At 43.3% G+C, this 238,313-nt stretch overlaps 1 protein-coding gene across 3 annotated transcripts; it reads left to right on the forward strand.

The window, feature by feature from the left end:
• The first annotated feature begins 38,013 nt into the window (after window positions 1-38,013).
• LOC133130850 (follistatin-related protein 5-like) lies at window positions 38,014-221,415 on the forward strand. 3 transcript variants are annotated; one of them, XM_061245755.1, is made up of 16 exons: window positions 38,014-38,299; window positions 63,065-63,203; window positions 77,157-77,190; window positions 97,422-97,670; window positions 136,576-136,775; window positions 139,170-139,290; window positions 166,024-166,190; window positions 174,241-174,361; window positions 179,780-179,941; window positions 180,759-180,893; window positions 198,676-198,702; window positions 198,951-199,069; window positions 203,616-203,765; window positions 209,007-209,114; window positions 211,289-211,413; window positions 220,575-221,415. In XM_061245755.1, the coding sequence occupies exons 2-16, from the start codon at window positions 63,075-63,077 to the stop codon at window positions 221,275-221,277; spliced, it is 2,550 nt and encodes an 849-aa protein (XP_061101739.1). In that variant the 5' UTR covers window positions 38,014-38,299; window positions 63,065-63,074; the 3' UTR covers window positions 221,278-221,415. The 3 variants fall into 3 exon arrangements, with proteins under 3 accessions (XP_061101739.1, XP_061101740.1, XP_061101741.1); XM_061245756.1 differs by having other exon boundaries at window positions 77,160-77,190; XM_061245757.1 differs by lacking the exon at window positions 198,676-198,702.
• Window positions 221,416-238,313: the final 16,898 nt, after the last annotated feature.

A 238,313-nucleotide genomic window follows, 5' to 3' on the forward strand; every position in this document is an offset into this window, starting at 1 on the left:
ACGCGGAAGAATGATATGCACTTATGTAGGATCAACAATGAACAGCTTACATAGCCAAACAAAGGTAGCAATAAAACCATCCCTGTGAACACAATAATGAGACACACTATTGTGAGAACTGAAAAATAACAGCCAGCAGTCACTTAGAGGTAGGGCCAGGTGGGGAGAGGTGAAGCTTGAAGAGGTGCGTCTTCAGTCTGTGCTGTCCACCATGTCTCTCCGTCTACCTCAGGAAGCCCATTTCATACTTTGTACACCCAGGGGAAGAAATGGGCTACTTCCTGTATATGAGGAAGCATTGCCTCACACACTCAATGTAGATCCTTGCACATTTTGACATTGCTGTGAAACCTGCGTGGATTTCTTATACGTGTCGCGGCATTGTTTTTGGTCGACCTTCTATGTGATTTATATCACTGTGATCTCACCTTTTTGAGAGTTTCAGCAGGTGCTCTTCCCCAGAACAGCTTGGGGTCCTTCAGAACACGATGCAACACAAAGAACCCCCAGCTGCCCTGCTGCAGCAGAGCGTGGGCGGGGGCGTCACATCGGATGTGTGGTAATTGATGATCCAGCAGGAGCCTTGTCACTTAAACCTCCACTCTGCTTTTCACTGGGGGGAGAGGGGGGAGTAACTGGGAGGGTTGACATAAAATGCAGGCCTGCTACTCTTTGCATAACTTCAGTATTTAATTAGTTTTACACTGGGAACCCGATTTCTAATAAGTGCAGTATATGAATTTGAATAACATGACTTTAACTTATTATTACAATTTTTGTATTAATGTATTTGTGTTTATGTATTTGGCAGACCCTACACATTATTAATTAGTTTACCATTTTTATTTACCTGACGCTTTTATCCAAAGTGACTTACACTTGACTAATCTCTAAGCAGGGGCCAATCCTCCCTTGGAGCAATGTGGGGTTGAGGGCCTTGCTCAGGGGCCCAACAGCTGCACTGATATGATCTACACCGAGGCTTGAACCACTAACCATCCAGGTCCCAGTGAAGTACCTTAGTCACTTGGTTATCGACTGCTCTGTATAGCATGCGTTGCTGTTCTGAACTATTATGTTCAGTCCCTGACCCCTGCACTACACCACTCCACCTCCACTCCGTCTCTCTGTGACCACACCAGCCACCAGCCCTGTTCCCTAACCCGTGCACTACACCACTCCACCTCCACTCCGTTTCTCTGTGACCACACCAGCCACCAGCCCCGTTCCCTGACCCCTGCACTACACCACTCCACCTCCACTCCGTTTCTCTGTGACCACACCAGCCACCAGCCCCGTTCCCTGACCCCTGCACTACACCACTCCACCTCCACTCCGTCTCTCTGTGACCACACCAGCCACCAGCCCCATTCCCTAACCTCTGCACTACACCACTCCACCTCCACTCCGTTTCTCTGTGACCACACCAGCCACCAGCCCTGTTCCCTAACCCCTGCACTACACCACTCCACCTCCACTCCGTTTCTCTGTGTGCTGCCACTAATAGCACCGACTGTGTGCTTTTCACTCTCCCTGTTGCCTGGGGGGTCAGTGCGATACCCGTCAGAGTCGTTTAGCCAGGCTGGCTTTTCTGCAGACGGCTTGTGATTGCTGTCCCTGAACCTGGCAAACACCCCCACCCCCCCATCAATCCCTCTCCCCTCTTCTCCTCTCTTCTCCCCTCATCTCCTCAGAGTTTCTCTTAATGCCCTGTGTTAGCGGACATCTCTATCCGTAAGCTTTTTTGGATTGCTCAGGGGTGCACTGCACCAGACTGAGAATACAGAAATACACAGTAATATTATTTTCTTTTTAATATGCATTATAGCTGGAAAGGAAATTGGTAACCGGATTTTCTTTATTAATCGCCCATTGCTTTTTGCCTGAAAATAATAGAATGTAACCCAAGGGGTCATGCATAAGGATTCCGTTAAAAAGACAAGAAATAAAAATCCAAGCCAAACTAGTGTAAAAATATCTGTGTTTTTTGTATTCCTGATGTTCACGCTGAAGCTCTGAATAACAGTGTCTGCTAAGTAATGTAGTGTAATGTAGTTCCCGTAAACCTCTAATCCGGCATCTTTAGCTCTGTGGGGATGTGCTCGCTGCCGTTATCTGTCTGACAGTTAGATCATTGCTCTCTCTCTATTCATTAACAGTGGATAGACAGATGCACTATTTGGCAAGCTCTTAAATCGGCTGCTGACAACATTGTCGGGTTAACATCTGTTAACTGCTCTTGTCTAGAGGAGGACATTTTGCTTTCACGAATGCCTGTTTCCCCGCTGTGTTATACATATCGACTGAACGCGGTGCGATGTATAACGGCGGGCAGCAACCCTGGCAGGAATTTACGAGGCTCGGAGAGGATACGTTCTGCGTTGTGTTTATGCGACCATCTGGCAATATTCGTCTGCCAGACAGTTAAAAAACACTACATAATGGGGCATGTGTAGCCCACCGCTGAATGCGACGATGCTGATAAACCGTTTACAGAGTGCATCCGTTTCATAAGGTGCTAAGTCACTCGAGTTTCCTTGAACACACACATTTTAGATATTACAGCAGTAGTCGTTTGGCTATTAAAGTAATTTGTGTTTCTGCTATAAGACACAAAGATGTGGTTCTCATTTTGGGCCTTTTGTGATTTCTGAGGCTACCGTGACACGTGATCACCCAGGGGGTTCCGGCACGTTCCTTCTACACCAAGCAACTGGAAACAAAAGCGCTGCCTTACGGGAGACCTTTATTCATGACGTTGTCACGAGAATAGCAAACGTGTCCACTAACAAACCAGTTGACCGTGGTCCATGTACACTAACCACAGCTGCTTTTGAGTTTATATAAAACCTGTTTATTTCCCCACCCCCCCAGGTCATATGGACCTGATGTTCTGATGAACTGGCAGAGTGGACTAGAGTGTTGTAGGCCATGTTGTAGGCAGTACCCCCGCATTACTGAAGCCTAACTGATACCCTTGAGTGTTATTTAATCCCATTTAATCTGCGCAGTAGCCTATGGGGAAGCATGCCTACACAAAATGTGTTTATATGTGTTCTCCGTTGCACCGCCTTCGTTTCTTCTGTGAATAAAGGTGAGAGAAACACGCTTGTCCTGAAAAATCACAGCTGTTCATATGGTAAATGGACTGCATTTATGTAACGCTTTTATCCAAATTGCTTTAATGTCTAGCATTCACCCATTCACACACACACACACACAACCGGCAGCACACACTAATGGCGCTAGGCTGCCATGCAAGGCACCAACCAGCTCGTCAGGTGCAATTGGGGGTTAGGATACCTCGGCACACCCATGGCGGGGAGACCAGACGACCGCTCTTACCTCCTGAGCTAATGTCACCCCACCATAGACGGACTATCCACCAACTATGCACACACACACACACACACACACGCTCAAATACATAAACACACACACACACACACACTCAAATACACAAACACACACACTCACGCACGCACACACACACAAACACACACACTCACTCAAACACACAAGCACACACACAAACACACACATTCACTCAAATACACAAACACACACACACACAAAAACACACAAAAATCCACAAGCACACGCACAAACATCCCCGGGGTAAGTGCAGAAACGTTTTCCTGCATAAATCATTTGACATGGGACCGTAGACTGACAGATTCTTTGACAAAGCCGCATTGGTTCTGTATTTCAGTCGCCCCCACACATCCCAGGCTCTGATGGCTGTAGCTACCCACTCTGGATATAATTCATTCTGTAACCCCGGGAATGAAATCTATTTGTTGACACTGCGCGACTGTGCCAGTACCCTAAAGTGAACCGAGATTGAACCAAGAGACGCATCCTCCAGGCACCGGGGATCTTTTGTGTCACAGAGTAAATCTCTGTTCGCCTTTATTGTGGCAGTACTTCTGCGGCGTCTGATGCGGGGAGCATCTCGACGTCTCCGCGTCCTCTCCTTTCATTTTACTCCTCAGTCAAACGGCCGCTATTCTGTCTGTTGGGCTCAGCGCGGCTCTGTGCTCCATCTCTCTTTAGTGCACATTACTCCATCCTCGTTTCCCATTACGCCGTGACGAGGAGAAGAAAATGAGACAAGAACAACAGCAGAAGAACTGCCGTAATGTCGGGGAACGACTCGCTAGTGTGCGGAGCACGTCAGAATTCTTAGAGAAGAGGAATGCTCTGGGTTTACATATCCCCCGCTCTGTCACACACCCCTGTGCACAGACTCACCTGCTGCATGGTTACAAAGCCTTACAGAGCAGCCGCTGACACATCTAGCTTGCGAGCGCACGACGCTGTCGACTTGTTGAAAAAGCCTGGTCGCTGCTGTGTTCTTTCAACCCTGTGCTGGTGGCCACTGTGTCATTTCCGCCCCAGGGCTCATCTGCTAAATATGCAGGGCATCGTTGCTTTCCCTGGAGAAGGGCCCTAGTTTTATGAGCAGAAAGATGCAATGAATGAATAGTTCTTGATTATTTAAAATGATAAGGGTTGGCTGGTCCGCTGGCTAACAATGAGCTGCACTCGACGGGGGCATTTCGGTGGACTCAAGGTGATTTCATTCTCAGCTGCGCGGCTTTGATTAAATACGTCAGAGCTAATCAAATCACCGTCCTCCAGGGCCAAGAACTGCTGGGTTTCCACCCTCCACCCCCTTTACCTGGGAGTCAGGTGTGAAGACAGTCTGGCCAATCAGTAGCACTAATTGTTCAGTTAATTACCTCAGAGAGAAGAAGACCATGGCAGGATTTGGATTGGGGGCCCAGATGTGATGCTGACCTTTAGCAGGTAGAATCCCTGGTGTCCAGCTCTAATCAGCTCTAATCAGCTTGACAGGCCATGACTGGTTACACCCCCATCATTGAGAAAATCTTCCATCTTGAGATCTCACTGAACTAGAGGGCTGACCTCCCATTCACATTGTGTTTTAAAAACCAATAAACTAGCCGTCACAATGGAACTGTTTGATCAGTCAAACAACCGTCATTGGCCAATGGCGTGTCATTTACAACAGCTTTCCCTGCCTTTTTCTTCTCATTGTAGCATTGCAGCGTCATGGACTGCCCAATCATGTGCCACGGAGCGCCGAGGGTATGCCAGTTTTCATTCCGAGCAATCACCACACCAGCTCATCTCACTTATTAATTCCGTCCACTCTGGTTGGTTACGGAGTGTTAATTAGTGAAATCAGCTGGTGTGGTGATTGGTTGGAATGAAAACCTGAATACTCTCTGCCCCCTGTAGGACATGATTGGACACCCCTGGTTGACTGCAAAGATCCTCAAATGTGACCTTCCAATCCAAATCCTGATTTTCTTTTCTCTCAGATAATTAACTACTGAACAATTGCTGCCGATGGGCTAGACTGTCTTCGCACCTGACTCCCTGGTAAAGGGAGGGTGGAAACCCAGCAGTTATTTGCTGTTGTCAAGGATGATGATTTCAGATCAGAGGTGGGTTGGAAAGCCCAAGGCCCACCACTTGATAACAGATACATGTGTTAAGGTGCATCTCATAGTTTGTTAATGCAAAACCAGCTGATTGAACAGACAGAGTATAACACAAGTTGGCTAGCTATAGCTAACAGCAAGTCAGCTAGGCTGACCAGCCTCACTGGCAGACCGTACTGTGATGCCGTGGAAAATTAATTTAGTTCAGTTTTCCAGCAGAAGGCGGCAATGCTGTTAATCTTTCAGACGTGACCTGTACGTCCTGATTATATCTAAATTAATTGCGTTCAGACTGTACCCTTATGGGGCTGGGTATTTCGCCTGGATTGTATATCACGGTTAATGTTTGATTAAACCCCCCAAAATGCCTTCTTTTGAAGCGGCCCTTGTAGTCAGACAGACTGGATGTGTGTGCAGCTGCCTGGCATTTTAAAGAGGCAGTTTATGACCGCAGTAACAGTCTCTGTCTGTAAGAGGAGAGGGCCGTGTCTCGTTTGCTCTGGAAAAATACCTCTCCTGTTTCGTGAGGAGCAACAGCAAGGGGAACGTGCCGCAAGCTTCTGTTGTTCGGCCCCGGACTGTCGATTCTCCGCACAGAGGGCACAAACTCACACCTTGTCCTCTGTAAACACCAGTTATGGTACACTGACCTTATGATGTGCAGCGAAACCCAATATTCTCGGTCCTGCAGGGCTACAGCTAAGGGCAGCCTGTAGCGTAGTGGCTGAGGGACATGACTGGGACCCAGAAGGTTGGTGGTTCAAGCCCCGGTGTAGTCGTAGTAAGATCCACACTGCTGCTGGGCCTTTGAGCAAGGCCCTTAACTCCACATCCTGGGTGCCGCACTGTTGTAGTAACAAGGATGGGTCAAATGCAGAGGACAAAGTACCTCATGGGGTTCAATAATATCTTCTCTTCTAAAGCATAGGTATACAATATAAGCGTGAACCAGCTCTGGGGTGTATATATAGCTATTCTTATAAGTAAGTTAAGTAAATTTAATTGAGTAAAAAAACATGCATATCAACCTGGATCCTGGACAGGGATCATCAACTCTGGTCCTCAGTCCCAAATCCAGCCCAGGTAATTAGTGCTGCTTATTGGCCTGTCTTCACCCCTGACTCCCAGGTAAATGGAGGGTGGAAAACCTAGAGGGCCATGAGTTGCGGGTTCCCGCTGGACGTAATGGAAGGTGGGCACAACATTGTGAGAAGCTGATGCAGTGGAGGATTGATGGGAATTGCTTTGAATAATCATGTCATGCTGGGAGCTAATCTGTGTTAATCTGCTCGAAAAATGATTTCCTATACTTCACATTGAAGCGGTTCACACGCATGACATCACAAGGCCCCTCTTCCTATCTCTCTCTCTCTCACTCTCTCTCTCTCTCTCTCTCCTTAAGGTTAATGAGATGGAGCCTTTCATCCAGTTCACATGCATTCCCTTGGCATGCGATCCTGTGGTTAACGGATACCGCATGGAACACAGGAGCATAGCACTGCCTGACCTGAGAGAGCACCAAAACTGCACTACAGTTCATAAGAGGGCTGTTGTCGGGACTCGTTATCAGACAGGGGGTGTGAAGGCCTTGTGATTGTGTGAATGAAACACAGAGGCCGCCTCGTCCTGACTTGGTGGGTCATCTTAACTACGTCACGTGAGCGAAGCTGTTTTCTGTCTCTGAGACATCCGGTATCACGAGGCACACTCCATGGCCGTTCAGAGTTCACATTTTATCATTTTATACAGGTCCAGTTTGTCCTGATGTGTTAGAACATAGTGTTATATTTAGTATATGTGTGTGTATCCCTGTATATTTTATTATTTTATTATGTATGGAAATGCATTTTTCCTGTCATAAACTTGGCCAAGCAGGACCAGGTTCTCAAAGTCAGAAAAGAACACAACAACCTGTTCGTACTCCACCTTGAAAACAGTTTTTTCACAGTTACACAGTTATTGCGAAGAATAGTTTTACGAAAATTAATGAATGAAAATGAAATGACTGCAATAATTATCAGGCCTAATTTTAAAAAATTAAATCAAAGAGATACATTGGACACAGGTACTCAGCCCCTTATGCCATGTCCCGCTCCAGGAAACGTCAGAAAAACATTTCTGGAATCGTTGCGTTCACCTGGCAATTGTGGTGTTGCCCTCTAGTCTTATTATAATTAATGAGCACATAATAATTATAATTAAGAGTTATAATTATTATGTGCTATTTCGCATTCGCTGTTTGCACTGTTTTACAACACCCAGTTATTGTACAGAATAGGCTATATTTGACAAAAATTAATGAATGACAATGACAGGAACAATAATAATACAACTAATAGGCCTAAGTTAAGAAAAATTAACTTTTACTTTTAGCAAAAGAAGCAGATAATCAGACATTTGAATTGAATGTGCTGGCCCTGAAGGTCAAAGAGCCAATGCCTCATGCATCTGCTTTATGACCCAGGAGTGGAAGGCAAAACGACCATAAACCGCCATTTTTATGTCATATCCTGCTCCGGGGAAACATTACCGAAATCACTGCGGTGACATCGTAACTATGGTGTCGCCCTCTAGTTTTCCTGGGAATGTTTTGTGTCTTTTGTACCGTTTCTGCCAGCCCCTCAGTCGGTAAATGATCCTCTCTGAGTTCTCTGGTACAGCTACAGTACGGAGCTAAAAAGCAATATCTCATCCAGTATCCAACTAGAATCTAATTTCATACCGCTTAGTTTTGAACTGTGTGATCCTCGCATGGTACATCAAAAGATATTACCAAAGTCCGCAGGGAGCCAATCAGCACGCTTGACTTCCTCCTCCGGGGAGTGATGTCGCTCTGAAGTGGTCTCTCTCTTGCTCATTAGCACTACTGAGGCCTGCCACACTAAGACATCACTCATTTCTCTGTCCCTGGGGGGTTAGAGTGCAGTAGGGTTAATACAGCATGCTTAGGACTGACTGGCTGAAAAAAAACAAACCAAAGTATTTAAACAGCAAGCTCATCTCACCTCCAGTTTGACAACTATTACTGGATAGGCCTGTCAGTGTCTCCTAACCCTGTTTTATTACCTCTCGTGTGCCACAGGAAGTAAGATTGATGGATGTTTAATTTCCAGGTTAGCGAGTTAGTTCGTTTTCCCATTTTCTCATTAGTTTTTTTAAATAAACGTTGAACCAAATGTGGGTCTGAGAATCCAATTCTCACCGTAATTTATCATTTCTAATGTCTAATTATCTGCAGGCAAGGCCATGTTCATGTGTGAACCCCACTGCCAATTGGGGAGAGTCTAGATACCCGCAGTTCTCCTCTGAAATACACGCTGTTGGCAGTCAGCTTCTTTTGACAACGTAGACTCGCGTAGAGTGGAGTCAGGGGAAGACCTTTCAAAAAACATTAATTAATTCCCAATTAGGTACCCAGTATACATGCTCTGGTGCCAAGAACAGCCCCAGTGTACATGCTCTGGTGCCAAAAAGCCCCTTAGACAAAATGGCCACCTCCATGACCTGGCTTCAGGCACCATTGAGCTCCTCCCATAGGAAACTGGAAGCAGTAAGCGGAAGCTGTTTCCAGGTCTTATGCATCATATACTCGATGGTAGCTTTGACATGCAGTCCACAGGTGCCCAATTGACCAGCGGGGGTCGCTAGAGAGCAATGAAAAGTAGATCCCCAACTGACTGAACCCTTCCATAACCTGGGTGACAAAGTCGGCAGTTATACATCAGCCTAGTATGGAGCCACCGGCCACAATGGGCACTGACACGGTCCGAATTCGATCCTAGACTGTGGGCCTCATCCAAGCACCACATCTGTTCTCATGAGCCACCAAGCAGCCACAAGTTAGTTTGTCAATAACCCTATTTTGGGGTTCTGGCATGGAGTTAGCCCTTTGTAACAGTCCACAATGTCAGGTACAGGGATCGAAGAACCAATCGCAGACTGAAGTGAAACTGCAGACTTTAATACAGGTCGACAGAACAGGGTCAAGGAACGGCAGAACATGGCAATGCAAGAATAAACAGAGTTTGTTGTGATGTCCATGCAGAGGTCAGAATCCAAGCAAATATGGAACAGGGGATCAGGCAGTTGGACGTTGAGGTCAAAGCCAAGGGATCTAGACACAGGGGCTGATGTCCAGGGCAGAGAAGCAGGGTGAGCGAAGGTCGGATCCGGGGTATTGTGGAAAACAAAACATGCAGGGCAAAATAATCGGCAGGTAAACAGAACAAGGCCGCAGAGGCTAGAATCACTGGGAACAAGCAAGGAACAAGACGAAGTAGCACAGAACAACAAAACAGGCAGGCTTATATGCCATACCAATGACAGGACAATGAGAAACAGGTGAGCCGGTTACAAAGAAAGGAAATACATATACGCAGTGTGGGCGGCGGAGACACGTAAGTAACAGGGAGACAGAGAAAACATGAAACGGAGCATGAACACGGGGAACACATAGGAACAGGGAAACAGGGAAAATAACTCAAATAGAGACACGGGACGTGACAAGGGAAAGATGAAACGGAACATAGAACTAAAAAATAAATAAAACAGGGAAATGAAGGGAGGAAGAGAAGAATAAGGGAGAAAGGCACGGAACTTGACGAGTAAAAAGCGCTCTAAACATAAAATTGTATTGAAAAAATGCATTTCAGAGATAGCATGGCAGCAGCAAATATGAAGCAGGGTTTTTATTTTTTTCATAAGCTGACCACTGAATACTCAGTTAATCAGCTTGTTAAACACAAACAAGTTATGTAACAGGAGTGAAAAACATACAGCGCTGTGGGGAATGCCCTGATGCTGACTCAGTCACACACAGACACACAGTCACACACCATCTTGTAGTTGTCGTGTTTGTGCTGTACCATACATTCAAACACCCCTGGCCCATTGATGTGGCTAAACAGAGCAAATATCCTAGTACTGACACCCGATACGCGCTGTGTAGATGATGAATAAAATGTGATTATGTAGAGTATTTCTCTATTTTGCCACGTGGAGTCGTGCGGAGAATACTGGGTAGATGTACAACGACAGAGACCTAAATAAATCTTTTGAATATTGGTGTACATTTGCAGCCAGAAGCAGTGCACACAAGAGGCCTGCCCCAAAATTAACCTTAAACATTTATATTTAAAATCAAACGATTAAACCGAAAATGTGCATGAAACATTCATGCTGTACGGCTTGTCGTGTGTATTCCCTGAATTGAAATGACATGAAAACAGCTTGTGCAATTTTAATGCGCACCACATCTTTTTGTGCAGAATATTGGCTGCATGACATAAGTATAGATGTCTCACTGGGAGGTTGGCTTGTGGATATACATGGATAATGAATATAAAAAAGTAATAAAAAAACATGGCTTTAATCTGCTTTAAAATGTTCCACAAAATGAAAATGGGAAAATCAGGTCAAGCTAAATCCTTTATTTTCTGTGCTACAAAACAGTAATAAAAGGATATATGCTTTTTAAAAATGACATTGAAACTTCTGTGCTGGTACATGGAAATATGAAGATGTATAATGAGAAATATATTTGCGCTGAAAACACATTAGTTTTAAGAAAGGGGGGAAAATAATGGGCCTATATTCAAAGTTTGTCTTACAAGTATGCGCGCGAGGGTTCCTACAAGAGTCAACACTGCATTTACACCTCAATGCTTGTCATTGTTTGTTAAAATGTAAAATTATACACTGTCTCTTACCTATGGCTTATTTCATGTTAGTTGCTTTGGCTAAAAGCATCTGAAAAAATTATAATAATCTCAAATTGTAAATTGTGTGTGTGCATGAGAAAGATGGGCGATGGGATTAGAAAAAACAATCTCGCGCTGGGCTCTAGTGCCAGTAATTATTACTGAATATATGGAAGAGTCCCACGCAGACTGTATTAGCACTGTGCTACTTTTGCGTCTTTTGATTATATGGGAATTGCTATGGCGGAATAGCAGGCGGCCCCTTCGAGATTTCAGGTTATTGTTTCATTTGAAAGTGTCTATTAAGTGTGTGGGGGTAAACATGCAATTTCACACAGAGCGTGCAAAAAATTAATACTCAAACCTCCGTGCCATTAGCAGTTTAAATCACCTTCCCGCAGATATCGGCCAATCGGTTACCTCGTGGTTGTGATATCTGCCCCTGATGTGCTCTAATGCCAGACATCTCAATCAACACTCTCTGGGTTGCTGGGAGGGTTTTTAGCAATTTATTTTCAATCAGCAGGCAATTTAGGCCATGGAAGCAAACTGAGTGGACTCTTTACCCAATCAATGTCTTAGAATCAAATCTAAGGTGCTGAAAACACCCCCAGGAGACCACAGACATGGCAGCTGTCCAGGACTCTGGTCTGAGATCCCTGTGACATGTTCATTCGTGATGGCAGGTTGTAAAAAACCTTTTATGCGCTTAAATATTGCAGTACATTTAGCCATTTAGCAGATGTGAGAGAGGTTTACACAGCTGCATACACATAGTCTTTTAGATACAGAAGTGGTTCTCACTCCTGGTCTTGGAGAGCCACATGGTGTGCTGGCTTTCATTGTTACTCAGCACTTAATTGATCAGTTAAAGCAGTCAATTACACAGTTAGCTCACCTCTCCTGGTTTCTTGGGTCTGAATTGGTGGCTGATATTAAGGTCAAAAGCAAAAACCAGCACACCCTGCGGCTCTCCAGGACCAGGGGTGAGGACCCCAGCACACCCTGCAGCTCTCCAGGACCAGGAGTGAGGACCCCAGCACACCCTGCGGCTCTCCAGGACCAGGAGTGAGGACCACAGCACACCCTGCAGCTCTCCAGGACCAAGAGTGAGGACCCCAGCACACCCTGCGGCTCTCCAGGACCAGGAGTGAGGACCACAGCACACCCTGTGGCTCTCCAGGACCAAAAGTTATATGCAGGCTGTTTATAGGGCTGGATATTTACTGGAGTTATTCTGGGTAAGTGCCTTTCTCAGGGGATAACAGAAGGACCCGGCCAGTAATTGAACCTGAATCCTTTCAGTTATGAGCCCAGCTCCCTCATCAATATGCTACACTGCTGCCATGATCGATTCTGACTGAAATGAAGACGAAATGGACGCACGGGACCAAGCCACACAGCTGTTGGGCCCTTGAACAAAGCCCCCTTAACCCCGCATTGCACCATGGGGGACTATCCCTCCTGGTATAAAATCCAGCTATGACCAGCTTGAAATACCAGCTACCAGCTGTTTAAAAACCGAGCTTGAGCTGTTTTTTTCAGCAAAGTTCACTTGTTAGTCCTGGGCTTTTGAAGCGGGCAGTTTTGGGAAGGGGGCACACAGCGATTGTATTTGCACGGGACCCAGAATTTTGAACTTCAACCCCTGGCCTCGGAGGCAAAGGCTCTGCATATATGGGAGGGGGATACTGGATGGCTCATCCTGTTTCGGCCTTGTTCTAATGGATAGGCCCACGGTTCAGCATCAAGCCTGGACCGTGCCAGTCCTGACTGAGGTTGGCTGTAACTACTAGGGGTCACAAGCAGCACCACTGAACCCTAGTGGTATCCACCTGTTGTGCATCGCATGAAGAGTCCTCCTCCAGCTCCCGTCTGTGCCAGCCCTACTCCTGAGCTACAGCAGGATAGTGGGCGGCAGCAGACATCTGCTTCCTCCGAGAAGGGCAGTTGCTTGTTTGTCTCCTAAATCTGTGGTGGTTTGGAGTTAGAAATCATTTATTGATTCGCTCATGCGTTGTGGTGTTGTGATCAGATCTGAGTTGAATATGTAATTGTTTTGGATTCAAATACTGTTCTGTGCTCGATAAATCTTTGCTTTGTGCACTTGGGCAGCCTATAGCCTAGTGGCTAAGGTGCTTGACAGGGACCTGGAGGGTTGGTGGTTCAAGGTTTGGTGTAGCCACAATAAGATTGGTGCAGCTGTTGGGCCCTAGAGCCCACATTGTTCCATGGGGGATTGGTCCCTGCGTAGTCCTATCAACTGTAAGTCCCTTTGGATAAATAACTGTAATGTAATGTAATTGAGCCAACCAAGAGGACCAAAAGACAGTCCTACACTTTTTGAAAGCATTTCATATGTTCCAGTACAGCTCAGTAAAGTGTGGGAAAAAATGTATTTGAATACAAATCAATTACGTATTTGACCCAGGTTTGCTTGTGTTAATCTAAGCAACATACTGTATGTGAGTATATTTTCAGTTCCACCTCCATACATTCAAACATACCCCTAAACAGGTGCTGGCGGTAGAAAACATTGGCCTAGCAACAGGATTGTGACCACGTAATGACCTCATTTAAAGCTATGCTAGCTGGTGTCCCGACTGGGCAGCAAAGAGTTATATCACACTTTGTGTTATTACCACTCCAGTAGGCAAGAGCTGCTAAAACACCCAAATGGATTCAGATACGTCTCTCCTGATCGGTGTTTGCCCATTGCAGTTTGTTTATAATAACTTCTGGATGTATTTACTGCAAAAGCAAATATTGTGGAAAATAACCTTGGCCTGTTATTAATATTTTAGCTATGAGTGGCAAAGATTTACGTGTGTCCCTGCCCACAGTTTTATTTAAAAAACCTCAAGGAAAAGCAGATATAAGCTCTTAAGGCCCAGACAATTTTACCTGCGACTCCACAAAATCAAACGGAAATGATGGCACTCATTGAATGCACTGTGTGAGCTGCATTTAAAGAGACGCAGGAGGTTTCGTCAGGAGGTTTTGTTCCCCACCTCTCAGGTCCGTACTCACTCTGGTCATTAAAGAGTAGGGGTTTCCCTGATGTCATGGCAAGATTCTAAACTTGGCTCTCTCAAACTGCCACCTAATCATCCTCTGATTTCATTGGCTAAAATATTGTTCTCTCCCTCTCCACCTTAGCTGATGTGTGGTGGGTGTTCTGTCGCAAAATGGTGGGAGCTACACATCGGCGGTGGTGAGGCGAGTTTCCCCCTCATCACTGCAAAGCACTTTGAGTATGAGAAAATAACTATATAAATGCAAGGAATTATGATTATTATTATTATTATTATTATTACGTATGCAATGACAACAAGGAGGAGACAAGGGAAACGGGAGCTAAGGTATCTTCTGTGCTAAATACAGGGGTGTGAAAGTAGGCACTAAATAGCGGAGTGCTAATAAAGGAAAGGCATGCTAAATAAAGCAGCACATGCTAATGACGCTAGCGTTTCCCAGGCTGGGTGTGTGGGATGTGAGGCCGGATGGCGTTGGGGCATGTCCTGGCAGCGCAGACGGAGTCTGATGTCATGACTGGAGAGGATGTCACTGACGGGGGGCGCAGGGGGGCTCGTTCCAGTCATTTATTTTTCTCCTCTTTTCTCCATCGGGAGAGAGGCTAGGAAAAGAGTCGTGGTAAAGAACTGAAGATGGGGAAAACATGGATAGGCAAATGGAATGTCCTTGTTCCTTCAAATGTCAGTTCGAAGTTACGTCAGTTACAGACGTGGTGGATGGGGAGAGGTAGTTCCACAGTTCAATCGTTTATACACCGCACATTCCAATAAAAAAGGATGCCCTCATGTTTCCTAGCTCAAAGGACAAGTTCTGCTCCTAGCTCCTAGAAGGAACGTTTAAAGGCCTGGAATTGCCTCAAAGATGGCAGACCTCGATCGATTTCGGGTCAGAAGCGAGGTAAAAAAATGAATAAATTGGAATGAGCCCTTGGACTTTTCAGTGCAGCGCTTGACACCGGTGGGATGTTGCCATGAACCTAGAGTCAGACACTTGAAACACTCCCACTGCAGAGCCAAAATGGCTGCCTCTTTCAGGGTTAAAACTCAGTCATCCCCGTGACACTGGAGCATATTCTTGAGCATAGTATTTGATCAAGGTATTTCAAATGCATTTGAATTCAAATGTATTTGTGAAGTTTTTGAAAATACCAGTGCCATTTCATGGCTTGATTTGTAAAGTTTATAATGAATTTTATAATCTCAACAAAGCTTTTGAAATACTAAAAATAAAAGGGGCCTGTGCATTTGAAGCAAATGTGTGAAAAGGGCATCTTCAAATACTCGTATTTCCATAAATATGTATTTGACCCTGGCTTGACTGTGTTATCTGCCAAAGACGTCATGTTGAATATGTGTTCCTGGTCTTATTAATATGATATGCTGAGGTCTGATAAGCTGTAAGCCCGATGCATTGAAACCAACCCACAGAAGCTGGTCTGTTCTCTGGCTTATGTCCCAGTATTACATAAATCATTTTGATAAGGCTGGTTCTGACAGGGCTACTCTCCAAGCTACTGCCCGTAATTCATTTTATCGTGTAGAACATGACCGAGTAAACACACAAACAGCCAAAATGAAAGTGAAGCCCCCTCTCTATGAGGCTAAATATGCCCTGTAAGTCAGTCACAGTCATGGGCCAAGGGCCATTTCTTTTCATGGAAATCCAGATAAATGAGACATGATTTCAGATGAGGCACATGGTTCAAAAGCACATAGTGCTATAACCCTATAGTTATTTTTTTGGCTGGAATTCTTTCTTCACAGATAGAAATATCTGGACCTGTGGAAACCATGAGTCCCAGAGTAAGCGTACTTCACAGGTGGGATGCTGACAAATGCTTAAATTTGGCATACGTTAGACCAAAATGCCCAGCTGTAATTTGTCAGATGAATGTACAATGTGAAACTTTCAATATACTTTGATCAATCTTCATCAAACTAAAGACTCATGATGCCTGAAATGTAGATGATGGATGTAAGGCCATGTTTAAATTGACTTTGACAGAAAGCCCTAATTAAGTTAAATTCATAGCTTGGACTGTTGTGACACTCCTTACGACCTCTACTTATCCCCTCCACCTTCCCAGATACTAAACCGAGGAGAAGCCCAGTGGAGAATGATCAGGAACTCAAGGGCATAACCAGGACCTAAAAAATATCAAGGTCAAGAGACTTGGTGGGTGGGGGGTATGGAAGGAGGGTGGTTCTGTGGTTGGATAAATTCTGAACAGGAGGCAGCTGTAGCCTAATGGCAAAGGTACATGCCTGAGACCGGAAAGGTTGGTGGTTCAAGCCCCACTGTACCCATGATAAGATCTGCACAACTGCTGGGCCCTTCAGCAAGGCCCCTAACTCTACATTGCTCCAGGGGGGGGGATTGTCCCCTGCCTAGTCTAATCAACTTAAGTTGCTTTGGATAAAAAATGTCTGCTAAATAACTGTAATGTAATATAAAGTAACCTGTCTCTAAAGCAGGCTTACATTTGGGGAAATGTTAGGTCATTCTCCTCCGAACCTGATGTTCTCAGTAAAGAATGAAGGCTTTGTCTTAGTAGTTACAGTCCTGCAGGCACTTGATACAGAAGTTAATCAGTTCGACTCCTAAAGTTTTCATCTCTGAATCATGAGCAGTCGAGGGTGACGTGTATATCAGTAAAAACCCATTTCTGGTTGACAAATGGAGTGATGAGTCACAGTTAAGTGATCCCACACATGGAAATGTGATTGTCAGACTTGATCCCGCGGCATTGTTCGTTGCATTCCTACATTGCTGAAAAGCGATGGGTGGCCTTCAGTCATAATATGTCAAAGGTTGTTATATATTAAACCTTGACGGTCCGTAGATATCTGCAGATATTGTTCATCCAATGAATTGACAACATGAAAATTTCAATAGAGTTTGATGAATATTAATCAAACAAAGGCTTGTGCCTGGACTCAAGATGATGTCGGTAGAGCCATGTTTAATGACTGATGGATGGGCAAATATATAAATAATATTCATCCTGAAGCTATCAACATCGCTTAGATAGTCAAGACAATACATCCCTCACAACCCACTGCAGGTTTCAACCAAATTAATTAGGGAGCCTTTGAGGCACAAGGTTGTTGATTGAAATCCCAAACCAGCTGTCTCCAAGACAAGGCGAGACAAGAAGCAGTTAGGATGATTTTTATGACCCTAAATAGAAATTAAATTGTCTTTACTAGCTATGATCCCACGGCAAAATCTACTTTTTTGACATCCTTGACACGTCATCAGCCATAATTGACCAACTGCCTGTTGAATCCTCACAAAACCATTGCTTATTTCTTGCTGCTTCCACCTATGTATTTTTTTGCATTGTTGTTGATTTAAGCATATTTTTAGTCTGTCTAGACTAATGCTAAAATGCTAAAATCTTTAAGAACAAATCAAATTTTTAGGATTCTTGCCTATCCTGAGTGCTAGCTCTCCCTCATAATAAATCACTTAAAATTAACTCATAGGAGTATCTGACTAACATGGTTTGCTTTACTGTAAAAATGCATTCAACAGCAATTCAGTTTTCATACAAGAATAAAATAAGCCTGACTGCTTCAGCACTGAGCTCTTTCATTATCGTTGCACACACACTTTGGGTCTTGTTTGATCTTCTCTTGGAGTTGCCATTTGCGTGACTTGAAATGTTTTGAGAATCCGTTCCAAGTTACAATTTATACCGTGATGCTTACACAAGCATAACATATGCCAGAAGTGAACTAAAAAAGCTACATTTGACCTCATCCAATGTATTTGTAGTTCAATTATGAATGACAAGATTCACTGTGCAGTCTTGAAGATTATAATTCTTTGGTTCCAGAGTGGGAGAGAAGGAACTGCACATGAGTCACACGGTTCCAGGCATTTTAACAAACCGTGAACAGCACAGATACGCTCCCACACAGACAGACACGGCTCCAGAAACCGTCCAACACGGACACCAACGCCGCAATCTACGGGCACAGCATGACTCATTTATAACACTTACAAAACCTCCCCTCTCTCAATCCAATGAAATATTTAAAACTATACAATCCATTTGCCATTTGCCAGTTGAGCGGCAGTTTTGTAATACCGGTGTCACTGTGCAACTGCCGTGCTTCTGTTTTTCCTAGCTCTTTTAAAAAATACGACTGTGTTTTTCTCCTTCGCAGAAGGTGGCGATCGCTGTTCAAATAGAGGTCGCCTCTCTCTGCTGCTCCGCAGGTCGCCTTCCTCTCAGCAACGGGGATTTAACTGATTTATTGATGTTCCCCGGCTGTCACCTGCATTGGTGCATCCTTTAGATAAAAGTTAGGCTCTCCGGATTTCTCAAACAGAGCCTCCAATCTTAGGAGCCTGGCCCCGCGTAATTATATTTATGGTCCTGTTCAAAGGCACAGTCCTACACATTCCTCAAAACCGAACCTTGTTCTGTCAATAGAGCAGGCGTTTGCGTCAAAGCGCGTCTGGAACACGCAAAGACTCAGGAAATATAGCTCTTCTGAAGGAGTCTGCGAGTCCCTACTGCCATAATTTATGGGAATACAGTTGACGAACAAGGTTTTTGTGGACGGCTTTAAGAATACCGTATGCAATAAATAAAGGCAAAGACAAAAGGACACAAGAATGGTTCCCAGCAAGGACAATAACCATTGCGAGCAATCTTCCGATTAGCAAGTGAGTGAGAGCTGAAACAGTCTGCTTAAACATAGCTCCTAAAACCAACTCAATGCATATGATGCACATGCAACCCATTTCATTATCTAGAGGTGATTGTGTAGTTTTGTGGTTGCATATGGTATATGGTTAATGGCTGGCATTTATATAGCGCCTATCCAAAGCGCTGTACAATTGATGCTTCACCCATTCATACACACACTCACACACCAACAGCAATTGGCTGCCATGCACAGCACCAACCAATTCATTAGGAGCATTTGGGGGTGAGGTGTCTTGGTCAGGTACACTTTGACACACCCAGGGAGGGATCGAACTGGCAACCCTCCGACTGCCAGATGACTGCTCTTACCTCCCGAGCCAATATCACATATCTTCTAAAGCAAGGGCTACAGTACATTTTCACAAGGGCTTGAACACAAATAAAGTTGAGTTTCACTCCTTTGTCATCAGGCGCTGTTCTTCCCACACAGTCGCATGCTGTTACCATGCCATTCAGGCCCTGCTGAGCGCATTTGCCAGTCCTGACAGGGTGCAGATGCATTCAGTACAAACTCACAGAAAGTTCATTATTTATGCACTTTATTAGCCAACACGTTGGTCCTCAGCCCTGGTCCTGGAGAGCCACAGGGCCTGCTGGCTTTTGTTGTCACTCAGCATTTCAGTAGCACAGCAACTGATCAGTTAAAGCAGCTGATTACACAGCTAACTTGGCTCTGAATGGGTTGCTTATATTAAGGGAAAAACCATAACAAAAGAAACCGCAGTCTGTGGGTGTGGGCCAGGATTGAGGATCTCTAGCCTACATCACCCCCCCCCCCCCCTCCTCTTTTTAATTAAATATTTTTTCTTTCACTATGCATCAGTGGTCTGCATCTGCACGGTCAGTGCTGGCTTTTGTCTTCACTTAAATAAATTAATTAATAAAAATAATAATAACAGTTCTGACAAGGCAGACCAGACCAGAACTGATTTAATTGTGCAATCAACTGCATTAATTCATAGATAAAAGTTCTGGGCAGCCGTTAGACTGTTCACCATGTACATTCTTTTACCAGCTAATGCTCATCTTGGCTGGTTCGCCTCCATTTGCTGCTAGTGGTCCACCAGGGCCCAGCTGGCAGGCACTGTGGCCATGTCTGAAACAGCCTCCTATCTACTGTGTCCTCCAAATATGCACTGTCTATGTAACATGGTTAGCTCAGCTAGTTCGCTAGTAAGCACGGACGTGCAGTGAAAGCGAAGGCTGGTAGCAAATTACCTCGACAACACTCCCCAGATGACAACACAGATGACGTAACCCTCAAAATTCAAAAGAACGTTGTTGCCCTTGGCTAGGGGCGAGTTCGTCTTTAGCTGACTGGTAACGCGTTCGTTCAACAAATAATTTGGTACAAGTGAGAGGCCGGGGTTCAAATCCCACCTCGGACTCAGGCAATTTCTCACCTGTTACATCTACTCAATGTATTGTCTACGTAGTATATTAGTATGCAACCTGTTCCTGAATGCAGTCCGTGAGTACACTGGATGAGAAAATTAAGTAGGTGAAATTTTCTCTCAATGTAGTGTACTTCATTGTACATATTTCCAAGGTCCCACAGAGGTCAAGAGGTGGAGCCATTTTTGGGCCCAATCACAGTCCAATAAATCATAGAGGAAGAGGTGGGTGCTTTGTATTACAACACTTCTGCCGTAACATTGAAAAATGGGGAATATCCCACAGGCATGTTAAGTAGACACTACATATTTTGAGGACACAAGTACCCCACTCTCAGCGAAACCCTGTAAATTCATATATATTCAACACTACATTTTGACTTTTCACCAACTTGACTTCTCAACCAGTGTACTCAATTTACATACTCCAATAGTAAGCAAGTTAGCTGTTTAGCTGTGTTTGCCGGCTGGGCTGCTAACATCGATCCGCTGCCAACCACACGAAAAGCTATGGGCCACGTCCACATCAGCTTACTTGCAGCGTGTATACTGAATAGTATAATCTGATTCAGACACTGCCATGGATGCCCCAGCTGGGCTGCGTACAGGCCTTTGGGAGTGGTTCTGTTCATGAGGCTTGGTGTTCTGATCGGGGGAGATGGATCGGGTGTGCTGACACCCTGTATGGCGGGCCTGGTCCTGTGTAGGGTCATAAACTGGAACAATGTGTCTGGACACGCCTGTACGGTGACTCTATGTTAGGCCTGGGTGTAGCTTCCTCAGTGTTTCCTTGGTAAGTGATTGAGTGTCTTTGGTTTTGTGTAGTGCTACTTTTCAGATGCTTTGCCAAATAGTAGTGAATGATGGTGATGATGATGATGTCAATGAAGTGTGTGTGGAACCTAACGCAGTTGGTTCCAAAGACTTTGAACAAAATTATTGATCTGAACAAAAACAACTTTAAACAGAGTCCTTCAATAACCAATTCATAATCCTCCGCAGTCCACCCAGTCTGTATTAAATATTTGTGACATTTTAGCTCAGAGGAATTTGTTTTGCCTGTTAGCCATCCTCCTTCTCCAATTTTGCTCCATAACTTCCCATCTCAATTTAGAGGAATTCATGCGGTGCCTTCCGCTCAAATATGCAGCAAAACAACTCAACAAACAATTTATTCTGTTGACAGTTATTGACAGAATTGTAACTGATTCATACTATAGTGCTTCAACTTCAAGGAATGGTGATTTGATTGTGGGCGGCAGTGATAAACAGGCTAACTCTTCCTCCTCTCACAGGAAATGCCATCTGTGGTTTCCCTGATAAAACAAAAGCTGGATAATTTCCTAGGAGGCTGGCGGTTAGTGAGCGAAATCAATCCGTAACGTGAGTGCGTTAAATGAGAGGACAAATTAATGATTGGTTTGCTGGGATGTGAAAGATCGGGCCACGCTCTTATATTGTTAAGTCTTAATAATCTGTAATACCCGACATTGCCTTAAGTTTACGTTCGAGAGCCGAGCTCTCCCCACGAGTTCATTAAGAAAAGAACACATGGCATTATGGGTAAGCTGCAGAAACAATAAACAACACTGCTGTGGCATTGACACACTTACAGTACAACTGTCCACGACTCTAAACAAAATCAACAAACAACGGAACTATTACATTGCACTTTGTTTATCAAAAATGGTGCATTGCCCTTCTAATCCCATACAAATTGAAAAGCACATAGAGGCCCACACTTAACTACTTGTTTTATAATATTTTTTTTTCCAAGGCGGACATGTGTCAACTGGACATGTGTTATGGCCAATATTGATGTTGGAATAAGCTGAAACATGTCCGTCTTGTAAATAAAAATATATAAAAAGAAGTAGTTAACTCTTGCTTGACTAATCATTGGAGTATGCTTCTAAACAAATTCAAAACAGGGATTACTGTGGTGTTTAGTTGGTAAGTTCATTGTTTATACAAAGGTAAGCTCAACTTTCCTGCCTGAGAATTGTCCCTGTAATGTGAAAATATAAAAGAATATAAAAATGTAAGACTTTGTTTGTTTCCTGATGAAAACTGTTGCCGTGCCTACCCGTGTCCTACACATTCACGGTTGCCAACGGTAGCACAGGTGTGAAAGACATTCCAAGTACAGCAGTAGCTGAAGACAGTAATAACCATAATCAAAAGAAGACAAACTTATACTGCCCTTTTAGAAATGGAACATATGTTATGAAGTGTGATACATTCTTGTAAAAAGAAATATCCGTCATTATTTTACAGTATCAGATGGACCTTCAGCAGCTGTCTTTCCTGTGCGCTGTCTGTATCTTGGTTGCAGTACAAAACAAACACGTGAGAGACAGCTGAGGCAGAAGTATTATATTCTGCCTGAAGAACTGTGTGGGGGAGAAAACGCTGAATGGGTCATTTAGGCTTCAGGGCGGTTTGTGAAACTGCTTGCTCCAGTGGAAAGCTCACCCATTGCACTGACGGCATGTCAGCTCTGTTCCTTCAGAGGGCTTAATGATTTAATGTAGCTATCATGTCTCTGTTCTTTCATAACAAATATCACTAGTCTGAATATGCCTTTATTAGGACTTTTCTCTGTAGGAGTCTCACTGACAGAAATAATACACATTTTGAGCTACAAGTTAAGTTTTGTTGAAGTTAAGCTGACATCTTCAAAGTAAGCTGTGAGCTGTGTTAAGTGAGATAACATGGAGAGAAAAAAAACAAAGAACTGATCCACTGTTTTTTTTACTCCAATTTGGAAAGCCTGGTTTGTGTGAACTGAAATGAAGTAAGCCAAGACACTGCACTCTGGATAATACACAATACAATTAATTTTATTCTATACCAAATTTCAGCAAACAATTTTAAACCTCTAACATGTGTCCACAGAGCCTTGGTCGGGGAACAAAGACACAGGAGAAAACCAACTAACCAGCATGTAGAAATTCTGTATCAGTGGTTATCAATTAGCGTAGTTGTGGTCCATAGAGAGACCACTAAGTTAACTGTATTATTCATCTTTGAGGGAAAAAAAAAGTGCCGGGCAAAGACTGATTCAACATTAATAAGGAACCTGCTATTATTATTTATAAACACCATTAGATGTACTGCCTTTGTAATTATTTAGTTAAAATATGTACCAAATGCAAGTATTTTACTGTAGTCTTGTCTACATCCATTCACTCATCCTGTTGTTTGCTAATTCACCTTTTAGAGGTTAACAGCCTGGAGCCAAGTGGCTAAGGTACATGACTGGGACCCGCAAGGTTGTTGGTTCCAACCCCAGTGTAGCCACAATAAAATCTGCACAGCTGTTGGGCCCTTGAGCAAGGCCATTGACACCACTTTGCTCCAGGAGGGATTGTCCCCTGCTTAGCCTAATCAACTGTAAGTCGTTTGGATAACAGCGTCAGCTAAATAACAAGTTATAACAAATCAAACGAGATGAATAAATTAATTAATTTGTGACGGCGGCCCTTTTAACACTCATCGGCACACAAGAGGACTCTCCAGTCAGCCATGAGGCTTCATCCAGCTTGCTGGAAGCGTTGCCCTTAGGGCCTCTTTTGGCCCGACACACTGCTAACAGCCTGTGGCCTGCTGACTGCTGAACTGCACACACTATACCGTCAGTTTGTAAATAGTGTTAAGAGGCTGCCAACACAGATCATGACCATGGAGACCCAGATTCACAACCTATGTCAGAAGCACAGAACAGTCCCCCTCCTGTTGGGACAGCCTACTGCAGTCTTAAGACTGAGGTGAGTCCAAGTGGTATCTGATGTTTGTTTGCACTTTTCCTTCAGTGTCACCCTTCTGTGGTTATTTTTTATGTTGTGATTTGTAACATTTTACAATGTAAAAGCTGTGTGTTTGCCTGGAAAATCCTGAGAATTCTCAGCTCAGCCCTTTTAAGTTCTTTATCATTGAAAATTAATATCCATTTCAAAGATCTGCCAAATGTAAATAATGAATCAGTTGGACATTGCAATGTCTGTTATTGTGACATTGGGGCAAAAAATATTTGAAAACCCATACAAAACCTGACTGATTGTAGTCGGGTGGGTGTTGGGATATGCCTTCCTAACCTTTAAAAACTGCATCGCCCTTATAAAGATCAGGCCACAGGCTGGCCTGTGCAGGCAGGCAGCGTAATGCAGTTTGGGACAGCAGTGTGGCATGGGTCATTGGGTCCAAGGTGTAACCATGTTCCAGGGCCTTGGCAAAGACACTTACATTACATTACATTTCATTATTGGCATTTGGCAGACGCTCTTATCCAGAGGGATGTATAGTTGATTAGACTAAGCAGGAGACAATCCTCCCCTGGAGCAATGCAGGGTTAAGGGCCTTGCTCAAGGGCCCAAGGGCCCAACGGGCCCAACGGCTGTGCGGATCTTATTGTGGCTACACCGGGGATCGAACCACCGACCTTGCGTGTCCCAGTCATGTACCTTAACCACTACACTACAGGCCGCCATCTCTTAACTTTAATAACCTCAGTAAGTTACCAGCGGACTGGATAATGTGTAAATCAGAAACTAAGAGTGAGCAGGGGTGTACCCTGACATTAAAAAATACTCTGGTATTTTAAGAGACTTGGCTGGGATGAGGTGGGTATTTTGGGGGGTTAGGCTGGGGTTGGGGTGTGCTCTTTTTTACCCCTTAATTCAGTAATTTAATAGAGTATGTATTTTAGGCTGTAACTACTGTACATATGCCTCTAGATTATGTCTACATTTTAATTTAATTTCATTCAAACTCCTAAATGAATTGCAACTGATGTTCTCACTAAAGAGTGAAATTAAATATTGGCTTCGGAAATGTACACGATAAAAAATACAGTGAACATAACCTCTGTGCCCCCGATGGTCACAGCCCAGTCTGTGAGGCACCTGGGATGAGGGTGTCTGCTCAGGCATTGCATAGAATAAATAAAGTAGGAAATGTAATAAAAAATCTGTTTGATCTGGGCCCAGTTATATGAAGGCCTGTCTGCTAAGCATATAGATTTTTTATATTATTAGTTTCCCATGAATTTTAATGCGCCTTTGTTAGTTGTCCGGTGTATTCAATTGCTTCCTTAGTGCAGGTATAAGAAAGCTTTCAGCATTTTTTATTGATTCTAGGCTTTTGATTGCCTGTGGGGTCTGTTATTGGCGTTTGTCAACACAAGGCTCAGAGTGGTGCCAATGAGAGTCAAGGAAGCCATTATGAGGCTGAGAAATTATAAAAGAAATCAGTGTTTTGTATTTTGTGCGTATATTGCAGATGTTCTCAGAGCTGCTCAGCTGGGTGTGGGCACATAATAACAGTGCTTGAATGCTGTGCTGAATCAGCTTTAACAATGAAACATACAGTCTGTATGAGCGTGTGCATGTTGTTGCTTTCCTGTTCCCTCGGGCCAGATTCCCAACTCTCAAGCAGTCGTACGCTGCACAATCTGAATTAAATGGCTTATCCCGAAATAATTCTATTTATACACCCAGCGAGTGGAAAAAACACACCCATTCACTGTTGGAAACATCTGTTTCCCCTGGGAACTGAACAACTTTGTGTCACCTCAAACTATTTTCAGTCCAGTAGCAATTTAGCTTGGAGATACTTACAAAATGGCTTAAAGTTAAATTATGAGAATTATAATTGAAATAATTGTAACCTTGACAAGAATTCTTGTAGCCCTGGTGTGATGATATGCGAGCTGGCATTGCACATACAGAACACTGTTGCAGTCTGTTCACAATCACATTGCCATACCCTGTGAGCCAATGGCATGTCTTCCCACCTGATAATCTTATGATGCTTCCATGTTAAACTCAGTGTGGTATGGAGACTTCTGATCAGGTTTAAATCATATATGGATTAGTGGCTCCATTGGGTCCAAATATAAAAGCAAAGCTCTGTCCCCTGCTGAAAAAAAAACTGGTGAATCTAGCTGTTGAAACAGCTGGTAGCTGGTTTACCAGTTCAGAGTGGCTCCCAGCTCAACATGGTTTGGCTGGTTGACTAGTTTGACATGCTTCACCAGCTTTGAAATAGCTGGTAGTTGGTCATTTCAAGCTTGTCATAGCTGGATTTTGCACCATGGTACCATGTCACAATAGCTTGTTTTTGTTTTTCTAAAGAGTAGGGCACGTCATCCTCACTAGCTATATTCAGGGGTAGGGCGACTGTAAGGTGCTGCTTAGTCATTCAGGTGTAGGGCACGTCATCCTCACTAGCTATATTCAGGGGTAGGGGGACTGTAAGGTGTTAGTCATTCAGGTGTAGGGCTATTGTAAGGTGTTGCTTTGTCATTGGGGTGTAAGGGGGACTGTAAGGTGTTGCTTAGTTATTCAGGTGTAGGGGGACTGTAAGGTGTTAGTCATTCAGGTGTAGGGGGATTGTAAGGAGTTGCTTTGTCATTCAGGTATAAAGCCTGATTTATACTTCTGCGTCGAGTCTACGTGGAGGCTATGGCATATACTTGTGCGTTGGGGTGTCTGCGTTGCCCTGCAATTACACCGCCAAAACGCTAGTTCACAAAGAACTGTAAAACATTTACATTTACATTTTAGTCATTTGGCAGACGCTTTTAATCCAAAGCGACTTACAAGTGCATAGGTTCTACCATAAGTCAGAGCATCACATCCAGAAACGAGCAAAATACACAGGAAATGCTGTTCTAAACATAGTTGTCATCAGAATTTTTTTTTTTTTTTTTTTTTTTTTTGGGGGGGGGTTAGACAAGGATAGGGATATCAGAAAGGAGGGGCAGGGGAAATCAGGAGGGAGGACTAAGGTAGAGTTTGAAAAGGTGGGTTTTGAGTCTGCGTCGAAATAGGGGGAGGGATTCTGCTGTTCTGACAGTGGTAGGCAGGTCATTCCACCACTGAGGAACCAGAACGGAAAACAGGCGTGAACGTGCAGCTGGACCGCCAGGTGCACGTAGAGAGGGAACCGTAAGGCGACCAGAGCTGGCAGACCGGAGTGGTCTAGCTGGGGAGTAGGGAGTGATCAGGGATTGTATGTAAGGTGGGGCAGTCCCCTTAGCAGCCTGAAATGGCAACACTAGGGCCTTGAAACGGATGCGTGCGGCAATGGGAAGCCAGTGGAGGCCAATGAGAAGCGGGGTGACATGAGCTGACCTGGGCTGATTGGTGATCAGGCGGGCTGCAGCATTCTGGACCAGCTGGAGGGGCTTGATGGCACACGCTGGGAGACCGGCTAGGAGGGAGTTGCAGTAATCCAGGCGGGAAATGACGAGCGCCTGGACTAGGAGCTGGGTGGCTTTCTCAGTCAGGAGATGACGGATACGGCGTATATTATACAGAAAGAACCTGCAGGTTCTGGCAGTGGAGGATACTTGTGGAGCCAGGGTGAGGCAGTTATCAAGAGTCACCCCAAGATTCTTTGCCGTACGGGAGGAGGAAACTACAAAGTCCTCAACAGTCAATGAGAGGTCGATTGACGGAGAGGACTTAGCAGGGATGTAGAGAAGCTCAGTTTTGGCAAGGTTGAGCTTCAGGTGATGGGAAGTCATCCACGCAGAGATATCAGCCAAGCAGGCAGAGATCCGTGTGGTGATTTGGGTGTCGGGGGGGAAGGAAATGAAGAGTTGGGTGTCATCAGCGTAGGAGTGATAAGAAAAGCCGTGGGAAGAGATAACAGAACCAAGAGACATGGTGTATAGCGAGAAGAGGAGAGGCCCAAGAACCGAGCCCTGCGGGACTCCAGTTCGTAGGGGTTGAGGGTTGGAGACTGCGCCCCTCCAAGTCACCTGGTAGGAGCGACCAGAGAGGTAGGAGGAAAACCAAGCGAGTGCAGAACCTGTGACACCCATCCCAGACAGCGATGAGAAGAGCTTGTCTACAAGTGCAAGTACACAACAAGCTCGACATTTTGTTTTAGTTATACTTTATATACAACATTTCAACTGCTTAACACACTGAAATAACGTATGTAATGTTTAAGCCTCCATGAGCTAGCCAGCTAAATTGTTTGTAATTACTCATCACGTAATCACTTTACTTTCACTCTGACATCTTTCTGCCTTCAAAGTGCGTCTCAATCACGTGCTGCGAACACACCTCCAAAGTTTTTTGAAGGACAGATTACTAATCAGGCAAAGAGGCATCAAGTCAACTGATTTCGGTTTCGGACACAGCACAGGCGACTGAAACTGATCAATGGCTGAGCAGCTGGAAATGCAAAATGCAATGCTACCAAGCGGACCAATCACAGCTCTTACGGTCCGCGTCGCCGCAACGCACAGTTGCATTTCTGGGGAGGTGCGTGTCAGGCTACACCGTAGGGAAGGTGGCTAGACTCGACGCAGAAGTATAACTCAGGCTTAAGGGGGGCTGTAAAGTGCTGCTTAGTCATTCAGGTGTAGGGGACTGTAAGGTGTTAGTCATTCAGGCGTAGGGGGATTGTAAGGTGTTAGTCATTCAGGTGTAGGGGACTGTAAGGTGTTAGTCATTCAGGCGTAGGGGGATTGTAAGGTGTTAGTCATTCAGGTGTAGGGGACTGTAAGGTGTTAGTCATTCAGGCGTAGGGGGATTGTAAGGTGTTAGTCATTCAGGTGTAGGGGACTGTAAGGTGTTAGTCATTCAGGCGTAGGGGGATTGTAAGGTGTTAGTCATTCAGGTGTAGGGGACTGTAAGGTGTTAGTCATTCAGGCATAGGGGGATTGTAAGGTGTTAGTCATTCAGGTGTGGGGGACTGTAAGGTGTTGCTTAGTCATTCAGGTGTGGGGGACTGTAAGGTGTTGCTTAGTCATTCAGGTGTAGGGGGACTGTAAGGTGTTAGTCATTCAGGTGTAGGGGGATTGTAAGGTGTTAGTCATTCAGGTGTAAGGATGACTGTAAGGTGTTAGTCATTCAGGCGTAAGGGTGACTGTAAGGTGTTAGTCATTCAGGTGTAGGGGGACAGTAAGGTGGTAGTCATTCAGGTGTAGGAGAACTGTAAGGATCAGGCTGTCATTCAAGGCTAGACAGACTGGAAGCACACCGTTGGGAGGAAACGTATCGTTCAACAAGTGAACAAGCCCCAGGTGTTAGCGTTTCAATTGGAACACAGGTGCAACTGTTTGGCTCAGCCTGTTTTAGTATCTGTCAGTTGAGAAAGAGAAGAGGAAGGTGAACCACTGTGAGTGCATTTAGAATAAATTATAATTTGCCAAACTTGTGTTTTCCCATTTGGTTTTAAGCCTTTTTTTTTCTGACTTTGGCCCTAGGCAGGGGTGCACAACAAGGGCCGATCCGTTTTGGGATTTTGTGCCAACTTATGGTCTTAATTATTGAATTGACTCAATCATATCTCATCTGACATATGTATGAGCACCGGCTACAGCTGCAGACTGCAAGTGTATCCTAATGATTTCATTGTGCTCAAGTACAGGCTTGAACCAGGGTAATTTATAGAGCTGTCAGCAAATTAAAAACAAGGCAATTGGTTGGAACAAAAACTGCTACGCGGACCGGCCCTCGAGGACCGGAGTTTGGCACCCCTGTGTCAAGGTCATTCAGGTGTAGGAGGCTGTAAGCTGCTGTCAGTTTCTGCAAAAATCACCACCAGAATATTAACCCAACCCCTGATGTATTTCAACAGTGTCAGAAACCACCTTCTCCCCAGGCTGGCCCGAGAAACCAGCAGATTGACACACCACAGAATACCACATTGAATGATTCATTGTTTTTATTGTCCTTCACACCGTCCACAGCCAAAATCATCGCACTCATAGAACAGATTCAAGGGGACTTAAGGAATGGCACAAAATGGCTGCTGCTTCGTCTTTATTGATTACCGCTGCCTTATTTGATTTCTTGCTTGGAAATCATTAATTTGCCGTGAATGAATATGTGCATAATTAGCACTCGTGCGCGCTTTGACAATAATTTGTTTGTTTGCAATGATGTAAAAGGGCTCCTTTGAGAAAATCAGCAATTAGAGTCACTTCAGTACTTTAATAAATGCTGTTTTCCAGACTGTGGGAGACGTTGAACCACTAGCAGTGCCATTTCTCCTCCCGCAGACTCCGAAAGAGCACCCCCCTACCTGCTGATGTCAGCAGGCCAGTGCCCTGCTGCAAACGCAGGGAATTATGGGATGCTGGGCAAGGTCTGGGGCTGGATTTCGAGGTGAGATTTCTTTGCTTTGCTGTAAAGCCCCGAGGTCGTAAGATGAAAGACACAAGATAAAGGCAATTGATTTAATTTATCGTAAAAATTATATTTGATATAAAAAATATATATATTTGTTTTTGCTATTTCTGTTGTTGCTATTGTGGTTGCTGTTACTGTTGCTGCTGTTTCTGTTGTTGTTGCTATTCTTGCCGTTGCGGTTGCTGATATTTCTGTTGTTGTTTCTATTCTTGCTGTTGTGGTTGCTGTTACTGTTGCTGCTATTTCTGTTGTTGCTGTTACTGTTGCTGCTATTTCGGTTGTTGGTGCTATTCTTGCTGTTGCGGTTGCTGCTATTTCTGTTGTTGTTTCTATTCTTGCTGTTGTGGTTGCTGTTACTGTTGCTGCTATTTCTGTTTGTTGCTATTCTTGCTGTTGTGGTTGCTGTTACTGTTCCTGCTATTTCTGTTGTTGCTATTCTTGCTGTTACTGTTGCTGCTATTTCTGTTGTCACTATTGTTGTTGTTGCACTGTTACTGTGGTTACTGTTGCTGCTGGTGTTGTTGCTATTTTTGTTGCTGTGTGATTGGGGAAATGTCATTAATGTCACTTCAGTTCTGGAATGAGAAGAACTGGTGTTTTTTTCATGCAAACATAAGCATTTGTTGTGTTTATAGGTGATGTGTAAGTATAGATACCTTCATTCCTCATTCCAGGAACCCCCCCCCCCCCCAAAAAAAAAAAAAACCTTCTGAATACAACTATTCAATACTGTAGCGCCCTCTGCTGGTGCATTCTCAGACCACATGCTCTTCATTTGTTTTCTCATGTGTGATCACCTGTTCAGCTGCTGCTACTCATAACATTAAATATCTGGAAAATTCTTCATGAGATTAAGTAATTTAATATGCAAAATATTGCAGGAGTGATCTGTGCAGACTTTTTTGTAAATATTGTAAATTCTGTTCTGTTCTTTAAAGTAGTGGATCATATCCACAAACTGAAAAATAAATTGACATATCTGCACCTTATGAAGTAAAACGACAGGAACAACAGACATTATACATGGCACCTTGACAGACAGTTGCCAGCAGAGGTATGCACTTGGCTGGAAGTCTAGTACAGGGCTGCCCAACCCTGTTCCTGGAGATCTACCGTCCTGTAGCTTTTCATTTTAGCCCTAACATGGCACACCTCTACTCTACTCTAGCCGCTGAATGAAGCGTGCTTTATTAGTGTTGTAGTGAAAGCCTACAGGACAGTAGATCTCCAGGAACAGGGTTAGGCAGCCCTGCTCTAGCCGCTGAATGAAGCGTGCTTTATTAGGGTTGTAGTGAAAACCTACAGGACTGTAGATCGCTTGTGTTGATTTGGCCACTGATTAGTCTTGTACGCAATGTCTGTCTGTTTTTTATTTTGAATTAAAACAGTCGCATGATCCAAATACACAACATATGTTTGATAAATATCAATGAATAATAGGATGATTAATAACGGCTTCCGCTGTTCATATGAGCCAGATATAAGCTGGTCAAAGTAGGTTGTATCCTTATAAGGCCAGCAGAGGTCACTGTAAGTCCTCTGTGTTTTCTTTCTTCCTCACTGAATTTTTCACATGTCCTGAAATGCTCTGTTTTCAAAGCGATTACACACAGTTACAACATCCTCAATGTGGTGCCTATTCTACACTTGAGCCTTATAAACTGTTTCACAAAGATACTACAGAAATGTGTATATGGACAAAAAACAGAAAAAAAATATTGTCATCAGCATCCAAATTTGTCATCATTTATTGAGTTCCTTAAAAAAAAAATAGTGATTAAAAACATTTTCATAGAAGAGCTGATAAAGAAAGAACTTCTATGTTCTCTGCATATTTTCATCTGCCCACAGATACCAGTGTCTCTGGCCTTGACAGCTTGACCGGTACCCAGTGAGGTCTTCATCTTTCACTATGCATTATGTGCTCATGGGAATAGTAGTCAAATGCCTTCCAGTGCCAAGAGGAAAGCATCTAGAATTATGACATCACAATTGAGTGGTGGAAGCTGGAACCCTAAACGGTGTTTGTAGTCCCATATCTTCCCGGCTCCTTCCCTGTTATGTGAGGGGAATAACGTTTTCATGCTGCCTATGATAAAAACAGCAGCTGGCGCCCTTGCTTAAAATGGACAGATGTCCCCCCCACAACTCCTACCTACGCACCACACAGCATACAGTCAGATATTCCACTATCCTCTTTATTTTGTTTGAAACCAGCCTCATCTTCAAATAAGTTAAAGGGTGGGATTGCACTCAGGTCAAGGTCCAGTAGTCTCCCTGGGAAGTGATGAACAGTAGACAATATCATGATTATAGAAAAATCCATGTTTCAGTTTCTGTGTAACCACACTATTACCCAAGAAAATAATGTAACCGAAGACTTTACCATTCAATTCAGCTTTTGTGTAACGCTTCCTACAAAGGCACTGACACAAAGACGCATTGCAGTGGAACTGCGAACCAGGCCTGATCTCCCAAAAAGAAAGCTATTTAAACACAACACCACTCGTGGCAAGAAAAAACTCCCCAACCTGAAGAAATCTGGGGAGGAACCTGGTTATAGAGGGCAAGACTTACAAGTGCTTCTTTGTAGTGATGCCATTTTATTTCTCTCTGAGAAATGTAATATAAAATTTAAATTTCTCTCCTATAATTTGGCATTTGTCTAATATAATTCATTTGGAATTGGTTGGTTTGGTTCACTCTCCTCTCCCAGGCCCACAGAATGGGCCTTAAAGCTGCGCTGCATTCAGCCCTCCCAGGCACCACTGGCAGCCTGTGGGGGGTCTGTATGAGCCTGAGGGGGTATAATGCAACAGACCCTGGCTGAATTAAACCCACCCTATCCCTGCTGGTACCAGGGACGGTTTCAGCCAATCACAGCGCTGCGCCAGCCGCCCGTTCCCATGACCCTTCACGGCACGCGGCGGCGCGGTTCCGACATTCCGAGCGGGATCCCAGTGACCCCCTCGCTGAAAACCTGAGAAGCTCTCGTGTAGCATTGTTCACAGCTGTGAGGCCAGTCTCTGTAATTACAGTCTATTACAGTCCCTCTGAACCCCTTCCTGTTCGTACAGCCTGGGAAAAAATAGCTTGACTGCGAACCCAATGTACCAAATGCCTAATTGCAGCAGAACAAATAATGTTTCTCCCTGCACAAGCTGAACACTAATGTACATATGTACGGCGTTCAGTCTTTTGCCTTCCTTATGTCCTGTGTTTTTTACATCTATGCACTTTTTGCCATTGAAAGTCTGGCTCTGCAAAAACAACATAAGTCCCATCTGGCTACAGTTTCATGCCGAAGAGGCAGGGTTCTGAATGTGCTTTCTGCTGTTCTGCTAACATAACGGCATTTCAGCGCACATTAGCACACCTTAAGTTGTTCAAATTTAGCATGTAAAGTATTTAAGATATATTTCTAACATTGTGCAAATATCATTCAAATACATTTAAGTTGTATGAAGTTCCAAAATAATGCCTTTAAGTGTATACTTTATGTAAAAAATGTGTACACTGAAGAATGTAAAACAATTAATGGGTACACTGAAGGTATATTTCTTTATTTATTTTTTCTAAGTACACTTTCTAATCGCAAGTGGACTTTAAGGGGAGGTCCACGCCCTTATTCTGCACTGAATCAAAGGCAATCCTGCTGGAACAAGCAGGCAGCAGTGAAGCGTGTTGTGTGTGAGCGTTAGGACCGAAGGCGGTCATCGTAATGAGCCTGATAAGCAGCTGACCGCGTTGGCTGCGGTCACCTACGGAGCGCGGGATGAGAGCGGAGACCAGCTGCAGAAGGCCCTCGATCGTCTGGTCATCAAACGCCCCTGGCCTAGCGGAGGGGGAGGGCTGTCGAACCCGGGCGAGCAGACTGTGCCACGCTCGGTGTGAGATCGCCTCTGATAAGCGTTTTTTAGACTCCATAAGGGTGTACTTGGACTGATGCAAGCCCTTGCAGATGGTTGAAAGTTGGCTATTTCGAGGTGCATAGATTTCAGGAACTTATCCCTTTAAAGGCCAACAATGTGCAACGGATGTTACATTTGAGTTATACTCTGGGAGACTGGAGTGCATTTATACTTTTATACTAGACAGCACTATATTCTATTAAGGACAATGTCCACAGTCTGCATTGGGTGACAACAGACAGTCAACAATGAACATTCTGTTACTGGAATATAAACTGGCCTTCAGGTGTCACAAATATGTGATGAGAATGTTCTGAATATTCTAATGCTTGTGTCACAATCACTGCTGGTGATTGAAAGGAAAGGAATTACAGAACACCGACTTAGAATTTAGAAGAAGAAAACATTCCAACAAAACTCTTCAAAGTGGTATGGAAGTGGGAATGAGCAGAGTTGGAGGGTAACACTGTGAGCAGAGAAGGTAGAACTGCCAGGTAGAATATAAAGTGTGTGTTAGTGTTAGAGAGAGAGAGCGCATAAACAGACCCGCTAAGGCGGAGGAGAGAAGGGACGTGTGGGAGAGGGGATCGCAGGTCTGTGAAAGTGAACAGATTTGTCATGCCTCCGTGCAGACGCCAATAAACAAGGCTATTGCCAGTGTGGAATTGTTCAGAGCAGTCTAAAAATGCATGTGTATGTGTGTGCGTGTCTGCGAGTGTCTGTGTGTGTATGTGTGTGTTTCAGTAAGGTGTGCGGTAAGACTTTCTTGTGTGGAAATAATATCTCAGTGGAAGGTGACGAAAAGCTTCAGGATATCCCCATGGCAGCGGATAGAAAGAGATGGAGAGAGTGAGAGCGTGTGTGTGTGTGTGTGTGTGTGCATGAGGAAGAGACAGGGATAGAGAGAGACAGAGAGAGAGAGTGTCTGTGCCTCTGTGTGTGTGAGTGTTTGTGTGTGTGTGTGTGTGTGTGTGTGTGTATGCGCCTGTGTGTGTGAGGGAGAGAAAGAGAAAGGGACAGAGTGAGACAGAGAGAAAGAAAGAGAATTTGTGGTAAGGGGAGATAGGGGAAACCAATAAAGTGTCTGAGCAGAAGAGGCGCAGAGAGAAAACAATTGAGAGATGATTCATTTTAGATGAAGAGATTGTGTATGGGAGGAATTATAAACGGGTACACTGGGTCTCAGTGTGAGGGGACTGGGGTCTACAGTCTACACTGGGGGAACAGTCTAGTGGGGTCCACAGTCTGCACTGGGGAGAAAGGTCTAGTGGGGTCTACAGTCTACACTGGGGGGAACAGTCTAGTGGGGTCTACAGTCTACACTGAGGGAACAGTCTAGTGGGGTCTACAGTCTGCACTGGGGAGAAAGGTCTAGTGGGGTCTACAGTCTACACTGGGGGGAACAGTCTAGTGGGGTCTACAGTCTACACTGGGGGGAACAGTCTAGTGGGGTCTACAGTCTACACTGGGGGGAACAGTCTAGTGGGGTCTACAGTCTACACTGGGGGGAACAGTCTAGTGGGGGGAGACTACTTAGGGGGAGGAACAGTTTACAGTCAGGGGGGAATTTAATTAATGTCATTTTGATTACATGTAAACCATTTTAACGCTTAGAGAAAACCGAAGGACAGAACGGGCCCCTTTAGAGGTAAAAGGGAAAAAATGTGATCATGCTAGCTGAGCTTAGACTGGACTGACCCACTCAAATGCAATCGCGGAGAAGAAAAAAACATGAATGAATGAATTATTTAATTAATGAATTACTTATCGGTCAGTTATTTTGACAAAAAACATATATTGCTGTTTGGGATTCCTTCATTAGAATCGTCACTATTTGTCATAGTATATCTTAGTATTTACTGTATTTATTTAAGTCAGTGTTGCGATTTGCGAATTGCGGCGATTGGGTTCGTTACTTTAAAGTCACGTTTACCGATTTCAATGCGAGTATGTAACTACAATTACACATTTCAGGATAAAATGTAATATAAACAGATGTTGATTTGTCTTTTTGGACCCCCCTTCCCTCCCCTTGTGGAAACAGATTATGTCACGGTGGACCTAGGTCAAATACTTGTAATACATATCTTCGCCATTTTGACGCCAGTGAAAATCGATTACTCGGATAATACATCGACAACATTAGGGAAAGAGTGATGGATCTTTTACAGATTGTGTATGTTTCGCTGAAAGTTCACCGCAGACAAGTTTTGCCAAATTCATTAGCTACTGTTGCGTCTAAGTAACGCATGTCCCGACGAAGGTCCCGCCCCTCTAACTAAAGAAAATAAGTAAAAGAGTTTTTTTTTTTCCAAGATTGGCGCGGTGAGGTTTATTATTATTATTATTATTATTATTATTATTATTATTATTATTATTATTATTATTATTATTATTATATTTTTAACTCACTGGCGGAGGCCTCCTTCCTCGCTTGTGCCATCACGGTGCTGTCTGACCCCGGAGGAGGTATCGCACAGCCGGGGAAACCGGACGCCGTGCCGTAGAGCTGGCACTCAGCATCAGGTAATGATCCGAGCCGTGATCCGCGGAGTTCCTCTCGCATTCCCAATCACTCACAGTCTGTGCTTGAAATCGTGAGTCAAATATAAACCTTACAATTCTACTTTGTACAGAAAATCCTCTGTTTGAAAGTAGCAAAAAGAAGCTATTTTTGTAACAATGGAGATATTTCTGACCGCATATATCTATATTATTCGTCACGTGTAAGTAACACATTCCTCCATTTCTTGTCCTCCATATCATAGCATATCATATCATTAACATACAATTGATTTACAACATATTGATTTATAGGAAATTCGTAGTCCAGTTTACAGGATTGTGTTCACGTAGAAAACACCATCAATGTAGGGTACTTTTTTCCTTACCAGTTATAAGGAATTTGTTTTTGGTGAAAAATTAAGTCTTTAATTAACCATAACATGATGGACACAATTTGTAAGAATTTGCTATTGGCTATCTTAAATATTTAAAATAAGATCCAGCTGTGAAGTAACGTTTTCTAGGGGGCGCTGTTTTCCAGAAAATATTCCAGTTTTCAAAATAATTCGAAGTCCCCTCAATAGATTGCCTTTTTGTGTCAAATCCACATTAAAGAGAGTCAATGAGCAAAGACTTGTCAATCCTAAAAATAGCACGCTCAGTTGCTTCAGATTCTTAGCCTGTAGTGCATGTCTGTTATTGTACTACTAATCTATAAATGTATTGGTACGATCAATTTATTTGTGTTTGTTTGTTTGTTTGTTTGTTTGTGAGTCTCATGTGTGTCTGTTTGTGTGCTGCAGTGTAGAGCCGTGCATGGTACTGCGTTTTACAAACTCCGACTTCACATTGAATACCCTCATACTCCGTATTATCTCCGTATAAGACCGAAACAAACTGTCATGCACGGAATTTAACGGGACGGTTCAAGTTAAATGAATCCTGTTTAATAACTAGAAAAGCGCTTGCAATGTAACACAGAGTCCGACTCTTACGACTCTGTTTCTTGCTGCGGAGCCGTTGATTGGTTGATACTGTGATTGCATGCAAATCCCCCCGGGACGCAGCCAGTTGGTGAGGTTAGTGTTGGCGCCTCGCATCTCAGTGGCGGAGGAGACCCAGGAGAGCTCAGACTCGTCTCAACCAGAGCTGTCCGTTCAACTACTGGTGCTGAAATCACAATCCCATCTCCAAATAAGGCTTACGTCGACCTTTGCGTCTCCCCCTCCCCACGTCGAATACAACTTAAGGACTTTTCCTCCGAAGCATTGTCACACAAAAATGTGGATTTGATTTTGTGGATTACTTCTGGGGATACTCCGTTGATTGCAAACTGTTCCTCTGTAGGCTACGATCTTGCTTTGAATAACATTTTATTGGAATAGGCGTGACTGGATTCACAGGTAATGTGAAAGTCTTTTAGAATACTTCATTTACTTAATTTGGGGGCGAATGATTATTGTGTACGAAGTGGAATCGATATGAAGTAGTGTTGGAAATAGCGTGACATCTCGTCATAAACAGTTGGTTGTCACCCCGTGCATGCTTCCCAGATTTATCTTGATTCAGGGCCAAATGTTAGTTTTTGTTAGATTTTGTTTGATATTACAGGGATGTATTGTATGTTTCTGAATAACAACGTCAAATATATTTTAAAACGGCATTTTCAATAGCTAGCCTATTTATTTCATTTTGCTTTCGAGAGACTTAAAACATGGTGCTTTAGCGCTTTCAAAAAAGACCTGAAAAACATCAAAGTTTCCAGCCGCAGCAGGTTATGCTATATCAAGTTTTGTTCTTGTTGAAAATAGAATTAACATAGCAAAATAGTGTTTATATCGACGCGATCGTCTCATCATCTTGGCGGAGTTTTACGAAGGTTGCCACGGCTTAATTTACATGTCCATAGTTCCCCGCTGTCGTGTTGTTTTTGGACCACTCTAATCCTTGAGTGACACCGTTACGGGCAAGGGGATTATGGCTTTATATTTTACAGAGAGATTCCTTTTCTCCGAATTGTGGCGTTATCTCATCTGGTTCAAGGTAATTGTATTCCCAGTCTTGAAAGCACCAGTGTCTCCAGATTATAACGATGCAGGTGGAAGTAAAGTGTTAGTTTTTGACATTGTCTTGTCGGCTACAGTGCTATTTTTATTTTGTATCGTTGACTGGGTTGCCAATATTATCGTTGACAGCTTTGCTATAGCCAATTCTTGCCGACGTCCCTTAATCGCGGCCACAACCGAAAGCTGAAATGTATTTCACGCTCCAGTAGTTCGGCTGTGCAAAGAATCCTCTTCCTATTTGGAAGAATCAGACTTCCCGCACCCCCGCCTCGCTTATCCGTCCATACAATGCAACCGGCAATGCTGACGTTATGTTCTTAATGCGAAACCGCTCGGTGCGGAACAACCACCCGTGTCCTTTTTAGAGTAGAATTTCGTGTGGGGACAAGAATAAAGAATGCGAAGGAGGAAATGGAGTTATACCTTCCACTCGTATCCTCCGAGAAAACCAGAGATATGAAACTTTACACGTTTTTTTTATTTATTTTTTTACCACTAGGCTATTTGAAACTGTGACGCGCCAGTTGTTTTGAATTAATAGGCTGACGGTATCCTAGAAGTAGTCGTTGAATGAAAAGCTTAATATAACAGAACAAACAATCAGAAAAACGAACTCCACTAGACTATTTTCTCGTTGTCTCTTTGCTGTCTCAAACTATGTACATGCACAGTTTCAAAACAAATACGATACAAATCAATTTCGTGTTGAATAAATGAGGTAGCAGTAATCTATTTTATGGGTTGGTGGATTCCCTTGCACACGTACAGTCTAATGAAAGCGCCCTGTTTTAAGTTTTAGGCCTCGTAAATGGTGTCTTGTCCCCGGCACTGTTTAACATAAATTAAATGTAAAATTTCGGATGAAATTAACGGATCAATTACAACAGCAACAAACTTAATTTTCTAACCCAATCTAAGGTACGTGGTTGCATATTGTAGGTGTGTTGTACCATTCCTGTGATGTCTTGCCAGGTAAATTCAACCAATTCAATTTCAATTACATTTTATTTGTATATCACTTTTCACGGTAGACTGAAAGAAAAACACTTTACATAGTAAATGGTATAGCGGCTTTATCCAAAGCGCTGTACAATTGATGCTTCTCATTCACCCATTCATACACACACTCACACACCGACGGCGATTGGCTGCCATGCAAGGCACCAACCAGCTCGTCAGGAGCATTTGGGGGTTAGGCGTCTTGCTCAGGGACACTTCGACACAGCCCGGGCGGGGATCGAACCGGCAACCCTCCGACTGCCAGACAACTGCTCTTACTGCCTGAGCCATGTCGCCCCCACATAGTAAGCAGAAGAGAAGAAAAGTGGGGAAATATCATCATTAAGCCCCCAAATAGAGGTAAACGACTCCCTAGTAGGAGAAAAACCCTCCAACAGTGGTGAGAAAAAAATTCCCCGATGTGAAGAAATCTCGAGAGCAACCCGGCTATAGGGGTTAACAGTTCAGGTATTAAGCTAGCAGGTAATCTAGAAGCTCCTCAGTATGGATGTAGAGGATGCAGTTCAGGGGGGAGGGGGGTAAATCTGTTGCTCCAGTGTGTGTGGAAGTGTGGACAGGAACCAGGAAGGGAGCAGGGCTGCAGTCCACAAGCTCAGGGCGGGTGTCCGTTTGGAGAGGTCCAAAGATGACCCAGGAAGAAGAAAAGTAGGATGTTAGGCACTAGACGATGCTTCAGGACAGAAAATGTTCTCATGCACAGAACTTGTAGCCTGACCTGCCAACCATACCCAAAATGCCAGTACCATACGCACCTCCTCGGTGACTAAGGTTCTGACGAACCCCACTGGCACTGCTGATGCATGCTCAGTGCCATCAGTCCTGTGTGGATTTTTAAATATGCAGTATTGCGCCTATCACCATCTCCAGAACTATACACTGTTTAGCCATAGGATTCACTAAAGAGATGAGTTTTGAGCCTGCATTTAAAGATAGTGAGTCTGTCTGAAGCCTGAATATGCCTGGGGAGATTATTCCATAAAATAGGAGCTCTATAAGAGAAGGCTCTTCCTCCCATTGTAATTTTAGACATACTTGGAATTTTTAAATGGCCAGCATCTTGAGAACGAAGTCATCTTGGAGGAGAGTAAGTGAGTCAGAATGAGTGGCTCGCTGAGATATTCTGGAGCCAAGCCTTTTAAAGCTTTATAAGTGAAACATTAGAAGTTAACAGAATCTTGTTATCAATTCTAAATGTAATAGGCAGCCAATGAAGGGTTTTGATCACTGGACTGATATGCTCACATTTCTTAGTTCTAGTAAATACCCTAGCGGCTGCATTCTGTACAAGTTGTAGGCGTTTCAGAGCTGAATTAGTGCAACCAGACAGTAAAACAGTACAACAATCCAACTGCGAGGTAACTTGGATACACCATCTGTTCAGCGTCCTGGAGGGACAACATCCTCTTTCACTTGGAAATCTTCCTCAGGTGGAAGAAGGCCACTCTGGTGATATTATTAATACGGGCTGGGAAAGACAGGCCTGAATGAATCATTACACCAATGTTTTTAAAAACAGAGAAACCATCTCTTTTAAAGAAAACTGCAGGAATTTATTTCTAATTGATTTGGGACCTATTATCAGTATATCTGTCTTATCTGAATCCTATAAAATAAAATGGCCTGGCTTAAAAGATATATAAAGTTGTGTCTCATCTGCATAGCAATGGTATTTAACACCATGTCTGCTTATGATGTTTCCGAGAGGAAGCATATAAAGAGAAAAGAGCAAAGGACCCAAAACTGATCCTTGGGGTACTCCAAAGTGTACCCTGGAATGCTCAGATGACTTATTGTTTACCCTAAAAAAATTGATATCTGAAAGATTAGATTTAAACCACATAAGAGCTGGTCCAGTAATGCCAACTCATTTTTGCAGGCTACGGAGGAGATTGTGATGGTCTATGGTATGAAAGTAGGACAAGAATAGAGATATCGCCACAATCCAGCGAAAGAAACAAATCGTTCATTACTAAGGCGAGGGCTGTTTCAGTGCAATGGTGCTTCCAGATTTAAACTTGAAATTGAAACTCGTCTACCTTGTTGGCATGTATGAAAGAAGAAAGCTGATGAGCTATACATTTCTCTAGGATCTTTGATAAAAAGGGAGGTTTGAAATAGGTCTATAATTGGCTTGGTTTCTTGAGTAATGGCTTGATTTCTGCTTTCTTAAAAGATACAGGGACATAACCTGATGACAGTGAAGAATTAATTATGTGAAGAATTGGTTTACAAAGAACGTACAGCAGACGCTCCTTCAACAACTCTGTGGGTATAGGGTCAAAGAGACATGTGGTTGTCAGCATTTCATTCTGAAGCCAAGCAGCTGACATTGTGTTTGAGGACACCCCTTCATGTGCAGAAAGATCAGATAGAGTAGCATACAGACTTCGCTCTGGCAATTTAATGTCAAAGAGCTGAAGACTTAGAAGAACCACAAAACATGATTGGTATCAATATCCATTCAAGAGATTCACCTGCAGTTGAGCATTTTTACACGTAGCTAGGTTTTGACAAGGACAGAGAATGGGTTTAGGGATTGGAAACAGCTGACACTTCTATCCCGTTTTTCTTTGTCCTCCGATTTGGAATTCTCAAGTCATTTTTGTGATATCACTCAGTAGAACCCCTGTCAGCTGTTGTCCTTCTGCCCAGGCCAACTGCACAGCCAATCACAGGCCATCATGTGGGGACAGAGGTAGCACTGACATAGCCAGGATTTGATGTTATAACCTGCTGCCCCACAGCCCCCAATAAGTACACTTGCATCTAGACAAATAAAAATAAAAATAAAAAGGGAATTTCAACAAAAAGAGTTAGAACCTTATGTGCACTACTGAAAATAATGATTAGTTTCAATGAATCTCCAGTTCTTGATCAACAAAGAAGTAGCAGGCTACTGACGTGTTCTGATTTCCATGGGGAATCAGTCATCTTTTCCAAAGACAAAGACATGTTCAAGTAAGCTTATACTCTGAAGCTATCTCCTCTTCTTGCAAGTTTGAACTATTTTAGCATCACACTTTCCTTTGGGAGCTGAGGAAACTTGCTTGCTTCAATTTAGAACGACATGTAGTTTATATTTAATCATTTTGTAAGCCAGTTACACCTTGTACAAGTGCAATGAACCTTACAGCTGCCAGAATTAATAGTTGTGTTCAGGATAGAAAAATCATTTTTATTTATTTGATATTAATATTTATAAGCCATCTATGCAGTGAGTAGGGTAAGGTACTGTGTCCCACTCATGCTAGAAATTAAAATTTTATTACCTTGGAATAATTTCTGACAGATTTTGTTCCACTTCGCTACTGTAGCTATAATTTATCGAAACACGTCATAGCCAGTTGTGGTTGCAGTATTATGTATTTATTTATTTATTTATTTATTTATTTAAAACTAGCTCAGTCTCACAGCTATACAATTAACATTCCTGTCAAACGTAAATAAGCCTGCATGAGAATTTGACAACAGCCACCAGAAAAAGACCTGAAAAATGCACAGAAGCTCCTGTATATCACAGGCTAAGACCAGGAGAGAGGGGGGCAGCTTTGGTAGTCTTTGGCTGAGGGTACACTTGCTGTCAATGTCTGTAAATGGACTGCATTTAATGCCTCTCATTCACCCATTCACAGACACACAAATGCACTCACACACACTCACTCATGGTGAACATGTAAGCCATGCAAGGCACCAATCAGCTTGTCAGGAGCAATCGGGTGTCTGGCTCAGGGACACTTCAGCACTCCCAAGGCAGGGGATCAAACCAGCAACCCACTGACTGCCAGACTCACCAACTGAGCTAATATCGGCCATCTAAAATGAATCAAACATTGAGAATCACATCGTTATTTCTGAGTTTTTTTTCCAAGGCACTTCTATATTTTAAGACTGAGACTCAGACTAGGCTGTGGTTTCTCAGTTCTCAGGTGAACAAGCTGGCACGAACCCTGCTCTCCATGAGGCCAGCAACGGGAGGCCATCTCGCGGGGAGGCGTTCACTAAAGACACGTCAAGCACAGCTGATGCTGTTGTTGACATCCTCCGGAAACTTTAATAGACAGCAGTGGATTGGGACTGTCGGCAGACTTCGGAAACCTGCGCTTAAGCAGGTTTCGCCAACGCTGCAGAAACAAAGCCGGGAATATGTTTCCTATTCCGATAAAGGTTACCTGGGATTTAGCGGGAAGCCAGATCCCACTGGCGCAGAGGTGTCTGACTCTAGTGCAGTGAGACAACATCAAACCACATCTCTCTCTTTCGTTTCGCCTCCCTCGTGTTGCTTAAAAAAAATAAAACACAGCCTCCCCATCACAGCCCTGGTAAATGAAGTGACTGGTTGAACAATAGAGATTGTCTGTTTTCATCATGTTGTCACGACCAACCGGGGCGACGCGCTACATGACCCCAGTGACCCTGTCTGCCCGGTCGTGCTGGGAGCAGCCATTTGTCTCGACGCCAGAGTGCATTGTGGGCCGTGTCCTTATTACTGACAGAGACTCCGCGCAGCGTGAGAAAATGATTGATAGTCACCTTGCGTTGTCAGGCAGACGCGCGCTCCGTGCTGAACAGGGGAGGTGAACGCAGATGCCACATTTCCAAAGCGAAGGAAGCCGTCGGCTCTAGGTCACGATATAAACCAGCGCCGCACAACCTTTTTCAAATTATTGGCCGGATGTACGCTTTTACATTATGATAATGCTCTCTCAAAGTAAAATATCAATTTCAATATTAAGCAGCCTGAACTGCTGGCGTCGCAGGGGGCTTAGAGGAGGTTGGCTGGAGGACCGGACTACATCTGCGTTTAAATTCAGTAGGTCTTAAAACTCCGCCGGGGACGAGCGTCCGTCGGAAAAACACAAACAATATTATTTCTGGCGACCCATTGTGCCGCGCAATCCAATTAAATGTCTTTCGTGAGCGGCGGTGTTATGCGGGCTGATGAAGTGCTCCCGCGCTGGCCGGAACGCAGGATTAATCTGAAGTGCGCGGCTCGCCGCTGTAATTGTCTCTGAGGCCCGGAGCGCCGGGGGAGCTAGCAGACGCTGGGAGCCGTCTCTGCCAACGCGCGGCTCCCTTCACCATCGATCCAAAAGGGCCGAATGTCAAGGACCCGGCGCGGAACGCCAGAGACGCAGTGCCGGCGCTGTCGGCATGGGAACCGCCGTAACGTCTGTTCATTACGGGACGCAAAGTTCATTTAAATGTAGGATTTTTTTAAAGTTAATTTTTCTGAAGAATACCTGACATTTGCCTGTAAAGAGGGTGATGGTAAGGGCGGGTGCAGGTTTAGTTGCGGTCCAGGGTGTTTACTTTGTACCCAGACATAGCAACTCAATTATAGAGACTTCTTTATGTGTGCTCTCCCCACTGAAACAATCCTAAATGTAACTTAACTCTCGGTCATCTGTTTCTATACTGTATTTCAGTGACACACACACTGCATCTGTTTCTATACTGTATTTCAGTGACACACACACACTGCATCTGTTTCTATACTGTATTTCAGTGACACACACACTGCATCTGTTTCTATACTGTATTTCAGTGACACACACACACTGCATCTGTTTCTGTACTGTATTTCAGTGACACACACACTGCATGTTTCTATACTGTATTTCAGTGGCTCCCAAACTTGGTCCTTGAGACTTCTGTTTATGCTGGAGTTCATTCCAACCACAGTCACAATCCAATAATTTTAAGAAGCTGTCATTTTTTCTCAACGACGGTGTGTTTCATGTCTAGAGAGATCATTCTCCCTCTTACGCCGCATTATATCAGGACTGAGGTTGGGAACCACTGCTGTTTATGACCGTTAAATTGACCGTATGATTTCTGTTCAACAATCCATTTTCTACACCGCTTATTCCTGGTTAGGACCACTGAAGGGTGGAGCGTATCCCAGCATGCACTGGGCGAGAGGGAGGACAGGTCGCCAATCCACCGCAGGGTCCGGACGCCATTACTTCTTACACACCACACTGAACTCACACACATTCATACCTACAGACCATTTAGACTGTCCAGTTTACCGAACCTGCATGTCTTTGGATGGTGGGAGGAAACCGGAGTATCTGGAGAAAACCTATGTGAACACAGGGAGAACACGAGAACTCCACACAGAAAGGCCCAGACTGGGATTTGAACCCGGAGCCCTCTTCTTGTGAGGCGACCCACCGCACCACCATGCTGCCCAGCGACTGATTTGTACTGTTTATTTACTGGCCACCTGAAGCACATTTCTTTAGACCCCCTTCCCCCCATCCCCCAAAGCACTTGTTGGCAAGTGATAGCGGTGGGACATTTGATTGATCGGCACATTCTGAGAGAACTGATGTGTACCTGTACACTCATGTAGTCTCTCCCAACTGAGATAAATCTCCACAGGAGAAGTAATGTGATATAGGCAATAAAGAGTGCTGCCGGACTCACTGAATAATACACAATGAGATGAGCAGGGAATCACAGCATATATTACACCAATAACCTCTCCCTGGGGACCAGGAAGATTGCACTGCATTCCACAGTTCATCCATTAATTATTAAACATTCGGATATGAGTGAGTGAGTGACACTGATTTATTTCTCTACTGGGAACAATGGCATCTCCTCATCTTCTCTTTCAGTCTCTCTCACACACATGCAAACGCTCTCACGTACTCTCTGTTTCTCTCCCCCTCTCTCTCACACTCTCTCTGTGGCACACACATACAAACGCTCTCACACTGTTTCCCTCCCTCTTTTTCTCTCACACTCTCTTGCACACACTCTCCCTTTATCTCTCACACACATACATATAAACTCAATACTGTTTCTCTCCCTCTCGTTCTCTCTCACATACTCTTTATCCCTCTCTCTCTCTCAGACACATACAAACTCACACACTCTATATCTCTCCCTCTCTTTCTCTCTCTATCACACACATTCGCACGCTCCGTCCACACATACAAAACCTCACACACTTCTCTTTCGCTCTCTGTTGTTTTCCCTGGCTGTTAAATGTAAAGTGTTAAACTCCAATTCAGTACATTTTACTCTAGAGTTGAATTCACAACGATAAATTACATTTCACTATGTAGAGCACATTTCACTCTGATAAAATACATTTCACTTCAAGTATATCTTATCACATTTGGATTCGCATAAACTGAGGTTTGAGTTACCACTGGGCTGTTGCGTGGTTGTTGACGGCTAATTATGAAGGTAAACGGACGAATGTTTTCAGTTAAATTTAGAAAATAAATTTTAAACATAATAGGATCAATCATACACAATAAATCAAAATCAATGTTTTAAAATAACATCTTTAAAATAACATTTATGAATTAGATTGTCTGAGATTGCATGTTTTGTTTCAAGCGCGTATCTGTTTCCCTTGTTTGTACACGATAGCCCACTGAAAGTTGAAACATGGCTGTTTGTCTTAGACCCCTGGGGACGGGTTAGTATACATGTGAGATTTAATTTCATTAGTATACATTGCATTTCATTCTGTATAATCAACGCTTTCCTTGGCGTCGTGAATGCTAATTTGTATTGGCACTGGATTAGATCATCGATTTTAATTGAACTGTGTGGTGGATGATGTGATCGCAGCGTGCTAGAAAAAGTATACTTCAGAAAGACAGATCAATCCGTCTATCATTTGCCTTCGCCCATCAGATCCCAGGCATCTGACATATTCGATTGTTTCAGTTGGATCTTTGCTTGACAGGCGGAATTGTACTTATCTCGCGTTCGTTAGCTGTGCGTTTAACAGCATACATTCACGGCTTTATCGTGTTGGCTTTTAGCTGCAAGCAATACCAAGGGCGTAGAACTGGAGGGCGAGAGAACATTTGTCTCTTCTGGTTATCTTGTTCATATTTCCAATGAAAAGAGCTTACTATTGCTTACCAAGCAAAATGCAAGGATCTTTACAGCCTGTAGCTGGTAGCGCGTAATCATGAACTGTAATAGTAAACGTGATGACCGAGGCACTAATCTTTCCTTGCCCTGCCGAGTTTTCTGTTGAAGGTGAATAAAATGTCAGTTTGGATATACGTATATATAACGGCTCAGTGCGCAAGTCTAGCTTGTCCATTTGCGGTGGCTGTCGTCAGATTGCTCTGATGTACCAGTCCTGCTTCGTGGATTTTTAAAACGCCTACTGCAACAAACCGTTGCAGATTTCTGTTGAGTATGAATTAACAATTGGATTAAATGCCATAGTAGGAGTGTGACTGTTCAATATCTCCATAAATAACATATTTCATAAATACCCCGTACACACACACTCTTGTCTTGATATGGAAGGATATGAGTGCATGTGCTCACACTGTAAGCGGTGGTAGGCCCAGTGGACATCTAACAAATTCAAATTCAGCGGATTCGCAAAGGCAAAATGGCTGATTTGCAACCAATATGAAGTAGTGCATTTGGCTTTGATCACTGCAGCGTGTTCAGACTGGGCAGCCGAAGTAGTCAAACTTTTCACAGAGCCTCGCTCCCCTCCCGATACACCATCTTATCAGTTATAACCAGTATGGTGAGCGTGGTGGAGGGCTTTAATTGCACTGAACAGGTGGAGTCAGTCACACAGGTGCTGTATTTCTCAGTCAGAGTCTCCCGACATAGTTTCTCCTGTAACATAGTGCGGGGATGGTGTTGCTTTTGCGAATGTAATTACATTAGAATCATGGATGCAAATGTATTCATGAAAAGGCAGCTACACAATTGTGAAGACACAAACCTTAAAAGTTGCTCTCTTTAAGACAATGTTTATGAATATTTATAAATGTTTAAAACTGTACACTTGCAGCAGCTCCTCGCCTTGGGAAACTATCACAGGTGTTTATGTAAGTGGCAGCTGCGATGATATGAATAATTGTATTTAGAATTATTGTTTACAGCATATCTGCACTGGCAGGGATTTTGGTTGAGCAAGCAGCATGTCTATATATACAAACGATTGGGACAAAGACATATTGTTTCTTGATTTGTAAAAATCAAAAAACATACACTTCATGTGGTTAAAGTACACATTCACAGGTTTTATTTAATGGTATTTTAATACACTGTTGTTTCATAATGCCCCCATTTCAGGACACCATAATGTTTAGGACATATTAATGTTACAGTATGTAACAGACAGTAGTAGTTTGTCACTTATCCTTTGCATGCAATAGCTTCTTGATGTCCATGACCCAGAGACATCACTAGGTCCTGAGTAGCTTCTCTCCTGCTTGTTTTAGGGTCTACTTGCCTTAATGTTTCTCTATAACAGATGAAGCACATTGGATTCAGATCAGGGAAATTACTTGGCCAGTCAAAAATGTAAATGTTCTCAGAATTTTTTTCAGTGGACTGTTAAGGAGAAAAATAACTAGGAAAATGTATCAAAAGTCCGCCATATTATTGTTTTTCCAAAAAAGAAGGAGCCGCAGTCTACCCAATCAGTCCTTTGTTCTTATCAATCGCATCGTCCATCCGGCAGAACCCACCTACAGTACCGTATACTGTATTATAATGGACATCTTCATTTAGGACAGTTGTCTAGTTAGGTGCGTTTCTTGAATCTGATGTGGCACACTTGTAGGAGCCGTATGCTCCAGCATTAGGATTCTGCAGGAAAGAAATGGTAAAAAATGAAAGCTCTGCAAAATGGACCTAGGCTGGTCCATTTATTTAGACCTGTTCCGTTTGGGGGGGTTTTTTTGTAGAAGCAAATGCCATACACATAAGCAACCGGCTTTTAAACCTTGTACTTTAAAAAAAATATTTCTTTACTGAAAGTAATAGAAGTGCAATTAGATTAAATATGAATACAGGCGTCCTCCCTGCGGATGTCTGATCCAAAGTAACTGGGTCAGCGAGTTCAGAGCCGAGGACTGGCAGGTTTTTAAATCGGCAGGTTCCGAAGGCCTCCATTTTGTGGGATTTGAAGGAGAGCGGAATCCAGGGTCTGTGCCCGCTCGGCCCGCACCGCGCGCCAGGCTGAAACCTCTGATTGACAGTTGTGTTTGCGGTAAACACGCTCCGGTTCACCTTTTACCGCTGTGCGGGCGGAGGAAAGGTCAGGCATCCCGCCGGAAAGGTTAGCGTTCAGAAATCAGGAGCTTCGAGCGAGCCCTTTTTTTACACAGAACATCTGAGACGCACTGCAGTGAGAGGAAGTCAGTGCTCCTGCCACACTGGAGGATGTCCTTATTGCCAGTATTCAAACTAAAATGTTAAATAGCTACCCGTTAGAATTTATTTTTGTCCAATAAATGTAAACTAAGCTGGAATATTCCTTCATCACTTTAACGTTGATCTAAATACATAGGAACAATGTACACATTAACATGTTTTTATTATGGACAATATGATAATTACACAATATGATCATTGCAAAGCCAAATTGCAACACTTATATTTTTCAGTTTATGCTTTGGGCTTGCTTTTTTGGGGATGGAGGGCTGAATCTTATAGCCCAGACGGGATGTGTTATTTTGCAGAGTATCTGGCAGATCGCTGACAGTGAGCTGCTTTAATAATCTCTTGAAGCCTGTTGCTTTAATGGCCACAGGTTGCGAGTGAGAACAAGCTGATAAGTCGATGAATACGTGGATACACACTGCTTCTGTCTGATATCAGAGCGTTTGCTTGGCATTGTTTGTGTGTGTGTGTGTGTGTGTGTGTGTGTGTGTGTGTGTGTGTGTGCGCGTGTGTCTGTATGTGTGTGCGTATGTGTGTGCATGTATTCATACACTGGATGTTTACCATAGTTTGTATTATACTCTACAGAAGCTTTTGTTTTTGCAATTATACAAGTTAAAAGTTATAGATTTAATAAATGCATATGTTTTTTAAATAAATGTATTTCTACATTTCCATTGGTAAGGATTTCATGTCAGCTTGGGCAACAAAAAGTATCAAATATTTCTCTCTGTGTATGTGCTGTATACAGTGTTACTGAAAATCATTGTGCTTTGTTTCTTAAAGGAGCACTGTTATGCTTTTGTCAGTTGAGTTTATTTGGATTAAATGCTTACATTATGTGTGTAGACATTTTTAAAATCTCCATCAGTGTAGCTGTTTCCTAAATATGGGGCAAAACTTCTCAAAACAAACTCGTCCAGTGACGTCCCTGGACGTGTTTGGCTTGAACATCCAGCCTGTTTCCCAGAAGGTAACGGGCACTTAAACTCCACTCTTGAACACAGATACTGGTTTATGGATGGCCACCCATTCAGGCAGTCACATGAATCCCACGAAAATACGGTAACATTAGAATACAAATATCACAGAACCTGGCCTGCACGCATCATTTAAGCATTTAATCCAAATAAGCTCTACTGAAGAAAGCATGACAGTGCTCCTTTAATAAATGGCCATTCCCTCGCTGGGTGGCTTGTGCATGAATAGTACGGATGTGGAGTATACAGCCAGACATTTTACAGAAGTGATTAAGGCTCAATCGGTACAGTGGCAGTGCCCCTGTCGAGCAGGAATTATACCTGCAATCTTTAGGTGATAAACCCCATTGAAAGTGTGCTGAACTGAATTCCTTGAAAGCAAAACAGCACTCACCTTGTGTATCAAACCTCGTATATGTGTGTTTTCTCTTTTGATATAGGAACCATTCTGGCTCCACAAGTGCCAGGAAAGTGGTAACATCGCCTGTTTACGCAGCTCATAAAGTGCCACTGCAGCGTCCGGGAGAGATGAGCGGGTCTTTCACAGTTAGAGGCCTCTGAAATATCCTCAGTTCCTCTCCGAATGCCTGTGTGAGCACAGCCAGCAGAAACAAACACTCCCAGGGCTTTGCTGGGATGAGAGAGGGTTGGTGTTTCAGAGAGAGACGGTGCGGTCTGCAACAGAGAGGAGCTGAAGCCTCACCAGATTTCCGTTGCACTTTAAATGGCTTTGTGGGACAACCCCTGCTGTGGAAGTTGTTTCAGTAAACCGCAGCGCTTTCGGTTATTAACCTTTAACGTTGCCTAACCTCATCTTCATCCGGGTGTTTGTCTTTCGATCTGAAATATCCCGGGTGGATTAATGAAGGTTTAATCGAGGTTTAGCTGGGGGTTTTAGCCGTGCTAAACTGTTGCTGTGGCTTATTCCTGCCAAACGGTGGAATTATTTGCCGTAAACGCGAGCGCTAATCTGAGGTCGGGAACAACAGATGCGGGGGAGATTCGCCCAAAGCTGCCAGTCCTCTCCGGGAGCCGGCGTATTCTTCAAAACAATGTATCAACCGACACCTGCCACCACTATCCGCGCACACTGTAGCAACAAGCCCTGCAGAGCGTGTTCGTTCACCAAAACGTCATTCAAAAAATAGTTTATTTCGCATTCATCAGGGGGATTTGGTAAAAACACCGCTGCTGAGAATATCAAAACAACAGTGCAGTAACATCTGCCTTTCCCCTTCAACTTACAGGAGGTTGTCTTCTCGATTGTCATGACCGCTAGCACAGTCTCTATCCCGCTGTACCGCACAGAAGAGCCCTTCTGAACACTGGCAATGCATATGTGCCCATTATTCTGCTCTTCAGTAGCCTATCACAGTCTGTAAAATAATCCTTATTCCTACTGTACATGTATTTTACAGGTTTGCTTTTGATACATACTGTATAATGGCTTGTCTACTGCATAAGGAAGTAACAGATGCTGTTTGGGACTCTGGTAGTTAAAAAGCTTATTATGATTACATAACTTTGGACAGATTTTCATTGAGTAAATGCATTAGAGGGCTTTCAGAGGATTTGGAATTAAGTGTAAAAAAATCGGTACTCCAATGACACATTTACATGCAAATATCTTATTATCCATAATTCATTACTGATTTAGAGATTTCCTGAAGGTTGTCCTGGCGAGCTGTAGTGCCTGTAGGTTTAACTCCAGTCCTGGAGGGCTGCAGTGTCTGCAGGTTTAACTCCAATCCTGGAGGGGGCGCTGTGTGTGCAGAGTTATCTCCAGTCCTGGAGGGCTGCAGTGTCTGCAGGTTTCTGTGGTTTAACTTCAATCAGCTGCCAATTCAGACCTTGGAAACCAGGTCCCTTGACTCTTAAAGCAAATCGATTACTTGAATTATGCACTTAAGTTTAAATACACAAAACCTAGCAGCAACCACAATATCCCACAATCAGAGATCGAGATCCCTGGTTTAACCGCTGGCACACAGAGGCTTAGACCATATGACTGTGGGGCAAACCGTAAAGACATTTAATCCTCTTCTGCCTGAACTCCCGTCCACTCCAACCACTCCCATCCCCGGGCACTTAGCCAGCCATGGCTGACCTTACTGGTTATTTCATGCTCCAGTGTGTCTCTCCATGTGTCAAGACCGACTGCTGGGCACTTGATGCTGACACAATCATGAGTTATCCCACCCGAAAGTCAGGATTTATAATAATTAGTAATTTAGCGACTTGCAGTTGATTAGACTAAGCAAGAGACAACCCCCATCCTGGAGCAATGTGGGGTTAAGGGCCTTGCTGAAGGGGCCCAACAGCTGTGCAGGTCTTACGGTGGCTACACCAGGGCTTGATCCACCAACCTTCCTGGTTGCAGTCATGTACCTTAATCACTGGGCTACAGGCTGTCCTTTAGGACCTGAGCCCATCCCTGAGACCTGCCCCTGAGGGGCCCCCTTTACCCCCAAACCCAGAACGCCCGCCCTTTACCCCCAAATCCAAAACACCCCCTTTACCCCCAAACCCAAAATGACTGTCCTTGACCTCCAAACCCAAAACACCTCCACCAGCCCTGTTATTACGGACGGCACCGCCTCTGTTCCTCAGTCAAACACAACGTAGTTAAGCACAGAGAAAAATGGATAAACACATGGATTTCAACCAACCAACTGGGGGGGGGGGGGGGAATTATGAGCAACAACTTTAATTAAAAATCATTTACGGAGTGTAATTCTAAAGCCCCTTGCTGAGTGTTTAGGATGGCCCAGCCTGGCGCTGGGACGAGGCAGAGCTTCAGACAGGATGAGGCAGAGCTTCAGACAGGACGAGGCAGAGCTTCAGACAGGATGAGGCAGAGCTTCAGACGGGATGAGGCAGAGCTTCAGACAGGATGAGGCAGAGCTTCAGACGGGAGGCAGAGCTTCAGACAGGATGAGGCAGAGCTTCAGACAGGATGAGGCAGAGCTTCAGACGGGATGAGGCAGAGCTTCAGACAGGATGAGGCAGAGCTTCAGACAGGACGAGGCACAGCTTCAGACGGAATGAGGCAGAGCTTCAGACAAGACGAGGCAGAGCTTCAGACAGGATGAGGCAGCGCTTCAGACAAGACGAGGCAGAGCTTCAGACAAGACGAGGCAGAGCTTCAGACAGGACGAGGCAGAGCTTCAGACAGGATGAGGCAGAGCTTCAGACAGGACGAGGCAGAGCTTCAGACAGGACGAGGCAGAGCTTCAGACAGGATGAGGCAGAGGCAGAGCTTCAGACGGGACGAGGCATAGCTTCAGACAGGACGAGGCAGAGCTTCAGACAGGATGAGGCAGAGCTTCAGACAGGACGAGGCACAGCTTCAGACAGGATGAGGCAGAGCTTCAGACAAGACGAGGCAGAGCTTCAGACAAGATGAGGCAGAGCTTCAGACAAGACGAGGCAGAGCTTCAGACGGGAGGCACAGCTTCAGACCGAACGAGGCAGAGCTTCAGATGGAATGAGGCAGAGCTTCAGACGGGAGGCACAGCTTCAGACAAGATGAGGCACAACTTCAGACAGGACGAGGCACAGCTTCAGACAGGACGAGGCACAACTTCAGACAGGATGAGGCAGAGCTTCAGACAGGATGAGGCAGAGCTTCAGACAGGACGAGGCAGAGGCAGAGCTTCAGACGGGACGAGGCATAGCTTCAGACAGGACGAGGCAGAGCTTCAGACAGGATGAGGCAGAGCTTCAGACAGGACGAGGCACAGCTTCAGACAGGATGAGGCAGAGCTTCAGACAAGACGAGGCAGAGCTTCAGACAAGACGAGGCAGAGCTTCAGACGGGAGGCACAGCTTCAGACCGAACGAGGCAGAGCTTCAGATGGAATGAGGCAGAGCTTCAGACGGGAGGCACAGCTTCAGACAAGACGAGGCACAACTTCAGACAGGACGAGGCACAGCTTCAGACGGAATGAGGCAGAGCTTCAGACAAGATGAGGCAGAGCTTCAGACAAGACGAGGCAGAGCTTCAGACAGGATGAGGCAGAGCTTCAGACAGGACGAGGCAGAGCTTCAGACAGCACATCCATTATTCAGCTTCCTCCAGTCCTGTAGGCAGACCTGTCCTCAGCCATAAATACCACTGAGATCCTCCTCCAGTCCTTCCGTATCACCACCACATCAGACCATACAAAAGAATAAAAGATGAAGTGAATATGAGGACAGAGGGAGGGGGAGAGGGAGAGAGAGGGAGAGAGAGGGGAGAGGGAGAGAGAGGGAGGGGAAGGGGGAAAGGGAGGGAGAGGGGAAGGGAGAGAGAGAAAGAGAGAGGACGAGAGGGGGAGGGAGAGGCAGGGGAAGGGGGAGAGAGAGAGGGAGCGAGAAGGAGAGAGAGGAGAGAAGGAGAGGGAGGGGGAGAGGGGGAGCGAGAGGGAGAGAGAGAAGGAGAGAGAGGAAAGAGAGAGGGAGAGATGTCCTATGGGTTTATGTGTTTGTTTCTGAAAATGCACTCAAAGTACATTTATGGTTTCCAGTCACACTTTCCAACGCTTGTGACATGTACGACCCCAGGAATATTACATTGCTGCATTTTTCATTTTAAAGCCATTTATTTCATTCTTGGTGCTGTATATATTTTTCGCCATTGTTCGAGAGTGTACACAAAAATATTCCCAGTGTAGAATCGATGCTAACGGTTCTCATGAGCTGTATCCCAGGAGGTGAGCCCCCATTAGACCACTGTTTGTGTCGGCTGTTCGCTCTGACATTGTATCGCAAATTGGAGTGACAAGCAGGACTATTCACCCACTATTTTGCCTTCTCGAAGCAGCTGATCTACACCTCAACTACCTGCCTCAGCTGTCTGCTAGTGGACTGTTGTACAGTTGATTGTAATGTGGGCTGTCATTTGTACAGCGAGAGGGAAGGGACGATGGAGGACATCTTCTGTTGTCTTCTGGAATAGGGACACGCTCAGAGTTAAAAGTATTCCCTCGGAGTTGATCGTACACTGAGCATTCTACAGTGTGTTGTCTGTTTGAAGGTGGCCATCTTCTACTGAATTACAGGACATTGTTACTTCTGTGAGCAGAGTTAAGAGTCTTGATTAAAATTTTAAAAAGGTTAAAAAAAAACAGTTAACAGTTTGACGTCTCGTCGAAGTATAGATGCGAAAAGTCCTGCCACACTTTCATTTGTGTCATGTGAAGGTTGTCTCCAGGTTTATGGAGTATGAATCTGGCTTATCTGGTTTCCAGGGTGATGCCGCAGGGGTTGGCGAGAGAGGGGTGGAGAGCGGGGGGGTGAGGGGTATCAGCAGCCCCAAACCCAGTCAGGGTCAAAGGTCACGTTCCCTTGAGCAGAACCTCCAAAACCCGTCCCAGATGCCCTCCTGCAGGGTTCACCACACTGCCAGGATAAGTACAGCATCCTGCTGACATATTATTACATTTAAATGATAAAAGCCTTCGTTTCTTTAAAGGTAACTGGGTGTCACTCCAGATTAAATCAAATCCGATGCATGATAATACATGATGCAATTCCATGAAATCCGATGTGATCTGAGCCCTTTTTCTTTATTTCTAAGGGCTCTTTTGATTAAAATGTGAAGGAGACTGAGACTCCAGGTTCTTTAACCCTTTTACCTGCAGGATGTGTGTTTACCGTCCGCCCTCTTTAGCAACATCTCGACAAATCTGCAAACGCTTTGGAGATTCATAGGTGGCTTGCCTTTGCCATCTTATTCGGCAGAGGAAAAGCGGTTGTGAATCGCCCGTAACGCCCGTAGTGTGTCTCCTGTGCACATCTCTGTGGAGAGCACAGCCAGCCCAGCCCTGTAGACTGCGCTAGGGCACAGGGATGATAATGAAGTGATTTATTCAGACGTGGATGTGGGCGTGCGGGAAGGCTCGCGGCCCTCTAACTTCATAAAGAGGCTTCTCCGGGCCGCTCGGGCAGCCCTGTGTGCAGCGCGTGTGGAACGTGAGTGATCTGTCGCTCTCGTTTCCCTCTCATTCACGCGGATTCCACAGCGCTTCTCACCGGGCCTATCGACGGCGCGTGTGTTGTGTGTGCTCGATGGGGCCTGAGAGGGGGAGAGGATGTTCCTGAAAGCTTTCCTCCGGCTTGAGCACAAAGCCCCCCCTCCGCTGAGCCGCGCGTTTAAGATGAAGCTTTATCGGGTCTGCTGTAGGCTCAGCCTTCATTCTTAATGCGCCGTCGTATGGGTCCGCTGCTGTGGGGGAGAGCGCTTAATGCCTCTCTCGGTGCAGCGAGTGTGTATGTGTGTATGTGTGTGAGTGTGTGTTTGTGTGTCTGTCTGTGTATGTGCGCGTGTGTGTTTGTGCTTGTGTGTATGTGCGTGTTTATGTATGTGTGTGCATGTGTATATGTGCATGTGTGTGTTTGTGTGTGTGTATGTGTGCGTGTGTGTGTTCATGTGTGTGTGCTTGTGTGTGTGTATATGTGCATGTGCATGTGTGCGCGTGCCTGTGTGCGTGCTAGTGTGTGTGTGTGTGTATATGTGCATGTGCATGTGTGTGCGTGCCTGTGTGTGTGTGTGTGCGTGTGTGTGAAAGGGGCATTGTGTGAGTGTGTGTGTGTGTGTGTGTGTGTGTGTGTGTGAAAGGGGCATTGTGTGAGTGTGTGTGTGTGTGTGTGTGTGTGTGTGTGTGTGTGTGCTAGTGTGTGTGTGTGTGTGTGTGTGTGTGTGTGTGTGTGTGTGTGAAAGGGGCATTGTGTGAGTGTGTGTGTGTGTGTGTGTGTGTGTGCTAGTGTGTGTGTGTGTGTGTGTGTGTGTGTGTGTGTGCTAGTGTGTGTGTGTGTGTGTGTGTGTGTGTGTGTGTGTGTGTGTGAAAGGGGCATTGTGTGAGTAGTCTCCTCTGCAGATACGCTGCTTAATGGGGCCTCTTTCTGTGACGCGAAACACCGGAGCTCCGTACGGACTGAAACGGTGCAGAGCGAGAACAAATCCTTCAAAAACTTTTATAAATCGAAGGCAGTTAGAGTCACACAGCCGTAAATGAAACGGCAGCTGAAGAACTGATTCAGCTTAGCAGCTGTAAAATTGTAGAGCGACTCCACTGCACGCTTCAGCGTCCGTCCGTGGAGCTGATCGCTGCAGAGTCTGTGTTTCTGCCCAAAGAAACGTCTTAAATCACGCTGCCAGGGAAAATACAGCAACGCATTCACGGCGAATAATATTTAGATGGATATTCTATAAACATAATTAATTATATTTTTTTCTTTTGTTTCCCCGGTCCCGAGCAGACAGCTGTGTGTTAAAATAAAACGTTTTTCAGGACAATAAATGAAAACTAATTTACTATAAAAAGAGTTATTAAAACATTAAATGGATGATTAATTGCTTTTTAAATTATATGGGACAGCAGAATTAAAATCTAATTTGAAGGAATGGTTCAGAAATAAACACCCCTTGGGATCACTACCCTAGATTCAAAGGGAATGAGACACCTAAGAATAAAGATTCTCCCATTAATAAAACAAAGCATGATTGTGTAAGTTCTGTTTATACATCCCCTCCGCAGTCTACCAGTGTAGGTTCTGTTTATACATACCCTGCCCGTGTGTACCAGTGTAAGGGCTGTTTATACATCCCCCTCCCGTGTGTACCAGTGTAAGGGCTGTTTATACATCCCCCTCCCGTGTGTACCAGTGTAAGGGCTGTTTATACATCCCCCTCCCGTGTGTACCAGTGTAAGGGCTGTTTATACATACCCCGCCCGTGTGTACCAGTGTAAGGCCTGTTTATACATCCCCCTCCCGTGTGTACCAGTGTAAGGGCTGTTTATACATCCCCCTCCCGTGTGTACCAGTGTAAGGGCTGTTTATACATACCCCTCCCGTGTGTGCCAGTGTAAGGGCTGTTTATACAACCCCCTCCGCTGTGTACCAGTGTAAGGGCTGTTTATACATCCCCCTCCCGTGTGTGCCAGTGTAAGGGCTGTTTATACAACCCCCTCCGCTGTGTACCAGTGTAAGGGCTGTTTATACATTCCCCTCCCGTGTGTACCAGTGTAAGGGCTGTTTATACAACCCCCTCCGCTGTATACCAGTATAAGGGCTGTTTATACAAGCCCCTCCGCTGTATACCAGTATAAGGGCTGTTTATACAAGCCCCTCCTCTGTGTACCAGTGTAAGGGCTGTTTATACATCCCCCTCCCGTGTGTACCAGTGTAAGGGCTGTTTATACAAGCCCCTCCTCTGTTTACCAGTGTAAGGGCTGTTTATACAAGCCCCTCCTCTGTGTACCAGTGTAAGGGCTGTTTCTATGGGGCTGCTCAGAGACTATTATAGTATACCAGAGGACGACATTGGCTCAGGAGGTGAGAGCAGTTGTCTGGCAGTCGGAAGGTTGCCGGTTCAATCCCGCCGCCCTGTGTGTGTCAAAGTGTCCCTGAACAATACACCTAACTCCCAAATGCTCCTGACGAGCTGGTCGGCGCCTTGCATGGCAGCCAATCGCCTTTGGTGTGTGAGTGTATGTGTATGAATGGGTGAATGAAAAAGCATCAATTGTACAGCACCTTGGATGAAGGCGCTATAGAAATTCCAACCATTTACCACTTCAAAAACATACTATGCAGGATTTCTAAACTTGCTCTGGGCCTGTGTTTACAATAAAAGATGTCTCCTCTGTCGTCAACCCCACCCACTCACCTCCGGTTTGATATTTTATATCCATTTTCAAACCCTTTATATTTGTATTTATCCATCTTTTGTTACTGTCACCATCGAGGAAAAGCAATTGTTGGAAGGTTAACTCTGTTTTGAATGAGTCATTTGGGCTTGTCATTTCATTGGCTGTGTTTGCTTTTCTTCAGCCCTGCCATTGGAGTAACTAGCGAGCTAACGTGCAATTGCTCCGCCGAATCCTCATCCCACCTCACTCGTCACCAGCACATCTTCATGTCTGTATTTTTATAGCTATCGCCACGGCGGGAAAGCAGTTGGAAGGCTGACTCCGGTTTCTGAATGAGTCACGGCAGGAAAGCAGTTGGAAGGCTGACTCCGGTTTCTGAATGAGTCATGGCGGCTTGTCGTTTCGCTACGCTGTACTTCTTCAGAGGGGCACAGATTCGGCAAATGTGTGCCCAGACAGAGATTGCCTGTGCATCATAGATATGGCTGAGCGTGGTTATTTTCTCATATTTCCAAGGTAAAAATGCATAGAGTGCCTTTGAAGTGTATTTCTATGGGACTGCTCAGAGTCTCGAGTGTACTACTGTAAGCTTGTAAGCTGTTTCTTTGGGGGTGCTAAGAGACTAGTCTAGTGTGCTGTTGTAAGGTCTTTTGCTATGAGGGTGCTTAGAGACTAGTCTAGTGTACTACTGTAAGGTCTGTTTCTATGGGGCTGCTCAGAGTCTAGTCTAGTGCTCTACTATAAGGTCTGTTTCTATGGGGCTGCTTAGAGTCTAGTCTAGTGCTCTACTGTAAGGTCTGTTTCTATGGGGCTGCTTAGAGTCTAGTCTAGTGCTCTACTATAAGGTCTGTTTCTATGGGGCTGCTTAGAGTCTAGTCTAGTGCACTACTGTAAGGTCTGTTTCTATGGGGCTGCTTAGAGTCTAGTCTAGTGCACTACTGTAAGGTCTGTTTCTATGGGGCTGCTCAGAAACTAGTCCAAGCGGTGTTGAGTTGTCCTCTCTTTATTCCCACGTCTGTGAGCGGTAGAAGCTCCAGCGTGTTCTTCCTGTCTCTCTGTCACTTTGCATAACTGTCCTACAAGCACTTCATGGCTCACTTGGCATATATGTCAGCTCAATGCATATTCATACATTACGATATAATACAGTGAAAATAAAGAAGAGGCTTGCTGTCTCCAGCACTTCTGTTTTGGAAAGCCACTGGTGCAGTTCTCTTGTGGTTGTGGTTTTGCTAAACTGATACTTACTTATTTTGTACTGAAAGCACAGCTGCCGGGTGAGTTCAGCAGACCTCTCTCTGGTGTAGCTCAGAGAACAAAATGGAGGACGATGGGGGTGTTTCGCACACTCCACAGTCTCACTCCCTACCCTTAAGGCACAGAGCAGCATTACGGCAGAAGGCATTAACCTCCTCTGAGGAGCTGGGGAAGTGGGATTACCCGCGTTTGCCCTTGACCTTTCCCAACTGCAGCGAAGGAGTGATGTTGCTCAGGCCCGGAGAGGACTGCAGAAGTAATCTCAGTGGCACTTCTGACTGCGTCCTGTGGGAGTTTGGGATTACTGGAGAGCTGGGTAAAAAAAGAAAGCACTGCTTGCTTTGCGCCATGCCGCTCTGTCCAGCGGTAGACCAGAGGAAACCAGAGCTCATTAATAATAATAATGAGTTATTTATCCAAAGCAACTGACTGATGATTAGACTAAGCAGGGTACAATCCCCCTGGAGTACTGTAATGCAAGGTTAAGGGCCTTGCTCAAGGGTCCAACAGCTGTGCAGATTTTATTGTGGCTTTTCTAGAGCTTGAACCACCAATCTTTCCAGGTCTCAGTCATGTACCTGAGTCACTAGGTCCTTAATGACCATCCATTGTGTGTGTGCCTGTCGACAGGAGATAGAGTAGCAGCGTCTTCACTCTGTTTATGAATCCTGCCCCACACACACTCTCTCTCACACACACACACACACACGCCTACGTTCACGCGGAGTCATTCATAACGGCAGGCCTTCGCTGTCAAACGTGCATCAAAACACAATCAGACAGCCGCGTTCCCACGGCAGCCCAGCTTAAACTCCGCTCCCCGGGCGCGCTCGCCGCTCAAGGTTCTTCACAAAGAGACGCTCCTGTGGCGAGCCTCTCTCGGGCGGGGTAACTTCACAGCGCTCAGCGCTCTCCGCACCCCGCTGGCCGTCTCCTGCTCACGGGATACCATCTCTCTTTAGCACTCCTAATTGCTGAGCTAGTGGGAAGCACAATTGTTTCCCTCGGCGGACATTTTGGCTTCATATGTTTGAAAATGTATCTGGCGGCATTCTGACTGTCGGGATGTGTGTAGCCGTTTCACGGAACTACACTGACTTCATTGACATGGATTCCTATTTTGAATTATGAACATTTTTTGGTGTGGCTTCTGTAAAATCAGCAATGGGAAATGTATGTTCATGTGACAATTACTATTAATCGTCATTAACTCTGGAAGAGCTGTATATGTGGAGCAGCTGACTCTTGATCCATAGACGAGTTCTCTTGTGTGGCTGGGGGCTCCATGCCCTGCTGTGGCTCCTTCAGAGCTGTGATTCCGTCCCTATCTGTTTCCCTTTTCTTAAAAACAAACTCAAACTGCTTACCTTTAAGAATAAATGAAGACAACTCAGCTGTCCATCCTTTGTGCATCCTCGCACTGCTGTGTCAATAAGACCAGGACACTAACTCCCCTACCCCCCCTGCTTCAGTTCAGTTCAGTTCTCCCCAGTGGGGAGAAAAACCCTAAAACAGTGGCAAGAAAAAAAACTCCCCCAAATCTCAGGCTATAGAGGGGGAGCCCATCTGGTCGGCAAGGTGCAAATGTAGGATGCCCTCCTGTTAACTTGCAGTCCTAAAACCTGGAAGAGAGTTAGCAGATTTCCAATACCTTTTTTTCCCCGTAGGGATTTCAATTTCTGCTGAAAATAAGGCCTGCGGTTCACATAACCTTAAGAGAGTTCCAGGTTTTCTGCAAGTTAAGTTACACCCGTTGATATCTCATCCGTGAATTTTCTAAGCTGCTATGTGCTTTAAAAAAGTAAGTTGCTAACAAGTTATAGCTATATTGAAAAACTACAACAGTGCTGTTGCATGCAGACAGGCTAGTATGAAACTTGATTGGCGGCTGGTGGAGTGCAACCACTGTTTGAACAAGACTGCAGCTCACACATCACCAATGAAGGCACAGTGTGAAAGAGACCGCGGCATACAAAATGGCCGCTCTGCGGTCATTTATATTTGATGCTTGATTTTCTCCTCCTCCGCAGGAACAGACCAATGAGGACACACAGATGGTGGCCGGCGCTTCTGTTGCTCGGGGTCTTCTCGCTGCCGGCGACAGGGAAGCCCAGCGAGGATGGGTACGGGCCCATAATGCACCACCCCCTCGTCAGGTTCCGACACAAGGTGCCCATTTTACCTCTTTCTCTTCCGTAGCCTCACGTGCCTGGTTCGTACTGCAAGATTGAACAGCTGCTCCTGTTCAAAGGAGTAACATGGTGGTTGAATGTGATACTTACCAGTAGTCTTTAGACAACAATAAAATAAATGTGCATCATTTTTTTTATTATTCAGTCATTTAAATATATATATATATATATATATATATATATATTTTTTTTTTTTCAAAGCCTAAGTTTCCCACTATAAAAGCGCAAACTGTGGGTCACGAGTTATAGGGGAGGGATAAGGGGAGTGGTTATCCTCGTGTGATACTACTACTACTATGAGGAGACCATTCTCAACCAGTTGAAAATAGATGTTACATTCTACGTGAACTCTGGCCTCTGTGAGTTTGGGGAAGATAGAGTGAGCGGGAGAGGGAGGTAGTTTGAGTGGGAGAGGCACAGTGAGGAAGTATTTCTGTACTTGCTTTTGGATGGAATAAAGCCAGCCTTCAGGCAAATTGCAATAGCTAAACAGTGCTGTACACTGCAAAAAAGAGCTGGTCTTACAATTATTTTAGCCTTGTAATTAGACCTGAAATATTTTTTTTCCATCGAGTAGAAAATATTTGCTTCTTTGAAGTTACTGTTTGCTTGGCACGGCATTGAAATTTTCTTACCTCATTGCCAAATCTTGAAATGAACTGTTTCACCTCATTGGCAATGTCTTTTTCTTACTGAACAAAAATAGAAATAATATTAGATGTAAGTTTTTTTTGTTTTATGCAGTGTATGCTAGGGTAATAGCGCAATTATACTTTTGCCAAGGAATACACCAGTTCAAAGCTGAATCCGTGTGTCGGTTGGCTGTTCCAGGATATATGGACATGCTACAGAAACACTGCAAAGACAAATAACATTTTTGATACTGTTAAAGAAAATTTTATAACCATATATAACTAGTGAGGGTAGGTGTTAAGAGATTCCAACATGAACTTTGGACAGGGAGTTGTGTCATGAAGCAGGACTGAGATATATAGGAGATGGAGGAGACCGCTTCCGCTCTCCACTGGCACAGTTTCCTATGGGAGCAGCTCAATGGTGCCTGCAGCCGCTTTATGGAGGCAGCCATTTTGTCTACGGGGCTTTTTGGCACCAGAGAATGTGCACCGGGTACCTGAAAGGATGAATAGGAATGAAAAAAAGGTATATCTTTTGTACAGCCCAGCACAAATCTGTCCCTGGAGAGTAATTATCTCAGTCTGAAGAAACTTCTGAATTTAAATGTACTGTCCAAATGAGTAATTTTGCCTGGGTAAATTGATATTTCGGTATTGACTTCAATGGGGAAATTAGCATTTTGGCACCAGAGGCGTAATAAACTGCAATACCTCTGGTGACCACCGGAGTTTGTGAGTGATAAATGTCAATCTCTGAAGATGACAGTTAGCTGGAGAACTGCATTGAGTAAAACCCAGAAAAAGCTCTTTTTCGCTTCAGTCCATATTCCAGATTTGGGAGGATTTGGGGTTTTACTCGGTGCAGTTATCCAGCAAACCCAGTAATCTTCACGATACAGGCCCCGGGAGGCTTCTGGGACAATTCGCAATGGTGGCGTTCAGCAGCTGCTTTTAGCCAGAACAACCAATCGCAGGTGCTTATAGCGAGGCTAGAAGAGCTGTGCTGGGGCTGGGGAGACGCTGAGCTGCAGTTAAATCAGCGCTGTCGCAGAGACGCACGCCACAAACCCCACAGACGATGGTTCGGTGGTCAAAGAGCGAGAGGAGGCATCTGTCAGAGACGCCGCACTCCCGCGCACTCTGAGTGCAGATCGCCCCTCTGGGAATCTGACCAATGGCTGAGGCGCGTTATGCGGCCTGGGGGAATTCCCCCGATGGGGAGAAACGCGAGTTTCTAAACTTCACTTCCGTCTGTGGCGCGGGAGCTTTCCCATGACTCAGGCTGGTCCCGGGGAGCAGACTTTCTGGTAGAGGTGGGATGCCTGGTCTAGGCCTTTAAAAGTTGCCCAGCGTATTTTCAACAGTAGGCAAGCGTGCAGATTCAAACACAGCCACAGAATCTCTCCAGATCTGACTCCTCGAGCCTGAAGACCCGTTTGACCTGAACCAGGCGGGAAGCGTTTTTGTTTCTCAGACTATGGTGGCCCAAGGTGACAGAGAAACCAGATTCTCAGCTGAACAAGCACGTGTTTCTTTCTTTCATATCTCACACAGATTCCCTCGTCTTCACTTAACATGAATTCATGCAGGTCGTACTGCTTCAAGGTTAATTCGGCCACTCCACAGAGCAGGAATACAGAGTGCCCCGGGCACAATAATATTGTATTGGATAGTCTGAACGTGTAATGGCTAAGTGAGCCGTGTCGCGTGGTTCGAAATCACAATCAAGTGCCAGCAATGTTTTTTCTTCTTCTTCCCTTTTTAATAATCAAAAGAAAATTGTGTTACGCTAATGAACTAGCTGCCTATAGGGACTGCACTTAGACACACAGAGATGAAGAGAATAAAGCGGGTGGTTGGGCGCTTTCATTAAAATTGCATGCGGGCGGCTGTGGCTAAACGACTGTCTAATTTCACTACGGGATCCTATTAGGTACATTAGTGGAGCCACTCTCACTCTCAGTCAAAAACATGCACTTGAATTCAGAATGCGTTTTCCAATAGGCCGGGAGAGTGACAATGGTGAGAGGAAAATTGAAAAATAAAATGAAAGCCTCTCCTTTCCATATAAACTCAGGACTGTAATCACAGTGCGGCGCAGATTAGCCCAGTGCGGTCGGAGCCCAGCACGGAGCAGGTCCACAGCCCTGGAAAAAACTACTTCTTTTCTACATTTAACCAGAATTGCATTAGGGGGATATCAAGCCGCATTAGCGGATAGCGGGTGAAACGCTTGCCATGCAAGCTGTCCAAGGTAAGGATAAGGATATCTGCGGATGAATAATGTAGCTGAGAGACCGCGCTGGGAGTTTTGGCTGAAATAATCACCTCGGAAAAACATAACGATTGTTCCACGCTCGTTCCCGGGAATTTAGCGTTTACTCACTGCGGAAGGTTAGACAGATGGCGCAGGGAAGGCTCAGTGGCGGACTGCTTGACGGGCGTATTTATTTTTCGCGCCGCGTAGCAGCCTTGTGGAAATTCACATCAGGTTGCCAGAGGTACGAGACGAAGTGAGACGGCATCCAGCTCCCGGTAATTAAGACGCCGTTTCTGTTGTTGTCGGGATAAACAGCGTGATGTATGATCTCCGGGGCTGTCGCCATAGCCAACTTTATGTACGGCCTCCTTGGTATTGAGAATCAAATATTCTAAATTACTTTTCAAACAAATGGTTGGCATTTATGCAGCGCCTTTATCCAAAGCGCTGTACAATTTATGCTTCTTATTCATCCATTCATACACATTGACGAGGGTTGGCTGCCATGCAAGGCACCAACCAGCTCGTCAGGAGCAATTTGGGGTTAGGTGTCTTGCCTAGGGACACTTCGACACACCCAGGGCGGTATCGAACCAGCAACCCTCCGACTGCTAGACAGCTGCTCTTACTGCCAATGTCAGTGAATTGGGCAGTGGAGGCATGCTATAGACTATATACAGTAAAGCTGTAAAATATAGTTTTTATTTTATTCTGTGGGCTGATATAGTGAAGCACAGTAGGAGCTCCATGGCTTAATTCTGGAAAGAAATTATTATATTATTTCTTTTCATTTGCAGTGACCTCCAAGAAAAATTGGGACATTTTCCAAGTGACAAGGACAATATTAAAAAACAATTAGAAGGAATATAATACTATACTATAATTATATTATAATGCTACCAATTATAATATAATTATTAAAGCCAAAGGAGGTCTATAATAGTTTATATATAGGGCCAGTTTCAGAGAAGCCTAGTCCTAGACTAAATTTAATTCTGAATAGAGGTTCTCCACACAAAACTCAATTTAGTCCAGGACTAAGCTTAATCTGTCTGTGAAACCAGCCCCTCGGGTTGTATAGAATAAAAAGTTGACTTGGTAGTTGATAAGGATCGATAAATGCACACACCGTTATTTTGTTGTTTTGCCCATTCACTCATGCTTTCAAGCAGCTTTGACCCTGCAGCCTTTTAATACGGATGCAATCATCCAAACTTTCTCCAAACGGACATCAAAACAACACCGCCAAGTGAAAATCCGCCGTTCGGCGTGTCTTATGCAGGAAGTGAGTGATGAGGCAGGAGAGAGCATAATTACCTGACGCGAGTTGTTGATTTTTTGCTGTAAATATGACTCGTTACCTTTCAAAGGGAGCATTAAGGCAATTACACATGCATTACGACCGCTGTTTAACATTCGTGGGAGGGCGGCTGGGCTTGTGGAAGCGCTGACCATTTCTTAAGCGCTGTCGCGTTTCTTAAATAACAGTTTTCCTCCCTTTCCTGTCCCTGCTCTCCTGTTATCAGTTTTCTGTCATCTATAACAGACAATGTAATTTACTATTTAATTGGATGGATTAGCGAGATCAACATGGATTCTGTCTCATTGATGCCCCTTTCCTCACAGCCAGACCAAAGGCAGTAGGCTGTGTTTTAGTTACTCTTTACTTAATGCATAGTTGTACATTAAGATCCAATGTCCAATTTGTACAGCAGACCTGGGTCAAACTTTGTATTTGAATACTTTTCTGTGCTCGATTGATCTAGCCTGGAGCAATTGAGCCAAGGGGACCAGGAGGTGGGGTTTGGGGATTTAGGTTCCAATACACCAGACAAGCTCAGTGGAGCGTAGAAGACTATTTGAATGCAAAGCAATTACGTTTTTCACACAGATCTGATATACAGTATCACAGTTTAAAACCATTGCTGTGGAGTACGTTATATCACTGCTGTGAAATAAATCTTGCGTTTTATTTTCTCATAGGTTCACACATGTATCATACTTTGCTGTATTTTTCTGTTAGAGTCACATCTTTAGAAAATCAAGTAAAACCTGAAATTACAAATGAAAAGCAACCTCTTCACTCTTGGATTGGCCTACTCCTGTCTTAAGCAGCACTTAAATTACACCACAAAATGGCTCCTCCTGATGGGAAGATGTTTTTTTCTCAATAGGTGCCATTACACACAGTCTGTATCAGCACCTAGTCACAGGGAAACATCGCTACAGACTAGAATAAAACCAGATGTATGAAAATGACAGTGCACTAATTATTATTTTTTTATTAAGGAAATGACAGAATGATACAGCGCCAGGCGCTGTTTGTGTGACATGAGAGGGAATATGTGAGAGCGCAGCCTATCTCTTATTTCAGCCGTAGAGTCGTACAGTCTCATTTGTTCGTTCATTCTTTCTGACGCTGTTACTCTGCGCTCGCGATGGCCCTGTGTAATGAACTGAAGTAGCACAATTCCTCACCCCGACAGATAATAAGTTCCTATTATTTTAACGCCTCATCATCCCAAACCTGGCACTGTTGCTTTCAAAGCACTTCTGTCTTCACTGCTGTCAAAATCACAGTGTCACAGTGTAGCCTAGTCACCATTTTGATTTTTTTTATCCTTTTTTATCTACAAAGGTGTGTTGTATGTTTTGCACATTCAAGGAGAATGTTATTCATTGTTTTACCTCTACCAAAATAAAAGTGTAACACATGTCTTTGGGTTGTCGCAGCAAGCTGTCTCTAAGTGTAAAGCATTTAATTGTCTTGTCGCTTGACAAGAAAGGCTTGATAAGGCTTAGAAATGAATGAATTAAGTTTGCACATTTAGTGCTTTTTTCTTTTTTTAACTGTCTTGCTAACTGGCAGCTGAGAAGCTGAAAAGGCTATTGAAATGGCAAATTAATGTAGCGCCCCCTAGCGTGTCTGGCTATTAGTGTGGAGTGCGCTCCCCAAATTCCTATATAGAGAGAGATCACTCTCTCTAGTGTTAATTAATGCTCTAATGAAATTACTTAATTATTACTTACTTATTGACCTTTACACCTATTCACATTACACTAAGAATACCTACCATAGGCTTTTAACGTAATGCAAAGTTTCAATCAAGTGACTGCTAAATGAAATAATTCACTAAATGTAGGCTATGTAGCTGTTATCAGTGCTAGGTTAAATAAGCATTAGCTTTCAAAGTTACATTAATATTTTAACCTTTAAATAGCTAACAATATTATCAGTGCAATAAGCATCAAATGAAATGTCATATATGACTATGAATCAGTATTAACACTTTGAAATACTTCACTGTAAATTAGGCTACTGTAAACCTTTTCACTATTAGCTTACTCTCAGTATCAAATAAGCTACCCAAAAACAGGCAAATATCCAAGAGAATCAAGTTTAAACTATTTACTTGAAAAATATGTAATATACAAATATACACATGGAAATATAAAAGATAAACCCAAGTGAATGGCTTGCTTTTCAGTTATTTAAATGCTATGCATTCACTCAAAACACAGTTAAGTAAAATATTTAAACCACACTTTCAGTTTCAAACCTAAAACTAAGCCGGCAAATATATAACCTAAATGCAATAATATTTGGTACCCAACCAGTTGTCAGCAGAGAGATGCAGGCCTGTATTGATGCTAGCGTTCGGTGAAGCCTCAAACAAAACGGCTGCTTCGCGCCCAAAGCGCCACGAGAGAAACCAAAACAAACGCTGCGCTGGTTGTCCTCCTCACCGCGATAGCAACGCAATGTGGGCGGCGCTGTGTGTGGAGACGTCGTCACTGCAGTCCTCCTCAGTTGTGTTCGGTCCACGGAGATCTTGGAGACGATGTGTGAAGGAGTGACCGGGCTGGCTACTCTTATACGGCACGCTACGTCGGGCTAACTAGCATGTATCCTCATCTTAAACTCTGTCCAAGTTTTCGATATCAAACACGTTATAACACCGCTGTATGACTGTAGAATGTTGTTAAAAGCCTCACTGTCCGTTCGTCTAAACACATTCACTACAATATCACTATACATTAGTGTTCTACAAACTATAAACTATAAACCAGTGATAGCTGTTCCGTCTTGTCTCTTCTCGCTCTACTCCCGTTTTTTCTCTCCTTCGTCTTTCTCCCCCTCGTCTTCCGGCTTCCCCCTGAACTCTCACCCTGACTGCTGATTGGGCCTCACTCCAAGGAAGTGAATTTTAACGAACACATTTTTTAATGCATGTAAACAGTTTTTAAACATTTTTTAGATGATTAAAAACACATTTTAAAATAAAATAAACAAAATAATAATACAATGAGTTTAGGAAATACCCAAAATTCCCATAGGGCTACATTGGTCATCTAGTGTTTTCCTTTTCTTCAAATCTCTCAGGCAACTCTTTGGAGTTTGGTTCCAAAATGAGATCAATATCTATCTCCGGAATAAAGAGGATTCAATCTTCAGAAATGTGATTATTTTAAGTAAGGGACTATGTTATGAGCAATTATTTTATGAAGAGTCGGTGTCACTTCTTTTAATGGTGGATATCTCGTTCCGGAACATCCATCCATCCATCCATCCATTATCTGAACCCACTTATCCTGAACAGGGTCGCAGGGGGGCTGGAGCCTATCCCAGCATACATTGGGCGAAAGGCAGGAATACACCTTGGACAGGTCGCCAGTCTATCACAGGGCACACACACCATTCACTCACACACTCATACCTATGGGCAATTTAGACTCTCCAATCAGCCTAACGTGCATGTCTTTGGACTGTGGGAGGAAACCGGAGTACCCGGAGGAAACCCACGCAGACACGGGGAGAACATGCAAACTCCGCACAGAGAGGCCCTGGCCGACGGGGATTCGAACCCAGGACCTCCTTGCTGTGAGGCGGCAGTGCTACCCACTGCACCATCCGTGCCGCCCGTTCCGGAACAGAAATCTTCAAATATTTGTGCACTGTACAGCCATGGCTAAATCCATACTATTTCTATTGTGTGTGGTATCATGATGAATCACAGAAACGCCATGTAGGCAGTGCCTACAAATAACAGACAGAAATTACAGCTGCGCATTGATCGCGATAAAGAGGATGCTTAACTTCTATTGTGATTACGTTCACACCCACAGTAAACTAGAGCCAATCAGATCTGAACCCTCTCATCATGTGACCCTGCAGGCTCTGAGTTCTACAGAGTTTGAGCTCCACTGAGCATGTGCAAACTGACCCTGACCGTTTTGAGTTCTTGCCGGAATGTCTTCAATAGAATTCAATAGAAGTCTCATTTGTAATCGTAGTAAGTGATGCCATTTTAGCTGATACCAATAACTGGTAATAATTTCCCTGTCCTGGCTGGTAACCGTCTGTTTAAGAAATATGTTCACACAACATAATTTAGAGTTTGACCTATTCTAAATGATGAAATATAACACCATATAATGGTGGCTGTACCAGTACCATTGTAACGAATTGACACAATACATATTTAATGAATTAGTAAAGTTTTACTTAATGTATCCATCACCTTTAGAACATCATGGGCTAAAATGAAAATTCTAATTGTTATTTTGGTTGTATTCCAAATGGATAATGACACGTCTCAGAATGTCGCTGCTTTAGCATAATGCGAGCGGCAACCTCGTGGTGAAGAAACACAGCTCATTGGGAAGAGATATCCTGTGTTCTTTCTGCTAACAGATATCATGATGCAATAATATATTTCACTGAGTCTGCCAAGAAGAAGAAGAAAAAAACTAATGCAAAAATGTTTGCTGAGACTATTGTCATAACACCAACTGTCCTAGCAGACCATATTTATTTGTTTGTTATTCGCAGTAATGTGTGTGTGTGTGTGTGTGTTCACATAAAGTAGAATTAGCTCTTCTGCGATTTAAATGCCAGCTGTCTTTATCAGGCAGATTTGCTTAAATAGGAGTACTGGGTTAATTAGACATCAATTATCATTGTGGCCAGCTTGGCTGTGTTGTAAAAAAAATAAAAAAAATAAAAAGATCCCAATCACGATTATTGGCATGGCAACGCGAGATAAAGTGTGACTGGTTGACCTTGCTAATGTAGCCGTTATCTCCCTCGCCCAGTTCAGTTCAGAACCGAAAAAAATCCAATCCGACCTGCACTCGCTGCTAAAGGGCGTGTTTAGATCTGTCTAATTTGTTAGCTTTTACTAAAAACACAATGAGGAAGAGCAGGAAAGGCAAACTCAGAGCCCGGTCAGGAGAGGTGGCTGCTGCAAATTAGTGCAATTTGAGGCAGGTTTCCCCTCATCACTGTAAAGCTCTTTAAGGAAAGCACTACACTCAACGAGCACTTTATTGGGAACATTTTTACTTTTTTACACCTACTTATTCATGCGATTATCTAATCAGCCAATTGTGTGGCAGCAGTGCAATGTATACTATCATGTAGATACGGGTCAGGAGCTTCAGTTAATTTTCACATCAACCATCAGAATGGGGATGTGACTTTGACCGTTGGTTGCAGACAGAGTGGTTTGGAATAGTACAAAAAACTAAACAAAAAATCCAGTGAGAAGCAGTTCTTCAGACAGAAAGGCCTTGTTAATGAGAGAGAATGGCCAGACTGGTCAAAGCTGACACAAATAATCACACATTACAACAGTGGTATGCAGAAGAGCATCTCTGAACACACAACGCATCATAACTCTAAGTGGATAGGCTACAGCAGTAGAAGTCTAAGAAATAAGTCTAATAAATACCTACGTAATTATCTCTCTCTCTCTATCTATCACCAATGTAGGTGAAACTGAATGGAATGTGAAAACAGAGCATTTGCAGAGGCGACAGGAGCAGAGTAGCACCTGCTTCTGACATCATTAAAAGCCCATTTCTTTAAACGGGCCTCCGGTGACCCCGTCGCGCAGTGAGGGGAATACGCTTAGACTCTGAGCACTCAGTCAGGGTGCTGGAGCCGGGCGGAGTCGGGCGGAGGTGACGGAGCCCAGCGCTCAGCGGGACCATCGCTCGGAGACTCCCGTCTGTGAGCGTCGCGTTCCCAACGCACGGGTCTGAGAGGAGGGTCGTTATCGCCACGGGGATCAGCGTGGGGGGGAGGGGGGGACAGACTGGCCATCGCACAACGTCGTGTCTGAGTCAAAACGAGATTAAAGGGAGGGGGAGGGGGGGAGATGCAGACAGAGAGAGAGTAGGAGAAAGAGGTATGGAGAGAGAGAACAAAGAGAGGGAGAGAGAGGAATGGAGAGCGAGAAAAGAGATAGGGAGACGGAGAGACGTGGAGAGAAATGGAGAAGGGAGATGGTGAGAGAGTGGATGAGGGAGAGAGAGAAAGGGAGAGTGAGACAGAGAGAGAGAGAGACAGAGGGAGAGGGAGAAAGGGAGAGGGAGATGGAGAGAGAGAGGGAGAGAGACACACAGAGAGAGAGATGGAGACAGAGAGAGAGACAGAGGGAGAGAGAGAGGTTTCCAATCCCCCTGACTGGATGACTGTAGCGAAATGAGCTCCCTTGGATTTTTGCAGAGTAGATTAAGATAGAGCCAGGCCATGGGCAGCTTTTATTCGGGCAGATGGCTGGCCACCCTGCAGCTGGGTGCTTCAGTCCCACAGGGTCCTGTCACCAGCGCTCTGATGCGTAAGCAGATCCTGCAGATCAGCCTCCATTACGGATAAAAGCCTCTATTAACACGGACACGCTGCCTCACCACTGCCTGAGAGAGTGCGTGAGTGTGTGTGTGCATGTAAGTGTGTGTGTGGGTGCGTGTGTGTGTGAGAGAGTGTGCATGTGTGTGTGAGAGAGAGAGTGTGCGTGTGTGTGTGTGTGCATATACATATAAGTGTGTGTGTGTGAGAGAGAGAGTGTGCGTGTGTGTGTGAGAGAGAGTGTGCGTGTGTGTGTGTGTGTGTGTGTGTGTGTGCATGCACATATAAGTGTGTGTGTGTTTGTGTGTGTTTATGTGTGTGCATGCACATATAAGTGTGTGTGTGAGTGTGTGTGTGAGAGAGAGTGTGCGTGTGTGTGTATGCATGCACATGTAAGAGTGTGTGTGTGTCTGTGTGTGAGAGAGATAGTGTGCGTGTGTGTGTGTGCACATGTAAGAGTGTGCGTGTGGGTGCGTGTGTGTGTTTGTGTGAGAGAAAGAGAGTGCATGTGTGTGTGTGTGTATGTGAGTATGTGTGTGTTTGTGTGCGTGCACATGTAAGAGTGTATGCGTGGGTGCCTGTGTGTGTGTATGTGCGCACAGAAAAAATATTCAATATTTGATAAACTCTTTTACAAAATAGATGTGGTCCCTGTGTGACTCATATGTACTCTGGATTAACACTGGATATTTTACTGTGTGTATGTGTGTGTGTGTGCCTATATGTGAGCATGTGTGTGTGTGTGTGCCTATATGTGAGCATGTGCAAGTGTGTGCGTGTGTCAGCATGTATTTGAGAGCCAATCAATAGTTCAATTACAATAATACATTTGTCCATTATCATTTAACATATGTCTAATCAGAGCATATTAATACAGTGAAGCAATTTGTGAAAGGGCATTAATAATTTATCAATTATACTTCGGGGAAATGTTGAGTTAGATGCAATAAATACTGCAAATCCATGTTCCTCAAAGCTTTTAAAAAAATGTTCCATCCAGTAAAAAGGTTTTCCCTGGGTGTTTAACCTCAAGGTCCCTTCCTGGAAAAGTGCTAACAGAAAGCAAATTGAATTTATCAGTAATGAACCCTTTGTCTTAGAAGCCTTTCAACTGCTTGCCTCCTCTTGACTAGTTTGGTGTTGATGGATTTGGTTTGTTGGTGTTTTGACTGTGTGTATCCCCCAAGGACAGCCAACAGAACATAAACAATGACACATTTGACAACTGTGAGCATCAGGTAGACGCTGTACTCGTCTTCGTTTCGTACACTAATGATGCCATTTGCTCGCTTGTTTGTTTGACTACTTTCTTTCATGACTGTCAGGGAGCTGTAGTCTCAGAAATGAAGTGACAGTGGTGGTATATTTTTATTCTTCAACAATCAAATTTCCCAAATGTACCCTGAAAGTTCAGTAATGTTCTCTTTGGGTACACATTAGTACGTTAATGAGTAAAAAAGGTACCCTCAGTGAGACATATTTTTTAGACTTATTAAGTCTTCTGTTATTGTAGCTTATCCATTTAAAGGTTTTGACGTGTTGTGTGTTCAGGGATGCTCTTCTGCATACCACTGTGCTAATGTGTGGTTATTTGCATTACTGTCGCCTTACTGTTAGCTTTGACCAGTCTGGCCCTTCTCCTCATTTCCAAGGCGTTTCTGCAGAACTGCTGCTCACCAGATGTTTTTTGTTTTTCGCACCATTCTCTGCAAACTCTAGAGACTCCGTAGGGACCCCAGAGACTCCCCAGGAGATCAGTAGTTTCTGAGATACTCAAACCACCCTGTCTGGCACCAACAATCATTCCACGGTCAAAGTCACTTAGATTACATTTCTTCCCCATACTGACATTTGATCTGAACAACAGCTTGCCTTTGTGCATTTAGGTGCTGCCACATTATTGGCTGATTACATATTTGCATTAACAACCTGGTGCACAACCTAATAAATTGCTCACTGAGTGCATATTGCTAGCTAGAGGTACAAATGCATGCACCGATAGGGTACCACCCCAGTGCACCTTTATAGGCACACAAATATATGGACTTGTGAGCATTTGCCAAGAAATGGTCAGTCTTTGTTTAAGATTGTATAAGACTTGCCTCTTTTCCATATTCTCTCTGTGATGTTAGTGAAGACCAAATGTCTCTAGCTCTCTCTCTCTCACTCTCTCTCTCTCTCTCTGAATGTGTTGCATTATGGATTTCTTCCTCATTATGGCCCCCAGTACCCATTGGACAAAATACGAATCTGCAGAATGAATGAACAAGACAGGAATAGAAATAATTTTGCAAGCATTAAAAAATAAAACATGCATACCCACATCATTTCTCTTCATTGTAACAAAAAAAACCTCTTTAGACAGTGATATTTCATACCAGTTATGGCAATTATGCTTTGTTTTTTATGATAATTACTTTTGCTTTTTATGGATTGTGATTCCGTCTTAATAAAATCCATAAAAGTGTGTATTTTTTTTTGAAGTAGGCTTTTTTTTTTACATTCTTAAGGCCAGTTTATAGTTAGATGTATGTACTTATAGTTATAGTTAGATGTATGATAGCTGCCGGCGGTGATTATCTCATTTCATTTGATATGTCGCTATCTTCGTTGTGCTCATTGCTGAGACATATTGAACTTTGACCCTGTCACTAACTCAGTTGTCATGGCAATCCTATTGTAGAACATTCTCATCTGTCATTATGAAGCAAAGCGTCATCGACTAGCTTCCATGTCTAGGGCTGGAAATAACTCCGCTTCGGCGATGCGTTCTTAGTTTGTTCTTTTTATGAGCCATGGTGTTAAAAATCTAAGTCGAGAGATAATGGACTAGAAACTGGCCTTAACCCTCCTATTCCTCAGTGGACATACAAACTCTCTCTGAACCAGGGACATCAGAAAGGGTGTTGAAAGTTAGCCGTGTTGTCTAAACTGGTACATATACAGGAATGTTTTTTAGTGAAAATAGTGTGCCCCAGTAAAAAATAACTAAAAGTAAAGGGTGGCCCTTCCAGTTTGGTATTTTACCAACATCAAGTTTACTCCATCCTCCACTTCTGAAACTGACTAAAACCAGACCTGGGTCAAATATGTCCCTTTCTTTTGGATTCAAATAACTTTCTACACTCTACTGAGCTTATCTGGTGTATCTGAGCCTATGAAATCCTCTTAAAAATGCACAGAAAAGTATTTGAATCCAAAACAATTACGTAACTCACCCAGGTCTGATTCCAGCCCAGTTCTGAATTTCACTCCATGCATACGAGCGTCTGCTAAGACTGAAGCGTGACCCCTTGAAAGCAACCTGAAATATTTTTTGAATGAATTTACAATGAGACTTTTGTGTGTATTTGATATTTAACACATATTTTCTTCCTGTTTTGTTTTCTTGTCTTTTCTCAGCAGGATGGAAGCCCTGAGAGTCTTCACCTCAAAGGTACCCAGTTACTGCCTGCCTTTGCTCTAAATTACACTGGAAGCCCCGATAAACTGCACACAATGTCTCAATATCCTGTGAGTTGGAGCCAGAATGGCTGCTGGTGGTATATGGAGGAATTTTGCACATGGCTTTCACAGAGCTACTGATTCCTGCCTCTCGTAAATGCACAATTCAATATTATTCATAGATGTGATCTTGCCCATGCATGGATAATACAGAGTGACGTCAAGTGATTAGCATCACTGAATCATATTTTATAGCTCACTCGGGGACGTTGGTTTGTCACCGTGCTTTATGGAGGCAGTCGCAAAATGCACAATGCACAAAAATATGAAAATACCAAATCAACACAACAGCACTAATTTAATTGTCACTGTAAACCCTTATGGCTGCTGAAATGAATGAGTCCCAGAAGCCCAATGGGCACATTTTGTGTTTGCAAATGGCCGCCATTCCCCTGCCTACTTTTATTGCGCCGTTTGGCATGTAGTGGGTGGCTAATTTTATTTTATTGCGCATAAAAAAAAATGATTACACATTAGATTTTTGCTATAACACATCCACAGTAACTAGGTCTGTGCCAGTTATCTTGATTGTTGTTCTAGCAGCTCTTTCTTGTTAGTGCTTGTCTGGTTTTTACATACAGCCTATATCCATGTGGCTCAGGTACATGACTGGTGCCCGGAAGGTTGCTGGTTCAAGCACCAATGTAGCCATGATAAGATCCATATAGCTGTTGGGCCCTTGAGCAAGGCCCTTAACCCCACATTGCTTCAGGGATTCTCCCCTGCTTAGTCTAACCAACTGTAAGTCGCTTTGGATAAAAGCATCAACACTTTTTTATATATTTCCCAAACACAAATGAGACAGAAGGCAATAACGTTTTGCCATATGCTTTCTTATAATGTGCAATTATACAAAGGAGACAAATTTAAATACAGTTAAAACATGCAATAATAATATAATGTTTCCCTAAATTGGCACTTTTTGGGGTCAAGGTACCAACGTGCGGAATCCAGAAAGCGTTCCTGCCTCTGCAAAATTCAGTCGATTTTTATCTCGGCTTCAAACTCTCAGTTTTTGCCAGCCGAAAGTAAGGGAGCTGTGATGGAGGATGCCCTGTGGGCAGTGCGCAGTCTGCTTCAGGGCAGCAGTGGCCCTAGTGTGTGCTCACGCTATCCTGTCCTCCGTTATAACACTCTCTCCATCCTCAACGTCAAGGGCTGCGTTTTCACAATTTATCACGCCTTTAACTGGAACAGCTCCACCAGACGCAGGAAGAGACGCAGGCATATTCAACTTCCGTTTGTGAAACGGTACTATTACAAATATTTTTCTGTATTTGTATGGCCTGGCTGAAACACTGGGCTGTGGTTTATTGTTAGATGCCAGCATCACCCGTCTTTAAATTCCCATTCCCATTTCGATTTTTCAAATTATATATATTTTTTTATCTTTCAGGAATGTGCTTCCGTTTGCTTTGGTTTTTAAAGAAAGAACGTGTTAAAACTGACATTCATTGTGTTGGTAACGATGACCTCACACCTGAGCCGCTTGATTGGTTGCTGAATACACACCTACAGATCCTATAAGGACCCATGGGGGGCAGCCTATAGCCTAGTGGCTAAAGTGCTTGACTGGAACCCAGAAGGTTGCTGGTTCAAAGCCCAGTGTGGCCACAATAAGATCTGTGCAGCTGTGGGCCCTTAACCCCACATTTCTCCACGGAGGAGTGCTATAAAAGGGCTGATTCTCCCAGGACTGGTGAAACAATTTCCTTCTTTGTGATGGTTCATTTGTCAGCTTGTGACAGATTCTCTCAGTGAGAATCGCATTCCCATAATGCACTTTACATGCATGTACTCTGTGCGCTCGTCTGAATAGATCTACACTTATTTCTTCAAATACATTTTTTATCATTAATATAAAGGTTAATACTAAAAGCAGCAAATATTCACAAAATTGGAAGGAACATCCTTCAGATTGAAGGCTTGCATGCAAGTTTATTGATTTGTAAGATCAGATAAATTAACAATAGTGATCAAAACAGATAAGAATAACGATCAGATAAAACGGTGATAACGATCACATGAGGTAATGGTAATGATCAGCGGTTTTAGAAATATCGACCTTTTCTTGTTCCCTTTTCTCTTGGAATATGAATTCCAATACACACAAGCCATTGGCGGACGCATGCGTCTGGGTTCGACGGCTCGTAAATTGGAAACGCCGGTCTACGTCCGCGGCGTGAGCACCCAGCACGCGTGGGGCGTGAGTGTGTGCATTAGATCTGGAGATGAATCATCTGCATTGCGCTGCCAGTGAAAACAGTCGCAATGTAAGAGGATTTTGTTCCCCTGAGGTGCAGCACACCCAGGCGTCTTTCTGTTTCTCTCCTGTTTATTTCAGATGCAATTATAGCCGGTCTGAAAGCTGCCTTTCCGCAAACTCCTGCGGTGTTGTAAAAATGCTCTTTGTGTCGCGCCCGCGCATTGCGTTTTGAGTCTTTTTGAAGAGCCGCTTCGGCGCAGAGTGGGGTAGGAGTCCCGTCCGGCACTTGTAAATTGTCTGAGAGAGCAGTCGGCAGTGTGGATTTCAAAAACACCGCAGGTTACTTCTGAGAAAATGAAAGTGTGTGTGTGTGTGTTGGGATGGATATTTACTGTATCTCCAATGTGCTTGTAGCGGACTATAAATCCCATTGTGCACAAGTAGATGTATAAAATACTGGATGCAGTTTCAAAATGATTGTTTGTCAGGATGATTTTTCTCTCACAGTGGGGTCTAATTACAGTGTGTGCTTCAAGAGTGTCTGCGTCTAAAAGCAACACAAGCGGCACATCGTTTCTGTGGTAAAAGCATTTTTTACGACTTTGTTTTTCTCAACTAGAAAGGTGTGAAGTGGGCTGAAACTTTGAGTGCTATTCCGTTTATGAGGTCTGGGTATATTTCTCTATATTTCTACATATCATAGTTTCATCGCTTCTCATTGGCCTCCACTGGCTTCCCATTGCCGCACGCATCCGTTTCAAGGCCCTAGTGTTGGCATTTCAGGCTGCTAAGGGGACTGCCCCACCTTACATACAATCCCTGATCACTCCCTACTCCCCAGCTAGACCACTCCGGTCTGCCAGCTCTGGTCGCCTTACGGTTCCCTCTCTACGTGCACCGTTTTCCGTTCTGGTTCCTCAGTGGTGGAATGACCTGCCTACCACTGTCAGAACAGCAGAATCCCTCCCCCTATTTCGACGCAGACTCAAAACCCACCTTTTCAAACTCTACCTTAGTCCTCCCTCCTGATTTCCCCTGCCCCTCCTTTCTGATATCCCTATCCTTGTCTAACCCCCCCCAAAAAATAAAAAATAAAAAATAAAAAAATACTTCTGATGACAACTATGTTTAGAACAGCATTTCCTGTGTATTTTGCTAGTTTCTGGATGTGATGCTCTGACTTATGGTAGAACCTATGCACTTGTAAGTCGCTTTGGATTAAAAGCGTCTGCCAAAAAAAAAAATAATAATAAAAAAATAAAAATAAAAATTTTGTGAGGAATGCGTTGGCTAGTCTTAAAACTTCACGGAAATGCTGGAGAGCAGTTAAGACAATTTGCTGAGCACATATGCTTCAAGTTTATTGGAAGCTAATAAAGCAAACTTGGCAGGTGCTATGTTGAACAGTAACTTCCAGTCCAATACATCTAGAATGAACAAATTAAGGACTTTTTCTTGTATTTATAAAAATAGATGCATGTCTATTAGTGAAATTTAATAAAATAAAAATTCTGTACTATACGTACAGTATAGTGTACTGACCTCTGTAAATGAGTATATTATAAATATAATAATTTACTTCTAATATAACTTTACATTATGAAGAAAATTCAGAATGATGCAATGTTTTTAATATTTTGAATATTTGAAATGAAGTTTGAATGAGATTGGCAGAAACGTAAATGTTTGTCAGGACTGTGGGTTGTTGTGCTTAGCCCTCTACTTAAGCCTAAATAGAGCTTGACTCTGAGTAATGTATTGGCATAGAAACCTGAAAGTGAGTTGATTGGCTGGCTGGCCGGCCTAACCGACACCTGAATTTGCAGGGGATTTTGTAGAAAGAAATGCAGGGCTTGGTGTGTATGTGTTCTTTCTGTGGCTCTAGTTCACCGTATGGGTAATGAAATGACTTTATCCAGTCAGACAGAATCCAATGTATTCATCTGTCTGCAACTAACTTTACCAAGATTTCTGTTCTCATAAGCAATATTTCACCTCCGGTGCTATTGTGCTCTCTGAATAGCTTAAGACAGCCAGTATTATCTGGTTCAGCTTAATGAAGGAAGTCCTGAAGTCCAGACACCTAAGAGTCTTGACCTTGTCCTGATTTAAAAAAGAAAAAGGAATTTTGGAATTGAACTTAATACAAAGACATCAAGAGTCAAATTCAGTGAAATTGCAACCCATGGGGGTTTCAAGCGTCCGCTTGCCCTCTTTTGAAACGCTGATGGATTCGACTTCTCCAGGACAGCATTCGCTGTAAATGACAAATGCAAACAGCCTTTTCAAACAGGCACAGGTCCTGTGTGCTTTCTAGAGAAAAATTTAAAAAGCTAAATTAAATTGCAGGAGAGGGCAGCAGATGGAGGAAAAGATACGGACTTAATGCATTTTGCTCCTCGCTGTGGTTGCCGTGAACAACGCTCAGATATTTTTTATCTCAGCTGCGGTATTTCACAGCAGCGAGTCCTCCAGCAGGTCAAATGGAGGACTCAGACAGCATTACTCACATAGGGGTGACCGACCCTGGTCCTGGAGAGACGCAGGGTCTGCTGGTTTTTGTTTTCACCTGAAGTGCAACAACCACTTTAGACCCAAGAAAACCAAATTAGGTGAGTTAGCTGTTTAATCGGCAGCTGTAATTAAGTGCAGGGTAACAACAAAAACCAACAGACCCTGTGGCTCTCCTGGCCCTGGGTTGGTCACCCCTGCTCTAGGCTCTCAAAGCGTTTGAATGTGGAACGTTCTAGAGGCTAATATGAAACGGTATAAGGAGCAATACGAGGTTAGCTTCACTTTGGCTTGTTTTCTTGTAAGAAAAAGGAGACAGAGACATCCAAGGGTCAACAGTTTCATCCGTTCTAAAATTCATCAGATTGGTTTCCAGCTGCACACATTATCATTATCAGGGAAATGGCGACACAGTGCACTGTCTGGGTCATGCATATTGAAGTTGTTTTATCTTAATTTAATCTACGTTAAGCTGTTTTATCTACATGTCCTGCTCTAAAATGTCACCATTCCATGCAAATAGGGCTCAATACAGTGCACATCTGATTCAGAAGGATGTTTGCAAATTACTGCTTGCCTTACTCATAATATTATAAAGGCATGAATGCATGTATGGAGACAAATATTCAATCTCCAATTACCATGTTGCTTTAAATTGTTTGTTCGAAGTGGTCGCAGAGAAAGTCATTCCAAGAAGTCTGTTTGTTCATTATTCAAAGGATTCAGTCCGTGGCTGAATGGTTCCTTTATTTAGTCGTTATTATTCTTTTACTGTCATTTGTGTGCCAAATTAAAATAAATCTCTTGTGAAATGACAGGCAAGTTTCCAGTTAATCTTACTGAATCAACACTTGCTCAGAAATAGGTGTTGCCAGAACCCCAACCTTGTATTTCATTTGTGCATTTGGCAATAACTTGACACCAAGACTCCTTTTTCTGTTAAAAATAATTGTCCTCTGGCAGCTGAGATGAGGTGCTGACTCAAATGAGAACTAACACAGTACAGAAGATTAAAGCTGGTGTGACACTCTCACAAATATCTATTTAAGACTTGGCCAAAACGTCAAAGGAAAAATCATATTATTTTACTATACAATTACACTGAGCCGATGTGGATTTTTTGGCATTCATTCCAGTTTTAACAGTGCGATTTTCCATCACCATTATAACAACATATACCGTTTGAAAGGGTTAAAACACACTCTATCTGTATGACCTATTTTAAGATGTCATTGCTTTTGTGACAACAGCTCCTTATTTTGCAACATGTGGGTGGCAAAACAAGCATTGGGGGACCTCATCATCTCTGCATTTTGGATATATATTTACTTCACAAAATAAGGTAATGTCAGTGTCATTTTCACGGCAAGGCTCCAGCAAACCAAATATGTAATAATGCAATTCAAAAAAAGTGCTAACTCAGAAATAGAAATTGATAGAATTTCCATTGTATACTTATAATTTATATCATTATTGTACGTTTCCCTACTCCATACTTCTACAAAAATGCTATTACCTATGTTTTATAGGCTCTCTGAAGAGCCCACATTCAACTTTATCTGTCCAGTATCGGTAATCCTGTTGCACAGTAAAGGCATGATCTCCATCTGTGAGCAAAAAATACAACTTCAGCTCAACCTAGAACCAGCTCGTGGTATGGTATTGACGTAACAACTAAGAAGCATTTTAGCTGAAGACCTTACATTGCCAGCAGTGTATTGTTTTTTAGACATTCATAAAACGACACAGCATTGTTTTGCCTGCGTAACAAAACTGTAGCATTTTCAATACGGACGCGAAGACGCTTCAGCAGAAACTGTTCTTGAGGATTTTATGGCCAAACATTTTGATATTTTACAACTAATTTGCGATGCCTACATCTAAATAGAGGACTTCCTTTAGGGGACTTCCAAGCAATCTTTCATTTCTCCAGCCTCTCGAGTATTCTCGAGTGAATATTTCTGAGGAAGACAGTGAAAACACATTTGGCTCCACAATAGAGGGCATTTTCATCATCTTGACCCCATTTTATATCAGTGATCATCTAAATGCACTCTCAAAATATTGTATTATTTGTCAGTATGCGTAGGAATAAAGAGCAAGTCTGATTTTGAATAATAAATAGCATGTGAAATTGTGGAGTCTGAGGAGAGCACAGGGAGAGGGAGAGATACGGGGAGGGTGACAGGCGGGGGGGAAACATTTTTCATTTTTCTTAATAAAAACGTGTTGTTTACTTTAGTAAGCAAAATACAGTATTTTACGTGTCATAGGACCCAAAATATCATTTAGTTTTTGGAGTCTCCAAATGTCCATTTTGGAAAAATGCCTAGACACAGCTTCGACACTGTCACCGCCACAATAATCTGTATCCGCTCAGAAACAGAAAATCTTTTCAGCGAGACAAAAATCTTCCACATCCACTGTGTTTCAGCTTCTGATACTTTCGTGGTGCTTAGAGTAATTCTGAGTCTTGGAAAACAACCTTTCACAAGACACCAGGATTATGCCTGTAGTCAAAAGGGTTCAGGAATAGTAGGCATTTAATTTTGGGTATGTCATTTTCAGAAGAAGAAAGGGGGCGATACTCAAGGGGCTAATTGTTGTAAGTTTACTTGATTTGCATGAGTAATTTTGTGAATCATTCATTATTACGGCTCAGGTAACATTGAAAACCAGTGGAGAATAATCGGCAAGACTTCAGTGGAGATCAAGCCCCGATTAAACAAACAATGGAGAGATCTCTGCCACTCGCTTGCCTCCACCTGATGCATAATATAATTGCGATTGTTAAACTGTATAGTTGTAGCGGTTTATAACAGGAGCTGGGGAGAAGTGCACAAATTGCATTAACCTTTTTACAAGCGTACCTCATTAGGTAGCTACGTACAGACTGAGCACAGAACAAAGCGATCCTGCACTCGCTCGACGTGTTCAGAACTAACGAGGAACAGGAATGAAAACATTTTCCATTGGCTGCTGCGATGATCCTTATCATCCCCCGTTTTAAGCCTGCTGAGGAACGTTGAAAACTTCTGGAGATGAAGACGTACAGGGACATTCGAGCAGGCACGCAACACGTTGTACAAAAACCGCAAGTGCTATACATAGCGCTCTGTACCGGTGCTATTGTTCCTCGGTCTGTTTCAGACCTCGTTATCTCTGGTTCTTCGGTATAAATGCCGGCTCCGTTCACTCTGATGTGAAGACGGTGACCTAATACTGTGCAACCACCAATTAATTATGGATTACGGAAGGGCTGTGAGCAACGCGGAAGAGGCAAGTGACCCGCGTTGGGGGAGACAGGCCTGTCTGTTTATTATATCCACCTGTACAGAGTGCCAATCACAGGTATTGAATTTAATTTGGTCAGGCTTATCGCTGCCCAACTGCGAAGAGAAGGCGTAGTTGTTTTGTGTGAGGCGGGTTTCTCTCGTCTTTTGTGTGGTTCATAGCCCCGTGCTGCTTTGGAATCCTCACCCCCGTATGGGGCGACATTGGCTCAGGTGGTAATAGCAGTCATCTGGCTTTTGGAGGGTCGCCGCCTCGATCCCACCCTGGGTGTCCCTGCTCAACACACCTAACCCCTAAATGCTCCTGACGAGCTGGTTGGTGCCTTGCATGGCAGCCAATCGCCGTTGGTGTATGAGTGAGTGTGTATGAATGGGTGAATGAGAAGCATTAATTGTGCAGTGCTTTGGATAAAGGTGCGATATAAATGCCAACCATTTACCTCCTCCATTTTGACTGGATTGACTGGATGGTTAAGAAGAGCATTTTTACAGGAGGTGATAGCGCACAAGGACCAGGCAGTAGGAGGTGTAAGCAGAAGCGGTCTTCATTTGCACCCGGTTCATGCTAGAGATGATTTAGCATCTTAACAGATTGGGAACCAGACTGCGATGACAATTGCACCTGATAGCAATATGTGCAGCTCCATTGATGCCACTTGCTGTGAGTAATATGTTTAGCATTTCCTGCCACTGCTTTCAAAAGCTTAGGCAAAACTAAAGGCTCAACGTCAACTGCAACCGTCACCGCTCACATCTGGTACAGCCAGCTCCTTTGCAGAAAGGAGGATTTAAACTTTAAGGAGAAGTCTCCCCGTGTGCGTCTCTGCGGAAACACACCGCTAGCTGCAGCCCATGAAATTAAAGCCAGCCGCTCCCCCTCCAGAAGACACTCGAGCCCCGCTAAATTGCCTTCTTTATTTCTGCTGTGCTGTTGTCCTCCCACTGAGCTGGGAACCCCGGTGAAACACTCGCTGGGTTTCCCGGACAGAGCTGTCGAAGAAGAAGAAGAAGAAATAAAGATGAAAGAGGAGGTCTGGAAGAGAAATCGCCTCCCGTCCTTCCTGTCTTGACAGGCTCAGGAGGCTGCGATAATTGAGTGAAGGTTTAGCTTCGGTTTAGTTTGCTCAGGTCGTCCGCCTTCTCTTTGGATTACCTCCTGAACCTCAGATAATGAATAGCAAACAAAAATGAAATTCATAAAAAAAGATTGATAGACAGTATAGCTAATTGTCTCTTAGGGTGGATACTCATGTGTCTTGGCTACCTCTTTGGACCGTCTTAATCAGGTTTATTTTATTTTAATTTTTTTATGTCAAAGTGGACATATAGTACATTATATTACACTACATGACAGGCATTTAGCAGACGCTCTTATCCAGAGTGATGTACAATAGAGTGCAAATCAAACCCAGGGACAAGTGCGTTGAGGACCCTAGAGGAAAGTACAGTTCCGAGTCCTAGCGTGATCACATAGATACAAATTGAAGAGTACATGAACTTTCCAACTAGCATACCACAGTTGGCAGCTAGAATACCCCGAATACTACAATAATTATACATAAGTGCTATTATAAGCTATGGCATACATATGGCTAATCATAGTACTGAGGTAGGGAGGGAAAGGTGCAAATACAAGCGTGAATGTGTTATACTGTAATAACCTCTGGCTGTTCTTTTTCATATAGAAATTCCCATTAATCAGTTTGGCAACATCCTCCTAATACTTTTCAGCAATATTCTCTGTTGTTCATGGCAAATACTATTCACTTAACTGCTGTATTTTATGCAGTTTGTGCCAATTTGTATTTATGCGAGGTGACATTGATGAGCGGATCATCATGAGTGAATCTTTATGGTCGGGACAGCTTTTCCCAACCGCTATTCTTTCTGGGACACACTTTCCAAATGTACGGAATCTGATGTAATGTAATGTGATTTCCAGAATCTGATCTAATGTAATGTAATGATGCCACTCTCTCTAAAGTGAACGAAGTACTGACTTTCATGTCAACAGTAGAATGTTCTTTTGCGGCGATATGAATTCTAATTGCATTTATTTCAGATTTTGTGAATGGGAATTGTTCATTTAATTGTTCGTTTTTTAAATTCATTTTTTAAACTTTTTTAAGCTTTCCTGACCTTGTCAGATGGCACAGTGCTTGAGAAACGCTTACTCCTCCAGAGCGGGGCCATCGCTAGAGGGGTGAAAGGTGGTGACGATTCTAGGGGCCCACAGCTTGGGGCCCACAGCTGAAGAGGGCCCACAAAAACTCCAGCAGGATGGGGAACCCAGAGAATCGTTTCTGGGGTCCAGAACGCCTCGCGTACCCCCCTGCTCCGGGGCCGCGGGTTCACTCGCTGTAGGGGAGCTGCTAGTGTACGCTTGGGCGGGATTCATAATCACATCTGCTTTGCTGAGAACAGCATCCAGCTGTGCTAATGGCTTGTATGTAAAAATAATGTACTCCGTTAAAGTCGCTGCGCATAAGCACATCTGCTAAATGCCCAATATGCAAATGTAATGCGTCTTCTTATATTGTTTAATGATGCCCTCTAGGCATTCATTCTGCTCGAGTTTCCTGCTTCTTTTCTGCACTGAGCTCATGGCCAAGGGCGTCAGAAAACTGTACGCCAGTCCTGTACTTTCACGTACAATTTTAGTTATATATAGAGCGGCTCCGTTTCTATTCCCCTGTGTTTTTGAGTTGGAGTGATTAATAAAATCTGCTAAGAGCTCGCCATCATGGCTACGACTGGGTAATGTGGGGATCGTAATCACGGCTGTGTTTCTCGCCCAAGGACAGGTCAGTCAGACCCTGGAATGCTCGAATGCTCTATCGCGGTGCTAAAAGGGATGCTAAAATGGCACTTTGTTCATCTGCCAAGTGCATATTTTTTAAATTACGCGATTAATTCAGATTTCCAGCAATATAAGCGCTTGCCGTTTATCACAAAGTGGCTGAAACCACGGCCGTTTCGCTGCGCTAGGGGTAAGTGCCCTGCTGCTATTTTCGGGTGATGTACCTGCAATAAATAGCAGCTTTTTCTTTATTTCAGCACTTTAACGCAGAGAGAACACTGGGCTGCGGATGGGGGTTTGGGTACAGTAATAATTAATCCACAAATACACTTTTGTAATACAAGAACTATCAAAGGGAAATTATGATAATGGTAAACGTATCATTTAAAAAGGGTACAGAGACAGCACTGATTGGTTATTGATCACTGATTTATCATTGATGGCAGACACACAAACCAGACAGATGTGGCCTGTGCGTTACATCTTCCTTAACAGACAGATGCGACACCAGCGTTGTATTTGATCACATGACCGTTTTTCAAGACACATGACCGTTGAAATGCTTTATGATTCCTAGGCTTTTCTATGGGTTTTTCTATAGGGTGCCTTAGTCCATAATGGGTAAACCCTTGTGTTGTCTTCAGGGTCAAAACTTGAAATTTCATCACGAAGTTTGTAATGAGTGACAGGTTGTTTCTTCATGCAAAATAGATTTGGGGTTTAAAATTCAATGAAGCTGCTTTATTTTAGGGGTCTAGTGAAGGCGGGTCATATATGGCAGGAGTAAACAGGATGTTAAGACTACACAGGGTTAAACAGGCCTCTCTGAAGGAACCGGGAGAATGTGAGACTGTAAGAATGTTCTTCCGGGCACAAATCAAGCGGCAGGCGGCCTCTGTATCCCTGCGTGTCTTTCACGTGGACGCCCGTTGCCCTTTCCGGCTGTCAGTTATCACCCTCTCCTCAGGAGAGCTGTTAAAAGGGCAGGTGCGTCACCGGCCAGCGTGTGTGACAGGGCAGCCAGTGTGGATCCACCCGCCCTTCCCCGCCCCGGCCTCACGCAGAGAAAGCCCCGCATGTCTCCCCCACAGCTCTCCCTGCACAGAGTCTCCGTGCCGCAGGAAAGACAATATTTACATTAGCTGAATATGAATGTGGGGGGGGGGTTAGTAATTAAATCCTATTTCGACTTGCTTATCTGATTGTGGACAATCCTACAGTAAATAGAGTCGGGGCGATGAGGAGGGGTGGGTACATTTATTTTTGGGATAGACATTGTTCCCACACTGGGTATGCCATCCAGGAAATGCATTTGGAATACAAATAAAAATTTAGTTGCTATCAGCAAGGAATGTATTTAAATGATTTAACTTACTTCATATCTTAAAGACGATCTATCAGTCATCTTACGTACGTCTCTGTAGTGTTGAAAGGAGTACCTGTTACCAGGCCTGTAACTACCCATGAAGACGTGCAGGCCATGTTATGTCCATTTCCGCAGCCAACGTATATTTTATTTCATTCACAATTAATTTAGGAGCGGAATGAATGGTCTTTAATATTTTCTCTAATTTCAGCCTAATCTAGAGACTACCTGTACAGCATTTACATCGTAAAATCCATCCTTAGTGAAATTACCAAATTAAACAAATATAATAATAATAAATTAAATAGCAAATCCCAGCCTCACCCCCCACCTCAGCCAGGTCCCGACACCTTGGTATTTTTAGGTCCTGGTTAGGCCCTTCACTGTTGCTATTGTTTCTATCCTTTTGCATTAAAGAGCTTCTTTTTAAATGGCTAATTAAATGTAATGTATAGTTTCACATAGAATGGATGAACCATTTTAAAGATTCTTATTTTATACCACATCAATTTCATAACAACAAAACCCCATCATTTTATCTTATTCAGGTGTCTGGGTGGGTGGGAGGATGGAGGTTTGTCCACCAAAGATAATTGCAATTTGTGCATTGCCAATAACAGTTTCAAAATTAACAGTTTTTAAAATTAATTTAAAAAAAAAGAAAAATTGTTAAGCAAAGCTTATTTGTCCAGGAAATCGGTTGTGTACTTCTGGTTTAAATGAAATGCCGCATATCGTGCCAGTTCCACAGATACAAATGCGATTTTCTATGGAGAAAACTCAATTTACTCAATTTATTTTGTCAGTTCTTTTTTTTCATAACCTCCTGAGACCCGACAAGTCATTCTTTTTCCCTGTGTGGGCATCTCTGAATCTCAGGAACCATATATTCTATGGAGCCTACACTACAAAATAAATCATATTTCTGAAAATATTTTCACTGCAACTTGTCAAAAGCATGTTTCTTCCCCTTAGATACGTGGTTTTGGAGTTGGTGAAATAAACAAGTAATGCTTATGTAAAAAAAAAAGAAAGTTGTGCGCACATTTGCAATTCAAGGTTCAGGTTGAGGGTGATGGCTTTGCAGGTTAGATTGAATCCACCCACAAACTTCAATTGTTGTGAATAAGAAACCAATCGTCAAGGTTAGAGTCTGTCTTGATTTCAGATGATCAACAGTCTCCCGGGGTGCTCCGCAATTCAAGGAAATGTACGGCAGGGTCATAAATATGAAACTCCAATTACAGCCCAAATCCCACAGTTCCTGGTGTACAATCTCAACTGTGACAGGAGTCCAATACATCTTCTGTCAAGGTCAAGAGAGAATGTGGAAGAAATGATAATTTATCTGAGATCACTTCCTGTTTGGACCTGTTCATTCTGTTTTCATTTCCTTTCAGCGAATGACCTGCCATTAATGCATGCTCAAAAAAAAAAAGATGAATGTCTTTTCGAAAACTTTTTATAAATTGGGCTTGTTTTCTCTGAAATTAAATATCAATGTATATTCTGTTGACTGACCCAAAGCTAGCGGGCATAAATTAATTAATTTCAAAGGAAAATACTGTGCTTGGTGCTTCTTGGTAAAGTTAGCTGTACGAGAACAATGAAAAATATAATAACAATGCTAAATATAAGAACAATGCAAAATATAACATTTATAATTTTTTTTCATTCTTTATATGTTGCCGTTTCCCTACATCCTAACCAAGTTTTAAAAAATTTAATATTTGAGTAAAATCTCTAAGATTATGGCATCTGCCTTCAGTGAACCTGTAGATTTTTTAAAAACTGTCTTCACTAACAAGGTTTTTTATTTTATTTCCTCAGTTAGCATATGGGTTTCCAAGAAAGGCTTTGAGAGGTTTAAAATGAATATACACAAGACTTGGATGTGTTTCTGTAGCTCAGCTCCATGCTGGGGCTTTGAGTGCGTATTAGGGAGATAATTCACACGGGGAGCAGCGCATGGCTTGCTTAATAAACAGGCTTGTGTGTTGGGACAGCATGAGGGATGCATTTTAATTTGGGATACTCAACGAGAGCCCATTGTCCTGTCTATGGGGTCTATGGAGGGGCTATGGAAATGTAGGGGGCTCCCCACCATGGTCACTGGAGAGGCACATTCTTTACCGAAATATCCACCTCTGGACATTACATCACACGGCAAACTGCCAGCGCTAATGTGCATTAGTCAGATTAAGTAGCCTAATGAATTTCTGTGCTATGGGTACATACAGTACAGTACAGTGCCCTCTAAAAGTATGGGAACAGTCGAGTGAAGTTTGATATTTTAGCTATTTGTTATACTTCAGGTATTATACTTCCGGTATTTGGATTTAACATCAATGATGAATAATACAAAAGTCCAGACCCCTTCTAACTTGCTTTTATTTCATGGTATTTACATGCATGTATGTCTTACCATATAACAGACACCATTTTCGGCTGTATTAAAGTAAGTTAATGGATAAACTCAGAAGTAAATCAAAGCAATGTTGTCTAATATTAGATGGATAATCCTCAAATGCGATGACAGCATTAAGTCTACGACCTATTGACGTCACTAATCGTCTTTGAAAATGCCTTTCCATGCCTTCAGTTCATCCTCTTTCAGTTGATCTTTGTGTGTCTTCAGCAAGTGAAATTCATGATCGATTGGATTTAAATTAGGCGAGTTACTTTTTTGTGAGAGAGTTTTGCCTATCACACATTGGCAGTGTGTTTGGGTTAATTGTCTTGCTGCAGGATAAAGCGTTGGCCAATGAGGTTGGAGGAATTTCTGTGTACCATACATAGCCAGATAAAATCTGTCCATATGCTTCCAAATTCATCCTATTGCTGCCATCTTCCATTACTTCATCAATAAAGATGAGTGTTCCAAAGCCCAAGGAAGTTTATTTTGGTCTCATCTGTCAAATAAAGCTTTGTTCCAGAACTCTTCTGCCTTGGCTCGCTGTTTTTGGCTAATTCGAATCTGGCATTTTGATTCTTGTTGCTAATGACAGGGAGCGAAACTCCAGTCCTGGAGGGTCGATCTACGTGCTGGTTTGTGTTGCAACCAATTACCTTAATTTAACTTTTCTGATCGACTGCATACGGTGGCTTGTGATATTTTAGCCCCTACCATCACTGGCCAGTGTTTTAGGGGTTTTTCTTCACAGCTCTTAGGATTTGTTTGTCATCAAGTACAGTCTTCGTTGGCTGACCTGTGCGGTGTTTATTTCCAAATGCACAAGTGTTTTTCTTTCTTTTTCAAGACTTTCCAAACTGCTGATCTTGACATTACCAGTTTCTGCGCTATCCTCCTTAATGAATTCTTCTGTCGTCTCAGCCTACACATTAGTTGTTTTTCAGCCATTGTTAGTTATCTGGACTTTGTGATGGCGTATGCCTTCTGACTCCAAATGTAATCTCCACGCATGAACATAAAGGCTAAGACTTTCCCAAGACTACACTCTCACTGCTCTTTTATGTGTGAGCAATCCATGCACAGGGAAGCACCTGTCAGTCATCCATCCATTTACTTTTGTAGAACTGAAATAAAAAAAGAAATAAAACTGAAATATCAATACCAAAACAGCTATTTCTGTAAAAGTGTCAAACATATATGCATGTAACTGCCATGAAATAAAAGCTGACTGTCTGTAGTTTTGTGTCATATTCATCTTAGGATCTCAAAATCTAAATGGCATAAAATACATAGCAAAAGTAACATTTCACTCTTGCTTTCCCATACTTTTGGAGGGCATTGTTTGTAGTTTATTTCCCCCGTGACTCAGATGACTTATGAAGATAAAAATTGTAAAAGTTAAAAGTTATGTATCTAGCTAACCCACCTGTAGCACAAAATAAGGAATGTTTTTTTCCCCTGAATCCTTCATTTAAAAAACAGAAAAGTATAACCAATGGGGGAGATTTTTTTATGATCATAAAATGACCATTTTATGATTTTTTACAGCTACATTTTCCATAACTAAAATGAATGATTGTATGAACCTGGGATAAATGAAAAATGTGGTGCAGACTTTTCCACTGGGCGAACACGCCTCTGTGATGCTGCGGTATGTGGGAATCATGTTCCTGCTGTACCCCCCTCAGGAGAATGAGTATACCTGACCTCAGGAGCGCATTCTTCAAAACCTCTCAGGAGATCCACCAGGCCCCTCAAACCTTCACTGTGAAGCCCCAATTCATCACTGCAATCTCCACAACGTGTGTAACAGCAACAACAAACAAACACAAACAACAAACAGAAGCAGAAATGTGCCTAACAAACTGCTTCAAGTCCTTTTCATTTTAGCCATGAGCATTTTTACATTTAAATTTCTCCTCTTTTTTTTTACACTTACTGTTGCCCTACGTGTTCCAAGCGCCAGTTACCTTGATGAAAAGCTTGTTCCTTCAGGCTGAAGGCATACTAATTTCTTCTCTGGGGTATTAAACTTTCGATGGACTTCCTTTTGGTTCTCTGTTGCTCTCTGTATTTAGTTGTGGTGCTGCAGTATATGGAGATGGCTTACATCCCCCATTGTATTAGCTGTAGTGTTTTAGGAGGCTGTGATGGGTTGTTGTGTATTGGATTAGAGTTGATTTAACAGTGCTGTTGTGTGTCAGTGTGTTTCCTACCTCTATGTCCCCTGTTAATATTATGCACTGTACTATTAACAGAGGGCACAGAAACCCAGATGGCCGTGAGGCTCATTAATTATGGTGTTAGCAGCTATGCTAACCAACCTGCCCCTTCTCCTGCCTGAAGGGTTGAAGCTAAACGGCGCCATGCTGTCGGGTTGTACCTGGATGGAACCCCAGGGGGGTTGGCACCAGCTCTGTTGCCTCTGTCTCACTCCAAGAACTCCAAGGCCCACTGCAGCGATGGGGACCATGTTCTGGAGGAGGTTACTGAGCGCTGTGTAGCTGCCATTGCCGCTCACTGTACAAATCTGTGTCTGTTTCTATTGGTGTTTGTGTTCACTGCTGTTACACACATTGTGCTGTATGCTCGTAAAGTGCTCAACAAATAAAGTTATTCTTATTATTATTATTAATGAAAACTAGCATTATCTATGCTAGTTATCGAGTAAAGGTGTTAGCACCTGTGTGCTGGTCCTATTCTGAAAGTGGTTCATAAAGTCAAGAGTAGAGGCTGGGTGGGAGAAACACATGGCAGGACTTTTACTCACCCCCACCGCCACCATAGTTGATTGGCAGCACAAACGTCTCAATTCTCCCACTGCCTGGGCTCCAAAGGGCATGAGTGTTGATGGGGATTGAGTTGACCTTCCTGGTTAAACACTGTACAATACATTTGTAAGTGTTCATATGTCCAGCCAGTATAGGTTGCAAATAGTTGTTATCGATTACAGTATGATCATTGCCACAAATAATGGACTTTATGCATTATGCAACATAGAAAATGCTGGTTTGGGGCAGTGGGCTTTTTATTCCTCTGGATATGCAAATATAAACTGAGGATCCCAGTCTCCCTTCAGTTGTAGGCAACATTTAAAGTGAGTTAACGTTTTAAAATGTTTTTAAATTAAAAAGGTTCTTTCTCAAATGGCAAACAAAGAGGTGAATGATCAAAACCAAAGCTGGTCAGATTGAGGTTCAGATGAACCGGCTCATAACCGCTGAAACTCATAGACAGCTTTCCCATGGAATGAGTTTCTCTTCCGTTCCCTGTGAGTCTGGAAGCCATTGGTAATGATTCATGGCACCAAATTGCTCATTTGTCTTTGAAGTCCTTCTAAACAGACTGCTGGTGCTATCAGCAGATAGCTGTTCATTCCGTCCTTGTTTGTTGTGAAAGTAATGGATTATTGGCGTGGGCATGGACGCTGTCAGAATTCACAGAGAATTAAGGGACGGCACCAATAAGCCTGTATTTACAGTTATGTAGATTCTCACCGTTCTGACAGCCCTTTCAGAGGAACATGGAGAAATTGAAAGGCATCGCATTCCTTTTGGCACATAACCGAATGTTTTTTGTTTTTTTTCCCCTCATTGTTTCCAGTGAAGATTCGTGCAGTACTAGGCATACCATCAATGGATCATTGAATATTCACAGGCAATTTACATCAAATTAATATTTGAAACTTTCCTGTAAATCAGTGGGTTCTTTTTTTTGTCACCTTGGTTACTGGAATCTTAGGTAAAGGTTACTAATATTAGCTTACTGCTGGGCATGTCTCTCTCACTGAAGTTTCTGAAACCTATGAACTTTTTTTTTCTTCTAAAAACTTTTAATAGGCCCGAAAGGCATAAAAGGGGTATTTTGTATTTAAGTTATTATCACCATGCCATTTCACTGAGCTCAAAAGAACTGAGTTTATAATGGCAGTGAATGATATGTCATTATCGGCAGAGAATGATATGAGGTCATAATGGCGGTGAATGGCATGAGTTCATAATGGCAGTGAATTATATGAGGTCATAATGTTGACCAATGGCATGAGGTCACAATGGCACTGATATTCTGTCTGCGATGTTCTGTCAGATAGACAGTGGAGATTAGATAAATTACTCACTATTTTCTGTCATATGTAGCAGAGATAAATAAATAAAAGTGTGTGTGTGTGTGTGTGTGTGTGTGTGTGTGTGTGTGTGTGTGTGTGTGTGTGTGTGTGAAAGGCAGGAATTGGCTAAGCATTTCATTTCTGTTTGGTTTAATATTACACACATCTCTGTGTTGCACTATTAATAAATACAAAATGTTTTCTCTGCCAGTCAGAAATGAATGAATTATTAACCTGTGTAGTGCAGATGTCCATTATGTTGGTATCTGGTGGGGCCAGTCTAGTTCTGATTTACACACTGAAAAATATGCTTCAAAGTCTTACCCATTTCCAAAACCCATAATGAAAAATGGCTGAGATAAATATACACTCAGTGAGCACTTTATTAGGTATTTATTAGACTTGTTTTTTAGATTACTAAGCGTTTTTCTGTAGCCTATCCACTTAAGAAGTGTGGTGTGTTCAGAGATGCTCTTCTGCATACCACTCTGTGAAGAATGCTTAGTTATTTGCATTACTGTCATCTTCCTGTCAGCTTTGACCATTCTGGCACTTCTATACTAACCTGTCTCATTAACAAGGCGTTTTTGCCTGCAGAACTGCTGCTCACTGGATTTTTAATTTTTTTTCACACCATTCTCCTCAAACTCTAGAGGCTGTTTTGCATGAAAATCTGCAGGAGATCAGCAGTTTCTGAGATGTTCAAACCACCCTGTCAGGCACCAACAATCATTCCACGGTCAAAGACACATTTACTTCCCCATTCTGACATTTGGTCTGAAAAACAGCTGAACCTCTTGACCACGTCTGCATGCTTGTATGCCTTTAGTTGCTGCCACATGATTGACTGATTAAATATTTGCAGTAGCTGGTGTACAGCTCTACCTAATAAAGTGTATAATTGCTTTGCTCATTAGTATATCACTGGGGATCATACATCCATCCATCCATCCATCATCTTACCCAGTGATCAGGATCACAGGGGGTGGCAGGCAGAAACACCCTGGACAGGTTGCCAACCCATCACAGGGCCCACACACCATTCACTCACACACTTATAGGGATAATTGACACTCTTCAATTAGCCAACCCTTTGGACTAAGGAGAAAACCCCATGTGGAACATGCAAACTCCACACACAGAGCCCAGCTGGGATTCAAACCCTGGACCAGTGGACAACAGTGCTACCCACTGCACCACCTAATGAGAAAATAAACAAAGTACAAACAAAATAAACGAAATACACAAAGTATTATACAAAAGTAAATAAAATGATGTCCCCAAGGAATGTGCTCACAAAGCAAAACAACACTCTTCCAAGAGTGATCACACCAAGATTTATGGGACTATAACCTTTTAGTATTATTCTATTTTTAATGTATGATGTAACATCAAAATTGTATATGTATAATGTATGATGTAACATAAAAAACATTACACATTAACAGTACATTTTGTGCTTCTTTCAGGGTTCTTTGGCCGAGATAGCCCCCGGGGACCGTGTGAGAATAAGTACTGTGGTTTGGGACGGCACTGTGTGGTCAACGCTGAGACAGGCCAGGGCCAGTGCTCCTGTTTGGACCGCTGCAAGGCCCATTACAAGCCTGTGTGTGGGTCTGATGGACATCTGTACCAGAACCACTGCCAGCTTCACCGGGCTGCCTGTCTCAAGAAGCAGAAGATCACCACCGTCCACAGTGAAGATTGCTTCTACAAAGGTACACTCACACAACTACTGATCAATAAGATTTTACAAAGGTACAGCCACACAACTGCTGATCAATAAGGTTCTACAAAGGTATACTCACACAACTACTAATCAATGAGACTTCTACAAAGGTATACTCACACAACTGCTTATCAGTAAGACTTCTACAAAGGTATACTCACACAACTACAAATCAGTTAAAACTGTTTGTGTGTCAACATTAACTGTGCAAACGTTCCTAGAATATGCCCTTTGCTTGGAACAGAACGTGCTTGCTATCATACTTCCAATTACACTCATTGCTGCAAGATTCATTTTCAAATATGCATGACCCTTTTTCTGGGAATATTACAGTCTTTTTTAAAAGTTCAATTATGTATAAATTGTGAGTGATAATCCCGAGGCAAAGCAGGATTTCGTTCCGGAGATCCACCCCTCAGTGCCCTTAAATTCCTCGAGCGTTTGTTACCTAAAAGAACGAGAGTGCTGCATTCTCAGCAGTGCACAGATGTTGGTCCAGCACTTGCCACTGCTGCATTTTTAATGAGCTGTTTATAAAGCAAAATTCATATCCATCTCGCCCCTGACGTCCTTGGAACAGACTGCTTTTCTTGGCATCTGTGGCTTCCATACAAACCTGCACACCTCAGCCTCGGAAATGCCATCCGCCTCTCCTGGAACGTTCCAGAAGGTTAGCCCGAGATGTTTTTCAAGAGAAACTGGCGTTTGAACGGACCGTCCTGTGCCAGTCTCGCAGGATGAGCTGCGTTATAAAGTGGGAAGATGCTCGTGCACTTGAGCTCCATTGTAATCAGCGGAGAGCTTTCAAGATCAAGAATGCACTCCCTTTTTTTAGTGCAGCATTCACGGTTGTGAAGTGCCTTCAGATTAGCCAACACTTCAAAACCCCTTTAACTCTTTTTCCCAGGCTTTGAATTCAGCGCCGGCAATGGTGAATTCCAGCACGGTTGCCATTTAGGAAAATTTTATGAACTTGATATGATTCGACGATATAAAATACACCAACAAGCTCTCTATATTCTGTGCATGATTATATATTTTTGTGTCGTATATCTTGGCCATTTCTGTGCTGCAAGAGATTCGTCGAGCTCTGCAACCCTTCAATGATCCGCTGTGGAGGAATTTCAGCATTCCCTCTGAGAAAGAACATTCCGTGTTATTGAATTGTTTTCCTTTTTTACTGAAGTCGTTTTACTGTCTGAGAATTACAGCATATTGGCTTTAGATATATTGCTTTCATCCACATGCTGTTAAAGGCCCAGTGCTCAGTATGACTGTATCTCTTTTGTCCCTGGCTTGGAGAAATGCGTTTAAGCAAGTGCTATATTTTCAGTTGCTTATGCAATAACTCTGGCTGATTTCAGTGGAAGCTTGAACTCACAATGGCATCGGAAAAGAGAAGAAAATAAAATGCTTTAATAAGTTAGGGGTGCGGATGTTTGAGTGTCTGTGTGTGTGCATACACACGCGCACACACACACACACACACACACAAATGCAGGCATTTTCTACAGACTGATCATTTTCTATGACTTTATTCCTCATTTTCAGGTAAGCAGTTGGTTAAAAGCATTTTTCCACCAGACAAATAAATTATTTGATCATTGTTTGGTCATATCCTCTGTGGTCATATTCATATTGATAAAGCCAATTAGTTCTGTGAAGATATGCATGCACAAATTTTACCATCAAAAATGATAATGTAATCAATTGATTAGCAAGGCCCAAATAAGCCAACTGAACAATTACATGTACAGCAGTTATAATGGATTTTCTGTTCTACTGTCATTTTAGCCCTTGAAAGCCTTTTTTTTTTTTCGTTTTTCAGTTTTTACTGAAAGCAGTTTGAGCTCACAGTAGAGATTAGGTTCAAGTGCTGTCAGAATCTATCATGTATTGGTGAAAGAATGGGAGCGGTTCATCGGTAGAGCAGTGCATGCTGGGACGAGGGTTGATTTTTCTTCTCACTGTCATTTTATAGCAGATATGAAATTATTTTATGAGAGGTAAATGAGTCTTTCATGTTGACTCGGTGAGATTTAAAGCTTTCTACCCTGCCGTATATATCCCTGTGCTGTAAATTCAGTTACTCTGTTTTTTTTTTTCGGTTCTGTTTTCTCATTTGGATTCATGTTGTTTAAACCAGACAAATCCAATTGAGGCAGAATTAATGCCCAAACAAATTTAAGTTATTTTGTTGGGCCTGCTTGCAGCTGGGAGCGTACCAGAACTCAATAGGTTTCTCATTTCATTTAACTTGCTTGGCCTGTCATCTTTTTTTAACCGAAGGAGAAGTCTTCCTCTGAAGATAACAGGTGTGATGAAGAATTGAGACACCCTACAATGCCGTGTTCAGGACCTTCCTTTTAGTTATTTGGTGCTTTCGCTGGCAAATGAAAGAGTGCTGCTCTTATCTCTCCGGAGACATTGTCCTTGTGGAAACAATTCACAGGAAGTGTCAGTCTGTCAGGAGGCGAAAAGATGGCTGAAGCTAAGGCAGGTCCATCACTTCACCACTGTGTTTTAGTGCTCCCCTTACCCTCGCTAGTTTCCCACTGCTAACATGTTTTCCCTCATCGTGTTTTAGTGCTCCCCTTACCCTCGCTAGTTTCCCACTGCTAACATGTTTTCCCTCATCGTGTTTTAGTGCTCCCCTTACCCTCGCTAGTTTCCCACTGCTAACATGTTTTCCCTCATCGTGTTTTAGTGCTCCCGTTACCCTCGCTAGTTTCCCACTGCTAGCGCATTTTCCGTCATCACGTTTTAGTGCTCCTGTTACCCTCGCTAGTTTCCCACTGCTAACTTGTTTTCCCTCATCGTGTTTTAGTGCTCCCCTTACCCTCGCTAGTTTCCCACTGCTAATGCGTTTTCCCTCATTGTGTTTTAGTGCCCTCATGTTATATAATTCAAAGCATTCGCCCAATGTCGGACTTGAACCCGTAGTTCCACCTCGCCCAAATACGAATGTGCTACCTATCCACTAGAATTTAAATCGCTCCTTACTAAGGGCAACGTGGTAATTTTGAACCTGTTGACACAGTGTTGTCATGGTAACCTGTTACGAGGTCTTTGCTTTACTGTTCTTACTAGTGGATTAGCCGAGCTACGCACGCTACACAAAAATACACTAGGATTGAGGATTGAAATTCTGAATTAGGAAAGATATACCCCATACACTTAGAATAAACAGTAATGCACCTTGAAAATGTCCTTGCCGCAATTTCAGGACCAGATTTCAGTTTGAATGTGCAGTAGATGTTTTGAGCTCATGTTTATTTTTGTTGTTTGAGTGGTTGTTAATTTCTTCATTTTCAGCTTCAACTGCTTTACTTCACACCCAAGCGTGATTATGTTCCGCTAAATATCACATTTACTCCAGCTCCAAATAATGAGAGTTCTCACTTCTAGAAGAACTCTAGCATGTCTGAGGACATGTGATTGGTTACATTACATTATTTAGCTGATGCCTTTATCCAAAGCACATACACTTGATTAGACTCAGCAAGGGCCAATCCCCCCTGGAGCAATGCAGGGTTAAGGGCCTTGCTCAAGGGGCCAATGGCTGTGTGAATCTTATTGTGGCTACACCAGGGATCGAACCACTGACCCTACAGGCTGCCCTATACTTTGGTGGTAGCCTTGGCATGGGAGGGACCTTGGCCTACAGGATGCCTGTGTATGGTCATTTGCCCGTGACAAAGCTGAGCTAACTCACCCCCACTCACTCAGCTACACATGAAGTTCCTTCACCATCTGGGCTGTCTATGCAAGTTTAATTGCTGAACTAAAAATAAACTGGAAGAGATGTGGAAATGCACCACTAAACTAGGACAAAACTGGGTTAAAACCATGAGAACTGTAAGGAATAAATATACAGTATGTTAGCTGAAGCGCAGCCGATGGGTCTCACTGCCACTGTACTCGCGCAGCCAGACTTTCCAACCGGCGTGGGAAATGGAAATGTTATTTTGTTCATAGTGAGATTGTGAAACACAATCGGCAAAATCAAAACCAGGCACTGAAATTACATATTGGCATCCCTGCTGAAAAATGAATTATCAAGCGAGTTTGAACAGTTCAGTCCAGCTCCTAGCTCAACATGGTTCAGCTGGTTGACCAGCTACCAGCTCAGCCAAGTTAACAGCGCAAGCTAGGTGACCAGCTCATACCCAGACAGAGCAGCTTCATGACCAACTTGCCCATGCTGGTTGATCAGCTCATACCCAGCTAGAACAGATTAAGACCAGCTTGACCAGCACAATTTTCTAACTAGTCAAGCTGGCATAGCTGGATTTTACAGCAGGGGTGACAGGCCCCTCAACAGGATACCCAGCAAGAGGCCAGGGGCGTGAACAAAGCTTTATCAGTTGCACGTTCTTCTCTACACAACGCACCAAAGTGAAGAAGCACAAAGACCCTCACAAAAGCACATCTCTGTGTCCATCACATATTCCTGCCTCTCTGCAGCCGATTCAGCTTTGGGTCTGTCAGCACATCCGATGGTGTGAACTTACTTATTACCTCACTGGGTGGCATGACGGCACTTTCCACAGCAATCAGTTTGGCCGTTGACTGTCTGGATTACCCCGTATGAACGGGGACGTGCTGTGGAGTTACCTCATGCGCTACATCCTTCTGGAAAATCTCTGTCTCTCTCTTTCTCTGCCTCTCCGTCTCTCCCCCTCTCAATTTAATTTGCTTAATTGGCATGACCGAGCATTATTATTTTTTATTGCCGAAGCATACAGTATATATTAAAAAACACGCTGCAACACGCTGGATAGCTGCAACACAATGAGTCCAAATACTACCATCTCTGATCAGCATTTGTAATGTAGTTACAAGATTTTGTAAGAAAATCTGTGTGTAAGGAAATTTTGTATAACTTTGAATAACCGACTATGTTATTCAAGTGACAACTAAAAAGCATTTTAGGCAATGATTGGAAAATTTTGTGTTTCCAATGGTGTATAATTTCTTACGCTTACATAAAACAACACAGCATTTTTTCGCCTGCGTAATGAAACTAAAAAAAAAAAAAAACATATTTAGTGATGCCTACATCTAAATAGAGGACTTCCTTTGTAGGAGTTCCAATGAATCTCTTGTCTGAGTTAATATTAAATATTGTGGTGTAAGCAATATTGTGGTTTAGTATGCTAAATTCTGTATTTTACACATCATAATATCATTTAGTTTCCATGTGTGCTTTTGGAGTCTCCAAATGTCCTTTTTGGAAAACTGCCTAGTAATAGATAAGAAAAAACAATGCAGAATGTTCATTTTTGTTGATATTGTCCTCACATTTGAAAGGGGATTTGTGCACCAGACACAGCTACAATAATCTGTGTCCAGTCTTTGCATTGAGAAAAAAGCTTCCACTTTCACTGTGTTTGAGCTTCTGTAACTTTGTGTTAGTAATATTTGGAGTAATTCCGTCTCTTGGAAAGCAGTTTAAGAAGTTTACAGGATTATGTCTGTAGTCAAAAGGGTTCAAGAATAGTAACCATTTTATTTTGGATATGTCATTTTTAAGCTTGTGTCAAGAAAAGAGGTGATACTTAAGGGGTTAACATGAAAGATGAGAAACAAATTAACACTATCTATACATTAAGACAAGAACTCCTCTCAAGAACTCACTCTCTCCATCTCTCTCCCTCTCTCTCTCTCTCTCTCTGTTAATGGGTGCTGAGATACTTTATCATAGGCTTAGTATTCCAGTCTGTCGGGGAATACATCTTGTGCTTCCTGGTGTTGCGAGTCAAAGCGATCGGCTCTGTAGGAACACCAGAGCCTGACAATTATGCTGAACAGTGTATCACTGAGTCGTTTGTCACTGAAATATTCAAAACCCTAGTGTTACACTGTAACATGATCACAAGCGCTGAAAACATGCTAATGTAATCTAGTGCGGATACTTGGCGTGATGTGAAAGCCATAAAACACAAAAACCGCTAACCACCAGCCTTCATCTGCAAACGGTGAGCGTTCACATGAGCGCTCTTAATGTGAGCAAGGGCAAATGATTTCAGTCCTAATTAAATAGCTCATCCTGATTAATGCTCGCACCTTCTTGAGACTGTTGAAGGGTAGAAGGGAAAAAAACCCTTAAACCTCGGGCCTTGGGCCTTAATTATGATGATTTCAAGGCAGTGGAAAAGTACCTGAAGCCTGGGTAGTTATATTTATATAGTGTTCCTCTGCGCTGACCTGCAGGAGAGCTAATGTGAAGCCATTGTGTGCATGATTACTTTTCTCAATCAGCCAAAGGCCAGCTCATTTAGAGATAAATAAAAGCTGCGGATTCACTCACCACCGCTCTTCCATTACATTACATTGCACTACATTAATCATAGCAGACTTTCGGTGTAGGAGACCACACAAGCATTCATCTGAATATTATTAGCAACAGTGCCAGAGACTCTGGCTAACAACATCCCCAGACCGGTGAGCGTAAGTACGATATCATTAAAGCACTAAATGTACGTTATATGCCAAGGCAGCCTAGAACCGGAATGTAAATCAGTGAAGAAATGTGTAACAATCAGGAAGGAATCACAATAGAAAATAGTGCTACGGAATGATACTGTTAATGATAAGGATTCAAGATGGATTCCAAGATGGACACAGATATGGTGTCCCTGGAAAAAATGACAGGGGGTAGACCAGGTGTACGAAGAGTAAGAGGCTGGAATGCTTTGGTAGAGCTTCTGAGTGGTAAGCAGGCAAAGCAAGGCAAAGCACCTTTGTTTATATAGCACATTTCACATGCATGAAGGCCTAGTGCCTGCCAATAAAGTGGTAACTCTGTAAAGTAGCAGTGTTGCGCTTTTTCCTTACTTTTTCAGATGCATGATAATTAAAATTGCTTTAGATCAACCTAAAAAGACGAAAAAAACATTTTTAAGATTTAAAAAGAAAATATTATTTCATAAAAAAATTATATAATGTTTGAGAATGTTTAAGAGAAGGTTAAGGCACATGAATATAATCCTGTATCCTGAATCTGCCATCTTGTTCTCATTCTTGTACTAATATTCTACGTACTACTGAATGAGCGAGCAGGCTCTGCTACTTCCAGACCTTGCCTGCCATGTAGCCCTGGGTGTGCTAGCCTGCCCCTGGACAGGGGAGCAATGGGGTGCACCCTGATGCGGTAATCAGTGGGGAGTTGTGTCGGAAAATGGGTGATTCCTTTACGGGAGTGAAATGCACTGCGATATACTGCAAATATATGGTGGGGTTTTTTTGGAAATATAATGATTGATATTCTTCACAGTAGCATCATTGGCTATATTAACTTAAAGACTTATTGCTTGCTACCAAGGTACAGTAGCTGTAAGTAGAATGCAGAAACAGATTTTAATATGGCAACACAATAACAATGTGAATATTTAGATGCATCAAGCTTAAAAAAAAAACAGTTGCTACTGCACAGGAAAGATTTCATGCGACCAAGTTTCAGTGTTTCAAACAGTTGAATTTGACTCTCTGTGCCAGAACTATATATAACCATTTACACCTCATTCACTTTATTGTGGTATCAGGCGAATCTGATTGTTTTGGATTGAATTGCACTTCTTGGCAGTTTTAATTGGATCTTGGCAGAAGTGTGACAATGAATCAGAAGACAATCAGCATCGCGGGCTTCAAATAGGGGTTGGCACGGCGATCCGTATCTGTTTAATGTTATCTTCTGCTCTTAATTATTTAATTACCCAATAATCTGTGCCATTTTAGGCACATTGATTGACATACTGATGAACGATATAGAAGACCGCTCTTTTGTACCCGCAAGAAGGCATTTTATTGTTGACTAATTTTGTGAGTAGATCGTTGTTGTTGTTGTTGTTGTTGTTGTTGTTAAAGCTAATTAGTTAAGTTAGCCATAGTAATTACAGGAAACCAAAACCTTCATACGCACCAGTTCTCCAGGCATATGCCCAATGGTGGAGTTGCCTACCATTTATTGAAATTAGCCAGTTAGCATTTGTCCTAAATGTTGGCTTGCCAATATATGCAGGCGTCAGTTGATTCCCTTGCAAAAGCAATACTTGCATGTGCAGCATTTTCTTATTTTCTATAATACAAATAGGTAACACTTTTTTTGAAGGCTCCTACATAAGAGCTATATATAATTCCTCTATTAGCACTACATAGCACATTCATAAGCATTCATAAGCACTTATCTCAAGGATCTTGTGTCAATTCACTTGGTATGTCATGGTAATGTCATGGTTGCTGCATCAATGTTGAGGAAACACACGATTGCAGTCATTTACATACCCCTAAGCACTTACGAATGCTTATGTAGTGCTTATGAATGTGCTATCTTGTGCTGATGAAGCGGTTTTATTGCCCTAAAATAAAGTGTTACCAATAAATGTTAAGGGCAGTGTATTGAATAAAGGCCGAGCAGAGGTAGTTTGGCTTCATGGACTGACTATGCAGGAGTACCAGTGACTCAGTGGCTGAGAATATCAATGCACGAGAACTGTGAGACATAAATATATGTTTTCACTCATTGGAACCATCCCGCTATATTATTGATGGAATATGATGACAAAATCACATCATTGCTGAGTAGCTTCTTATCGGTGTAGTAGGATAGAAACCATCCCACCTCTTTAAATAACCAGCGTCCTCCTCAAAAAACAAACTGTATGTCCTCATGCATATTCATGAGCCGATGTGTCCTGATGAATATTCATTTAAAAGTGCTGGCAGGAGGCAGGCTCAGAGAAGTAAACAAAACCCGACAGTGTCTCTGGAGCCAGCGAGGTGAAACGCACTAATCTTTTCCTCCATGTTCTCGAGTTGAGTACCACACTGCTGGGTGCCAGGAAAACAGAAGATGGCAGGATCAAACTCTTGGTCTAAATTTTTTATCCGAAGCGACTTACAGTTGATTAGACTAAGCTGGGGACAATCCTCCCCTGGAGCAATGGGGGGTTAGGTGTCTTAGGGGCCAAAGCTGGGCAGATGTTATCGTGAATACACCGGGGCTTGAACCATCAACCTTCTTGGCCCAGTCACGTACGTTAGCCACTCGGGCTATCGGCTGCCCCTCGTTTGTGCTTGTTCTGCTTCTTCATCTTTGTGGCTTTTAGTACTCTGAATAGTACTCTATTCAGCATATGTAGACCTCAAAGTTAAGTAAATGGTAGCCCTTAACTCTGACTCACAATTAAACATTGGTTTACGAATCACCGAAAACCACTTCCTATGTGTTAGAAGAAGAAGATATCCGACACAGTTCCATGTAATGTGTAACATTTTTCTAAATGTCACATTATCAGTTAATTGTATTGTACTCTGTACTAAACCACACAACTTTTGAGTTCAGGGTGCGCTGTGAATAAGACGTGCTACCAGTTTTTGTACACTCCTTACTGGCGAAATACACCCCAACATCTAGGTCTTCCAGCTCTGGTCTCCAGAATAATTTTTCCTGTCTCCCACCGATTCTAAAAATATACGTTTTATGCCCTCCACCTTTGATATCACATCACTCTCACCATCTGTGATTCTGACTTAATTATCTTCTTCTCAATGTCTTGATATCATGTGTTGTTCTTGTTGCCTTTGGTCACAGAGGTAGAATGGCATTATCAAGTTTAGAACAAAAATATGTGCCTAAAACAGTGCTGCACAAAAGCCTCTCACTGGGGTGGTACCCATGCTGTACAAAATTGTAATTAGTAATTTGCTTATTAGTACCGAAAAAACATTATTGTACAGGGTGCATTCCGGAAATGTGTTCCATAAAGAATCAAAATGCACTTCCACTGTAGGCAGCCGTTATTTCTGAGAGGGGATGTTGAGGCTAATTGAAGCTAATCCAGCAGAAGCTGTGCTGGTAATGCTACTATTGTGTAGCTTTTGAAGAAACCTAGGCCTTGTTCCAGTCACTTATTTTTCTCCTCTTTTTCCTTTTCTTGTATCATTTTCTTGCCCCTAGCGCCACTCATCGGGAGAGGCTGGGAAAAGTTGAAATATAAAGAGTGGGAAATCGAGAGAACATGAATTAGGCAAGCATATGCCTCGCAGATGGAGAGAGGTGCATCCGCAGGTCGATAATCTATACATCAGGCTTTCCGAAAAAATACTTCCACAAAGGATGCGCTGATGTTTTCTTGCTCAAAGAAAAGATAGGGAGTTCCTACAGTAACTTCTACTTCTAGCTCCAAGAAGGGACATGCAAGGGGTCGGAATGTTCATAAAGATGGCCGTCCTCGATTGGTTTCCGGGTCAGGAGCGAAGAAAGGAAAAGAGGGATGAAGAATAAACGATTGGTTAGAGCCCCTTGCTCCAGAATTACAGTATATGTGAATGTCTTAGCTGCCGCATACCAACTGCTGGGCCTTTATTATAAATCAAACTTGTCAAAATTGTATTCCTTGCACTTATTCCTTATCTGAGAGGAGATATTAATGTATTAATTTCCTGGTGGTAAAAGCCACGGCTGAAAAATTAATATTTTCTTTTTTAATCCCCCGGCAAGACTCATCTCATTGTGAGGGAGAAAGCTGTGCTACTGCAAAGGAGATGAATTTGATTAAGCAAAGGCAGTGTCTGTGTGTGTAGAATGAGCTCCATAATGATTGGGACAAAGACATATTTTTTCTTGATTTGGCTCTGTAGTCCTTGATTTTATATTTCCTTTTATTTCTGCACATTTTGGTTTCGCCATGTAGAAATTACAGCAGTTTTGATACATAGCCCCCCCTCCCATAGCTGATGCTCTGCCAGGCCTGTACTGCAGCCTTCAATTTTCTCTTCAGCATTTAAATAATTTTTTTGTGCCTTTAAAACGCCTTTGTTGCTTTTTTAGTATGTTTGGGATCTTGGCAGTGTAGCATCGGTAAAAAGTCCCTGAGTCCCCTGAAAAAACGAACCATTGACCCATCCTCACCTGCCTACAGAATCGGGTTTCTGCTCTGTCAGACTTCATTATGACGAGGGTCCTTCAGTTATCAGCTGAAAAGGTCTTGGTCCAGGCCCTTTGTGATTGTTGAGCTCTCCAGTGCTCTCTTTCTTCTTAAATGGTAAATGGTTGGCATTTATATAGTGCCTTTATCCAAAGCGCTGTACAATTGATGCTTCTCATTCACCCATTCATACACACACTCACACGCCAACGGCGACTGGCTGCCATGCAAGGCTCCGACCAGCTCGTCAGGAGCATTTGGAGGTTAGGTGTCTTGCTCAGGGACACCTCGACACAGCCCGGGCGGGGGATCGAACCGGCAACCCTCCGACTGCCAGATGACTGCTCTTACTGCCTGAGCCATGTCGCCCCACACATGCTCCACGCAGTTCATTTCAGTCTGCCAACGGTATGGCCTATGTCTCTTATTCCTCAGCCTCATCATGGCTTCTTTGAGTTTCATTGACAATGACAAACACCAATAACAGACTCCAAAGGCCTGGATACCGAAAGCTCTCATAACTTTTGTGATCCATTGTACTTCCTGTGAAATGAAACAGCAGATTTTCAGTCTTGAAAGTTTGCCGAGTTCTTCAGTCTCTTGTGTTTTTAACAATGTCTTGTGTCCTTCACTGACTTTTTTAGAAGTTGATTCTAGTAATGCTCTTACCGTGAGAACACTGTAAACCTTTCTTTTACATCTTGTCATTGTAGTACGCAGCTACCCCAAGAGGGAGATGAAGGTTGTGGGAAAAAAACGGAAATTTTAAGTCATCAAAGCAACATCAGATAAGAACAATCTATACTGTATATGTGTGTGTCTGTGTGTATGTGTGTGCGCGCGCGTGTATGTGTGTGTGTGTGTGTGTGCATGCGTGCATGTGGAATGTTTTATGGGGAAAAGGGGGGGGGGGGACTGCTGAATGTCCTGTTTGAGAAGTTTTGTTGAATAAAAAAACCATTTTATCAAAAAGAAGAAAAAAAAAACGGCTTAAAACTAAAGCTCCCAGCTTCACCAGGCGGACTCTCTTGGCGCCCCGTGTCTCTTCAGACACCCCGTGGTACATCTCCATTTTTATTTAGTACAGCAAAATTATCAGGATAGCTCTAATATCGAACCTCATGCCACAGTGTCACTACAATGATCTACTGCAGTGTAACTACCCGCAAGGAGGAATTTACAATGTTTATGTGAGCAGTACCGGGAATGAGGCGGGCATACATTAAAACAAGATGCCAGCCCAGAAAACTTCTGGATGCTTTTCTGTGTGCATATTTTTAGGAATGATATAAAATATTAAACATTAATTACCTTCCCCAGTGTGGAAAAAAAAATGAAAACGAATAAATCTGTCTAGGTTGTAATTTAATACAGATTCTAGACAGTCCCACCTGCACTGAGGAAATTGCAAGCTGGACTTGGCTCCCAAATCAACACTCAGTCATTTATCGAGCATGCAGCCGGGGGACCTGGTTTTGTGAAAAACTGAGTTTCAATCTCAGTGTTATTTAAGACCCCAAATAAAGATCACAATCACTTGCTGCAGAGGTGCGGTGTACGTATGTGGCACTAAACATTATCATTACTTTTAGAGGGAGGTGGTCGAATTGGCAAATTTAACTAACTTAACTCATGAAATCACTGTGCTTGTGAAACCCTGCCAGTTGAGGTTTTTGGCTCATCAAATTCAAGGACAAATTCTCACTGAATCGTGGCCTAGGGGCAAGGTTTTTACATTTTAAACAGGGATTAATAAAGTGTGTTGTAGAATATATTTACCGGTGAAGTTAGTAGAATAAGGGAACGTAGCTGGAAATTAAATCAAGGTGTTTTTCTTTTTGGTTTTTTGTTCATTCAAAAACGGAGACCCCAGTGAGGGACTCTCGTGACAGAAGGCCAAATTTATTATTATTATTTTTTTTAAAGATATTTTTTAGGCCTTTTTCAGCTTTATTGGACAGTATATAGTATAGAGAGACAGGAAGAATGGGAGCGAGAGAGAGGGGAAGATATGCGACAAATGTCGGACGGTCGGATTCGAACCGTTGACGTCGCGGCTCGCAATGAGCATGCGGTCAGTGCTCTACAGGCTGCGCCACCGAGACGCCCAGAAGGCCATATTTAGCCTACAAGGGCTTAATGGCTTATTCTTGTCAGCAAACATTATGTTCTCGTATTCAGGTGCTGAATCGGGCCTCCCTTGGGCTCTCTGTGCCTGATCTTATAGTGTGGGGCGGATAGATTACCCAATGTCTGCTTTCAAGTTATCAGAGCTGATAAGGTTGTTGGAAGACCAGGGTTTATTGGCAATTGGCGTCAACGCCCAATGCAAAAACCCTTGGCTGTCTGCTTGCAGCCGTAATCAGTATCGGCTCAGCTGTCGGACGTTAGCGTTTCGCTAACTGGCACTGAAGGGGCCTGCTAGCCTAGCACGCTAGCCAGTAGAGGTGAGGATCAGCCATTAAGGGAATGCAAGATGGCTGGTGAACGGTTGTGCCGACAATGGACCGCTCCAGTGCCGATCTACAGAATAATGGTAAGCAGATGGTCCAACGGATATGTGTTTGCTGGGATGGCTCTTTACGCTAGATTCTGGGTGCTTCAAACCGGACCTAAATCTAAATACGTAATTGTTTTCTACACTTTACCAGGCTTGTCTGGTGTATTGGAACCAATGAAACGCTGTCAAAAAGTGCAAGCCCCACGTTCTGGTCCTCTTGGTTGGCTCAATTGCATCAGGCAAGATTGATCGAGCACAGCAAGTAATTTGAATATAAAACAATTATGTATTTCTGCTTCAAACCTGAAGATAGAAATGTCATGGTGTTATTATCATTTTTTTAGATGGAGGTGATAAGTGGTGGCTGAATATTGGGCATGGGTTTTGAAGGGGCAACTACAACCCTTCCTCAAGGTTGTGATTCTATTCTGCACAAAAACCTTCAGTTTCACCCAAGGTCATATATAATCATGTTCAACAATTTACAATTATACTGTAATAATGAAATGTCTACAGCATATATATGTATATATATATATATATATATATATATATATATATATATATATATATATATGCATTTTTCCCATTAAAAGTTGGATAGATCAAAACTGCTTTTCTGATAGAATATCTCTTAAGATTTATTTAAAAACGTGTGGGTACATGCTGCCAAGTCATTATCCTGGGTTAATACACGTATTTGCTCTGCTCACAGAAGGAGTCTTGGTGTCCTTTGAATAACGTGCCCAATCTTTTGTGTGTTTACATTCCACCTCTTCTAATCTGCCTCCTTTTAATTTGCTGCTGGCTCTCTGTCAATCATCTGGCCCTGGGCACCCAACTGAACTCTCTCTCTCACACTCTCTCCATTTCTCTGTCTCGCTCTCTTTCTTCTCTCTCACACTCTCTCTTTCTTTCTCTCTCACACTCTCTCTCACACTCTATTTATTTCTCTCTCACACTCTCTCTATTTCTCTCTCTCTCTCCCTCTCCATTAAATTGCAGCATTGTCTATTGGCAGAGGGTCCTCTCTGCAGAACTACACCAGTGTTACATCTTAGTTAGGTTGACAGCAAACCCAGTGGCATGCTTTCGCAAAGCCCAGTGCACCAAAGGATTGTGTATTTGTTCAAAACGTGCCCGTGTGTTGGTTTGTGTGTGTGTGTGTGTGTGTGTGTGTGTGTGTGCATGCATGCATGTGTGTCTGAGTGATTGTGTGTGTGCATACATGTGTGTCTGTGTGTGTGTGTGAGTGATTGTGTGTGTGAGTGTGTGAGTGTGAGTGATTGCGTGAATGTGTGAGTATGAGTGATTGTGTGTGTGTGTGAATGTGTGAGTGTGAGTGAATGTGTGAGCAAGAGAGACAGTATTTGACACGCAGCCTTGGATACAGCATCGATACAGCACAGCAGAAACATTTTCAGTGCAAATTCAACTACAGCTCAAATTCATTTCTTAAAGAAAAACAGATATACAATTATGTAGAACGGTTAAAAAAATCCATCTGGGGAAAAAGGTTACCCTCAGTTACTGGGTTTTATTTTCTTTTTTCGTCTTGTCAGGTTGTATTGTATTCCTGCAGACAGATGAGAAACAGCGCTTTGTTCAGCGACCGTGAATATCGACAGCTGTGTCAGATACCCGCTCGCAAGCTAACGGAGGCAATTGGGGTTCAAAGGAACCGGCACGGTGCTCATTAGTTTAGTGCCTCTGTGTGCTGAATGCGAGAGTGGCGCTTTCTGCGGCTAATGAAAGAGTATGAACTCTCGCCGCTGTACGCTAACGCTGCTCTGCTGATGGGAGGGTCTGGGAGTCCCAGCTCAGAACCAGAGTGCCTCACGCGGCACATGCTAAGCAGCGCTTTGGGGGGGACTGAGGGGGGGGGAGGGGTTGTTCCCCTCCCTGTCAGTGCAAAGAGATGCCCCTCCGTCGGCAGGATAATAACCCGAGACTCCGGGCTGACGGTTCGGTAGAAGAGACAGATGTCCCTTTCTCCGCACCGGAGACACTAGTGGGCTGTTGGCAGATGGTTCCGGAGAACGGTCAGGGTGGAATATTCGCAACAAAAAAAAACGCCACGTTTCCACGAGCCCCGAACATCTAGACGCCGGGAGAAACTAATCTTCAGTTTGCTTGACGGAGCAAAGTTTAATTTGGAGCTCTAGTTACTTCAGTCTCTGTTGCACAGTGATGTAGAGACAATGCGTCCTTTGGGGTGCTAGTTTGCAGAAAAGAAAAAAAGGCTTGATGCAGACTTTCTTTCTGGCTTCGTTTTTGCTTTTTCAGCTCGACTATCTGTTCTTTCTTTTGTGCTTCTGTCAGGGTTCCCGGGAAAACTGCACCCACACAGTGCATGGACATACAGCCATTTTGGGGCACAGGTGACATAGGAACACTCACCTGCATCACTGTGTTTAAGAGCCATCAATATGAGGAACAAACAGCCAACAATTAATGCAACGGCATAGTCAACCGCTCAGACCTGGTTCACACACGTAATTGTTTTTTACGCCTGGTTAAGCATGTAAATACTTTTCTATGCTTTACTGAGCTTGCGTGGTGTATTGGAACCAATGGAATACTCTCAAAAAGTGGAAGCCCCGCCCAGTTGCACCAGGCAAGATCAATCGAACACAGAACAGTATTTGAATACAAAACTATTACGTATTTGACCCAGGTGTGCAACCAGTATAGGCAATAACCAGCTCCATTGCACTCAATGTGATGATAGCCATTAAAAAGAAAATCTCCCTCAAAACTGGTTTGCTATCCAAACATTCTTATCTACACAGTTTAAGTCAGAATACCATAGCTAATCAGGATCTTAAATGACACTTTCACTCAATTTATATGGCACTCAACATTGCAGGTAAAAACTGAATCCTTATTAATGCAGTGTTCAATATTGCTCGTGCTTTTCATATTAATGTTTCCAGTTGAACTTTATTGAGAACTTCTGCAGCTTCTACCACAGTAGCTGTGCTGACATCACTACTAACAAGAAGTGGGCTTGGTTAGTACTTAGATGGAAGTCCTCCTGCAAAAAATGTCATTACCTCAGCTAGAAGAGGTTTTGGTCAGCCACAGGGGGGTGCTCTCCCGCTGAACTGAAATTGACATTCACTGCCCCTGAATAACAGTAATAATGTGTTATTTTTAGCTGATGCTTTTATCCAAAGCAACTTACAGTCGATTAGACTAAGCAGGAGACAATCCCCCAGGAGCAATGTGGGGTTAAGGGCCTTGCTCAAGGGCCCAACAGCTGTGTAGATTTTACCGTGGCTACACCGGGGCTTTAAATGGTAAATGGTTGGCATTTATATAGCACCTTTATCCAAAGTGATGTACACACACACAGCAATTGGCTGCCATGCAAGGCACCAATGAGCTCATCAGGAGCATTTGGGGGTTAGGTGTCTTGCTCAGGGACTCTTTGAACGAACCGGCCACCCTCCGACTGCCAGACGACAGCTCTTACTGCCTGAGCCAATGTCGCCCCCTTGAACCACCAACCAAGGCCCTGACTCTCTTCTTCAACGGTACGGGGGTTAACCCTGGTGTCGTGGTAACCAAGCTCCCTCAGAAGTCAGTCACCAGTCAGCCCTAAACACCCGAAATCCTACTGCATTCAGCCTCCCTTCAATCCTCCACTCGCTCCAGTTCCCCACTGTGGCAGTTTTCTGTCTGCCCATCTGGCTCAATAAACATAAAATACTTAATAAACATAAAATACATTCATAAGTAAAATAAATAGCAAGGGAACGCTGTACTGCTGTGGTTGCTGTGCAGACCATGGTCAAATACATTCTTGTTTTGGATGAAAATACTTTTCTTGCTCAATTGATTTTTGCCTGGGGCATTTGGGCCAAGAGGACCAGAAGGTGGGGTTTGCACTTTTTAAGAGTATTTTGTAGGTTCCAAGATGCCAGACAAGCTCAGTAAAGCGTAGAAAATAAATTAAAAACCAATCACTATTTGATCAGATCCATTGCAGTGGCATCTTACACTCCTCCTGGCTGGAGTGTGAGGTAACAAGATGGGAAGAGCGGGTGCTTCTTCTTTACATTACATTATTGGCATTTGGCAGACGCTCTTATCCAGAGCAACGTACAGTTGATTAGACTAAGCAGGAGACAATCCTCCCCTGGAGCAATGCAGGGTCAAAGGCCTTGCTCAAGGACCCAACGGCTGTGCGGATCTTATTGTGGCTACACCGGGATTAGAACCACCAACCTTGTGTGTCCCAGTCATTTACCTTAACCACTACGCTACAGGCCACCCCTGTCTTCTTCTTTGGAGAACACAGAATTCCTCAGGCCTTTTGGAAAGCCGAAGGAACACCAAACACAAGACCAGTCCTGCGCTATTTTTAGCCACCGCGCAAAGCGTCGTTTTGCTTCGCGCACAGTTTCCCTCTGTGACGGGTCCGTTGAGGATGTATGTGGACGTGTCCCTCTTTACACACAGTTGTTCTTTCCCACGGTTCCCTTAATGCAAACAGCTACGTTTGAATCATTTATGTACATTTTGCTGGATAAGAATATAGTTATGCTTGTGCCAAGCGCTCTGGAGTGCTTTGAAACTCCGGTGGAAAAACAGGTATTTATTGATCTTCAAAAGATTGATGGAATGTGACATATTAAAGGCAGATTTTAAACACTGTGCTTGGAGTATTGAAAGACATTATTGGGCTTGGGAAACCTCTCAATGAAAACAGACTGGGTTCTTTATAAGGGATTGGCTACAGGCTCAGAAATAAAATGACAGTGGAGGGACATTTTTGTTCTTTAAGGATCAAATTTCCCGAATGTACCCTGAAAGTACAGTAATGTTCTCTTTGGGTACAAATGAGTATGTTTTCTGTCAGACATGTGGGACAGAGGAACCAAACCCAGACTCAGGGATAACGTAATCAGGCAGGCTTTAATGATAAAGTGGCAGATCCAAGTCCAAAAACAGGCTGTGGTCGAGATCCAGGCGGACAGGTACATGTGGGGCAGGCAGAGCATAGCACACCACGCACAGATCAAGACCAGAAAAATCAAAAAACAGAACAGAACGGAATGGAGCCGGACTAAACAGATAACAGGTACGGGGAAGCCAGAGGAATGACACAACCTAGACGGGGCATGGGAGTGAGGTGAGACACATTAAAGGGCAATCATACAATAACGAGGGAGGAACAAAGAGACGCGGCACTGGATTCACATAGACACACATGTATTACAAATGGCTTCGGATTAGGGAGTAGACAATTGCACAGTCTTAAGGAATGCAGTGATAGTGAGAGAACAGACAGGCAATCAGAGATAGAACAGGGAGATGGAGCTACAGAGCAGTGCAGAAATAGGGAGAATGGTAATCTGTTAGTTACGTGATTAAACTATAAATACCCAAAACTAGTGAATGTAAGTTAGTTAGTTAGTTAGACAAACATATTATTGTGTTAATCTAATTAGTACTGTACAAATTCTGTTAGTTGGGATTAGTAGATTAGTGCTATGTACATGAATATAAAAAAGAATAAAGTTACAGAAACGCAGACAGTTTTCCAAGCTAAAAAGGAACAAACTAATTATATATTGCTGTATGTGTTTTTACATATATTTCCTTTATTTCTGAGAATGTAGGTTATTAGCTGACTTTGTCTGAGACTCTTTATAAGAGCTTGGCTAGGTCACCAGCAGACTGTCTGAGACTCTTTATAAGAGCGTGGCTAGGTCACCAGCAGACTGTCTGAGACTCTTTATAAGAGCATGGCTAGGTCACCAGCAGACTGTCTGAGACTCTTTATAAGAGCGTGGCTAGGTCACCAGCAGACTGTCTGAGAGTCTTTATAAGAGCGTGGCTAGGTCACCTGTGTCTGAGACTGCAGTTGGGGTTGTCCTATTGCTTGGCCAGGCTTCATGAGGTTACTGTGACAGTAGTTTCTATCAACAGCAGGCTACCAAGTTTTGTCAGTGCTATCTGTCTGCTATCACTCCTGTAGTAGTATTGTGTGTGGCCTGTAGGGGGAAAAATACTCACTAACATTCCTGTAGTACTGTGGTCTGTAGGGCGCAAAATAGTCACTGGCTCTCCTGTAGTATTGCTTGCAACCTGTCGGGTGTACAATAGGCACGGGCTCTCCTGTAGTACAGTGTGCGGCATGTAGGGTGTACCATAGATACCGGCTCTTTTGTAGTACTGTGTCTGACCTGTCGGGTGTAAAACACTGGCTCTTATGTAACACTTTGTGGCCTGCATGCCTTTAAATAGTCACTGACTCTCCTGTAGTACTGTGTGGCCTGTAGGGTGCAAAGTAGTCGCTACCTCTCCTGTACTACTGTGCCGCTTGTAGGGCGTAAAACCCTGGTTTACTGGTTCTCATTTCTCAGCTACAATGCGCCTGGTGTATTAACAGTAATTTGAGAAGCACAACTGCCAATTTCAATCTGTGGAGTTTGGGATTTTTAAACACCAATCAATTCTTACCTTTATCAAGATGAACAGTAAAAAAACATAATCTGCATATTCATAACTGTTAAGAATTTATTAAAGTGCATCATCAGACGCTTTGAAATTCTCATTTTACCAAGGCACTTATGAGAGTATCTCAGTGACACTGGAGATATAATATAATGTTTTTGTGATCACTGGTAGACCAAAGCTGCCTCCCAACACAATCTTTCGAGGGTCTCAGTGGATGAATCCTCAAGTAAATATTTTATAAGAACAAAAAAAAAACAATTTTTGTTTCAAAAGTACAAAACTCCAATTTATTTTTGAAAAGAAAAAAAGTTCCATTTGTTTTTCAAAAGTAAAATAGGACGCACGTGTGTAAACATTGAAATCATCACCAAAAGTGATGTCATACAAAATGGCCGCCTCCTGTCTGTTTTTCAGAACATAGAACTGCCATTTGCCATTTAGTTGTTGTTGCCGTTCAGCTTCTTTAGCATAATGATAATTGCAACAATTGTCATTTTGCATCGAGATAACTCAAACAATTTAGCTGAATTATTATCCCCACACAACTAATGGAAATACTGAATTTTCCTGAAAATATTCTTCATCAACAAAATTAAGATGGCAGATAAACAGTGTCTGTCTTCACAAAGGACCGCCTTGTCATTGGGTTCTGAAGAATGTCTGTCTTATTTTGTTTTCAAAATCTTTTCATTATATATTTATGCTATATTATTCTGAATTATTCCTTTTTTACAGCATTTAACCCCTCATTGTTGTTTACCGAGTTGGGATTTCCAGTGAGGCCATTCCTCAGAGCTTATTCCCCTCCCACAGGCAGACCATCCCTTTTTGAAATTATAGTGTCAATATATGGAATATAGAGCAATGATATGAACTAATAAACTATTTGAGCAATATATACAATATATACAGGCAAGTTTCCGTGCATGCTTCCTGACATTTATCTTGGCGAGATTGTCACACCCAAATGCACTAATGGAAAATAGTATATAGGTAATTGAGCAATTACAGAGAGCAAACGCATTGCGATATTACTACGAAAATGGAAGGCTGAAAAGCTATAAAATGTGGCATTTTTTCATGCGAAAAAATGAAGGATTGACACTTTAAACATTTACATATGGCCATTTGTCCTAAACGAGGTTCCATAAGAATAGATTTGCTTTTGATCGCTTTCATCTGCACAGCGTGAGCATTCTCTTGTTCATGGTGACATTTATAACTAACGTGTCACGTTTCACATTTGCGTAGCTGAATGCATTGTGAAGAAGGTCAGTATCATGATCTTTAAATGTCCGCGGTCATAGTTAAGCAGTACTGTCGGACGTACAGCATCGTAATAGCGTCTAAATGTATAACAGGTTTTTGAGCGTTATTTCTGAACTGTGCCACACGGGAGTGATTTTATATTCTCGCTGGTGTTTGGCAGTGTGATGTAATATAAAATAGTTTACGATGGCGCTATTTGTTTGATGTACTGTTCCATTTCCTTTAAACAGTATTTCAGTCTATATCAGCTCACTCTCCCAATCTTGGAAATGAAATTGTTTTTCACTGATACTGCAGAGGAACATAATAATAATAGTATTAATAATAGTAATAATAATACTGTGTGCGTGTGTGTGTGTGTGCATGTGTGTGTATGTGTCTGTGCGTGTGTGTGTGTGTGTGTGTCTGTGCATGTGTGTGTGTGTATGTGTCTGTGCATGTGTGTGTGTGTATGTGCCTGTGCATGTGTGTATGCGTTTGCACAAGGATGTGTGTATGCGTGTGCACAAGTGTGTATGCATGTGCACAATTCCAATTCATGGAAATTTGAGAACTGGATATTAAAAGCATTTTCAAAAAAGATGTCATGAACTGCACTGGGAAGTGTGTGTGTGTGTGTGTGTGTGTGTGTGTGTGTGTGTGTGTATGTGTGATGTCAGGAGTGGCACTGGGATGTGTATGTTTGTGTGTGTGTGTGGGTGTGTGTGTGTGTGCATGTGTGTCCTCCTTTTGTATCATGTAATTCAGTGCTTGTCAGTGTGAGCAGGGTTGACATGAGCATTGCTAATGGTAACAGAGTGGTCACCAGGGTGGCATTTAGAAGGCTTCATTCCGCTTCTCATTTTTCTTTTTATGAGTATGAGTTCCATTGTTAGTGTTGAGGAGCGAGGAGCATTGTGGTAGCATCTAGATAACACAGCTGTGTCCCATTGGAGAACTATGGACTGCAGTGTAAATGTGGACTTTTCCACCCTGTACTGTATTTATAAATATATTTGCCCCAGCAGTGATATTGCAATATCTGGGAGTGACAATAATGTGTCTATTTTCCCATATGGTGAAGTGTTTTTAATATCATATGGGGGTTCTGTTCGGTTCTGTTCTCTCATTTTCATTTCAGTTTTTGACGAGGTACATTGTTCTGGTATTGAGGAATCCCAGGGTGGTTTGCTAAGATGTGCTGGGAATTCCACTGGCTGAATGTTTGCTGGCCAGGCAGTATTTTTAAGAGTATTTAAGAGATATGTATGTAATTACGATTTATCTTCACAGTATAGAATCATTTTACCGACCTCTTCTGACCTTTTACTCAATTCCCTTATTTTGGAATACAATATGCCCACTTCAATGCATTCACAATAATCCGTTGAACTTGAAGTCCATAGATTCAGCTGATGTGTGGTGAGTACTCTGGTGCAAAATGGCTGCCGTTGCATCGCCCATTGGGTGCTGCACATTGCAGGTGGTTGAGGTGAGTTTCCCTTTGCTTTGAGTGCTATATACTCTCACCAAGCACTTTATTGGGAAGATTTTCACTTTATTACACCTACATATTCATGCAATTATATAATCAGCCAATTGTGTGACAGCAGTGCAATGCATACAATCATGTAGATACGGGTCAGGAGGTTCAGTTAATTTAGTTAACCACATATTACAACAGTGGTATGCCGAAGAGCATCTCTGAACAGACAACGCATCATAACTCTAAGTGGATAGGCTACAGCAGTACAAGTAAAAAAAAAAGTCAAATAAATACCTAAAAGTGCTTGGTGAGTGTGAGTGCAGCTATCTACCTATCTGAGGTCTGGGGTTCTTCTGAGCGTTTGGGGCCCAGGTGGGGGGCGGACCTGCCATTTTGTGAAGGCGCTGTTATAAGTTATTATCGCCAGGAAAGAAAAGCTAGCTTGCCTCCTCTGCCTGAAGACTTCGCAGTTCGTCTGGAATCTGCAGCACCCTCTCGGGAGAAAGAAAGAGCAGGTCAAATACCTTTAATATAAAAAACCTAGATTAATATTTCAGGACCGTAAAATGAAAATGCAGCCCCGTAGCAGTGACAATCCCAAATAATGGATTCTGGGACTCTGTCAGACCCCAGAGGTTGTCGGGGGGTTCTTGTGTCTTACCGTCTCCATCCATAGTCTGTCTTTTCACATTAATGTTTCTAACGATGTGTCCTCAGTCTACTGAGCACAAAAAAAAATGAATCTGAGAAACTGAACATGATGTATGAATATCAACACTTCAAAGGTACTTCACAGCAGCGACTTTTGTGCAACAGAAAATGAATATTGTGTTAGAAGAATTTGAATATATTCTGTATATTTATATGAAATAGGACACAGTACTGTAAATGTCATTTTACAGCGTTTAATTTCAAAGCTCCGTAACTATTGATAAGACACTTTGTTATGGGTAATCATCATTTCCCCAAAGCTAAATTGAGCATGTCAAATATTGTCCCAGTTATGAAACAGTAACGCTTCAAATTAGCCAATGAATTTCCTTGATGCCGTATATCCCTTGGTGTGCACCCGATTCAGTAACACATCTCAGCTAATGCGATGAGGAAGTGCGCTCTGAATGTGAAACGCATTCACACACCACTTCAAGGTTAAAACTTGTGCTTCGTGCGGGACCACACCATAACTAATGTTCGCTGAGAGCATGTGACCTACCCGAGTCTTAAAATAGTGGAAGGTACAGTACATATAGATTTTAATACTGGAGGTTTGCAGACCAGTTTCAGTTCATCAATATCGTACGTCATTAATTGCATTACATTTGTGAGTATTCATTAGCTGTGTGTATGCATGTATAGTTTAACTGTCATATTAACAGACCTATAGTGTGTACTGTAGTATGCGTGTATGTAGTGTGCATCTTCCTTGAATGGTGAAGTATTTACTCTCTTCCTTTGCCTCTTACCTTTCGTTTGGACAGACAATAGTGTGACAAGCAGTTGTTCAGAATGCCTGTGCAAATGAGATAGTATGGTGGGCATGTCCATCATGGTGAGAGAAAGTGTGTGCTTCAGAAGTAGGTAAAAGTAGGCAGACCGTCTCTTCTTACATTTTTAATGTCTCAGTGGCCTGTATCTTTCTTCTGTTTTTTTTGACAGAGGAATATTTGAGGTAGCGAAGTTTGTGGCATTCATACAGACACACCCAAACACCGCATGCACACGCAAACACACACACACACATGAACACGCAAACACACACACACATTAATTGGTGGACGTGTCCGAAGGCTTCTGTTTCAGCTATTCCTTAATCCCCTTCCTTTCTTCGTAGGATTTAGTTTCCCCTCCAATCAGTCTCACTGCTGCTTCAGAGCACTTCTACACCCCACTTTGCTTTCGTTTCACTGTGTTTGTCGCTCTGAGCAACTGCAAAAATAAACAGGGGAAGAAACGAATACATATTCTATGAATTGTGCTGCTGCTGCTTTGTGATTGGAGGGATAATTATTGCTATGCTGTGCAGTGAGTACACACACACACACACATAGGTACGTCTCTCTCTCTCACTCGCTCTCTTTCCCTCTCTAAATGAATGTACAGTGAACTCACACATACATGTTCAAAACACACACGCATATCTTTCTCGTTCTCTCTCACACACACACACATGCACACATACACACACACAGCCACGCTTCAGAACAACTCAAGAGAGTGATGAAAGACAAGTGTAATTCTTTCAAATCAGCTCAATTAGGGTCAGCAGATGCTAGCGTTTAATGACACTGGATGATATCTCGTTTGATTTCCGCAGTGACGCTGACTGCCCTGGGTCTGTCAGGCTTCTTTAACCCTTCTCCCTCTCATCTCTCCTCGCCGACCTGCTAAGCTAAGTGTCAGTTAGCTCTTCACAGCTGCCAACAGCGAAGGTCTAATTATCCTTCAGAAGTACACTTCTGCTCACATCTCCAAACCCAAGTCTCCTCGTTTATGGAATAATGTTCAACTTCAGAAGATCAAAGTATCCAGCATCTGCTTGTTATGCGCTGATAAAATTGCGAATGCTTCTTTGTCTGAGACAGAAGCTGACACTGTGTTGTTTGATTTGAATCCGGTTGCGAAACTGAATAATTTGTCACGTTTTCTCGTTTTCCTCAAAAGACAGGGAACAGATTACCACTGTCGAATTGCGCAAACTGTCTGTCTGAATTTCCAAGATGAATAAAAATTCATGAATGACAATAGAAAAGGCAGAGGAGATTAAACAAACCAGCACGCTGGTCCCAAATTAGATTGTCTGTGCTTATTGAAAAGGGACGAGAAGTAAACAAACAAGAATTTAAGTAAACAACTAAAATTGACTTTATTGTGTTTATCGTTTGTCACACTTTTTACCCGTACGCGATGTCTGTGCCATCTGAATCCTAATTTAAATGATTGTCGTTCGTCATATTTCACAAGTCAGATTCACTTTCTTACACTTGGGATATTAATATGCACTAATTTCAAAATGTCTGTCATATATTTGCATGCAAGTGAATATAGGGTTATTACCTGGGAATCTGATGGATAACATGTCAGTTAAAATAACAGTCAAGGAATACATCAGTTCAGAATAATTCACGCCTACGCTGACTTGGTCCAGGTTCATTTCATGATCACGGAGAGAGGTACAAGCTTCTGTAGTTCTCTGAAACTGTTTTTTACTAGTTATGGATTTGATGCTTTTAGCCCGCGGAAGAACCTATGCTCTTGTAAGTCGCTTTGGATTAAAAGTGTCTGCCAAATGACTGAAATGTAAATGTTTAGTTTTCACCCATCTTTATAACTAGGCAGACACAGATAAGTAGAAAAAGATATATTGCTCTGCTGGGGAAGGGAGCTTAGGAGGGGGACACGCTTCCAAACAGGAAAGGGGTCCATGAGAGCAATAAACCATTATTGTTCAACCAAGGAGATAGGAGCCCCCCAGTTTACATCACTTTCCAAATTCCTATACAAGAAGTGTAAACGGGAGAGCAAGCAAGGGCTGGATACACTTGATCTGGCCTCCGCTGTAAGACCATAAATTCGGTATAAAGCCCGGTGACCTGCTGTCTCGTAGCAAGGCCAAACACATCCCCATTGGCACTTCACGGGGACATACGCAAGAATGATTGGGCTATGGGGGGAGTGGGGAGGTGGCAGCTCTAAATTTGGCACTTAGCATTCATATCCATCTCAGTGATGAATGTGAATTCTGCTGTGAGGAAGCTAATGGGAGAACGAAAAACAACACATAATTACCGAGCGTGCTGGGTCTGCTTCAAACATTCACACGTACAGTATCTGCATGTTTGTCTCACCGAAGCGGGGAGGCTGGGACTGTATTCCTCTGAGACCTGCTTTCAGAAGAGAGGAAGAGAGAGAGACAGCGAGAGAAAGAGGGAGATGTTGTGATGAGCAGCACGGTCATCTTTGTTCCTTAGCACTTCAAAGCCCAGGTGTGGGACACAGAGGACCAGCACACCCCTATCGACTGCCTGAATGATGTCTCAGCCTCAGGGCCGCACCGCATCTCAGAGCAGGGCTGCTGATCCAGGATCAGTCTGGTTGCTCGGCCCATAATGGGTGAGCGTAGGACGTGGAAAAGGGAAGCCTGATCCTAGATCAGCCATCATACACTGAGATGCTTTATGAGTGTCAGGCTGGAGTAGAAATCAGTTTCATCCAGGTATTCAATCTATATGCAGTTATGCTCAAAGAAGCTGTTGACTTCAAAGATTGTGAATTTTTCAGTGAGGATAATAATACTAATACTACAACTACTACTATTATTACTTCTAGTAATACTACTACTACTACTACTACTACTACTACTACTAATAATAATAATAATAATAATAATAATAATAATAATAATATTTATATGTATTAATATTTAGCTGACACTTATAACTTACAGTTGATTACAGACTAAGCAGGGGACAGTCTTTCCTGGAGCAATGCAGGGTTAAGGGCCTTACTCAAGGGCCATCAGCTGTGCGGATCGTCTTGTAGGTACACCGGGTTGGTAGATAACCACTATAATTGAAGTGAAATTCGAAGATCGGCAGGAGAAAATAAAATAAAATAAATGAAGACAACAGGGGTTATGAACATGGGTGAAAGTGTGATTCGTGTTTTCATTTTAACATCAACAATTGTTTTAATGTCAACAAAGGATGCTATTCGTTTATCACTGTATATTTTTCTGAAAATTAGTGTTTCTCACAGAAAGTAAAATAAATATCATGTGACCAATTAGCACATTTCAGTGTTCATTTGAAATAAAAATGTATGAATTCAATGTAAAAAAATATATTTTAATTGCTTCTTTTTTTAAAGATAGCTGTCAAAATGAACAGTTGTACTGTGTAATTTCTGTTACAGTAATTCTGGTTTGATACAGTAATGGAGTGTTTGTCTCAGCCCCCTCCTCAGTTTAATTGTACCTTTTCACAAACCACAGCAACTAGAGACTAGAGAAACCCTCTGAAGAGTACATTTTCTGGGAATCAGTGTTCAAGAACTTCATTGCTACAATTACCATTTTACATCAGCATGAACATGCCCAGTTATAATCGCATACTGTATTTGTGATTTTGCACCTTAAAGGGTACAGAACATTACAATTCCACAAAGTTTTTATTTCTAACATTCCATCCACAAGTGAAGCTAGCCCATAGATGCAGTCTGTAACTTGTCAAAGGCAAACAGGCAGAAGGCAAACCTGTCTGCCTAGATCATTGCTATTTTAGTATTTTAATAAATACTAAAAAGTCAAAGTCATTATTTCCAAAAAGGCAGCAGATGTATTTGACAAATGATCCAACTCGGAGGCCAGAGGTGTCGTTCCTCTTATTGAATCCCCTGGTTCGGATCCACATCAACTTCATTATGGTTCTTAATCATGACAAGTAGACTGACTAACTGCACTACCTGGCTCTTTGTAATCAACAGGTTTCACTTTGAACATTCGATTGCCAAACCAGTGTTAACAATGTCATTTTGTGAGCCAGTGCCATTAGCCCTTACCATAGTAGCAGGTTTGTTCAAAATCACCCACTAGTATACAGCGATTAGCAAGCAGCCCAGCTATTGATCCCCACAAATTGTTTTCATTTTTTGCCATGGTAGCTGTGTGTTTCTTGTTGTTTATATTTTTACACTGCATCTTTGGGAATACCACAAAGTTAAACGTGTTTATTGTAACCTTATGCACTTTGTTGTAAATAATCCCTGTATGGGATATTCATATAATAATACTTTTACTAACATTTATTAATGATTATCAGTACTGGTTTTAACATTCATCACAGATGATAATGTTTTACCAGTGTACTTTTAGCAACTAAAACTAAACCATCTGATTCTTTTTAAATCCCTGTTATGAAGAAAGAAATGTCTTCCGTGGTTATGCTTCTGTCTTTGATGAGTGAGTGATGCATTGACTGGATGATGATATCGGGCTGTGGTCTGAACGTGACATTAGACTGATTACCACAACACAGGCAATCAAATCACCTGAACAACAGACACTCAGCTATCTGCTGACAAGTGAAGTCACTGGAACAAAACAAACATTGATTTCTCTGTCAGTTTGACAACTTTCTTTTCTAGAGATGACAATGTCACATCTATTTTTAAAACCTTGTTCCGCTCTTCCATCTGGGACAGGTATTTAGTATACAAATCAGAGGAATAATCCTAATTATCAATCCTGCAAAATACAAAATTGAAAATGATCGCGGTCACTGCGCATCACCCAGTGAAAAGGGTAATGCGGGGCTTTTCAGATGAAGGACAAGGTGTATTTCAAGTACCATAGGACTATATTGGAAACTAGAAGAACTGTTGTTTTGTACTATGTCTCTATTTTCACTCTTATGCTGAAATGCACTACTAGTAGTGCACCATTAAAGAATGTATTTTGCATCTGTGTGCTCCAGACCTTTTCCTCTTGAAAATCCTATGTTTGTTCAGACATATTTTCCCCCAAAGTACATTGGATGAAACTGTATTTGACATTTGTGTACACAGAGTAGCACAGTCTTTCTCTATCACGGACCTTCTGTTCCTCTCTGTAGTCCGTGCATGGATGCTGCTGTCTGTATGCAGTATGAATGCGGAAGGATTTTCCTTTTCAGCTTATCATTGGGAGATCACAGTTGGAGTCCATTGTTTAGTCTTCAATGGTGTCAACAAGTCCTCTCCCCAAAGGGTAGGGATTTGTGTCAGGGGGATTCTTGTATTCTCATTGTAATGCACACAAGAGGAAGACTACAGAGACACAGATTTCTTTTTTTATGAGCCGCTTGTATTTTGTTGCCTTCACAGCATGTGGTACAACATGAGTTAAAACATGAACTGAAAATTCTCACAAAAGGCAAATATTAGACTGTGGGGCCACACGCTGGAACAGAGCCTTAGCATATACCAGACCATGGGGCTCTCTACACACTGGAACTGTGCCTTAACAGATACCAGACCATGGGGCTCTCTACACACTGGAACTGTGCCTTAACAGATACCAGACCATGGTGCCCATCCACATGCTGGAACAGAGCCTTAACTGATACCAGACCATGGGGCCCATCCACACAGTGGAACAGAGCCTTAGCATATACCAGACCATGGGGCCCATCCACACACTGGAACAGAGCCTTAACAGATACCAGACCATGGTGCCCATCTACACGCTGGAACAGAGCCTTAACAGATACCAGACCATGGGGCCCATCCACACACTGGAACAGAGCCTTAATAGATACCAGACCATGGGGCCCATCCACACACTCCATCCATCCACCAAATATGTTTTAGTTTGGTCATTATTTCCATAACAGTGAACATTTAATATGGTGAGCATTTGCTGTGGTGCTGTTGGAAGGTCCTCATGCGTCACCATAAATGGACACATAGCAATATGGCCCAGGTAGCCAGGTTGTGTCATAGCAGCAGTCATCCAGTTCTGTCTGGATTGCACATCATGACTGCAGCTTCTTTAGCAGGTTATTAAAATGGCGGTCAGTGACCTCCTGTCCTTTTGGGTGGCCTAGGTTGTCAAGGAGCTCTTCGGGCATATGGTGGTGTTTACCAGATTCGGATTTGGATCTGTGATTTACACAGCATTCGACCATAGATTGTAGAAAAATATGGACCAAGTGCCTGTTACGTCACCCACTGTCTGTCCATGGACTCATGAAAAGCGTTTTGAAGCCTGGAAGTGAAGTTTACCGGCGCCATGTTGGATAATTTGCTGCGCAGTTGGGAAGCCGATGCGGCTCCTCCACGAAGCGTGTGTGTGAGAGAGAGAGAGAGACGTAATCTGTCTCTGATTCGTCCACAAAGTATCACTGTTTTTCCCTGAAAACACAGATTGTGACTACATTTCTTGTTGGGAAAGCCTCACATTGAAAACAGGTCTGAATGACCGATACTGGAGCCAGCTGCAGTTCTGCTAACGAGCACCCACCGTCTCTCAGTGCTCTCAGCACGACCAGGAAATAAGCTTCAAAAAAGAAACCCAGTTTTGGTTTGCATTAGACAACCCCTCTCCGCCTCCCCCACTAAGCCTGAAAGTACATTACAGAAAGAAACAAACACAGCTGCATTTCACTGTAGTCAAACGCTCCTTCTATACCTTCTCTGCAGTTGCCAGGGGACGTTCGGTGTTCTGTGTGATTGCCTATCGCTCTCGCGCCTCAGAGAAAAATCCAGCTGCAGAAATCACACGAGGTGACTTCTGTTGCGGCGCCGTGACGCAACTGTCACAACTGTCACAACTGTCAGACACAAACTATCTGTCTCCAGCCTGCTGTGGGGGGGGGGGGGCAATATAGATAATGTAAACCCCCACCCACCCAATACCAGCCTTATGACTCCCACTTCAGTCCTTTACAAGGACGAGTGTGGCTGATTACGAGAGTGCCGTGTTATTTATTCTGTTTTCTGTTTTTCCCTTTTTCCTTCATCCCCGCTTCTCTCCGCTGTTCATTTATATGCAGAGATAAACAAAAACGGGATGTGATTCCTTTTGTGAAACGGGCATATGGCAATTTCACAGCGTGGTTTTTTTGTGCGGCACTGAGGAACTTCGCTCCTGTAAAACATAATGGATGCTGATGTCCTGAACCACAGACAACGGATTAGGCATTTGGGCGATTTGGGCTTTCTGGCACCTGCAGCCTCGAATCGTTAAATTAATGGTGTAAAGGTGATATTATTGCAAGTGATGACCCACTGCTATATTTGTTTGCTACAAGAGACATTGGCAGCCCAAAAGGACCGTTTTGAGTTGTTATAAGCTGTTATAACACTTCCCTCACACGTTGTTGTTATTGTAAGCTATTGTGTTATTGTTTGCTGTTGTTAAAATTGTTATAACACATACCCTACACACTGGTGTATAAGCTGTTATAACACATGCCACACACTGGCATATAAACTGTTATAACACATGCCACACACTGGTGTATAAGTTGTTATAACACTTTCCACAAGCTGGTGTATAAGGTTTTATAACACATGGCCTATACTCTGGTTTATGAGCTATTATAATATGTACCACACAGTGGCCTATAAGTTGTTACAACACGTTTGTGTTATTATAAACTGTTATAGCACTCACAACACACTCTTTGATGTTACAATTCTTATACCACCTGCCCCACACACTGGTGTATAATCTGTTATACAGCACACACTGGTGTATAATCTGTTATAACACCTGCCCTACACACTTGTGTATAATCTGTTATAACACCTGCCCTAAAGACTTGTGTATAATCTGTTATACCACCTGCCCCACACACTGGTGTATAATCTGTTATAACACCTGCCCCACACACTGGTGTATAATCTGTTATAACACCTGCCCCACACACTGGAGTATAATCTGTTATACAGCACACACTGGTGTATAATCTCTTATACCACCTGCCCCACACACTGGTGTATAATCTGTTATAACACCTGCCCCACACACTGGAGTATAATCTGTTATACAGCACACACTGGGGTATTATCTGTTATAACACCTGCCCCACACACTGGTGTATTATCTGTTATAACACCTGCCCCACACACTGGAGTATAATCTGTTATACAGCACACACTGGGGTATTATCTGTTATAACACCTGCCCCACACACTGGTGTATTATCTGTTATAACACCTGCCCCACACACTGGAGTATAATCTGTTATACAGCACACACTGGGGTATTATCTGTTATAACACCTGCCCCACACACTGGTGTATTATCTGTTATAACACCTGCCCCACACACTGGAGTATAATCTGTTATGCAGCACACACTGGTGTATTATCTGTTATAACACCTGCCCCACACACTGGTGTATTATCTGTTATGCAGCACACACTGGTGTATTATCTGTTATAACACCTGCCCCACACACTGGTGTATTATCTGTTATGCAGCACACATTGGTGTATAATCTCTTGGTTCTATTTTGTTGTGGGTTTTGGGCCTGGCCTCATGGCTGGCTGGGCTCTTCTCTCCCCAGTGAGAGGGGCATCCTGCGCCGGTGACACTCAGTCAGTAACTGCAGTCACGATGGCAGGAGTAATGAACACAGCTTTCACCATCGAACAAATGAGAAGAGACAGGTTTCCAGGAAGGAAAGTGAACACCAGAGAACTCCCTCTCTCTCTCTCTCTCCATCTCCCTCCTTCCCTCTCTCTGTCACTTCCTCCCTCCCTTTTCTCTCTCCTTTCCTTCCCCTCTTTCTCTCTCTATCCCCCTCTCTTTCCCTCTCTCCCTCCATCTCTCTCTCACTCCCTCTCTCCCTCCATCTCTCTCCCCCTCCCTCTCCATCCCTCTCTCACTCTCTCATTCTCTCCCTCCCTCTCTCTCTCTCTCCCCCATCTCTCTCTCTCTCTCTCTCTCACACACACACACACACACACACACACGGATCAATATTTGGCTGCGTCTGAGTATCCAACTCTAAAGTGCTTGTGGGATAGTCAGTTCACTCTCCGATCTGAAATGTTGTCATTGTTTGAAATGCATACAGCATCTGGCTCAGCCAAGACAATTGTTCGGATTCTGTCAGCATTTGTCCTTAGGTACTCTGCGCATAACACTGCCATGTGAGATGAGTCCAGCTAACATCTGAAGATGTGTTTGGTCAGTTATTTAGAACACTGTCTGAAATTTGAAAGAAGCACTCTTCATGTTCGTACTCGTATTCCAGGAACCTAGTCTCTCAAACTGTAACTTTCCAGATATTCTGATATTTCAGAGCATTCGCGGTCACTGACTTAACTGGCACATCAAGTATAACTCTTATGCTACTGGGCTGTTTTTACGGAGACTTGTGTCCTTAAAATATCCTTAAAGTACGTGATCCTTGGTTTATATGTAGTTATAAGGGAGGAGACGGCCTGGAATTGAAGGAGGTTGCTGGCAGTGCCGCAGTAGAAGGCTGCTAATTTTGTGTTTTCAAGTGCCTGTCCTACATCTCTACTGGGGCACGGGATGCTTCAGAAAGCTCTTGTACAGTGTGATAATGGGAGTTTTTTTAATAAAAACAAAGCATTACCCTACTGCCAGCGAAGATCGATACAAGTGATTCATTGTGTGCCTGGAGCCCCAGCTGTAAATGACTTCAGCGGTCCATTACCGTTAATATCACACAGGTCTGTGACAGTGGCCCAGCTAAGCACTGTCGGCAACCAGCCAGGGTGACCAGAGTCGTGTGTCAAAACAAGTCCATGGTCGCAAAAAATATATATATATATGAGAACAGATACAAACTAAAACAAATAATGACACACTCACCCTAGAACCTTCCAACAAACTGCATTTACTCAACTCCTGGGTGGCGGGTATTCTCGCAAGCGCGTGTTAAATTCCAGGAATTGAAATGTTTATTTGGAATAATACACTCGCTTGCGTAGGAAGATTTTTTTTATGTCAAATGCCTCCTGATTGTCTGGAACGTTTAGAGATCTAGTTTTGGGGATATGACCCTGCTTTATCGCTCAGATCACTTAGATTATCAGGAGTCCCTCCAGGAGTGCTAAAAGATGCCATGAAGGACTGGCATCTGGTGACAGAATCCTTGCAATAAATGTCTTGTTAGTCATCTTCCCCCAGCACTCAGTCTTGTGATATGTTTGTGTTTATGTTATATATATAGCGCATATGCCTCTCGAAGCTGGTGACAGTTTATACCTGACAGCTGTGACAGTTTCCACACCAGAAAGGTGCCCCTTGTCTGATGTTTGCAGCTGGATGCTTCCTCCAGGCATGAGAACGGTAGTGCCAGGAAATCACACACACACAAACACACATACACATACACACACACACACAAAAACACACACATACGCACAAAAACACACAGACACCATACCGGGAAATCACACACGCACACACACACACACGCACAAAAACACACACACACACAAAAACACACACACACGCACAAAAACACACACACCATACCGGGAAATCACACACACACACATGCACAAAAACACACACACACGCATGCACACACACACCATATCACCAATCACACACACACACACACCATACCAGGAAATCACACACACACATACACACACACACACACACACAGGTGAACACTCGCCAGCAACCACAGAGGAGTCGAAGGTGTCGAAGTCACCTTTCCGAAGTCTTTTTTCCGATAATGAATTTTAACAGCTTCAGCCCTCAGAGATAAATATGGAATTTTTAAATAAGTATGAAAGATTTCCGACGGTGCATAGGTGGATAGTGACGTGGGGTAGAATCCTCATAGATATCAGGATCATTTTTAATGTACAAAGGGCATTTCTAATGCCTGAAACGGTTTGGAAGTCGTGGCAGAGGCCCTGGAGGTGTCCAGGCCTGACACAGTGCTGTCAGGTAACTCTGCTGTTGGTGCATAGATGATAACCCCGGACGGGGTTTGAAAGCCGTGATGAGCTGGGATCATGTTGGCTCTATTTTTCTGTGCCGTTCACTGGGATTGTTCCGGAGCCTGGAAACAGCAGGGCCTGCTGTCACCACAGGAGAAGCGTTCTGTGCTAATGGATCCTCCAGGGGAAAGGGAGGGGACATTTTGTCCGTTCAGTAGACGCGGTGCGTTGACACTGAGCGCTCTGAAATGTGTGGCTTCACACTTTCTCAGTTTTTGTGAAGCAGGTCTCAGGCCAAAAACGCGGTGTGTTTGTCCCTGAAACAACACAGTATTATACACTCTTAGAAGAAAAAGGGTTCTGAAATGCTTGATTCCATAGGGGAACCCTTTTTTAGTTCTTTATAGAAGCCTCTCTCATAGGTGTGAAGTGTGAAAACTCCCAGACAAAGAAATATGCCCAATAAAGAGCCTTTATATTCTCTTTCAGCGATAAAGCTCGTCAGGACCATAGTCGGTGGGGTGGAGGCAGCAACCGGGTTTGCTGTTGCTGTTGTTAGACTTGTGGTAAATATTATTTTCTCGGGCCCAGAAATAATAGAATAATATAATTTTATCCTGGGCCTGGGAATTTCACCTGCCGGCCTTGCTGCTAGTACAGGCTATAAAGTACATTGGACAAGGACATTACATTCTGATTCTTACACAAATGTACACAAAGTATAGGCAAAGGTCAATACACTCAATACATACCAGACAGCTGCAGTCACAGTTGAATACTTTGTGTTAATGTAACTCTAATAGTATAAATTTGACACTAACTCGTACGAGTCCCAGCAGGAACAAAATGTACTCTGTCCGAGTCAAATTAAAGCTGTCAGTTGGTCAGAGTTGATTTAACACCGGACTGTGTTGATTTCACTGTGTGTAATGAAAATCTTTATCAGTTTAACCACACAAACATTAGCGCCGTGTTTGGATGCAGAGATCTGCTTGGTTATACACAAATTTACACTGTCAGAGTTAAAGTAGCGGCGTCACAGGGAGAGATGCATTTACCTGCTCCTCCACCACTCCAGGAAAAGGCCTTAAATATTTCATAAAGCACCGATGGCTTTCTCAAGTATCTGTCAGAAATGAGATTCGGGGAAAGTGTCTGAACCCAATTTCTGTCCCCATCTAGCCAGTGAGAGGTACTGTACGTGGTTAATCGTGAGAAAAAGGAGAAATTATTTTGCGGAGGCAACGTGAGCTCTGAAATGACAGCTCTGTCACAGCTGTGGGCCTCATGGCCGCCTGGGCTCATGGCCGCCTGGACTCTTCTCTGCCAGTGAGAGGGGCTTCCTGCGCCGGTGACACAGCTGTGTCTCACACTCAGTCAGTCGCTGGAGTGTGCTCAGTCAGTCAGTGGAGCACATTCAGTCAGTCAGTGGAGCACACTCAGTCAGTCAGTGGAGCACATTCAGTCAGTCAGTGGAGCACACTCAGTCAGTCAGTGGAGCACACTCAGTCAGTCAGTCAGTGGAGCACATTCAGTCAGTCAGTGGAGCACACTCAGTCTGTCAGTGGTGCACATTCAGTCAGTCAGTGGAGCACACTAACTCAGTCAGTCAGTGGAGCACATTCAGTCAGTCAGTGGAGCACACTCACTCACTCAGAAGGTGGAGCACACTCAGTCAGTCAGTGGAGCACACTCAGTCAGTCAGTCAGTGGAGCACATTCAGTCAGTCAGTGGAGCACACTCAGTCTGTCAGTGGTGCACATTCAGTCAGTCAGTGGAGCACACTAACTCAGTCAGTCAGTGGTGCACATTCAGTCAGTCAGTGGAGCACACTAACTCAGTCAGTCAGTGGAGCACATTCAGTCAGTCAGTGGAGCACACTCACTCACTCAGAAGGTGGAGCACACTCAGTCAGTCAGTGGAGCACACACAGTCAGTCCCACGGTGGCTCTCCTGGGAGAGGTAAGACGGTGCGGCGCTCTTTATTCCCGCCATCTGGCAGTACAGCAGCGTCTGTGTCCCTGCGAGCTGTCAGAGAGGCATGTCAGTGCATGACGAACAGCGTCAGACAGCTGAGTCCTGTACAGAGGAGCTCTAACAGGCCACACAAGTCAGCATGAAGTGTGTGAGGCAGAAACAGTCCTCTGAGATTCCAGCTGTACTGCGGACCCCGTACTGCAGAACACTCCACTCTTCTTCTTTCCATTATTATTATTATTATTATTATTATTATGGATATTATTAGTATTATTGTTTCTATTATGATTATGATTATGATTGTTATTAATATTATTATTATTATGGATATTATTGGTATTATTAGTATTATTAGTATTATTGTTTCTATTGTTATTATGATTATTATTGTTATGATTGTTATTCATAATATTATCATTATTATGCTTATTATTATTATTCTTATTATTGTTATTCTTATTATTACTATTATTGTGTGTGTGTGTGTGTGTGTGTGTGTGTGTGTGTGTGGCTGTTTGGAATGGGACAATGCTCATATTTATGAAAAGAGCCCAGTTGGTGTATTTTAACGGTCTGGGTAAATCGGAGATTGGATTTGGCTCGGGGGCACTGCCTTGAATCAAGCTGAAGGACATTGCTTCAGAAGGACACGCGATCTTTCAAATGCAGTAAACTACATCAAAGTGGACATAACATAGTCTGTCGGCAGATATATACATGAATAAATTAATTTGAAAGAAGGGAATAATAACTACCATAGATGTTCCTGCTGCTGTTTTTTCTAAAAACCTGTTTATTTCAGTGCTTGTATTTCATCTCCGGATACAGTATCATTTCTCATGGATTGTGCCTCCTTCCTCTTCCTGCTGACGGTCATATCCCTCAGTCACATTACAAATCCTTTCTCATTTTCACTGCCAACCCCCAACATAATGCCTTCGAACATGAGAGCTTCAGAGAAAAAGCACATTTTCTTAACAACACCTCTACATTCCTCCTGCTGTGAGGTTCTTCTCTTCACATCGTATTTTCTACCTTTCATTTATTCTGCTCTTTTGCCTTTTTATATCACACTTACCCCCACTGAATGATCTTTCTACCCTTTCAGCAACCTTTTCAAAACCATAAAAAAAGAAATCTAATTAGATGTTACTTTGGTATACCAAATCAAAAGGTGTGCCTGGAATAATGAAAAAAAGCCTGCCAGCCCGCCGTCCGTTTGAAAGGTAAGGCCGTGATCATAAAGTGTGTTTGGAAAGAAGAAGCCCTGATCCTGTTAATTACATGTCTTCTAAAGGCCTGATGTCCCTGTGTGGCCAGGCTCTCCTCGTTCTCTGGGATACTCTTTTTTAAAGACACCGGGAAAACAAGCCCTTTGAAAATAAAAACAGAAACAAAGCTGGTGGAAGCCCTAGTGAAAAAAGAAAAAATATTAAAAAATATATATATAGTCTGCTGAGAAAAAACTGCTCAAACTGCTGGTAGATGATTGACAAGTTCAAGCCAGCTACCAGCTCAACATGATTTAGCTGTTTGAACAGTTCAGACCAACTCCCAGCTTGTTATGGTTTGACCGACTCAAACTATCTTTTGAGACGGCTGTTAGCTGCTTGACAATCAGCTCAGACCAGCTCTAGCTGGTTGATCAGCTAGCACCCAGCTAGACCGGCTTAATGACCAGCTTGACCAGCTTGAAAATTTAACTGGCATAGCTGTATTGTAGAGCAGGGTTGGACTAGGATTGAACCATGTCCAGGAAACCATTTTCCATGTGATGTACACTGTGCACACGAACGCACTCATACTGCGTCCACGCGCTTTAGCTCTCAAAGCCAACCAGCCTGACTTCCCGTGTGTCCCACAGGTGATGAATGCAGTCCGACTGACTACAGGAAGCTGAAGAACAGAATGCTGGACCTGCAGAAGCACCACTACCTGAGAGAGGAAGTACCCGAAGGGGGCACCCAGGACAAAATGGCACTCAAAAAGATACTTGTGGATAGGATGTTCCAGCGGTTTGACGCAGATGGCAGCGGTCTCGTGGACAGCACTGAGCTGTCGCTGGTAAGGAGACTGAAAAAAGCAATAAAATTGTGCCACTACATTACCGGCCATGCATGGTAATGGCAGTGTAATGACTTTAAGAAGAAGTGAACAGCAAAGTGCTCAGTGGTGTTTTAACAAGAGCTTAAATCACGTGTAACAACACACAGAGGCCAACTGGATTTTTTGGAGTGGGGGTTTCTAATGTGGTTTCTAATAGTAAAGTTGCAGAGACTTTGTGCCTGATCCCTTTCCCTGTGTGTAGTTTCACAGAGTAACCTCTTTTATTTGAAATGTATTGGCTGAGCCGTAAGATGTCTCTCTGCAGATGTGAGAGTGCTGAACCCTTGAATGATTTTATGAGAAGTCTTTGAGAGACTCCAAAGAAAGCCTAATCTTTTGCACCTGGCTCAGCAGTGTGTACTCAAATGAAGTCGTGGTTTAACCATCCTATTATCAAGATTTTATGATTGCTTTTATGTTTGGGGTTTAATTGAGCCCAACAGTTTAAATTAAACACACAATTATTGTGATAGAAATATTTTGACACTTTGGTTGTCGCTTTCTTATTGTTTCCAAAATGACTAGACTTTTATCCATAAATATGAAAAATTTGTGAGAAACATCTCTTTTAGAGCCTCAGGTACAGGAAGTGAAAGTTTGGCACCTGTATGGGAAAGTGCCACCAGAATCATCTGCAAAGAAATCTGAGACAAAAATAAAAATGGTTTTATATTTTCTTGCATTTCATACAGTTACAGAGAGTCAAAATAACCCCACACAACACATTTGTATGCAAAGTTGGTGCTTAGCATAGCAGTATGTTTAATGCATGTGTACCATTTAATCCCACCAAACTAGAAAATGAGAAAAATCATACAGTATCAATATGAAACATGGGTTACTAAATTCTACTTTTCTTCTTTAATTATTGCATTTTGATTGTTTCTAAACATATTGTCTGTGCTTGACACAATAGCAGCTGAAAATCTTTTGTGTTTTTACTTTGTTGCTCAATTTGGGATTTTAACAACTGTACTGTAACTGGCTCAAGCATTTCCATCCCTCTTCACCTAATCCAATGTGTGATGAGAATTCTGGCACAAAATGGCTGCCATGCCGATGCTGTGGGTGGGTGTTGCGCATGGGTGGTGGCTGTGATGCGTTTCCCCCCTTCAGTGTAAGGCGCTTTGAGACCATGCCATGAAAAAGCACAGCTCCAATCCTATCCTTTTACATTATCACCTTTTCACATGTATCCTGCTTTATTATGCACAGCTAAGCTCCTCTTCCTGCCACAGTAATATAGGAAACGCTATTCGTTGCCGATGGATACCTGTCTCCAGGGTGATGCTTTGGCCAATAGCGGCAACTCCTGGCCATCGTCATCAGTCTCCATTGGAAAATGGAAATAGAGTATTATTGCACTATATTGTAACTATGTTGAAATTGTAATGCTCAATATAGTTCAATGTTCTCTTATAAAAAATAAATATACTGTGATATATTATCAATATGTGGAGCATATAATGATAGATATATTTCAGAGCTCGTCTGTGTAAATTACTTTCCCAGAAATTTTACATCAAGGAATTTTATTAATGTGCATCAAAATGAACAAAGTGAATGTGTCAAGACACCAAATTCATAATTCATTTTCATTTCAGAAACTCTTTTCTGCAGCTGCTCTGCAGTTTGCTTAACATTTACGGTTGACATTGAAATAAAAAATAGAATAATTCTTTCAAGGATCTCTGTTTAACTTTGGAGAGAAAGATAAACCCAGACTAGTTTTTTTTTCTTATATTGTTTTTCTTCCTAACCACCTCCGATATTTATGCTGCTCCCAGGCTGACAGCAGAACTGACCCGACATTAATAATGAATCCATTTTACTTACCCGTCCTGTCTTTCCCTGAGTTCCCGGGATGTGTGTGTGCACATCAGAGATGCCTGCATGAGCTATCGAATGTGCATTAGCTTGGACTTGGAAATGGTACAAAAGCTCCCGCTACTCTTTATGCTCCACTGAACTTCATCATTTGAGCTTCAAGCTTCACTTTGAGTTCCCCCTACACGACGGATCACGCCGTGCGCATCTACGGCTTTCACTGCCGTGCCAAAATGTAGTTAGAGACTCTGAGGGTGGTTACAGCACTCCACGTTCTTAAGAACGGATTAAAACACAATCTGAGGTACATACAACAGGGGAAATTAAATTCCATTTTGTGTAAATAATATAGTTATGCATGAAAGCTGCATTTGTTTGAAACCAATATTAATTACACACACCAATAATATAAACCAATAAAATCTTCTACCAGGCCCACAAGAAATGAATTTGAAACTCAATCAGCGCTAATCACCGTAATGAATCCCATTCGCATTACAGTTGTCTGATTCTTTCGCTTCGCAGATAGTCAAACTGCAAGGCCCATTCAAGGACTTCCCAGAATGCACGCTGTTTGACCTTCTGAAGTACGACGACGGGGACGGCGATAAACACTTGGCCAGAGAAGAGTTCTACACGGCATTTGGTAAGTGGGCGGGAGTCCTCTGACAGTTTAGCGCAGATCGGCTGATTTTATTCTGAGAAAAGTCTGAGAAAATCCTCGGAATAAAACCGCTAACGCTGTGGCAATACCGCGGCTCCAGGGAGGGCGTCCGCCGAAAGGCATTAGCATTTCTCGCGCGTCGTTTGGCAACGCGATAAAAGTGCAAATATGAAGTAATTCAGCGCTCCTTTATCTTATTATCGGATGTGCTGTCTCTGTACTCTTTTTGAGTTACTTGGCTTGAAATGACATTTGTTTGTACTTGGCGTTCTGCCTGAAGTCGAGCATGGAGGCGCTCTCCCCGCCCGGCCGCGGTCTCAGCGCTATCGCGGATACGGATCTGCAGTGTTGCTACGCTGCGCAGCATGGCTGTCAGGTCAAAGAAATGCAGCGGTAATGGTGATACCTGGGGTGTCAGATGGCATCTTTTGACAAACAAAGAGAAGAGTATTTGCTTTTGTAACTCGCTGTGTTACTAGGTGCAGATCTCTATGAAAATGTTCTGAAAAAGAATGCTATGCATTAGCATGACAGAGCCATTGTATGTGTGTGTGTGTGTGTGTGTGTGTGTGTGTGTGTGTGCATGTGTGTGTCTGTGTGACTTTGTGTGTGGGTGTTTGTGAGAGATTATGATTATATATTGTGTGCATGTGTGGGTGTTTTTGTGTGTGTGTGTGGGTGTGAATGTGTGTGTGTATGTGTGTGCAGTGTGTGTGTGTGTGTGTGTGATTTCATGTGTTGAGAATGATCACAGATGCCTTAGCACACAGGTGTCAAACTCCAGTCCTGGAGGGCTGTAGTGTCTGCTGGTTTTTGGGGTGTTCTGGGTTCATTCAAGTCACTGATTGGTTAAAGTATCCACACGCCTTGTTCTCAAGGCCTTAATTGGCCTTAATTGGCAGCTGATTGAAAGGAAACCGCAAAAACGCGCAGACACTGCGGCCCCCTGGGGATTCAGTTTGACACCCCTGCCTTAGCATATCCATGCAGAATCCTGCATAGTATGCCTTTTAATCTGGTATTGTCCAGTTAATCCGTGTACGTCACATACGGTCTTTGAATTACACTGAAGTGTAATTCAACACTCAACATTTGACCTTGCTGCCATCTATCACAAATTTAGACAGCTTAAATCTGTACCTTTTGTCACTCACTCTGGTGTAACTTCTAAGCAGAAATCCGAATGTGTGTGTCTGACATGACAACTTAATTACGACATTCATCACTGTGAAGGGTACCTGGCGGACACCATTAATTCTGTGTGCAAAAGGCCTCGGCGGGGGGAGAATTCCTGACATCTTTTTCAGCCTGGCATGGGCATACTGGACAGCCATTAGGTACTCGTTCCACCCTGCCAGCATTTGCCATTACATGTTTTTTTTAGACTATGTACTACAGTACACAAAATTATGATTTCACATGTCAAAGCTATGCTGAGGGTCTCCCGTGGATCAATCATATTTACGTTTTTTTAATCCGCTATGGTACATTGGGGCAGGTCAAGCCCCACAACATGTCAGTGTAGTGGAGTGCCTTAGTGACATGGCTTATACTGTGGTGGTATACTGTGTACTGTTCATTCATTTGCCTGGACAGGTTGTTAGCAGGCATCCCGTCTCCTGTTCTCAGGAGTCTCCCAGAATGTGTCCCCTACTCCCCGATACCCCCGAGTGGGCAGAAATCCCCCCTATACCCCCGAGTGGGCAGAAATCTCCCCTATACCCCTGAGTGTTCAGAAATCTCCCCTATACCCCCGTGTGGTCAGAAATCTTCCCTATACCCCCGTGTGATCAGAAATCTCCCCTATACCCCTGAGTGTTCAGAAATCTCCCCTATACCCCCGTGTGGTCAGAAATCTCCCCTATACCCCCGTGTGGTCACAAATCTCCCCTATACCCCCGTGTGGTCACAAATCTCCCCTATACCCCCGTGTGGTCAGAAATCTCCCCTATAGCCCAGAGTGGTCACAAATCTCCCCTATACCCCCGTGTGGTCAGGAATCTCCCCTATACCCCAAGTGATCCGAAATCTTCGGTCCAGAATTGTGGAACCACTGAATGCGGGTGAACCCCCCAAAGCCCAAGGTCAGGTCATTCGCCCCCCTCCCTCTCTTGGGCTGGTCTCCCCAAAATCATTTTTGCACGAGTGGGATGTCTATATAAGGCAGGTCTGGCACTGTTTCTCTAACTCACATGAACAAATGTTTTCTGTTGAATTAACCAAATTTCATATTTACACTGCGTTTTTTCCAGGGATATTAAGACTGAATAATTACCTTTAATTCAAGTATGATTATCTGTCCTTGAATTAACCTCACAAATAGGTAGAAAAAATTTAAGTGAAGCAGAAACACAATTTAACACATTTACCAGTTATTAGCGGTCTAATGAGCAGGGTGTCTATGGTAGTCTTATGTTCCAATTAGTATTAAAGAATATCTAGAAGGTAATTAAACAGTGTTGATTGTGCCATCATGCCTGTAGTATGTTCGAGTCGATTGATAACTGTCTTTTACACATTTAAAAGCCTCTAGATTAAATATTAGAACGGATCACATCCATGGAAAGATCTACACCTCTGATGTAATGCATTTCAGGAAAAGCATGGAAATATTTATTATTTCTGCTTCAAAGGATTTGGCAGAAAGCGACAGGTCAAATTAAGGGCTTCTGAAAAACTGCTACTTTGCAGCAGTGGCAGCTGTTTGGGCTGCAAAGTTTTTGGCAGCGGGAGTGATTTTTTTTCTCACAGCTTCCTCGTCCGAGAGCATCAGCGGGGGACAGTGTTGTTGGCAGCGACCTTCACCTCTCAAACAGATCTGACAAGGCAGGACAGGAAGTCACGGTCCCCGTGGCGACGTTTCCTTGGCGGCGAGACCGCGGTGCTCTTAAGCAGGTGGCCGGACAGATCCGGACAGATCCGGACAGATCCGGGTGTGTGGGAATGCGCAGCTCTGAGCCCGTGCCATCATGGCCGGCGATTACCCAGCAGGCTCTGTGGTCCAGGGCTGTCAGTCAAACCCCAGCCTAGTGCGCCGTGCTTTCGCACACGCATTCTGAGTTTTAAAACCCCAAAACAAAACGATAATAAATGTACAAACCGTGTGAAATAGAACCGCGCCTTAAAGATGAAGGATGTCTCGTTAAATTTTAATTCCTGACGCCCCAGAAATGTCTTCAAATGCATGTGGTTTACGGGAGGATTCTCTTGAGTTATTTGCGTTAGGTTAAAGAATGGTCAGCTAATTAAAAAGCAGGCATGAATTATCTTCCCTGGGGCAGGCACGACTGCAGCAGGTAATACACGGGAAATGTAATAGTGTAATGATTCATTTTCAAATGACTTCAATGAATGCTTGTTTTTTTCTTTTTTCACTTTGAGTGCTGTGATGGAATTGTAATGTGTCTGTAGATATCCCCCGTCGACAGGCAGTGGCATTAAATCACATTAAATGGCATTTAATTAAAATATGAAGGCTTCAGACACCACATTCATGTGTGCGCTGTGTAGCCCACCACTCTCGATTGCTAAAAGATTCAGAGTGCTCGCACTCCAGTGCATGAATGGCAAATTAAAATGTAAGCAGACATTGTTATCCAGAGTGACTTGCATAAGTACATGCCTAAAGGTTTAGGCAACAATGAACCGATGCCAAGTGATTGTGATCACAACTAATAGTAGCTCTTAATACATTACTTCCTTAGAAGCAGCACATACATAAACCTACAACATAAAGTTAATTGTGGGAGACTGGGAATGTAATACTTTAAGTAGCAAATGGGTTTGTGGCTATAGTTTAGATGTGTATTCTTATATATACAGTAATAAAACAAAACGAGACCTATAGCCTATACAACTATTTATTTTTCTTTGCAATTAATTTTACCAAGTTTTATATACAATACTTTTGTGCAGAAAGATAGTCACAACAGACAGGCAGACACAGGTAACAACATTACTATGGGCACAGGTAAAGAACAGCTTTACTTACCATGGCCACAGGTAAATTACAGCTTTACTTACCATGGGCACAGGTAAATTACAGCTTTACTTACCATGGGCACAGGTAAAGAACAGCTTTACTTACCATGGCCACAGGTAAAGAACAGCTTTACTTACCATGGGCACAGGTAAATTACAGCTTTACTTACCATGGGCACAGGTAGAGAACAACTTTACCTACTATGGACACAGGTAGAGAACAGTTTTGCTTACCATGGGCACAGGGAAAGAACAGCTTCTTATAAGCACAGGTGATCATCTCGCATCTGATTTTTAATGTCCTGGAAATTAGTTCACATGTAAAAATCCCACGATGGCATTTTGCAATTTCAAGGAGAAATATAATAGATATAAAATATGAACAGATATATTAAATAATAGATGTATTTACACATAATCCATGGGCAAACGGCAAAAAAGAATTTCTGGGGGAATTAGGACGTACTGTTATCTTCAACCACTAGGGGGCGGATGTTCAGATTTCAGAACATCCGGTCACCTGTCATTGAATTAATTGACCAGGCTCCCCTGCCGATGTTCCACCTCCATGGCACACTTAACCTCTTTTTTTTGTCAACGAGAGAGTCCAAACTTTTGTCACCAGCCATAAGTGCCGTTGGAGGTTTATTTCCAATGAATTCTGCACAGCTTAATGGGTTTGTTGTTATTCAGAGTGTGTTGGGCGAGGCAGAAAGTTATGGATGCAAACAGGAAAAAAAATGCTATATTAACTAGATTTACTAGTGCATTAGTGCTTTAAAAGCTAAATCTACTGGAAAAAGCCCTTGTGCGCTAGAAATGAAATTTAAGGTTTGAGCCCATCGATATGTTCACAGCGTTGCCTATAAATGGTTATTTCTACATTAGCTTTTGCCCTTCAGCGGGCCATAATGAAAGAGTTGGAGTGCTGAATCGCCCTTTCTCTCGGAGGTAAAGGGAACGCGGGTTATGTGTGTCCGCTTCGAAAACCCCGGAGCTTCGCATCCACTTCCTTTATGTTCGCCCGGGATAATTCTTAAAACAGAGCTACATTCAGCAGAGCTCCCGTTATAGCTGTTCAGATGCATGGACTTTATGTAGACGCAGTATGTTCTGATTGTCCACATTGTCTGCATTCAGCTGTTGTCTGCATTATTCATGATAATGAATGTTCTTCCAGCAAGTCGAACACCGTTGGAAAATTCTCATTGCATGTTAAAATCCAATTTTCTCACAAATACTGGCACTCTTTCCAACATTTACATTTACATTTTAGTCATTTGGCAGACGCTTTTAATCCAAAGCGACTTACAAGTGCATAGGTTCTACCATAAGTCAAAGCATCACATCCAGAAACTAGCAAAATACACATGAAATGCTGTTCTAAACATAGTTGTCATCATAAGTGCATTTTTTTTTTTTTTTTTTTTTGGGGGGGGGGGGGGGTTAGACAAGGATAGGGATATCAGAAAGGAGGGGCAGGGGAAATCAGGAGGGAGGACTAAGGTAGAGTTTGAAAAGGTGGGTTTTGAGTCTGCGTCGAAATAGGGGGAGGGATTCTGCTGTTCTGACAGTGGTAGGCAAGTCATTCCACTACTGAGGAACCAGAACGGAAAACAGGCGTGAACGTGCAGCTCGACCGCCAGGTGCACGTTGAGAGGGAACCATAAGGCGACCAGAGCTGGCAGACCGGAGTGGTCTAGCTGGGGAGTAGGGAGTGATCAGGGATTGTATGTAAGGTGGGGCAGTCCCCTTAGCAGCCTGAAATGCCAACACTAGGGCCTTGAAACGGATGCGTGCGGCAATAGGAAGCCAGTGGAGGCCAATGAGAAGCGGGGTGACATGAGTCGACCTGGGCTGACTGGTGATCAGGCGGGCTGCAGCATTCTGGACCAGCTGGAGGGGCTTGATGGCACACGCTGGGAGACCGGCTAGGAGGGAGAGACCGGCTTTCCAAGGATTGTTCTCTTTTCGCTCAAAAGCAGTCAGATTCAGAAGACAACAGTTCCTATATTTTGCTCATAATAAAAGTCAATTTCAAGAGGTTCCATGAAAATAAATGACCTGCGAATTTGGCAGCTCGCGATTAGCTTTTTTATAAGCGGCGTTGGAAGCCTGCTAAAACACAGTGGTATGTGCAAAGTGGGTACTTCATGTGCTGCATCAGCTGCCCCTCTTGGAGAAGATGTATGAGTAGCCTTTTAATTCCTGTGTTTTTCCCCTTGCGATTTCTATCAAGCATTCCAGTTAAGCCACATTAATGCAGTGCTTAGCCAATCACATCCATTCTCACCGGCTGCCCTGCTGCATGTGGATTTGTTGTCGAAGTAGATCACTCGGGTGCGTCTACAGAGTGGTACGTTCCAGTTTCAAAAACCAAAAAAGCCACTGACAATTTTTTAGGTGGATCTTTTCATTGCTGCAGTTAGGATACTGTTAAGAGAACACCATGAACAGTTTATATAATATAATACATTTACATGAAATTTTTATTTGTTATTTGTTATTTGGCAGACACTTTTAATCCAAAGCGACTTAGAAGTGCAAAGGTTCTTCCACAAGTTAAAAGCATCAAGTCCATGAATAGCAAAGCACGCATGAAGAGCTGTTTGAAAGACAATAGTCATCATAAGTTATTTTTTTTAATTGTTCTTTTTTATATTAAGGGTTAGGGTAGGTATTTCATGGTTGTGTTAAATTTGTTGTGTATAGTTATGCCATTATATAAATTCACCAGTGAAGCTAGCTAATGATTAGGTAAAAACAATAAAAGTTGACTATAACACTAGCCAGTGCATTGTTTGCAGAGTGCAATTCTAATATGGTGGCAATGGTAATTCTGATAAGAGTGATAACAGATTGCCAAAACATTAATAATAATCATCATCATCATCATCTGTATTGCACTTTTCTATGCAAATTCATAGAATTCATAGAATCTGATGTCCATTTCTAATGGAAAGTTTTTTTTAATCAATTATTAAAAATACGTGAAACAAAATCAGTCAATTTTAAAGAGTGAACACTTCGTGTGTTGCAGTCTCTCTGGAAGGGAGGATGGAAAGAGAGGAGAAAGGGAGCATTAGACCTTTTTCTCTCCTGAATACAGACCTGTGTAGTGAGGTCACTTGGATAGAAGAGCTGATATTGGGAAAACAACAAGCACAATCAGCACTGTCATACGTTAGTGTCGACTCAGATTGAGCTAAAAGTGAGAAGGCCTATTGTCCCAACATTATCGACTGCATTTTGTCTGAGGTGCCCGTTCTTTAGCTCAGAAGCACCTGAACTTGTGCTCACCAGTGCTGCAACATCAACAGTTTTAAATGTGACCACCTGGATGGGGGGGATTCTGGTTTGCTTATTTAAAGGAATTGAACTTTAACCCTGCAGAATTTACGCTTGGCACCGTGTGTTGTATGAAACATTTAATTAATTCTATTCCTAGTAATTCAGTTCAATCTTTTGCTAAGGCGTTAGAAAGACAATTTAAAACGGATTTATGAAGGATTGACGTGTGTGCTCAATGATTCACTGTGTAAGAATGATGCAGATGCCTTTCATTGATTTTGCGGTTATGATGTGACATTCAGATCTCGGATGTTAAGCTTCCGTTGGCAGCAGACGCTGGCACCAGATCTTCGGTGTTTACCGAGGCTTGTTTGGGCTTACGGTATCAGAGAAAGCTCGCCTTTTGTGAGTACACGGCAGTGTTCCTGCTTGACTGTTACTCTCCCAGTCCCAGTGTATTCTAATAGCCTGTGAAAAATCCACCGGCTCATTGTTCCCAAAATCCATTTCATAATTTGTGTGCTTGTCCTGTCACTCAAATTGTCCATTGTAGTGTTGGTGAAAATTCTCATGCAGTTGTTACCTATGTCTAACTCAATGTCTGTCAATTTGCCATAAAAATCAGGACAGCATTGTGATTTTTTTCCCTTAAAGACTGGAACGCATACTTTTATAGGATAAAAGTATAAAAGTGACAATGTAAATTAAGTTTTATTCACCCAGGGGGAGTGAATTAGTATAACTGAATACATAACAATTGACTGATTTAATAAAGATATTCAATTAATTGAAAGAAACATGCTACACACACTCACAAACACACTTGCAGGCACACACACACACACACACGCATGTGCAACAAATGCTCTAAGAGGTGCTTAAATGCTGTGATAGTGCTAGTCAGATTGACTGAACCTACAGTACAGTGCAGTAGTGTTCAGCTTGTTGTAATCTTTTTAATTGTAAGTTATTTGTTGTAAAAAGAAAATGCCTCGGTACACTGTTGTAATCGACAGTTTACTGGTCACAACGTGCTGTGAGCGACATTGGCTCAGGAGATAAGAGCAGTCGGAGTGTTGTCGGTTCGATCCTGGTTCGATATCGCTTCAATCCCACCCTGGGTGTGTCGAAGTGTCCCTCAGCAAGACAGCAAACTCCCCATTGCTCCTGAAGTGCAGTTTGGCGCCTTGCATGGCAGCCAATCGCCGTGAGTGTGTGTATGAATGGGTGAAAGTGAAGCATCAGTCGTACAGCGCTTTGGCGCTATATAAATACCAACCATTTACCATTTACACGGAGTGACACGGGCCAATGGCAGGACCAGCAGGGCTGACTTTACAGCCCTCTGTGAGCACAGAGAGGAGCACACGGAGCAAAGAAAGAGCTGAGGCACACAGCGAATCTGTTTCTCAGGAGGCTGGGGCTCCCATGCTCTTGTTGAGGATATGTGTGTTTTTATGTCGTCGTCTGCATGTGCACTGTGAATTGTGAACGTGATTGTGTCGGGGGGGAGGGGGGGGCCAGAGAAGCTTCCAGATGCTTCTCCCAGCTCGTTAAATTATTCCATGCGTTGCGAGACCATGCCTATTTTACAGCAGGTGTGCCGGAGGCTGCGTAGCAACGTGCCGGTCGGGAGGGAAACGCGGTTTAGCTGCTCAGACACCGCCGCGACGGTTAAACGAGTCAGCCGCTTAACGGCACCTATTTCAGACTAATCGCCGGCACGTAAAAAGATACCGTGCCGGGGCTGTCCGTGGCTCCCGGATATCCCCCGTTCGTTTCGTGAGTTAATAGATCAGGATCGGGGCGCGGGGTCACGCGCTGCTTTGGCTTCTGCACCATCAGCGGCCGCTGTGGCTTCTGGGGGTTTCGTCCACGCAGACAGCGAACACTTTACATGAAAGACCTGGGGGAGAAACGTCTGCAGCTTCTTATTTCTTTTTTTGGTTTGTTTATTTGCTATTTTATTTTACTGTACTTATAATGTGTAAATCAGTGGCTTGCACACATAACATGCAAGCATATTACATGGTACTTACGTTCTATTACTATTACTACTGCTACTACTACTACTACTACTACGAGGAAAGAAGAAGATAATGACATAATGATGTAATGGCCGAATGATGTAGGCCGTATAAAGGTTATATGCATAGCTTATGAAGGATTTGTTCAGTTCTCAGAGATATCTTTTTTGTCTGTGTTTCTATTTATTTGTTTACAGTTCTGGATGCAGTGCAAAGTATGTACAATTGATGCCGATAACTTTTCTTTAAAAAGCAGATGACTGCTCTACCAGGTACCAGGGCCTGAGCTTGGTTAAACAGCCTTCTCTCACTTTGTGCCCTGTGCATGGAATAATCTCTCCGTCTTAATAATCGTGTGACCTTTGGCGAGTTCAAAGCCATGAGAAATGAGTGTGTAAAAGAAGACTGCACTGGGCTGGATGTGCTGTATGTCCGCTCTGCAGTGGATGTGCTCCTTATAATTTACTGTGCTTTTTTCTCCCTTCTCAAACTCTGGTAACTTGGTAACTGTGGGCTGTCTTGGCCAGCTCGCTTAAGATAAAAAATTCAAGTCACATTTAGAAGGCACATTGAAAATAACTACTGTCAACCAAATCGCTGTACAATTTCTAATTACTATATTTGTACAAAAATATGTATATCATGTGCTCCAGAACATATTCTAAAGCAGTGGCCCTCACTCCTGGTGATGGAGAGCTGCAGGGTGTGCTGGGGTCCTCACTCCTGGTCCTGGAGAGCCGCAGGGTGTGCTGGGGTCCTCACTCCTGGTCCTGGAGAGCCGCAGGGTGTGCTGGGGTCCTCACTCCTGGTCCTGGAGAGCCACAGGGTGTGCTGGTTTTTGTTGTTGCCCAGCACTTAATTGATCAATTAACCCTTGTGTTGTCTTAAGGGTGAAAAATGACCCGCCTCTATGTTTATCTATGTGATCTTTTTTTCAACTTGATATTTAATGGCAAAGTTTGACAGGTTGTTTCTTCATGCAAAATAGATTTGGGGTTTAAAATTCAATGAAGCTGCTTTATTTTAGGGGTTTGGTGAAGGCTGGTTATTTTTACCCTTAGGACAAGGGGAGTTTGCAGAATGTTAAGACTACACAAGGGTTAAAGCAGTTAATTACACAGTTAACTCACCTCACCTGGTTTCTTGGGTCTGATATTATGGAAAAAACAAAAACCAGCACACCCTGTGGTTCTCCACGACCAAGAGGGAGGATCACTGTTCTAAATCCTTGCATATATTTATTGCTAAATAAATAAGTGTGGTAATTTATGAATTTATAATAAAGCATATAATGTATGTCAATATTCTCATGTTCATGAAAAAGAGCTGCATCATATTATTTCAGACAATACTTTTTAATGTAATGATAAGGTTTTTTTAAACAAGGATAGTGAATTCTGCTGCAAATGTAAGATTCAATTCGTATAGTATAGTAGTTTTTCACAGTTTGCAAATCAACCACATATACACAACTACAATTGTATCTTAACAACCTATTAATATATCTCAGGGGGAAAAAAAGAATAATGATCTTCAGCTAAAAATAAAAACAGTATCTCGTATATCTCGTGCAAGTTGCAAACAAATAAGACCAAACATAAGCTTTGTCAAAATGAGTCTTTTAAACAACACCAGTGTCTTCTGGTAATTCATCTGCCAGTGTCTTCAAGGCAGATGATTCGGGCTACAGCGGGAAACGCGAAAGCCAGGCTCTGAAAACGCCCATCCTGCCAGCACGTCCTCCTCCACTGAGAGGAGTTGTGAGAACCCTATCTCCTTTCTCCTCCTCTTGCATATGATTGTGTCTGGTTGTCTGGGGCAGGGAGATGAGTCATTTTCCGGGTTTGTAGACGGAAGAGAGAGCCGTCTCCTGTTATCTTCATGCTCCCTGGCCGTGTAATGGCCTCTCTCACTCCTTCACCGCTATTCTCCATCGGAGGCTTTCATTAAACCCGAAAGCACCCTTTCCCCTTTGTTTGAGTAATTAGCAGTCAGAATTAGCCGGCTCCGTGTTTAATGAGTGGATTGTCAAAGCTGGTAAATTTGTTCATTCAGACAGTGCCCTTTGAGATGGGATACAGTCTCCTTTTTAACATTTTTTTGAGAGAAGATTGTATATTCCCTACAGTCACAGAGTGAAGCAGACGCTTTTGTGAAGACTGATTTAATTCCCTGGTAGCAGTGCAATGGGAAATAATGATCATTCGCATTCAGGAGAAACCTTTATAGTCCAAACAAAAACCTCAAGGGTACGAGGGAAAGGTCCTGGACTCTTGATAATGCGTAACTCATTTAGATGAGATCAGTGTAACTCAATTTTTGCTACTGTACAGTGCCATAACTTTTATCAGAGTGATCTAAATTATTTTTAAAGAATTATATTCTTTTTGCATCACAAACCCTGGTATGACATATGCACTGTAAAAGTGGTGAGAAGTCTACCTGGATCTGTGTTAAATGCAGTCTTCACACGCCATATCTCTGCATCTTGCAGAATGCATGTGAAGACAGTTGGGATTCGCAAATGTATTGTCTGAGAGGTAACTGCAAAAGCTTAAACTTTTCCTTGTTCTATTCCTGGTGGTGCGTTAGCATGCAGGGGCTGTCAGCCAAGGCGGTGTAGAGTAATGGTGGGGAAGTTGGCCTCTAGCAGAGGTTATAGGGTCCATTCCCTCGTGCTTTCCTGTTGTTATAGCCTAGAGCAAGGTGCTTAACCTGCTATGCTTCAGTAAGAAATATATAGATACCTTTTTTTAACCCCTTAAGTCTCGCCGGGCTGCGCCGGTTAAGGGTTTAGTTTTTTGCATTCATTCCTTTTTTCGTAGTGCAATTTTGAATCACTATGGGAACAGGATATACCGTTTGAAAGCGTTAAAACAGTTTTATCTATATAACTTATTTTAAGATGCCATTGCTTTAGCGACAAGAGTTCCTTATTTTGTAACATGTGGGTAGCAAAACAAAACAAGCAATATGGTAATGTCGGTGTCCTTTTCACGACAAGGGTCTCGCGAACCAAATGCATGACAGTTTCTAATTCTAAACATGGGCTAACTCGGAGAAACATAAATGGTTGGCATTTATGTAGTGCCTTTATCCAAGGCGCTGTACAATTGATGCTTCTCATTCACCGGATCACACACACACCGACAGCAATTGGCTGCCATGCAAGACACCAAACAGCTCGTTAGGTGCATTTCGGGGTGTCTTATTCAGGGGCACCTGGGGCGGGAATCAAACCAGCAACTCTCCGACTGCCAGACAACTGCTTTTACTGCCTGAGCCAATGTCACCCCAACATTGAGCGAATGTCCATTGTTTACCATTGTTAATTTCTCTGGAGGAATTTTAGCTGTAATTACTGAAGCACTTGGACATATGAATGCTATTAGGGATGGTCATTTTCAGTGTTTTCATGGTTCGGTTAACTGGCAACATTTAATCGATTATCTGATTAAAAATCTATTATTTAGAACGCCCATTATAGGCTGTACAAGCATGCTGCAATCGGCTGGACCACAGCAAAGCAATACAATTCAGTATAAGCACATTAATCACATAGAGAGTGTGACACGACCATGCATTCCTCGAGTGCTGAATACACATATTCATTTCAATCAGAAAGTGGTTGTAAACTCATCCAAAAATGACAGATTGATCAGAATGTCTACAGCAGAGCTTCCATTTTTAAATGTGTATTCAGTGGCAACGCAACTCGATATTAGTTGTCATGCCCAACGTAATTTCATAACAGACACTGCCGTCTTTTATCCCAATGGTGGAACGACTTGCCTACCACTGTCAGGACAGCAGAATCCCTCCCCATATTTCGACGCAGACTAAAAACACACCTTTTCAAACGATACCTTAGTCCTCCCTCCTGGCCCCTTTCCAATATCCCTCTTGTCTAACCCCCCCAAAAAATAAGGTCAAATAAGATTGCACTGACGATAACTGTCTTTTTGTTTAGAACAGACCTTCATGCGTATTTTAGTAGTTATGGATTTGATGCTTTAAACTGTGGAAGAACCTATGCACTTGTAAGTCACTTTGGATTAAAAGCGTTTGCCAAATGACTAAAATGTAAATGTAAAAATGGGATTTTCACAGGTATTAATGAAACAGCGTCTGCTTTCCACCTGCTAATAGCACAGCAACACACCTTGCTTCGGTTCCTACGCGGAGCCGAAATGGCACGGGAGCGTAATGAGGTGATTTGGATTGCAGTGTTTATGATGAAACAAAAACCAACACTCGAGTCGTGTCTCAGCTGTCGCTACAAATCCTCTATCGCCGTGCCACGGGGTCTGATTTGTTTCCGCTGCTGATCGGAGCGTTTTTTTAAATATAGCGGTTGATCACACAGTTGAATTCCCTGTGTTCTTGGGTCTATACAGGGTGCCATTGCAGGAACAGAGCCGGCCGTTTCTCTTGACCCCTGACCTTAGCAAATCCACTACATTTCAGCACATCATTTTTAATTATTATACATTTATGTTAATTTACGTATATTAAATTTTAAACAGCAGATTGTATGCATCTACTGTACAGTATAGCATCTTAGATAATTTGTTAGTATACAGTATTTCCTAATAAGAATTCAGTGGACAGTAGAAACGGTAGAATTTTGCTTTGTAGCAAACTTGGAAAAAAAAGTCTACACTTTTCTTGTTGCATTCATGTTACATTTACTACCTTTCATAGGTTTAACATTAATAGCCTTCGTGAAACACGTGAGAAGTGTTATACTTTTCCTCCCCCGTTGTGGAACACCCGTTGATATTTTATCAGCACTCACGGCTGCACTTTCTGGCTCTGTTGTGCTGTCACCCACCACTTCCTCTCACACTGCGGGTCAGGAGTCAGCCTCACACGGACATGATTGAGTCTGTGGAGGAGACCTCCTCTGCAGCTTAACGGGGCTTGTGGGCTAAACTAAACCCCCATCTACCCCCCCCCCACTACAGTCAATTGTGCTGTCAACACCGGTAGCAGTAAAAATTCCACCCGTGCGCTACAACAGGATGAGCCATCTTGCAGCCCCATGAATTAAATTAATATTTATTTTCATATGAATATCCATCCATCCATCCATCCATCCATTATCTTAACCTGCTTATCCTGAACAGGATCGCAGGGGGGCTGAAGCTTATCCCACCATAGATTGGGCGAAAGGCAGGAATACACCCTGGACAGGTCGCCAGTCCATCGCAGGGCACACACACCATTCACTCACACACTCATACCTATGGGCAATTTAGACTCTCCAATCAGCCTAACCGGCGGCACGGATGGTGCAGTGGGTAGCACTGCCGCCTCACAGCAAGGAGGTCCTGGGTTCGAATCCTTGTCGGCCAGGGCCTCTCTGTGCGGAGTTTGCATGTTCTCTCCGTGTCTGCTTGGGTTTCCTCCGGGTACTCCGGTTTCCTCCCACAGTCCAAAGACATGCAGGTTAGGCTGATTGGAGAGTCTAAATTGCCCATATGTATAAGTGTGTGAGTGAATGGTGTGTGTGCCCTGCGATGGACTGGCGACCTGTCCAGGGTGTATTCCTGCCTTTCGCCCAATGTATGCTGGGATAGGCTCCAGCCCCCCTGCGACCCTGATCAGGATAAGCGGGTTCAGAAAATGGATGGATGGTTGGATGGATGGAATCAGCCTAACCTGCATCTCTTTGGACTGTGGGAGGAAACCGGAGTACCCAGAGGAAACCCACGCAGACACAGGGAGAACATGCAAACTCCACACAGAGAGGCCCCGGCCGATGGGGATTCGAACCCAGGACCTCCTTGCTGTGAGGCGGCAGTGCTACCCACTGCACCATCCGTGCCGCCCATATGAATATCAATAGTTATATTTATTAACTATGTACCAAATCATATTCATCAGGAATAATGGTCCTCATCCTCATTTCCTTACGGTGTAATGACATAGAACAGGACTGAGTGGTGAATAAAGGCTCTACTGACGCTTTGGTAATCCCTACCGTTATGTCATTTGCATTTGTGTTAATGTGTTTGTTGCGTTCAGATTTTTAGTATCCGTGTATGTCCTGGACACTGTACGTATGGATGTAGCGCAGTTCCCCAAGCTCGGTCGATAACTGTGGGGATGATGTTTGACCCGAGGTTGATTCTACATTCACGCCCTGCCTCGCAGTGTAATCTCTCCAGTCGACTCTCATTAAAGGCCGTAAGCTTGGCAAGGGCATTAACGCATCCGATCCTTTTCATTAAAAAGTCATTAGACGCCATTTTATCGCGCCGCTAAGAGGAATTACACCGCTTCAGACAGCTGCTCAGGGGGTAAGGCCATAGGCAGGGATCATCTTTGGGGGCAGCCTGTAGCCTAGTGGCTAATGACTGGGACCCAGGATGGTTGGTGGTTCAAGCCCCAGTGTAGCCATGATAAGATCTGCACAGCTGTTGCCCCCACATTGCTCCAGGGGGGATTGTCCCATGCTTAGTCTAATTAACTGTAAGTTGCTTTTAAAAAAGTTGATAAAAAATAGTCAAAGATTTAGCTGAATAACAAATTATAATTATCTTATAGGAGACTGTATGTACAACGTATAGTGTACGTCTCTATGGACCGATCACTCCGAAACCTTATCCTCTTTCCACGGTGGGCTTCACTGACACACCTCAAAGCAGCACAATACGGTGTAAAAACAGCTGCAATACGACGGCAGCCCTAAATATAACCCGGGCTCCATGTCACATGGATAAGCGCGTGTCATGCTTTGTGGCTTCTCAGCTTAATTATGATGTGACATGTTGAAGATAACGCAGAGAGCGACCCCCAGTGTCACTTTCACACCCGTGCCTCCCCCCCCCCCCCCCCACACACACACACACTCACACAGACACACACACACACACACACACACACACACACACACTCAAGCATGTACACACACACACAGACACACACATGCACACACACACTCACACAGACACATACACACACACAGACACACTCAAGCACGTACACACACACACAGACACACACATGCACACACACACTCACACAGACACATACACACACACAGACACACTCAAGCACGTACACACACACACAGACACACACATGCACACACACACTCACACAGACACATACACACACACAGACACACTCAAGCACGTACACACACACACAGACACACACATGCACACACACACTCACACAGACACATACACACACACAGACACACTCAAGCACGTACACACACACACAGACACACACATGCACACACACACTCACACAGACACATACACACACACACACACTCAAGCACGTACACACACACACAGACACACACATGCACACACACACTCACACAGACACATACACACACACACACACACTCAAGCACGTACACACACACACAGACACACACATGCACACACACACTCACACAGACACATACACACACACAGACACACACACACACACACTGTCAAGCACGTACACACACACGCACACACATGCACACACACACTCACACAGACACATAAACAGACAGACACTCACACAGACACACACAGACCCACACACATACTCACACACACACGCGAGGTGGGGCTGTTAAATCAAGTTGCATCAGCGGCTTCCTAAACCAGGTATTGCACGGAGCGTGTAAACCAGGTGCGGAAATTAGTTATGCAAAGTTATGCAAAGTCGTGACTTCATCAGCACTGTTAATTGTCATCTGTTATATCTGTAAAATATGCGTTTTCACTTTAACATAGTTTTCCCATTTCACATTCACCTGTGACTCAAGCGCCAACCTGTAATGAAATACAAATTTGTTACTAGTTCATCTACGATAAAACTTTTCTGTTCTATATATCTGTAAATGAGGTTCCTTATAAAATGTAAATTGGAATTAGATAAAATTAGGCACGGATAAAAACAAATCTTCCTCTGAAAGAAATCTCTCATTACGCTTTCAGTGATAATGAATGTTTACATTCGTTTTTATTTTTATCCATTCGCTGCGACAAAGTTATTTCTTATGTGTCACAAACTTAGTGTTTGTACTTTCATGATGTTTCTTCGCTTACTTTTGTTCTCTGTGTAGTGTCTCTCTGAGGATTGTGGGAATGGACGGTTTATGGGTGTTACGCCAGAGGAAGCGTAACCATGACAAATGAGGACATTCTCAGCGAGAGCTCACTGCATGGTGCCTTCTATGCGTTGCTTTTGTTTGTGTGAACTCTGAGGCTAACGCATCTGCGTCTAACCATGCCAAGAATTTGATTACGGATCTATCGATCCAGACCGATCAAAACTACCGTTATTGTCTTGTCAAAGGCATACGACAACAACAAAACTGCACAGCTATGCATACAGCATCTCGTACAGCCTAGGGGCAACATTGGCTCAGGTGATAAGAGCAGTTGTCTGGCTGTCAGAGGGTTACCGGTGTCGAAGTATCCCTGAGCAAGCCACCAACCGGCTCGTCAGAAGCTTTTAGGGGCTAGGTGTGTTGCGCAGGGACACTTCAACACAGCCCGGGCGGGGGATTGAACCGGCAGCCCTCCGACAGCCGGACAACTGCATGGCAGCCAATCGCCGTTGGGTGCGTGTGAATGGGTGAACGAGAAGCATCAATCGTACAGCGCTTTGGATAAAGGTGCTATATAAATGCCATCCATTTACCATATCTCTTATAGTGTACTGTACGTGCCCTCCTCCAAAGATCAGTTTGAAACACATCCCTGTCTCTCCGCTGTGGAGAGTTAAGCCTTCATAAATGGATCTCAGACATATTTTCGGCGGTTTGGAATTATTCGTAACGGGAGCTGTAAATGTGAATATTGCATTTCCGCGCGAAGACTCGGCATCGACGTGGAAATTGAAAATGACTTTGGTGCAAGGGCCGGGGATGAATAGAGGGCTGACTGATGGCAGGACACGAGAGAGCAGAAATTAAATTAACTGTGAAGTGATTCCAGGATGACCGCCGGCGCGATGACCCACTCCAGCGCGCGGTCACAGACGACAGGAAACGCATCACGACCCGGGGAGGATGCCGCTACATTACAGTCGCTTTTAGCTGACGCTTTTATCCAAAGCCACTTTCAGTTGATTTCATTAAGCAGGGTCCAATCCCCCCCTGGAGCAATGTGGCAGTTAAGGGCCACAATCAAGGGCCCATGTGCTGCACGGATCTTATTGTGGCTACACTGGGGATTGAACCAGTGGAGCAAGGGGCCACTAGGCAATAGGCTGCCCCATTTTACATCGCAGAGGTCAGGACGTTTCCCAGTCTCTTGTGGGTTACCACAGCGCTGCTTTTTTGCCGCCCGGTTGGTGGGATCAGGGTCAGTTGAGCAGAGAGCCAATCATGTCTGCTGTTATTGATCCCTTCCCTGCCCAACCCGGTCTAAGCGGTTGACACCAAGTCACCTTTTTCCATGGTCTCATTTATCTTTCTTATGGATATACACACACCAGCCCTGAAGTAGCAGAGGCAGTGTGATTATTTCTCCCCTTGGATGGGGACTTGGTCTCTGATAGCTAATTGTTCTTCATTCATTCATTTTCATTAAAGCACTATTAAAGGTCTCAAACAGTAAGAAAAATGACACGGTTTGAAAGGGTGCAGCGTGGGAATAGCCACTCTTTGGCCAGTGTGTGAAGCAGCTAGCCAGGAACATCTATCGAAGCCCCAGCAAAGACATGCACACACACACATACACACAGACACACACACACACACACACACACACTGACATACACACACATACACATTGACACACGCATACACACACACACACATACAATGCGTACAGACATACACACCCACCCACACACATACACACTGACACACGCATACACATACACACACACAACGTGCACACATGCGCACACACATACACATGCACAATCACACACACAAATGCATGCTCACAAACACACATACTCACATGCACCTGCACACACATGCACACACACACACACACCTGCATACACCAGACACTTCCACACAAAACAGCAACAAAATGGGCCGGGAGGTTTGTTTCCGTGCAGCGTTTGAGGAATGGGCTGCAGCAGCAGTTCCTCCCGGTCGCTCCTCGTTAACTGCACAATCCCAGCCAGAGCCCCACTCACTCGCCTGCCTGTCCTATTTAAGATGGAGCCCAAAGCAGATCAAAACCTCATCCCCCGTTCCTCTCCTCCGTTACTAATTACACCCTACGTGAGTCAGGTCTCAGCACCCCCCCTGGAGACACACATACACTCACACACTCACACACAGATACACACACACATACACACACACACACATACAATGCGTACAGACATACTCACACACCCACACACATACACACTGACACACACACACTCGCACAGATACACACACATACGCATACACACACACACTCACACAGATACACACACACACACTCACACACAGACACACACACACAGACACACACACTGTCATACTCACACACACACACAGACACACACAGACACACACACACTGTCATACTCACACACACACAGACACACACAGACACACACACACACACGCTCACACACTCAGGATGGAGGGCTGTTATTACAGCACCTCCAAGGTTATAAATTAGCAGTAAGAGGCAGACTGAAGTGCTGCCTCCGTGCCAGCTGGTGTATAAACCTGTGCTGCCTGGACGGGTGCCTTCCGGTCCGCTCCATCTCCCGCCGACGAGACCCCGGGGCCGGTCTTTATTTCCGCATAATCTCCCACGGCTGTGCCGCGTGTCACCGCGAACCCAGACATCTCGGCAACAGAGGGCCTCTGAGAGAGCGTCGACCGGCTGGGGTTCGACCGGGCGAGCGAAAGAAAGGAACCGTGCACTGTATTTTAAAGTCTTTAGCATTCCCCGCCTTTTAACCGTGTTTTCCGACCCAGAGACTACCGACCGCCGTCGTGCGCGGAACAAACACGGTAGCCTACAACTTAAAACGCTCATAATTCTTCTGTACGTTTCCGTGTGCGGTGGGGGATAATTATTCAGAAGTGATTCGTTTGACGCACCAAAACATTCACAAAACAGATGAGCTTCTTTTGAAAATGCCTAGGTCATCCGTGTGGGGGGGGGGTTTTTTGCTGTAGAAAGCCTTTTGTTTTTCACGGAAAAGTCCCGTGTGTGCGTTGCAGGGGATGTCTTGGTGGTCATTTGCAGGAGAGTAATGGTGTCACAGGGCATTGAGGAACCCACTGGAGTGTGAAAAGCAGAAAGACAGGCTGTAATACCTCTGAACCGACAGCCGACATTTATATCCTGGGAAACAGCATTCCGCACCACGCAGGTGCAGAACACACTGTACGCAGTATTGGGTTTATTGGGTTGGGTCATTGAGCTCATACACAGTGTGGAGTCTTCTTCCCCTGTCTGTGTGGGTCTCCTCTGGGTACTCCAGTTTCCTCCCACAGTCTGAAGACATGCAGGTTAGATTAATTGGAGAGTCTAAATTGCCCTGAGGTTTGAGTGTGAGTGAATGGTGTGTGTGTGTGTGTGTGATGGAATAGAGTGTGTGCCCTGCGATAGATTGGCCAGCTGTGTGTTCCTGCCTCTCGTCCAATGCATGCTGGGATAGGCTCCAGCACACACCGCGATACTGACCAGGTGACAACCAGGTTAGATAATGGATGGATGAAACACCTCAACATTCCCTCATATGTACTGAAACAGAGAGACAGAGACGGAGACAGAGACAGAGTCACAAACTAAACTCAAACTACTTTCTCATGGAAATCCCCGCAGATTTATTTGATGCCACTCCTCCGTGACGCTGCTCTTGTGGGCTTTGGGGGACACGGCGTGATGAATCGCTCGGCAGTTTCCGGACAAGTAAAGATAACGAAATCCCAGCGCCGTTCGCTGACGGAGACGCCCGAACGTGACCCCGTCTGCATTCGCCCAGAGCCAGAAAATATAAACACATAACCGCCTCACGCCCTGGTTCAGACATGCTCTTGTGAGGAATGGAGTTTGATGTTTGAACGCCTTTTAGCCCGTTTGTTTCTGCAGGGCCCTGAGTGAGTAGGGGAGGCTCGTACTCTTCCAGACGTTAAACTGAGACTGTTTTTCTTTTTATAGTGTAGACCTGGTCGCATTTCTGCCTCATCCGCACGGATCCCTCTAGGACGCAACACCTCTTGTGTGGGATTGCATTTTAACCTGATAAAGAGTTGTAATTATGTTGTCACTTGCAAGGAAATGTCAGACCAGTTAGTGTCTCTTAATTACCAGCATTTTAATTGCATTCAGCGCTGTGTTAATACACTGTGTTTTTGTTTTTTTTGCAACAATTGTTCTTCTTAAAACTCATTACATTTTTACATTTTTGGCATTTAGTAGACTTTCTTATTCGGAAAGGCCTCACAAAGGTTAAGTTTCCTGCACGAGATCCGTTCATTTAGCGCGTCGCCATGCCAACAGCCCAGCCGGTGCTGGAACCTGCAACCCCTGCGCTAAGAACCCAGGCCAGTTCCCCCACTACTGCGCTATCAAAACACTGCGCGCCTGCTTAATTACCCTGGAACAACCCCCGGCCGCATGAATAACTTACTTTCAGTTGGGAAAATAAAGACCAAAAAAAAAAGTTTGAGTTTTGCAGAGCAAACAAATGACTCACTGTAGTAGCTCGACATACGTACACTAGGAAAACAGACAGAGGCGAAAAACAGGTAAGTAATTATTAATATGTATGCACCTCCTTACCCTAATCCTGCTTCTGGTGCATCTTTTATCAGTTTTCGAGTATTACATTTTTCTCATTTCACAAATTGAAATGCCTGGGAGGCAATATCTCTGTATAGTGTACCCGTTCTGAGGCTAGATCATGTCCGTGAGGCTGAGGGTGAAGCCAGGGGAACGCCGCTCGTCGTTTCCTGAGTGATTCAGAGGCATTAGCATCTCAATTAATGCTATCGTGCTAGCGGAGTCACGCTACCTGGGAGCTTACATTGAACTGGAAACCGCAGACGATACGATGAAGTTTATTGATGCCATTATTAATGGTGATGCATCAGAGAAATTCAGGACCTTCAGGCAAGGGCATCTCATTCCGTCCTTGTGTATCATAATATGGTATTTTGGGGGAAAATAAGAATATAAGAAAAAGTGAATATGTTTGTTGCTACGCTTCGCATTATCCAGTATGCTCGTGTATCAGATTAAATGTCTTTATAGACATTTATTTTTGATGCACCCCTCCCATGGCATGTGATATATGAATCTATATATAAAATAACTATTGACTCCTTTATGTGTGCCTTCCAGTTGAAACTATTGTAGGGAATTGTGGCCACCAAAGAAATGTTACATAGATGGGGTATTGAACATTCTCCAGTATGTAGATCATGCCAAGATGAAACCGAATCTATTCAACATATTTTCTGGCCCCATAGTGAGCCTTTACTGGACTCAAATTCAAATGTGGCTAAGAAAGTGTAATATCAAGGCTGAAATGGACTTCCAGACTGTTCTGCTTGGGTATTTAAACAATATTCATTTGACGGTTGTAAATGTTATTATACTTCCAGGCAAAGTATTTATTTTCAAGTCTACCTCAGATCAGCATTTTAAATAGCATTTTACATCAATTGTAAAACATCACAGCAGAGTAGAAAACTTGGTATCTCAGGGAAATGATAAATATAGTTTGTATGGTTCAAGTTGGGAAAATATCAGACTGGCTGAGAGTTGGTCTTAGGCCACATTGGGGGAAAGAAGCCTTTATGAACACACTTTCTCTTAAAAGAAAATTGTGAGTCCATACTTCATTGTACATTTACACTTGGCACAGGCATGCTCTGCAATGCCTAGCTTGCATGACAAATGAGCTTGATCTTTGGAAGCTAAATCGCCTTAAATGGGTGTCTAACGGCTACTATGACCTTTTGTTCTGCGTGGTTCAGTTAAGTAAAACTAAACTTGAATTCTGACCTAGAGTTTCTGTGTCAAGCATAAGTAATATGCAAACAGAGAAGTGTGTGCTTTTCACAACCAAAGAAGTCAAAAATAGGCCTACATGTATCTTTCACAGTTGGCCATGATGCTGGATGCGATATATTGTTGTCATTTCCTGTCCAAAACAACATTAGCATAGAGGGTGCTCTTTGTCATGAGTTAGTGAATGGTAAATTGTTGGCACTTACATAGCGCCTTTATCCAAAGCGCTGTTGATGCTTCTCATTCACCCATTCATACACACACTCACACTCATGCACCAACCAGCACCAACTTAGCCACTAGACTACAGGTTGCCCCTGTAAATGATGTAAATTCTACAAAATATTTAGAATTGAAGTATTTTCAGAAAATAAGTGTAATATTCAAATAATATTGATATAGTTCAAAATCATTATGCATGCAGTAAGCTTGAGCTGGATTATGAGTTTTCTCTTATAAAACATTAGCTTTGCTGTATATTAGTGCTGTTCTTAATTAAGCCCTGACAGAATTGCTTTTTTGTGTCAATATGCATAAATTAAAATAATAATATATTTTGGATAGGATATATTAAAACACAATAACCACTGGGATTAGTTTTGTCTTGTATTTCTGTTCTATATTTGACCAGCACTTATTTTCCATTTCTAAGCGGGGATATTATTTAAAGATATTACTTTAAGTCTTGTATGAAGTTAAATACCGGAGACAGAACTTCTCCAAACATTGTGGTGCTCATTGTACCCCATGTTTACACAGCAATAATGTCTGAATGGTGAGTGCTGGTGATAGTCGCTAACACAGAAGACAGTGGATGAGGTAATAGTGCACTGATTGTGTTTGAGGTATTACATGTTATTGAGCTGATGCTTTTATCCAAAGCAACTTACGTTTGATTAGACTAAGCAGGGGACAAACCAGGAGCAATGTCAATGGTAAATGGTTGTAATTTATATAGTCACCCAGATGTATGATCCATACAGAGCTAACTTAAATATTATTGATGCATTCAGCCATATGTATTCCTGGGGTTTTGTAAAAACGTTATGCCTTTATCCAAACTGCAATGCAAGGCACATTTACAGGTTAGGTGCCTTGCTCAGGGAAACTTTGACACACCCAGGGCAGGAATCGAGCCAGCAACCGTCCGACTACCAGACAGCTGCTCTTACCACCTGGGCTAATGTCACCCCAATGTGTTGATTTTATCATGGCTACGCCGGGTATTGAACCACCAATCTTGCGGGTCCCAGTCATTTACCTTAACCCCTATGCTACAGGTTGTCCATTACCTACCTTGAGATGAGCATTTTTGTGTTGTTGGAATACTAATAATTACATAGCACATACAGTATGTGACTGTCTACATGCTAATGTGTATGCATTCCTAACTGTAGACACAGCATTGAACACCGGATGTCTTGTGTAAAGTCTAGTTTGCTACACAAACAAACATGGCACTTGCGGACGCTAAAACAACATAAATTATTTTATAATGACTAGAATGCACTTTACTAACATTATTCCACACAGACAAGTGAATTCATGAAACTAACACTCTTGACTCTGAGACACTGGGTCATGTACACTGGTTAAAATTATATAGCATAGCACCATTTATCTTTGTCTTTCACTTGCAGTTGAAGTAAATATCAATTACATTTTATTTTCTCTTTAAAAAAAGTTGGCAAGTTCATTGACCACGGGAAATGAAAAGAGGGAGAAAATGGGTTTGTAACGGAAAAATAGAAACGCCCACGCTCATCTGTCAATGTACTTCTGAAACGACCGTCGACAGTTCCAAATCACTGTGAAGTTTTCCTTTAAGTCTTGCTCGAGAAATAGTTTGATCTTTGGTGTGGTCCAGAAAAAGAGATGTCTGATTTCTGTCTTTTTGATTTGTCTGTAGAATTCTAATTGGTATGGAGTCTGTGAAGTGGAACTGATATATTTGATTCAATAGCAGTAGCACCCTTCTCCAGTTCCATTAGGGATTTTTCAAGTATAAAGGCTAGTGGTTTTCATCTTTGAAAAGTGTGCTGCAGTGAGAATCACACTTCGGTGTGCAAATGGTTAAAACTTTAAGAACTTTCATTGTCATGTTTTTATTATTTATCTAAGTGTGCAGGGTGTAGTTTAGAGACAGCGATCACTTTTTTTTAAGACAGCTTTTTAAAAAATATATATTTCTTGGTTTCTTTAGAGAACCATCAAACTTAACATGGAGCGCTAGTGGGATTAACTGACCCCCCCTTCCGGTTTCATCCGAAACTTTGACTGAAATGTTTTGCTTCGCTGCTTTTTATTGTTTTTATTAAAAAAGCCTTTTTTATTGTTCCCACATTGTCTCTGAATGTCCTCAGCCCTCCAAACATATACTTAGATTTATCTGTCAGGCTGTGGAGAAGAAAGTGGAAGGGGGAAGATTGAAACAATCCATAAAGCGGAATGTGTAAAACGGGCTTCTTTTATGTCCGGTCGTTATTTCTGTACGTTATTTATTTTCCTGATTATTTATTCATTTGTTCATTTACTTGTGGCGTTGTGGCGGGACAGGGCCGGCGAGAGGCAGGAGAGGACGGCGCTGCCGTGTTTGGGGAGTGTTGTTAGCGCGTCTGATGGCTTCACGCAGGCCTGCCGATCGGCCTCCTCGGACACCGGGTGCGAAGCATTGCTCGCCGCCTGCCTTTCATTAAGTTTGGCATTTCATGCCTCCAGAAGTGGAACAAATTGAGTTAGAATTCACTTTTGCTCAAAGCGTAGACCGATCCTCATTATCCCGGGGAGAATTAAATGCACAGGTTCTGTATTGCAATCAAACGGAGGAGAGACGCGAACCACGGCGCAGGTCTTTTTAATGAACAGCCTGACAAGGCCTCCAAGGACTTAATAATATTTATTCTTTTTCTTTTTTTTTTTAATAGCCTTTAAAAAGATGCTTAGTTGGTCGTGTGTGTGTCCACGTGTGTGCAAGTGGGTGTCTATGTGTGCATGTGCATGTGTGTGTTTCTGTGTGTGTGAGTGTGTGTGCGCACGTCCACTTGTTTTTATATCATGCTGGGGACTAAGATGTGTGTGTGTGTGTCTGTGTGTTCATCCACTTGTTTTTATATCATGCTGGGGACTACGATGTGTGTGTGTCCGTGTGTTCGTCCACTTGTTTTTATATCATGCTGGGGACTAAGATGTGTGTGTGTGTGTCTGTGTGTTCGTCCACTTGTTTTTATATCATGCTGGGGACTAAGATGTGCCTGTGTGAGTGTCCATTTCTGGATGTCTGTGCTACTTGCATCTACCTACATTTGTTTTAGCTAAACATTTGCCAAATTGTTGCTAATCTATTTGAAGTTAAACGCAGCTTTTGCAGCACAGATCTTTTCTATGTTCCACATGTGAACTGTGGTGTGTCAGAGCGTCTGGGCTGGGCCAGTGAGGGCTGTGATGTGAACCTGTGTTTGCAGAGGTGGTGCGGCTCAGCCTGCCCGACGAGCTGAAGCTGAGCGTGACCACAGCCTCGGTGGGCCAGAGCCTCGTGCTCACCTGCGCCATCACGGGGGCTCACAGACCCCCCATCGTCTGGAAGAGGAACAACCAGGCGCTCAACACCCTGGACCTGGAGGACATCAACGTAAGGGCCTGAGGGCTGGGGCCTGAGGGCTGGGGGCTGGGGGCTGGGGGCTGGGGGCTGGAGGCTGGAGGCTGGGGTATGACGGTTGTATGGCATTGGTCATGCACTGTATTATGCTGTTATGACTGATTATAATAGGTGTTATACAATGCTTATGACTGCCCTATGCAACATAGTGCAAGTAAAATGCAACCTAAAATGTAATAATCAAAAAAGCACAAGATACTATGGTAATTATGAACAGGCTTGTAGTAATAATGTAGCAGGCCTTGCAGGAGCTGATACAACATAATATGTTCATGAATAAAACATAATGTTTGATGAGTGTTCATAACTAATTTATAAAAACATATCTGATCATACCTACAGCAAAAGTCAAAAAGAATAGAATTGATATACGTTAATAATGCTTTATTATTATGCAATGTTGGGAATGTACCTTTGATTTTTTTTGTTCATCTTTTTTTCTTGGCTTCTCAGTCTGAGATGCTGTAGCTGATATCAGATTCTCCGTGCTCCGCCTGCCATCGACCTTCTCTTTGATTTTATTTAAAGGACGATGTAAACCGGGAGAGAAAATTCACAGAAGATTTAACTTTTGATTAACGTACAGATTGACAATGAGCTTGTTAGTAAAATGTAGGGACGTTAGGTGCAACAATGTGTCAGACAGAGAGGGCCAGAGGTTTGGCAAGTCTGTCCTGGGGAGCACAGACTCTAATCCTACCGAGTGATAAGGGATGAGCCTGTGTCTTGCTCTTCAAAGAGGAGCTTCACAAAGAGTTTATCCTTGCTTTAGTCTGAGGAAAACTGCATGCTAAAACACATTCCCAGCAGCCACTGCGGCACCGCTGTTCTGAGTTACTGTACTTCTGTTGATTTCGATATAGCCTACATATTCACGGATGAGGCAAAACATTATGAGCGCTCACGGATGAAGTGTGTAACATTGATTATCTCGTAACAATGGCGAACGTCAAGGTCTGGGATATGTTAGACATTACATTACATTAATTGGCATTTAGCAGACGCTCTTATCCAGAGCGACGTACAACAAAGTGCAAATCAAACACAAGAACACGTGCGAAAGTGGACCTGAGAGGACAGTACAGTTCCGAGTCCTAGTGTAAACATACAGAAATTCAGAACCCTTGAAGAACCCTTGAAGAGTAGACCTTGGTAAGTGAACCGTTGGTTCTCGTAGTTGACGTGTGTATGCAGATCTTAGTCCGATCGAGCGTCTGCGGAATGTACTGGAACAAGTCCGATCCACTGTGGGTCCACCTCACAAAGTACAGGACTTAACGGATCTTCTGCTAAGGTCTCGGTGCCAGACCCCACAGGGCACCAACAGAGGTCTGGTAGAGTCCATGCCTCAGTGGTTCAAAGCAGTTTTGGCGGCACATGGAGGACCAACAGAATATTGGGTCCTGTTTTGGCTCATTGGTGATATATATATACACTCAGTGAGCACATTATTAGATATTTATTAGACTTATGTTTTGGACTTCTACTGCTGTAGCCTATCCATTTAGAGTTATGATGCGTTGCGTGTTCAGAGATGCTGTTCTGCATACCACTGTTGTAATGTGTGGTTATTTGCGTTACTGTCACCTTCCTGTCAGCTTTGACCAGTCTGGCAATTCTCCTCTGACATCTCTCATTAACAGGGCGTTTCTGTCTGCTCATTTTTTTTTTTTTTTTGCACCATTCTTTGCAAACTCTAGAGACTAGTGTCCTGTAAGAAAAAATCCCAGGAGATCAGCAGTTTCTGAGATACTCAAATAACCAACCATCATTCCATGGTCACTTCGATCACATTTTTTCCCCATTCTGATGGTTGATGTGAACATTAACTGAAGCTCCTGTCCCGTATCTACATGATTGTATGCATTGCACTTCTGCCTGGCTGTCTAGATAATCGCATGAATAAGTAGGCGTAATAAAGTAAAAATGTTCCTAATAAAGTGCTCAGCGAGTGTCTATATATATATATAGTATACTCACACAGTATATACAGTATATTGTTTCAATTTATGGACAGTTTATCTTAATAGAATAGTTGATACTTCAGCTATGATAAGAGTTTCTTTACAACAAGCGGTTAATCCTGTGGCCATAGCCTCATTACTGTGTTTATTTTGCCTTGCATTACCGTGTTTTATTTGCTTGTTTGTTTTCCACACAAAGCATTAGGCAGTGTTAACAGTTAACGGCCCTGTAGCCTCTTTTACGGTGAACGTGTTTGGCACAGTGCACACCATTTTATTTCAGGCTCGCAAAATAGTGCAAAATACGCCTCGATATAAATAACAGTGCCCTCAGTGGGTTAGATATGAAATGTTTTTCCAATGTAATTTCCTATAAATATAAGAATACAATATTAATCTAACAAGGGCACTAACCTGAATTATATCCACAAAAGAAATCCAGATTTAGCCAAAGAGTTTTCATCTGTTTCAAAAATACTTTGTACATAACAGTAGGGCAATATCTCAACAAGGCAGAAGTGCATGGCAGTTACATCACAAATCAAATTACATCCTATAACAGCAGAGAAGAATATTTAATAGTAGGTATATGTAATAGTGCAATTTAGGTACACATTGCATAGTGCATGTACACTCACTGAGCACTGTATTAGGTAGACCTGTCCACCAGCCTGTTAATGCAAATATTGCATCAGCCAATCACGTGTCAGCAACTAAATGCATAAAAACATGCAGACATGGTGAAGAGGTTCAGTTGTTTTTTAGTCCAAATGTGAGAATGGAGAAGAGATGTCATCTAAGTGACTTTGACTAAGGAATGATTGTTGGTGCCAGCCAGGGTGGTTTGAGTATGTCAGAAACTGCTGATCATCTGAAATTTTCACGTACAACAGTCTCTAGGGTTTACAGAGAATGGTGCAAATAAACATCAGTTAGCAGCAGTTCTGCAGGCAAAAACTTGTTAATGAGAAATTTCAGAGGAGAAGGGCCAGACTGATCGAAGCTGATAGGAAGGTGACAGTAATGCAAATAACCACACATTACAATAGTGGAATGCAGATGAGCGTCTCTGAATACACAACACGTCAAACCTCTTAAGTGGATAGGCTACAGCAGCAGAAGACCAATAAGTCTAAAAAACAGGTCAAATAAATACCTAATAAAGTGCTCACTGAGTGTATTTCTAGGTATACTGCATGGCTTCAGGCGTACCCTGGAAAGAGCGTCAGGCTTCATGAATATCGGACCTCTGTTTAGAGAGAATTGGATTTTGTGTGATGTTTAATTGCCGTTGAGTGTTAACGATGTCTGTAGATTAATGGCTGCCTCTCCCAGTGTTGTGTGGGATGGGTTTGGGATCACCACCAGACATGCTTCTTAATTAGAAAAACAACTGATGCATTAAGCCAAGTGGCACCTGGTGTTCGAAATGGTGCTGTGCGTCTATAAACTCACGGATGCAAGCAAGCGTGTTCTGTCCTAAAAGAGGTAGAAGTAGGTTCTTCTACATTCAAATCCACATTAACCCTCATTCTTAAAACATAAGAACATCCTGAAATATAAACCAAACTGAAGAACACAGCATGTTAACTGACTTGTGATTTTCACACAGGACTCAATCATTTTGAAACATTTTTTGATAATTTTAGCTGTTTTTCTTCCCTTTCGTGTGAACATTTGAGTGGAATGAATCGAATTTGAAACCAGGCCCTGTGGGATCCAGGCAAAACTGAGGCTTGTGGGAATTGGCCACCTTTTGCTAAGCAGCTTACAGGGCCAGGCTGGATCGGAGGGGTTACCGCATCTCCATTCTCCGGCTTTACACACGACGATTAAACGCAGAGGAGCGGGATCAGAACGCAGCGTAAGCGCCGGTCGTCTGACGGAGATGTCTCTCGCTCAGTTCTGCTCGCTCGGTCATTTGAGCCGTCACGCGGCGCGGCAAAAACTGTGACTGCGAATCCGACGCTACGCTGAGTCGCCCAAAACGGCGGAAATCGCGTCAGCAGCCTCTGCGAGACCCCTTGGCTGCGGTTGCTTCTGACGAGGACGTGTGAATCCAGGCTATCCAGCCCCCGATGTTCAGGCCGATTGATTGAGCGATCTTCCAAGCAGCAGCGATTATTGATTCCCTTATGAAGCCCTTTTCAGAGGGTTATTGATCGATTTTGTGGTTTTGTTCCTTTATTATTTTGTAATTTCTTTACATTAGATATAAGCGAGTGGAAGCAGGGAACTCTGTTCAGCTGAAACGACAGTATCTCATATTTTTCCTGTATCAGTTTCAGTGGTTGCGCAACCAACTCGGCCATTGAGCTTTATATGCTATAGGTTTTTTTTTTTTACTGTGAATATTACGGAATACAGGATCCATATCTATTTACGTCCTTTTATATTTTCAGCTGCAGTATTTATTGCCTGTCAGGGGTGCATGGTGCTGTTTATTTCTGTATCGGATGCTATGATGTTCTTCATTTCAACATTCCAGCTCCAGTCCTCTTAAACATGTACATCTGTCTTTTCTTACAGATCCCTCCAAAGGTATGCTATTAAATTTCTCCTCATCTGTTTCGAGGGCCATGAAGCTAATGAGACACAGTAAAAAATTTAAATTAGAACTGTATTCTGAATGCAAAGCTCTGTATTCTCTATGCATAGTAGACTGTCACATGAAAGTCAGTAGGTACTATACAGTACCGTGAAACCTGTGCATATTAAAGAGCTCCTTGGGTTCTTCTCTGAAAAAATAATGAACTCCGGAACATTCTTTTAGTTCCCATTACCAAGAAGTCACAAGTCTGCTTCATAAAATCCATCTCACCTTCGGTCCATTTTCTAATATTTATTATCTTGTTCCGGGGGAACTTTTATTTCAAACTTCAAAACTACAGACATTACAAAATAAAATAGTCCTGATAAGCTGAGTGAGCATTTAATTTTTAAATATATTTTTTACAGGGCACCCGCATTAATGCACTTTAGGAGATTGTACGGGTGATGAATTGGGCCGAGGAGAGTGTGTGGGGACACACACATCTCGCGCGGCCTGTTTCCTGTAAACACTCCCTCCCTGTCCAGACTGTGCCCCTGGGAATCTTAAGTGGCCTGGCTCTGAGGGTGTGGTGCTGGCCCGAGGAGCGCACAGTCTGAGTCAGAGTTATTTTTCACCTGCACCATAACTCTGAGTTCTGTTGTGCGCTAGGAAAATGGCTAAATACAAAATAATGTGATGCACCCTCATGCAGGCAGTCACACACACACACACATACAGTATGCGCATATACATGCACACACACACACGCACACACACATACAGTATGCACACACATACACACACACATACAGTATGCACACACACATACACACACACACACACACACATACAGTATGCGCATATACATGCACACACACGCACACACACATACACATACAGTATGCACACACACACACACACACATACACACACACATACACATACAGTATGCGCATATACACACACACACACATACAGTATGCGCATATACATGCACACACACGCACACACACATACACATACAGTATGCACACACACACGCACACACACACACGCACACACACATACAGTATGCACACACATACACACACACACTTGCACGCACCCACACAGACACACACACACCACCAACTATAATAGTGCAGAAAATGCAGATCTCAGTGTTGGGTATATTGGGTTTTGTTTTTAGTTGCTCAACATCTCCAAGAACTTCTCTTGTGTGAGAGCTGTGTAGTATGTTAAATGAGTGTGAAAACAGTCTATATCTGTTAAGCATTACAGTACAGTACACATGGAAATTCATTAGCTTCATGGCTCTCCTCCATTCACTGGTATTGCGACTCTCTATCTCACTCGCCAATTAGACTTTTGCTTTATTTTTTCCACTTTGAAGTTGGCCTGAAAGTAGTTGGATCTCACTCATGTGCTCTCACCGAGAAGTCACGCTCACAAAACATTGTGTTTGTATGAGCCCTTTATTTATTTTTCAGCTGAAGGATGTTCGCTCACACAGATGTGCTGTGCTACATGGTTTATTTTTGCTTGTTCCAGAAGCCTGTCAGTTCTCTCATTTCATGTTCCATGCCACCGCAGTGCTGCACCTACTTAAGCCAGGCGTTCCAGCACGCGTCTGTATCTGTGCTAAATGTGTCCCCTGTGTGGCTGTACATTGTCTGAGCAGTTGCCTACGCAAATACTAATGAAACTCTCTAGATTTATAAACTCTAAAGATTTATAACCTCCCTGTGTGACCCTGTGTCCTCATATGAGGACATTAAATTTACAGTACAGGTAACATTTATATAGCGCCTTTATCCAAAGCGGGGTACAATTGATGCTTCTCATTCACTCATTCTTATACACACTCACACACACCAACAGTGATTGGCTGCCAAGCAATATAGTATTTTAGGGGTTTGTCTTGCTCAGGGACACTTCGTCACACCCAGGGCCAGGCGACAGCTCTTACTGCCTGAGCCACTGTCGCACTAAGTATGTGTTAGCGCTAGCATTAGCCCTCTCCAGCTGCTCGCTGAAACAGGTCAGCCGTTGTTATCAGATTTCTCAGACTTCTCCGCGCTACTGCGCTATCTCTCCTGGGAAATTTCCTTATCCTCGCCACTGCGCTATTGCTCCTGTGGCGCGCTGTGTGGCTTGCGGTTCCGGAAAATTCCATCATCACTGACTCATGGTGTGTCAGAAAAAAGTGGAGTGCACTTCAAATAACGACAACAGAGAGGAGCTCCACCAATCATGGTGTGTGATATTAAAAAGGCAACAAAACAACAGTGACGGTGATAGGTGGACACATTCTGGCAACTTCCCAGTAATTCCTACAGGGATTACAACTATGGAGATATATAAGAACTGGAGACAGCTTCCACTTACCGGTTCCATGGATTCCTATGAGAGTGGCTCAATGGCGCATGAAGGCAGTTCATGGAGGCGGCCATGTTTGACTGTGGAGCTTTTTTGGCTCCAGAGCACGCACACTGGGTACCAAAACATGGAGGGATGAATAGGAATAGGAATTCAGTGATGATGGAATCTTCTTCTGTGCAGCTTAGAAGAAAAATTGGTCTGTGGAGAGTAATTAGTTCAATGTGAAGAAAATGTAGCATTTAAAAGTACTGTCCGGAATAGTACATTCATACTTTGGAGTACAGTGAGGAAATTGTCTGTTTGGCACCCGAGGCTTAATAAACGGCTATACCTCAGGTAGCTGGAGTTTTGCGATTTTCTGGGGAAATGTCAATCCCTGGTCCCCTGATTGCAACAAGAATAACCCGAAAGTATCCACCATCACCATCACAATCAGCATCCTTATATTGGCTGTTACCAACACTCTCTGTGATTAGTGGAGCTCGTCTCCATTTACTTCAAACAAGGTGATGTTGGCTCCCTATTCTATTTTACTGTTGCCTTGCGATTGCTGTTGTCAATGGCAACAACACAAGAGAATGGTTCCAGTTACAAAGTTAAATTTCTGTCCCCAGATTGGGAAAGATGAAGGAAATGAGGTCAGTATATCTAAGAAAAGCAACTCATTGTGGCGAGGCCTGTCTTTACCTTTAAATGGGAATTAGGTTCCCCAGCGAAAGCTAAAAAGGAAATGGGAAAGAGTTGGGCTGCAGTGAAGACTAATGGTGTCTTCCCACTGTGAGTGAAGTGAGTTTTACTTCCCTTGTGTCGGCATTAAGAGGCTCCAATTTGTCTTCTCCCTCTCTGTCTCACTGCAATAATCATACCTCTCCCACGGTTTGATTGATCCGCCGCCTCATCCGTGCTGTGTGCGAGCAGCCTGCCTTTCCTCGCATTTTATTTCCCTTAATTAATGAATTTGGCATTTGTTTGTGAAGCTTCCTTGGGATATTTTACCTTGTTGTTTTGCCTGTGGAGTTTATTGTGTGCTTATTTATTTATTTGCTGTGCATTCGCTTTGCATTTTCTCTGTGCTGTTTGCAGGAGCAGGGAGGCGTAACCTTCTTTTGAGCCCTGTCGCACCCCCCCCCCCTCTCTCCCACAGGATTTCGGAGACGACGGGTCGCTCTACATAACAAAAGTGACTACGACCCACACGGGTAACTACAGCTGTCACGCTGCAGGGTACGAGCACCTCTCCCAGACTCACCTGCTTCAGGTCAACGGTACGGCGAGCCCTTTTAACACACCTTACACTGGGGCACACACCCTGCGTGCCATGAGCTCACACTCCCCCGCTGTGCGGATAGTGTGTGAGAGGCTTCGTTTTACTGCCTTATATACTGAGACAGACATGGGTCAAATACGTAATTGTTTTGGATTCTAGTACTTCTCTGTGCTCGATTGATCTTGCTTGGCTCAAGTGAGCCAAACAAGAGGAGCAGATGGTGAGGCCTACACTTACTGAGAGTAGGTTCCAATACACCAGACAAGCTCGGTAAAGCAAATAAAAATATTTGAATCCAAAACAATGACGTATTTGACCCAGGTCTGACTATTTGTTATGCAGTGTTTATGCTGATGCATTAATGAATTGCTCCTTTTTGGGAAATTTGATTCAAATATGATACCATAATCATTTTTAATGCTAAAAAGTGCATTGAGTATTTTGCAACTACAGTACAGTTGAAGCACATATCATCATTGTCTTGGAGGTTAGCAGCAATAATAAATAAATAAATACATAATATACCTGTAATAGTACAATTCATCAGTATGGAAATATGCAACATTAGTTTCTACATTTTCGAGGTTCTGTTAACACCAGCATATGATGGACTGACAACATGTAAACCGGTACCAAGGACTATGTGAAGTACTCACTCACTGCAAAATTTCAAATTTGGCCAAATGCTTTGATCCACCCTTGACAAATGGAAAATTCGAGATTAGAGGGCAGCATCTCTTTGGCTCTCGCCAGATATTTACACTTCCACTTTGACCACCTGCAGTAGGGGAAGTGAACTCAAGCAAGGCCGATGACTAGGTTATCACCCAGACAGAACCTGGAGGTATGCAGGTGGCAGAGTATGAAGTTCCATCAACTTTTCCGGGCCAGAAAAATCATCAAAAATTCTCCCCATACTGTAAGTTGATTTGAGAAGTTTCAAGGTTTATCGAGGACATAGAGAAGGTTTTTTTTTTCTCGATTTTAGGATATTCTATAGCCCATGTGCTCTATCACTTGGTAAAGGAGAAAAGAAAACATAATTCAACATAAATGTGAATCTTATGTACAAACAGACGCACCCTGTACGAGTCCCTTAAAAAGGCAAGAAATTGGCGGCTCTGCCATATGTGGACCGCAGCTGTCTAAAAGCTTCTCTGATCTTCAGAGTTGTTCCGCAGACATCTGCTTGGAGTGATAACTGCTACAGCCGAACGAGTGCACGCAGAGTGTGGTCACCTCCCCAGACTCCTGAAAGTTTTCCTCAACCGCTCTTCAAACTCGCTGCTAAGTGCTTTGTCTCTGTCAGCCTGTAGATTCCGCTCCAGGAAGATCAGAACTAGTTTTAAAAAACAGTGGGTGGAAAGAAAAGCAAACCGTGTGTCCGCAAATTATCTACAGTATGCGGTGTTTTGGCGTCTGTTCTTGCCTGTATAAAATTTTGTATCTCCCAACAACATCTCTTGCATTGGTGCATTCATAGGCCTGTCCTTAACATTCTGTATACTCACTTTGTCCAAAAATGACCCGCCTTCACCAAACCCCTAAAATAAAGCAGCTTCATTTAATTTCTATTTTTCAAATCTATGTTGCTTGAAGAAAAACCCACCTCATCACAAAAATGGAAAAAATACAATTTCTCTGCTGTTAAACATAGTGCTGGGTCATTTTTGACCCTTAGCTCACTGGAAGTACATCGAGCTCCTGAGACTCTGCATCCTCAAACACAGACATTACAGTTTGGCTTTCCTGAGCTCAGTACAGTATTACTCTTAACATACTCAATTAAAATGAAGTTTAAAAAAGTCTTAAAGTAAGTATATATTTAGGAAAATATTTTCACTGCAACATTCTTTTTAATCGTCCAAGAATTGAATTGTATTATGGAAATCCTTTCTCAGGATTTTTCTCAGGACCGTTGTTAAAACTAGCAATGGAATCCATTATACAGTATAAAGCCTTGTGCCGCACTAAGTGAAAACATTGCATTATTAACAAACGCAAATGACCATGAATGGTCATTGCCAGGATGGTGGAAAGTCATCTTGAAGTACAGTACCGAAAATCACTATCACGGTTTCATATCTTGCTGTGCTCTGGGGAATGGAATGAAGTATGCTTAAAAACGTGTGACCCGATCATAGCTTGGAAAGCCAGATATTTTATAAGTGGTCTCACCATTGAATCACTGCTTGATGGAAGCTGATTTTCATTGGCACAAATATATTACGTTCGGGGAGCCAAACCTAACCTTCAGAAAACGACACCTAAACGTGTTAGCTGGGTATGCCCTTAAACGGGCTACGTGCATTCGATGGAATCCGACGCTTAACCTGAGGCTCAGTGGCAGAGGTTGGAACATTCGGGGCTGCGTTTTCCCGGCTGTTTACACACCCCACACGGACGGTTGCGGCGCTAGCAAGGCTGCGCGGCGTCTCGGAAAACAAACGCGGCAAACAAACGGAAATGTCTCGCAGACATTCGGAAAATAAACAAAGCAGAGCGCGCGCGCCGTGCGCTTTGAAGACGCGATCCCGGCGTTCCCGAGGCAGCCGCTGTAGGGACGCCGCCAGACGAACCGTGAGCTACAGAGAGTCGCCGAATCGCTTTCGGTGCGACTCTGATACTCTTCTGTGGAGGCGCTGCCTGGCATTTACAAACCATCTGCATAATGGATTTGTGGTGCAGGAGGGTGAACCGTGCAGAAGACACCTGTCAGCTGCTCCTAAGGGAAATACTCTCTCTCTTTCTCTGTCTCTCCTTCTATCTCTCTATCTCTCTTTCTTTCGCTCAATTCAATTCAATTCAATTCAGTGTGCTTTATTGGCAGGAAATACATAGGTACATATTGCCAAAGCAAACATGAAACATACAAGAATAAAACAGCACGTAAGAGCAAAACATGAACAATTGAGTGAACAGTGAACCACTAAAACAGCAACAAGATTAACAATAATAGATAAATGGAATTTGTCTTTATTGTCACTCAGTGTCTCTCAGGCAATTGTCACTCAGTGTCTCTCAGGCTATTCAGAAATGAATTTTGCTGCCAGGGTCATGCATCTCACTCTCCAAGGAGAATGGGGATGATGTGAAACTTTCTCTCACTCTCAATATCGCTTACTTCTCTCCATCTCTGTCTCTCCCCTCTCTCTCAATTTCTCTCCTGCTCTCCTTCTCTCTATCTCTATCTGTCTATCCCTCTCTTTCCCTCCCTCCCCCTCTCTATCTCTTTCTCTAGCTCTCTCTTCTCTTCTCTCTTGCTCTCTCTCTCTCTCACACTTTTGTCCCCTCTCTCTGCGTGAAATTGAAAGCACGTGTATTGGATGCATTATGCCGCTGCCTGTGAGTAATGAATTTTCCATGAGAATAATCACATTTTGTAATCATAAGCAGTTCATTATTTTATTTAGTTTAATTACTGATTACTGAACTGGTCTCTCAAAAATACAGCATGTGCACGTTTTGCAGACACCGTCTTGGTTTTTAAAAATAATTCACCTTGACATTTCATCTTCGCTTGGCAGAGCACGACTTCGCGCTAATTAACCGTCTAGCTGTCAGGCACTAAAAAAAGAGCAGTCCTACATTTGATAAGACAATATAGACTTCATATTTGCATAGAATTCACTTTATAACGGGAGTAATTAACTGTGGAAGACTTTACAGTCTGTAACACCTTCACTTCATAATGACGGTGACTGTAACCATATGAAACACTGCTCATTAGGGCCATTTTGCACTTCCTGGAAAGTGACAGTCTTGTAAGCCCTGCAGGGAAGCCTGGCGTAGATTACCCACAATGCCCTAGAGCAGATGGCACTGGCTCCCCACGCAGAGTGGCAGACAGAACTCCAGAGTTCACACATTCAGGGGGCAGCGCTCCCTCCATGGCAACGCTTTGCGTTACCGCGGATAAGACCGGATACGTCGCAGTTCCCGCTGTCAATCAGTGGTGGCGCCAGAATTCCAATCATGGAAGGAGCAGAGAAATGGGTCAAGGGTGAGGAGATTGTGATCATCGACTGGGGCGGGTGGGGGGTCGATTGTGATTGGTACAGCACCCCACCCCAGGACTGCAATCAAATACTAGGGTGCCTTCTACACCCAGGACACAGTGTACCACTGCCAACACTGGCTGTTTTTATTGAGAAAGTATTCACAAACCCATCGCCAGGCTCAGTCTGATGTACCGCCATTAGCGGGAACAAATAAGTTACTGGTACATTTACTGCCGGACTGCCCAATCGTGGGCCTTGGAGGGCCTGAGCGTATGCAGGTTTTCAACCCATCACTACTACGCCTGCCGACTTCACTAATTAACACACTTTCTGCCAGAGAGGAGGGAGCTAATTAGTGAAATTAGCAGGTGTAGTGATGGGTTGGAATGAAAGCTTGAATTCTTTCGACCCACCATGGCACACAATTGGGCGCCCCTGGTGTACTGTATTCATGCTGGAGGTGATGGGGGGGGGAGTTTTACATGAAACTGACCACATATTATTTATTTTTATTTAAAAAATTTGGGGGGGGGGGGCTGCCTGTAGCAAGCAGTCTGTGTCTAATAAATAAATAAAAAACATTTCACAACACAGCTGCACAATATACACGGCGGGAACAGAAAGCGGTGGTTTGTATATTTGCTCGTATATTACATTTTTCTCTTGCGCATATCTCGATTAAACGTGTTTTATTTGGACATATTTCCAGCGTGTTCCATTTCGGCTCGGGCAGAGCAGCACCGGGGAGGAAATATTAAACGGTGCCGCCTCTGTGAGCCGGAATTAGGTTTGTTATCCGCAAAAAGACGGATGAAGGGTGTGCGAGCTGAAGCACGCAAGCACACACACGCGCACGCACGCACACACGCAGTATAGTACCAGAGATCTTTACGCGATATGTCAGCTCAAACGTATGGGCCGCCACCTCCTCCGTACAAAGCGCAGGCCTCGCCCCATCTGAAGATAAGCCCGTGCGGCGTGTTTAATATTTCATTCCCCCGTGCCGCCGAGCCCAACGAGCTCCCAAAACCGCCAGAAACCGCTGTGTAGGATCAATCCGTATCAGCCTGGCCTCCGTTTTAATTGCGCTCTTATTTATTCTCTTACTCTTAAGTGTGTCTTTTAAATAATTCATCATTTAAGTTCATATCTATTTGCACTTATGTATTTTCGGTTGGGTCTTTTCGAGCTGGTACCTTCTCGGTTAGTCGATGCGCTTTAATTGGGCCCGCTCGATGCCGGTAAGTGCCTCTGGATCCGATTGATAATATGGTAATTTGGGGGCACGGTGCTAAACGAGTTTGACGTGCCCCTCTTAAAAAGGCCTGTGTTCCTCTGGGTATGCCGTCCTGATTCGATTCTTCACGCCTGCGCTCACTCCTCTCTCTCCCGCTCTCTCCCCCACAATGCACCAGTGCCCCCGGTTATCAGGGTGCACCCGGAGAGCCAGGCCAGGGAGCCGGGCGTGACCGCCAGCCTGAGGTGTCATGCTGAGGGAGTCCCCGCCCCCCAGCTCAGCTGGATGAAGAACGGCGTGGACCTCACCACCCAGCTGTCCAAGCAGCTCACCCTGCAAGGTGCTGTGGGCATACTCTCATACTATAGCAGCATACCGTACTAGAACACTCATACTATAACAGCATACTATAACAGCATACCATACTATATCACTCATATTATAGCACCATACTATAACACCATACCATACTATACCACTCATATTATAACACCATACTATAACACCATACCATACTATAAAACACCATACTATACTATATCAGAATACTCATACTATAACACCATACCATACTATAACACTCATATAAAACACCATACTATACTATATCAGAATACTCATACTATAACACCATACCATACTATACCACTCATATTATAACACCATACTATAACACCATACCATACTATAACACCATACCATACTATAACACTCATACTATAAGAGCATACTATACTAGAACAGTCAAGCTATAACAGTAACTCTGAGGTACTGTATCATACGCTTATACTATAACAGTAACTCTGAGATACTGCAGTCATACATTCATACTATACCAGCATACTACGCTGTAACACTGTGATCTCTGTCTGTACCCCAAAATTCTCTGTGATCCTATCTCTATCCGTACCCCTCGCTGTACTGTGATCCTGTCTCTATCTGTACCCCTCTCTGCTTTCTGACTGTCTGTATAAAATATTGACGGAAAGTTAAGGTAGGCTGTCCACTGTCCTTAGTGTCAGTAGCTCATCTGTGGTTTCATAAGAAGCCGCCTCTGATCCCTGCTGTCATGGTGACAGAGGTAAAGGAACGAGAGCTTTAAAAAAGGAGCTTTCCAAACTGTCCACTTAACTCTCGCTGTTTTCTGATTGGTCCAGCCAACAGGAGCGAGGTGCACATCAGCAACGTCCGGTACGAGGACACGGGAGCGTACACGTGCATCGCCAAGAACGAGGCCGGCGTGGACGAGGACATATCCTCGCTCTTCGTGGAGGATTCCGCCCGCAAAACACGTACGTGCCGACAAACGCACGCGTGCACGCAAAACCGCACGCGTCAACGCCATCACGCACCGCAACAGTTATAACAGAGCCTATACGCACACGTTTATAACAGTATGAATTGTGATGATATTGTCACTGGAGTAAACATATGCGCTGTAAAGTTGTTGGTTATGACAGTGAAACAATGTAAAATTCCATATGTGTCAAAGTCACTGCGAAATCAAACAATGCAAAAAAAATAGATGTGCCATAATGGAATGCAAGAAAGTCTTCCAAAGGTGTACTGATTGATGCGGGAAGCCCTCTTTAAGACGAAAGGCGGGGAACAAACGTGTTCTTACGTTCAGGCTTTAACGCAGGAGGAGGAACACTGTGGAAGACACCAGCTTCCTGTCTCGTTATAAAGCACAAGATTAGAGCATAGCTTTGGTCTCTGCCTTTGTCTTAGAGAGCGCTCCCAGGCCGCTCTGGAGGTGGGCTCCTTTGTGTCTCGGTGCTGTTCGGTCGTTGAGCACCCCTCCGTCTCCTGCTGTCTGCAGCAGCGTGCCGGCACATCTGTTCTGCAGAAATACCCGTGTTCACGTCAGCGAACGCCGGGAACCTGATACAATGCAAAACACGCCGTGTATTTATAGGAATGTACGGTGTGAAACTGGCACAGACGCCAGCTCGTTTTCCCTGGAGTACCGGCTTCGTACACTGCAGGTTACTATCCAGCTCTCTCTCACTCCACCAGCCCCCTCTAACCTGGGTGGCGTGGGCAAAAACCATTCCAATTGACAATTTGTTCCTTTTCCTTGCAATGGTACGCTCGATGTCTTGTCTTGTCTCGAACCCTGTTCAGTTCTTTATGGAACCTCTGTCATAGGTTTAAAGTGTGAAAGCTCCCAGACAAAGAACCATTTTGCCCAACGAGGAAGTCGATAGGGTTCTTCTACGGAATCACAGGGTTCCTTTTGGAACCATTTTTTCCCCTCTGTGGAAGCAGGCTGAGCCGGAGGCCCAGTTCACACTGTCATTTGCCTGTCCTCCAATTCTCCTGTCCGTACATCATTTTCACTCATCTACCTTGTCACACAGATGTGTTACCACTCTGTAAAAAGCCAGACCTTTTTATTTACAGTGCAGCTCATCTAATACCCCCAGGCACACAATGGGCCGGTTTCACAGAAACAGATTAAGTTTAGTCCTGGGCTAAAGTTAATCTTGTATGGGAAGCCCTGGGGCAATGTAGAGTTAAGGGCCTTGCTCATGGGCCCAACAGCTGCACTGATCTTATTGTGCCTAATCTGAATCCGTTTCGGTTTTAGATGTAGTCTGTGCTTTGTGTTTGAGTTAAGCAGCTTTTTATTCAAGCTAGGCTGCATATTTGCTCTTGTTGTTATCACTGTTGTTTCCTCATTGAAACCAGCTGAACAGCAAGCAAGCAACACTGTCACAAAAAAAAAGCATATATATATATATATAATTTAGTGTATACACTCTATTTCTTAAACTTATTTTTTAGGCGCATTCATCTTCAGAAGTCTTCTGCTGCTGTAGCCTATCCACTTAGAGGTTTAACGCATTGTGTGCTCAGAGATGCTCTTCTGCACACCACTGTTGTGATGTGTGGTTATTTGCTTTACTGTCACCTTCCTGTCAGCTTTGACCAGTCTGGTCCTTCTCCTCTCATCAGCATTTCTGTCTGCAGAACTGCTGCTCACTGGATGTTTTTGGTTTTTCACAGCATTCTCTGCAAACTCTAGAGACTAGTGTCCAGGAAATCAGCAGTTTCTGAGATACTCAAACCACCCTGTCTGCCACCAACAATGATGCCACGGTCCTAATCACTTGGATTCCCAATTCTGATGGTTAATGTAAACATTAACCGAAGCTCCTGACCCGTATCTGCATGATTTTACGCATTGCACTGCTGCCACACAATTGGCACATTAGATAATCGCATGCACAAGTAGGTGTATTATGTTTATATTATGTGTATATTTAAAATGTTGACGCACTTTGCGGCACGTTGCTTTGCGGCGGGAGACGCTAATTGAGTCGGACGGCAGACTTAAATCCTCGGGGATGTCAGGCGTTCAGCGGGCGGGAGCTTGCCGTCGAGGCAGTTCGGGATCCAAGGAAACCCGGAGACTGCAGGCAGTTCACGGAAAACCCGCTGAAGTGCCCGTTCCCTCGTTTAGGAACGCCGTGACTCCGCACCTCGCTGCCGCTGACGGCCTGTGAACATCGCAGGCGTGGCGTGTGGCGCGTGGATCTCGCCCCGCGCCCCTTTGTTGACTTACTGTACTCACCTTTTCCAAGCAATTTATTGCCTCTTTACACTTGAAAGCTTTGATGGCTGTGCTGAGTTTGAATCATGGATTTTGCCGGGGCGAGAGCATCAATATTCATGCTCGGAGAGCTGTCTCATCTCCGGCTGAAATTGGTAAATGACATGCAGGAAGTGCAGTGGCAGGGGCAATGACTTGAAGGAATTCACCCACTGAAATGAGAAGCCACTTTTTCTCCATGACATTTTTCCCCCTTTTTAAATTCATAATTGATATTGTGGCAACCACTTCAGAAACCAACGCCTTTGGATTCATAATTGATATGGTGGATTCCACTTCGGGGACCAGGGTCTGTTTAACGGGCTGCTCATGACCGCTGCGAGCTGAGACTTTCACTGTGTGATCTGCTGAAGATGAACACAGCTGTAGGTCAGAGGGCCGAGCGCTTTCAGATCAGTGTTCATGTCACAAAACCGCTGACCGTTCACCGTTGTCCTGTCGGGTCAACAGTGACAGCAGCACAGAAATGAGGGAAAGGGAACAATAATGTGCCAAGAAAGGGCATCATAAATGTAATAATATCAATAAAATATGCGCGAGTGCGCTCATTTCATGTATGGGAAGGGTGATATCTGCAGGACTGGCCTTGGGGGACAGAACACCATTCTGGAATATTCTCTCAATGAAGTGAAACTGGCTCAGTGCAGTACAAACTCTGACATTATACCGTGCTTTCCTGTTTCTAAAAGCCTTGAAGGCGAGCAGAGAGTGCGCACCTCGTCCTCGTCTGGCCTGTCTCTTCATCCTCGTCATCCTCCCCAACTGTCAGGAAGTCCAATTCTGCCTCTCTGTTCTGCTCACGGTCACCGGCAGCAGCTGCTGCAAACGCGCTGAATCACTGTCACTAAATGTTTGTGAAAGTCACACTTCTGTAAAAAACAGAAAGAAAGAACGAATGAACAAACAAACAAACAAATGAAAGAAAGAAAAATAATTGCTTACATTATGCTGGATTATTATTATTTTTTCATTTTTTTGTATTTTTTATATTTTTGTTTGACTCTGGTTTGGCTGGGGAGAGAAGTGGGGGATTTAGTTCATGTTGCCTCTGCAGCACCCTCTGCTGATGGAGAATGTACACTCACACAGGCATGAAGGTCCCAAAGCCAGGATGGGGGGGGTACCTGTTTACATCCTTTTACACTTAGGTCAGGCCCTTGTGTTTACATCACTTGGTCTTAGAAGTCCCTAGCAACCCCCCCTGGAAACCCATCCCCCAATGAGGCAGCCTGTGTGCCGTTTCCAGGACACCTCTTTCTTGCACTGTTTCCCCTGCTCAGGAACAGCTTGTGTACGTGTGTCTCTGCTTGTATGATGCGCCCTGCGAGTGTTTCTGTTCTCTAGGGAGTCGATGAGAAACTCAGAGTCAATCCTTAATTTGTGTGTCGCATGCCACTTACAATTAATCAAATAGGATAGGATTCTATGGAGGCCTTTTGTTTGCATGGCTATATGTGGATATGTTTGTGTATGCCTGTGTGTTTGTGGGTGTGGGTGTTTGCGATGTGTTTTTGATGTGTTTGTCTGCGTTTGCCTTTGTGTGTGTGTATGTGTGTGTGTATTTCTGTGTGTGTGCATGTATGCGTATGTGTGAGTATGCGTATGTGTGTTTGTAGGTGTTTGTGATGTGTTTGTGTATGCATTTATGTGTGTGTGTGCACGTGTGTGGGAAGGGGGTGTGTATGTATTTCTGTGTCTGTATATGTGTGTTCCATTTTTTCCCAAGTGCTTATGTCAATAACCAACATAAGGATGTGTCAGTTCTCTTTGCGTGTCATGGGAATGTAATTGAATTCATCAATGTTTACATACACCAAATGCCTATTTGCGGTTACTGACATTTGCTTATGAATGTGCTGTGTAGTGTTTATCAAGGAATTACACAGCGCTTATGTAGGAGCCTTGAAATAAAGTATTGACTTCACATGTAATGAATTCTACAAAGTCAATAGAGATATTCAAAAAGGTGCCTTGGCAATCAAACAACAACACAGAGTCATATACATGTGTATAATTCCATCGGTTTCATTGTCACATAACCATGATAAAGTGCATTCCCTTCATCTTAACATATCACTGCATAATGTCTGCAATGGGTAAGTTATAAATAAAGAAACATTTTAACATTTTAATCCCAAAGTGAGCTTCAACTTTATTAAATCATAAATTACAATGTGGAAGTAAAAGAAAGCAGTGTCAGGGCTTGTCTCCTCAGAGAGATTTCATTTCCTTGTCTAGTTGCAGTGCTTGTCCCTCCCGGCGTCTATGGTATCTGTGGCACCTTCATTGAGCTGCTGTCTCCCAGGTACCATAGAGTGCCTGTCAGCTGCCGACATGTCAGAGTTCTAACACCAGAGATATCAGTGTGCTGGGAATGTCAAACTCCAGTTCTGTTAACTGCAGGTTTTCTATGGCTGTCAGTTCCTGTCAGCAGATTTTTTGGAAGCCAGGTCTGGGGACTCTTTAAGCGATCGATAAATCGAAACTGATCATCGCAGCCAGAACCAGCGGAGAGACGGCAAGGCCATCCAGGACATGTGACAAATTCTTTTCAAAAGTATCGTAAAACCACTTCCGTCCACAAAATAAAAAGTGGAGATATCGGTGATATATCCCGGGGAAAGCTTTTAGATTTGCCCTCTTGTACAGGTATATTGGCTGTAGCTGTCTCTGGCAATTCTTTGCGACTATAAAGCTGTCCAGTAAGCCGTGCTGAGAGCAAGCATGAGTGAAATATCAACAGGCTCTCTGATGTGGCAGGCCCAGAAAATAAGCTGTTTAAGAGCACAATTAAGCATGCAGCATCAGCAGTAGAGTGCTCTGTCAAAGCATTCATGAACAGCAGCTACTGTATGTCAGGTAGTGGTTGCATTTGCCTGTAAGTATCATTTAGCATTTAAATGCGAGAGCTTTTAAAAAAATTTTTTACATAGCTTGTTGACTCCAAAATTAGCCCACGAAACTGAACAAAACCAAAACATACACTTGCATTTATTTCAATAGAACCCGGCAGTATTGTTGAGTGAGGTCAGGCCAATGGGCTGTGTTTTGTGAACACAGCAGTGTGATTTGGCATGTCGGTATTCCAAGACTGTCCCATCAGAGTGAAGCGGGTTTCTGATCCCTTCTGCGTCGAGAGACACACATACCCCCATTGAGGTTTTTTTTACAGATAGCCTCTTTAACATTTTACCATTGGGGTTTTTTTTACAGATAGCCTCTTTAACATTTCACCACTGGGCTTTTTTTTTAACAGAGAGCCTCTTTAACATTTTACCATTGGGTTTTTATTTTATTTTTTACAGATAGCCTCTTTAACGTTTTACCATTTGAGGGGTTGTCAGTTAGTTTTTTGTAGCAGTTGGCGCATGATCCGGTGCGTATTGACTCTTTGGGCGTGATCGGCCGTCGGCGTGGCCGGTGTGCGCCCCGGGAGGGGGGCAGGAGGTCGCTCTTTCGAGGCGGACACTAAGTCTGCGCGCTGGAGATAAAATGACCGGCGAGCCCAGTCTGCCACTGGCGCGGCCCGGAGGCGTAGCCCGATTGATCTCCTCTTCCCGTTCCCTGTCCCTGCGAGGGACCCAGGAGCGCTCTCTCTGAAGCAGGACTTCCCCCCGTTTCAACATCACCGGCCTCTCCGCCGGAAAAGGCACGCGCGCGGTCAATGGTGCTGCCACCAGCCGGCGCTCTGGGGAGGGGCGTAACGGAAAAGCTCAAAAGGCATCGGGAAGAAGCGATAACCTGGATTTCTGAAGTCTTTCGCTGTGTGTCACTGAGCGATTGAAGTCTTTGTGCCTTATGAGTGATCTACTTCAGTACAGCTGGGCTTTTCAACCCCCCACCCAGGCTCCACGGCATCCGGGGTACCCCACTCATAAGGCCGGGGGGGGCAGTTAGCATGCCTCACAGCCAGGAGGTCCTGGGTTCGAATCCCCGTCGGACAGGGCCTCTCTGTGCATAGTTTGCATGTTCTCCCTGTGTCTGCGTGGGTTTCCTCCGGGTACTCCGGTTTCCTCCCACAGTCCAAAGACATGCAGGTTAGGCTGATTGGAGAGTCTAAATTGCCCATATGTATAAGTGTGTGAGTGAATGGTGTGTGTGCCCTGCGATGGACTGGCGACCTGTCCAGGGTGTATTCCTGCCTTTCGCCCAACGTATGCTGGGATAGGCTCCAGCCCCCCTGCGACCCTGTTCAGGATAAGCGGGTTAGGAGAATGAATGAATGAATGAATGAATGAATGAATGAATGAATGAATGAATTGGGGAATCCACTCATGGAAATTGAGATCACGGGGGAGAGATGGAGGACGTGTGCTATCGCTTAGGCCCCTATGGTACCTGCACAGGGACTCTCAATCCAGCTGCTGAAAACCCAGGTAGTAAAAGAAACAGGTGGTTGCAGGTTCAAACATACACTGGAGCTTTGCCTTCAGAAAAGATGGCAAGCTGTAACACAGCTAAGGTAACATAGGAGACAGTTGCCGTGGATAATGTAATCCGTTGAGCAAATAAATACTATGTTACTGTAGTGATCTCGTGATGAAATTAAAGTGATCGATTTCAAAGATGGCGTATCTTATTATTATAAAAATAAGTGGAGCGTTCATTCTCAGTTTTATTGCTCCTTAAACTGTGCGAAAACATCTGAGCTGAAGTGGGTGTCAGGTTTAGCTGATTCCTTTTTGATTCTCCGTGCCTCCATGTGTTCTCACATCCACGTTGCTTTACTGCGTGTCCTTTCACTGTGAGTGACTCATATCTTATTAGATACAATGGGCTGGGAAGTATTGTGACAGAAATGCCTGCAGCAGGCCTTGCTGTAAATCAATCACAAGATTGCTGTTCAGCCCTGACTTTTATTTTAATACCTGAAATATGTGCAGTCAGCAGTGGGGAAGAATGTAAACAGGGGAATATGCCTGTCTTGTGGTGCTTCATGTCCTATGTTTTCAACCTGCTCTCTCAGAAAAATAAGAGTTCTTTGGCTTGTCTCCAGAGGAACCCTATTTTAGTTCTTTGTGGAACCCAGCGTGAAAGCTTGCAGACAAAGAACCATTTTGCCCGACAAAGAACCTTTGAACTAGAACTTTTATGGAATCTTCTTTTTGGAACCTTTTTTTTTTTTCTTTTATGGGGGCCCCAGAATGCCTTGAAGCCCAGGGTGGGGTCACTGCAGTCAGCTGACAGGCTGTAGGATTTGGGCGTTATGAGTCGGACACGGAGGGGAATCGGGAATCATCCACGGCCCACTCCCTTTTCCCAGGCTCTCCCAGGATGTGTGCGGTCAGCCCGGAACATTCCATGCATTATTCGGAGTAAAGGAAAATCATCCTTCAAGAGATCCCATCCCCTGGCTGAGTGCGTTGGCATTCTATCCAAACCTATCTCTTCGTTTCTATACCCCCCCCCCCCCCCCCCCCCACATTTCAAATATCCAAAATATTTCATGCTCCGCTCACCCACATTTTATGCAGCGTTTTAGGCTTTTTCAGTTTCAAAAAAGACAGAAGAAAAGAGACACTGTCTATGTCTTACTATTTTTCTGATGCTGGTTCTTTAACAAAAAAAAAAAAAAATCCCCCCCATATCCACAGAATTTCTTTTTCTTTAAATAATAAAAATAAAATGAAAAATGTAAGCCGCCCCCAGTGCCTCGTGGCTTCCGACTCCCAATCATCGCTGGCGTTTGAACACGCTTCATTTCCCATCACCGTAGCAGGATATGACACGCTAAACGTGAGCTGTCATCCTCTAACCATCCATCCAGTGGAGTCCTCTCCCATTAGAGAGGAACATTACGCCTGTCAGAGGAACTTCAGGAGAACGTATCACATATCACATTTCTACACAGAGGGAAGAAGACAATTATAATTCTCTGACACCGGAGATCACTAGGTTTGGTCTTTTTTTTTTGGACTATTTTTTTAAGAACTCAAACTATGAAACAAATTGCAGTTGTTCAGAAATAACCTATATCTGTGCCCAATAGGGATTGCATATTCACAATTTGGTTGACCACCAGTAATTTCAATAGAAAACGAAAACCAAGTTATTTTCAAAATTAGAGCCACCTAAAAACTACTTTTATACACAGATTTAGCTGAATTAGGCAAATAACTTTTTCTTTTGATACAAAAGATTTGTATCTTTTTACTAAAATAGCATGTTTGTGTGAAGATAATAATTATTTAAATGTAAAAAATGTAAACAATGATTAAACATTCATGCTTTTAAATCGATTAGTTGTCCAATGCTGGTCTGGAATGTACACATTTCAGAGTCATGGGTTAATTTGTGTTTACAACTATAGCCTTGGATCTGTACACCAATGAAGTGCAAAAAAATATAAAAAATCAATTTTGAAGCACAAGCATTGCCGACACCCAGAATCACGCAGTGAGCACTTTATTAGGTATTTATTAGACTTATTTTTTTAGATTCATCAAGTCTTCTGCTGCTGTAGCCTATCCACTTAGAGGTTTGACACATTGTGTGTTCAGAGATCTTCTGCATACCACTGTTGTAATGTGTGGTTATTTGGGTTACTGTCACCTTCCTCAGCTTCGACCAGTCTGGCCCTTCTCCTCTCACCTCTCTCATTAAGGCGTTTTTGCCTGCAGAACTGCTGCTCACTGATGTTTTTAGTTTTTTGCACCATTCTCTGCAAACTCTAGAGACTGTTGTGCATGAAAATCCGAGGAGATTAGCAGTTTCTGAGATAATCAAACCACCCTGTCATTATTCCACAGTCAAAGTCACTTAGATCACATTTTGTCCCCACTCTGATGGTTGATGTGAACATTAACTGAAGCTCCTGACCCATATCTGCATGATTGTAGATACAATCGGCTGATTAGATAATTGCATGAATAAGTAGGTGTACAGGTGTTCCTAATAAAGTGCTCAGTGAGTGTACAAGTGTTTTTTGGCAACAAAAAAAAATTGTTCCAGTGAAAATACTTTAAAAAATAAAATTTTATTGACTATCCCTTGTAGTGTAGGTTCCAGCATCATAGAATATAGGGTTCATGAGATTAAGCCCAGGGTCTCATGTCCCCTACAGAGGACAAACATGGATTTCCTGGTCTTCAGAGGATATGTATGAGAGTGACATAGTTACAGGAGATGGAAATGACAGTAAAAACGGATTTGGGAAGAAAAAAAAGGGGGGGGGGTTCATCTGTTTCTCTCAGCCTAACAGAATCTATGTCTGGCTCTCATTTGTCATGGAAATGATGTTTGATGTTTCAATCAAGTTGTATCGATTTGCAGCAGAAGGATTCAGTTGTTATCGATGTGTACATGCCGTTAATCTATTTGCATTCACGTCTGCAATGAAGACATTCAGTCGTGTGGGCAATTGATCACAGGTCAGAATAGACTGAGTTCTACATCACTCTTTTTTTTGTGAATAACATTTCATGGTGGAAAAAGTAGATTGAGAGTTCATGCATAATTAATGTGCCTGGTTTACAGGAATAATGCAGGTTGTGATTGTGTCGCAGGCGTGCGAAGAGGGCTCGAGGAATAAAAGCCCGTGTAACCTCTGTTCATTCAGCGAACCGTACGCAATGATTAGCTGCATCCTTATCTTCTCCAGTCATTTACACTAGCACCAAACCAAAGCAAACCACCAATGGAGGAAAAAAAACAACCAGGAAAGCTACTTCTAGGCTAGCATATTTATTACATCATAAAATAACCTCTGGTCTATTTGTTTTCTTTATTTTTGGTCTCTAAATACTGTAGCTATCTAACTGGCTTGATGCAATAGGCTTTATAATACCTAGCAATCTAAATAAATAAGAACCACTCTACAATTTCAGTTGGCTGCATGGCATGCCAAGCCTTAGTGACTTTGGAATTTGAAAGCTTGTTCTGCATCCTCTCGGAGGTGATAGGCTCCACTGTGTCATCCACATTCCTTTATCAGTCAGCTCTCTCCGAGACTCTGGCTACGCGTACACCCATCTTTTCATGTGACTTCTGGAATCGGAATTTGAATCTGATCAGGCCAGGCTACATTTGAGTTGCGTCTGCATTTCATCTGTGTGTGTGTGTGAGTGTGTGTGTGTTTGTGCATGTGTGTGTGCATGCGTATGGTGTACAGTGGGGTCCAAAAGCCTGAGACCACATCGAAAATCTGGGACATGTAATCCTGGAAATAAGCAGAAAATGTCACAATTAAAAAAAATAATATATATAATGAAAAAATAAAACAAATTAAAGTTACTTCAAAGCTTTGCAAGAACTACTTGAAGACCAAAGAAGAGAAATGATTGTTGCACAATCCTTAATCACCTGACCTCAACCTCATTGAATATTTATGGGGACACTTGAAGACTGACAAAAGCCAAGCATTCAGTAAAATCAGAAGATGGTCTTTGGAACATTGTCAAAAAATGCTGGGATAACATGAATCATCAGGTTTTGCAGATTAGCTTGAGTGCACGTTGCCATTAAAGTAAAAGGGGGATGAAGAACTTCTTGTTTCTTCTTCTTAATTGTAACTGTTTGTTGCTGGTACTTTGAATTGCGTTCAGGAAGGAAAGAGTCGTTACTCGAAATTCGAGGGTATAAGAAAAGTTCAGCTCTTTATTCATGGTTCCAGGTAATCTGTACGTTCTCCTGAGCTTTCACCAATCTTACACAATCCTTATTGGGAATGACACAGTTTATATTCAGTATCTGAACAATGGAAACTATCTGAAAGGAAGTGCTTCATCCTTTGTGACAAAGCACTCCTCTAGATATGATAATGTCTATTGATAGGTTTCCTGGTTAGGCCACAGACAAATGGTTGTCAGCACCTAGACCTCAAATCAAGGCCAGGAAAAGAGTGGGGTAAAACAGGGTGATTGTGGGGACATGCATTTGAAGGTGTGGGAATAGGAGCAGAACTTGCGTGTCAACTTTTTAACACAGTCCAAAGACATGCAGGTTAGCCTGATTGGAGAGTCTAAATTGCCCGTAGGTATGAGTGTGTGAGTGAATGGTGTGTGTGCCCTGCGATGGACTGGCGACCTGTCCAGGGTGTAATCCTGCCTTCCGCCCAATGTATGCTGGGATAGGCTCCAGCCCCCCCTGCGACCCTGTTCAGGATAAGCGGGTTCAGATAATGGATGGATGGATGGATGTTATGCTGAAAATAGAATTTTTCATGAAACGGTTTGAATTAAATTAGAAATAATTTCTAAATAACGAAGACACTCTTTGGCTTTTGAAATGGCTTTTGGTATTTGTGAGATCCAGTTTTTTTCCTAATGATACACTCAGTGAGCACTTTATTAGGTATTTATTAGACTTATTTGGTTTGAGGCGTTGTGTGTTCAGAGAATGCTCTTATGCATACCACTGTTGTAATGTGTGGTTATTTGCTTTACTGTCACCTTCCTGTCAGCTTTGGCCAGTCTGGCCATTCTCCTCTGACATCTCTCATTAACAAGGCGTTTTGGCCTGGAAAACTTATGCTCACTGGATGTTTTTTGTTTTTTGCATCATTCTCTGCAAACCCTAGAGACTGTTGTGTGTGAAAATGCCTTTACTCAAACCACCCTGTCTGGGCCCAAAAATCATTCCATGGTCAAAGTCACTTCGATCACATTTCTTTCCCATTCTGATGGTTGATGTGAACATTAACTGAAGCTCCTGACCCGTATCTGCATGATTGTATGCATTGCACTACTGCCACACAATTGGCAAATAGATAATCGTATGAATAAGTAGGTGTACAGGTGTTCCTAATAAAGTGCTCACTGAGTGCAGTTAAACTATTGAGTTCCATCGGTGTGATTTGCTAGTGAATGCATTTTGAGATGCCCGATTATGTCCAGACTACAGTACAAGCAATTCCGATCACAATATGTGCTTGACCAACTCGCCAATGGTTTGTCAGATCTGAACCCAACGCGAGCGATATCTGATTCATCTCTCACTCATGTGATCGTGTGTTAAAAACGGCATAGAAATAGGATTTCAAAGAGCAGTGTAGCCATGGCCATTTGGCCTTTGTGAAGGGCAGGTGGAACCCCGTTGTTTTGCCCTTTGTTACAACACTTATATTAGTCACATGACTGGCATACTCAAGGTCGGTGGTTCAATCCCCAGTGTAGCCACAATCAGACCCACACTGATGTTGGGCACTTGAGCAAGGCCCTTAACCCCACATAGCTCCAGGGGGGATTGTCTCCTGCTTAGTCTAATCAACTGTAAGAGCTGTCCAAGGCCCCTGCAGAAAAACGTTGTGTAATGGAGAAATCGGTTGCAGAGAAATACCAAATATTTCCCTTTAGTTGGGAGTTTCATTTTTCATTACTGATTTATTTGTTTATTTGACAGGTATGGTGCACGGCCTCTTGGCATTCTCAGAATTAGCCATCAAGCTACATTTCATCTGCTGTTCCCAAACGGGCAAGTAACAGATGCAGACACCAGACCAGACATTAATACAATGGGCACCCCACTCAACCACAATCAATATCTAACCCGGTCTCATGGAAAATACGTACCTCTGAGCACTTTTTTGCAGAACGCAGATTACATTCTCACAGGTAGGCTACACATTGCGGCAGTTTTGAAATCAAATGTCCTGGGGGTGCTAAAGGGAAGTTTAGACCTGGAGAAGAGGCTCGTATGCTCAGGAGATGGGCATGACAACTTGGCTGGTTCAGAGTGCAGGTTCAGTCTAGTGGTTAGCACTTCAGCTTCTCCCATTTGCGATTTATGATCTGGGCTTATTTCTCCTTGGCAGAGGAGATTTCAATGTGTGGAATAGCTTGCCAGTGCATGTAGTGGAGGGAGAAACACTGGGGGTTTTCAAGACCAGGCTTGATACGATGCTAGATTCTATTTAGCTTTTAGGCAATCTATGCTGTAGGTACACTTAGGGGTAGGAAAAAGCATTGGTGGGCTGAATGGCTTGTTCTCGCCATTACCTTATGTTACGATATGTTATGTAATACACAGTTCACACATTCCTAGTAAAAATTAAACAGCAAGCGTATATAGCTAGTTCATAGTTCATAGCTAGGGCGACATGGCTCAGGCAGTAAGAGCAGTCGTCTGGCAGTCGGAGGGTTGCCGGTTCGATCCCCCGCCCGGGCTGTGTCGAAGTGTCCCTGAGCAAGACACCTAACCCCTAAATGCTCCTAACAAGCTGGTCGGCGTCTTGCTTGGCAGCTGATCGCCATTGGTGTGTGAGTGTTTGTATGAATGGGTGAATGAGAAGCATCAATTGTACAGCGCTTTGGATAAAGGTGCTATATAAATGCCAACCATTTACCATTTAGTTCATAGTTGACGAGTGATAACATTATTGATTTGCTTTCAGCCATGATCTCAGCTTATTTTAATTGGGAATGTGTTGCATTAGGCAACAAGCACACAACCTTTATGAATATTTGTTCCTGTGACTGCTTCATGAACAAGTATCTCGGAGTGCATGGTAACATTGCTTGTAGCTTTCCTTGTTACCTTCAAATTCAAATGTAAAAATGCTTGATCTGCATGACAGCTTAACACATCTTGCTCTGGTTTACTCACAGTAGATCTGTGCCGTAGTGCATCGTGTGCCTCGCAGTTAAAGCTGTTAGACCCAGCCAAGCGAATAAACAAAGCTCATATCAACTTTGCTCATTGGCAGAGGTTTTTTCTCATGACTTCAAATTCAAAATCAACTGTAATATATCTTCATTGATTTTCTCAATGTTGGACCCGGGTTAGAAGCCAATCGGAGGCAGTTCCTGTAATCTGGCACTGATTCACTTTTAATTTTGTTGAAGAAGATGATGCACGCGCCCTCGTGGAGATGAAATGACTCCCATGGTGCATTGCGGTGATTAATGGTATCAATTCATCTTCTGGAAATTAAAGGCGCTGCGAATATCATTTATTGCCGTTTGAAATGAACGTTTGAGTATCGCTGAAGACTGTTTGAAATTAACGGTTCATCTTCTAACAAGGTGAGGACATGAACTCTACATTTCAAACGGTTTTTACTTTTTTTGTTGATATTTATACGCATATGCATCCATCAAATTGGGAAAGAAAATGTTTTTAATGTCTTCAAACTTGAAGGCCTCTTTTTTATCTTTAATATTCCTTTACCCCTTCTCATGGTAGTGAGAGAGAGAAAGGAAGAGACAGAAAGATAATTGCGTCAGAATCTGGGGGAAGAAAGCAAGATTGCCCTAGCATCCAGAGAGACTGAGACCGAACTGTTTCAGAGGAAGTGAGTGTCCTTGGGCGGATACTAAACAAAGCCAATCACCACTGTAATTAAAGCTTCGCTGCAATTCAATCACTTCAGTGTGCTGCTTGTTATGGCTGTAGCGTTCCTGCTTATGGAGCTTGGAGGAATTAAGCGTACGCCCCGATGTGTTCTTCTTATTTCTGCGAATAGCTGTGAATTGAGCTCCCGTGGAAAGGAGCTGCTTTGTTTTAGAATTCACTGTGAGATACTTATCAACGCTTTGACAGTTGGTTTCAGGCGTTCCCCCAGAGTAAATGAGAGTTCATCCCAACCACGCTGTTCTGTGCTTTAATGTTTAAAAAAAAAAAGTATTTCTATTTGCATTTATCATGCAACATTGGGGAAAGAGATCCCACACTGACCTTAAAACAGATGACTGGTTACTAAATAAGTCATGTGTTTATATATTTTTACATACAAATGATTTGGCTATTACTGAATAGTCAGGTGGCTCTGAAGCACCTTTATACTTGTGTATCCATGTAATATAATTTGTTATTAGAGCTCAGAATCCAAAAGCACTGCTCTCTTTTTCATCAGTGATGTCAAATATTAATTTCAATAAATGTGCCAGATTTCATCTTCCCTTTGATTGATTTTGGGTCTATTGTGATCTAAATCCAGACAGGCTATGATGGTGCCAGTCAACTCTCCGAAACGTAGATTTTCAGTTGGTACAGTAAACTTTACCTCAGTTGACTTGCTGGAATCTCTCTGCTTTGTCATATTAGCCTGTGTTTGTAGTATATAAGATATAATACTAACAGATACTGTAGCTTGTTGCGCTAGGTACGCTGGTGCTGTAATTAAGGAGTGCTGTAAATGCACGATTTTTTTCTTCACGGAGACACAATATTTTTTTATCTTTGAAACAAATCATTTTAAAATAACCATCCTGTGTGTGTGTGTGCGTGTGTGTGTGTTTGTATCTGCGTGCGCATGCGTGTGTTTGTGTGTGAGTGTGTGTGTGCGTGTGTGTGTGTGTGTGTGTGTGTTTGTATCTGCGTGCGCATGTGTGCGTGTGTGTGTGTGTTGTGTGTTTGTATCTGCGTGCGCATGGGTGTGTTTGTGTGTGAGTGTGTGTGTGTGTGTGTGTGCGTGTGTGTGTGTGTGTGTGTGTGCGCATGCGTGTGTTTGTGTGTGAGTGTGTGAATACTACTAGCACGGATTACCACTGCCGGAATGGAACAGACAGAATGATGTTCCGATGGAAATTATCACAGGTGTCCATTTTCCCATTTTCCGGTCGAGCGATCTACCCAAATGTGGGAAAGTTACACCCCTTATTTCAGGAATGAGCTGACAGGGCACAAAAAGCAAAGAGAGTCTGAGTGCTTTGGGTTTCTCTGATGATAGCACTCTGCAGGAGGACTAAATCAAACCCTAAAGACCTCCTGGAGATAAGCCTTTGGTCCCCGCGGAAACTGGCAGGTATTATCAGCATGGCTATTCCAGTGTACTTTACAGTGCTGTGATATGGTGGCCAGATCCATGCAGGAATCCCCCAGCTATTTTTGCGTGTAGGGTTATTACAGGTGACTAGATCCAAGCAGGAATCCCCATGCCATTCTAACATATTGTACAGCATTGTGATATGGTGGCCAGATCCACGCAGGAATCCCCAAGCTATTTCTGCGTGTAGGGTTGCTACAGGTGGCCAGATCCAAGCAGGAATCCCCACACTACCCCAGCATACAGTGCAGTGATACGGCAGCTGCGCTTGTCTCTGAACGGCAGAGGATCAAGACCGATGCGGCTGATTTCAGTCGGGCTGATGTGGATTAGCTGCCGTCCCCTAAGTGGGGTATTAATCGTGGGCTGAGAGGTGTGTGGGGGGAAGGTGGGGAAGAAGTAAAGCACCCAGGCGTCGTGGCATGCATCTCCGCTCATGCATTACACCACGCGATCGGCACGTTAAAAACCTAACGAGCACGGCCCTGTCCACAAAGCCCTCTGATCCTTTTTGATGCTTTTATCATCTTCTTTTTTCCATCGTTATGTAGCCTACTTCTCATGTTTTTCAGGGTAGGGGTTCAATGACCATTCTGCACTCTCAGAAAAAAAGGTTTTTTTTTGGCTCAGCTCCATAGAGGAACTCTTTTTTAGCTCCTTAGAATCCTCTATTATGGGTGTGAAGAGTGAAAGCTCCCAGACAAAGAATCATTTTGCCAGACAAAGAACGCTTGAAGTAGATTTTGGGGTCTTCTGTGGGAATCACAGGGTTTTAGAACTATTTTTTCTGAGAGTGTGTGGAAAGTGAAAAATCTACAGTTTTCTAATTTTGTGTGATGGATTTATTTAATCAGCACTGTATGATTTTGGGATCATTAATAACAGAACCAGCTGCTGGCATGAACAGTCTCTGTGGTCATTTAGGTCCACAACCACAGATGGGCCACAAATTTGAGCTTTTAAAGGGGTTTTTTTTGACATTTTGATTGTGCTGCATTGAGAGTCTGAATAGCTTTTTCCCCCACATCCACAATCGCTTCTGCCAGCTATTCAGTGCTATGCCACGTTCAAGTTCAGAGGTCATAATTTCACGGTCACCTCAGTATAGAGCCACTTTCCCACATCACTATGATCCTGTGTGCATGAACATTCAGAATAACTGTACAGTCTGTGCCCCCTGCAGCAATGCTTCTGCTGTTTCATTACTTTAGATGGCTCCAACACATTATTTTTTTATTTTTTTATTCCATTTATTTATTTATTGAATTAGCACAATAGCAAAAATGTAATCAGTTTCATTCATTTATTTACTTACTTACTTATTATTATTATTTTTTTATTTTTTTATCCTTTATTTATACAGGTAGTTTATTTTGCAACTGTGGCCCGTGAACGAATAAAATGTATTTTTTTCAAAACGTACAAAAACATACAATTCAATGGCGTAAGTGGGGCGGGCGGGGTGTGAATCGGACCTTTAACCTGAAGGCTCGGGGTTCTGGGTGCTGGGTGGGATCCTGCTGGTTCTCCCCGGTTGGGGGCCGGGGGGGGCTTGGCCAGGCCGCTCCGGTGAACATACGGCCTTATTAACACGCTGTGCCACAGATGTTGCCAAGGGAGACGGTGGCGGCTGGCCGGATGAAATAAAATGTTTCTGATCTACACTTCAGTGTCAACAGCGCAATTCAGGCTTCCTGTTGACCTTACTGTCACATTTCATTTTTATTTTTTTCTCTCTATCCTACCGCTTCAGTGGCAAACATTCTCTGGAGAGAGGAAGGTACTTATGCATGTCATACATTCTTTAATATTACATTATATAATGATCATATGTATATGATGTTGTATCTATTGCTTTTCTGCGCAATATAATGGCATATTACATTGTATCTTTTTTTCCCCGCATTGCTATACGTGGCTGTAATACCTGTTTACTTAGTGTTTACAGATGGTTTGGGCTGCTTTGTGTCAGATGGGGACCTGAGAGCTTTGACTGTGTCAAGCCTAATGGAAGCTTTGTCTTTGCAGGTCTCGGGGTCAGCAATATGTTCTATGTGTTTTACGAGGACGGCGTTAAAGTCATCCAGCCAGTGCAGTGCGAGATCCAGAGACACATCAAACCCACTGAGAACCTGCTGGGGCTACAGGTAATACACACCTCTCATTGGGGCTACAGGTAACACACACCTCTCATTGGGGCTACAGGTAACACACACCTCTCATTGGGACTACAGGTAACACACACCTCTCATTGGGATTACAGGTAATACACACCTCTCATTGGGGCTACAGGTAACACACACCTCTCATTGGGACTACAGCTAATACACACCTCTCATTGGGACTACAGGTAACACACACCTCTCATTGGGACTACAGGTAATACACACCTCTCATTGGGGCTACAGGTAACACACACCTCTCATTGGGGCTACAGGTAACACACACCAGGTTCTGCTCATAGACATCAATTCGGAAGAAAGAAGTCCAAACAAACTGGATGCCATGCAGCTCCAAGTGTTATTAACACACCGGGTCTCTGCGAGGCACCCCAGAATACAACATCCCCAGCCTGATTCACGGCTGGTGTAACTTCTCTAACCGGGGCGGGGGCCAAAGAAAGTGACATTATTGTGTGTATTTTGTGTTATCTCGATGCATCGCATAGTTAATTGTATGAGTTGCGAGGTTCCCTCACCGGTGAACGGTAAGGGGCTGGCTCTTCTTTGCCTCACGCCTCAGATCTTTGATGAGTTTATTCATTATTCCAGCCCGACCGTAAGCAGGAGGCTTGAAATTCAGCGCGTGTACAGTATTACATTCCCCCGTCCGCTCATTTTATCCTCGCGGTGCAGATCTGGAGCTTTCTGCGGCCGGCCTCTCATTTCAGCGCTAATGCTCGGCCGAGCTCGCCGAGACGGAGCGGAGAGGCAATAGGCTGCGTATTAGAAAATCAATCAAACACAACTCAATGAGTGTCAGACACCTTCTGGAAATAGAGCAGGGTGCGAACCAAGGGAGGTAATGTGACACTGTGTTCTTCACAAGCCCCCCCCTCCACCCGAGAAATAATATAGAAGGGAAGTGTAATGTTAACCCTTTGGTGCGCAACATGGGTCAAAATTGACCTGACTTAGTTTTTATTTTCTATATCCTTGCATAGCTTGTGCATCAAAGGGTTTATGTAGCATTATGTGTGTGTCTGTGTCTGTGTCTGTCATGTCTGTGTGTGTCTGTGTGCATACCAACATGCAGGCACACGCGTGGGGCGACATTGGCTCAGGCAGTAAGAGCAGTCGTCTGGCAGTCGGAGGGTTGCGGTTCGATTCTGCCCTGGGTGTGTCGAAGTCTCCCTGACCAAGACACCTAACCCCTAAATGCTCCTGACGAGCTGGTTGGGTGGGTGTGTGAATGGGTGAAAGAGAAGCATCAATTGTACAGTGCTTTGGATAAACACATAAACACACACACACACACAATATGTATATAAGCTTAAGGTTTATGTATAGTGTTGTTTTCTACAGTAGGCTGCTGAGTGAGCTTTCCGTTGGCTTTGAGAGAAAGTGACAGACCTCTCCATTCCAGCACCGCGGAAGCGTTGCAAGCCCGGTCTGGAGTAATGCCACACGCTATCCACGCGGTTCAGTCTGGAGTAATGCCACACACTATCCACGCGGTTCAGTCTGGAGTAATGCCACACGCTATCCACGCGGTTCAGTCTGGAGTAATGCCACACACTATCCACGCGGTTCAGTCTGGTTATGCGATATCCACGCGGTTCGGTCTGGTCTGGAGTAATGCCACATGATATCTGCACCGGATAGGAGCCGCCCAGTCGCTGGAGGAGATCGTCTCCAGATGGCGTCTCCCGCTAACGCAGAAAGGCAAATTAGAAAAAGCGTTTCCGTTTCGGGCCGAGAGGCCTGGTGAATTATTGATGCGGTGCAGTTTGGGAACAGCGTGGGGTTGTCGTAGGCGCACCCGTGCGTGAGGGCAGCACATAGAACGGGGCGACGTTTCTGCCGTCAAACTCGTTTTAAGAGCGTGACATCTGACGTTTCCTCCCCACCTCTCCGAAATGTGCAGAAGGCGACATTGTGTGATGACAAGCCTGGCTTTTGTTAAGATGACTGACATCGCAAGGGCATATTCCATCTTACTATGCAAAGCACTGGCGCCCTGCTGCGATGCCTTAATGAGTCTATAAGAATAATTGGAAGCAGATTAAATTTAATCTATGTTGTCACTCAGGTACTTGAAATGTTTCTCTGAAAGGTCATCACAGACCACCACGGTCTGTGATTCGTGATTGAATGCATCCTTAAAAGCTGTGGCATGCACTCCTGAGAGCAGAGTGAAGTTCTGCTATTCACCAAACGGGTGGAAGTTACCGGACGTTGTCGGTAACTTTGATTATTCACAGTGCTTTGCTGTGAAGAAAATAAATAAATAATATCATTAGTGCCAAATCATTGCAGCTCCACCCATTAAAGGGCTTAATGCAGGGACGTGTCACAAATTAAAGACCAAGTGTGGTTTCCACGGTAACCAATTCCTTCCCCTGACCCCCCTTCTCACCATCAGCGTCTCCTCTGGTCATTAGCCTGGCAAGATCGTGACATCTCTCTTGTGAATAGTAGAACTTCAATTTCAATTCAATTCAACATCATTAAGGTGTATTCAGTCAAGCACCTTTCTGACGACCTTTGACAAAAACACATTTCCAGTGCCTGTGTAAGAACAGAGATGAAATATAATCTGCTTCCAATGGGGGCAGCGTATAGCCTCCTGGCTAATTTGCTTGACAGGGACTCAAGCAAGGTTGGTGGTTCATGCCCCAATTTGGCCAGAACTGTTGGGCCCTTGAGCAAGGTCCTTAATCCCACATTGCTCCGGGGGGAGGGCTAGGCCCCTGCTTAGTCTAACTCCAGGAAGGCCCTGAATTCACTTTGACCGAGCCTATTTGCCAAAGGTTTCATTGAAAGAAGGTGACACTTTGAGAAAGTATGATTTTGTCGGCAGGTGTGAGTAAGGACTGGGGTGCCCTGAGGTTTGATATATTGGTACCAGAAAATGTCTGTAGTGCACTGAAGGAAAAGTGGATAACCACAAATTTATTCAGCAAATTATCGGTTCTATAAATGGAGAAAATGACAGGTTAAAGTACATAATTGGCCCTGGAGAAAGTGGTCTAAAGAAATACAGGCATTTAAAAGAACTATCTCATGCAGTGCAAATGTAAAAATGTGACACACATGTACTTTCCTCTTCAAATTCTGTATTTACACATAGAGTACATGCACACACACACACATGCATACATGTACATACACTCAGAACACTGCAGTAACCAGTGTTTTACTGTCCCTACGTGGTATTTATCCTTGTCAGCATCGTTTGATATGGTTCCTGCTACCTGTGTTCAGTGAGTCGTATATACACTCACCAAGCATTTTATTAGGTATTTATTAGACATATTTTTTAGACGTCTACTGCTGTAGCCTATCCACTTTGAGTTATGATGCGTTGTGTGTTCAGAGATGCTCTTCTGCATACCACTGTTGTAATGTGTGGTTATTTGCGTTACCTGTCAGATTTGACCAGTCTGGCCCTTCTCCTGTGACGTCTCTCATTAACAAGGCGTTTTTGTCTGCAGAACTGCTGCTCTCTGGATTTTGCACCATTCTTTGCGAACTGTAGAGACTCTAGAGAATCCCAGTTTATCAGCAGTTTCTGAGATACCCAAACCACCCTGTCTGCCACCAACAATTATTCCGCAGTCAAGTCAAGTGACTTGGATCAAATCTTTTCCCCATTCTGATGGTTGATGTGAACATTAACTGAAGCTCCTGACCCATATCTACATGAATGTATGCATTGCACTGCTGCCACACAATTGGCTGATTGGATAATCGCATGAATAAGTTGGTGTAATAAAGTTAAAATGTTCCTAATAAAGTGCTTGGTGAGTGTCCCTTATCGTTATACTACAATGCTTGGTAATAAAGCGATTTTACATTATTGAGACCAATAAATTACTTCTATTAGAACTACAACTGGAACTGCTACTGCACCTAATACAATACCTATTTTGACTACTAATACTACTAGTATGACTATTAATACTCCGACTACTACTACACATACAGCTATTACTATGACCACCATTATAGCTATGACTACGGTGAATTTGGCTCCGGAGGTAAGAGCGGTTGTCTGGCAGTCCCTGGGTGTGTCGAAGTGTCCCTGAGCAAGACACCTAACCCCAAATGCTCCTGACAAGCTGGCTGGTGCCTTGCTTGGCAGCTAATCGCCGTTGGGGTGTGCTTCTGTGTGTGTATGAATGGGTGAAAAAGACACATCAATTTCTTTGGATAAAGGCACTACATAGTAAATGCAGACCATTTACCATTTCTTTTACAACTAGCATTGCTATTACTACTATGATTACTGCACTCGGAAATAAGGATACAGTGGAGGTACATTTCTGTTCTTTAAGGAACACATTTCCAAAATGCTACCTGAAAGGTCCAATACTGTAATTTTAGAAATAAGTACCTTTTACAAACCAAAAAGGTACAAATAAATCCTTAATCCAACGACAAGGGGTAGACCCTTTTTTCAGTGAGTGTAGTGCTTTGTATTGTATGGTGTATGTACTGTGTTTACTGTATCCGTGGGGTTTATCTGCAGGAGGAGGTTTGCCCGCAGACGGAGGGTGACGCTGAACAGAAGTGTGTCTGGGCCTCGGCCGTCAATGTGAAGGACAAGTACATCTACGCCAGCCAGCCCACCCTCAGCCGGGTGCTTATCCTGGACACTCAGTCCCAGAAGGCCGTGCAGGTGAGCGACTCTTTAATGTATCAGGATGCGTCACCACACCCCTCTGAATTGCACATCATACCCCGCTTCATTTCCACTTCGTACTATGAGCTAGGACAGGCTATTCACCATGTAAGGGGCGGCCTGTAGCGTAGTGGTTAAGGTACATGACTTGGACGCGCAAGGTTGGTGGTTCGATCCCCGGTGTAGCCACAATAAGATCCACACAGCCGTTGCTTAGTCCAATCAGCTGTACGTCACTCTGAATAAGAGCGTCTGCCAAAATGCCATTAATGTAATGTAATGCCGTTACTGTAATGTAATGTACAGAGCCCTGCAAAAGGAGCTTGCCCACTCCTCCATTGAGCTCAGCCATGAGGCAGTCAATGACAGTCAACGACAGGCCTCACAGTGCTACAGGAGTGTGGTTGCACAGATCAGAGAGGCTTGCAGCATCTCTTACTAATAATAGATATACTATGATGGATTGGTGCCCATTCCATAACACCCCTACGTTACACCAGTCGATGGGCTGCCTTTCTGTGTTCCTCCCAAGATTTCTTCCCACATTGGGCATTCTTTTCTCGCCACTGTTTGAGGGTTTTTCTCCCCCCTAAAAAAAGGCAAGCATACTGTGTGTGACAGCAGGTATGAGTAAAATGCATATAGAATATGATATACAGTATGCAGTTTACCTGGGACTCAAAATGCGCATACGGAAAATACTCAATTCTCAAGACATTTTGTGTCTCGTCTTTTCTGGTCCTGATATGTTCTACTTTGTACAAGGCTGTGTTTATTTTTGTGACTGCATCCATTACCGTAACAAATAGCCTTCTGCTATTTAGTGACAAACTCAGTATGAGTTATGTATTTGCCTGCATTATCCATAATTAAAACATAATGAACCGCATTTGTGTCAAATTACCTCACAAAGTGCAGCTCTAAATGACGACTTCATCGCTTTATTGGAACTGAAATTACCGTTCAAAATCCTAATTGTTTTCTCGGAATGTGTGACTGCTTTCCACCGATATAATTCACTGTACTTCTAACCATATTCCACCACAAATTGCAAGCTCTGTTTCTCACTGCTGAATTTATAAAGCTGACAAGAGATTCACTTGTCAGTGCGCATTAAACAAAGTTTAGTTATGCACCACATCAACACAACTTGCATGACAACTGTCATTTTGCCTACAGGCCTGTGACTTTTTCATGGCACTGGGGAACTGGTAGCATTTCAGGCTTTCAGGCCTCTGTCAGGTTCAAAAACTGTGAAACGAACCATTTCAGCCCTAGAAAATCAACACTGTGTTAAACAAGTGCATAATAACATAAGCACATAAGAAAAGGTGGTGCTGAGTAAAAGCTATTCACCATGTACAGAGCCTTGCAGAAGGAGCTCGCCTACTCCTCCATTGAGGCCTCACAGTGCTACAGGAGTGTGGTAACGCATGATCAGAGAGGCTTGCAGCATCTCTTTCTGGTGACAAGTGGTTGCGACTGTCATGTTTAGACTGACGCTAACAAGAGAGCTCAGGTAGCCTTGGCAACCAGACCCATAAATTTGGTTACACCAGACACTCTGATGGTTAGGTTAATAATATCCTGCTGCTGCCACTACTGATCAGGGCTGGCCTCGGTTATATCCTTTAAGTGAGTGCGGCAAATTCATGGAAATTCCATTCATGATTTTGAAAAAAAGAAATTATTTGCAGAGTATGCAGCTGATGAATGGATTTTTTTCCGCATTGACAGAATTGAAATGGAGCTGATCTTGGCTTATACTGACAGCCTGCTTGTGGAGACGGTTCCAATGCAGCAAATTTGTGATTGATACTGGCTAGCAGAATTGGGTCACACTCAAACAAAACTGGTGTGCCTTTGCCACTCATGGAAACATAAAACACATCGCAGGTTTTTACTAAACCTGGAAACGTGGGTCTCACTGTAACAAGGCTAGACCTTATGTGAGTATTTTTCAGACATTATGTCAAGGGTTTATGTGTCGTCAGCTCCTAAAGCAGGGTCATGTTTGGCTCTGAGAGAAGGGACACTGTACCCCATCCACCACCACCACCACCAGGGGGCAGTATAGCAGCTGAGCTCTCCTGTCTCTCCCTTCCAGCAGCAGAAGCAGTTCTGCTGCTACCAACTGTCGCACAGCGGTTAGCTGGTCACCTGCAGCCTCAGCTTCTGTCACAGCTTTTAGATCGGTGGCTGCTACAGTAATTAGCCACCTGGTCCTTCTCAGCTCTCGAAGAGAGGCAGGGACAGAGGGAGGATGGAGAGAGGGGGGGTCACAGAGAGAGCGAGAGAATGAGAAACAGGGAGCTAGAGTGGCTAAGCTACTGGCACCCAGCATTTTGGTTGTTCAAGCCCTGGTATAGCCACAGTAAAATTTGCACAGTTGTTAGGCCCTTAACCCCACATTGCTCCTGGGGTGTTTGTCCCCTGCTTAGTTTGAATCAACTGTAAGTCGCTTTAGCTAAAAGCGTTAGCCAAATAGCTTTTTTATTATGGAGAGAGAAGGAGGAGAGACAGAAACGAAGAGAGACAACGGGAGCGGGAGTGTGGAAGGAGGGTGAGAAAAGGAAGGGTTTGGCTTTGGATTGTGGAATCTTTTCAAAGTCATTTTTGAAAGTATACCATTCTGTTTGCTCTTGGAGTAAACGCACAGCTCCCACTCCACGCTGCTGAGAATAAACAACCATCTCTCCCCGTGTACACAGCTCTTCAGTTACTGCTGTTTGTGTAGCTTTCTACACTTTAAGGTTCTGCGTTTAAAATATGGTTGTATTTATTTATTTCTTTATTTTTTTGCCCCCTCCGTAAAGCATTGAAATGAGCAATAGTTTCAAAAGTCTAAATCAAACAAAGCACTTTGTCAGTAGGGTTTAATTTAAACAGAGGTTCTACAACAGTGTATTGTTTTAGTCAATGAAGCCAGTGGAAATGCAATTATTTAATCTCTTAATCTAGCGTTTTTTTCATATGAAGCAGCTTTCAGAGGCGAACGCATTTGTGAATATGAATGAGCCGTGCGGAATCTCGGCCAGCTCTTGAATATAAAGCCGACACCGTGCGATTGAGGCACAGCCATATCTCACACATCTGTTTCCCCCGGTGGCTCCATAGGCCCGGCTTATTTCTGATTGTCACAACAGCAAATGTGCGTGTGTCATCTCCCGTGAAAAATGAATTCTGTCACCGGCCTCTTCAGAGAAGCCGGCTCCGGCGGATCAGTGTGGTTTTAGGAGCGACCGCGCTGTCCGGCTCTCCTGCGGTAAGAAACGACCCGCAGTTCAGACCGGAGCACGTGATCGGGTTCGGCAGACCAGATTCACAAGCTTGCAATCATTAACGTTTGCCTTTAAAGAGGTCTCTCATCCCCAGAGCTTTGTGCCAGTTCGAATCCCTCGCCCTGAATGCCCCGCTAATAAAGTTTAGGCGCAGCTGTAAGTTCAATACCAGTTGTCTGCTACAGGAAAGGTATACTATTATACGTATACTATTATGTACTATTTTATATATATTGCATGTTGAAGGCAGTGCACACTCTCAGGGATAAAGGTACATAGAGTGCCTGAAAAGGTACAATATATAATGATTTACTGTACTTTCAGGGTAAGTAAGTGAAAGTGAGAGTGGAGGGAGTATCAGGAGGACAGCAGGTGCAGGAGAAGGGCTCGTTCACCCTGCGGAATATCCTACAGCTGCCGGTGATTATCCGAAAAGCTGGAGCGCATCTTATCAGCGTGCCGGTCTGGAACACTCCCCTAATTCCTCCGTGTTGTTCCATTACCTCCCGGTGGGGAAGCGGCTGACAGCGGTGCCCTAGGCTCAGTCCGACCCCTTAAACGGGCCGGGACTGCCACTCTTTCGCTGGGCGGCCATGTTGTTTTCCATCCACGTCCTTGTTCACGCCTGTCAACTCAATTCAATTCCGTTTGAGCTGAATTGTCTCTTTCCCTCTCTCACCTCAGCTGGTGGGTGGTGAGCGTTCTGGCACAAAATGGCTGCCGTTGCATTGCATGCATTGCTACGCATTGGTGGTGGTTGAGGCGAGGTTCTCCCTCTTCCCAGTAAATGCACTTTATCTATCTATCTTTATTTGTAAAGTGTTTTACAACACAAATTTGTCACAAAGCAGGCTTACATACATTCCAGGCCTGATACTCCCCCAGAGCAAGCCTTGGGCAACAGTGGCAGAAGAAAAGGCAGTCTAACAGGAGCTGTCACACGAGCACTCAACCCTCACCGTCACTCAGCTAGGGTGGCCAGTCGTCCGTTCCCGGGCCAGCTCCTCTCCATCTGGCTCTGCCTCCTGCCAGATGCATGCTGGTCTGGCATTTTTGAAAATAACCTAAAACAACAACAATGTGTCATATTCCTAAATCTTACAGACTTACATCAAATACATTTGCATACGTGATTGGTTTTAAGCAAATCTAATCTGAACCCCCCCCCCCACACACACACACACGCATGCTCTATCACATCTACAGACAGACATACACAGCTACACACACACACTGTATCACACCCACAGACATACACACACTTTACATACAGTAAATAGAGTGAAACATTTTTTTTTTTTGCCAAGGCATACTTTTGGTCTATTTCCACAAGTTATTCTTGTGGAGCTAGACAACACTTTTGGCATTCTGTTTTTTTTTTGTTTTTTTTCTTTAATTTGAAAAGCCAATTACCAACGAACAGCATATTGATAGAGCCTGTGTTTTAAGTAAGTGCATTATTCAACACAAAATTGTCAATTGGCAGCTAGGCAGATTCAGGTCACGAAGAAAACAAATTGTTATGGATTTTCATTTGCAAAAGAAAAGAAGAAATGGGTTTGGAAGTTGCAGCAATGATAGGCCGTTGAGACGATATGGGATGCTTCGGGGCTGAAGGCACGGGCTATTGTCTTCTCTGTGTCACCTGATTTCATCATTTCATTTCTTAATATTAACGTGTGTGTACCAGGCGAATAGAACACGGAAAAAAACTCATTCAACGTCTCTGCCTTAAGGGGGCGTGTCCTACCTTCAACTTCCCCTGTTACCTTCAAACCCACACGCATTACTGCTGCTTTTATGACCAGAACACATGGACACTATGCAAAAAACAATGTGGTATATTGGAAGACCATACGTAATTGTAGCATTTTAGTAAGGTAGGCAGTGCCTGTCATTGCTGCTCTGATCACACGTCCTTGTCTGATTTGTGGTGTCTTGTCCCTTGCCGTTGCAGACTGTGCACACCGACCCTTTCCCGGTGAAGCTGCACTATGACAGGTCCCACGACCAGGTGTGGGTTCTAAGCTGGGGGGATGCCCAAAAAACCTCACCCACCCTGCAGGTAATGACCACACATCAGCATTTGAACAGTAGCTGCACAGACATTTTACAGGAATGTTCTGGAATGTTCTGGAACTCCACTGTTTTCTGTCACCAGCAGTGATTGTGACATCAGCATTAGAATGTTCAGTTAAGAACAGATCTGCGGTGGCGCAACAGGCTAAGACGCAGCAGACTTGCGGTTGCAGTTTGCTGCTGTTACACACCGGGGACCGGGGTTCGATTCGCGGTCCTGCCAAAAAGCCAAGTTTGGTTGGCTCACGTGGGGTAGCGATAATTGGCTCGCTGCTCCAGAGGGAGGGACTTGGCAGGGTTATTAGATCGCCGCACAATAAGCACCTCAGGCGCCTCGGAATCACGGCAACGGGCACGAGACGGCTTGAAGAAGGTGTGCCGCTCTCATTCGGGCCGCCGAGGGACGGGGTACGGGCGGTACATCTAATACGACTACCTCCAATTGAATCAGACGAGGTACAATTGGCTACCAAATCTGGGAAAAAAAGAACAGATCTGCGTCATGTACATTACATAATTGTTTTGGATTAAAATAGTTTTCTACGCTTTACAGACATTGTCTGGTGTATTGGAACCTATGATATGGTCTCAAAAAGTGCCAACCCCACCTTCTGGCCCTCCTGGATGGCTCGAGTGCACCAGGCAAAATCAAGCAAGCACAGAAAAGTATTTGAATCCAAAACAATTACGTATTTGACCCAGGTCTGCATTCTAATCACATTTGTACACCTTAAAGGGCTAAAACCAGGGATAATTAAATTGGGATATGACAGTCAGGTCATCACCTTGCTGGCACCAATCACAGAGTACAATTGGCAGAACAATGTCAGCAGTGATTCATGGATATTTTATGGCTACTTCCTGGCAACAGAGAACCTCTAATCATAGCAAAAAACATATCCACATATCAGCATTCCAATTCTATTAGTGGTTACCAACATATTGCATGATTAGGAGAGATTAGAGACCTCCCCGGTCTCTGTCTGTAGTGATGTCACAATGCTGTCAGAAGAAATGTACAGTTCAGCTTGTAATTCAGAAGTACATTACATTAAACTGAAGTGCAGGCTGGAATATCAGCATCCAACATTCTGAGTCCATGTTCTAGAACTCCATTGCTTTCAATTGTCAGTTGTGATCAGCACTTTAAGTTCATTCATTATTTAGTTCATTCTAATCACATATTTGTATGGGAACCAGGTTGATTTTGTAATACCTCTATTTGTAATAACACTGACTTTTATTAATGAACATTTTTTTTGTATAAATATTATACATCTTGGAAAAAACATTTATGGTAGCCCAGTGCTAAAGAGGAAAACTCTCCTGTTCAATACCCAAGCGAGAGAAGGTGTCAAGAATACTGTCATAGGAAAAAAGACTAACAAGCGTTTACACAGCATAGCTTTCCCAAGTGATCTCATATCACCTGTCTCGGTGCTGAAGTTGTTCCTGTCGCCACTTATCTGTGGTTCCTCTCTCTAGGGGAGGGAGTGTGTGTGTGTGTGTGTGTGTGTGTGTGTTTGTGTGTAGCTGTGTATGTCTGTCTCTAGATGCGATAGAGTGTGTGGCTGTATCTGTGTGCTTGCATGCATGCTTTTCTACGTGTGTGTGTGTACGTGCATGTATGTCTCTAGATGTGATAGATCATGTGTGTGTATGTGTGCATGTCTGCGTGTGTGTGTGTGCGTGCGTGCATGCGTTCATGCGTGTGTCTGTGTATGTAGCTGTGTTTGTACAAGTGATCGTGTGTGCATATGTGAATGTGTGGGTGCTGTCATTGATTTCTGATTGGCTGAGCGAGTGTTGCACTTTGATTCACGCATAATTAAGACTCCCAGCGCAGGCTGAGGCAGAGGAGAATCTCATCTTCTCATCCGGCAGGTGGGCGCTGAATGATTCATGAGCGCATGTTAAGTGTATTACCCCACGCACACACACACGCACACGCACACACACACACACGCACACGCACACGCACACGCACACGCACACGCACGCACACACAGGCACACATACGCACACACACACACACACACACACACACATGCACACGCACATGCACTCACACACACACACACACGCACACGCACTCACACACACACACACACACACACACACACACACACACACGTTAAGAGCATTCCCCTCTCTCGGCAGGTGATCCGCCAGGCGGGCGCGGCTCTGTCCCACCACACCGTCCACACGCAGCCCGTGGGCCGGCGCTTCGACCGCGCCGACGACTTCTTCATCCCGCCCTCCACCCTCCTCGTTCCTCACGTCAGGTACTCCCCCGCCCGCGCTCGGACACGGCAGCCCGCCACGCCCGTCACCAAACGACCGTCGCAGTCCATCCGTCAAACGCCGCGGCCAAATCGCCGTCACGGCGGATGGACTTCCTCCTCGCCGGCCTCGCCAGGAAACAGATGGTGCACGTCGGGTTCTTTACCGGCTCGCGCAGAGCCCGAGATGATTGACAGATAGCCGTCGGGACCAGGTGTAGCTCGGATTAAAAATAAATAAATAAATAAATATAGAGTCTGCGAAATTTTGAGCGGCCCAAAATGCACAGCTGATTTGTGAAAAAAAGGATGTGTGCGGTATAAAACAGGCTGTTTTCAGCCACTCTGGGAGACAGCCCAGAAACTGGATCATATCTATGCCCTGTCTTTTGGAAGGGAGATATTTTTTATAACATTTTTGGAAACATTTTGTCATATGTGTGTTATTTGTCCCTTCGGGGGGACCAGCCGTGGGGGGGGTTTGAGTAGGTATGGGCCCCTTCCTGGCCTACAGGGTAGAGCACCAGGCCCTGCTGACAAAGTCTTTCATAGCAAGACTGTCCACGAACCTTTAACTGCAACTGTGTCTCATCCCCACTGCTGCTCTGCATTCATTCATTTATCTAGAAACGTCCTGTTTGCTTATGAATCACATCTGAAGATCCAGTGGTTTCCTGTTTCATTTGATGTTTTGCCTCTGCGGCAAGAATGCTGCTGGCTGGGAAAAAATACTCGCAAGGTTCCGACAGTAGGGGACAGCGGCGTTGCATTCCGGCAAGTAACTGGCGGAGCAGTCGTTTATAGCAAGATTACCCGTAATCCATAGTGGTTTAGGGTTTGTTTTGCACAACCACCACAAATGTGAGGACACCACACAAACCACACCACACAAACCACACTGTGAAATAGAGCACACTACTATGCACTATTTATAGCCATATCAAATATATTGCATGATTGTAACTACTCCTCAACTGCTACCGTACTGTATGCATACTTATCTTGTAACCAAGTAATCAGCATGTAATATAAGCTCATGGATAGTGTAATAGTGCATTCATAACAGTAGATAGAATTAATAGACCTTACCCTCACTTGTACATAAACATTTCCCAACTCCCAACTCTAAACCTGCCCTAAGCCTTGTAATGTAATTGCATACATTGGGTACTTGTTTATTTATCGACCAAATAAACAGTGTTTGTTGGTAGTTAAAGTATACTTTCCTTCACTGAGATGTAATGCTGGTAGGCATATAAGATGCCCCCGAGCAGGCCAGACCCATGTATCCTAGCTGCTCTTATGAGGTTGGACAGGGAGAGCTTGCAAAGTGGCCCCAAATGGCAGCGAAGTGCTGTTTTACTGTAATGTCCACAGCGCGGGATAAATCAGCCGGTTTATGTGAGACCATGTCCGTTCCTCGCCGTCTGCGGTCCGAACGTGCAGCCAGGTTAGCGGAGTGGATGAAGCTAAGCGCTCGCCGACCTTTTCCAAATTTAGCACTAATGGAGATCTGTCTGCATAAGCCATGTCCATTTCCGACTGCTCCTTCCACTTGTTTTTTGGGTTTTTTTCCGAAATGGCTCATTTGCCTTGCATAATTTCCAAATCTTGAATATGGAAAGTTTGACCTTTTACGCTATTGACTTCCCCCAGGAGTGGAAGTGGTATCTAAATCATACCATCTGTCTTTGTGTGGCTTACTGGTTCAAGGCTACCTGGGTCTAGAGCGGGGATGTATGTAAGAGCCTGGGGCGGCCTGTAGCGTAGTGGTTAAGGTAAATGACTGGGACAAACAAGGTTGGTGGTTCTAAACCCAGTGTAGCCACTATAAGATCCACACAGCCGTTGGGCCCTTGAGCAAGGCCCTTAACCCTGCACTGCTCCAGGGGAGGATTGTCTCCTGTTTAGTCTAATCAACTGTGCCTCACTCTGGATAAGAGTGTCTGCCAAATGCCAATAATGTAATGTAATGTAATGTATCTCAAATGTATTTGCCTGTATGCACAGTATTTCATGTGAAATTGAGGCTACTTCTTTCTTATTTTTTTTTTGTCGCTTGAAAAGCAACTTAGTCCTTGTAGTTTATAGGGGAGGTGGGTGGTTTAATACCTACTTAAAACCCCTGTTCAGAGCCAAACTGGATGCCATTCTTTGCAGGTTTTCTGTGCCTTCCATCTGGATTGGTCTGGGCTGCAAGGGATTGGCTTTTAATAATGACTTGTAATGAGGGTAGTTTCAAAAGACACATTTACAGGTAGCACAAAAGAGAAGGATGAAGGTAAAGTCCACAGTCAGCCATTTTGAAGTTTTGACTACATTTGCCTCCATTTTGAGGCAGATATTGCCCAGGGATGCAATTTAACCACCTCCCCTGCCCCCTTCCCCATTCCACAATGCCCACCCCACTCAAACATCAAACTACGATTATGTGTGATGTTTTTTTGTTTCGTTTTTTTAATAAAATTGGATATGGACAAGCTACTGAAATGCTTCTGCAACAAGGCAGCATTTGTTCTGCTCTAGGACCCTGAAATAATCCCAGGTGTCTTGATCCACAAATGCTCGATTTGCTGTGTTAATAAAGATTGATTCACTCACTTTAGATTCAATGCCTCTCAAAATAGTCTGTGCGTCTTAAATCCTAATTGTTTCCAAATAATGATTCTGTTGAGGTGATAGATGTTTTCTGTTTTGTATTTTTTTTTATCCGCAAAACTACTGGCGCTAGCAACAGACTATGGCTAATTCTAATTGTATGTCTTGTGTCATTTCACACAAGGCTGTTGGTAATTGGCTAGACCCAACACCTTACCTGCAAACAGGGAGCATTTGAACTTCAAGCAAAATACCTTTCAGGGTCCAAATTCTCAGGAGTGATATCATAAAGATAGCATCATTAAAGCCAATACATACAAGGTAACAAAGAAAACAAGCAAATATTCAATATTCAATTCAATATTTAAGTTTTACTTGGAAGTAAAAACTTTGAGTCACTTTAGTTTGTGTATGTGGCCATATGAGACAGCTGTAAAATAATCGCATTCGCCAGACCCCACCCTTGTCAGTACACTGGTTCCCAAAAGACAAATCTTTCAATTTAGGAGGAAGCACTCACTAACACGGTCTCAAGTTTTATTACGCCATAGTCAAACTTAGCGTATTGTAAAAAAAAAACGCTATGGTTTTCATCAACTCATCATTTGACCCATGGACCATTACCTTCCACCACCTAATATTGGTTCTGAAAGAATATAAAAGTTATAATAAAAAGTATAATATAAAAAGTGTTTGACAGCCTATATGTTGTAAAAACCCAGCTTTTAAGCCCACGTATTGCAGTCACCGATGAGGATCAACCATGAACAAATCTCTTCCCTGAGTAATTCACCATAAAAAAAGGAGGGGCACACAGCGCTTTGGGCATTGAGCACTTTTAGTGGATTCATTAACATAATTAAATGTGTTAATACCTATAGCGCTGTCAGCTCTCACACACTGTCTTTGTAGTCTCAAACTCTTATTCTGAGTACAAGTGGGGCTTTTTGCAGTATCGGTTTCATGATAGTTCTTTGCTACTCAGTTAGATTGCTTGGTTCTGAAGTATACTATTAAAAATGATACACCATGCCTACCCAATAACTATTATTATTGAATAAATATAGCATAATATTATTGATTCAATGGATATAGCACGTACTATTATAGATTAATCTGTTAATTTACCCTCATTTTAGTAAATAGGGGCATCATTTTTTACAGTGTATGTTATACAGTGGGCCAGATGATGACAGTTAGTGTTTTTGGTGATGGGGAATGTTATCAGTGCCATCATTGAACCCATCTCTTGTGTTAAGATAATTACATTATGATAGCTGCACGATGAAATAATTATGATGCTTCATTCATTTATAAAACCCATTTTGAATGGAATACACTTGACTATATTGTATATATGGACTTCTAATATGAATTTTGTTGCAATGTAATATTATATACTTAACAATACATTTTATTTAAATATATTGCAATACATTCCATTTCTGTTTGGAAAGTGTGAGGTCCTGTTACACCTTGCTTGATAGCTTATAATTACCACATCATCTAGCAGTTGAGGTTGAGGTTGTAGAAGTTGCTTCTAACACACACGCGCCGACACAAACTCAGACATAGTCCTGCGTGTTCAATTGCTGGCGTTGTGCATAAAGTGTGCAACACAGGTAGTTTTGACAAGAAACATGTTAAAGCCTTTAATCCCAAACCATCACTTTAGTCCAATCTGCAGAGAAACACAAGTTCTCTTCCGACAAAACCAGTCATCCTTCTTTTCATCTTTAAAGAAGAAAGAATCAGTTAAGCAGAGAGTCCATTTGAAAGGGTCAAGGAGACACGTCTTATGAATTACCTCGACATAAAATGTAACAGAAGTTATCATCCGACTGTGTCTGGTTGTTAAAAACGACAAATAATTGGATGTCCCTTTGGATGCCCTCATACCTTTTGTGGAAGTTTTAGGATGTACAGTTCATACAATTTCATGGTTAGTCATTTTATTCGCTTCTAGAAATCACGGAGGAATGGCAAGTAGTTTTCTTTATGTCAATAATCCATCATACAGTGACTTATTTCTTGAACTCTATGATTTATTATATCAGTCAAACTAGAAGTATAGAGTAGGAAGTACGTGTAGACCAGTGTTTCCCAACTCCAGTCCTCGGGACCCACTTGCCAGAAGGTTTTTGTTGTAACCAGTAGTTCACACATCTGATTTAACTAATCAAGGGCATTTTTGTGGTTTGATTGGTTCAATCATTAAATCAGGTGTGTGAGTTACTGGTTACAACAAAAACCTTCTGGCATGTGGGTCCCGAGGACTGGAGTTGGGAAACACTGGTGTAGACACATTATAGCCAAGTGGCTAAGGTGCTTGCCTGGGACCTGAAAGGTGGGTAGCTGCAATAAGATTTTGTGTAGCTGTGGTGCGATTGAGCCAGGCCCATAACCCCCGCACTGCTTTTAGTGCCTTGAGATTTTATTTGAAATCAAAGTATATCAAAGTATTTCACAGCTTCAACGCACGCAATCTGCAGCAACTAGTCCTAGTTAGCAGGAGCTATCAGACGCACGTTTCAGTCACAATAAAGGGTTGTTGATTTAGCGGTTCAGGCCGTGCGCCCGGTGTTGTCGTTAGCTAACGAGGTGCTGGAGTCCGCAGCAGCGGGACACAGGTGACTGTGTCCTGCCCTAGGGTATGCGGGGAGGAAACCGGCCAACCTTCCTCTGGTTGCCTCTTCACCAGCTCCTCCCGAAGACATGCCAGATTACCCACGGGCTGCCTGTTGTTTGTCACCGAACAACACGCTCTCCTCTGGGCGTCTGGCAGGCCCTCCCTCTCTCTCCTGCGGCCCTATGTTCACTGGCCAACCGTGGAGTACACCGGAGCGCCCCGATTTCAGTCCCTTGCCCAACTGTGCCGCTGCATTTGATACACTTAATGGAAATGAAACTACATTGTGGAGGAACAACAAGTCAATAGTCTTGAATATGAATTTGAATTTATTTATAAATTATACAGGCTATGTACACTCAGTGAGCAACTTATTAGGTACACCAGCTTGTTAATGTAAATATTTAAAGGATTAACCTGGTGGTTGGTCACACTTTCTAGGTTTTTTTATGCTATTTGCACAAGAGGGTATTGAAGAAACATGGTTAAATATATCCATTCCTTAGTTTTGGAGAAGTAGGTGTATTAAATGTATCATCCAATGAGTGTGTATCATGGAGGTAGCTATGGTAACAAACAACAATTGGGAGCATTGTCTGTCAATCATAGCTAATTAAAGGGAGACTGAAAGAAAAGTATTTTCAGTATATTCACTGTGGTGCTTTGAAAGGGATCCAAATTGAAACAAAGAGTTGAAGAAATACATTATTTTAATATCACAAGAAAAAAAATAATAAAGGTAGAATGAATCTGTTGTTTCATCCATCCATCCATCCATCCATTATCTGAACCCGCTTATCCTCAACAGGGTCGCAGGGGGGCTGGATCTCAGCATACATCGGGCGAAAGGCAGCCAGTCCATCGCAGGGCACACACACCATTCACTCACACACTCATACCTATGGGCAATTTAGACTCTCCAATCAGCCTAACCTGCATGTCTTTGGACTGTGGGAGGAAATCGGAGTACCCGGAGGAAACCCGCGCAAACTCCGCACAAAGAGGCCCCAGTCGAACCCAGGACCTCCTTGCTGTGAGGCGGCAGTGCTACCCACTGCACCATCCGTGCCGCCCCTGTTGTTTCATAAGTGTAGTTAATAACAAATTATTTTTGAGTGCTGAAGTTTATAAAATACAATACTAATCCTTGCACAATACATTTGAGAAATGCTTCCAAACAAACAATTAGTTCTCAATACTTTATGTCCCTATAGTTGTTGAGGGCAAGCATTGTGTTTCTTGATTGGTATGTTGATTGGTTGAGATATGGGCCAATGGCAGCCCGTGAAGGGGTGCATAAGTCCCAGAGCTAAAGCCACGCTGTTAAGGCTGTGCTCTAACTCACACAGTGTTACATGGCAGCGCAGTCTCTATATGGATTATTATTGCTTTTTGAAAAAAAAAAACACAAAAAAAACAATATTATATATTTTTCATCCTTGCTTCCCATAGTACACAATGCAGCTGGGATCTGCATAATATATTATTAACTGCAGACATTTACAGGACAAAATTATAGGCACAACGGTCATAACTAAAAGTCACAATGGAATTAGCAAGCAACTGTTTTGCTAACGGAGGCAGTTTCTCGATTCGCTCAACCGTGCGCCTGAACTTAATGTGACAGGATTGGATTCTGGGTTTGTCTTCTGAGAAATGTGAGGTCAGGCTTGTTAAATTAACACACCAAATAATAACATGTCTACTCTAATAAGTTTTTGATTACAATGGCAATTATTTTCATGCTCGCTGGGTAGCTAAAATAGCTGGCTATGTTAGATTCTATATAAAAGCCAATGTGCTCCAGTGCCTGTTTTATTGGTTTTAGATCTTACCATGGCAGCAAAAATTTTACATGAAATGTAAAATTGGCTGATGAGACAGAAAATGTTTTTGGACTCTATAATTCACCTGTACAAACAGTACACTGCCATGCTCACAAGATATTTTGCTATCTCCCATAATTATTTCTGCTTATAAGTGATCAGAAGCACCTGGAGAAGAACTGCATTTGGTCACTCACTCTGTGGGGTTTCCTAGCTCTCTGTGGGGGTTTGGCAGCTCTGTATGTGGGGGATTGGTAGCTCTGTCTAGGGGTTTGGTAGCTCTCTCTGTAGGTGTTTGGTAGCTCTGTATGTGGTTGTTTGGTAGCTCTGTATGTGGATGTTTGGTAGCTCTGGCTTGGGTGTTTGGTAGCTCTGTTTGTGGGGGTTTGATAGCTCTGTCTATATGGGTTTGGTACCCCTGGCTTGGGCGTTTGGTTGCTCTCTGTGGGTGTTTGGTAGCTCTGTTTGTGGGGGTTTGGTAGCTCTGTCTAGGGGTTTGGTAGCTCTCTCTGTGGGCATTTGGTGGCTCTGTCTATGGGTTTGGTAACTCTCTCTGTGGGTGTTTGGTAGCTCTCTCTGTAGGTGTTTGGTAGCTCTGGCTTGGGTGTTTGGTAGCTCTGTCTGTGGGTGTTTGGTAGCTCTGTCTGCGGGTGTTTGGTAGCTCTGGCTTGGGTGTTTGGTAGCTCTGTCTATAGGGGTTTGGTAGCTCTCTCTGTGAGGCACTCTGGCTGTTTTAATGAGTAGAGTGCGGTCAGAGGCTTGCAAGATGTGGCTCAGGACACTCAATCATGCATGTAAGCACTTGGAGAGCATCGTAAAACATATCATAACGATGCTTTTGGCCTGGGCCATCTCTTCAGCGGCTAGCCAAATTATTTTTATAGTTCAGCCGAGCAGATTTTGACAGTGCACTCCATCTCTCCAGAACGGCCACTTCAGCACGATTACCTTTAACCCCCGTCCTGACAGAACGATATGAAATGCATCAACCCGGTTACAACAGAGAGTGTGTACTAGGGTCTGCACAAGGGGCCATCTCAGATCGCCACCAGAAAACAATCTCTGCATTAAACGCTGGTCCCCCTCACCTCATACGTTTTAATCAGCAGTGAGTCGAGAGAGAGAAGAGTGCCGGTCAGAGTACTTTCACCCCACTCTTTAAAACCCACTCCTGTCCTCTTCCTCCCTCCTTGGCACTACAACGCTAGCTGTAATTAAAGGCACAACAAGGCTTTCACAGAGTGGCTTAACTTGCACGTTATGTAGAGGAGAAAACCTTTTTAATGGGGTTCTGTTTCTTAATGACACATTAAAAGCACCATCGACCCCTTACTTTAGTTTCCCCTGTCTACTTCAATTGATAGACATTGGCTGGGAACATGGTTTTTAAAGAACCTGCTGGCACCGTAATGAAGCAGTTTTATTCCAAACACTTTCCATGCAACAACGTAAAAATGCTATCCTATACACAATGGTTTTTTTTGTCTCCCGTACTGATGAACAGACACAGAAGTGATGTTGAAAAGGAACATAGCCAGTGGCAATCCCTCCCAGATCTCTGTCAGAGTTTCACTCCTCAGAATTCATTTGAAGGAGGCTTTAAAGAGATGAGCACTTTCCTTCTCTTTAGCCACCTGCTACCTTCAGTTTTACACAATTTGTTTCCTGACTCCAAGGCTTTTTTGTTTTTGTTCCCTTCTACTATCCCCAGCTCCACCTGCATGTGGGCCCTTGAGCAGGGCCCTTAACCCCACATAGCTCCATAGGGGGACTGGCCCCTACTTAGTCAAATCAACTGTAAGTCCCTTTGGATAAAAAGCATCAGCTAAATAACTGTAATGTGATGTATAAGCCGTAGAAGAGGGCAACATTGGATCAGGCGGTGATAGTAGTCGTCTGGCAGTCGGAGGGTTGCCGGTTTGCTGGGTGTGTCAAAGTGTCCCTGAGCAAGACACCTAACCCCCAAATGCACCTGACAAGCTGGTTGGTGCCTTGCATGGCAGTCAATCGCCGTTGGTGTGTGAGTGAGTGTCTGAATGGGTGAATGAGAAGCATCAGTTGTTCAGCGCTTTGTATAAAGGCCGTGTTTTAATGAGTGTTTTGTTTTTCAGGTTCGGATACGTCTTCCACAAGAACGAGCCCGTGCTTCACAAACTGGACCTGGAGACCATGTCGACGGTGAAGAGCGTCAGCCTGGAGGGCCACAGCTGCGTGCCCACCTCCCTGGCCCACGCGCCCCTGGGGGGCCTGCTGGTGGTGGGCTGCAGGCACGCCCTGACGGGGGCCGCCAGTCCGCAGCTCATCCTGGACAGCGTGACGGACGCGGTGCTGGGGCGTAACCGCCACGTGACGGGCGCGCCCTACGTCTCCCCGGACGGCCGCTACCTGGTGAGCGTGGACGACGCCGGCGGGCTGATGAGGGTGCAGTCCGTGTCGGAGCGCGGCGAGGTGCGGGAGCCCTTCGACATCCACACCAACCTGCACGTGTCCGACCTGGCCTTCCAGCGCTCCTTCACCCAGGCGCACCAGTACGACGTCTTCGCCAGCTCGGGCCTGCAGACCGACGCGCTCTTCGTGGAGCTGGCCACCGCCAACCTCAGGATGATGAAGAGCCTGAAGGAGCCGGTGCGGCCGTCCGATTGGCCGTGGGGCCGGAGGAACCGCGTGATGGTGGGCGGAGGCCTGTTCGGACAGTACCTGATGACCCCCGCGAGGGACTCGCTCTTCATCCTGGACGGGCGGCTCAACAAACTCAACTGCGAGATCACGGGCGTCCTGAGGGGCAACACGGTGGTGTGGGTGGGCGACGCGTAGGCGCGGCGGCGCCCCGCCCGGCTGTAAGTAAAATGCCCTCTTCTACGGTTTATAAAATGTAAAGGAGAAAACACAAAGAAGGCAAAACGATTTAAAAAATTTTCCTTTTCATAAGCTGGACATTGGTCCCTCATTAAAAAAAAAGTGTGCTTACCTTTTTGGGCGTGAAAAAGAAATAAATAAAAAAGTTAGTCCGGGCGAAAATTGTTTTCCATTCAAGGGCTTTTCGTCGATGAGGTTACAGCGAATAATGCAGCGGGGCTCTTTGGGATGAAGTGTAAAAACAGGAAAAGAAATCGCTGGTCATTTGCATCGGGCAGATCTGACCTGCCGACATCAAAGTCCCCTGTCAGTCGCCGCCTCTGTCCAAATGATTCTTCTCTTGGCAGCAAACAGGCAAACAGAGGAGATACTTTTGTTATTTGTTTATTTTTGCTTTGGCTGACCTTTCCTTTGGCATCTCCACACTACAGAGTCACCCATGGTTTACTCTTGTGTTTGTGCTTCAAATGAGCGCACTTTCAGAAAGAGTAGCGATAAATAACTCCCCATTTATCAAAAGGAAAGAAGAAGAATTCTGGCTATTACAGAGATAGAAATAACCTAGCACAATTTAAAATAGTAAATAGTTTTCCGTCACCATATTCAGCAATGCAATGACTTCAGATAAGTTTACCAGAATCGGATTTAGTTTAAGACCCTAGTTAAGCAGTGTGAAATCGATCAAGAAAACATTAAAATATATCTACGTGCAGATTCTCATTTTCATGAGGTTTATTTCACCCTTGAATCAAAAGCAGCTTTGGGGAAAGATTATACAGGTATTCAGCCAAGTTTAATGATTGGATTTATTACAAGGAATGTTGTCATGTGGTCATGGTCTTTCAGAAATGTTTTCGATTTTGACCAGAAGAGCCATTTGTGCATCTCGGATTAGTATACTTCACAACCATAGTCTATGCATTTTCATTTGGTAAACTCTAGATAAGGGTATTTTATGGCACTTCTCCAATTTGAACTTGGCTGCCAATTCAAAAATGTGACATCAAAGTTTTTTTGTTTTTTTTTGTTGAAGATTCCTGCAAGTCTTTTTGAATCTGTTCAGTGCACTCATTGAAAAGACATTTTTTTATTGTACTTTGTTTGTTCTAGAGCGGCAGTCCTCAAACCTCATAGCTTTTAACTGATTTAAAATTTCAGTTTACCCATAACTGTTTGGCTTGTGTTTTGTACATAGCACCTGAGTGGTATTTTGGGCATGCCACTTATTGGTTAGTATAAGTGCATCTGAGAACTGAGGATCTCTGTTGAACCACAGCGAGCTCTGTCTTTAAATCGGAGTGACAAATTAAAGAACAAGAGAACATAACAGGGTGTCATTTGTCTCTCATCTAGACTGAATCACCGTTGAGTCGACCTTTCGCCCCTTTCATTTCCCACGTAAATCAAAATATGTTCACGGATTGAAATCTGATGCTAAGTATTACCCAAATGTAAGTATTCCAGTGAAGAGTGGACTGTGGTTGAAACAAGCCTGAATTGGTTTATTCTCTTGTAAGAACAGAGTCTGTTCACCGGGATGCGTTGTGATGTTCCCAGTCATAGCACTGTCTGTCCTTTACGTCTAGTCATGTGGTGTATGTTGAATCACGTGGGTTCCTGATCATGTAGAAAAAAAAAAATGCTTGACATTGACAAAACAATAAAACCAACACCTTTTAAAACATATTTTGTCCTTTCTTTTTGTGTTGACACAACGGCTCATTTTGATAAATGGTGCACAGCATGCGTCTGCCGTGACCTAACTTTAAGTAGCATGACATAAAAGGTGCGGAAAGGGGCGATATTGGCTCAGGAGGTAAGAGCAGTCGTCTGGCAGTCAGAGGGTTGCCGGTTTGATTCTACCCCAGGTGTGTCGAAGTGTCCCTGAGCAAGACACCTAACCCCCAAATGCTCCTGACGAGCTGGTTGGTGCCTTGCATGGCAGCCAATCACCATGAGTGTGTGTATGAATGGGTGAATGAGAAGCATCCATTGTAAAGCGCTTTGGATTATGGCACTATATAAATGCCAACCATTTATGACATGACATAATTCATGACATGCCACCATATGGTATTTACACTCTAGGCATGTAGCAGACACTCTTATCCAAAGTAACGTTGTTTACCTAAAACGCATTATACAGCTGGACATGTACTGAAGTATTTCAGGTAAAGTATCTTTTATCAGGGCATTATGCCACATTGCTGTACAAGGAAAGTGTAAAAACAGATTACTACGGATTACTATGAAAGCATATTGCAATAACATATAACTGTAGACCCTTTCATTTAGAGAGTGTCTCTTATAAAGCCTTATTGGGGAAATGCGGGGCACTTCTGTTCAGCTCGCCCCTCTATGATCTCACAGTTTGCATTTTCATCTCAGCTTTGACACCGTTCTTCTGTAGTTAGGGTGGCCTGTGGCATAGTGGTTAAGGTACATGACTGGGACCCGCAAGGTTGGTGGTTTGATCCCTGGTGTAGCCACAATAAGATCTGCACAGCTGTGGGCCCTTGAGCAAGGCCCTTAACCCTGCATTGCTCCAGTTTAGTCTAATCAACTGTAAGTCACTTTGGATAAAAGTGTCAGCCAAATTACATGTAATGTAGTGCGTGAATGTTTTTAATGGAAAAACCAGAGGTGCTGTTTCCCCGTTTACATTTGGATAAGTATTTCAATTTTGCTGCCTTTATAGCATGGAAATCCCTGTTTAAATAAAATGAAGTCAATACCATTTTACGTATTTCATTTTCATTTGAATTTTGGCTGTGATATGCTTCCATAGATTACCTCTCTGAAGCTCTTTAATGTCATATTCCAATTACCTGAAGCTGTTTAATGTCATATTCATATCACCTGAAGCTGTTTAATGCATATTCATATTACCTGAAGCTGTTTAAAGCCATATTCATATTACCTGAAGCTGTTTAATGCATATTCATATTACCTGGAGTTGTTTAAAGCCATATTCATATTACCTGAAGCTGTTTAAAGCCATATTCATATTACCTGAAGCTGTTGAATGTCATATTCATGTTACCTGAAGCTGTTTAATGCCATAGTCATATTACCTGAAGCTGTTTAAAGCCATATTCATATTATCTGAAGCTGTTGAATGTCATATTCATGTTACCTGAAGCTGTTTAATGCCATAGTCATATTACCTGAAGCTGTTTAATGCATATTCATATTACCTGAAGCTGTTTAAAGCCATATTCATATTACCGGAAGCTGTTTAATGCATATTCATATTACCTGGAGTTGTTTAAAGCCATATTCATATTACCTGAAGCTGTTTAAAGCCATATTCATATTACCTGAAGCTGTTGAATGTCATCTTCATGTTACCTGAAGCTGTTTAATGCCATAGTCATATTACCTGAAGCTTTTTAAAGCCATATTCATATTATCTGAAGCTGTTGAATGTCATAGTCATGTTACCTGAAGCTGTTTAATGCCATAGTCATATTACCTGAAGCTGTTTAATGCCATATTCTTATTAACCAATTGCAGAACTCTTCACTCCCGCCCTGAGAGGCACAGCCAATTACGGAACTCCTCACTACCGCTCTGATGAGCAAAGCCAATTACAGTACTCCTCACTACCACTACTACCATGAGTAGCACAGCCAATCACAAAACCCCTCACTCCTGCCATGAGTAGTACAGCCAATCACAGAACTCCTCACTCCCGCCCTGAGCAGCACAGCCAATTACAGATGTCCTCACTCCTGCCCTGAGTTGCACAGCCAATCATAGAGCCCTTCACTCCCACCTCTGCAAAGTTGGCTTTTTTCTGCCCTGTTTTGCCTTTCATCATAAGAGCAAACTTATGGCCATAGAATATAAAACTGGAATTCTTCATTTCAAAATCAAGGGTATGACTTCATAAAAAATGAATTAACAAAGTAACAAAGAAACAACCTGCGATTTTTACAATTAAATTCGGAAATGTAAATGTATAATCACAGCAGCCCATTTTAGTCAGTACTGCATTATGTCTTTCATATTTTATAATCTTGCATTCCTTACAGATCTATTGTAGATTGAAAATAGTGAAAGTATTCATATGCATGCATATTTCTCAGGACTGGGGTAGGGTGCAGAATTATAAAACACAGACCGGTGTCTAGTTCAAAGACTGTTCCAGAATTCACAGAAATTCTGCGGATGCATTATTAAAAGTTTGAGTTCCTTTCCGCTGTCCTTGCGCTTCAGAGAAGACCCAAGGAGGAACATGCTTCGTTGACCCTGTCCAAGGCACTAAACACCTCCTGCTGAATAATACATTTTAAAATATAACATTACATGGCGCCGGGTCCTCCTATTGAAATTACACTCTTAATAAAATTTCGTTTTGGTTCACCTGGCTCTTCCTCCTTCAGTGTGATGGAACCAGTGACAGTAGAAGTGTCTCTCCCCTCCAGTTAATGGTAATGAGTGCTGAGAGACAGAGCTCTCTCTCTGTGAAGTGGCTCATTACTTTTCTGATTCCTGCCATGATCAAGGCCTTGCCTCGTGACCAACACCTGTGATGATTACCTGAGATTCGTAACTGTGGGGAGAAATGTCGAAATAATAGTCAATAGAAAGCCAGCACACTTTTGAACTGCAACACATCCTTTTAATTGGTGATACAGTACGTGCACATAAAAGTCTTCCTCTGGACTTTTATTCATACGCACATATGTTATAGCATTTCATCTCCACCGGACTGGGTGGAGTCTATTCTGTGAATGTCCGTACAGAATCAGAGTCAGATCCAAATAAGCTCAAAACATGAAAAATGCAAATCATGTGTGTGTAAAAATGTTATGTGCAAAAACGGCCAATGAATACAATATAGATCATTTAAATAAGAGCGAAACAAGCACACAAACATCAAAACACTTTTTCAAGCTAACAAGGACATCAAAAGGATGACTGAATTTGCGATTGCCCTTAATTTGTGACTGGTAATGCGCATTTCTGCACGTCACTCTGCCTTCGCTGCACACGGCTGATTGGCAGGAGAATCCTGCCCGTTCACAGGTATCAGGGACACTCCCAGACCTTCCGGGAGAAGTGGGACATTACTCAATTTAAAGACTGTGTGGGAGGCAATGCTTCATATTGCTTACAAGCGTCTCTTAGTGGTCAGCTAGTGGAACTACAGCACATCTCTGTAGAGGCAGGGAGTGAATGTGGAATGGGGTGGGGGGTGTAACATAAACTTTTCTGTGGGAATCATGAGCAATATTTCATATTCCATCTTTCATGTTTTGTTAGGGCCTCTGTCACAAAAACTCACAGCACAGATAAATTATTATTATTATTATTATTATTATTATTATTATTATTATCAGTAGTAGTAGTAGCAGTAGTAGTATGTAATCATCATAGTCATTATCATCTGTTCATTTAGTTTACCACCACTGAAATGAGCAAAGCCTGCAGCCCTGTGTTCGCAGTAGGAAAAGAACAATTAATCAAAGCCATTTCAGAAGAAAGGAAAAAAAGCCTGCCTGCCGTTACCCAGTGATGACAGCTGCCAAGACCGCATCCTGAAAGACAGCTCGCGATGCGCGAGAGCAGCTGTCATCCCAGCACAGTCACGGACACTGAGCAGGCCCCACCACTCCTGTCTCCCTCCTACTCGCTGTTCTACGTAGTTACGTTATTAACTGCGAGTGCGCCCTGCTACATTACATTACATTACATTACAGGCTTTTAGCAGACGTCCTTATCCAGAGCGACGTACAACAAAGTGCAAATCGAACACAGGGAAAAGTGTGATGAGGACCCTAGAGGAAAGTACGGTTCCGAGTCCTAGCGTGACCACATAGATGCAATTTGAACCCCTGAAGAATACCGCAACTTACGAACTAGCATACCAGAGTTGGCAGCTAGAATACCCCGAGTACAACAATAACTATATCTAACTGCTATTATAATCTACAAAAATAAGACAAAAAAACAACCTAAAGGGAAAAGCGTATTTACAACGAAAAACCTTTGTGGGTGAAACCGCTGCCAGAGAATGGAATTCACTGGTCACAGCCCCGCCCGGGACGACGACACATCCCGTTGTGACATCATCAGACGCTATTCACGCCCCGCTAATACACTGCAGTCAGCGCTCCTCAGCTACAGACCCCGGGACCCGCTTGCCAGAGGGTCTTTGTTTTGTTGTTGTTTCCTCCTGCGCCCTCTGTGCTGGTGCGTCATTCAAACTGCGCTAGCTGCATGCGGCGGCCTACCACCGTATTAAACTTCACATTGCTCTTTTCTTTCTTTTTTTCTTGCCTGTACTTTCCTATGTATAAAGCGTCTTGTCAGCTCTGTTCTTTAAATGTTTGCGCTTTCGGAAAAAAAAAGGTTTTCTATGGCTTGTCCCCACAGAGGAGCTCTTTGTTGTTCTTTATAAAAACCCATCGTAGATCCAGATAAAGAACCATTTTGCCAAACAAAAGAACCCTTGAACTAGACAGAGCTCTTTTAAGGAATCACTGGGTTCCTTTTGGAACCGTTTTTTTTTTTTTTTTTGAGAGTGTACTATGAATATGTGGTTAATAAAATATGTGTTTAATATGCTTAACACTCTCAGCTCCATCAACAGAATAGTCTGATTGAAGCCACTAAAAGATGAATTCATCTTCACCACCAAGTGCTCACTGTGACCCTGACCATGTTTGCGAAGGTAATGTGCACCTTTGTTTGCCGTCAATGGGATTAGTAGTCTATTCACTGTCTTTTGTGAAGCTGTTCACTTGCATTTGCATGAACATTTTTTCTCGGAAAACGTTTTCTCCTCTTCTGCTTTCTGTGAAGCACTTTCCTTGTGACACGGTCCGTGTAAAATGTGTTGAACAAATAAAATGGAATTGAATTGAATATAAATGTGCGCTGAGTAAACCCAAAATTGTCATGAAGGACACCACTTCATTTAAAACAGGCATAGGTCACAAGAGGGCATTTTGCTTATGTTATGAATTTCTTCCTCATACTCCATCAGCAGTCCTTTGTATTGATGTACAATTTAGCTGTGTCAGACTACTTCACATAAAACTATATTGGGAGTGCTCAGTCTTTGTTTGCCTAGAGAAAAATGAATAATTTATAAACATACCAGTAGTATTTTTGGAAGTATGTGATTCGAAATATAAAGCAATTCTACAATTTACTGATACGAGATCAGTAAATATTTATCAAAATTCATAATGGTACATTCATTTCAATACCGGAACTGCCTAATTAGTCCCACAAATCCTTCTTAAGTACACCCATTTATTCATGCCATTATGTAATCAGCCAATCGTGTGGCAGCAGTGCAATGCATACAATCATGCATATACTGGTCAGGAGCTTGAGTTAATGTTCACATCAACCATCAGAAAGGGGAAATGTGATCTTAGTGATTTTGACTGTGGCATGATTGTCGATGCCTGATTTGAGTATTTCTGTAACTGCTAATCTCCTGGGATTATCACGCCCAAAAGTCTCTTGATCAAACCATTGAGCTAATTACCATATATAATTTAAGTTCTTAAATGTTTAACCAGTGTATTATTCCTTTGATTTAAATGTTTTGTTATTTTTCATTTATTACAAATATATGTTTAATTCACATTTATTAAGAAGTGTGCATTTGCACATCTGTGTGCTATTCCCTTGGCAATGAGTCATTTTTCAGGAATTTAGCTTGACCCACTGATAAGGGTGTTGAGGAAAATAAGTGGTTTTTGGTCGTAAATTCCCTCCTGGAGAATGCTTATTAACAAATAAACACCATGTCAGACATTGAGTAAAGTTATCAGTAAAACTTAGAAAGAGTTGGGGGGCTGCTGGCATTGAGACTTCTGCAGAACAGCCCTTCCTTCCTATGACAAGTTTTGAAATGGTATAAAATATTTGTATGAGCAAGAGATTTTTAGCTTTGTTTTGTGCGTTGCCCTTCTGGACCAGAATATTATTTCAATAAAGAAAACGAATTATTCAAATTATTTCACTATAAAAACTTCCAATGAGCAGCAGTTCTCCAGACAGAAATGCCTTGTTGATGAGAGAGGTCAGAGGAGAAGGGCCAGTCTAGTCGAAGCTGACAGGAAGGTGACAGTAACCCCACACATTACAACAGTGGTGTGCAGAAGAGCATCTCTGAACGTGCAATGCGTCAAACCTCTAAGTGGGTAGGCTACAGCAGCAGAAGACTTAATGAGTCTAAAATATAAGTCTCTAATAAAGTGCTCAATGAGATGATGATTACATGTTACATAGTGATCTTTGATGAAAGTGTATTCAATGAAAGCACACAAAAACACACACACATATTCATATCAGCATAATATACACACAAATATTTAATGTTGATATACTGCACAAAGAATAAAATGAAGAGACACCATAGACACTCATAGTTTTTGTCAGATAAACGATTGACATAAAACAGAGATAATTTGTTAATTTTTGGCTTTAGGAAACAACATGGCCGACTTTGTAAAATGACTAAATACCCTCCTGGGTTTGGTAGGTGCTTTTTTGATGGACAGGTCCTTCCATGTTTAAAGGGCCATGACAGGCAGTTCTGGCCACTGTTCAAGCATGAATAGCCAGCAGATGATTTCTGCTGCCACGGTGATGTTCTGGGCTGTATGGCCCTGTCTTATTGTCCTGCCCTACTCTGTTTTTCTGTATTGATTTTAGGCTGACCATCCACAGGGCCAAACATTATCGCTCCATCAAGACCCTGGGCAGGCGTCCAGCAGAGTCATGAGGCTCTGGGATCTGCGGCGCAAGATACCGCCACGACATGTGAACGGAAAATGTTATGATACCGTATTTCAGGCCATCGGAGGAAAAATATAATATAAAATCTGAATTATCATCCGTGTTTGTGAGCGGTCGAGCGGTTCCGTCGAAATGGGGAGTGAAATTGAAAAAGAGAAGAGAACTGAAGATGCTGTCCAGCCGCAGCGAGATCACAAGAGGAACGTGAGTGAACATCTGGTGCAAAGCTGCTTGTGAAAGCCCTGAGACTTCACAGTAGTGCACGCGAAAGCCGGTTCCACACTCACACACATACTCACACACTCACACACACACACGCGCACTCACACACACTCAAACACACACACACACACATACACTCACACACTCACACACACTCAAACACACACACACACATACACTCACACACACACACACACACTCACACACTCAAACACACACACATACTCACACACTCACACACACACACATGCATGCACACACATACACACACACGCACACACACATGCGCACACGCGTGCGCACGCACACACCCACACTCACATACACACGCACACTCTTTCCTTACATTTGGCCTACCTCTTCTGTCACTGAATGTTTTGAAAGGCATACCTGCCAATCAAAAAAGAAAAGGTCAGGTCAGGTCACATGCTGGCTGTGCAATGTGGTTGCGCTCATCAGCCAGTTTAAACACTCTTTCACACATTTCACGGCATTGTCCTGGGGGCACCCAGCTTCGCCCCGGCCAGCTGACACCGTGACTCTACCAACACTACGCTTATTAAGACGGAGGCGTGTACCTCTAGTGAACGGAAAACCGGGGATCAAACATCCACATTCATCTCCGCTGATCCCTGCATTGCAAAAAAAATCTGTTTTTGTTGTTGTTGTTGTTTATTTTTATATTTATACGTAGATGCGTGGCTGGTACCCAGCAGATGAGGTCATGAATGATTCATGTTCCTCAGCTGCCAACCAAAAAAGGAAAGAAAGGAACTGAGAGCGGAGCCGTACTCTGGATGCTCTCCTCCCGCAGTAAAACCTGCTGTTTCACGTCCTCCTGTTCTTATCACAAACTGCCAGCCAGCCGCCGTAGCCAGTCTGTGCAGTCTTTTAGGGCCACAGCTACCCTCCCGTGATCACCTCCCACCCCCACCCCCACCCCCAGAGCACCAGCCGAAAACGCCGTGGCCAGCTTTGACACTCATTTCTTAAAAAGTTTGCCAGTTTGCTCATTGTCTTTAATGCACCCTTGTAGGCTACAAATATATACCAGAACCTTTACATGTCTCACTGCATATTCCTTTTCAGCATTGATAAGCATTTCCATTTATTTTATGATGCAAGAAAAGTTTATTCTTTCTCACATCAAATATTTGTAAAGTTTAGTCAGCAGCTTTCAGGTGTGCATATAGGTATATATTTTTTCTATCCTTCAAAATAAGGAAATAAACATTCCTCAGTGCAGACAAATCCCAATGGCAGGCTGACATCTAATACACAGGTGATCCAGAAAAAACCAATCCCGACGCAATGGACCAAGTGAGTTGATATTTCTGCAATCCTTCAGCTCTGTCTGCAGCTCATACGGCTACAGGGGTTTCCTCAGCTAGTCAACCCACCCGCCAATCACCCCCCCCCCCCCCCCCAAAGCCCCGCTCTCATAGGGAACTATACACAGCAGATCGCACCTATGTGCTGTTCACACCCACCTACAAGTTAATCTGTCTGGCTGTTTTGCTTTTTTATTCCTCAGCATCATAATGGCTTCCTTGACTTTCATCGGCATTACTCCGGTGCTTGTTAACAATGGCCAATAACAGACTCCAAAGGTAATCAAAAGCATAGAATGAAGAGTAGGTGCTGACACCTGCACTAAGGAAGAAATGGAATAGACCTGATTAATCACAAACACCTGAAAATCTATTCGTCTCAAACATTCTGTACCCTAGGGGACTACGTCCAAAAAGTGCTGTCATTTCAACTTCGAAAATGCATGAAGGACATACCCTTTAATCAAAGCTGAAAGCCTGCACTTTAAGCACATGTGCACTGTTTGATTAAAAATCTAGCTTATAGAGTACAGATCAAAATCAAGAAAAAAAGAAAATCTGTCCCAACCATTATGGAGCATACAGCATATACACTCACCGAGCACTTTATTAGGAACATTTTTACTTTATTACACCTACTTATTCATGCGGTATGCAGAAGAGCATCTCTGAGCACACATCTCTGAGCACACAACGCATCATAACTCTCAGTGGATAAGCTACAGCAGTAGAAGTCTAAAAAATAAGTCTAATAAATACCTAATAAAGTGCTTGGTGAGTGTATAACAATATGCATTAATCTAATTTGGTCACACAGTACAACTTTGCAATTTCAATAAGTTCACATTCCCTTTTGTGACAGCATCGAAATGTAATTTTCTTTCTTTCTCAACACAAAATTGAGAGATAACCTTGACATGGTGACATTTACAAAGGATGAGAGCTAATCCAAAGAGTGAGTGACAGGAGTTTAGAACAGCCCAACACACACTTACAATCCACTGAAAAATTCTCGCTAAATGCAAGGACACATTAAACCTCCATATAGAAGCAAGAACATATTTAAGCACTTAGGTGTTTTGCACTGTACGGCATGCCTGTTCCAGTCTCAAGGTCACATTTTTTTTCCGAAACAGTTGAAATTCCAGTCTTCCCCGAGCACGAGTTAGGTTGGGCAACTATCACTTCACCCTTCCCCTCATATGCCCACTTCCACTGAGTGATGGTTGATTATGAAAGGCCTTCTGTTTATCCGTTTTTCTATGGGTGATGTAGAGTATGTGACAACCATGCCTGGTCTTCCTCAGTTGAAGTTGTTGCTGTCGTCCAGCAGGCGGCAGTGCTGCGTGCTATCCCTCCCTTCCTCTGGAATGGTCTAATCGTTGATTAGATAATTGCTTGATGAGTCACCAACTTTCCTGGGTGTGTGCACCTGAGAGACCCTTGATAAGTGGCTTCACCCAGATGCTCAAGAGATTGATTTCTCACGCCGTACTGGGCCGTTGGGCGTTGGGCGTTGGGCGTTGGGCGTTGGGCGTTGGGCGTTGGGCGTTGGTATTTTGAGGACTTGGTCCTCCTTTTGTTATTTTGGATTTCCACACTCCACTTGCACTCACAGTCAAACACCCCTAAACTGATTCACTCTGACACGCATTCAGACAGAAACACATTACTGAAAATAAAACTCTTTAAATGTATTTTCCTTGTCTAGTCTCCATGTTTTGTTGTTGACTGCTTGAATGCCAGTCATAACAAGTAACTGCACTTTTTAATTATGTAAAATTTTTATGTTTGGGGTCAAATTGACCCAAACTGTTTGGATTGACACAAAATTATTGTAATAGAAAAATCCCTTTCATATTTTCTCCCAAATGGCAAGCCTTTGATCCATAAATATGAAAGAAAAATCACAACAATAAATAAATGAGCCAGCAACATCTCATTTTAGAGCCTGAGGTAAGTGAAAGTTAGACACCTGTATGTCATTTTAATCTGTGAGAAGTAATGTATGCACTCTACTTCACCTGGGGCCATGAAGCAGGAATACTGAGTTAGCCAGAGAACTGCACCTGGAACCACTCTATTTTTCTGCAGTCCCCCTGCATGCATGTGGCTGGCTCCTTCAGGCTCAGCCTATTAATTGATTGATTGATTGATTGATTGATTGATTGGTAATTATGTTCAGCTGCAGGAAAAGGGTTGCAGTTTCTGCAGTTAAAGAGAGATTTTTGAAGAGACTTTTTGGAGACACTTTGTTGTTTGTTTTGCATTGTGATTTTGGTTTCTGTGCCCACATGCTCCATGGGAGAGGTTGGATCGTAACAGGTGGGGTTTGGGTTTGACTCACTGTAGTTATCCAGTTAACTCAGTGGCCTGTTCCACACAGCAGAATTACTGTTTCACTGCATTAGTTGTTTTCATGAGGTCCACAACTAACCACAAATTTTATGATTAGTCAGGTGATTGGGCTAATTCCACTCAGCTTCTTGTTCAAGCAATGGTCCTGTCCCGCCTGGACTATTGCAATTCTCTGCTGGCTGGCCTTCCAGTATCTGCCATCAGACCCCTACAACTGATCCAGAATGCTGCAGCCCGTCTGGTATTCAATGTTCCCAGACATTCACATGTCACCCCCCTGCTCATCAACCTCCACTGGCTGCCTGTTATGGCTTGCATCAAATTTAAAACTTTGGTGCTCACATACCAGGCAGTTAGGGGATCAGCCCCTGTATATATTCAATCCCTTATCAAGACCTATACACCAACAAGACCCCTCCGTTCTGCCACTTCGTGCCGTCTGGCGCCTCCCCCTCGCCACACCTGCACTTCACGCTCACGACTGCTGTCTGTCCTGGTCCCACGGTGGTGGAATGATCTCCCGGTAGATGTCTGAACGGCAGAGTCTCTGACCTCCTTCAAGTGCAGACTGAAGATTCATCTCTTCAGGCTACACCTTTCCCCTCCCTAACTCACCACCATGATTAGCCTTAGACTGTAATGGCACTTATGTATAGATTGTATAGATATTGTTACTTGTATAGATATTGTGGTTTTTTATTAGCTGTTGTATTGTTGTATTCAGGGTATTCTAGCTGCCAACTGTGGTATGCTAGTTTGGAAGTTGATTGTACTCTTCAAGGGTTCTGATTATCTGTATGTTTACACTAGGACTCGGAACTGTACTGTCCTCTCAGCACTCATACTTGTGTTTGATTTGCACTTCATTGTACGTCGCTCTGGATAAGAGTGTCTGGTAAATGCCATGTAATGTAATGTAATGTAATCCAGTGCCTATGATATTGGTTGCAATCTGACTTTAAATCGCTTTGAGTCATATCCTTAAAAAACGTGGCCCTACTGATAAACCTGGTCTTGCACCAAAACCAAATGAGTATGAATACATGCATACAAAAATGTTTCTCAAATGAAACCTAAATAAATCTCATGATTAAACGCAATATTCTTCTGATTTAGTTTTATCCTCACTACTGCTTTTTGTGTTTAATTAATTTTCTTGTTGTTGCAATATGTTCTAGATCCACTTGTGTACACGCGACTGGCAAATTCACAAAGCAACCGTGCTGTATTGTAAATACAATTGACAACAAATCTCGTTCAAACGAAAGGTCCGTGAAAGGCTTTTGACTCGGCAGTTGAACAGGATAACGTTTGATTTCATGTGCTCTCCACTCTGCCAGTAATGCCCTTGAACCAGAGCTAAATCTTAATGACGTGAGCTTATCTCCTACAGCAGAACCTCTTTGCGTGCTGTCTCCCTGTCTAATCAACAACGGCCTCGTTGTAGCTAATGTGAAATACTAACTATGGGCACTCAGTTGAGGACGGCACGTTCAATCCTCCGAACGTTCTCTGTGGAAATAAAATGTACTAATTTGAAATTCAAGTCCAGGCTTGCTTATAATTGTTGTATCTTCCTGCCTTTGAATATTGTTATGTAAAGAGAGGAAATTAGCCTTGTTTGCCTGGCCACTAAGTGCATAACAATGTAGAATTTGTTATTCCACCCCATTTACCAATACTGAGCCCATTCCTTGTTTATTTATTTTTATTTGGTTACTTCTATAGTAAAAACATATATGGAAATAGCCTAAGTGCTTTGCCCTTTGAGTATAACATACAGTAGCTTCAGAATTGTTATAAAGCCATTATTCATAATTAGGAAAATGATTCCCACAATGTATTTTGTGAACACTTTTTTATTCTGCTCTTGACCTGCATAATTGCTGCTTGAAGCAATATTTACATTTTCTCAAATAAAATATTCATTTTACGACTGAAAGTGTGTCTTTGTGGAACTTTTGAACGGAGTGTGCTTGCTGAAATGCACCATTCTGTTACTAAATGCAAAAAGAAAAAGAAGAAAGTGCTAAGTGGTACAGTACGTGGAGAACAACATTTGTAGTGAAAGAATATAATTAATTTGTTTCCTGAAAAAAGTATTTTAAAATCTGATTATGGCTTACATTACAGCACAACAAACTCATTAGGAATTCAGGTTGAAAGCATCAATCTCATTGAGAATCAAATCCACAGGCTCTCAGTTACTGTACAAGACAACCTCCCTATCCCTTATACTACAATGCTTCCAGAAGCCATAGCACTAGCTGACTGTTGATCTTCCTATGAAGCTTGTGGGTTCATTCTTCCTGGATCCTTCTCCATAGCACCTCAGCTAATTAGGATGAGTCCAGACATTTTTACACGTTTTGTTATAAATATTCCTTAAGTAATTATAATAATGATAAACCGGTATAATTAAATATATTAAATCTAAAGTGTTGCCCTATACTGGATCTTATCACCAATGCTGTCAAACATATGAATAATTGAATCATTTTGAAAGTGAAAAATATTAATGGCCTGATCTGCATCATATCATATGCAGGTCTGTTCGTGGGTGGCATTTTTTAAAACCGTCAAGAAATATGGAGACTGACATTTTCCAGGTCATTAAGATGCAATCTTCAGTACATGCACTCAGACTAATGTGTCTAAAATGTGACCCTAGAATCCTTCATTTATGAGTGACAGGTCCATCCAAAATCTCTGCGAGATACTGTATTAGTGTTGATGTGATGTATCAGCTGCCATTAACATAATTTACAAAGAAGAATCAACTGGGGCTGAAGACTGGCTTGATTCTAACGGTGGACTCGTACAGTGCAGCTTGTACAGTAACTTAAAGGTACAATTTTTATGTCAAAACATTGTTACAAAACCATTCTAAATCCATTCCTATCATTGAAAAAGACTCACTGACATGTCAGTCCTTCAACTCTGCCTGTGTTTATAGTTCTTCAATTCAGGTATCAAAATATACAGTTTAAGGGCCGGCACTCTGTACCAAAACATTGAATAGTTGTACCATTTTTATTGGTTGGATAAATTGGTTCTAATTGCCACAGCCTATGACAACAGTCTTTGAATCACATTGCACACAGTGGTATGAATATACAGAATTATTAGCACCCCTGACTGGCAATGCACAAAAAATAAAGAATATGATTACCAAGATAACCAATGGAACCAACCAAAATTGAATATTCATTAAATAAAAATTTTTTTTCACCAAAATAATTATTGGAATTTCAGGTATAGCACTTGGTGCATCCACCTCTGGCAAGGATAACAGCATGGAGTGTTTTCCTGTAGAGCTTGGCAAGCTCATTTGGAGGGATTGTGGCAGATCCTTCTGTAGAGTCTGTTATCTAACCACAAATTTAGTATTATAATTAATAATTAAAACAACCAATATCAATGATTAAACATACGATAACCTGAAGGTTGGAAGTTATTTTAAAGATTGCTTTAACTCGGCTCTCATGTCTATGACACCAAAACAGACAACGGGTTTAATAAAATATATTTATTAAACAAACAAACGTTCTGGTTTGTGCTTCTGTGTGTGTCCATGTGTGTCTGTGTCTGTGTTTTTTTCAGGGAGCTGATGAAATACAGCAATACACTATACCTAACAGCTATACCCCCTCAAAGTGGAGAGGCTACAGCAGTAGAAGACCACTAGGTCTAAAGAATAAGTCAAATAAATACCTAATAAAGTGCTCCAGTTGGTATACTGTATATCCATTGATACACATTTTTGATATGCAGTGAATAAAAAACTGACAGTGAGATTATTTCAGATATGATGAATCCAATGACAATCTTTATCGATGATGTGGTGATATTCAATTTGTTATCTCAGAAGGCTGATGAACCGTGTCTTTTTAAAAGTATTTTTTGGTTATCACTGCCCAATAACACTGTGATGAGAAAAGGTTGGTCACACTTTACAATAAGTAAACTTCTGTTTACCTTTACAAATACCACTTTACAAATCCATTAACAGAGCTGTACAGATTAACTTCTCAGTAGTAGTTAGCGAACAACTACATTAGTTCATGCCAATTCATGGAACTGTTACCAAAAGGTCAAATTTGGTCATGCGTGTAAAATGCAGGTATTGCTACAGCATTTCTGGATAATGGTGTAGATTAGCTGTAGCTACACCACTGCTAGATCTCTTTGGTTGCACATTCTGTGTTGCTGAGAAAGTTTTATCAGATGTGCTCTAGGCCCTGAGTTAATGCAAATTTGAGTCCTCTTGTTAAAAAGGCCGCGCCCATCTTCGTGTCCCGCTGAAATTAATAA

Source organism: Conger conger, chromosome 6 (genome assembly GCF_963514075.1).
Source record: "Conger conger chromosome 6, fConCon1.1, whole genome shotgun sequence".
Taxonomy (NCBI): Eukaryota; Metazoa; Chordata; class Actinopteri; order Anguilliformes; family Congridae; genus Conger; species Conger conger.

Excerpts from the sequence above, each read along its gene's own strand:
- LOC133130850 (XM_061245755.1), top strand. The coding sequence starts at position 63,075 with ATGAGGACACACAGATGGTGGCCGGCGCTTCTGTTGCTCGGGGTCTTC. Across the intron at positions 77,191-97,421 it reads TGAGAGTCTTCACCTCAAAG|GGTTCTTTGGCCGAGATAGC; the intron begins GTACCCAGTTAC and ends TGCTTCTTTCAG. Across the intron at positions 198,703-198,950 it reads CATTCTCTGGAGAGAGGAAG|GTCTCGGGGTCAGCAATATG; the intron begins GTACTTATGCAT and ends TTGTCTTTGCAG.